The sequence below is a fragment of the Hermetia illucens genome, chromosome 1 (genome assembly GCF_905115235.1).
Source record: "Hermetia illucens chromosome 1, iHerIll2.2.curated.20191125, whole genome shotgun sequence".
NCBI lineage: Eukaryota > Metazoa > Arthropoda > Insecta > Diptera > Stratiomyidae > Hermetia > Hermetia illucens.
The window spans coordinates 19,155,770-19,444,127 of record NC_051849.1 but is presented as its reverse complement, the minus strand read 5'-3'; the positions used below and the strand labels follow the sequence as shown (position 1 = coordinate 19,444,127).

At 44.2% G+C, this 288,358-nt stretch overlaps 1 protein-coding gene across 5 annotated transcripts; it reads left to right on the top strand.

Moving 5' to 3' along the window:
* Positions 1–71,968: 71,968 nt before the first annotated feature.
* LOC119654387 (dystroglycan) lies at positions 71,969–246,638 on the top strand. Of its 5 annotated transcripts, XM_038059769.1 has the most exons (20): positions 71,970–72,408; positions 112,994–113,032; positions 202,875–203,062; positions 203,155–203,223; positions 203,395–203,532; positions 203,598–203,720; positions 203,927–204,069; positions 204,167–204,247; positions 218,189–218,264; positions 218,584–218,767; positions 218,822–219,309; positions 235,368–235,550; positions 235,814–235,948; positions 243,723–244,069; positions 244,189–244,762; positions 244,828–244,992; positions 245,059–245,482; positions 245,548–245,736; positions 245,873–246,019; positions 246,087–246,638. In XM_038059769.1, exons 3-20 carry the CDS (start codon positions 202,955–202,957, stop codon positions 246,206–246,208), a joined length of 3,696 nt encoding a protein of 1,231 aa, XP_037915697.1. In that variant the 5' UTR covers positions 71,970–72,408; positions 112,994–113,032; positions 202,875–202,954; the 3' UTR covers positions 246,209–246,638. The 5 variants fall into 5 exon arrangements, with proteins under 5 accessions (XP_037915689.1, XP_037915697.1, XP_037915706.1 ...); XM_038059761.1 differs by having other exon boundaries at positions 71,969–72,408; positions 218,584–219,309; XM_038059778.1 differs by lacking the exon at positions 235,368–235,550 and having other exon boundaries at positions 218,584–219,309.
* Positions 246,639–288,358: the final 41,720 nt, after the last annotated feature.

Sequence of the window (288,358 nt, the reverse complement as noted above, 5' to 3'; positions counted from 1 at the left end):
TGCAAGAATTTTTACTCTACGACATCGGGAAGGCGAGATATCGTAGAAAATCGATGGTCGGAGAGCCTAAGAAAAATCGAGGAAAATTGAAAATTTCCACGACCCCCGGGTCGTAAAAATGGCCAAAAATGCAAAATCGTCGGATTTCTGAAAGTGATGTCTCGTTCGAAAGGGGAGGCGACCCAGATTCAGGAAATGCAAGAATTTTTACTCTACGACATCGGGAACGCGAGATATCGTAGAAAATCGATGGTCGGAGGGCCTAAGAAAAATCGAGGAAAATTGAAAATTTCCACGACCCCCGGGTCGTAAAAATGGCCAAAAATGCAAAATCGTCGGCTTTCTGAAAGTGATGTCTCGTTCGAAAGGGGAGGCGACCCAGATTCAGGAAATGCAAGAATTTTTACTCTACGACATCGGGAACGCGAGATATCGTAGAAAATCGATGGTCGGAGAGCCTAAGAAAAATCGAGGAAAATTGAAAATTTCCACGACGCCCGGGTCGTAAAAATGGCCAAAAATGCAAAATCGTCGGATTTCTGAAAGTGATGTCTCGTTCGAAAGGGGAGGCGACCCAGATTCAGGAAATGCAAGAATTTTTACTCTACGACATCGGGAACGCGAGATATCGTAGAAAATCGATGGTCGGAGAGCCTAAGAAAAATCGAGGAAAATTGAAAATTTCCACGACCCCCGGGTCGTAAAAATGGCCAAAAATGCAAAATCGTCGGATTTCTGAAAGTGATGTCTCGTTCGAAAGGGGAGGCGACCCGGAATTTTAGTCTACGACATCGGGAACGCGAGATATCATAGAAAATCGATGGTCGGAGGGCCTAAGAAAAATCGAGGAAAATTGAAAATTTCCACGACCCCCGGGTCGTAAAAATGGCCAAAAATGCAAAATCGTCGGCTTTCTGAAAGTGATGTCTCGTTCGAAAGGGGAGGCGACCCAGATTCAGGAAATGCAAGAATTTTTACTCTACGACATCGGGAACGCGAGATATCGTAGAAAATCGATGGTCGGAGAGCCTAAGAAAAATCGAGGAAAATTGAAAATTTCCACGACCCCCGGGTCGTAAAAATGGCCAAAAATGCAAAATCGTCGGATTTCTGAAAGTGATATCTCGTTCGAAAGGGGAGGCGACCCAGATTCAGGAAATGCAAGAATTTTTACTCTACGACATCGGGAACGCGAGATATCGTAGAAAATCGATGGTCGGAGAGCCTAAGAAAAATCGAGGAAAATTGAAAATTTCCACGACCCCCGGGTCGTAAAAATGGCCAAAAATGCAAAATCGTCGGATTTCTGAAAGTGATGTCTCGTTCGAAAGGGGAGGCGACCCAGATTCAGGAAATGCAAGAATTTTTACTCTACGACATCGGGAACGCGAGATATCGTAGAAAATCGATGGTCGGAGAGCCTAAGAAAAATCGAGGAAAATTGAAAATTTCCACGACCCCTGGGTCGTAAAAATGGCCAAAAATGCAAAATCGTCGGATTTCTGAAAGTGATGTCTCGTTCGAAAGGGGAGGCGACCCAGATTCAGGAAATGCAAGAATTTTTACTCTACGACATCGGGAACGCGAGATATCGTAGAAAATCGATGGTCGGAGAGCCTAAGAAAAATCGAGGAAAATTGAAAATTTCCACGACTCCCGGGTCGTAAAAATGGCCAAAAATGCAAAATCGTCGGATTTCTGAAAGTGATGTCTCGTTCGAAAGGGGAGGCGACCCAGATTCAGGAAATGCAAGAATTTTTACTCTACGACATCGGGAACGCGAGATATCGTAGAAAATCGATGGTCGGAGAGCCTAAGAAAAATCGAGGAAAATTGAAAATTTCCACGACCCCCGGGTCGTAAAAATGGCCAAAAATGCAAAATCGTCGGATTTCTGAAAGTGATGTCTCGTTCGAAAGGGGAGGCGACCCAGATTCAGGAAATGCAAGAATTTTTACTCTACGACATCGGGAACGCGAGATATCGTAGAAAATCGATGGTCGGAGAGCCTAAGAAAAATCGAGGAAAATTGAAAATTTCCACGACCCCCGGGTCGTAAAAATGGCCAAAAATGGAAAATCGTCGGATTTCTGAAAGTGATGTCTCGTTCGAAAGGGGAGGCGACCCAGATTCAGGAAATGCAAGAATTTTTACTCTACGACATCGGGAACGCGAGATATCGTAGAAAATCGATGGTCGGAGAGCCTAAGAAAAATCGAGGAAAATTGAAAATTTCCACGACCCCCGGGTCGTAAAAATGGCCAAAAATGGAAAATCGTCGGATTTCTGAAAGTGATGTCTCGTTCGAAAGGGGAGGCGACCCAGATTCAGGAAATGCAAGAATTTTTACTCTACGACATCGGGAACGCGAGATATCGTAGAAAATCGATGGTCGGAGAGCCTAAGAAAAATCGAGGAAAATTGAAAATTTCCGCGACCCCCGGGTCGTAAAAATGGCCAAAAATGCAAAATCGTCGGATTTCTGAAAGTGATGTCTCGTTCGAATGGGGAGGCGACCCAGGTTCAGGAAATGCAAGAATTTTTACTCTACGACATCGGGAACGCGAGATATCGTAGAAAATCGATGGTCGGAGAGCCTAAGAAAAATCGAGGAAAATTGAAAATTTCCACGACCCCCGGGTCGTAAAAATGGCCAAAAATGCAAAATCGTCGGATTTCTGAAAGTGATGTCTCGTTCGAATGGGGAGGCGACCCAGGTTCAGGAAATGCAAGAATTTTTACTCTACGACATCGGGAACGCGAGATATCGTAGAAAATCGATGGTCGGAGAGCCTAAGAAAAATCGAGGAAAATTGAAAATTTCCACGACCCCCGGGTCGTAAAAATGGCCAAAAATGCAAAATCGTCGGATTTCTGAAAGTGATGTCTCGTTCGAAAGGGGAGGCGACCCAGATTCAGGAAATGCAAGAATTTTTACTCTACGACATCGGGAACGCGAGATATCGTAGAAAATCGATGGTCGGAGAGCCTAAGAAAAATCGAGGAAAATTGAAAATTTCCACGACCCCCGGGTCGTAAAAATGGCCAAAAATGCAAAATCGTCGGATTTCTGAAAGTGATGTCTCGTTCGAAAGGGGAGGCGACCCAGATTCAGGAAATGCAAGAATTTTTAATCTACGACATCGGGAACGCGAGATATCGTAGAAAATCGATGGTCGGAGAGCCTAAGAAAAATCGAGGAAAATTGAAAATTTCCACGACCCCCGGGTCGTAAAAATGGCCAAAAATGCAAAATCGTCGGATTTCTGAAAGTGATGTCTCGTTCGAAAGGGGAGGCGACCCAGGTTCAGGAAATGCAAGAATTTTTACTCTACGACATCGGGAACGCGAGATATCGTAGAAAATCGATGGTCGGAGAGCCTAAGAAAAATCGAGGAAAATTGAAAATTTCCACGACCCCCGGGTCGTAAAAATGGCCAAAAATGCAAAATCGTCGGATTTCTGAAAGTGATGTCTCGTTCGAAAGGGGAGGCGACCCAGATTCAGGAAATGCAAGAATTTTTACTCTACGACATCGGGAACGCGAGATATCGTAGAAAATCGATGGTCGGAGAGCCTAAGAAAAATCGAGGAAAATTGAAAATTTCCACGACCCCCGGGTCGTAAAAATGGCCAAAAATGCAAAATCGTCGGATTTCTGAAAGTGATGTCTCGTTCGAATGGGGAGGCGACCCAGGTTCAGGAAATGCAAGAATTTTTACTCTACGACATCGGGAACGCGAGATATCGTAGAAAATCGATGGTCGGAGAGCCTAAGAAAAATCGAGGAAAATTGAAAATTTCCACGACCCCCGGGTCGTAAAAATGGCCAAAAATGCAAAATCGTCGGATTTCTGAAAGTGATGTCTCGTTCGAAAGGGGAGGCGACCCAGATTCAGGAAATGCAAGAATTTTTACTCTACGACATCGGGAACGCGAGATATGAGTTGCTTAATATATGTACCCAGTTGAAAGACGCTAAAGCGGAATTCAGACCATCAAAGTTGGCTTTGCGGAAGTTGAATTCAGTATATTTACGCTCGGTTTTGGAGTTTAAACAAGGGAGCTCCGCTTCAATTTCAAGTGCGGGGTAGTGAGCATCAGTTTCAACATACCGGGATGTGCAAGGAAATAAAGAAAGGTGACGCTTGGAGAGGTTGGAAGGGAAGAGATGGAGAATGCGGCCCAAGGACTTTAGATGGTAGAGAAATTCGGGGCAGAGCCAGTGTTCATAAAGGAAGAAAGTAGAAGGGAAGAATGGGAGAGGTTGTTGGAAGGAATTGGAAGGCTAGGATGATTACGCCAGTGGGGCATGGGGAGGTTAAAATCTCCGCAAAGGAGGAAAGGGAAGGAAGAAAATCTGGCAGCAAAGACTGTCAAACAATTCTTAATACAGGTAAGAAGGACAAGCGCAGGGGACGTATACACAAGATACAATGAACGGGAGGAAACACGAAGAACAACGCAGTCATAAAGAAAGCGAGGAGGAGAAGACAAGTTCGGCGAGGAAGGTATCTTTTATTGCAATTACCACCCCACCACCGGTGAACTTACAAGATTCATCTCGGTCCCTGTCACAGTGGAAAGTGGAGTACCCTTCGGGGAGCTACGAGTTTATTATGGTATCGTCCAGCCAGCTTTCGGAAATACAGATGGCATGGTGTTGCTGAGCCAGCGCGGATAAATTGAATGCCCCCAGCTTAGTTCTTAAAACCCTAAAACACTCTGATAAAACAGACGTTGAGTAAACATGGAACCAGTTAAATTGCTCGGCAAGGTAGGCGGGTTGTCCTGAAATTTAACCGCGAATTGGGGCGCTTGTGTGGCTTAATGAATACACCTTCAGGCCAGAAAGAAGGGTTTCTGAGAAGTCAAATTCATGAGGATAAAATACCTTGGAAGACGCAATCACCCGGTGGTTATCTTTTGTCAGTTTAACGCAGAGCAGAGGAGAAAGTAAACAAACTTTGCTCTTTATGGACTTTCGTATATCGTCCGTAAAAGTTGCGAATGTTAGCCTGGAGATAAAGAGCTATCTAGGTTGGGTCCGCTTGTATGGGTGGATGAAGTGCAAGCATATATGGCAGCGGCGGGAAATGGAACTTCGTTGGCGACGGGAAGAATTGAAAAAAGTGTGGCTGTGTTCTGACCTGCTGAGGAGGCTGCAGATATTGTCCCGTTAACGGCGCAATAGAGAGAGGCAGGATCGGAGGCATGGTCCCCAACGACATCTTGGCGAACAAGGGTCAACGGGTGGGATGATTCACCTAAAGGACACTGGACACACAGGATTATTCCAAATGTCTCAAAATGGATCAAACAAAGGCACGGTTAGGTTCGTTACCACCTAGCTCAATTCCTAAGCGGACACCGAGGATACCGTGCATACCTTTATCGCTTTGGGCGTGACGACTCCCCGTATTGCTCAACATGCGCGATGATTCTGGAGGATCGGAGCATGTGGTTTTTAACTGTCCGCGGTTCACCGCACACAGAACGGAGACCAAAATTCACGCCGGGGCACGGTTGAACACCGTAGACCACATGCTAGTCTCTGAGCCTCTGAAACATCTTGGAAGGCAGTTGGAAAATTAATGAAGGCGCTCCACAATCTTCTGAGGAAGGAGGAACTTCGGAGGAAAGTTCCAAAAAACAACACGAGGCTCAGTTGGTAACTGATCCTTCGCCGCGACCTAATACCGAAATGACAGTCCCGCGGAGTAAGCGAAGGAGAGAGAGGTGGTTTTAGTGAGTAAAAGTCGCACAGAACCGTATGGAAGGATCCAGCGGTAGGTTTTGAACCTTCCCATCTTCCAACGCATAAAAAAAGACATACAGACATCGATTCTAACAAGGTTTTGTTTCACACAAAAAAAACTCGATTCTGAAAACAGCCTAATCTGTTTCCCTCCTCAAATTAGTCAATCAAAGGTTGTCCTGTTTGTGGTTGTTGATGATGGACCATGGAATCGAATATTTAATCCAGATTGAATGCACGAAAAAGCAGACTATAACAAATTTCGGTCCACAAAACCTTTCCATTTGGCTCTCCTCGCCCGAACATGAACGCAAATAATTTTTGCATAAATAGTTCAATAGAATGGCTCAATAAAAAGCACTTACCGTCGAATTCACTTACTTTATGTAAGTTCACTTGACTTACTTTATCTAAATTCGCACCCAAAATTTATGAAATCCCACACCCACTTGCAAATGTCCCAAAAACACTGTAGTCTTGCAGATTCAGTTTACAAAAACAAATGGAATCTGATATAAGCGAAGGTCTAATCAATTCGTAGAAGGACCAATATTTCTAAGTGGGACGGAAATTTGAAATAGGTATTTCGATTGTTACATCCATTTTCCGCGACTCAATTAGCAAATAAACCAACCCCCTCGGGGCCGCCGTACCTAATGTTAAATTTAACGTAATTCACTCAACCAACTCAATTTTCATCAAAATTAAAAAAAGCTCTTGTCCTTCGGTATCTTTTGCCTAAAAATATGATAAAAGTCAGATTTATCAAGAGTTGACTTTTTACCTATGAACATTTCCCCAAATTACCAGACCAAATCTGGCAGGTATATGTATACATCCGAGTATGTTACGTACTCCAATTCCAGCAAGCAGCCACATTCTAATGAAGCGCCCTAAATATCCTTGAAAAGTTCACAAGCAATTATTGAATTCCTTTTTGCGTAGTAACAATCGTAAAATTATCGAATGGTATATTTCCATTCAACTCATAGATGAGGTTCTGAAGCCTTTAATGTTGCATATAATTGTGGTGTGTTGCTGTTCATTCCCATTCATTCACGATAACGACCAAGGATTCCAGGTCATGATAACATAGAGAGGGACTCCATTGCCATTGCCCTACAATATACTCTGCAAACAATAACAGTAACAACAACAGCAATAACAACCCCAACCCGTCACTCATCTGTTAAATGCGGCCGAGAAACGCAGTCTGCATGAATAAAAGGAGGGAAAGCGACCGAATGCCGCCCCTGCCTTCTATTAAACTCAGAAAAAGACTCAGGGGCTCCACCAGGACTTGAAAATATGATGTTTGGCGTTTAGTGTTTGGCATGTATGCGAATGGAGTTCATGCCACTTCAAATCAATTACACGAGGAGTGTCATTGTGCAAGCGTTGCCATGTTTTATTGTCATCTTTCTTACTGTAATTCTACGAAATTGGAAGTATGTAAGGACCGGGGCTGCAGGTATACCTAGTTCCGAGTTACCTTGTTCAGTTTAAACATAATCTTTCACAGAAATCCGCTGAATTTTACTGTGAGCTTTTTCGTCATCCTGATGGGTTTCTCAAGAGACTTGTAATTGGCGTGCTGCAGTTGTTTCCCTTGAAAATTTGGCGACCAATTCCCAAAATGAATAAATATCACCCCCACTTGAGGACCGAAAGGAGGGAACAACAACATGGTCAGGCAACTCATCAAACCCGGTTTCACCTCTAATGAGGTGCCTCTGCCTAATCCCTTTTTTAAAAAAACTTGGTTGTTTCGCCCAAAGGACCAAAAAAGTGAGACGAAGTTTTTCCCCAATTGGTCCGTTCCGTCATCAAATGGATGCGGACTCGGGACTCCTTTAATCTTGAAACCAACTATGAACAGAATAAAAACCATCAAAGGATAAGCAAGTCAAAGCGATCCTTGAAAACAGATACTTGAAACACACAACGTGCGAACCTCGCAAAAAGTACACCATTTGAATTGACTTTTCAGAAACAGTGCAATGGGCCTTATATATGGGACTGGAGCCGAAAAAAAGCGTCTTCGTTAAAAGGCCCTTAGGTATGCAACCTGATTGCCAACCAGGTTTTCAAGTGAGTTTGCCAGAGATCATGTAATTTATCAAGCGAGATAAGAAAGTTCTTAAATGTTGAAGGATGAAGACGGCACGATGAACGATTATTATTGTTGTTGCTTTTTCCTGATATTCCTAACCAAACTGGAAATCAAGATACAGACATCATCCAAATTGATATTCGGAAAGCATATCTACCCCGCCCAAGAGCCATTGGGACTGGGATTGGGATTTCAAAGTATCCGCAACATTCCCCATATTCAGTGTCACATTACTTAAGATTACAGTTTATCTCTCCGTGATCTATCTGCGTCCAAACCTTAATTTTAGGGACTAGTCTGTGAATCCATCGACTTTTTACTCCGTTCCAATCAACCTCATCAGGATTATCAGGGGAAAACCGGGTCCTATTATTGATGAATGTCACCTTCTCGACGAGTATATAATTCGGTAATATTGCAGCAATCTGAAGGCGCAGCACACCCTGAAGGCGTTCTTTCTGTAAACGATATCCACCTCTGTATGTAGCAAAGCTGACCAAACAGGCGCTGCATAGAACAGTATGAAGTTCTGTAACTTTAAGCGATCTTCAAGTTAATCCCAGGCCGCTGAGATATAGCATCCGCTAGTTAAGACCATGCTGAATTGGTATGTTCTAATGCAAGCATGCAGTAAATACTATTTAATATTGAGCATCAACAGCGCAACAATCGATATCTGGTCCAGCCCGGCTTTAATAAGGAACTATAGAAATCCCTGTTCTGCGACGAGGTCTATCATCATTCCAAGATTTATTCACTGCTTCTAAAGTAATTATGTGATTCCTCACTCCGATGCCAACGACCATTTCCTTACAACGCTTTGTGATTAGCATCGCCTTTGCTTTGTCCTCCGCGATTACCAGGTCTGCATTTTTCAGCTGCTCCTTTATAACAATAATTACTTCAGATGATTATAATTTAACATCCGCGAGGTGATTTGCACCTACAATCCTCGCTATGATATCAGAACCCCCTTTCGCAACGTTCCTTGCAACCCCAACGAGAAGAATATCATTATACGTAACGTTCCATGATATCGGACCCAGGACAGAGTCCTCTAGAATACCCGCGGAGACAACGTACCACGACCATCGTCCGTGTCATTCAACAGTTGGCGGTAAGTGCAGCTGTCAACCTGAATCGACATTGAGGGTAACGCGGAAATAGGGGAAGGAATCCCAGGAGGACGGACTGGGACTCCTACACAAGACACCTGAGTGACAACATGGCTCTTTTACAGGTGAGAGGTTAGATCAGAAGCGAAATAGATCTAGAAACAGTCGTGCATGGTTTCATCAAAGTCGTCATTGACACACATAAGGCCGGCTGTCCGATCATCAAAGGACGTACCCCAGTAGACTAGGAACCTAGCCAGAATGAGAAAGGAGATGCGAAAACTCTTTAAGTGGGCAAAACAAACCGGGGACTGGCTGATGGACAAAACTGCACCAGCTGCATATGGCAACGCGATCAGGAAAGCGAAACGGAACAACTTCAAGGACTTCTGTGAAGGGGTCGAACAAATCACAAAAGCAACCAGGCTTTACAAGGCTGTAGCCAAAGACGGGGCAATATCCTGTGTCGTTCTAAAGCGTAATCCCCTAGTTCAGTGTCAACACGCTTACCTGGCAGGACGGTCAACTGAAACTGCTCTGTATCAACTGATGGATGTACTATGCGATGCCATAGAAACAAAAAAGAATAGAACTGTGGGCGTTTTTATTATCAAAGGAGCATTGGACAACACATTGCACACAGAGATACAAGATGCCCTGAACCGCAAGTGACTGGGAAACACCCTGACTTTCTGGATGGGTAAAATGCTAGAGAGTAGGCAAATAGAAGTACCGACAGGTACAAATTATGTTGTCATGAATACTACTCAAGGTTGTCCACAGGGCGAGGTACTATCGCCGCTTATGTGGAGTATGGTATTGGAGGAACTCCTGGACGTGCTAACAAATATTGGGATACAGGTCCAGGGTTACGCTAGACCAAAAATTACTCTGGAAGATGCATTTCGAAAAACACTTGTCGGAATGTTACGAGGGCTCTGACGACTTATAGGTCCATAGCAGGAAAAAACTGGGGTTGCAGCCCGAAGATACTACTTTGGATATACGAGTACACTGCAATATTAAGGCAATAATTACCCATGGGGCGGTAATTTGGGTAGACCGAGCTGAACAAATCACAACAGCCAGGGAGTTACACAAACTTCGAAGCCTCGCTTGGGTGTCTCACGACAGTGAAGCCCATGGTGTTTTACGTAGGCACCTGTCGTGAGACTTAATCCTACGGTCCTCTTAAGACACGGATTGATTTTGTGACCACAATCAGAGCCCCGCTGAGATAAGCAATAACGGTACCAGTCTATACCAAGTGCATGGCTTAGCATTCATACTGGTGGATGCAAGAATTACCTAAATCTCTACCGAACTATGGAGTACGGCACCCGTGTTGATACGCAACACCACGTCGAGGCCCGAAGGTCTCTTCTCGCTTGAGCATAACCACAACCACCATGAAACTCCCACTAGGGGGGCCAATCGCAAATAACCGAGCTGTCCTCACATACAACAGGAGTTCACCCGAAGTATGTGAGTCCAGGAGCTTTCCCGGTTCCCATGGTACCAGTATACCCCTGGTAAGGTTTCGTGACCAATTTGCCCCTTCAGATGAGTCCCCGTGCAGACTCGGGTCTGATCGCCCTGATTAGGCCTTTGGAGCATTCGCCTACTGAATCACGGCCGGAAAACCAAAGTGATTACAGCGTCTTCCCGTGCCACTACTATGGAGGTTCTCCTCGGCCACTTGGTTTTGGTTTGGCCGATAGGGTTGCCGCCCCATGTTACTCGCCGCCACCTCTGAGCACCTCATTTCGGATGTGATCAAAACGTGTCACACCACTAGTCCAATGCAACATCTTCGCCTCCATTATCGCAAGACGCCGTTCGGTGTCTTTTATGGTCAGCCAACACCCAGACAGTGAGAACCTGCCCAACCGCATCCGTGGAAGTCCTTCTGGACTTAACCCCTCTCCATCTGCACATACAGATTTAGGCAAGGAGGGCGATGTTCAAAATGGTGCCGAGATCATTGGTCCAAGGAAAATGCACTTTGAACCAATGGGTAAGCGCTCGACCATATTTCAGGCGGAAATCAATGCCACACACAGATGTGCCTACTCAATAAGGTCTTCCAGGACATATTGTGTTAGAAGGCCAAGAAAGGACCAGCGATGCAGCTATACGGGCCAAAGTCGTTCTGTCCAGTCGAAAATAGGTCCATGGCCATGACATTTAAAAATTAAGAGGAATATGCTGAAAGAACAGTCCAAACAGTGCTCATGGGGGGATACGAAGGTTGAAACACTTGGAAGTAGGGAACATAGTCACGTTTCTGTCGGTTATAGATTTAAACAATATGCAATCGTTCGCAATGCGACTTCCCTTGATAATGTTATTATTATTAAGTGCAGCCAGGTAACTGATTACATCAATGGTCACCATGGGCAACCTTATTATATTTCAATTCGTCGAGTGTATTTTCTACTTTTCACATCAAGAGTAAGCATTACGTAATACCAATTGACACTAATATCCTATCCTCTTAGTGAATTTTAGCCAATCCAAAAAACTAAATTGTCTGATAAGCCTCCCAGGCAGCCGTTCTCAATAAATGTCTAAAAGGCATATCATCGCCTTCATCGCCACAACAGCCGGTATCTGGTTTAGGCATGCCTTAATAAGAAACTCTAAACACCCCGTCAGACAGAGTCTTTTCGGGCTGAATCATCCTCACCCATATGGATTAGGTAAACCACCCACCGCAACCTGTTGAGCCGGATTTTATCCACAACCAGACGGTCGTGGTATGGCTCAAAAATTTCGTCGTTAAGTAGGCTACGGAATCGTCCATCCTCATGTAGGAGGTCAAAAATTCTTCGGAGGATTCTTCTCTCCAACGCGGCCAAGAGCTCGCAAATTTTTTTTGTTAAGAACCCAAGTCCCGGAGAAATACATGAGGACTGGCAGATCATAGACTTGTACAGTATGAGCTTTTGTCCTATGGTAAGACGTTTTGAGCGGAACAGTATTTGTAAGCTGAACTAGACTCTCTTGAATGACAACAACCGTTCGCGGATTTCATCGTCATAGCTGTTATCGGTTGTAACTTTCGACCTTAGGTAGCAGAAATTTTCAACGGTCTTGAAGTTGTAGTCTCTTTATTCTTCCCGCTTGACCATGCGATTCGATTCGTTCTTTGGCTTTTGGCAAATGTACTTCGTCTTGCATTCATTAATGAACAGCCCAAGATCTCGCGCCGTCTGCGCAATCAGGATGAAGGTAGACTGTACACGCCGTAATATTAATATCATCAGCGTAGACCAGTAGTTGGGTGAACTTGGAGAGAATGTACCTCTTACATTAACATCTGAATTGCAGATCGCTTTTCCAGGACCAGGTTATAGAGGACACATGATAGGGCATCCCCGTTGTTGATGTTGAACGGTCCCGAGAGTTATCCTGTTGCTTTTATCTGGCCTCACACATTAGCCAGGATCAGGCTAGTCTCTCATCGCCGTGTGCAGTTTTACTCTGGCTATGCTATCATCATCATCATCATCAACGGCGCAACAACCGGTATCCGGTCTAGGCCTGCCTTAATAAGGAACAAGGTCCACCAATTCGAAATCCCTAAAAGCTTTCTGGCGTCCTGGCCTACGCCATCGCTCCATCTTAGGTAGAGTCTGCCTCGTCTTCTTTTTCTACCATAGATATTGCCCTTATAAACTTTCCGGTGGCATTATCCTCAGCCATACGGATTAAGTGACCTAACCTATTAAACGGATTTTATCCACAACCAGACGGTTATGGAATCGCTCATAGATTTCGTCGTTATGTAGACTATGGAATCGTCCATCCTCATGTAGGGGGCCAAAAATTCTTCAGAGGGTTTTTCTCTCGAACGCGGCCAAGTGTTCGCAATTCTTCTTGCTAAAAACCCAAGTTTCCGAGGAATACATGAGGACTGGCAAGATCATTGTCTTGTACAGTATGAGCTTTGACCCTACGGTGAGACGTTTCGAGCGGAACAGTTTTTGTAAGCTGGAATAGGCTCTGTTGGCTGACAACAACCGTGCGCGGATTTCATCATCGTAAATGTTATCGGTTATGATTTTCGACCCTAGATAGGAGAAATTATCAACAGTCTTAAAGTTGTAGTCTCCTATCTTTATTCTTCTCGTTTGACCAGTGTGGTTTGATGTTATTGGTTGGTTTTTGGTGCTGACGTTGCCGTTATGTACTTCGTCTTGTCTTCATTGATGTGCAGCCCAAGATCTCGCCCCTCAAGCCGCCTGCTCGATCTGGATGAAGGCAGTTTGTACGTCTCGGGTGATTTTTCCCATGATGTCGATATTGTCAGCATAGACCAGTAGTTGGGTGGACTTAAAGAGCATCGTACCCCTTGCATTTACCTCAGCATCACAGATCACTTTTTCAGGGCCAGGTTAAAGAGTATGCATGATAGGGCGTCCCCTTGTCGTAGACCGTTGTTGATGTCGAATGGTTTTGAGAGTGATCCTGCTGCTTTTATCTGGCCTCGCACATTGATCAGGGTCAACCTAGTCAATTTATCAATTTCGTTTGGATACCCAATTCTCCCACGGCCGTGTTCAGTTTTACCCTGGCTATGCTATCACAGGCGGTCTTAAAATTCATAAAAAGATGATGCAACTGATGTTCATATTCCTACAGTTTTCCCATCGCTTGGCGCAGAGAGAAAATCTGATTTGTTGCTGATTTGCCTGGATTGAAGCCTCCTTGGTATGGGCCAATGATGTTTTGGGTGTATGAGGCTATCCGGCCTAACAGGGTAGGGGAGAATATATTATAGATGGTACTCAGCAACATGATACCTCTACAGATGCTACATTACGTGATACCCTTCTTTTTATGTATGGGACAGATAATGCCTCATTGCCAATCGTCAGGCATTGATTCGCTATCCCACACCTTGAGCATCAGTTGATGAGCTGCTTCATGTAGTTGGTCGCCTTCATATTTAACCAATTCGGCTAAAATTCCTTCGGCTTCAGGCGGGGGATTTTTAAGCCGATGAATTCCCCGGACTTTTTCTCCTACACTTGGTGGTGGCAGTATTTGTCCGTTGTCTTCAGTTGGCGGGACCTCCAACTCGCCGATGTTCTGGTTGTTCATCAAAGTACTCAACCCATTGCTCTAACATGCCCATTCTGTCGGAAATCAGATTTCCCTCTTTGTCTCGGCAGGATGAGCATCGAGGTGTATAAGGCTTCATCCTGCTGACTTGTTGGTTAAACTTCCGCGCCTGGTGCATTTGCTCCCTGTACTTTTCTAGTTCACAGACTTGTTGGTTCTCCCAAGCTTCCTTTTTCCGTCTGTGAAGTCCCTTCTCCGCTCGACGGAGTTCGTGATAAGTCTCTGCGCGTGCCCGCGTTCTTTGAGAATCCGGCATTACTTGGTATGCAGCATTCTTCCCTTCCGTTGCTAGCTTACATTCATCGTCGAACCAGTGGTTTCGACTTGGCTGGGGCCAAGTATCTATGTGGTCATATCAATGATAACGTTCTTCAGGTGATTGTGAAGATCATTTATTGATGGTCTCATCTCCAGGATCTCTGTTGACAGCGGTTATTGCGGCATCCATTTCCCTCTTATAGTTGTTTCGGAAGGTTGTGTTGAGAATGGCTTCAGTATTCACTCTCACCTGATTGCCAGAAGTGATTGTAGCATCGGAGCAACGAGATACTGGACTGACCCTATATTGGCCCACCTATATGTTCCGGAATTCATCAAGACTAAGAGGTGGCGGCGTTCAATCAGCACATGGTCAATTTGGTTGAAAGTGTTCCTGTCTGGGGAGGCCCACGTATGTTTGTCGACCGCTTTCCGCGCAAACTAGGTGCTTCCAACAAGCATTTCGTGCGATACTTCTAACTGAATAATCCGCAGTCCGTTATCATTGGTGTCCCTATGTAAGCTATGGGAGCCGACGTATCGCCAGAGTGCGGGCTCCGCTCCTAGTTGACTGTTGAAATCTCCAAGTATGATTTTAGTACCACACCTGGGACTGTCTTAGAGAGTCCGCTCAACTGGCCTGTATAAGGTATCCTTCTTCGACTCTGCAGTCTCCTCTGTAGAGGAGGTAAATTTGTCAGGAAAACGCAAGGTGCATAGCCATTGCCAAATGTATTCAAAGCCGATAACAGCAGGTTTCATTTTTTGGCTTACTAAAAAATCTACTGGATGGTTTACTGGATTCCGCTATAATATTTGATGTAGTGACTCTTCTCCAGGACCGTTCCATGTCCAATGCTATAAAATCAGCCTTATATTGGGACAGGGTATCGGCTGAGCAGCTTTCGGTCTACACAGGGAGCGCACGTTTCATGAGAAAATGTGTAGATCGTTATTCCGCTGTCGTTACCGAGTTCGCCATTTTAAAGTCCAGTCTGTCTAAGGCTCCTTCTGTGGCATAGTAGCATCGGTTTTCCGTGTATGGAAGTCAGCCCTACCCAACCCCCAACCTGGAGGACCGACTGGTACAATTTGCTCCGTTGGAGATAAGGTTTGGTAGTAGAGCTGTTGGCGTTGGATCAGCAAGTGTTTTCCATATTTTATGCCCCATCGTGGGTACCAATCCACTTTTCGCCCTGGGACTTATACTACCCCTTTGACCGTCAAGTCGCAATAACCAATAGAGCTTTCAGTCCCTTCCGTTCATTGATTCGCTTCCGCGATTCCGGAATCATCTAGATCTTGGGAGGCCCCTTCCAAGCATGACAGATGATCTGTCTAAAATCCGGGGAAAGAGCATTTTTAATACCGGCTCAATGCACATCGATATTCTAAGGCGGGTTACTTAATGTATCTGCCCCCCGATCAGCAAGATGCAAGATACCCTGTCAAATGACAGGTGTGTATGGTGGGGGAGAAGCTACAGCTTCTGAGCACTCAGGCCGCGTTGGCCCATTGTACTCGCAAATGACAGGTGGATCATACAAAGAGTCGATATTGAGCTTGGGCGGTAGTGTGCTCTAGGTAGGACTAATCGGCAACGGAGACAAGGAAAATCGTTCCTTGGCAACCCGAAGGGTTGATACTTTTTGTGATCTCCACGGTCTGAATCTGAAAATTGCAGCCTGGTAGAGGTGTTATACTTTTCTTGCTTCCTACAACTGTCACAGTTGCAGAGCCCAATACCACCAACAAGCGAAAAACCAATCTTAGTTCTTTAGCCCGTTTTTAGAGGCAATTGTACAATCCAAAAGATATCATCATATTACCTTATAATTGTAGTTTATATTGGAGGAGTACAGGAGGAAGAGTACGAACCATAGTCAATTCTCTCAAATAATCAGTTTATAAACGCGAATCAAATTTAAAACTTGCTCCTGTTCACTCTTTTGTATGTTAGTTTTCGAACAAGTTTAGATATTTGCTATCCAAATTAGATAACTAAAAGTTCAAATTTATACCAGTTTCCAAATAAGATAACATTGTCCACATCAAGAGCAAAGTTGAACCTAAAACTCAATTAAAAATTACAGCACAATAGGCATTCGTCCTTATTTCCTTCATGATCATAACGGCAGCCCTTATTTCACTTCATAGTAACTGTTGCAACCCCTACAATACCGATGACGAGGTCAACGACAAACAAGACACACTTTCCTTGTGGGTATACTTGCGGATTCATAAAAAGGCTCTGTAAACAGAGTGCACACCCGTGCCATAGTCTAGATAAATCTTCCCAGGGTGACACCAACATACACCTCAATCCAAGTGGTTGCATACGTTCAAGTCATGAGCTACAAAGGACACACAAGGAGCAGCTTTCTAACTGGAAGCTTCTGCAGGCCGTCGTCATCTTCCATAGTGAAAGGTTTACCTTGTTACGAAGTCGCACAGCAACTTCCCAAATAGATCCTTAAAGTCAGCTGCTAAGGTGGAATAGTGAGGAAATACTGTGGTTAGGAAAATGTGGTTTTAGGTTTTCCTAACAAGCAACGAAGCACTATGATTCGTCGTCGGTGGTTGAATGCTTTGTTACCTTGCCACTTGTACACTATACGTGTAGATAGTGCGAGAGGCTTTGAATAGGATAGATATTGGAGATAGGAAATGGAGAATTTACCTCAAAGAACGACCGCCGAATGTCTAAAAAACGTGGCAAGGATTCAGAGCAATGATAAGATGTAACTGCGGGGGATGGGTTGCCGAGGATACAAAATGTCTCGAATTGTGGCTCCCATCAAGGTAACAAAGACCGACAATAAAATGTATCGAGGGTCTCAAATGCATTTTACCGTTTGTTACCTCAAAATGCAGACTTGGTGTTATACATTTTCGATTTTAACCTTGCATTTTGTCATGCAGGAGGGGTAGAACATAACAACAATATGAAGGACTCAGATGGAAATGAACCTCATTCCACTAATATCGAGAGAGAAGGGAGCAATATTATCCCCAGGGACAAGTAGTCATTCGACGCAGTTAATTTTATAAGTACTAAAATTGGTACGTTTAAAAATAGATACTATTGAATCTTAGCACGTGCGGTAAAGAATGCCTTTCAAACGCATCGTACACATATGTACATATGCTCATTCGAATATATCCAGAGGAAAATCGTTCACGGTAATAGGTAATGCTAAAGATGACTATGGTAGCTGAGGAAGGCCTGTGGGCGGACGTTTTGAATTCGCTGATTCAGTTCTCAGTGGATTGTAACTAACATTATCTTAGGTAATACCAGGTATCTTTGTCATATTTGCTTCTCGCGAAAATGCGGCAATCTTCATCCTCATACACTTTAGGGTTGGAAATTCTACTCAACACCTTGCATCACGGTAAGGCAAAATTTTTTCGAAGGGATTCCCTATTAAATTGCTATTGGCCACAAGCGAAAGAGAAGGACTTCGAGGATACTCACGATGGTGGTATCCGAAGCTAAAGCCAAAACCAATTGTACTGGAGTGGGTATGCCATTGTTTCTGTAATGGCCTTGTATAAACAAAATTCATGGGTATCGATTCCTGTTGTCGCCAAACAGCAACAACAGCTGAATATATTGGCGAATCGGACACAAGCCAGAAACTAAGAGCTAAGGGTAAAGAAACAAAGAATAGGGAGTGTATCAGAGGCACTCCTGTTGTCCTTTGGTAAATGCCGAACGCGATCTTCGCTTCGCTATTATTTGAGTGTCCGTGTTTGCTTTTGTCCTTAATTAAATTATTTCTGGGATATTGCGCTGGTTCCTTCCGCCGTTGTCGTCGTTGTCGTCGTCATCATTGTCCCTTTGTTTCCCTTACTCTATCCTTGTTGCTGGCCTGTACCACTTTCGATCCTTTCCACCCGACACATCTATTATATTGTTGGGTCGAAAAAGAAAACTTAAAAAGGCAACAACCAGAATAGCACCAACAACGGCGAAGAAGAGGCAAACAGCAACAACAACAACAGCAACAAGGACAACAACAGTAAAAACGTGGAAAATTGTTTGTCACGACTTTTGTTGCCTGCTGGTGTTTATTTCTCCTTGGCCCCAAAACGGATGTCAGGTCGAGCTATCGTTGTCCGTCTTGTTATTGAGGCGGCTTCATTTAAGCGTGAAACAATTAGAAACGAACAACGACGCGACGGTATGGCATGACCGCTTATTGGTATGGACGGGAAAGGATAAGATTTGCCGATTCTCTATGAACTTATTATCGATTCGAAATCGATACTATCTATCAGATGGAGAGGCATCTACTATGTTGATGATTTTACTATTTCCTCAAATTTACCTGCTCATAACGAGCCCACCCACAAGGAGCTAGGAAATAGTTTTGACTATCAGAGGAACTGCTGGTAACTGTTGTGTCAGTCATCAGTAATCTAGGCAATCAAAACCAAACTCGGCATAACAGTATGGGAGCTGCACAAGCTACGAGTCCTTACGTTTCATCATTAGTACTATGGCGTCCTCTTCCCCAATCTACGACATTCGCTGCACTATTTGTGATGATCCTGAATGAAACCGCTCAAAATTCGTTGATTGCGATGAGTACTGTTGAAAATCTCATCACCTTCGCCTTCCTCGGCATTCGTGCAAAGTTTGCTTCAAATGTGTCCTACCTCTGTAACAGTTGTTGTGACACTACGCTCTATGATGCGATCTAGCTTCTGCATCAGCACACAGTGACGTTAGCGGCGATCCAGCAAGCAGTTAGAACGCATCTCTAGGCTTACTTTCGCTATTCGGCGCTTTATCTGATGTCAACATATCACCCGGTACTGTATCGCAAAAGTTCCGCAAAGTACGGGTGCTATACCTAAGTCCCCCGTGCACGTAACCCGCGAACTCCAACTGCTTCGCACTGTTTTGATACGGCACCGATAGCTTTGATCTTCCCGGAGAACCCTCCAGCCCAATCTTCGCCCTTTGAACGTGCGTCATCAGAAGAGGCTGCTGCTCAGCCGCCGATAAAAGTACTTGGCAGCCTCATAACTCTTCCAACAGCAGCTAACCCATCTTCTGGGGTCGTCAGCGACCTTCAACGGGTCGCTTACGGTACCGGATGTGACGTCCCCGAGGTGCTGGCTCCTAGCTGGCGGTATACCTGCATTCTAGGTAGTAGCCTTGAGAAAGCCTCCCGGTAAAGAGCGAACCGTGAATGGTCGGTACACGTCGGGACACACTGGGAGTCCCCGAAGTCGTCGACAGTTCTCTGTCGACGTCGATGAGGTGATGTGATCTTACCTCAGATTTTCCAGTCGGGTAGTTTCTGAGAATAGGTTCGTTCAAGAAATGATCACTTTCGACGCCCCGCATTCCCTACCTTTCCAACAAATGTCAAAACTAAGACCGGCTTCGGAAAGTACTAAACGAGACCTTTCATTTGATACACCACATGACTATATTTGTTGAAAAAAAAATGTACACCCCCTTTTGCATGTATGGAGACTCCCTCCTTAAATTCGATGTAGAATTATGTAACTCACTATATGCGTGAGCGTCCACAGTTCCCACCTTTCCACCAAATTAAATGTCAATCGCTATAACCGTCTCCGAGGAAAATGCTTGTGACGGACAGACAGGCAGACAGTAAGCCGATTTTAATAAGGTTTTGTTTTATACAAAACCTTAAAAATCGACAAAATACCATGGAAGGAGAATGAGCCGAGTGCGTTTGGGCGTAGCACGAAAATTCGTCGTTCACCGCAGCGATCAGAGGCAGTGAGGACTAACATACCCGATTTGATACCGGGACGTCCAAATAAAGGGGAAACCTTACCAAGTGGCGCGACTGGTGGTGCGAGTACGGCAACTCCAATCCCCTGTAGTGACCCTGTTCCCAAAAAAAAGCCCAGTCAGAATCGCTATTCCTGAACAGATGGATTCCAACACGAATCGAGTGCAAGTGCAATCGAACGTCCTAGCTAACGCCGAAGAGGAAAGGCTTATCAGGAAATGCGCGGCAGTGGTGAAGCGTATGCGGTTCTCTAGAGATCGTCAAAAACGGGCTAATGGAACTGGAGGAACTATCTGATCGCATCTCCTTCAACAGGCGAACGCAGAAAGCAGCGGAAAACGATTGGGAAGCAGAAACAGCTGCACTCCCCGCTGAGAACACTGCCAAACGAACCGCAGATAGCTCACTGCAAAGCCAACTGGGGAAAAGCGGAAAGAGGACAACGTGCCTGAAATAGACTTTATCAAAATATTTTCCTGGGCCCAAAAAAAGAAGACGAAGAAGGATAAAAGGAAACTCACTTCCTCCCCTCCTCTCCCTTTGCTGGAAAGAATTCCCTGACTTGACAGCTCCCAAAGCCAGGAGAGTGGGCGGGCTAGCCCGAAGTAATCCGTCAAACGGTTCTAGACAAGTTTTCTGACGACAGAGAGGTGTTTACTTGTTAGTCCGGCAGCGTATTCTTGCGGGCGTCCAATAGTCTTTGCGTAAACGCATTCACCTACCCTACTCCAAAAAACCCATCTTCAACACGTTATCTTTCCTCCGAAATATCAGTGCCTTCCGCCACAGTGCGCCTCTCCTACGCACTCAGGTGGCCCTCTGCTGCACGTCGTATCACCGCTCAAGCAACTTTCTGTTACCAGACTTGCCTATTCTACTTCTTCTGATGAACTTCTTAATTACATCAGAAGTAAAGCTGATTTATTTTCGTCGCCTCTTTCGAGGGTGAAACTGACGAAGGATGGCTCCTCCGACCGCGAAATTGCATCCTTCAAAGTGATGTATCCTCATGACTTCGATGCCGCCCAACCCTCCTTTTGGCCGCGAGGAATATTCATTAAGCCTTATAAGCGGCTTTCCAATACGATTTCATCTGTATCACTGAAACCTGGTTAGCTGAATTTTAAGCTTTGAGCTCCTTGAGGGGTTCTCTATCTTTCCCTGTGGCAGACATGGCATATCTTCAGGTAAGTCAGCTGGTGGAGTCACCTTAATCGCGGTTAAGTCCCCCCTACCAGCCGAATCCATTTTTTTCTCATCTTCTACCCCCTATGATTGTATCACCTTACGAGTTTTCCCTCCCAACGCCGGTCCTTTTATTATATGTTGCCTCTACTTCCCTTGCCTCAGTCCTTCATATCTGTATGATGAATTATTCGGCAATCTTTCAGAAGTCCTTTCTGTAACTTTCCCCTCTCTTCCCTTCATTGTCCATGGTGACTTTAACCTCCCTTTGCTCTCCTGGCCTAACATTCCCGATACAACTTCCAATTAGTTCCTCTCAACTTTTTCTCCCTTTATTCACTTTCATGAACACCTGTGCTGTTCTTCAGTTCAATCGTACCACAAATCATCTAAATCGCACTCTCGATCTAGTCCTCTACAACATGCCAGAAGGACTCTTTTCTCAATCTCTTCTTGCTCTTCCCTATGTTGCTCCTGATGCCCATCATCCTGCTCTTGAGTTGGAGCTACAACTACCACGTCTCAACTCCCATACTATGCGCAAGCCCTCTAAACTCAGCTTTCGTAAGGGTAACTTTAAAGGTTTGAACTTAGGTCTGGCGTCAATCAACTGGACTCCCATTCTCTGACCATTAACCCGCGACCTAGCCCTCCTCTCCTTTTATTCGATTCTGCCTGACCCCTTCTTAGTTACGTTTCTTCCTCCCCTAAATCCCTGAGCTTCTACCCACTATGGTTCACCACTGAAATCTATAAAAATTGTCTAAAGCAATGTGCGAGGAAAAAGTTTTTATCCACCGGAAGCCAGACTTTGACCATTTCAACGCTCTGCGATCTTCAGTTAAGTCGTTCATAATTAAATCTAGGAATAATTATCTGCATTATCTCTTCTTTTTCTTCAGCCTTTGTCCCTTTCACAAACGGGGTCGGCTCGTCGTGATCAGTTTCGCCATTTGGTTCTATCAAATGCCTGATCTGGGTGCAATCTCGAGGCTTTTAAATCCCCATACAGCGTATCAAGCCACCGTTGTTTCGGCCTGCCTTTTGGTCGTTTACCATCGACTCCGATGTTCAGATCAATATTGGCAAGTGAATTGTCGTTAGCGCGAATTACGTGACCATATCATCGCTCCCTCCCACGATCGATGCAACCCCATATCGGTCGCGAATGTGATCAAAACGTGTCACGCCACTAGTCCAACGCAACAACTTCGTCACCATTACCGCAAGATGCCGTTCATTGCCTTTAATAATCGGCCAACACTCAGAACCATAAAAGGCGACATTATGGAAAATTTAAGGTTTCACACGTTCGTTGATACGCTCACAAAGAAGAAAGAAGAAAAGAATCACAAAGAACACCAATTGTGGAACGCCACTTCATCCAGGTTGCATTAATACGTGAAGCAATTTCATAATGCAGTTCTCCATTGGCTGATAGCGTTGACCCGAGATATTTAATTCGTTCTGTTCTGGGAGATCACTACCGCTGACAGTGATTGTGCCTGTTTCATGAGGATCGGTCGTCAAAAATTCAGTTTTGTTTAGATTCAATCTGAGAAGAACATTCCATTTTTGAACTATAGCACATGTTGCAAGGATGACAGCTTTTTGCACCTCCATGTAGAACCCAGCACTTTATGTCAATTTTGAGGGACTAACCCTTCGCCAAAATTACCACTAGAATTGCTTCGATCTTTTGGAGTCTCCAAGTCTGCCTCCTAACGTCGGCCAAGGGGATATAGTTCCGGATTTTTTCTTGCTGCTTTTCAACAGTATTCCGGTCCAAGGATAAGGCTGCATCGAATATGAAGCACGCTCGTTTTTCCTTGAGAAACAGAACTAGACCGATTCTATCGTGATTATAGCCTCATGCAACACGGTAACAGAATAATCCAAATAAAACAGAATTTTTGCCGACCGATCTCCACGAAACAAACACAATCACTGTCAGCTGCAGTGACCTGCTCAGTACTGAGCATTAGCGCAACTTGATTAAAATAGCATTCTGCAACTGGTGTACGTATCAATGAACGTCACAAGTTGAAAATTAACCGCAGCATTGTCCACCCTGTATGGTTCTGAATGTTGGCCGACTATAAAAAACAATAAACGGAGTCTCTAATGGGGACGAAGATGTAGAATTAAACCACGTCTTTATCATATCCGAAATGAGGATTTTCGCGATCGATATGAGGTTGTACCGATCGTGGGAAAATTGCGAGAGGGGCGTTTTCGACGGTGTGTAATTTGGAATAAAGAGAATTCCCTTGCCAAGATTGGACTGAACATAGCTGGCCGAAACAACGGTGGCTTGATACGCTGGATAGTGATTTGACAGTCTCACGACTACACACAGATCAAGCCTTTGATGAAATAAAATGACGCAACCGATCGTGATGAGCCGGCCCAGCTTGTGAACGGACCACAGGCTTCCTTAGAAAGAAGTGAACTTTTACACACATTTTGAACTCCTAGTGTGAAGCGTGAATAGTCAACTCCATATTATTTCCGGAAAAAAATTAGTGTTATGTAAATCGTGCACAATTGAATTTTAATCTATGTTAATGTAGAATAGTTCACTTAGGGTTCCTCATATTAAAAAAACACAGAAAGTCGTTTCTAATTGAGGCGTCCAGCTTCCGGTTCCCTGACTTGTCTTCATTTTGATTGAAAATCAAACGGTCTGGTGGCTTTACCATTCACTACTTCTTCCCTCGTCTAAAGGTTAAAGAAAAGTGACGTACTCCTATCCAAAACCATAACTAGTTTAGGTTCCTGCGGAAACCAAACAGTTCGGGCTTCTAATCCCAGCCCGGGCCAACAAACATTCGATTGTACTTTACTGGCATGACTCAACATGGTATGGTTCAGGGATAAAAAAAAATTGTGTTGTATTTCTTTTGTCTGGCATGCATCTGAAATCTGAAATTGTCAGACAACTTCGTGACCCTTAGCCTTTGTCCTGGTTCTTCTGGTGGTGGCAATCTGTCATGACCGCATCATCTTGCAAGCATTCAATCACTGTTTCACCACAACACCACGCTAACGATTTTTTTTAATTTATCTAAATAAATAGAACAATAGAAGCCATTTTTCAATTGCAGATATTTTAGATATTTCAGTTCCGTGAATCTTGCCACGAAGCTGCATAGAAGGTTATCTGGTACCATGAGAACCACGGTTGTCCTCTGAGAGTGTATGCTCCAGGAGGATTCCTGAATAATGTGGTCTCGGCGCAGTTATATGGAGTTGACCCCCTTGCGCGGGTTTCATGGTAGTTACGGTTGTTCCCATTTCGCAGGCACATCTCCTTTTGGCCTCAAGGTTGGAATTTTAATTCGCGCATCGTACTCCTTAGTTGCAGCTTAGGTGTTAAATAGGGCTCGCATCCACAAGTATAAATGCTGAGTCTGCAGTCATTATAAGCCAGTACCCCTACGCCAGTCACAATAGGGCTCTGATAGTTGTCTGCAAATCAATCCGAGTCCGAAGAGGGCCGTGGTATTATGCCTACATGGCAGGTACTCATGGTAAACCCCCACGGCCTACGTGTTCCATTCAGCAAAGCTGGGCATCGTCGAATATGTTTATATTTTTTATTTTTTTCTCTCCTAATTAGACAGTACTGCGTTCAATCTCTACTTCAATTGATGACTTAATCAGTTGGCTTCAGTAATGCACCATAATGGATATCGAGGCTAATAACAGAGTTTTTGCATACCATTGAAAAAAAGTACTTTAAGTTAATAATTTCATAGTTTTATCTCGGATGTCAAATGATCATGGTATTCTTGAATGCATAGCTGCCTGAATCTGCTTCTGCATTCACAATGCTGGATTCGACCCCGCCGTTTGGTCCAAAATCAGGAAATATTTTCCTATTTTTTAGCATTAGTCCTGTTCTATAAAGTGATCGTCTCGTGTAGATCAAATTCGCGAATTTACTTAGTCCGGGTGAGTTGAAAGGCTATGAAATTACTATCAACCAGATCAGGCTGCTTCTGTTTTGGTCCGCCTTTTGACCATTTCGACTTCCATGTTCAGGCCCATATTAGCCAATCAGTTCTCATCAACGTGGTCTTAACCTCAAAGACGCCTTTCTCACAATGTTTCCGCAATCAATAGCGGACATTCTCATTTTCGTGTCCATTACCGCGAGGCACCGTCCATTGTCCTTGGTAGTCGGCCAACACTCAGAACCATAGTGGGTGACAAAATGGACCCTGAATTTAAGACAATCAGCGACGTATCGATCAGAAAATGCGCCAGTTGCGGAACGCCCATTTCTTTAAAGTCGGTCATCAAAACTCTGTTTGGTTCAGAATCAGTCGAGCACCGTTCTTCGTAAGGCAATTATTCCACTTCTAGAGATGAGAGACGCTGAGAAAATATTAGCAATGTGAAGGGCGCCGGATGTGGGATATCCCTTGTGGCAGTGTAAATGACAAAAACGAAGAGAACTGGGGAGAAACAAGAAGTGGTTTTGATTTGTCACACTTCCCACTTCACTCATCAGATCAGGCTTGAGCAATTTAACCCAGCGCGCAAGTCCGCTGACATAAGATTGTTACTCAAGGCAGATGAGTTTGTGTCGTTCAAGGTCAAATACCTCCGTCAGATCCTGAAACACAATGCTTCTCGCGGCATTTCTCCATGGGTGATGTATTATGCCAGTCGTTCCACAATCCTTCACGAACCCATCCATATAAAGCCAAATACCTCAGTTGAAATGGACTTGAAGACCCCGAGGGAAAGCCAGTTTGTGAATCGTATTTTTGGTTTGATTCCATGTTTTTCGACATTCATAAAGATATCAGTTTTACCGCCTTCGCATTCTATGTCACATGTCCTGGCATTACAGCATCGAGTTTTTGACAGAGCGCGAATATCATTGCGCCTCTTTCGAAGGGATCTTGCCAGTGAAGGCAAAAATTTACTGACTCGTACTAGTGTTCATACTGTTCTGAAGCTGTCCATACCTCAAAAATGCTTACTTATTTTTTTGGTAGGACCGGGGCCCGTCCTACAGCGTCGTGTAAGTTGCACCCCAAGCATTTTTCTGGGGTTTTTAAATTGGCACGGTCCGTTTCCTTTGTAATGGAAGCGAATGAGTTTCCTTAGTCGGCCTATCATAGAACCTGCCATCGAGAGAGATCAGGTGCATTTTTTTAAAGCGCAGTACCTCAAACTATGCTTTATTTGTCTCTTCCTCTGATCTCAGCATTTTGTTTTTTAACTGAAGCTTCTGCTGAATACATGCTTAAAACCCTCTTGCTTTATCTGTAAGAAAATGCTACAAATAAATCTGTATTTTTTTTAAACTTTATATTAAATACGAATATGCATCAGTAGATAAACATGTTGAGAAAAAAAGTCCCTCACAAGTATCGATACTTTAGCGAAACACAACTGACATTCCATCCAAAAATTTAGTATCTGAATCATTGATGTTGCGACACTAGTCGTCCGGCCAACCGAATCGACGTGGAAAAAGGATTTAGGTACATTGTTTTAGGGTTAACTGAATATTAACGACTAGAGGCAATAATCCATCTTTTGTAAGATGGTGACGCCACCTTATCGGGATTATGCCTGGAAAAAAGGGGGGACGGCGACAAAAACGATAACAGCAAAAGTCCTTACCCTTCCTTCCCCTTTTGGGCGACAGATTTCAAATACGCAGCCAGGATTTTTTCGCCCATTCTCACTGGTGGCTGTTTAGATACAGCCGTTCTATTCTATCAGATACTCATCTCTGAAAAGGGGCACGCAAATTATAGTCGAGTAGAACTTATTATTTCTAACTCAAATGTTATTATGTTTTTGAGTGATAGGAAATTATTAATGATATTGCTATCGAATTTAATGGGAAATTAGGAAGCACTTGTTGGATTATTTCTGTTTATTTGTTTCATTTATCCGTTGAAGGGATGTTTATTTGATTATGTTGTTCAAACTGGTTTTGATCATCTTGAATTAATAATAAATTTTGAAGATATTTTTGGAAAAAGATAAACAATAAGCTCCCTGCCTCTGATTTGAGTTGTACAGAAATGTCTGTGGCGTAAGAGACGAATAAGTTCTAGGCAATGGTCATAGATTTCTTTTGCATAAAAGAGAATATTTCCGATCTAAAATATTATAAATATGAATTGGATGGGGATTCCAAAAGTTGCAGTATCTTAGATAATATTATAACTTTATCTAGGGTGTGGAAAAATTATCTTTAAAGAAGCCTTCTTCCGTTTCTTTCTATTGAAATGTTAGTGATTCCTCGCGTACTCGCACCAAATTTTCCATAATTAAGTCCACCATTTTTACATGTCATTCGAAAACTAATATAATGGGAAAACTTTTTTCAGCTTTGCAGGCTTGTAAGTTTAAAGTACCGTTTCAATATTGCGCTTTGAAATTTAGATTTAAAAACTATTTTGAAATTTCTTTAAAGTTTGAATAGTTATATCTTCGGAGTGACGGTTACCTTTGACACGATGTGCCAAAAACTCTATGATTCTGAAACGGCAAAATATAGAGTGAACATTCCAAAGGAGTGCGACAAAGACCAGACCTAAGTAATCTGTAATAAGACTGGTGAAATGCACAATGGATGGATGATAGGAAGCCCCTTATGCCCCTTATACAGGAGAGCATTGACCTCAATGAACCTTAATGCGAGGCCACACAAGATTTCTTGATGTAGTGATTGCAAGAGACGGACGTAGACATAGTAGTCATTAGTGAACCCTACAAAGCAAGGGAAACTCTGTCCGGAGTATAGACAAAACGGCTGTTTGATTGTCTGGAGAGTAACCTTTCCAACAGCTCTTAGGAACCACAAAGAAGAAATTTGTAGGAGCGGAAGAAGAGGATTTCGGAATTTTGAGTTGATATGCCCCTCGAAGTGATACAATAATTTCAATGCTGGTTCTACCGAGTGCATAGTGAAGTAATAAATCGCAGAAAACAAGGGCTGCAAGATACACTGGCTTCACTATACATTTCGTATTTGGTTTGCCGAAATGTGCTTTAACTCCCTCGAAGGCCATTTGGCCAAAGGCTATAACTCGGTGAGAAAGTAAACAAATGCTATTCATACAGTCGAAGTGTTTAAAGGAAGATATCGTAGTCCATTGAATCACTCCATCTCCATTGGACAAGACAGCATAAGAGACGTCACTACCGGCGATAGAATGCACCCCTTCCGGAGACCTTTGAACTTCAAATCTAAATTTCTGGCAATGACTCCTAATTTCTCTGGAATGATCCTTCTATGTAGAGCACTCCAAATGCACTTTTTATTCAAGACGTTGAAAGCTTTCTCAAAGAGGTGATGTTGTCGGTACAGAACAATCCAAAGCTGAAATCAGTCTCCCTGTCAAGCTTTCATACCCTTCGCCCCAATTGTCGCACTCAAGACAGATGGTATACTTCAGAATCTAAACGAGCACTTCCGTTTTCCAGTCAATGAAGACCTCATAATTAAATTAAAACGATGTTTGATGCCCTCAAAATTCTCAGTATTTCCGGGTGCCTCTTAGCAATGAACGAAGAGGGTGGAACGGCAATCGTCGCGCTATCCCACATCCTCCCTAATATTAGTGAACCAAAGCAACCAAAAAGGTTTTTGTCTGACCTGGCCAGACCTTCGTCATCGTTCCATCTCGGGTAGGGTCTTCCAGAGCCAGTTTGGAAAGAGTGCACGATAGGGCATCTCCTTGTCTCACACGGTTGTTGCTGTCTGTGGTCTCGAGAGTGATCCTGCTGCTTTCGTTTATCCTTCCACATTCGTCAGGGTCAGCCTAGTCAATCTTATGAATTTCGTCGGGATACCCAATTCTCTGGGGTAGATGAACACAATGTCACATTACTTCGGGCTAACCCCCGGACTCTCCCGCCTTGCGGAACTTTTAAATCAGGGAATTCCTATCACCAACGTGAGAGGAGAGGAGAAAGGGAACTGGGGAAATAGTCTGTCTCACCATGCTTCGGATGAGTCTCATTTTGTTCTTCACGAGCAACTACCTCCCTTCGCTCTTCTCCCTTGCGCTTGTATATGGCTTCACGCTCCTTAACATGAAGGGCAACGGGAATCGCACCATCACGGCCGGTTTAGAGACAGTGCGATACGCAAACGCCAGCCGAAACCTCGCCTTCTCTGTACGAGCCGTTTACGATATACCTCCTTGCCAAAAGTGTCATACCTCTGTATCGTCGAAGAGTGGGAGACGTCGTCTGCTAGATGTAGGACCCCCAATATTTGCAATTAGCTTACTTATGGCCGAAACTCCAACTCCAGCCTTGTCCGCTGCTGCTTTGACTTGCAGCAGTCGTCCGTCCGCGTACCCGTCAGATCAATTTGCAAAATCTACTTGGCGCCTGTTCAAAAGTGCGCCCAGCAACAAACGCCGCGACATCATCTGCATAACTGACAAGCTTCCCCGTGACCCCCTGATCCTCTAGCGTTTCATAAAACAGGGAACGGTTCCTCACATAGTCCCTCAATATTCGTAAGAGATACTTCGGCACGTGGAGAGTATTGTCTAGTGTACCTAGAATATCTTTCCATATTACGGAATTAAAGGCGTTTCTGACGTCAAGCGTTACGAGGAACATCACCCGTTGAGCTCGACAACTATGTGTCTCCGCTCAACGAACGGTATCCACAAATTACATGACAGCATTAGCTGTGGATCTTACGGCATTTAAAACCGAATTGCCGCGGAAATAAGTCTCCGGCAGCACATATCGCTTCAGCGAGTCTATTTCTGATGAGTCTTTCCAGCACTTTTCCAACAGTGTCAAGCATACAAAGTGGTAGGTATAAAGACGGCAACTCAGGGTCGCCTTTTCCTTTGTTGATCAGTGCAAGCCTCGCCACTTTTCAGCGAGAAGGAAAAATGCCCTCTTTCAGGCAAGCGTAGCATACGCCCACCAGTCGGGTCTGGCGGATGTTCAAACACCAGTTTGTATACTTGTGCTGGCATATCATCAGGGCCTGGTGCCTTTTTGTTTTTCATAGAGAGGACTACCTGTTCCAACTCTCCACGACGACATCATCATCCCGTACGAGGTACCTAAGGAATAGCGCCCGTACAATACAGTCCCTCGTCGATCACATCCTATTAGCGAGCTTTGCTCCTCTTTATTGCGCTGCGGATTCTTTTTTTGACTGATCAGTACTCTGTCATTATGGTACATGCCTCCTCCCGATCGTTTGAAAGTTGTGTCAAGCGGCAGAGTCTGTGACGCTCCTTCCGGAGCTCTGCAATTTTCGCCGTCCACCAAAACATAGAAGGCTTGCCACGTCTCGATGCCCTCATGGGCACGGAAACTCCGCATGCCATCGTTATCAAATTTATTACCGAATTTACAACAGTGTCAGCTGCAGCGCCACCACCCCTAGGGGTACCCTCAAGAGCGCCTCACCTGTTCCAAGAGTTTCGACAAACCTCCAGGTGCTCATCTTGCAGATGTACCATGCAGTTAGGTTACGTCTGAAATTTTTCCCCCGCAGGCTGGGCGCCGGAACGTTGGGATGGATCCGGTGTTTAAAACTCATTCATTTGCCTCTGGAGTTTGGGTGAGGCGCGGCCCATTCCAGTGCTCTGGCATTGAAGTTGGGCATCGTCTCATTCGATTCTAGATAGACACTGAAAAAGATTACCCCTAATCACCGAAGGTGTGTGTCATCCCGAACACATATGGTAACGGTACCTGATATGTCAGGGTGCCATGAAGTTGGTTCCTTGCTTCAGTATTGCTCACTAATGAGTACTAAATCAGCTTTGGTCTCCGCAGTGAACTGCGCTAACAGCTCGTGAGTGGTTGCACTCCAATGCATATTGATTTGCAGGATGCGAATCACGGTGACCGCGTCCTAGCTCTCTCCAGTTCTGCTCTCAAGACTGGACACCGCCCGAGCTCGCAATGTGAGCAACGTTCTTATCAGACGCGCCACGGTCCCTGCATAGGATGCAACTCTCCTTTTAGTTGCAGGTGTTCTCTTTATGGCACGTTTGCAGTGTGTTGCCTTGTGTCAGGTTCCCGTGTGGTTCCAGACGTGCCCTCACTATTTAAACATCTGTAACATTTGGGGCAGCCCGGATTCGTACCCTACACATTACCCAATCAATTATTATTTTCCCGCTGTTTAGAAACTTCCTCGCGTATTGCTCCGCAACTTCCACCACAGCGAGTTTTGGACGTCAGGAGTTGAAAGAGGTGATATCAATCCGAGCTCGGATTTCCAAAGGACACGTGGGCTAAAGGCTAGAAATCAAAGCTTTCTCGTCCAGAAACCCCTTGACTGCTTTATAGAATGCTCCTTTTGTTTGTTGTCCTCGGATCTAATTCGACTAGGACTCAACCACCATTCATTTTTCGAATTGAAGACACTTCTGCTCGGCTATTTTCGGGCTTGATCTTGCAACGAATTTCACTGAGGACTTCCGGAAAGGTCTTGCATCCTAAACAAAGCCGGCGGTCTAGTCCCCCTTCGTCTCCCCGCCTTTTCTTTTGGTACTCCATCCTTCGTGTCTGCCTTAATTTTAAGCAGAGGTTTTTCTGATAACGCGGCTTGTTGTTGCCTCTTGTCCTTTTTCGGCTCCTTCTTTTGAGCCTTGGAGAGTATCTGAGGGAAGTCCCCCTACTAGTCGCTCTGCAACTGCGTGCCTGCGATCCATTTAGCGCTCGCAGTGTTCCTTTTCGCTTTTAGAGGTGACACAGATGACTTTTGCATGGATCACTTCAGTGTTTACCCTCATCTAATTATCAGAGGAGATTCAAGGTGCTGGTTTTATTCGAGCACAGAGAACCGTACCAACTGGAGTCTATGTTGCCCCACCTATATGTACTAGCATTCAGCAAGGCTGAAAATTCGGTGAACATGCGGTCCTCTTTACACGGGCCCACGCTTGGCCGTTCATTCCTTTCTGCACACAATAGGTACCTCCAAGAAGGTACGAGCTCCTCCCTATTTGGCTGTTAAAATCTTCAAGTATGATTTTGAGATCATACTCCGCGCAAGCTTTGACTGTTAGTTCCACAGATACTGACAGCCGCTGACGATGTTAGCATTTTATTCCGATCCTTTCTCGATGCAGAACAGACGATGATAATCCTTGTTAAGGCAACGAAGGAGGTCGGGCATAGAACGACGTAGCTGCGTATCGCCAAAATGAAAGGTCATATGAGGATTATTGGGAACAATTCCTGCGGTGGATAAATGGCGCATTAGGTCCTATAACTAACAAAAAGATGGGAAAACGTAGTTGACGAGACATTCGCTAGCAAATTTTGAGGGAAACCAAGGCCCGAAAAGGCCTGTAACGCTGCAAGGAAGAAAATTTCAAAGAAAGTCAGAAAAGAACTGTGACTCCTTTCAATCTCCTCCCTCTGGTCCATTTAACGCTGCACTCAAAAACAGGTATTATCCAAGATTCCAAAAGGTGCTCACCCTGCTGACTATATTTTTAGCCCAAAGGGATGAATAGTAACTTCTGGTACATGTCTAATGACTCGTATCATTGTTTCCCGGTTTTACTTCAAAATTTTTCAAAATAAATGACATCATGGAAAAAGGATTAAATTAAGCTGTAACGAGGGAGATCAGTTGCTCAGATAATGATGATTTTGACTTATACGTAAGCTTTCACGTAAACATTTTCCGTGCAATGGCGACAGATACAACTTGCCTGTAATATGACCGACGAGTGCTTCTGCATTACATATTGTGGCAATGCGACAAGCATGACACCCTTTAATTTCCGTATGATATACGTACATATTTACCCATCCTAAATAAGCATATGCAAGGTATGTACTATTCAGGAGGGAGATTCAGAATGGGACAGAATAAATCTAAGGATAAAGTGGAGGACAAAAGTAGTGGAGGACAAAAAGGCTCCAACTAAATACGAATCAATTTTCCTCACGTTTTCAATAGAAATTTTGAGATATATTGCGGCAATCTTTAGTTGCTCCGAAGATAAAATCATCCCTATTCCAAGTAGCACGACAATCACATGAATATCCTTGAGAAATTGATTCAAATATTCTAAATATTAAAAAAAAATTATTAGAAATATTTATATTTGGCACTGTCTCTCTGAGGCTCCACCAATTCGCCCCAGCGGATGTTCCAACCCAATTCCAGCTTCTAAATACCATTTAATGAGTTGACAAAATATAACCCTGGAATTTCGTAAATAAAATAATAAAATGTCACTCTGTGTCGCATTGATGTAAAAGAACCCCTAAATGAAGAGCTCTACTCAGCCATATAGACAAGGGCGGCAGGGAGGCCCATAGTTCCAGCAGGCGAAAACAACGAACATATGTAATTCGATATTAGCACTCACGTACGAAGATGATTAATTGAGAATTTAATTAGGCATATAGATAGCGAGCGCCACTAATATAAATTGGTATTGATTTTTCATTTGGGAAGCGAACTAGTACGAGCCAACTGTACATTAGTGGAACAGCGGCGTATCAGGGATGAATGAACTAGAGGGTGTGATGTAGATCGCATCCCGACAGTGCATCAGTGCATTTGGTATCCTATCTTTTGTGTGACCAAGATAATAGCAATCAGAATATAATTCTGTTTGCCCGCCGCCACAGCACCGCAATACACCTACCTTTTGTCAGCGAATCCTGTATAGTGAACCTGAGCCTTTCTTCTCATTTCAACCCCATTGTTGTGATACTTAATCTGGTGAAACCAAGACTACGTAAAGTACATGACCTGCAACGAATTTCAGTGGAAACTTCAGCAATCCATAAATTGTAACTCCAAACTTCAAAGGACATTCATCATGTGATATTTAGATACTCCTTAGTGACGCTAGCCAAAGGTTCCACCACACTGTCCCGATTGAAGGACTCCAGTATTTTTCACTTCAAAAACAACAGAGGGTGGACATCGGCTGGTCAGATTTTTCGCGGATCTTTGGCTTCTGCCGCAAATTTTACAATGAACTGCTGGTGCAATTACGCAACGTGAAACTGGAGCTGGAAACTGCAACCAGCGTTAACTATGAGTACATTCTTCTGAAACCGCACTTTACCACGGAAAAGCTGGTTCATTTAACGCGAAATAAAATTCCGAAACAGAACCTTTTTGCAATTAATTTAATTAATTTGACTCGGGGACAAAAATGAATTTAGCACTTTTGAAAATTTTATCTTTTTAAGAGCATTATCTGCACGTTGCCAAAGTATCTAGAAACATAAAGAGCAGCAATTTGGAATTCAATTTGTAAAACGTTTTTGAGTTTTGGAAGGGGAACATACATATATACATGTGTGAAGTAATTGGGAAAATATATATATAATACATACGTGCGTGAAAAGTAATGAAAATTGGCTGAGTGATGTCTATTCAACAGACCCATAATCGGGGCTACTCTATTTATATCCTTCTAAATTTCAGGATCACAACGTTCTCCCTTCCCTACCACGTGGTACCACATAGCTACTCCCTTCGGAGGTATCCTCATCTCTATTTCCCTGAGAAGAATCATTTTCTTCTCTCCCCTTCTCCTCAAGCCTGAATAACCTAAAAGTACACCATACTTCCTTTGGGGGTCAAGGAATGCACTCCAGGATAGACTGACACGGAATTTAACTCCCTGGGGCCAACCTATCTCTCTCTGAGAGTAAGCTGCCTCTCCTTTAGGATGATGTGTGCCTTTCCAGGGGCCAAATCTCTCGTCTACCAAGACCACTAGTGAGTGGTGATAGCCACACCCTGTACGAGGTGACCCTACTGTTAACAAAACGCTACCAATCTAGACTGGGGAGTCGAAAAACAGCTCCCCCAATCCAGAATGTCATGCGAGCTGTGCCCATTAGATAGTTTGCAGTCGGGGGTAATTGATGGAAACCTTACTGATACCTGGTCGCCTCGGTAAGAAAGTCCTTACCGTGCTACAAGGAGCTATTGCATCGTATCGGCGGACTTCCTAACCCCCATACTCGTTTGAATCAAATGGATAACATTACAAAAATAAAGAAAGCTTGAACAAAACAAGCGGGACCCCGTACCGCACACCAACTGGTTAGCCAGGCGGGGTCATATCTCCGAAATACTGAAAGTCAGGTGATTAAACTCCAGAAGAGAGAAGTTGGGACGACGAGCAGTAGATCCAAGATCAACATTAGTATACTGCGAATACAACAACCAACAAAGACCACCCACTATTCAAAAAGCAAGGACAATAAAAAAAGAACGTCTGAAATCAATATATCAGACGTCAGGAAGGAGACAAGTCTCAGTGGTACTAAATGGTATCTGCGTTATCTGAAACCAGAAGAGGCCCTTGAGAAGGCCCAGGATGACCTAAGCCATCTTTATCGGAGCGAAGAAAGCGAGGTGCAGCGGAGATTAGCCCGCATATGGGGAATACTCCGGGTGAAAAATGGAATCAGGAAACCCGCCATTAGCTATGCTAGTGCTGTCAAGGGTATTCGACTAGCTATATTATCAAAAATATTTACCGAGCAAATACTCATTCGTGGGAAGCAGGAAACTATTGCAGATGTGCAAGGGATGGACTGCGAAACTTGTATTCACCGGAATACGCTTTCGACCGGGTCAGATACACACAACGAAAAATACTACAGAGTGACTAGGGCCATTGTTCCTAAATTTCTAGGCTCCCGCGCTCCAAACAATAACGGATCCAATGGCCAGCACTAAGATAGCCCAGATAAACTTCCACCATGAGAAACCTGCATCTGCGGTAAGTGCTGACTCAGGAGCCCTGGGTGTAACGGGGGCAAATTTAAGGTCTGCAAGGAGGAAGCAGGAGTCTTAGGGGTCGCTTACGATACGGAGAGTGGCGTCCGCGAGGTGCCCGAGCAAGCAACACTGACCTCCTAACTGGGGTAATACCTGCATCCTAGGTATTAGCCTCGAGAAAGTTTTTCGGTGAACAGCGAACTGCTAATGACCGATACGCGCTGAGACACACTGGGAGTCCCCGGAGCCGTCGATAACTGCTTGTAGACGTCGATGAGGTGATGTGAGTCTTGCTCTGCCAAGGTGATAGTTATGACATGTATCAGGAGCCAGCCCCTTCGGGACCCTGGTCGGGTAGTGTGCATTGAACCGGTATTAGTAGACCGCGTTGCCCCCAACGAGCGCTGTTCCGCCCGTGAATCCCAGTCTCAGCTAATCGTAGGTCAGGCCTGAGGGGACTGGGGTAGCGGCTTTGTCCCCGAGGGTATACCCGTTCCTGACTATTGCGGCCCACTCCCTTGCACACGATGCACTGGTGAACAACTTAAATGGTGAATAAAAACAAATTAAAGGTGGTGATATTGGAAATGGAGAGTGAGTTAGTTGCGTTTATAAGCAGCACGAAAATCCGCCGCTCGCCCCAGCGCCAGCGAAGGACGCAACAAGGGCTGAAATACCCAAGAAAACATCAGAACGCGCAGACGGCGAGAAGGACTCGCAAAGTGATGCAGCACCTGCAACGGAGAGAGGAACACAGACCTTACCACGCAGTGCTATAACTACGGAAAGAGGCACTCGGGAAACTGCTGAAACTAACCAAAAGGTTTCGAATATAAGCCTAGTGGGAGGGCTGTCGACTACTCTGGCGCAAGCTGAAAAGGAAGTTGTGGCAATTGTGAAGCGCATGCGATCTGCGACGTTCCTCCAGAAAAACGCCAGCAAATGAGTGAAAGGGGAGCTCCTGGACAGGATTTCATATTATAGGCGGACGTGGAGAGTAAGAGAAAATCCACGGGAAGCAGAAACAACCGCGTTTCCCGACGAGAACACTACAAGTACCAAACGGATCGCAGACAGCTCATTGCAGAGCGAAATGGGGAAAAAATGAAAAGAGGAAGGGACATCTGAAGGAGACTTCACTCAGGTACTCTTCAGGGCTCAAAGCAAGAAGGCGAAAAGGAACAACAGACAACAACACATCGCGCCATCAGACAAACCTCTGCCTAAGATTAAGACGGACACAAAGGAGGAAGCACCAAATGAAAAGGAGGCAAAACAAAGGAGGACTAGACCGCCAGCTCTGCTTATTAAGCCGAAGATAGGCAAGACTTTTGTGAAGGTCCTCAGTGAAATCCGTTACAAGATTAAACCCGAAGATAACGGAGCAGAAGTGTCTTCCATTCGTAAAACGAAGGGTGGTAGAGTCCTAGCCGAACTAGACCCGAGGACAACAAATAAAGGAGCGTTCTGTAAAGCAGTCAAGAAGAAGAGGTAGAAGAGGCCATCAAACGCGAATGTCCGGAAGTAACCAATGCCCGGATTGGTATCACCTCTGCGAACTCTCGAGACCAAAAACGAATCTGGGCCACCCCAATCAAATCTTACAGATGTTTGGATTATGGGCACACATCTACAACTTGTTGGAGAACTGACAGAAGGGCAACATGCCGTAAATGCGGTCAGCCGGGCCATAAAGCCAACACCTGCAATGAAAAGGAAAACTGCGTCCTATGCAGGGACCGTGGCGCGTCTGTTGAGAACGAAGCGCACACTGCAGGCTCGGGGCGGTGTCCAGTCTTCAAAGTAGAATTGGAAAGAGCTAGGACGCGGTCAACAAGATTCGCATCCTACAAATCAATATGCACCGGAGTGCAATCGCTCAGGAGTTGCTAGCGCAGTTTACCGCGGAAACCAAAGCTGATTTAGTACTCATCAGTGAGCAGTATCAAAACAAAAACCCAGTTTCATGGCACCCTGACGTATCAGGTACCGCTTCCATCTGGCTTCGGGACGCCACTCTCCTTAGGATTCTTACCCAAGGCCGAGGGGACCGCTTTGTCTGGATGCAGCGTTCAGGAATAACGTTCTTTAATATCTATCTTACGCCGAATGAGACGACCTTGAACCTTCGACGGTGGCTTAATACTTTGCAGGACGCTATCTTAGGCACAGATGGGCGGATCCTGGTCGGGGGTGACTTCACCGCTAGGGCACTTGAATGGGGCATGCCTCACACAGACTCTAGAGGAATAGGTGGCGAGTTCAGGAAGACTTCTCGGCAAACAACCATCAATACATTGCCTTCGAACTGGTGGACACAAACTCTCGGTGGGCGCCACACCGGCGATCTTTCTGTGCATGGAACGTCGCGAAAGTGAACACCGGGAGGTTTGTCAAAACTCTTGGAACAGGTGGGGCCACGCTGGAGGTACTCCTGGGGCGGTGGTGCTGCAGCCGACATTGTCGTAAATTCAGTGATGAACTTAATAACGACGGCCTGCGGAGCCTCCATGCCCAGGAGCAAACCTTCTATGCATTAGTGGACAGTGGAAATCGCAGAGCTCCGGAAGGAGTGTCACAGGCTATGCCGCGTAACACAACATCTAAGCGACCGGAAAGAGGCATATACCATAATGACGGATTACAAATCAGCCAAAAGGAGTGCAGTGAAGTAAACAAGAGGAAAGCTCGCTACTGGCAGGAACTGATCGAGGTAGTGAATGGGGACCCGGGTGGGGCTCGGTTACAAAGTGGTAACCCGAAAAATCGGGGCTCTGCGAAAACCCTATTCACTTAAGGCCGAGCAGATGGACCGCATTGTAAGAGCACTATTCCCTGCGCATCCCATATGGGATGATGACGTCGGCGCGGAGAGCGCAGAGGACTGTTCACTTTTCTCTATAAAAGAGAGCCGGCCAAATCTACTTCTCGGTGTATTCAACGCCTGCCTGAAAGAGGGCATTTTCCCTGCTCGTTGGAAAGTGACCAGGCTCGCGCTGATCCACAAAGGGAAAGGCGGCCCTAAGTTGCAGTGTTCATACCGCTTATTACCTATGCTGGAACTTTTCCCTGTTCTATGAAACACAAAAGGGTCAGAGGATGATGGAGGCCATGTCGGGGTTAGCACAGGGATTCATCCTAGAGCCGGACCTTTGGAATGCTCCCTATGATAGTCTACTTAAACTCGACATGCCTGAAGAGTCGCACTTGGTCGGTCATGGAGATGATGTCGCGGCGTTTGTTGCACTGTCGAATAGGCGCAATGTAAACTCGGCATATCGATGTGACGGGTAAGCGGATGGATGGCTACTCATGGTTTCAACCTTGCACTGGAAAAAACTGAAGTAGTCATCCTGACTAAAAAGAGAATTCCGACCCTGCGTCCCATATCGTTCGGTGAGTCGATAATCAAGTCAAAACCAGCGGTAAAGCACCTCGGGTTGACTCTTGACTCAAAGATGACCTTTCTTGAGCAGATCAAAGCAACAGTGAACAGGGCTGCAGCCGGGGTTTCGAAGTTAAATAGGCTAATGGCAAATATTGGGCAGGCGACGTCTTCTGATGAGTTCGACGCAGTCTGTCCTACTCTACAACGCAGAGGTATGGGCTGACGCTTTTGGTAAAGAGGTATATCATAAGCGTCTCGAGCAAGTACAGGGACGGGGAGCTTTGCGGGTGACGTCTGCGTATCGCACTGTCTCTGAAGCGGCCGTGATGGTGATCGCGGGAGTGATATCCGTTGCTTTTCTTGCTAAGAAGCGTCAAATCATATACAAGCACAAGGGAGATGAGCCAAAGGAGGTTGTTGCTCGTGAAGAACAGCAACGCACTCTAGACAAGCAGCAGCTCTCCTGGCAAAATAAAACTAGAGGCAGATGAACTGCGCTTCTCATTGGCAACTTAGGTGCGTTGCTGAATCGGAAGCCTAGTGGGACTGACTATTTCCCTGCCCAGTTCATAAGTGGGCATGGAGGTTTTCAGTCTTACCTGCACAAGATTGGAAAGGCGCGATTTCCGGATTATATGTTTTGCAATGGAGTTGTAGACGACGCCCATCACACTTTTTTTCTTGTGGAAGATGGGATAATTCATCAGCAGCTCTATTTAAACAGAGGGGATTTCTCTCCAGACAACATTGTCGAAGAGAAGGTGATGAGCGCTGACAGGTGGAGCTGTGTCGTCCATTACTTTCGGGTCCATCTCGTTGCTAAGAAGATAGAGTTCGACCGGTGGAGAAGCCGGATGGCAGAGGGTTCCTTGAACTGACAGTTTCCTTCCTCCTCTCCCGTCCCGTCAGTGAAAGGGATTCCCTAATTTGAAGGCTCTGCAAACGGGAGAGCTTTCTGCTTTCTGACGATAGGGGGGTTTCTAGTTGGTAGTCCGACGACGTATCGAACCGAGAGTCCAACACTCTGTGCGTAAATGCATTCACCTACCCTACCCCCAAAAACAAAAAAATGACCTTATGTATTCCTCGGAGACCTGGGCTCTAAACAAGAAAAATTGCGAAATCTTGGCAGCGTTTGAGAGAAGAATCCTCTGAAGAATTTTTCGCCCCTACATGAGGATGGATTCCGCAGCCTCAATAATGATGAAATATAAATAAGCAATATCACCACCGTCTGATTGTGGATAAAATCCGGCTCAATAGGTTACGGTGGGCGGGTCACCTAATCCGCATGGGTCAGGATGATCCTGCCCGAAAAGTCCATAAGGGCAATATCTATGGTAGAAAAAGAAGACGAGGCAGACCCTGCCTGAGATGGAACGATGGCGTAGGTCACGGCGCCCGATAGTTTTCAGGGATATCGAATTGGTGGACCTCGGCGCAGCACCAGGATTTCTGCAGTTCCTTACTAAGGCAGGCTTAGACCGGATACCGGTAGTTGCGCCGTTGATGATGATGAATCACCTTCGCCAGAAAGAGAATCCCGACCCTGTGGCCTATATCGATCGGATATTGACTATAAAGTCAAAACCAACAGTTTACTACTTTGGATTGACGTTCGATTCGAAAATGAGCTTCTTCGAGCAAATCGAAACAACAATCGATATACCTGCAGTCAAAGACCATCTCAAGTGGGAGACGGCGAGCTTTGCAAGCGGTATCTTTCTTGGCAACGTACGTCAAGAAGCAGAAAGATTATGTGGTTCATTGGCAACTTAGATTCGTGACTGAATCGAAAGCACGGTGAGATTGATTATTTCCTTAACCATCTTCTAAGTGGACATGAAGGTTTGTAGTCTTACCTGCATACGACTGGGAAGGCACGATCTCCCAATTGTAGGTTCTGTAATGAAGTGGTGAACAAATCAATCACAGCTTCCTCTAGGTACTATTGTCGGAGAGATTCTGTGGAGCGCTGGCAAATGGAGTAGTGTTGCGCATTATGTTCGGGTTCCCCTCGTTGTCAAAAAAATTGTGTTCGACCGGTTGCGGGACCAAATGGCAAGCGGTTTCTTGAGCGACTCCGTTCCTCATCTCCCCTCTCGTGAAAGATATCCCCTGACTTAGAGCTCCATGAGCCGGGAGGATGGGAAGTTTACAGTAATTTTCGCGAGAAGGGTCTGTGTCCTTAAGAACAGAATTGCTTTAAGGCTGGTATTGACAAATACTTACCAAAAGGAAATATTTGAAACACAGAATGACGTGTTAAACTGAGAAGAACAAAATGCTAAATGCTTTTTAAATTATCCTTAATCTTTTAATTTTCTTTCGAAAATGGACTCAAGGTCAATTAAGCCTGCCAAGTGAGTGTCCTTCCTCCCAATTGCAGGGAATTAATATGTATGTATGAGAACGCGCTAAAATTCTCGGATTATTGCCAGGGAAATCTTGGTAGGAGGATTACATTTTTATACTCTCCAGGGAAAAAAATAGAAGGATCACATTCTGGTCAATTTTTCCTTTTGCTGGAATCTTTATTTTTCATACGGTCCTTTTGAGTTTTTAATCAGATTCCTCATAAATTCTGGAATAAAAAACAAAAACTTGTAAGGAGACGGGGTCCCGAATAAACCTTCCACGTGGGATTCATTCATCCGTTAGGAGGTCAGATTTTCTTAAGAAGTTAGGATGCTATTCTTTCAGGTCACTGACGATTTTTGAATCTACGTGATGCAATGTTGAATTGTGTGTTGTGCATCGAAAACATTCGAATTTCTGCGAAAAGTGTGAAAAGTTTCAAGCCCTGTTCTCAAGGAAAATTGTTTCGGAAGTTGTGTACGGGGAGACAAGAATACTGCCCCCCAAACTTAAACTTCAGGCTTCATTTCAAGGACTCTTATTATAATTCTGCTTTAATAATTTGTACTAAAGAAAATCAGGACTAAATACTGCAGAAATCATTCACCGTAGCAATTGTAATGGTCGGGGCCATGGACATTCCTCTAATCATGAAACTATCCTCCGGCCAGGACTCAAAACGCAGGACACTCTGTCACGAGCAATCAAGGACCTTCATAGCTTTCACGCCTTCACGGCTTCAGACAGTGAGACGGAGGATAAATAAACAGAGGACTTACGCTCCGTAGAGCGCAACAAATTACACATAAGGATCCATGCCGAGAAGGTGATGAAATAAAAATTGCTCCACACGTGTTTGTAGAAATTCAGGCGCACGGCTTCCCAGAAAGGTATCAAGAAATGCACATAGAGATGAACGTGTGTACGCCCGAGTGGCAGGATAGAGCCGCCGGCGTCTACTGAAGCGTCAGGCCACCTAGAGCTAACGATAAGAAGTTCGAGGACTCCATCGAATCAGGATTTCTGTTGCTATCCTTCGCATTGCTAGGGAATGAAAATTAATGAATGTTTATGTGTTGTGAGCCCATATTGTCGTCGAATCAAAGAACCTGCACCTTGGCTGGGGGCAGTTGAGCTACGGGGATCCAGACATCCCCAAATGTGAACTACTTTTGGGGAGCGATAAAAGGATCCTCTCCTCAATTAGAATAAATGGTACCCTTGATCTTTATATCAAATTAACGATAGTTGCATCTCCGGATGAACAGCTTCCTCTTGTGCTCCTCTTGACCTGCCGACGAGGCATTCAGTTGGAGCTTCCTAAATCAGCTAATCTATTTCGTAAATATCCTTGGTTTCAATGTATGGGTCCTTTATATTGCCCGTAAAGAAAAAAATAAGATGACGATACATAGTACAACGAGTGCAATGAAGCGCAAGTGGAATAAGTGCATGAGTGTAACGAACAGAGCAAACAATGCTGGAGTTGGCGGCAGCGATTTAGCGCAGGACGATGAACAAGATATCCTTAATTAAAACAAATTATCAACGGAACGCTGACTAAGTATTATTGTTGTGTGAATAAGAAAATTATCTGTACACTTTAATCCACTTTTCTATGCGCCACTGACTGAAAAGCAATTATCACCATGACACAGTACGTGGTCCGGTGTCAGGACGATTTAGGACTCAACACTAGGCTCCATACTCTGAGATTTCTGGGAAGGTATAAGAGTATCACCTTTGGTTTCAGAGGGTAATCGCTTCAATTGAAATTGTATCTAATTGTCAGGAGGAAAACGTCTCCTGTACCGAAGATACAGGAATAGGTAGGCTGAGAAATGGAGCGGGGTTGAGATACTTGAGTTTTATGCAGAGCCTTATTTTCGACACGAAAAAAGTTATTCCATTGGCAGTAGTCCATGGTGACGAAATTCAGGGTATATTACTTGGAGAAATTGTTCTAGTGGAAATTTTGCCTCTTATGAGTGTCACTATTTATAGGACTCTTACTTACTAAAATGTCTGTCGGTTCCAAGGAAGACAGGCTAAGCAAGTACATAGGCAGTCTCATGATTTCGAGCCCTTGTCTGGGGTTTTGGTTTATGCTCTTTCTGTAGGATTATCACTTCGACAACATTAGACGTCAAACTTGAAACGTAAGTACAGTCTCATCAAAAATAAATAAAATTCACTGAAAAAAAAGCAATAGGGGCACCCTGGATATGAAGGACATATTAAAGTTGCGCTCAAGATGCATAAGAAAATTAGATTGTTTTCAACAAGCAATACAGTGATACAATGAAGAACGTTTGCAAAATGAAATATGATAAATTACTGGTAGCACCAGAATGAACAATGATTGCGAAAGCTTGAAGACCAGAGGAAAGGGAGACAATTTTACAGTCTTCGCAGCCACAGACTTTACAGCAGCACCAAATAACATAATATAAGGCGAAATACCGGAACCTCAACACTTCAGGTATGAAAGGTTTTGCATGGGTATGAACATATCATACCCTACTGTCCACGATTTTGCTCAGAAAGGAGGAGCCTGCTAGGCTCCCTGAAAATCAGTATAACCTCTCAAAACATGGTTGGGGAAATGCATAAGGAGGCAAAACTGGTGCCCGGTGAACTCCGCAATCAGTAAGCGCAGTCCTCCCCGTGAAGTTATTGCTTTGCGGAGGTTGAGCGATGAAGGAGGAAAGAGATCATTGGCCGATTAAAGTGATTTCGAAAGGATCGCATTTGTCAAAGAAGGACGACCACAGGGGGCACTCTAGAACCAAAAAATTAACCCATTCAGAAGGAGCTCCTCAACTCTTTGATTTCGACCAAAGCCAAAGACGACAAAAAAATGGAAAGCAGGAAAGTACCTTAAATGCGGATGTTTAAAGGAGTAATCCGACCATAACTCATAGGGAACTGAGGACTGACTAACAAAACAACTAGGAGGAGAAGGAGAAATCTGTTCTGCTTTTAAAGAACAATTTGAGCAGTTCCGCCAACTGGGGGACAAATCCATTGTGAGTTTAAGGAAAGCCTATTTAGGTACTGAAACCATCGGGGAATGGCTAGAAAGAAGGCATGGGGAGATCGATTATAATCTCACCCAGTTTCTCACCGCTAGTGGAGGAATGCGGCAGTACAGGTTTAGACTGAACATCTTTTCTACTTCTCCAATCTACGAAAGGGTTCCGGATGACCTAACGGATGCAATCTTCCAATACCCGCGTTCTCGCAAGAAAGGATAAACCTAGAGGAAACTCTTGGTAATATGCGATTGCCGGGAAATTTTGTTGGCAGAATTCTAGCGTCATCATCATCAACGGCGGAACAACCGGCATCCAGTCAAGGCCTGCCTTAATAAGAAACTCCAGACATCTCGGTTTTGCGCCGAGGTCCACCAATTCGATATCCCTAAAAGCTGTCTGGCGCCCTAGCCTACGCTCATTTTCTACTACAGGGTATTGCCCTTATAAACCAGCCCACCGCAATCTATTGGGCCGGATTTTATCCACAACCAGACGGTCGTGGTATAGCTCATAGATTTCGTCGTTATGTAGGCTATGGAATCGTCCATCCTCATGTAGGGGGCCGAAAATTCTTCAAAGGATTCTTCTCTCGAACGCGGCCAAGAGTTTGTAATTTTTCTTGCTAAGAACCCAATTCTCCGAGGAATACATGAGGATTGGCAAGACCATTGTCTTGTATAGTAAGAGTTTTGACCCTATGGTGAGACGTTTCGAGCGAAACAGTTGGCTGCGAACAACCGTGCGCGGTCTCGAAGTTTTAGTCTTCTATCTTGATTCCTCCCGTTTGACCGGGTGCAGTCTGATGTTGTTGGTTGGTTGGTTGTTGGTGCTAAGGTTGCCATCATATATTTCGTCCTGCCTTCCTCTGCCCCAAGATCTCGCGCTGCCTGCTCGATCTGAATGAAGGCAGTTTGTAGGGTGGTTCGGTTGGTTCTTCCCATGATGGCGATATCGTCAGCATAGGCCAGCAAATGGGTGGACTTAAAGAGGATCGTACCCCTCGCATTTACCTCAGCATCACAGATAACTATAAGTTTTTGTAAGCTGAAATAGGCTCTGTTGGCTGTCAATAACCGTGCACCGATGTCATCCTTGTAGCTGTTATAGGTTGTGATTTTTAATTCTAGATAGGAGAAATTGTCAACGGTCTCAAAGTTATGTCGATATTGTCAGTATAGGCCAGTAGTTGGGTGGACTTAAAGAGGATCGCACCCCTCGCATTTACCTCAGCATCACGGATCACTTTCTCGAGGGCCAAGGTAAAGAGGATGCATGATAGGGCATCCCCTTGTCTTAGACCGTTGTTGATGTTGAATGGTCTCGAGAGTGATCCTCCTGCTTTTATCTGGCCTCGCACATTGGTCAGGGTCAGCCTAATCATTCTTATATATTTCGTCGGTATACCCAATTCTCACATGGTCGTGTACAGTTTTACCCTGGCTATGCTATCATAGGCGGCTTTAAAGTCGATGAAAAGATGGTGCAACTGATGTCCATATTCCAACAGTTTTTCCATCGTTTGCCGTAGAAAGAAAATCTGGTCTGTCGCTGACTTGCCTGGAGTGAAGCCTCTTTGGTATGGACCAATAATGTTCTGGGCGTATCGGGCTATCCGACCTAGCAAGATAGCGGAGAATATGTTATAGATGGTACTCAGCAACCTGATACCTCTATAATTGCTGCACTGCATGTTAACTCCGTTTTTATGTATGAGACAGATAATGCCGCGTTGCCTCGTCAGGCATTGATTCGCTGTCCCACACCTTGAGCACAAGTTGATGAACCACTTGGTATAATTGGTCGCCTCCATATTTAACCAGCGGGATAAAGAATACCTCGCTAAATACAGCAGAGCAGAAGGCGAGGCCCATCGCTCCGAAATGCAATCAGTCACAAGACGGGGTCAAGCAAGATCATAAGCGGAACAGAGTGGACAAGAGCTCAGACGCTAAGCAAAATCTGAAGAAAAGTACGCAGCAACAATCAGCCGACGGCCACGAACTGCGAAAACCTCCAGCGACGTGGCCAGGAGCCATTTACGTGTGGCGCTGGCGGTAATTCCACTAGCAGCAAACTAGCGCCGGAGGTGTGGACCAGTGTTGAAACCAGGCGGTCGGAGATATTCATTGAGCATCTCCTGGACACCGAAGACAAACACACGGGATTCATCATGTTATAGCTTGCGAGGACCAATTCTCTAGGGACTTCTCCGGTTCGTGTGTCACTAAAATCAACGACGCCTGGGAGGGCGTAAAGCTCAATATCATCCCTTACGACGAGATTCTCAGGAGACCGGCCGCTCGCATCTGGTTGCCGAAGATCCGCATGGATAAGGACAAGGTCGTCTAATCTCTGCACTTTCAAAACCCCTAGATTCCCTTAGACGACTGAGTTGTAATCAAGGAAGAGGAACCCCAGACGGAGAGTGTCTGGAGGCACTAGAAAGGGTCGACTATAAAGTGCGGTTCGGAGTCAGGAACGCAAAGCTAAAAGTGTTTCGCTCTACAAAACCGAATGACAACCTAGATCCAATCAACGCCACCAACGAGCTATTGGAGGAAATAAGTATCGATGGTCCGACGGGTACTGACGAACCCCCTACGCAAGCGCAAGGGCTCCAAAGCAAATATTTAGATGTATTCCACAACAAAGGAGACGCTCATCAGGACAGACCTAGAGCATGTGTCCTCGCGAGGAAGAGTCTATGCAATTTTTTGTGTCCGAACCTGAGTTTCAGCGACCTAGTCGTGGTCAAACTTGAGCTGGCGGGGGTAGAGAACGTGTATATTTCCTCGGCTTACATGGCTTACGACCAATCAGCTCCGCCAGAAAAACTACAATGTCTGACGAACACAATAGCAACAAAGAACGCCAACCTGTTGATAGGCTGCGACACCAACGCAAGACATACGCTTTGGAGCAGCTCAGAAATGAACGAAAGAGGTGAGTCATTCTTTGATTTTATTATTACTTCAAACCTATCGGTGTGTAACATGGGCAGTACGCCAACCAACCTTGATATCACCCTAATAACCGACAATGGGATTCTTAGGGTGGAGAACAGGAAAGTGTCTGACCGGAAATCTTCAACATTTGCTACAGGCATAAATATTGGCAGCCATATAAGGATTGCCTGAAGGAGGACAAGTCGGCCATCAAGACCGCCAAGACGCAGTCTTGGTTGGACTATTGTCAGAAGATTGAAAGCATCAGTCAATCCGCGAGGATCGGGAAGATTTTGTGCAAGGAGCATAAGAGCCCATCCCTTCTTCTTCTTCTTGGACGGAAACTTCTAGTAAAACCTTGGAGCTGCTGGTTCAAACGCACTTTCCGCCAGCAAGGAGCACTGTGCGTCAGTGCCTTGCTTGGAGGGTTTGCGGCCACCGCAGTTGTGCGAGGTTATCAAATCGGTAATTATCAAGGATAAGATCGGCTAGGCTATAAACAGCTTCTCCGCATATAAATCTCCGGGCGCGGATGGCATAATGCAAGTCATGCTACAAAAGCAGCAGGAAAAGGTTGTGCCGTGGCTTGTTGAGATTTACCAGAGCTGCATCTCTTTAGAATACATCCCACAATCCTGGAGACGCGCACGAGTGGTTTTCATCCAGTCCATCCAGATAGTTGGATCTGGGAGGCAACCACTTGACTAGAGCTGTGAACAAAGGTACGCCCCAGGGTGGCGCCATCTCTCCAGTGCTCTGGTTAATAGTAATGGACGAAATTTTTGCAAATATTGGACAGCAGCGGGGTGAAGGTAGTGGCGTATGCCGACGACTTGGTAGTATTAGTGTCAGGGATGTTTCTGTATATTGTGAGCGACATCATGAATGGAGCGTTGCGAGAGGCGTGCCTGTGGGCCGTAAGATGCGGATTCGGCATAAACCCAACCAAAACGGAAGTGATGCTATTCACCACCAAGACAAGGCTACCTGAATTCCATCTACCACAATAACATCTTAGACGAAGTACTTCTGGAAATCTGGGCATTCCCCACGGACTATGCCACACGAACTTCACCAACAACTTTGCTATGGATGTTCCGACCAAAACAAAGTGGAAGACAGGCGGCATGTTGCAAGGTTATAACTCTTTATCGACGGATCAAAGATGTTCTGTGGAGTCGGCGCGGGGGTTTTCTCGAATAGTGTGTATCCGAGTTGTATGGTCTCCCAGGTTTCGCCAGTGTATTCCACGCGGAAATACTGCCGATATTGTCAATGGCTGGAGCATGATCGGAGCCCCAAACGTAACATAACCATTCTGACATATAGCCAAGCGGCCATCAAGGCCTTGTACTCAGCCACGACATCCTCAGTCTGAACGGCACGCTCAAGTTCACCCTCCTCTGGATTTCCGGGCATAGGAATATAGAGGGGAGTGAGCGGGCTGACGGATTGGCCAGGCGAGGCTCTGCTTTTGGCAGCCCTTCGGTGAATATAGTCGGTGGTTCGTTCGCGACTGTCAGGGGCGGAGTCTACTCACGCTAATTAGCAGCCGCTGGACTTAGATGGCGAAGTCTTACCAGCTGCGCCGAGTCAAGGAGGATTAGCCCCGCTTATTACATAGGCCGATCACGAGAACTGCTGTGGCAGACCCGTGCAAATGCATTCAGGATTATGGCGGTCTGCACGGGACCCTAGCTCATAAGGACCATGTCGCCAGGCTCGGCATACCTTACAATTCGCATTGCCGAAGCTGCGGAGAAGGAAGGGAAACCCTCATGCACTTTTTCTGCGATTCCCCAGCTCTAGCTAGAGTCACGCTAGGAACACTGGGTAAACCATTCTTTGAGGAGCTGAGAGAGGTTTCTAGCTGCAGAGTGGGGGAGCGCTTTCCTTGGTGAATGGTACGGGCTGGCTCTAAAAAGATCCAAAAGCCTGGCCTCCCTGCTCTTATAACAGCATTCACGGTCTTAGGAGTTTGTGGTATCAAAACGGCGCACCGCAGCGCTAATTGGGCTCTTCGGAGCGGTTACCGATACCTACCTACCTACCTAGCAATATTAAATTACCATATTTTGGGAATTTACTAAAAACCCTCGTTCAGGTCGTCCTGGAAATACAGTAATATAGATCATTACATAGAGCTTCCTACCAGGATAATTGGTAGAGGTTCTATTATTATTATCAAAATTGTAGTAGGGAAAATTGTCTGTTCCGCATAAATTTACTGCACCCTAAGCCATCATAATATGATACAGAAAAATATAAGTATCACATTAAAGTGACAAGACATTAAGGAAGTCCTTGTTCAACCGAGCAATAAAATATTCTTACATAAAAAATACCCAAAGCCTTTCATACCTGAAGCGCCGAGCTTCCTACACCATTTCTTGAACCTTATAGAGTGTTATAACTGGACTGATCCTAAATATAAAATTATGTAACAATGTCCTAGAAGGACACTTCTTTTAAGAAGCCTAAGATCAATAAACCTTCCGACAAGGATAATACGAAACACAAAGGCTAACATCATCATTATGTTACTTACAAAAGCATATTTTTGTCACTATTGATGCCAACAGAAGGAGCAGTTAATTTGTGCACTTTTGTATCCTCCATTCAATGATGTTGATGATGATGATGGCGTCCTTCCGATATCATAATTTTAATTTATAGACGACAGTTCACATGGCGTCGCCATAAGATCCAAATTTCGTTGTTTGCTCGTATCTGTATGTGAATGCTGTTGTATAAATGAATAAATACTTACTGTAACGCGGACGTCAGAATAGAAGTATAAAGGGGATGCCGCCTGAGATTTCCTGGAGAACTAGTTGGTTTGAAATAGTAGAGGGGAAGTAAACGCCCATCCGTGGATAACAATTGACTATGGGAAGGACATTCAGAAATCAAACCAAATATGGAGGACGAGAAAGGCAATTTTTTTACGGTGCAAGGCTTCGGAAACGGAATCGATATCCAGCTACCGCAGTGCCTCAGAAGTGGGAAACTTGGCTACTTTGGCATCTAATGCTACAAGAGATCTTAGTGGAGTGGAAATGAGATCTATACCGGATCCTTTTCGCAAAAGCTCGAAATTTGGGAGGTCATCACTGAGGGCAACATTACCGCTAGGTAGTCGAGATTCGTCGCGGGACTCGGAGCGGAATTTGGAAAGTCCCCGGACTGACATAATTGTCGATGCTGTAAAAGACGATCGTGGAAGGCAACAAAGTACAACTGCGTTTATTTCATTGGAGGACCCATAAATAAACTCCGTGAGTTCATTAAGGAGAGGCGGAATATCCACCAAAATATCAGGACTCTGATAATAATAATAATCGTTGGCGCAACAATCCATGTTGGATCAGGGCCTTGAAGTGTGTTAGAGCACTTCATTCAAGACCGTAACGGTACACTACAGTATACTATAGGAGGCAATGTGGTCAGCATTACGCTAGCCCGAGATTATTACCCTGATTTGACTCAGGTACTCATTCACAGCTGAGTCGACTGGTGTCCGACGTCAAATCACGATACAAATTCCACTGCCACCAGCCTGCGACTGCAGGCAAAGTATGAATGGATGTGCCGAATTAGGGAGCAAGTATCTCTTAAGCGATGCTTCAGATACCTCGACTTCGGTCACTTTGCAGCAGCATATACTAGTATGCATGATAGGTCGGGAAGGTGCAGGAAGTGTGGAGAAGAGAACCGGGGGATCCATGATGCATGTTGTGCAAAGGGAAAAAGAGGGTGGACGACCGGCACGCTGTAGGTGGTGGCAGGTGAATCGTAGGGTCAAATGAGGTTGGTACAAATCGACCTCGACTATTGCGAGGCAGCTCAAGACTTGCTCTCACAAACCATTCGAGAATAGAATGTCGACGTGGCGGTAATATGTGAACCTTACCGAAATTACGTTGGTGTTACTTGGATGGAAGACTCATCGGGAAACGCGGTGATATGGGCATGTGTACGGCAAGCCTCCGAAGAAACAATGGCATTCCCAGGAGCTGGCTTTGTAAGGGCAAAAGTCAACGCCGCCCATATGTACAGCTGTTATGCTGCTCCAAGACATTAGCGCAATATGAGGAGATGCTAGACAGCTTGGTATTGGATGATAGGGACCGCAGCCCCAAAATTATGACCGACAACTTCAACGCGTGGGGCTTAGACTGGGGAAGTTGAGTAACAAACAGGGGCCAAATCTTGCTTGAAATCTTCGCGGAACTGGACATTGTACTAGCTAATGTTGGATGCATGCCCACCTTCCGAGGCAGAGGGCTAGACTCAATCGTCTGACTTTCCTCAGTACCTCGTTGGCGAGAGGGACGGTCTGGCGGGTGAGTAAACACTACACACAGTGACCAAAAGGCCATCTTTCTCGACATCTAGAACGGAGGAGGTCACACTCGAGTGAGCAGCAGAAGTGGAAAAACTAGATAGCTGGATGGTCCATTGAAGCTTTGGAGGAACAGACATTCCTGGCGGCTTTAGAAAGAGGTGACGACCCGAAGGGAATAGCGCTGGAAAAAGTGAGCCAGTTATATGAACGGGTAACTGAGACATGCGACTCTACAATGCCGCAACGAAGCTTCATCACAGTAGGAAATCAAACTACTGGTGGAACTAGGAATCCGCGCTATTAAGAGCATCGCATCTGCGATCGTGGAGGCTTTGCCAAAGGGAAGCCAGAACATCGGTAGTCGGAGAAGGAATACCATGACCTTCAAAATAGTCTTAAGAAGGCGAAGTAGGGCGAAGGGGAAGAAGTAAGCGGAATTGCTACAAGCAGTTGTGCCTTGAAATGAACAAGATTCGTGGACAAAAATCACTACAAGTGAAGATGTCAGCCCAAATGAACCGCCCCGAAAAGGTCCTAAGCAAGCCAAGATTCACGTTTACTTGTCTGTAGACGTAAGTTTCCATGGGAGTGGAGTTTGATGCCGCTAATGTTAGCTACTGAGAAATAATTTGTTGGGTCGGGAGACCGCGAAGACCGAGACATCCGCGCCTGTGTCTACCAGATAATTATGCCCACTAACTACATTTCAGGTAGACGTCGCCGCGCCCCCCAGGGAACTAAGTTTTTTGGACTCGCGTTAAAAGTACATGGGGCGGTGCATTTTGTGGCTTGATCCGCAATCCCAAGATGGTACCAGTACACGCCGGAGTTTGATATGGACCGCGGCGCACGGCTACCCGAGGGCTCATTTCTCAAGGCGACAATTGAATTAGTTCGACACCGCTCTTTCGTTCAGTTTGACTGACTGACGGGTACCAGATGAGCAGGTCCTTCAGCCGGTCTTAGAAACACTCGCTCAACGACGAATGCAACAGATTCCTCGTCCAGGCTGACTAATGCGTAGTTGAATTTAGTGACGTCTGTGGTGATGCTCGCCAGTGCGAATTGCACCTCCAATTGGAGAAGCCACGCCTCCGAGTTTTGCCGTCAAAACGGTAGCATCCAAACAGAAAAGGCAGTTAAGCAGGCAAAAGGCCTCGCGACATCTTTCCTCTCATGTGACATTATTAGCACAAGAACCCGAGAGAAAGCAGATAAGAAGAACCTAGACCACCTTTTGTCCAGGAAAGAAATAGGTAGTGCGGACTTTTTGCGATCTAACGTGTTTTACTTTTATTTCTGAATATCTATATTGTCTAATTTCAATAGCAATACTGTTATTTTGCAGATTGTCGCTACCACCGCCCAGATAAATTTTTGTCAAACAGGAGTAACAACGCCAGTTATCTTTTTATTTTCAATGGATGCAAGTTGTGAGAGTCGTTGGCCGCCCCGAGGAGCCCAATTATCGCTACGTTTTGCCGTTTTGATGCAACTAACTCCTAAAGTCATTACTGCTGTGATAAAAACAAGGGGCAGAGTCCAACTAAGTCAGATTTTCAGAGTCAGCTTCCACCAAGGGAAGAAGCTCTCCCATCCTGCAGCTAAAGATCTTCCTGAGGGCAGTGAGACACAGGTTGTGTCCATCAAAGGATTGCCAAGAACACAGTTCCGCCTAGCCAATGTATCAGCCCGCTCATTATATAAGCGGAAACCCAGAGGAGGGTAATTTTGAGCATACCGCTGAGACTGTTCATCGCGTTCCTTCACTGTCTCATCAGCCTGAAGGATGTCGCCACTGAGTAACTTGGATTTCCGTCTGAATTACTAGGTTACACTTGGGGCTCGGACCACGGCTAATCCATGGGCAGACTTCCAGTATCGCCAGCATATTCCGCTCTAATACATTGGCGAATCATGGGAGACCATGTAACTGTTCTACGCTGTGTTTATTCGAGAAAACTACCACTCCGACTGCACTGACCATCTTTGTTCCGCCGATGAGGAATACTATGCCATAGCCTCGTAGGATGTTGCTGGTCTTCCACTCGGCCTTGTTTGGAAAGTCCACAGCAAAGTTCCTCGTGAAGTTCGGTCTGCGTGGGGGGTAGTTCATAGATAATGCTCAGTGTTCCCTAGGTACTTCTTCAAGCATGTTATTATGGGCTAGGGCTTCGGGTTCCAACATCTGAACTCACGTAGTCTGCCAGCACTGCACGCTACAATGTATTTCATGTGGAGGTCCAAGGGGAATAGTGCAGGAGTACATTGAGAGCATCTCCCTGGCAGGACTGTAGAACCCCAGTAGCGCATACACCAGCGGTCCTTTGAATCCTATTAAGCTGCTTTATATTGTAAGTATTGAATAAAGGAAGAAAAATAGTGAATTTCGTGGGAGCTATTCCGTTTCTTTTCTGGAGATCCAAGTTCAAAAGATAAAGATTTAAAAAAAAATCTTTTCAGCAACACCAAGCACAAACAACGGCAGCCCTTTATCCAACAATATATCATCATCTATACTCACATTTAGATATCTCAACATAGGGTTGATGGCTGAGGGTTGACATTATTCCATCACAAGCTGGCGTCATCTCCTAGCGGGCGTGTATGTATGCACAATAAATTCCCAGTGTGTAATTTGAGCCGAAATTACCTCTCGTTAGTGGACTATTCATCAAGAGTCATTAAGTTTTTGTTAGTGGGCTAAGTAAACACAGAAATTGAGCCGCCACCCGCCTAACTCTCTGGTCAAAGAGACAGCAGGACCTCCAACGCAGGCTGGAATGGTCGCAGATTGGCTTTTCGCCAATTGTATGACGCGACTGGCCGTGCGACCGCTCTAATAAGGATAATACAAACATCGTGAATTCGACCCCGTGAGTGGTAGTAGGGCAGAATTTCAATGAGTTCTTCTGTTTGCTCTAAAGTCCTCTGACAATTTCCAAACAAATTTGAAGGGGAGCGAACTAGTGAACCACAAACTATGCATAGAAGGGTTCGATGAACCGGGGGAGTTCCTCAAGCCATGGTAATCAAAGCGATAATCAGATAGATTAGGGGGGATTAAATATCAATTTTTGAAAGGTCCCGGAATTCTGAACAGGAATACAGGATCAAGAGGTATCTATTATCTAACTGATGTAAAATAGAGAGATATAAAGCAATCCTCTCTTCGATGACAACCTTCCAGTATTAAGGAGAAGGAATGCCTAAGTGAGTAATGTATGCACGGAAGTTAGAAGCACCACTGCACGCTATTGCCCCGTATTTCTTTCCTATTAAGAGCAACTCTGCAAAATACACCTTAATAATGGATGAGGTGTCATTCGATCTACAAAGCAGCGAAAGAAATGCGAAAGGTTCAAATTTTCGTAATATTGGATTTCATGTTCTTCCTCGTGTTCCAATTTGCGACTCCTAGTGGAAGCGAACATATAGTAATGCTCGAATATGGTCCTGATGGCGAACAGGGAAATTCTCACTGCTGCACTGTTCATTCGGATTCAAAGTATGCATAAACAAGTTCATAGATACTCGGGGACTGCAAGAAATATGATTTTCTTATGAAGGAAAAGCAATTGTGATTGCCGCAGTCTGACTAGGATTTCCTTGTGACAAATAAACGTATTCGCATGGAATTCTTCTTGCAGGAGCAAAGCAGGAACGTATCAGGAGTGCACCTTTCGGAGCAGAAGGTAATGATACTGTTAAGATGGATTGATTTGGTTAGCAACTTCTTCAAAGTAATGGCAAATTTGTCTCGGTTTCGTCATTGCGAAAAAGACGTGTATGTTATATGCAAGCGCAGAAATTGAACCCTCCGTGGTATTAGCAGTTTTTGTTAAAGATTTACAATCGCAAATAGACAACTCGCGGTTTTGTCTAGGTTTCTGGCCCACGTCGGCCAAGGTAGATCCCTCAGGGATCGTCAACGATCCTTAACGGGTCGCTTACGATACGGGGAGTGGCGTCCTCGAGGTGCCCGAGCATGTAGTTCTGACCCCCTAGCTGGCATAATACCTGCGTCCTAGGTAGTAGCCTCGAGAAAGTTTCTCGGTGAAGAGCGAATTGATCATGACCGATACACGCCGGGACACACTGGGAGTCCCCGAAATAGTCGAAAACTTCTTGTTGACGACGATGGGGTGATGGGAGCCTAGCTCTGCCAAGGTAGTTGTGGCGTGTATCAGGAGCCAGCCCTTTCGGGACCCTAGTCAGGTAGTGTGCAGTGAATTGGTATTAGTAGACCGCGTTGCCCCGAACGAGCGCTGATTTGTCCGCGAGTTCCGGGATCAGCTAATCGTAGATTAGGCGTCAGGGTCCCCCCCTTGAACACCACCTTGTCGTGGTGGGGGAGCTTGTGGTAGTTTACTACTACACTAAGAGTGTCCAAAAACACATAAAGATGGAAACAAAGGATTGTAACTCTCCAAGTGGTAAAAAGTCACAAACTTTGAATCCGCCCGCGACTCTGAGAAATCAGGTCATGGCCGAGGCACGGATTTTGGAGGGCTCACCTAATTCATGTTTCCCCACGGAGAAATCCGTGGAAGAAAGGCTCTCCACTTCAGTAGAAAACCTACACCCGGTGTCTACGGCGCGGTCAGCCAAAAAATATAGTACGGCAGCTCCCTTAATGAGAGGAACTGGAAATCTGACTACGGCAGTTGGTCGGTGACACTGTCACCTAACTCTTCCAAAATACTGGGGAGGAAGGCTCGCTAGAAGGAAACTTCGGCTGCAAAGCAGAAAGGACTACAGGCTTGCCTGTCAGAACCTTCTCCTCCGCCTGTATCCGGAAAAACGGAAGAAAGGGAAGCTGGTAAGGTGGACGCAACTGGTGAAAATAAATCCATGCAGCCTGGACTCCGTGAACCTCGGAGGGCTTCTAGCTGACGACAACGGAAGGCACTGCGAAAGAAGGCACAGTTTCTTGCGAATGAGGACATGACGTTGCTACACCATCAAGTGCGGCAATATCCAGAGAAATCGGACGGAAAAATGCGGAACTTTCTGTGGAAGGTGAGGACAAGCTGGTAACCTCTGTGAGATCCACACTGAACGCAGCAGCCTTTTCCGTTAGCGGCGGTTTTCATATTAGAATGCACTTATGGTTACAAACATAAGAGTTAGTCAAATCAAGCTGCAGCATGCCAAAGCTTCTTCCTATCTACTGGCGGCAAAGCTGCCAAAGCTGGCAAAGTTGCAGGACTGTTCTTATATATTTCTGGTTCAAGAGCCATGGGTTTGTTTTAACAGAATCTGTGGTATTGGATCAGTTAAAAGGACCAGGATCTTCTTCGATGAAAGATTCTCGAGACCGAGGGCTTGCGTTCTGATGTCAAATTGTTAGAAGCAACCATGCTGAGGCAATTCTGTTCCCAGGACCTTACAATACCAGGTTAACGGTAAGAGGAGAAACGTTATAGGTGCCTCTGCCTACTTGCCCTCCCACCCGGGAGAACGGGTGAGAGAAGTGGCAGGGGGAGAGTTGACGGTTCTTGCAACTCTTTCAACACGCAAATGCTGCGAGGGGAACTGGAACACTGCAAAAGCGGTTGTTACCCATGAAAAGGTGAGAGCTGCCATACTGTCCTTTGAACATTTCAAAGCACCTGGCATGGATGGCATCTATCCGGCAATGCTAAAGGAGGGTATGGAACACCTAGAGCGACCTCTGAGAAATATTTTTCGAGGACGTCTTGCCCTAGGCTACGTGCCTTCCTCTTGGAAAAAGGTTAAGGTAGTCTTCGTACCGAAACCTGGGAAAGATGACTATTCTAATCCAAAGAACTTCAGACCGATCAGTTTGACTTCAATCTTGCTGAAAGGTTTGGAGAGGCTGATGGAGCGTCACATTCGTGGAAACCCACTTACGTCGCACCCACTTAAAGGAAACCAACATCCTTAGCAGCGTGGAAAGTCCTGTGAGTCTGCTCTTCATTTTTCGGGCACAAAGATAGAAGATGCAACTTTGAATGGTGAGTACGCGATGGGGGTGTTCGTGGACATTGAAGGAGCGTTTGACTGTGCGCCTTTTCAAAAACTTTATGATGCCGCCAGAGCGAATGGTATTGATGATGCCTTAATTGAGTGGATTGATGCTATGCTAACGCAGAGATTGCTGTCCGCTGAGGTGGGTGTCGATCGCTATCTGACTGCAAAAGCAACGAAGGGCTGCCCCCAAGGAGGTGTGCTTTCGCCACTTCTGTGGAGTATGCTGATTGACTCACTACTATGCGAACTGCAAAATTTGCCAATACACGCTCAAGCTTATGCTGATGACATGGCTGTGCTTGCTGTTGATTGGAATTTTGGAACGGTGTGTAGAAATATACAGCGTGCCGTTGATTTGATAGACAGCTGGTGCCTCAGACATGGTCTTCCAGTTAATCCAAATAAAACCACAATATTATTATTCACATTATTCACAAAAAGGAGAAAACTGGGTGGACTTTGCCTCCCTGAGATGAAGGGTACTACCCTTCAACTCTCCGAAGAAGTGAAATATCTGGGAGTCACTCTAGATAAAAAACTTCTTTGGAACAGACATGTAGAGGTAAAGATGAAACGTGCTCTCACAGCATATGGGCTGTGCAGACGGACCTTTGCCTTGACATGGGGACTCAGCCCTCATGTGGTAATGTGGATAAACGTTGCCATCATTAGGCCGATGTTCATATATGCATCCGTAGTGTGGTGGATTAAGGTGAGACAAAAAGGTTTTCACCGTAAACTAGCCGCACTGCAAAGAATTGAATGCACTACTCAATTTGCAGCCCCTGGATATATTTATTCAGAGCACTGCAATGAGAGCAGCTCATAGACTAATTCGATTAGATCTATGGGGAAACAACGGACGGCGCAGAGTATTTAAAGAGTTACTGAGAGGACTGAATCCAGTTCTTACAATGCCTTCCGATTCTCATGTCCCCATACATCTGTTTGGTAGAAGATATCAAGTTACACTGAAGCGTAGAGAGAACTGGGAAGTCCCAGAGGAATGCGTGGCGTGGTGGGAAGTCTTCTACACCGATGGCTCAAAAACAGAAGAGGGTTCTAGACCCGGAGTCTACCTCTCGAATGAAAACGAGAAGTGGACTTTTCCTTTAGGACAATATGCAACGGTTTTTCAAGCCGAAGTTTATGCGATCCTAAGGGTGGCAAACTGGGTGATTGACGAGCGGTTGAAGGGCAGGCGCATCGCAATCTGCAATGACAGTCAAGCTGCACTGAGGGCATTGAGCAGTCCTTTGATCACCTCGAAAATCGTTCAGGAATGCAGAAACCGTTTGAACTCTATCTCTAGATTCAATACGATGGAACTACTCTGGGTACCTGGTCACTGTGGCGCACAGGCAAATAAAATCTCGGATGCTTTAGCGAAAGAGGGGTCAATCTCCCCTATGCCGGGACCGGAACCAGCAATTGGAGTATCAGTAGCATTGGCTAAGTCTGTTTTCAAAAACTGGGAACAAGCTTCCCACAACGACAAGTGGCAGAGTCTAAATGCTGCTCGACACACCAAACTTTTCTTGCCAGAACCGAACATGCGTACCGCAAAGTTTATCCTGGCGAAAAGCAGGAGGACTTGCAGGTGTATTGTGGACATTCTGACAGGCCATAATTCACTAACTGGGCATATGTTCAGAATAGGAATTACTCAAAATGATACGTGTCTTTCCTGTAATGAGGAAGCAGAATCCACGGAGCATTTCCTATGGGAATGTCCCACCTATGGACGCATCAGGCATCAGGTCTTTAGTGCCGATGTTCTCCAGTTGCGAGTTCTGCGATACGTCAACGAATCCGGAATATTCCGTTAGACGGCGGTGGTGAGTACAATGGGCCAACATGGCCTGAGCGCTCAGAAGCTGTAGCTTTTCCTTCACCACACACACAGGCCTCAGGGAACTGGAGTGGGGGCTTTGTCCCCGAGGGTATACCCGTTCCTGACTATTGCGGCCCGCTCTCTTGCACACGATGCGCAACAAGGACGCAAGAAGGGCTGGAATACCCGACGAGACATCAGGACGCGCAAACGGAGAGAAGGACTCAGAAGGTGATGCGGCACCTGCAACGCATACAGGAACCCAGACCTTACCACGCAGTGCTATAATTGCAGAAAGAGGCATAGTGGAAACTGCTGAAACTAACCAAATGGTTTCCAATATAAGCCGCGTGGGAGAGTTGTCGACTATTCTAGCGCAAGCTGGAGAGGAAAGGCTTACGTCGGCAAGGGGGTGAAAAACGGGCTAATGGAACTGGAGGAACTCCTGGACAGAATTTCATATTATTGGCGGACATGAAGAGTAGGAGAAAATCCACAGGAAGCAGAAACAACCGCACCTCCCGACGAGAACACTGTGAGTACCAAAGGGATCGCAGATAGCCCATTGCAGAGCGAACTGAGGAAAAAACGAAAGGAGGAAAGGACATCTGAAGCAGACTTCACTCAGGTACTCTCCAGTGCTCAAAAGAAGAAGGCAAAGAGGAACAAGAGACAACAACGCGTCGCACCATCAGAAAAACCTCTGCGGACACGAAGGGCGGAACACAAAAAGAAAGGGTGGGGAGACGAAGACGACAGAAGGCAAGACTTTTACGGAAGTCTTCAGTGAAATCCGTTACAAGATTAAACCGGAAGATAACCATTCGTAAAACAAAGCGTTATGAAGTCCTAGTCGAACTAGGCCCTAGGACAATATATAAAGTTACGTTCTGTGAAGCAGTCAAGGAGCTTCTGGGAGAAAAAGCTTTGGTTTCCAACCTGGAACCCATGTGTTCTCTGGAAATCCGAAGCCTTGACTGCCTCACAGAAAAGAACGAGGTAGAAGAGGCCATCAAACGCGAATCTCCCGAGGTAACCAATGCCCAGATTGGTATCACCTCTGCGAACTCCCGAGGCCAAAAACTCGTTGTGGTGGAAGTTGCGAGCAATACGCGAGGAAGCTTCTAATCAACGGGAAAATAAGAATTGGTTGGGTAGTGTGTAGAATACGAACCCGGGCAACCCTAATCAAATGTTACAGATGTTTGGAATATGGACACATATCTTCAACTTGTCGCGGACCTGACAGAAGGGCAACATGCCGTAAACGCGGTCAGGCAGGCCATAAAGCGAACATCTGCAATGAAAAGGAAAGCTGCGTCCTATGCAGGGACCGTGGCGCGACTGACGAGAACGTTCCCATTCGGTGTGTAAGGAGAACACTTTTTTTAGTGTCTATCTTACACCGAATGAGACGATGCCGAACGGACGGGTGGCTAGTTCTGGAAGAGGTTTGTCGAAACTCTTGGAACAGGTGAGGCCTCGTTGGATGGTACTCCTAGAGGCGGTGGCGCTGTAGCCGAAACTGCCCTAGTCTCTCTCCCCAACCATCGACAAATGTGACATCCACATCTCTTTCAACCTTCTTGCCTAAACTTGCCCACACCCTAGTCACATTGAATAATAAGAACCCTACACACCAAAAACCCAAGATGGCTTTGCTCTCAGAGCCCCCCTAAGTCTCACGAAAAAGATGGACCCTTTGACTTTAGAGGAAATTACTCTTTTCGAAATAAACATAATATCAACCAGTTCATTGACCAGCGATTACGGTCAGCTCGGTACAAATCGGGAAAAAGCGACCCCCCATTTTCTACTTTTTATCTTTTTCTGAGTTGGCACAATATGGGCAGATGCCAGATTTTACCTAATATTAGCGACCTGGCGATGATGTTATGCCGCCACGTCAACCATGCCCCTACCTCCAATGTCACGAGGCAGATTCATCCGCTCCTCGGCAGAGTTTGGATGCTACATTCGGAATTTGGACATAGTTGTCCGTATCCGCCGCTGGACGTTTTCCAGATCGGTCTTCGTCCACGGCAATATTCCGAATGCATAAGCCAGTGAAGGGATAGCGAATACATTCAATGCGCTTATCTTATTTTTCCCCGAGAGATGCGATTTCAGTAATAGCTTTACACGTCGCAGGAATTCGGACAGCAGAGCATCCTTCAGATCACCAACTTGAGCATGGGTTCCTTGCAGAATTCCTAGGTACTTGTAGAAGTCTTCACCTAACTCTACAGCCCTTCTACTCCTCGGACAGAATGTTGTTGGTCTCGAGTTGCGCATTGACCCTTCCACTAATAATGGACGTAATGAATTTGTAGAGGGTTGGTAAGCAAATAATCGGTCTTGTGTCTGCGAATTCCCGTACCGTGTCTTTCGCCGCGGTGGTGAAGGGTGGAAATTCCTCCGGCCGACTTATGGCCTAATTTATGTTGTGTGCCAACCGGCCATGTATACTGGTGAACATTTGGTACCAGAAGTTTGGCACTCGATTCAGACCTGGGATACTCCAGTTCTTCGAGCTGTTTATAGCTCGTCGAACTTCCTCTTCGGTAACATCCGCAAAATTCAGGCCTTCGGCGGTGATCCACTCAGCATGCTGAGCATGCTGGGCGGGTAACCCCAAAGTCCACGCCAGTATTCTTTCGCTTCCTTTACCGATAACTGCACTGTTTGGATGCTCTGTTGGGATTCGTTGAGAAATCTTAAAAAGCTCCGCTGGTTCCTCGCATATGTTGCATTCTGGATACGTCTGGAGTGACTTTTGCTATACCATCGTAAGCGACTGCATATGACAGAACATTTTTACTTTAGTGTGTCCAGAATTTCAACTATGGGTGTCTCACTGGAGATGGCATAGTTTCTGTAAACCCTGTGCACTTTATTTCTCACCCGTCTGCTGGCATTGCCAGTGCTGATCTGAATCAATCTAGCAATGCCCTGCCTTAGTGAGTTCCGCTGACGCTCCAGACAAATTTTCCATGGTGGATCTCTTTGGTCACTCAAACCAATAACACGAAAGCGAATCTTCTGACCGTGCAATCTGACAGCCGTGACTCCACCACAATACAAAAGTGATTACAGTTGCAGCAAGGACATATCAGCACTCAGTCAAGGTGCAATTTCATCATTGATTTGAGATAGAATTCCCGGAGTTGCTGAAGATGCATAGAGCCAGGGAATACCTCGCCCAAGCAAAGGATCTATTTCCGAGAATTCTATACACGCTCTTTGGAATTCGTCCCGAACCTCAGCGGAAACCTCAGCAGCCGTGGTGTTGTTGATGCCGCCGCCACTGCCCCCATCGAATCTCGGTCACCAGTCTCCGCGATGACCTCGAACACGCTCCTTGATGATTTCCTGGACTGTGTCGCTGCCATTTATAAAGCGGTACTGGTCTGCGACTCGCTGCACAGTAACGTGCGCAAATTGCGAATTGCGATGAATCTCTGGTGCAACAAGGGGCGTTAAGATGTTGTACCCGCCCCCGCCGTTATATCATAGTAGGAGCGGATGATGAAGAGGTTCATTTCCTTAGGCCACTTCATCCGCTCACGACTATCGGTTTCGATGCCATGCTGTCGGTTACGGGAGCCCGAACCAGTCACCAAGTCAGATGACTCCCGTCGGTTATCCGTACTGGACCTCAAATTTCTCCTTCTCCTCATTAGATGGATTTGCAATTTTATATCTAACTGCTAGGTGTGGGGATAGCTTCCTCAGTGAGCAAGCTGCAAGACTGCAACGTTTCTGCACTTTCCTCGCCTACCCCCTGAGAAGCTGCGTTGGCCATTCAGACTGAAGCTATTCATCCATCCTCCTTTCACAACCGGGCTTGGGCCCGGCTACGGGGGAGTTATTATTTCCGAGTTATCACAATCTCGGCAGATGCCGGATTTTACCTAATACTAGCACTAAGTGCCAAGCATTTAGGCTCGGACGATCCTACCTACTTAAAAACTAAAGGGGCACTGGTGGTGGTGGCCGGTGGTAGGTCAGTGGGAGAATCCGTCGAGTACTCCCCGCAACATCGAGCACGTATGCAGAATGGTGTACTTCTGCATGGTTTGAACCAGACTGTGCGAAAGTCCCAGGACATCAAGGGAAGCCGTGAGCGATTTAGGTACAATACCTGTAGCTGACAATATTATGGGAACTACAACCACCCGCTCGAGACGCCTAATTTCTTTGATTTCCCGAGCCAATGGCTCATAGTTCACCTTCTTCTCCACGTATTTATTTTTATTTTCAAAACAGCGCACCACAGCGCTAATTGGGCTCCTCGGAGCGGCCTCTGATAACCACCCTACCACTATTCTGTTTATCTCTCATATTTATCATTATTATTCTACATATTTGTGCTTATTTCTTATATTTGTATTTATATTTTTTTTCTGGCCTATATTCGTATTTTTCGGTCTCTGCCAGACCGTTTGTCCGTGTGGCTGCGGAGATTGCTACTTCGGCGAACGCAATTTCATTGGAAACCACAGCGTTTTCCATTCGGTGTTCTGCCGCCTCATCCTCTTTTTTGCAGCATTCCCCCTGAATCGACTTGAAATATGTCACGCGAAGAGAAATCCGCGCACGGAGCAATACTACCACTGAGGCAGTCGCTGTCTGAGTGCCTCCATTTTGGCGATCCAATCCGACTGCGTAGTTCCGTCGGTTGGAGGCGCAATTTACGCTGGCGGGCGTTACAACGAACACGTTTACCAAGCTCGTTGCAACAGTTGGTACTTTGCGTTCGGAATGTAGACCTCGATCGGTCTGCTGCCCTAAAAGGACGTTCGGGCAGTACCTGCCAAAATGACACTCATTCCATAATTTTCGAAGATGTTACCGACCACCACATTCGCACACTCCTCAGAAAACATCGCAGCATTACTACGGAAAGTGGCTTCTCCAAGCCAATTAAACACGATGTGCAGCACGCACCGGCTCTCCAATCTCGTCAAAAGTGCGTCCACTTTCACCCCAGAAGCTTGCTCTTGCAAAGAAAAAGTTCAAGGATTTAATGAAACAAGGTATTTGCAGACCTTCCAATAGCTGTTGGTGCACTCCAGTTCATTTGGTCTATAACCCGCCGCAACCAACCAATACCTTTAGCAAAAGCCGCAAACCAACAAAGATGCGGTAGGCCCATCGGATCCTCAGGTGACCGCCCTCGCTATGCGCGTCCTGGTGTCAGACATTGTCAAAACGGCCTCCTACACGGTATTGAAAACAGAGTTGATCAAGCGCCTGTCGGTAAGTGAGTTAGCTAAGCTGGATCACTTGCTGACAGGTTTGACGTTGGACGATCGAACTCCCAGCCAATTGTTTCGCGAAATGAGACAATTGGGTGGGAGCAAGATCGACGACGATCTGTTGAAGTCGCTCTGGCTGCGACGACTTCCGGAGAGCACACAGGAGGTCCTCGCGTGCATCTCCGGTTCTTTGGAGGCGCTACCAGCTGCAGCTGACAAGGTGCATGAGGTGCACGCACGATAGCGGCCGTTAAGCAGCCTTCAGATGAATTAGGCGAGCTAAAGCGTGAGATGACCGCTGTTGTGGCCAGCATGGCAAAGATGAGGGCGACGCTGGACGCTCAACGTTCGGGCGGCAGATCACGAGCTCGCTCGCGGTCTACTGCTTGCAAAGGGCGATCAGGAAGCAAGTCGTCAGGACAACCTACGGACCAAAACTTTTAGTACCATCGCAGATTCGGCGAAAAAGCTACCAGATGTACACTCCCGTGTAAATTCGCGCCTACCTCAAAAAACTAGGTCCGCGAAGGTCCTGGCAACGGTCACCCAGAACGCAGCGCCACGTTGCCTAACAATTTATGACCCTATCAGCAGGCGCAGTTATCTTGTAGATACTGGTGCGGGGGTTTCGGTTCTTCCCGCACCCCGGCACCATCGGCTATTCCCTCAATCTTTGAAACTTGCGGCGGCAAATTCCTCGCGTATTAACACCTACGGGTACAGGCAAGCGGGCTTGAGTCTTGGCTTGCGTAGGACGTTCCCCTGTCGATTCATCCTGGCAGATGTCAGCTTCCCCATTTTAGGCGTAGACTTCTTGTGTCACTATGGGGGGGAACCTTGGGTACTTTATAGACCCCAAGACTAAACTTAATTCGTTAGGCCGAATCTCATCTCACCCCAACAACAATCTTTCCGTACTTTTGGAGGATATTACTGACTCTCGTGTTCGGGCCCTTCTCCAAAAGTTCAGCCAGATTACTACCGAGTATAGTCTCTCCAAGGGCACAATAGTTCTTCAAGGACGCGGTGCGACTTTCCCTTAACAGAATAATAGTCTCTCCAAACCAGTGAAGCACAATGTGCAGCACCACATTAACACTACTGGTTCCCCTATCTTCTCAAAGGTGCGTCCCCTACCACCCCAGAAGCTGGCTATTACACAGAAAGAATTCGAACAACTTATGCAACAGGGTATCTGCAGACCTTCAGACAGCTGTTGGTCTTCCCCACTCGATATGGTCCCTAAGCCAAATGGCGAATGGCGCCCCTGTGGAGATTATAGAAGACTAAACGCACAGACTGTTCCTGACCGATATCCCATTCCACTCATCCACGACTTTACGCATTATCTCGCAAGCTTCCGCATCTTTTCGACCTTGGATTTAACCAAGGCGTATCACCAAATCCCTGCAGCTCCAGAAGACATTTGGATTCTTTGAGTTCCCGCGGATGACTTTCGGGTTGTGCAGCGCAAACCTTTCAAAAGTTTATTCACTCGGTCCTGCGAAACCTGGACTTCTGTTTCGTGTATTTGGATGATATTTTGGTCGCTTCTTCCTCAGAGTCTGAGCACTTAGCCCATCTCGAGTGCATTTTTCAACGTCTCCTTGAGGCCGGTTTAGCCCTAAACGTTGATAAATGCAACTTTCTCCAAACACAAGTGGGATTCCTCGGCCACTTCATTTCCCCTGAGAGAATACAGCCTCACCCAGACCAGATGCAAGCAATAAGACGCTTCCCGCGTCCGAAAACTGTGAAGGATTTGCGGAGGTTCTTGGGCATGCTAAACTTCTATTGTCGTTTCCTACCCAAGGCCGCCCAACCCCAGCCCGTTTTGAACGCGTACTTGCCTGGCCCCAAAACAAAAGACACACAAGAGATTGTGTCGTCTGAAGAGGCTGTCCGCGCGTTTCACAAATTCCGACAACTGGCTGATGCTACACTCTTGACATTTCCTCTACAAGATGCACCCCTTGCCGTTTTTGTTGATGCCTCTGACATGGCAGTAGGTCCTGCCCTTCACCACAAGGTGGATCAAGTCTGGCAGCCGTTGAGCTTCTTCTCGAAACAGTTGAATCCCGCTCAACGGAACTACAGTACCTACGGTCGCGAACTGCTCGCCGCGTACTTGAGCATCAAATACTTCCGTTTCTCCCTAGAAGGCAGGCCGTTCACAGTGTTCATAAGCTTCTCACGTATGCTTTGAAACAAAAGCCCGACAAAGCGTCCCCTCGTCAGCTTCGACATCTGAGCCTTATAAGCCAGTTTACATCAGACATCCAGCACGTTTCCGGCAAGGACAACATAGTTGCTGACGCTTTGTCTCGTGTCTCCGAGGTTAACATCCCCGCCTCACTCGATTTCTCGGCTATTGCCAAGGCGCAGGAGGATGACGCAGCACTTCAGAGCCTCAAATCCAACCCCAAATACAAATTTCGGAAGTTGCCCACCTTCGGCTCAAACCTCTCGCTCTGCTGCGAAGACTCGGAAAAGGGACCTCGGCCATACATTCCGGCCACCTTTCGCAAGGAAGTGTTCCACGCAGTTCACGACTTGGCGCATCCAGGTATCAGGTCAACAAATTGGTTAGTCACCGAAAAATACTTCTGGCCCTCTATGAATAAGGATGTCAATTCCTGGGCCAGAGAGTGCATCGCATGCCAGAACTGTAAAGTCTCCAGGCATGTAAGGAAAGAAGTGGGCTCATTCCCCCGCACTACCAAGCGGTTCCACACAATACACCTCGACATAGTAGGGCCTTTGCGAGACTCGCACGGTTACAGATATTGTCTCACAATCATCGACAGGCTTACGCGGTGGCCTGAGGCAATACCTCTGAAAGGTATTACGGCGCGATCTTGTGCCGAAGCCCTCTGTCGAGAGTGGATACCTAGCTTTGGCGTCCCTGCAGTGGTCATCACTGACCAGGGAATGCATTTTGAGTCCACCCTTTTCTTTGAGTTAGGCAAACTCCTTGGTTTTAAACGCCAACGGACTACTGCATACCACCCGCAATCCAATGGGCTGCTAGAACGTTGGCATCGGGCGCTGAAAGCCGCCATTATGGCACGCGACGATCCGTCCTGGACCCAAGTCGTGCCTCTCGTCCTACTTGGCCTCCGAACAATCGGCCGAGAGGAATTTTCTGCCAGCCCCACGGAGCTGATATAGTGATCCGGTCTTCGACAAGAGATCGGGTCTCAGAGACTCGGGATTGCTGCGCCTGCTGATAGACAACCTTCGCCACATGAAAGCTACACCTCCCGCACGACACTCGTCCGCACCCGCCTGCGCGCCCAAGGAGCTGGACTCGTGCACGCACGTCCTGATTAGGACGGATGCTGTCTGGAAGCCGCTGCAGCCTCCATACGAAGGCCCGTACCGTGTTCTCGAGCGGGGAGAGAATTTCTTCCAGCTCGAGATCGCGGGACACAAAAAGGCTGTCTCCTTATCCAGGCTGAAGCCCGTTTGCACCCCAAATCAACGTCACGTTTGCTTCGCCGAATGATGGAGGACAAAGTTTCGGGTCCAGTCGCTGAAACCCCTACGTTTCATCTGGGGCCGGAGTGATGTGGCGCAGCAGGGTTTACAACATTCGAATATTGTTAATTCGAGCCCCCTACCAACTCAAAGCGGAGTGTAATCCCTTGCAAGGAATCAACCGGAAGGATTATGACGGACACATCCATCGGCTTCGATAGCCTTGGCTACAAATGAAGACTTAACCATTGCCGAGCCTTCTTTGCAGCCACTTAAGCCGAAGAGTTGGGATCGTCAGAAGACGCTACCGCTTTAGTTTGCCCTTAGCCGCAGATGCCCCAGACGATTTTCTCCCTTCAACATTGGCACAACCCGGATTTTGTTTTGCCCGAGGATGGTTTGATCGGAGGCGGTTTGCCCGGAGGTTGTCTACTGCCCGAAGACAGATGCTCGCCTGTACATAAGACTTTAGCCTCAGCGCTAATTGGAGTCCGGGGTAAGGAATGTGTAATGACCGTGACTTCGCGACGGGAGCGGAATCTCATTCGCCTCTTTCTGAATTAATTTGCTCAAATAATGCATTTCATAATGTGCAATTATCCTAATGTTCGCCGCAGATTGCACATTATTGAATGCATTCGGGCGAATTAATCTTGACAGAGGGGAATGATTTGCCGCATCCGCAGGCGCACGTGCATGTTGCTGCAACATGAACTCAACAGAGTTCAAGGCGAACGTAGTGGCATGGGGAGCGGTTCTTGGGGGAACAGCTGGACTGGCCGGTGAGATAAGGGGAGAAAGTTTTGATTTGGCAGAGTAGGCAACTGGAAGGCAGGACGTGAAATTGGAAAAATTTTCGCGGGGAGACAGCCGTGAAAACGACAGGTGACGTTCGGAAGATTTACCGCGGGAGCATCTGGCGGTAAGGAGCAGCTCCTGTCCGTACTCTGGAAGCGGATCTTTTTCCGACATCGTCAGAGGCAGGAGGGTAAAAGATACGTTGGAGCAGAGAGAGTTGCGGATGGTTTTAAAGGCGCCGATGGAGTTGTTATCCCAGCGGGCGTGCCACGTAAACCTGGATGGATTCAAAGTGATTTGTTCAACATCAATGCTGGTATCGTTCGAGATTTGACTTCCGCCATTGCGAACAATTCTCGAAAGGCTTTAATTGTGATTATTACAAATCCTGTGAACTCGTGTGTACCAATTGCCACAGCTGTTCTGAAAACCAAAGGAAAGTACTATTCCCGTCGTCTCTTCGGTGTTTTAACTTTGGATGTTGTCCTTGCTCGAAAATTTATTTCTGATTCATGTAAAATTGATGTGAATACCGTTGATATTCCTGTGATCGGTGGACTTTCTGGTGTTACAATTATTCCGGTGATATCACAATGCAAACCAAAAGTGTCGTTTTCGCAGCCCGATTTTGAGAAAATCACAGTGCACATCCAAGAAGTTGGCGCAGAAGGTGTGAAGGCTAAGGCTGAAGCGAGAAGAAGGTTAAAGCGACTTTGATCTGTGCCCGTTCCGCGGAACAGCGAGTGGTTTAAGAGATTTTGGTTAGGCGTTTGGTAGTGCAAGAAGCGTGGTTCATTGTTAACCGTACGCAACGCGACGGATCAAAAACTAGCCCTAGAAGCAGCCTGAGGATGTCAAGGATGGGGAGGAACCTCAAGAACCGCGCCTCAATCACGATCTGAGACTGAAGAAACCAGACAGAAAAATTGGGATCCGTCGTGGGTCTTCCCTCTCAATCGCGGCACTCGGGTCCAGAGACTTACGACTCCACGTGCCCGGTCGAGCGGTTTTTAGCTCAAGTTCTGGATTTTTTTTTTCGTTAGGCCGTCGCGACTTCCTTTCTTTGATGTCTATTTTGAAATGCGTGGGTCCGCATCGGTGTAGACACGTTAATTTTGTAATAATGACACGTGAGGGATCAAAGCGCTGAAAGGATCCCCCCATATTCCCGGGCCTGGCTAGCACAGAGGCGTGCAAGAACGTGTCGACCGAGCACTTTGATGGACCTTCAGTCCAGTCTTTGCGGGCGGACCTTCACCGTCAATTTCGGCAACTTTTTATGTTTCTGGGATAGCTCTTCCCTCTTGGTCGTTCTCGGCCATTTAAGATGATCGTTTGATCATCCTATTTCCCTTAAGTCCATTACAACTGGACAGCTCACTCAGTTGTACCAGCTCCGACGGTACTCTGGAGGACCCGGAGCATGGTTTCTTCCATTGTCCTAGATTCGCAGAGGAAAGGAAGAGGCTAGAGAAGACATTGGGAGGAATAGTAACACCGGAAAATATAACTGGGAAAATGCTTGCATGCCGGGAAAGCTGGAATGCAGTGAACGATATGGAAGGACGGATTCAGTGCAGGTTGAGAGAGGCAGAGGAGGCGAAAAAAGCGCGGTTGCGAATGCAATCGATGAAGGTAGGAGGAGGCTCATTTCCACCCCGCAACGAAATACTTTGCAGTGATTCCACGGGGAAGAGGACAGGAGTTAGGGGGTGGTTTTGGTGGGTAAAAATCCCACACGTTGAAAAATGTGTAACAGTGCCTTTGGAAGATTTCCAACTCCGGAGAGAAAAGAGAGACAGATATCGACTCGATTCTAATAAGGTTTTGCAAAACCTTAAAAAGACAACACCCCAGAAACTCTAAATAAGTTACAACTTTCGAATGCTAAAAGTGCATAAAATATCAACTCCTGAAATGATTAAATTTCGTTTTAAAATTTTGGTAATTAAAATCGTATTGAGATAAGTGGAGGTGAATGAATGCCTCTGAGTATAGGCAAAGTTCATACATCCAAAGTATAACTGAAAATCTATCAAATTTCTCCACCTTAGGCATCTTAGCAAAGCTTACCGTTTGAATTGGTAAGTTTTGATTCAAGATCCTTACCGAGGAAGGTGTCTAGACTCAAAAGTGTGAATATTTAGTACACTATTTGCGTTACCTTTTGGGGAATTTTTCTCGAGGGCAGACAAAGTGGTATCTAACGGTAATTGCGAGCAGACATATACTCCGGTCATCAGTATTGACTGATATTATATTAATGTGGCAAATTGGTAGCAAAGGTGAAAAGATATCCTCATTAGGAAAAATATCTATTTGATTCTGTATCTAATAATTGGATCTTTTTCCCAATTAGATTTTGACAGTTGTCAACATGATTTGTGACCAACTTTAGCACAATCCGTCTGTCACTGTCAAATGCAACTGTCTGGTCAGCGGAGACGAATCGCCGCAGAAGTACTTTTGCTCCGCTGACGGTCGGGTTGCTCTCGCCTGCATACGTACGTCTGCTCACTCGTTGGTTGGTGGAAAGGGTGGTGTTCCTCGATTTGTTGTTTTCTGTATTTTCACTTGAAACTTAGCCAGTTGCCATCAATGAAGTAGATTCGCATACGCGCGAAGGGATGTCCGTCAAGTAGTCGCGAACGCTGATTGCCGGTCGCTTTTGTTCTGTTGCGCATTCTTTTCAGTGCTTTTGTCGCCGAGAAATCCGCTCCGGTCGCGATTTGTGAGGGTGTTTTGTTTGCAGCTGTTGCGACTCTTGCGACGCCGTTTGTTTCCTCTTGGTCGTTTTTCATTTGACGTTTCGCAGCCCACGGTCCATTCTGCCGGAGTAGTTTTGTTGTCTTCACCTCGTCCGCCGTCTGGTAAGTAAAAGAATGACTGCAACTGGAGAAGGGAGGGAGGGAGGCGGTCTGCGGGGCGATGTACTGGGCCGAGTGCGGAAAGGATTGTCGAAAAGGGTCTTCCTGCAAATCCCCGGAATTGCACACGGTGCGAGTTCGATGAGGCTGTACGCCGAGCCCGCAGCAGCCCGGTGGACCTAATCAACGAAAAATCGATGCGAATCTGAGATGCTTCCGTCCGCCTTCATGGAGAAGGTTTCCCTCGAGGCACTCGCATGTTTTCGATTTATTTTGTGTCCGGTTCATTTGATCCCGGCCGCCTACGAGTGGAACCTGGAGTCAACGCCAAAATTGGGGGCCCACATCACAAAAATGCCTGCTCCCGCGGCAGACGAGGGAAAGGGTTCAGGCCGGCCTGCACCGTGTTTGCTCAGCGTTTCGGAAAGCGAGACGGATCCCCGTTTGCTCCATGGACCGTGCATGCATATTTGGCTGCCTGCCGTCTGCCTGTGCTTTGTGCTGCCGCCAGCTCCCCAGCGCCCGTTCCTTTGTGAACTCACTGATGGCTGGCTGGAATCCTGGCATTAATTAGAGCTCGCGGAGCGGCCAACGGGGAGAAGTGCGGTCCTGCATGCCAGGCGGACTATCCCCGGTGCAGCTTCGACGGCACGAGTCCGCCCGCATCCTCTGAGCCACACACTCGCCTAAACGACGCTTTTAACTCTCGTACTTGTGCCCGTCCGTCACTCATTCGCACTTAACTCCTGCCTCCTCGCGCACCGCCCGACCCGTGTCTGCTTCCTGCTCTGTACCAAAATCGATTCTAATATTCCTGGTCCCTTTGGGATTTAGGCGATTTCCGTGTGCGTAACGTGACTGTCGGTTTGATTTTATTTTGAACGTCCTCCCAGCAGCCCAGAGTGAGGGCGAAGGACCAAGGCAGGGATGTGTGTACACTACGGGAAGCACTCGCCAACCCATTGGCAATTGGATTCCACGGGGCAGGTGAGAATTTCACTTTCGTCGCGCTACGCTGGCTTTTGTTTTCAATGCACTTCACTGGGCACCACATTGGGCTTAGCGGAGAGGGTCTTCGACCGGGCCAGGGCGTGAAGTTGAGTGTGGGAGGACAGGACGGTGAGAAGATCACCCTCGACGAAATCAGTACAAACAACATCTGGCGATTTGTGGAGCTCAATGGTTACATGCACGGGGGAAATAGTTGGCCATTAATGGTTGATGCACTAATCAAACTAATCAGGACGCAATGTAATCATAGAGGAGCGTACATGTCTCTGCAGAGGAACTTGTGCGCTTCTGCAGGTGTACTAGGAAGAGTCCTGATTTATGGAATGGTTGGCTAAAAAGATTATATGCACATAACACGCTTCCGAAGGGTTGAATGAGGATGGAAATTGCTGCGGAATATTTCCGCGAAACTGCTAACCACGTTTGGATAATTCGCATATGCACTTGCAATATATGAGAACCTCCTGTAATCGATTATTACTACCTAAAAATTTTGGCGTAAATTCTGAAGCCGAGTTTTATCCACTCTGAAAGGAATAATATTAGGATGTATTCTATCGCTCTCTATGGTTCTGAGTGTTGCCCGACTATAAAAGACAATGAACGCCGTCTTTCGGTAATGGAGACGAAGATGTTGCATTGGACTAGTGGCGTGACCCATTTTGATCAGGGACGTCTTCGATGGTATGGTCTCGCAATTCGCGCTAACGAGAATTCACTCTCCAAGTTTGGTCTGAACATCGAAGTCGATGGCAGTTCCAGGCAGATTAGGTACACTGGACGGTTCCCAAAGAATGGTTTACCCAGTGTCCATAGCCTGACTCTAGCTAGAGCCTGGGCAATCGCAGAGGAAGTGCATGAGGGTTTCCCCCCTTCTCCGCAGCTTTGGCAATGTGAATTGTAGAGCATGTCGAGCCTGGCCGCGTGTTCCCGTATGGGCCAGTGCCCGGTGCAAACAACCGAAATCTTGAATGCATTTGCATGCGTCTGGCACAGGGGCTGTCATGGTTTATGCTATAAGCGGGCCAAATCCTCCTTGGTTTGCACAGATTCGTCACCTAAGGCCCGCAGCTACTAAGTAGTGCGAGTAGACTCCGATCTTGACAGCGGGACACCGACTGTACCCGCCAAAGTGCTGCCAAAAGCATGTTCTTATGCCTGGGAAACCAGAGGAGGGTGACCTTGAGCGTGTCGTCCACACTGTTCAGCGTGTCTCTGCACTGCCCCACCAGTCTGGAGAATGTCGTCGCTAAATACAAGGCCTTGATGTCAGTCAGAATGGCTATGTTACGCTTAGGGCTCGGATCACACTCCAGCCATGGATAGACTTCCAGTATCGCCAGTACTTCCGCTTGGAATACCCTGGCGAAACCTGGGAGGCCATACGACTCGGATACACTGCCTGTATTCGAGAAAATCCCCGCATCGACTCCACAGACCATCTTTGATTCATCAATGAAGAATAACCTTGTGTCATAACCTTGCAACACGCCGCCAGTCTTCCACTTTACCCTGGTTGGAAAAAATACAGCAAAATTTCTCGTAAAGTTCAGCTTGCGTGTAACATAGTCCGTGGGGAATTCCCCGAATTCCCCAGGTGCTTCATCTAGGATGTTACTGTGTCCGTAGGACTTTGCTGCCCAGCACGCTACAACGTATTTAATGTGGAGGTCTACGGGGAGGGGATGAAGGGGTATATTGAGAGCATCTGCCGGGTAGGACTCCAGAGCCCCAGTAGCACTTGCACAGACGGTTCTTTGAATCCGATTAAGCTTCATCCTATTGTATTTTTTCGTCAAAACCTGCCACGGTACAATAGAGTCGTACGTTAGGATTAGACGTACCACAGCGGTGCACATCCAGAGACCCATCCTCGGTCGGTTGGCTGTTTTTTTGGGGTTCATCTTCCTCGATAACAACCCAGTCGTCCAGGAAAATTCTGCGGTTTTGAAGGTGTAGGGATTGGACGAGCGTGTCCTTATCCATGCGGATCGGCAACCAGATGCGAGCGACCGGTCTCCTGGGAATTTCGTTGTAGGGATGACCTTGAACTTTACGCCCTCCCAGTTGTCACTAATCTTAGCGATGCACGAACCGAGAAAGTCGCTGAAGAGTTGTTCATCGGAAGCTATAACGTGGAAACCACGGACCCCCGAAGGAGAGGAATCAAAGCAGAGGATGAGTCCCGTATTTTTACCTTCGATGATCAGAATATGCTCAATAACCATCTCCGACAACCTGACCTCAACAACGAACGTGACCGAAAGTAACGACAGATGGTAATCGCTCCATTTAAATATAATCGCAAACATGTACTGGGTACGAATTATAATCAAGTGAAATCCATCATAAGTTCAGACCTAAACCAAGCCGAAGTACGTTTTTTGTTGAGGTTGCTGGGAGTCCGTTAGTCAACTTTTTCGTTCTTTTTTGAAAACTTGGGTGTTTAACCCAAAATGAGGAGTCCGTGGATTATAAAAGAGGAAGCAGGTTGCTTTCCAAGCGGTCCGATCCGTCACCCCCCGGTATTTGGTAGCTGGTTTTGAGACGACAGTATATTCACCAACTTCCATTTCACAGTGCTCTTCTTCATATCATTCGTTATTAAAATCGCTTCCGTTTTCTCATTCGCCAAGGTCAGCTCGAATCTTTCTAGCTAGCCGTCACGTCAGACGTCTACGGGCTGCTTTGCTGCAACAGCTACAGCTAAATGAAAAAAGAGAAAAATAATAAAAACAGTTACATCCCCTTGTGGTGATGTATTCGTCCTCTCTGACAGGAAATTTTCGGCCAGACCCTAATATCTGGGAACCTGTGTCAAGCAAAGACAACACGACACAGCAGTCACCATAAATCAGCGCGTCTTATTACATCCACCTTTAGAGTGGACGCGCTTTCGACGATTGGTAGAAGCCTTTTGTAGATCACTCTCTCCATCATCTTCTCCACTGTATCCAACAAATGGACCGGCCATAGGATACTGATTCTCTGGCTTATTAAGTTTAGAAAGCAACGCCACTTAGCAATGAATATTCCTGCTTTTAGGCACGCCTCGAAGGTGGTCGTGTAAAGGTCGGTACTAGTCTTTACTGCCAGCTTCAATACTCTGTTTGGAATACCATCCAAACTTGGAGCCTTGTTTTCACCGATACTACCACATATTTCCCCCAGCTCGTCCTCAATTACTAGAGATATTACGTGGTGTGGCAACAGAGTGGCGACACTCTCTTTCAGGAGGTGCGGGCAGGTCACCCGATCTTCGCAGCATTTTGATTGCCTCCCTGTAGGCCACACCCCATCGGCATGGTCGTGCAACTTTTTGAAGCAGTTCTTTTTGCTTCTCTGAATCCCCTCATCATCAAGTTTTCGTTGTCGATCCAGGAAAACCATCACAGATGTTTTTCGAGCGCGATTCGCCCTTGATTTTCATGCAAATTGTTTGGTGGTCACTGTGAGTATATTCCTCACTAGCTTGCCAAGCAACTCTTTTGACTAAAACGGCGCTCACTTATGTCAGTTCCACTGTAGCTCCTCTTCTTCTGAAAGTGTTTGAGATCCCAACGTTTGGGGGTACCACATTTAGCTCCGTGAATGGTTCGAACAGAACATTACCTCTCACGACCTTTCAAAAACCCTCACGTTAAAATCCCCTGCAATGATTTTCGGTCACCGTCCACTTGCATCCAGAAACAGAGCGCTCAACATCTGCTCATACTCGGCAAATGTAGCGCTGGGCGGGACATAAAAGCTATATATGTGGATTCTTTTCCCCTTTGCTCTGACGAATCCAACCTTCGGATGGTCCATTATCTCGCTTGTTCTCCGTATATCTCCGTAAGTGTTGCCACCAACGTGATTTTGAGGTTTCGATGTGGCTCACTAATTATAACCACATCGATATTTTTCCCTCTTGCTCTCCTGTATTCTGGGCACCTGCTGCTGCCTCCAATGTTCGGATCGTCCACACTTTCCTTCCCTTTGCACAATAAGCATCTCCTTCACTGCTTCTACCAGTCATTTGAGGTAGTGCATTCCTTCGCAATGTAGTGCGTTCCTTCTACTTTATGCCTCGACGATCTAATGGTTGACCGTTCCGGTAGTGGTTTTTCAAGAAGTTGGGGGTTCAACTTTTTTGGACTCTTTAATTACGCTATTTTTTGACCCGCTGTCGGAAAACAAGTTTATTGATGCTTCATTGACGAAAATAGTAGTTTGAAGAATCTGGCAGAAACTTACTTTTCTCACCTAGTCCAACGCTGTTCACATTTTTGGCATGATGTGACCGAGGCGGCATTCAGTTGTCCATCAATTTGGTAGGTTTTTCGGATAGCTCTGGCTTCGTAGCTGACTTTAGTCAATCCTAATTGTCATTCTAGCTATTTCCGAAATTGATTACATATCGTAAGGGAGAAGAATCAGGGGAGATTGCTGGTGAAGAAGTCTTACTTGCAGATTGGGAAGACATAATCTCCTAGGTGTGTGTCCTGTAATGGAGAGGCGGCCGACGCCAATCATACTTCTTATTCTTGTAGAAGATACGATGAGATTCATCAAGAATTCTATGCAGGCGCAGAGGAGCTCTCTTCAGATAACGTTGTCAGAAAGATGCTGAAGAGCGCTGGCAGAAGGAGCTGTATTGCGCTTTACAGTCGGGTTGATCTTCTTGCGAAGCAGATTAAGCTGAACGGGTAGAGGGATCGGATGGCAAGCGGCTCCTTGAAATAATAATCCCTTTTCTTCCGTCCCATCCCATTGATGCAATGAATTCCTGACTTGAATGCTCCTTAAAAGGCGAGAATGGAAGCCTGGAATAATGTGGCTCTCTTCATGCGGAAATGTTGAGGGAGTCCCACACCCAAAACAAAATGTTTACAATCAAGAGATCTCCTTGTGACAGGTCCCGCGACAGGCCGACCAAAAAAATACATCCAATATCATTAGAAACAAGATGATCGGATCGAGTAACAAGCCTCGGAAAAATTCTAGGGCGTCCACCTCAGTCGATGCGGCGGGATGGTCACCGGTCCTGTCGAGAAACAGGCAAGGGTTCTTGACGCATGGTCGGCGTCAACACGTAAGTAAGTTGATCCGAATAAAACGTGATGCCATTAAAGAAATCGAACGATTTGTTGTTCGGCTGATGAAGCTTATTATTATATCTGCGGTTCGCACTATTCACTTCTTCACCGCGTACGCACCACGGACAGGTCGACCTGATGCCTAGAAAGATGCTTTCTGGCAACTTCTCGATGAAAAGACCTGCAATGTGCCCGCTGACGACTATATCATCATTTCCGGCGACCTTAGTGGTCATGTGGGTGAAAAGGCGCGCAATGAGGGTGGCGAGCGTATAATCGACTTTGCGGACACCCATGACCTTGTACTTATGAATACATGGGTTCATTAGACGATTGTCTCATCTTCCTACATTTTATCACTGTCACTGATTGCAAAGTCGTTCCCTATGAGACCATCGCACCTCAACATCGGCCGTTGATTGCCGTCCTGCGAATTAAGCCACCGATAAAACAGCGTGAGGAACGCACTGGCCCACCGCGCATCAAATAGTGGCGATTTGGTGAGAAGAAAGAAGAAATGATCTCACTTACGAGATTACCAACCATTACGAATGTGGAAGAATCATGTAACCAAATGAAGGACACGGTCCACAAAGCGGCCTCTGGAACCCTCGGGGTCACCAAGCCGGGTAAGCGGTACATCAACTGAGATACTTGGCTTTGGGATGACGATGTTGAAATGAAGGTCCGTGAAAAAAAAACGCCTCTACCACAAATTTCTCGCTGGCCAATTGGCAAATTTATAAGAATGCCAACCGGGAAGCAAAAAAATCAGTCGCTGCCACCCGAGCGGATTATTACAAAAATCTTTACGATAAACTGGACACTCGGGATGGCGAGAGAGATCTGTATCGACTTGCCAAAATCCGTAACAAACGCACATAGGATATCGAACATTTCTTTTGCGTTAATGACAAGAACGGTACTTTGCTCACCAAATGTCGAGCCGCAAAGGATAGATGGCGAGAATACGTGGAGCAGATTTCAACTGAAAAATTTGTTCATCTTCCACTTCCACAATTATTGCGGACATTTGGAGCAGCTCCACCAGTCAGCGCAACTGAAGTCGAGGAGACAATAAAACGAATGAAATTGGGGAAAGCCACAGGATCTGATGGCATCTGAGTTGTGGCTCAGTGAACTCTTTAATCGGGTTATTCAGGAAGGAAGAACACCGTCTGACTGACAAGAAAGTGCCACTGTTCCAATATGGATAAAGATAAGTAGTCCAGCAGAACGTTGAAATTTCCGTCCGATCCGGCTACTTTCTCATACCATGAAGATTTTTGAACGTATTCTTGACTGTATTCGCGAAATCCTTGATATAACCGTAAATCAAGCCGGATTTGTCAAAAACTGCGGAACTACTGACGCAATATACGCTGCGCAACGCTATCAGCCAATAGAGAAGTGCGTTATGAAATTGCTTCACGCATTGACAGAACCTGGATGAAGTGGTGTTCCACAACTGGTGGTCTTTGTGATCGACGTATACACGAACGTCTCCAATCAAAAATTTACAACTATGTATATCGTCCTTCCTATCGCTCTCTATGGTTCTGAATGTTGGCCGACTATAAAAGACAATGAACGGCGCCTTGCGGTAATGGAGACAAAGATATTGCGTGACACGTTTTGATCACATCCAAAATGAGGATATTCACGATAGTTATGAGGTTGCACCGATCGTGAAAAAATTGTGAGAAAGGCGTCTTCGATGGTATGGTCACGTAATTAGCGCTAACGAGAATTCACTTGCCAAGATTGGTCTGAACATCGAAGTCGATGATAAGCGACTGAAAGGCCGGCCAAAGCACTGGTAGCTTGATACGCTGAATGGGGATTTAAAAGCCTCAAGATTGCATCAAGATCAGGCATTTGATACAGCCAAATGGCGAAACCGACCACGACGAGCCGACCCCGCTTGTGAATGGGACAAAGGCTGAAGAAAAAGAAGAAGAAGAGAATAATTCAAAAATGCTGAATATGAACAAACAATATTTCTTTGTCCTCTTTCATCGTGTCGGACACAAGGGGAAATGAGCTCAACTTGTCACTCAAAATTGCTTCAATTATTAGATTTCCTTGACCCATCCATCATTTTAAAGCTATCATATTCGCTCCCTATCATAATGACAACATAAATTAATTCATTAAGTATTCCTGGAAATGTCCTTCAGTAATCATTAGATCATTTCCTTTGCCTCGTCGTCAAGATACTACACAAACAAATCATATCCGTAATATCTTTATTAACCGTCCCTTCATCATTGACATCGCAAATCTGTCGAAAATCATAATGACGTAACTGATATTGTGCAGATGCCTGAATAATTAAACTAATCAACGGTGGAGCGAAAATCTAAATATAGATGAGAAGGTATTATGAGTGGAGATTTAGAGCCCCATCAACACATGCCCCCCTGGCTACGAGCAGAAATCTTTCTTTATCCAAATAAGATAAAAATAAAAATTGATTCTATCTATGCAGAGTTTAACCTTTTGAGCCTCCAAGAAAATGACCGCAGACAGCACTTGCTTTCGAAAATAAATCGAGTTCGGCTTTGTTTATTTAATTTAGGTTAGTAGATACAGAGCAGCAGATAATCTGTTTGATGGAACCATCTTTTACGGGGGCATGTTTCGTGTTCGAAACGGCTGTTTGGAATCTTTTTCGAGCCAAGAAAATCCTTTTATTGGAATCCAGTGCGTGTGCCTGTGCCGAGGCAGATTTAAAAGGCCATTTGTTTCCTGTATTTATACGTAAAAGAATGAAATATATTCCACTTCGTGGGGACGGATTCCGGAGTCTGAATGTTTTGAATGTGATCAACGGCAACGATGTGCCTCTTCATGATTCCTTCCTTGCCTAAGCTTACAAGGTTTCCTTTGGTTAAACATTTTCGCGTGTTACACATCGTCACAAATCACTTTGTCGAAACACTCCTTTTCGCAGGGAGCAGTACTAAATCCTCTCACCCGCTGGGACAATTACCGACATGCGAATGAAATGAAAATATCCGAAATTCCTGGAACTGAACAAACGCACCTAATTTTCTCATGAAAGCTCTGTGTATGTCGCAAATGAATCATTCATCAGGGACAAGCGATACTTAGTATTAATTATCCCTTTTTCCCGAACTAAATAGCTAACGTTTACGACGAATTGATTTATAAACAACCAGACACGCAAGCAACGGCACGCTTACCCCCTTCCTCAGCTCGTAATACAGCACACCAAGCGCGGCAGCTGCTTAAAATGTCCTTTTGTACTTTTCGTGCCTGTGAATCTGAATTCCGTACTCTGACATACATAAACGTAGATTTCGTATGGGTATCCTAGTCCCTTTATCCTATCGTTGACTCCCTATATTCCTGAAAGTTCGCATTGGAATGTTATCTTGGGGGGTATACCGTTCTTCACTTTGCATAATCTTGTGATTTTCTTTTTGTGCGCCATTTATCCTGTCAGCTTATCCGTAAAAGGATATGATAGTTCCTTTGCGGAATTCCTTTCTGTGTTGTTAACATCAGTGGAGCTTTTATCTATCTTCGGCTTCAGATGTAAGCTTGCAAATTGAATCACAACATGGCCATTGACTATTTCCTTTTATTGAACCCAAAACAACACAAAGCCCCCTCGTCTCATCCTTGGGGCATATTGCAATTTACTTATCCCTCGGTAGCCCCGCTAGCCCCGGGTCTTCCTAAACCAAGACGGACCCCTAAGTCTTTCGTTTCGTTAAACGAAAATCAATTTCTTTTCACAGCTGATACCAGTTGTATCTACGGGAAAAAATGATGCATGTGTTTCATTTATTTATGACCTCTGTCCCTATGATTATCTTCAGACGGGTTAAGTAGAATCGTTATCAGTTGCCTGGTTGTAATTGGTGCCGTTCCAATGTAACATTATTGTCAACAAGTTCACATGAGACTCTCGAATGTGAAAATGCACCCTCGTTATCATGATTAATTGAAGGAAACGATGAATACATAAAACTGCATTATATTGATTCATTTTCGGTAAGAACTTTCCCGATAAACTTCTGGAGGACCTCCTAGACAAACGCCTTCAGAGCAGCGAATACGCAATCACGGGGTTAATTTGGTATTTAAATTGTCCTTTGTCTGCTCTCTCCTCATTCCAAAGTTCGACTCTGGAACTTTGAAGTATTTTCCTCATCCCTAATTGCTCACTGTTTCTTCCCGAGTTCTTAGACTCGCTGGTATCACTTCGTGGGAAGTTCGCCTTCTGGATTTCTTTGGAATAAAACCAAATTAATTCTTCAAACTTTCTGCACAATGCATTTCGCGTGATCGTCCCACAACTCATAGAATTTCTTGGAAAACTCGAATGCACCAAATTTCTATTTGTGGAGCGTCCCAGCCGCAAACAAAGCGCATTACCGTATCTGGATCCCGAATTTACATACTCATTAAATTCCAGTGACACACTATGGGAAGCCAGTCCGCATAACTTTAAAACTTTCTGAATCTACCATAAATCTGGGAATTGCAGCGTTTTAAAACTCTTCCGAGTGACATTAACATGCATTTTTCTACATTTCCATGCCATGCACACCACAAACGAGAAGTAAATACACTTTTTAATGGATGGCTCTCCTGCATGTCAGACGACAACTACAGCCAACAGTTTTCTCGGCTTCTATTTTTCCACTTCCTCGTCCTCTTCCGATAATTCCACTCATGTATATGGCATGGGTTTCCTTACCATTTTCAAGCGCCCTTTGGGTCTACATTCGTTTTTTTCCGGAATAAAGTTTCATATCATTAAAGTGTCAAAATTTTGAGTGAAATGTTCGGTATTGGAAATTGTTATTGACAAGGTTTCCATCTAAAAACAAGTTGAGATATGGCTTTTACAGTATCTGGTCTTTGTTTTAAGCCAGAGCCAATTTGGGGAGTAGAGTTGCTTGTTCTGCTGCACTTTCTTCTTCAGTAGTGGCCAATGGTGACGGCTCAACCTCAGAGTTAGTTAAGTGAAAGATTTGGAGCCAAGAAAATAACTTTTGACTCTGATAATGGAAATTATATATTCATTCCGGCGGCGTAGAACTCTGGAATGCAGAGAGTGAGGAATTTGTTGGCGGCAGCTTTGTCTTCAGTACTCACTCTCGTGGTATTACCCTCATACTTGTAGAGGTTTACCGGAGCTGTGTTTTATTCAGACATGTACCGCATCTCAGAGAGGTGGGCCTGCTTCTCTTAGGCCGAGAGCAAGCAGGTGCGGCCATAAATCCTCGAAGCACTTTCGGCAAATCACCCTAACCTCTTTCGTGTTGAAGACCGTAGGTCAGGCCGATCAATTAGGGGTCGCCCTTTTTCAAATCTCAGCACGCGTACATCGAAGACAGCTCCGCATTATCCAATTTTCATGAGGTGATCGTTACACTACAAACAACATACCTTAGCTACCTTCCTGACTATAGAGTGAGTACCAAAGTTTTCAAGAAGGCGTTAATTTAAATAGGATTGGCATCCAACGCCAAGAGATTGGATAATCCAATCTGATCTGGTAAGTGGTCCCTCGGATGTTGGACAGCGAAGCCTTACGGTCATAGAAAACTTCTAGACGAAATACCTCCCTTAGCAGCGGACTACTGACTTCAAGAAGAATTTTACGGAAGATATAACGCATATATAATTTACCGACGTAACAGAAGTATTCTCGTATACATACAATAAACTTCATCAAATCGTCCTCCAGGATTCACTAGAGTATTCAAAGCGGAGATAGTTTCGATACTGACAGCCTGTCGATCGTTGGGACATGTTCCCAGTCCCAAGCGTAAAGTAGTCATGCTGGCCGACTGCGAAGCGATTAGTAGAGAAGGAAACCACATTAGAAGTATTTTGTTGGGATTTTTTTTCTCAATGAGAGTTAATCAGAGTTCAACGAAATTCGGACATTATATCAGTCATATTTTGAACAAATTTTGACGATTTTTATGGGGTAATTTAAGCGGAAAATAACAAAGCTACGGGGCAGTATGCCGCGGAAGGTGGGTATTACGGGACGTGCGACACTTTCAATTTCGATTTGAAACCAAAAAGGCTCTAACTTAACATTACTAACTTATTACCTAAAACCATGAACATCAATCAGATCGACCACTTCGCGATCAGCAGTAGATTTAGGAGCTGCCTTCTGGATGTGCGTAACAAAAGAGGCGCTAACATCGGCCTCGAAAGGGATCACCATCTGATGGTAACTTAGGTTCGCTTGCTTCTTGCGTCCGCTATTTTTCGCAGGGTTGGGGAGCTGCAACATCCTAAGTTCAACATCGACCACTTGTACAACCCAACTGTCGCTCGACAGTTTCGAAAGGGCATCATAAGATCTGGCTGACTGCGAAATCTTGGAAACGTATCGAGGAACGGAAAGGGTTGAAGACTCCAATCGAAAAGTTTAATGACAGGCCCCTCATCCACGACGATGAGCAGCTTCAGGTTTGGACGGAACATTTCTCAATTTCATAACATCCAGTAAAACTCCACCTTTCATGAATGATGTGGCTAATGCACTTAAGCGGGGTAAAGCTAGAATTCTTGTCATTTTCTTTATAGAACTACTTCTTGCAGTCTATGTACTTTCCGTAAAACTGCTTTATGTACTTATCCGATAGTCAAAGAAATGCTTGATCCTGAAGATTCCAAAGAATCCGTCTCGAGTGGAGTAATTGGCATGCTCTCCCCTGTCGTAGAGATAACAGCTGAACTGATCCTGGAATGCATCTCAGAATACCTCACAATACTGATCGACAGAGTACAGACTGGCTTCCGCTCTGGATCTTCCTAAAATGACCACATCAATATCAAACACACCATGGAGAACCAGTACGAATAACTTAAATTCCCGCCTTATATTCTTTTCATCAACTTCGAGAAATTTTCCAACAGCGTCCATACGGAGTGTGTTTGGAATACTCCAACACGTTTTATGTTAAGGTAAAATTTCAGAGGAAGTACAAAGCGGAATACCACAGGGTTGCATTCTATCGCCGATACTGTTTATTCCTGTTGTCGTTGTTCTTGCCGCCATTTCCAGAATCCATTTCCCTCTGGAGTCCGGCTGAGACATTCAAGGGCTCTAGCATTAAAATCACCGATCCTGATGGATTCACCCCTCCGTGCTCGAAAATCCGACATCGTCTCATTCGGCTTCAGGTAAACGGTAAAAAACGTTATCCCTAAACATCGAATCCAGAATCACTCGACCTTGGGCAAGAACAGGAAGTCAAACGTCGTCCCGAACCCAAATGGCGGCAGTGCCAGATAAGTCGAGATGCCATGAAGCCAGGTCCCTGCTTCGGTATTCTTCTTTTTCTTCAGCCTTTGTCCCGTTCACAAACGGAGTCGCTAATTAGCATTATATCAGCATTAACCTCTGCAGCGAACTGCGCTAGCAACTGGTGAGCGGTTGCATGTTAATTTGTAAAATGCGGATCATGCAATTCGCGCCTTAGCCCTTTCCAGTTCCGCCCAAAAGATTGGATACCGTCTCGAGCTCGCAGTGTGTGCGACGTTCTCACAAGACGTGCCATAATCCCTGCAAAGAACGCAACTTTCGCTTTCATTGCAGGACTTCGCTTGATGATCTACCTGGCCACATCTCCGGTATGCTCTTCTGTTCAACCCCTTGCAAGTTACTGATGTGTGTCCATAGGTCAGACACCTGTAGCCAATGGTGGAGACTATCCGCATTCGTACCATGCATACTACGCATCTAATTTTGATTTTACCGCTGCTAAGTAGCTTCCTCGCATATTGCTCGGGAGCTTCCACCACAGCGAGTTTTTGGCTTCGAGAATTTACAGAAGTGATACTTATCCGGGCATTGGTTACCTTCGGACATTCACGCTTTATCGCCGCTTCCATTTCCACCTTTTCTGTGACGCAGTCAAGATCCCGGATTTCTAGAGAGCACATGGGCTCTAGGCTAGAAACAAGAGCCTTCTCCCTCAATAACCTCTCGACCGCTTCGCAGAACACCTCTACTCCGTTGTCTTCGGGTTTCATCCTGTAGCGGATTTCACTAAAGACTTCCGCAACTGTCTTGCCTACCGGTCGGTCTAGTCCTTCTTCGTTTCCTCGTCTTCTCCGCTACTGGCTTTTGGTTTGCAGCCTCCTTGTCTTTGGATAGACGGGTTCCTGGCGGCGCAGTCAGTTGTTTCCGTTTATCCTTCCTCGCCTCTTTTTGGGGCCCTGGAAACTACTTTGAAAAGAATCTTTCCGCCTTTTCCCCAGTTCGCTTTAAAGTGGACAATCTGCGGTCCGTTTGACGCCAGCAGCGTTCTCAGGGGGGAGTGCGGCTGTTTTAGCTGTCCAATCGTCTTCCGCTACTCTCCACGTTCGCCTGCAAAAGGAGGATCCAATAGTTCCTTCAGTTCCATCTGCTCGGTATTGACGCCTTTGCTGACGTTCCTCTGGAGGAACGTTGTCGGCCGCATATGCTTCTTCACTGCCGCGCATTTCCTAATGAGTCTTTCCTCTTTGACTCTAGCTAGGACTGTCGACTACACTTGCATTCGGTTCGTATCCGAATCAACCTGCTCAGGACTAGCGATTCTGACTGGGCTTTTTTTCGGCACAGGGGCACTACAGGGTATTGGAATTGTCATCTCCGAACGGTCAGTCGCGCCACTTGATAAGGTTTCCTCTTTATTTGGGCACTCCGGTGTCACATCGGGTATGTCAGCCCTCGTTGCCTCTTTTGCTGATCGTTGCGGCGAACGACGCATTTTTTTGCTGCGCTCAAACGGACTCAGCTGTTCGTCCTACCCGGCTATTTCGTTGATTTTTTTCTTGGTTTTTGTTTATTCTCCATGGAAAACTCACCAGCGCATTCTGTGCAAGTAAGGGGGCCGCAATAGTCAGAAACGGGTGTACCCTCGGGGACACAGTCCTTACCCCAGTTCCCTGAAGCCTCCCCTATGCTTAGCTGATCCCGGAATTCACGGACGAATCAGCGGTCCGAAGGGGCTGGCTTCTGATACACGCCACAACTATCACATTGGCAGAGCTAGGCTCACATCACCCCATCGACGTCGACAGAGAGCGGTCGACGGCTGCAGGAACACCTAGCGTGTCCCGACGTGTATCGGTCATTCGCGGTTCGCTCTTCACCAAGAGGTTTTCTCAAGACTACTACCTAGGATGCAGGTATACTGTCAGCTAGGGGGTCAGAACTATTTACTCAGGCATCTCGGGGACGTCGCATCTCGTATGTATCCGACCCATCAAAGGTCACTGGTGACCCCTGAGGGGGTTATGGGCAATGGCTAATTTCAGCAAAGCCTAGGAATCGCGGAATAGAAGTAGATTTCGAACTCTGCGACGAGCATGTTGAAAATGTCTGCGTTACGTGTGTTATAAGACGCAGGACAGCAAGTGATGTCGTTAGCGGCGGAACAGTCCATCAGACCCGAGGAAAGTTTAAAAAATGTGCATAGATGCAGATAGGATCTACGCTGTTGTAGGAAGGGAAGATTCAGAAAGCGTAGGCAGGAGGGGTAGTCCACACGAGGGAAGCTTTTCTTAAAGAAGAGGGAACGGATGGATTTACGTTGCACATTTTCAAGGGCAAGACAAGTTACGGGAGGGTGACCAGATCACGGAGCAGTACTCGAGGGTATTCCTCACGAGGGAATTGTAGAGAGCTAAGGAGGGTTGGATGGAGTCAAAATCAGAGGAGGAGCGAAGTATAAAGCCTGACAATTTTGCTGCTTGATTGGTGACTTTGAGGCAATGGGTGTCAAAGCTTATTGCCAAAAATGACTCTGAGGTCTTGAGTGGGATTTAAGCAGGATAAGGAATGCCCGTTAAGAGAGTAGGAGAAAGAAGTGGGTGAGGATTTTAGGGAATAGCATTAGTCGAGCACCAACGAACCAAAGTGCCTGGGTTAGATTGAAGGGAAACACAGTCCATAGGAGACGATATAGCAGAAAACAGCTTAAGATCGTTGGTATAGAGCAAACAGGGGCAAGTAAGGAGGGGAGGAAGGTCGTTGATAAAGAATAAAAATAACAATGGGTCCAGAACAGAGCCGTCAAAAGAGACGCGGCAGGATCGGTTGGAAAGGTAAGAGGCAAGCCATAAAACAAGTGGTATGGGGACGCTTAGAGATGAGAGTTTGGATAGAAATATCTTGTGATTTACAGTGTTAAAGGCTTTAGCGAAATCAGTCTAAATGGTATGTACTTCTTGCGGTGAATTTAGACATTTGGCGACAAAGTTGGTAAATTTAAACAGGTTGGAGGCAGTGGACCAAAGTAGGCGAACAACCAGTCGCTGACATCTTTCCAAGACTTTGGAACAGGAGGAGAGGAGGGCAATGGGACGGTAATTTTCGGCAAGTGTACGATCGCCGCTTTTCTGTTATGGGATGATGAGAACCTCTTTCCACAAACCGGGAGAATGATTCTCTTCGAGGCTTTTGTTGAAAATAAGAGATAGAGGAAGGGAGATGGATTTATCAGTTTTGCGCAAAAAGAGGTTTGAGAGACCATCGTAGCCAGATCCGACATTGGCATCAAGTTTGCCAATGAGATACTCGACAAGGAGAGAGGTGAGAAGGGGAATGGTAGGCGATGCGGGGCAGGCTACATCCACTATCGGGAGGGATTCGGAGGAAGGAGGAACATACACTGAGGAAAAGTTGCGGTCGAGTAAATCACAAGATAGTTGTGGAGAGATAGCTGAGGAGCTAGAGAATTGAATAGACGGAGGGGATAGCTGGGCAGGACAGCTGGAATTGCGAATATGGGACCAGAAAGGTTTGAGGTTTCCGTGCTTTAGTGAGTCTTCAACACTGGTCAAATATTCGTTTGTGAACTTACGTATTAAGGATTTCATCGAGGAGTGCAGGGATTTGAAATAAACTAAGTCATCATAGGTTCTAGAAGACAGGGACTTTTTCCTCGCTGTGTGTTTTTGTGGACTTCAGTGGTGAACCAGACGGGGTAAGAGCGTAAGCACTTAGGAGAGGAGGGGATGTAACAAGGAAGAAGATCAGATAAAATGGTATAGAAAGTGTTGAGTGCTTGATCACACGTAAATGGAGAGAAGAGGGGAACTGAGTTGATTACCGCAAGGGCTAAGTTCAGACCTTCGAATTTCGCTTTACGAAAGTTGAACTTGGTAGGCTTGCGAGCGACTGGAGAATGGAGTCGGGATATCTGAGCATCGAAATCGAGAGCAGGATGATGGGCGTCAGGGACAACGTAAGACGGGGCATTTGAGGAAGGAGGCAAGGAAAGTCGGACTGAAGATAAATAGCCACAAAACTAGGGTTGTCAATCTGTCTGGTTTTCCTATATGTATCAAAGGACAGAGCCTTGGACATGTGCATAAGTGATTTGTTTTGTCTCTGCTGACGGTGATCACAACTCGATACATAAACTGTCCGTGGATACGTCGCTTATTAAGAAAGAGTAGCATAGCCAGCAATTGAGACTGCCAAAGTGTGATCAGTAGATCATTCTGAAAGCAAATAGTGTGCAGAACAGTAAAGGGGGAATATAGGATTCTCGGGGTGTCCTGAAGGAAGATGAACACATTTTCAGGAGCCAGTAAAAGCGCATAGGTAGGTAGTTGCCGCGTTCTGCCCTACAGCTGTACGAAAAATTACCCTTTTTGAGTGCGATTATCCAACAGTTTCAAAGAAAATTAACTGATGAAGTATAATATTATGAGCCAAATCTTCTTTTGGAGATACCACACCATTTAGGACATAATTCACTTCATCATGAGAGGACTTGTTGATCCCTCTGGAGAATTCCTCCTTAACCGAATCTCATGACCTATCTAGAATTTAGATGGCTCATTGAGACGTTCTACAAATCTTTCATCTGCCAAGTGCTATAAGGCAATTACCGATCACTTTACATATGGCTGCACATTTCTGGTACGTTTCGATGACATTTCTCCTTCATCCTAAATCGATGACTCTGGAAAATGAAAAGTTTTACATCATATGCAACATATATCACACACAGAAGCACATACGCCCGTTTAAAAATGAACACGACTTGCAGGCCGTAAAATGGACGCACGATGCAATATTGCAACGGAGAAGTGTTGCTTCCCTGCTTGTTTCACGATGCAGTTTTCCTAAGAAGCGCACGAGTCATGCATGCTGTTTTCTCTATTTTCCTTCGCCTTTCAGTGTAGCACTTTAAGCCGATATTGAAAATAGAAATGAGGTTAATTTTAGATGTTTCGATAATGTTCGAACGGAATGTGGCATCTCTTGTGGGACTTGGGCGGCTCAAGTGGATTTTGTGCACTATGCAACGATGATGATGTTGATGACGCTGATGATGACTCCTCTTCGCGCGCCCAGCTAGCTTCTCTGCGTTGCACACGACGACAGTGAACAACAGGCATTGGGAATAAAATGTAAAACTATTGCCCCAGAAGTCATTGCTCTTTCTCCGGTCCATGGTTTTATGTAGTCTAAGTTATGACAATCTTGGATTGACTCCTAAATGGTCTTCTAAATAGAGAAACTCATGCCGGGGTTTTCTTTTTAGCATTCTTTCGGCCGCTAATTCTCATGGAGTTATGAACTGATTATGTCGGGTACTTGCAACTCGTCTTGATGATGATGAGAATGCGAGTTTAGATAAACGACATGCCGATTAGATGAAACGATCTTTAGTTCGTCCCAGCCCAAGTGAGTCATTGCAGTGTAATGCTTCTGTTATGCGGAACCGCTTCTGATTACCAGTTTGTATGGATGAAGCCCTTGGTCTGGGTGTAGAAAGCTAAGGAGCATCTCATCCTTTTTTCCTAGCATTACTTCAGTCAGTAATCGATGACGGCAATCAAGATTGAATTTGAATCTGGATGATAATTTCTCTCGGTCTGTTAATAAAGAAATCAAGCCAGAAAAAATTATCACACCAGATAATGCCGAGTGATAAATCGCAGAGTCAATACTCAGCCTTGTTCACACAAACGTTCGACAGAATCTAATCAACTTGTTAAGCAAAACATTAACTTTTTTCCACGTAAACTAACGTTTCCTTCGCAATGGAGACACACAGACCCCGGCATATATCACAGGTAGTTATGGCAGTGATTGGACGGTGATAGCGGCATTTCATTGCACTCCATTTCGAGGAATATATACACTCGACTTATGCGGCGGCTTACATACTTACATATCACATAACTCTTGCAATTTATGAAATGGAAATGGTGAAATTTGAGACTTTCATATACAAGTTCATGTGCAGTAAGTTCGGAAGTTCTTGAGTCAAGCTGACATCAGCAAATGGGTTTCTTGAAAAGTGAACCACTGTTTTCAGGAAATCATGTTATTAGGTTTCTGGTCATTGCAGTTGATGTGAACAAGGGCGATTGCATTGTTTTATTCAAATTTGTGGAATTTTCCTGGGGTTGAAACCCGTGACATGAAGAGTTCCGAAATGTCTGTATCTTCATTGGCCCCAAATGTTTTGAAAAGTGATTTTCTAAAGGATAAGCAATTGTTATGTAAGTCAGACTATAATTGGGATGAGTCAGCAGAGAACCCTAAGCACTTTATAAAAGCTGAGGGCTGGACAGGATTAAGGGAATTGCGGATGCGAGCCCGGACAGGGCTGAATATTTGAGTCCAATGCGACCGTAATAATTTGTAATCGACTTATGGGAACTAGGATGAACAAACGACCATCCTGAGTGGCCGAAGACGACCTAGAGAGAAGAGCTATCCCAAATACCTAAAAAGTTGGCGAAATTGACCGTGAAGGTCCACTGAAGCTTCATTAAAGTGCTCGGTTGACATATTCTTGCACGCCTCTGTGCTAGCCAGCCTCGGGAATGTGGAGGGTCCTTTGAGCGCTTTGACCCCTCGCGTGTAATTTGTAAAAAATCAACGTGTATATAGCGATGCGTGGGTCCATCCCGGATCTAAAAATGACAACGAACAAGGGAACCAGAATGCGAGCTAAACCTGGAAAATAAAAACAAGTCGGGAAATCGCAAGCTGGATGCTTCAGATATGAGTGTGAATTTGTCCCCCGTAACACGCATATATTTTGTGAAAATATCCACTTTCGGGTGATACTGACATTTAAAATTTTGAATTTCCAAGCTCTATATTATAGCCTACATTGCTGCAAAATGTGGTGCTAATATGAACTCAAGGGGGTTCTGCAGCCAATTACTGAAAATTATAGTAATATAGTATACTAACTTCACTACTAACTTTATTTGACCAGATATCGGTATGGAAGGTATTTCGGAACCCCGGCATCATATACCCCTTAAAGAAATGTTCACTTTAAACCCCCCGCACTCTCCACCTTTTTAACAAATGTTAAAACTAAGACCAGTTTTGAAAAGTACTAACGGAGACCGTTAATTTGATACCCCACATGACTATATTTGATGAAAAAAAAAATTTACACCCCCCTTTTGCATGTATTGGGACCCCTTCTTAAATTGAAAGGATGTAATTCACTGTATGCGTGAGCGTTCACAGTTCCCACCTTTCTAACAAATTTGGTGTCAATCGCTATAACCGTTTCCGAGAAAAATGCGTGTGACAGACAGACAGTAAACCGATTTTAATAAGGTTTTGTTTTACACAAAACCTTAAAAATGGACTAATGGGATGACGGCCATCAAAAAAAACCTTGGATTGCGAAAAAAAATATGAAAATTAAATAAAAAATTTGCGGAAATTCAAAGATTGGTCAGCCGCTAATTGGGGTCGCGTGTTGTGGGGCAACGAAAGCAAGCTTAATCTGTTTAGTACTGATGGAATTAGATATGTTCGCGATCCAGGTGGGGTCTGCAACGATCCCAAGTACCAAGTACCCATAAAGAAGCATGGGGATGGAAGTGCAATGATCTGGGGCTGACATCACTTTCGTGTGAAGTTTTCGGTACTAATAACATTTATTAAGGGTGCTTTCCTTGTGATGGTGTTGGTCCATTGATTCAAGTTGAACGAGTTATGAGATCGCTAATGTATTGTGACGTTTTGGGAAAGAACATTACTCCTCCCCTTTGCAACCAATGTCAAAACTAATATCTGCTTCGGAAAGAATTCTTCAAGTCCTTTCATTTGATACCCCATTTATCTATATTCGGTGGAAAAAAATTGCCCTCCCCTTCTAGGTGGTTCTATTCATATCTCCCTTTTTTGCCTTCAAAATGTCTTGAGTGTAACGTGAAACATTATTCTACGTTTCCACCAATTATGGTGTCTACTTGACACCCTTCTATTGAAAGGTGATGGCAACACCGTTCCCACCTTCAGCTGAAGAAAAAGGTGTGGCAGTCATCATCCACCATATCTTTGCAAAAAAATCAGTCGGACAACCGTGATTTACCAATTGTGTCGAAGGAAGATTACCCGTACCCGCTGAGCAGCTGAGTAGGATATAGTCAAACTCAACGCAGAGAGTTCGGGCTTTCTCTTCATAAGCGACTGCTTCCCCTATTTCCCTTGCCTTAACATTGAACATCAGTCGTCAAATTTGAAACTTTCTACTCAGAGCCTTGTCTGTTCGAAGAAGCTCATCTTCATGCCGAGGTACGAGGTTAGACAATTAAGTAATGAGACTGATTCCATGAAACCCGTATATTTAAAAATTATTCTACAACTCTATGATACCCTTCAAAATAGTTCCCTTGGGCCGCTATACAGGGACTCCAGTGCGTTTTCCACTCTTCGTAACATTTCTGGAACGCTTGGACGGGATGTCCGCGAGGACTCTCGTCATGGCCGCTTGGATGTCTGTAATTGACTCAAAATAGGTTCCTTTGACCACCGATTTTGTTCTAGGGAACAAAAAAATCATAGGGTGACATATCGGGCGAATAAAGCGGCTGTTGCAACACGACGATCCCTTTAGAGGCTAAATCCCGGGGCAGGCTGAGTGCCGTGTGGCACGGCGCGTTGTCGTGAAGAAGGATCCAGTTACGGACCATGTCTGGGCGCACCCTGTTGACTCGTTTTCGTAATCTTTCGAGTACTTGGCGATAGTAGACTTGATTTACGGTTTGTCCCGGGGGAACAAATTCTTTCACCTTCGACTTGCTTATGCGAGCTTTTTTCGGGCGGGAGCATACGGAGACAACCATTGTGAGCTTTGGCCTTTCGTTTCCGGGTCCTATTGGAAAAACCAGCTCTCATCGCCTGTAATAACTCGATCAAGCAGCGTGGGATCGTTTTCCACTTGTTCCAAGCAGTCTTCTGCCACGGTCATTCGATACTGCTTTTGCTCCTCAGAAAGGTTCTTTGGAATCATCTTCGCGCACAAATTTTTCATCCTGAAATCGCCTGTTAATATTTGTGTGACTGTTTTACTGTTCATACCCAGTTCCGAGGCCAACATTCGAACCTCGACTGATCTCCCACTCCGCGCCTCATCTTCCACGCTGTCACGGCCCTCCTTAAAATCTTCATCCCATCGAACCACCTAGGCACGACTAAGAGCACTATCACCATGGACTTTTACAATTTTAGCGTACGTTTCCGAAGCTGTTTCGCCCAATTTGACGCGTTGCTCTGGATTTCGTTTCTCCATTTTCGTGACGAGCACCACCAACACACGTCTATTCAACACGACACAACAGGCCAACTAAACAAGCTAGAGCAATGGTTACCATATTAATGGAGAGAGAAAGGATGCCGGGGAAGGGGAAGGCAATTTGAAGTTTACAGGTTTACCACAAACGCAGTAATAAAATCAGTCTCATTACTTAATTGTCTAACTTCGTATATCAACAAGACCATAGCTTCACCAACCTGGATAGAAAGGACTCTTGAAACCCTCTCCTTGGTCCTCACAAGGACTTCGGTTTTCTTCAAAGGAGAATTCATGATCAGCTTCCTATTTGCTAACTCGGCGCGTCACTATTTCCAGTGTGCGTTGGACTTGTTGAACCATGGGTGCGCGTGTCCGCCCGCATGTTATTCATTAGGCACCTCGAGTCATGCCAGACTATCGAATAAGTTCCCAAGGGTCCGGACAAACGATCAAGTCGCCGTTGTTTCGGCCAGCCTTTTAGTCGCTTACTTTCGACTTCGATGTTCAGACCAATCTTCGCAAGTGAATTATTGTTAGCACGAATTACGTGACCATACCATCGAAGACGCCTCTCTCTTTCGCAATATTTCCACTATCGGTCGAGGTTATCCTCATTTCTGATCATCTTCGTCTCCCTTACCTCAAGATGCCGTTCATTGTCTTTTATAGTCGGCCAGCACTCAGAACCATAGAAGGCGACGAGTTCGTCTGGTACTAGGTGTTGTCGTAGAGTATACCAGATAACTTTATGTGGCACACGGTCAAACGCTTTCTGCAGATCCAGATATGCAATGCAGTGAGGGCGATGTTTCTCAGGATAGTTCTCCATGAGTAATCGCGCAGCGTATGTTGCGTCAGTTTTTCTGCAGTTCTTGCCAAACCCGGCTTGATTTACGGTTATTTCAACGATTTCGGGAATACGGTTGTCAAGAATACCTTACTGACTAACCCGATTGAAGAATCCACTCATTCACAGTGTTGGGTCCCAGCTCTTCGCTTTCCAGAGCTCAGATGTGATATCGTCAGGTTCTGTTGCTTTCCCTGATTTCATTTGTTTTATTGCTTCCTCGACTTCGGTCGCGTTGACAATGTCGACAATGCTTGTGGTTCAAATCTCGATCAGCATGAATGTAGTGTTTGCTTATATGCTTGTCTCGCTGTTGTAGTATCGCTATCATTAAATGTGATGATAATCAGACTAAAGCGCAGCTTCCTATAAAACTCACCTTATCGTCTTAAAACAGACCAGAGGTGTTCAACAAGATTTAGATTTGGAAATCGGGGAGACCAGAATAAGATTTTTGTTCTCTACTCTTGAAGCTATTTATTGGTCAATTTTAGTTTGTGCTTGAGATCATTGTTTTGTTTAAAGACAATATCTGAAGCATTAACGCTTAAATCTTCAAAGGGATCAAGCAAATAGTCCTGTAGAATCTTAATATAAGAATCTGCTGTTATTCTTCCTTGAAATTTTTCCAATCCCCAACTCTTGTTTTTTGTCATGCAACCCCACATCATAATTGAGCTTCCAGCAAACTTCAATGTGGCCTTCACATGTTGTGGTTGTATTTTCGCTTCACAAACCCTCCATACCCATTCACGGCCATCAGATCCGAGACGGTTTATATTGGTCTCATTTGACCATATAACCTTCTGTCAATCATCTGCATCCCAGTTTTTGTATTTTTTCACGAACGCTAATTGAAATTTCTGATATTTCTCTGTTAGCAATGGTTTTTCAATTTTTGCGCGTCTTCTTAGCCTAGCATTTCGCAACGTTTTTCAAACAGTTTCTGAGGATATCTTCAATTTGTGAGTGACGTACAGGCTGTGATGTACTGATCGCTTCTTATACCCCTTACAAGCCTCGCTCCTGAACTTAACTATGAATCCGCTTACTGAATTCCTCATTTTTCACTTGGCTTTTATCGCTGCGAAAATATATCCTTTACCATTTAGATATGTCTCCCTTATAAGTCACCTGCTCGCAGCAACTCGAAGCCATGTTTCCAACCACGTGGATGCACACCAATGCACTGTATCACATACACGGCGCTAACACCAGCTCTTATGTGCGGAATTTTGCTCGCGCAACTCTCGTCGCAGTCGAAAGTATGCAAGATTTTTCCGTCTCATTTCAACATTCTGATATTAACCTCGTCTAATCGTCCGTCTCTTTAATGATGAATGTGAATAATTCCAAAAAAGACGTTATCCCCATCCACCATTTTTTTCTCTTTTCTTCATAAATATCACTTTTCCCCGCTAAAAGGAATATTCAATCGATATTTTATCCTCTGTTTTCGTATTCATTATTTTAAATTAATTGAAGAACCCTAGAAACTGGATGAAACGTAGGTCATTCGTTCAAATGCATCTTTGAGTCTCCTACATATGTATGCCCTCAATTTGTTTTGAAAACCAGCTTACCTGTGGGAACAACATAAAATAAGGTTTCCAGGACCTACACCAAGCACTTTGCGAACTTCCTATGTATCGTCAAATGAGCAGTTCCTTTATCTATGTTGATAACAAAGTATCTTACTAAACTGTTTCCTTCAATCACGTTCTACTTAATTCTACTCCAATTTTCAGCAATGTCTTGTGCTGACCCCATTCCTGGATCATTCACCACTACCGCCAATATAGATTTCTATCTCCAGCACATAGCTTAGCTGGGAAATATGCGATAGCATAATATATTGAATTTTCGTCCTTGGGCAAAACCCACAAGGTCATGTTCAATCGAGCGATAACATCTAGAACTACCTACACTTTTTATAAAACGACATGAAGAATATCCGCCGAGGATTGTATGCATGCATAGAAATATGTACGTTGTATTGTTTGAAATCACGGAAATTCCCAATCAGAATTTCCATGAGTAAGAAATACTATGGCATAATGGATGGATGGAAGGGAGGAAGTGCCTTATTTCAACCACAAAATCAGTGCAATTGCTTGAAGACTGCAAGGCTTGAAGGAAGTTGTTTTATCTGCAAAGTCAATTTGTTTGTATCTGGGTATGGAATATTAAATTTTAAGGGTCTAATCTGCCATAGTTACATAAGTTGTATATAGGTATATCAGTATGATTAACCAAAAAAATTTTCTTGGGTTTAACTTGTGGTTAAAAGCTAATCTGCTCATTTTGTTGCCACGTGCGATTAATTCAAAAAGCAAGAAATACATTTAGCAGTTACCAGGATGAACACTTGATTATTATTAAGCCTGGAAAGAATCCCCCTTTAGATGTTACTCCCATCCATAGTAGAACTTGGAAAATTATTGGACGAAGAGTTGTTTGGTTTTGTTGATTGAAGGGGTGTGGAGATCTTATCCAACTGTTGGCACCATCACCCTGGGCGAAACCAAAAACCAAAGAAATAATGTGTTCTGGTTTTCTGGGCAAACGTTTGTAGTACGCATTTAAAGGCAGACGCTCTTGCTCTTCTTGTTTCTTACAATCAATCCTACCATTGTGAGAAACTTCCACTTCAATGATATTTTCATTCTTTTAAAAAGCGACTTTTCATAGGTTAGTTCACAACCATCCCATTCAGTTTTCTGAACTGCCTAATAAAGCTCATAAGGTCGTTTCCCCTCACCCACGTACCTACAGGGTCTGAACGCACTACATCTACGGTATGACCGTTCTGTTGTCACTACTTTATTAAGAAATCAGCATCTAAATACAGCTCAACTGGCACAACACTTGCAAAAAGTTCGGGGACAATGAAATGACCTCTAGCTTACGAGGGCTGCATATCTGCAAATTGACAGCAGCTCAACCCCAAGTCCGCTTTCAGTTCATTCAGGAACATATGAATTGCACGATGGAGCAATCATTATCATCAACGGCGCAACAACCGGTCTAGGCCTTCCTTAATAAGGAACTCCAGATATTCCGGTTTTGCGCCGAGGTCAACCAATTAGATATCCCTAAAAGCTGCCTGGCGTCTTGCACTACGCTATTGCTCCTTCTCAGCCAGGGTTTGCCTCGTCTTCTTATTCTACCATAGATATTTCCCTTATAGACTTTCTGAGCTGGATCACTCTCATCCATACGGATTAAGTGACCCCATCGCAACCTATTGAGCCGTATTTTGTTCACAACCAGACGATCATGGTATCGCTCATAGATTTCGTCATTATGTAAGCTACGGAATCGTCAATCCTCCAGGTTTAACGTGAGTGCCTGCCGTGAAGGCATAATCTCACGGTCCTGTTCGGAGACGGATTGATTTTGGGACCACAATCAGAGTCCCATCATGCAAGCGGTCCTGGTTTATACTGAGTGCAGGCTCAGCATTCATATCAGTGGATGCGAGGCCTATCTAGCACCTCTGCCGCAACTAAGGGAAACGGCACCGGAGTTGTACAGCGCAACTCCACGCTTGAGCTCCAAGGAGCTCTGCCCACGATGTAGGCATAACCACAACCACCGTGAAACTCCCACTAGGGGACCAACCGCAAATAACTGGGCCGAGAACACATCCTCCAGGAATACTCCTGGAGCATATGCTCTCAGGGGGCCATCCCGGTTCCCATGGTACCAGATAACCTCCGGTGAGGCTTCGTGGCAGAGCCACTTCAGATGAATCCCTTGCAGACTCGGGTCTGATCGCCCTCCTCGAGTACGTGGGGACGGAACTCCCCAACGGGTTAACTGGAATCAACCCGAGGCGGAGAGCCGCAACGGAAACTTTCACCAGCTAACTACCGCTCTGCGTACAATACAACACAAAGGCCAGCACAGGACAACACTAACACCAAACACACAAGACTGGTGGCTAATCACCGCGGCCACTAGGCCATTCGCCCATCAGCTGCAAGCGAAGCAGCGTCGAGGAACTCCCTCCTTCGTCGGAAGGCAGCACGCGCGAACTCATTAGCGCATTTAAGTGTCCCACTGCTAGCAAGGCACTGGCTAACATCGAAGATACCGTTCAATACGTGAACGCCCATGTCGTCTAGATTGCGGATGTCACGGTACGCTGGACAGGCACAGAGAACGTGTAACCAGTCCTCCGAGTCAGCCCCACATAAAATACAGCCCTGACTGGAGGCAAGGTTGCGCTTGAAGAGGAACTCATTCACCCATTCATCCCATCTAAGCTGGCACTTAGATGTTACACTCTCAGTTAAAAGTCTTTTGACCGCAAGCGGTCCTAACCCCTCCACCTGATCAACACTTACTAAATCGGTTTGCAGCAAAGGTACGCCCCTCCTGATCCTGTAAAATTGGGGCCATGAAAGAAATGATCAAAAGTAAATGGAGACAGTTTTGCGGTTTCGTACCAGGGCACAGGAAATTCGCCAGACGCTTCTTTACCTCTGCCCTGGGAGCAGCGGGACCAAAACAGACGTAAGTGCGAATTATATTGAACATAAATCTGCCCCTACTTTTGACCAAAGCTTGGCCAGAACTTGCGCCATCTTTTACGTCAGTATGAAAACATCGAATAACTTTAACTTTTGCCAATTAATTGATTTGGTTACACGTATTTTTCAATCGTCATTTCAGTACAATTTAACCATGAATCGACTGTTCTGACAGGCAAGCCTGTAGTCCGTTCCTTTGCGGCTAAAGTTTCCTTCTGCGAGCCTTCCTCTTCCGTATTTTAGAAGAGTTAGGCAACAGTGTCACCAAAAGGCCAACCGTAATCAGGTTTGCAATTCCTTTCATTAAGGGAGTTGCTGTATTATCTTTTTTGACTGACCGCGCCCTAGACACCAGGTGTAGGTTTTCCACTGATTTCTCCGTCGGGGAACATAAATTTGGTGAGCCCTTCAAAATCCGTGCTTCGGCTACGACCTGATTTCTCAAAGTTGCGGGTGGATTCGAAGTCTATGGCTTCTTACCACTTGGAGAGTTACAATCTTTCGTTTCCATCTTTATGTGTTTTTGGACACCCGTAGTGTAGAAGTAAACTACCACAATCTCCCCGATCAGGACAAGATGGTGCCCGACTAGACTAGACTTTGACTAGTCTGATGAGTTGATGACTCCACATGGAGTTCAAATGAAACTTCTTGGAAGTTTCTTGCCAAGTTGGTAAGACAACTCGGTTGTTCTTCACTATCACCCGGTACTGGTTGACAACATTCTGTTCCGGAAATCGGGTTGTGAACGCTTCATGGAGTCGGGGTCTGTACCCTGACGGATTCTGTTCCAAATCCGTGACACGGTAATAGGCGCGGACGATAAATTCAGTCAGTTGATTCGTCCAAATCATATGACGCCTAGGTATTCCTGCTGCTTAAGGGTATAACCGCCAAAACATTCAAAGGCGAGGAGCCGCTCTGACCGTTTTGGGTATTGTCTTCGTGTCGCTGAGGTCCCATTAAAATTATCTAAAACGTCCGCAATTTTATTCTCACAAGTATTGAGGAAGCAGTCAACAGAGCCCCAATGTTGCAATACCCCATGGTCACCTCCAAAGGTAGGGCAGGTATTTGAAGGGAAGCCGCTAAAATTCAGTATAACGTCACTACAATTAAGGAGGTCTATTCCCTTTGAAATGGAAGAAAAGGTTAGGTAAGACGAACACCAATGGAAACGTTTTGCATGTCCGCGGCTACTATTTATAGGATTAACCAGCGATACTCGTAGCTGGATCTGTGGGTCTTGTCATTATCCACAACCCATCGCACGCACCTGGTCGCATGCAGTTCTCCGTTTGCAATTCACGCCGGGATTAGCTTGGTACGCCAGGAGAATATACGATATCGTATATAAAGCTTTGTGGAATAAACATGGGACGCATTGTCCGCTAGATGGGAATGTTTAAACAAAGCCATTGAAAATTGTTGTTGACCTTTTATGTGAGGTATACTAAGCATTGCTCTACTTCTAAGAAACAATACGCAGTTAGGTATGGAGCGAACGAAGTTGTCGGAATGCAAACATTTTGTTACTGTCCAAATCTGTATCTCTGTTATATGGGCAACGTGTCACCAGAATCCATCTGGGAATTCTAGTTCTTTATGTCGATTATAACATCACCTATCCGTGCTGTCCGAATAGCTGAGTGGTTAGAGGACAAACCTGTCGTACGGAAGGTCCCGGTTTAATTCTCACTGGTGGTATGGAATTTGTATCGTGATTTGACGACATATACCAGTCGACTCAGCTGTGAATGAGTACCTAAGTCAAATCAGGATAATAATCTCGGGTGACCGCAATGCTGACCACATTGCCTCCTACATGATATTGTTATCCTGTATTGTACCGTTAGGGTCTTGAATGAAGTGCTTTAACACACCTCAAGGCCCTGATCCAATTGGATTGTTGCGACAACGACTTCAGAGTAAATATTGAAAAAATTCTAAATTTGAAATGGACAATTCTCAAATCGATTTGGCAAAGTCTGAAGGTAATTTGGAAGGGGTTGACATTAGTTTGGAAGATTCTGAATTTGGTTTGGAAAATTCTGAATTTGGGTTGGAAAACCTATATACTGACAAATACATTGGTGATAATTATGTTCCAAGCCAGAGAAGTCTGGTTCAGGCCTAAACTGATCGAAGCAGAACATTTTTTTTAAATTTCAAAATTGGAGAAGTTCTGAGCCCATATCCACTTGAGGACGAACTCAGTAATTGGAAAGAAATTGTCTCTTATTTTTTGAAGTTTTCGAAAATAAAGGCTGACAGTGTCATGTAGGGCAGAGGCAACTCATCGGATGCTATCTCATCTTTCATCTCTCTTGATCAAAGTGGCTGACAGGGTTTTTTTTCGGTTTAAAATCATTTATTGAAAAAACCAGTGACTTACATTTTATATATAGCGTTTGTTTCTTATGCCTGCTCGACCTTCTCTGACATTACTTTTTACGGTCTATTTACGTTACACATTGATCTTGACAATTCATGATAAAAAAATGGACATATATTTGAAAAAACTGCGCCTGCATCTAGAGCGCGAGAAAGCTTATCTACTTATTCTAACTTAATCTAATCTAATAAATAACACTTAAATCTAATTCTTTTATCTAATGTTTTAACAGGAGGCAAGCAGTGTCGAAGAGAAAGACAATGGTGGGTTTTAATGCAGAGCTCACAATTTGACAAGGCCTTAAGAATGTGGCCAGTGGGGTGGAGTTGCCCTCCAGGTAAAGTTGTCTCATGAGTGGATTGGGGTGATTCTGAACTTTTGCTCGCCTGTACACTTCGGCGTTGCGGCCGCACTTCTTGGTTTTCCAATTGTACGACAAGGCGACGCAGTGTCTCAAAATTCTTCGCTCGAAGGACTCGCACTTCTCCATAGCTTTGGTCGAACAAGAGAGAGAGATGTAGGGGCTCCGTAGCAAAGAATCGGTATTATGAGGACTTTGTATAGAATTAGCTTAGATTTAGTGCAAAGTCTTACTCTTTTACGAAGAATAGAGTAGATATTACTTATTGCACCGCGTGCTCTGCTGAGAGCAAGATCAAGGTGGTGGTCGAATCGTAGATGTTCATGAAATAGCATTCCCAAGTATTTCATTTTTTGTGAACTTTTTACTACGGTATTCCCGATCCGTAGTTTTAAGCTTCTAGCTTTTCTGTGGATAGATTTAAATCCCAAGTATCTGGATTTACTCCGAAGAGTAATAGCCTGTGTTTTGGCCTCGTTGATTGTTATCCCCAAGTGTGGTAGTACTTGCAGAGATCTGATAGGTATTTCTCGATAGCATTAGCTGCCTTATCGCGTCGGAGCCTCGACGAGAAGATAAGCGTGTCGTCAGCGAACTGTAATAGTTCTGTTCCGCTCACTGGGATTGGAGCGTCGGCCGTGAAAATGTTGTAGAGTGTAGGTCCTTAAATGGAGATCGGAATAATAATTTCTCACGTTGACGTAAAAATGCCTGTCTTCGAAAAAACTTATTATAAGTCTAATCACCGGGATAGGAAAATCAAGGCTGATTAATTTAAAGATGAGTCCGTTGACCCACACGGAATCAAATGCCTTTTCAAGGTCTAACGCACACACTACTGTAGGCTTGTTATTGACGTTAAGTCTGCTACTCACTGAGTCGTGAAGGTAGCTTAGTGCTTTGCCCGGAACCCAAATTGATGGTTCGGAATAATGTTTTTCCGATCGCATGAAGGAACTTCTTTGAGGCCCTAGGGAGGTTTTTGATGACAATATTTGCCACGTCATCTGGTCCGGTTGATTTTTTGCCGTTAAGGCTTTTAGTGATGGCTGCGAACTGTGATAAGCTCAAATGGATTTTTGGGTCATTTGGTTTGCAGGATGGCTTAGAGGTGGAGAAGGTAGTTAATTTGAGTGAATGCTCATGAAGTAAATCTTTGATTGTCGTGTCTATAATCGACCTGCCGGCCTGGTTGTTACTAGGCGCGAGTATTTGAGCTTTCCTAGCGTCACTGCCGATGTTTTCATTGTTCTTGGTAAGAACGAAGTTTTCGGATCTGTTGCGGCCTGTCAGCCTATTTATGCGTTCAAACATATTAGATCCGGGTTTCACATCTGTTAGCTTGCGGGTGAGTTCTTTCCTACGGAATTTCTCCACCATTTGACGGATTAATGTACTAAGGCAGTTAATCTTTATATTCCGTGTTAGTTCTGTTGCCATTTTTGTGGAAGTTTCGCTTGAGATTATGGCGGTCTGCACGGGGCGCTAACCCATAGGGGACCTTGCCGCTAGGCTCGGCTTACCCTACAACTCGCATTGCCGCAGCTGCGGAGAAGGAAGGGAAGCCCTCATGCACTTTCTCTGCGATTGCCCAGCTCTGGCTCGAGTCAGGCTGCGGACACTGGGTAAACCATTCTTTGGGGACCTCAGCGAGATTTCTAGCTGCAGGGTCGGAGAGCTGCTTTCCTTCGTGAATGCTACGGGCTGGCTCTGAAGATCCGAGCCGGCTGGACTCTGCTTCCCTGTTCCCATAACAACAGTCACGGTCTTAGGAGTTTGTGGCATCAAAACGGCGCACCAAAGCGCTAATTGGGCTCCTCGGAGCGGCCACTGATACCTACCCTACCCTTCGCTTGAGATTTCTGCGCTAGATTTGCCTGACTTTCAGGTGTTTTATCATCTCGTGCGGCAGTTTATTGAATTGAATCTCATCGATTTTGAGGAGCTTTGTGTTTCTGCGTGTAGCAGAGTTGATGGCCTCATCGATTTCTTTGTCCGTTAGATTTTACGAGATAGTGATTTTTTTCAGGTTTAGCTGTGGTGCTAATTCTGCCCTGAACCTATCCCAGTTAGTATGGGCGAATTAACTTATTGCCGCTTTTGCAGTTGAGAGTTTAAGGAAAGTTTGAGTTCAACTGCGAAGTAATCGGACATTCGTGGTAAGGTTTTGCACGTTAACACCTGCAGTGTCAAAGTGGTGTCTGCAGACATTAGAATATAGTCGAGTATTGACTGACTTTCAGGCCTTGTGGGTGTGTCTGGCAAGATCATCTCAAGCTGGTTTAATGGATTTTGGTTATGGATCCATTATTCTAGGACAACCCAATTTCGGTTTTGTGCCGAATCACCCCAGGAAGTGTGCCCTGAGTTAAAGTCACCACCAAAAATTAGGTATTTAGATTTTGACTGGAGATCACTCAAGATTTGTAAGTCTCGGCCCAGTTGTTCAGAGGAAGAGTTACATTTTATGTAGACTGCAGCTATTAAGATGCGTCTACTGTCGTTAGTTTTAAGTAAGGCCGCTGCCGTGGAACAGGTTTGCAGGTTTTTGATAGAGACTTCCTCAAATGCATAGTCTTTTCTGCCTAAAAGGGCGGTACCGGAGTTGATGTCGTCCGGGATAATGTTATATCCAGTAAAATTAACGATGTGCCTGCTTTTTAAATGTGTCTCTGAAACACAGAAGAAGTCTGCTTTCAGGGAATTGACCAACTCTCGTGCGGTGTCATGTTGGGCGTGTGAGACCAAGGACGCGGAGTTAAACTCATCAAAAGTTGGATAGCGGCTAGTTGTCACTGTTCATTTATTTGAGCCGAAGCGAGCCTTTCGACCAAGTTTCTGAAGGCCAACTTGTTGCCTTGAGGGACTTGAAGGGTTGCAGTTCTAGGAATAGTATTCCTAGTTGCTTGGGTAAGAGGAGCTTGGGGGCTGCAGCTGTAGGAAGAACTGCTTGAGCGTAAGAAACGCCCGGTTTGGCCAAGCTTTGTGACATCTGAGTCACCGCTTGTTTGGCTTTCATGGCCTCAGCATTTTTTTTGCCCTGCCAGCTTCCCTTCTGGCAACCATGCCCTTGTATGCCGGGCATCCGCGATAGTTGGCGGGATGTCCGGATTGGTCGCAATTGCAGCAAGTTGGTTTGTTTGCGGTGGGATTTGGGCATTCCCCTCGCACATGGGTTTTCGTGCACCTCACGCACCGGTGCACGATGGAGTAATTGGTGCCCGAAGCTTTGGCAGTTGTAGCACTGCACTTCTTGAATCGACTTGACTTTGAATTTTATGGTGGAGAATATATTTCACCTTAACGCTTCATTTAGCTCTTGTTCTGGCTCGAAAGTAGCCATGCAACTTATCGGCTCGCGGGATTATATTCAACACGTTTTTCAACTTTAGGTGCGGATACTCTTCGTTAAGTTTACGCATTATGTCAGCCGGGTCTGTCTCTCTGTGAAGACCACGGACAACTAAGGACTAATCGTCTAGGCTTTGAGCGAAAATGAGGGTCCTATCGGCCCTCGCATTTTTTAGGGTTGCTTTTAACCCTTTCTCTTTTAGTATTCTCAAGAATTGGGGAACATTGATTTTATACCCAGTGATGAGCAGAATTTTTGCCTTTTTTGGGCGGGTAGCTGGGGGGGAGGGTGCCTGAGGGTTCGCCGCCATTAACTCTACTTACATTCACCTCCTCTTTGTTTTTCTTTTTCCTCCGCTCTACGTAGTTGAATTCGTCGCCTTCCTCTTCCTGGATGACGACTTCGAGGCACACCTCTCCATCTTGATGATTTTGTTGCTCCACATGTTGCTCGTGTTGTTGTTCTTGATGTTTCCGTTGTTTGAGTTGATGTTGATGCCGTTGTTCACGTTCTTCATGTTGCAGATGTTGTCGTTGCTGCTGCTCCGACGTTGCGATTGGCATCCCCCTTTATTGGAGGGCTCCCAACTAAGGCAGAGAGCCATCATATCGGAAGCATGCACCAATAACGCATTAGAATTAGCAATTTTAATCAATCATAAACTACAAATGTTTTTTTGTCCCAACTCTTCCATGACACGGTTAGATACTACCCGGCCATGAATGATCCTTCCCGGGGTTTGGAACTATTTCTGGCAGAGCTATTCATTACATCCGTCTCAACAATTAATGGCCTTAAATCCGGCTATTCTGTCACTTCATTTCGTTTTAATTCATCCCCAAAGTCCATAGAATTTTCAGCTGCTTTCACTTAATAATCGAATTGAATGATAATTACGGCACTCATGCGTACGACAAGAAATGGACAGTAATGAAATCTATTATGCATTCAATGATAAAATATCTAAATACGCCTCCACAATCTATCGAACAACCTTCCAAACACTATCTGCCGGCTCCATTCCCATTTGAGCGACTGTTTTACCGGCAAATGACATCTGAAATTACTTATCAGTGTGTTATCAGGCTCATGCTGATTGAATAAACAGAACTAGATAAAGAGATAATTCAATCAACCGGCACTCATCCAAAGCCGGGCAAAAGTAGACGTACGACGAGCAGGCATCTGAGAGACCATATAAAGCCAAGTGGCCATACATACATATGTTTTCTATGTTCCTGATCTGATAAATTGGCAAATTACATTTGAGATTATTATTGGATTATGTTGCAATTCCATTTAATGCTATGAATGTTACTCGAGTTCGAAAAGATCCCTGGTTGTATCTGGTAGTGGATGGCGGGTATCTTGACGAGATGTGTCGGGGTTCGGTTCTATTTCTGATTTTGATATGCAGAGATAGCATGAGTAACTGGGGTTGCCGAGTTTCAGATAAGATATGAAATCGTTGTGTAACGACACATTAAGTAATCTACACTTGAACCCGAAGGAGATATTAATAGAAACTTTCACTCGTTTCTCCTAATCGGAATGATAAGGACAAAATTGAAAACCTGAACATTTGAGCAATGAATTCAAAAGAGGATGCTCACGTCGTTCCTTGTGCTTTTCTAACTTTCATTGGAGAGCAAGGCAACACTTTAGATGTAACTCGAAAGTCAGATTCATCGATAAGCGAGACCCACGTAAAGAAGAGATGCCTTATCAATTTCAGCCAATATTACATGCTCTCATATGGTTGAATCGCTTCACACACATGGACTGCCTTCAACCCCCATGCACACGGGTGCAATGATTGACGCTTCAATATCCTACTTTACTGAATCGGTCAATTGAATTCAGCTCATCCACTGTGCAAACGGTTGCGGAAAGTTCCCTTAAAGAAAATCTCGCCGTATGGCCAATTGTTCTGACGCTCGGATGATGAAAGGAAATTGTAAATGTTCATAAAAGGGGATTTTCATAGGGAAATGTAATATTGATTCAGAAAAATGAAATGAGAATGGTTACTATGACTGCATCTGAATGTTGTTTTTGTTTGTATTTTATGGAATGGGCAGAGGTTATCATAAAGATTCATTTATGAAGCAAATGTTGCTTTAAAGTCAGATAGAAATAGGGAAAATGTCACGTTCAATGTATTCGACAAGGTCATGTGTAGAAAAACATCAAAAGGTCAGTCCTGTGCATGCTTTTGAAAACAATAATGAAGAAATGGAGTCATAATCGTAATAAGTGGACAATGGCAATGGGTTCCCGGAATTATAATTAAAAACGATTTTCGTATCAAGAAATAATCAAGCTCCGATCAACAAAACATTAAAAAGTTCATTTTTAAGGTTTTGTGTAAAACAAAACCTTATTAAAATCGGTTTACTGTCTGTCTGTCCGTCACACGCATTTTTCTCGGAGACTAGCAGCGATTGACACAAAGTTTGTTGGAAAGGTGGGAACTGTGAACGCTCCGGCATACAGTGAATTACATCCTGTTACGTCGAATTTAAGGGAAGTCCCCGTACATGAAAAAGGAGGGTGTACATTTTTTTTTTCACCAAATATAGTCTGGTTAGTTTTGACATTTGTTGGAAAGCCGGGGAGTTCGGGGGGTCGAAAGTGATAATTTATTTAACGGGGCCATTCTCAGAAACTGTTCAACCAAAAAATCTAGACTTCGAAATACATTCCATACCGATATCCCTTCAAATAGAGTTAATAATAGTATATTACTATAATTTCAGTAATTAGCTGCAGAACCCCCTTTAAGTTCATCTTAGCACCACGAAATTTTTAAGAAAAATAGGCTATAATATAAAGCTTGATCCTACTAAGTTTGGTGGAAATGGGATTTTGTCACTTCTCAGGAAATTCAAGATTTTGAATGTCAATATCACTCGAAAGTGGATAATCTCAGATAATATATGCGTATATTACGCGTTACGTACTATTGGGACAAATTCACACTCAAATGTCTTTATAAAAGAAATACCCAAAACCTTTCATACCTCAAGCGTCCAGTTTCCGATTTCCTGACTTGCTTTTGCTTCATTTTCAGCTTTAGTTCGCGTTTTGGTTTTCACAAGGTTCGCGCCATATCCTCTACGTTTGCTTAGCTTTCAGGTCCTGGTGCGGACCAACGTATCGGTTCAATGACACGTGAAGTTTTGTAAAATGACACCTTACGGACTGAAATGTTCAAAGTGTTCCTCTCCTTAACATTTTGGAGTCGAGCTAGAAACGAGGCTCACAAGCACGTGTCGAAGGAATACTTCAGGGGAGCTTCAATATTTTTTTGGATGAACCTGCACAGTCACTTTCGCCAAATTGTTAGATTTTCAAAGTAGCTCTCCCCCTTAGGCGCCATTCAGAATAGTTTTTTTGACCATCACGCATTCCAATTCGTTGCAGTGTTTTTTTTTGCTTGCTTTGCTGCTCCGATTTAGATCAAATATGCATGATTTTATTCGATAACTTTTGTCCATTTTAAAAGACAATTTCGTGATTTTGCAACTAAAGAGATCCTCAAAATAGGAAATAATCGCTTGGCGTCAGGTCTTGGCTATACTGCAAGTGTGGCCGGATCTCCCATCCAAGCTCACAGAACTTCTGGCGCCTTGTTAAAGACGTGTGCGGCCGATCGTTTCCTTGATGGAGCACAACACCCTTCCTATCGACCAATTCTGGCCGCTCCTCCTAGTCGATCATTTGCTTCAATCTCCCCAGTTGTTGACAATGGAGGTGATAGTGGATGACCAAACATACAGCAAACACTTCTTGGTTATTAATCGGAACTTGGCAACCATTTGGGTCAGCTTATTGGATCAAGATCTCTTTCGAACCTATATTCACTTCAAAAATTAATCGATTTTGTTATATTACAATTGTCAATTCGGTTCAAAGCTTCCTCTGCGTCCCATACACCTTGACCCCCGCGATATCCAAATGGTTTCAAAATGCTGGACTTGTAGAGACCTTTGGTGACTTTCACTTTTGATCGTTGACAAGGCTGACAGTTACATTGCCAAGTCAGCATGTCTTCTTTAAGGCTCGTCCAGGCATATTCTGGGCGAGTTTGCCAACATGTTGCTCTGCGCTGGAGTGTGACAAACCGTGAATCGAATTGAAAGCTGGGTACCATAGTGCCTTTGGTATATTCAGCCTGACACTACCAGCTGAAATGTGACACTAGATGGTTGCCCTATGGGCGAGCTTTAGTTTCTTGCCACTACTCGTTCATGTGGGGTTTTCAGCCATCTCCGGTTAATCGAAAACACATTTGCTTACGTTGATAGACAAACGATACCTTTTGTATGGTTTGAAATGTCATACACAGAACAAAGCATATCGTACAGTTATAAACAAAGTCTCATTTAGTGGAACATTACGGAAGCGGGTCTTTCCATCGAACGTGACAATTACCTTATTTTCTGGTATTTTCTAGTCGTTGTACCGCTTCTTTCTTATTTCCCACTAAATATTTGATCTGTGTTCCCAATAAATATATAAATTTGTTAACCACCCACTGAACTAGGCTTTGTGTAGTTTCCTGAGCCCACTTTCACGTGTGTGAATTTTTGGTAAGCATCTCTGGATCCCTTGCAATACTGGGTTTAGTATTTTAAGTGTTTCAATATTCCCAATGATGCCAGTCTTTTAGAGTATATTTTTATATCACCCTTTTTCTATTTGTCTTTTGCATATGCTTTCTCCCTGTCTTCCTCGTTTGTTTTAAAAAAATATGAATGAAGATGCTTCAAAACCGGTTCGAATCCCTCTAAAGGATTTATATCAAATTTGTAGTGTGCATTGTAAAACAAGAAGTTGCCGTTACAGATGGAAATGAAAAAAATATTAAATTATGATTAAAAACAACAAAAACGGTTTACGTTTCCTTCCAGGGCAGAGGCAACTCATCAGACGCTGCTTCACCTCTGCCCTGGAAACAACGTTACACAAGCGGTTCGCAGGTATTAACGCTCTTTTTAATGTTTTGTGTTTTTTCGCGTCTGTCTATTTGTCTGTCACACCCGATTTATTCGGGGTCGGCTGGACCGATTGTCACAAAAATTGGTAAGAGCGTATGATCTATTGTTCCCTTTGCATGCAACAAGTGGCATTTTGTGTTAAGTTTAAGCGGGCTCCCGATACATGTGAACGGAGGGTGCAATATTTTTTTTCATAAAATGTGACCATGTGGGGTATCAAATGAAAGATCTCGGTTGGTACTTTCTGAAGCCAAAAGCAGTTTTGACATTTACTTGAAAGGTAGGGAGCGCGGGGGTCGAAAGTGATCATTTCTTTCACAGGCCCATTCTCAGAAACTACCTGATCGACCCGACCTACCCCTATATGGTGCCTAGGCTCCGAAATACTCCCCGTACTGGTATTTGCTTAAATAAATTTAAAAGTATAATATTTAGTAATTGACTGCAAAACCCCCCGGAAGTTTCTCCTGGAATCACGGAATTTTGCAGCTATGTAGGCAATAACATGGAAGTTATAATAGGCCAAAGTTGTCATTTCTATGCAAATTCAAGACTTTGAATGTCAGCTTCACGCGAAAGTGGATATTTCTACGCATATATGCATATATGCCGTACTAGGTTCTAATGGGACAAATGTCGACTCAAATATTTTTATGAAAGAATTACACAAAACCTGAAGCGTTCACCTTCCAGTTTTCCGACTTGTTTATCATCATCATCATCATCAACGGCGCAACAACCGGTATCCGGTCTAGGCCTGCCTTAATAAGGAACTCCAGACATCCTGGTTTTGCGCCGAGGTCCACCAATTCGATATCCCTAAAAGCTGTCTGGCGTCCTGGCCTACGCTATCGCTCCATCTTAGGCAGGGTCTGCCTCGTCTTCTTTTTGTACCATAGATATTGCCCTTATAGACTTTCCGGGTGGGATCATCCTCATCCATACGGATTAAGCCACCGTAACCTATTGAGCCGGATTTTATCAACAACCTGACGGTCATGGTATCGCTCATAGATTTCGTCATTGTGTAGGCTACGGAATCGTCCATTCTCATGTAGGGGGCCAAAAATTCTTCGGAGGATTCTTCCCTCGAACGCGGCCAAGAGTTCGCAATTCTTCTAGCTAAGAACCTAAGTTTCCGAGGAATACATGAGGACTTGTTTATATGTTCATAAAACATAATATGACTACGAATTAAACCATCGTAAATCCGACATAATTTAACCAGAACTTGGTCGAAGTTAGATTTTTTGTTTGAGGATCGAGTGAGGAAGTGGAAGCAACTAGCTCTCTATTTAGTTTGCTCCGACATCAAGTGGATGTCCATCTCAATCCCCAAACAAAAAAATCTGATAAGATAGCAAGACTCCATTCTAAATGCTAAACTGTCCGATAAGTGAATTAACCAGCTGTTTTCTTATCTTTTCAGGTTTAGAATACTAAGACACTTTCTATTATTTATATTGAGGTAAGTACTGTTCGCGAGAATACCTAATAAACTAATGTTCTTTAAATGAAGATCTCTTAAAAAGGAAAAAGGCACAAGCCAACCGGGTACTCTCAAAATAATTCGTTGTTTTTTGTCTTTATTTTATTATAAGGAGTTTACATCCTTGGATTCCCGTGGATCATTATGACTCGCCTGCGAACCTATACCGCTATTATTCTCTATGTCAAGCATATTGAGTTGCTAGTGTCCGGATAGCTGAGTGGTTAGAGCACAAGGCTGATACTGTAATCCTGTAATGTACCGTCACGGTCTTGAATGAAGTGCTCTAACCCACTTCAAGACCCTGATCCAATTGGATTGTTGCGCCAACGACCCGCAGCTCGAAACTAAAACTTCACCACAAAGTCACTACACGATTGTTCCAAAAATTAAGGAAGTTCACATTAGCGGCAGCAAGGAAAGCTCCTCTTTGACAAACGTCTTGCCATTCGTTAATCACGTCCGCTTGTCAGACAACTCCACTCTACACGGCTCCAGCACAAACAATGAAATCTTTAAATCCCATCGGCCGTTGATCAGCTGTCCACCTACAAACCGGTCCCCATGCCGCAACGCTCGCCTTGAACTCGGTGAGTTCATGTTGCAGCAATATGCATGTGCATCTACGGATGCGGCAAATCATTCCGCTCTGTCAAAATCAATTCGCCCAAATGCATTCAATACGTTCAATAATGTGCAATCTACGGCGAAAGTTAGCGTAATTGCACATTATGGAATGCATTATTTCAGCAAATTTATTCAGAAAAAGGCGAATGAGATTCCGCCCCCCTTGCGAAGTCGCGGTCACTACAGATATCCGTGATAGATACAGGCTTGTACGGATCATGGAAAAACTACGAAAGAGGTGTCTTCGATGGTATGGTCATGTAATTCGCGCTAACGAGAATTCACTTGCCAAGATTGATCTGAACATCGAAGTTGATAGTAAGCGACCAAAATAAGTGTGACTTGATGCGCTGGACGGGGATTTAAAAGCCTCGCGACTGCATCCAGATCAGACATTTAATGAAATAAAATGGCGAAATCAATCACGACGAGCCGACCCCACCTGTGAACGGGACAAAGGCTGAAGAAAAGGAAGATCATGATAAAGTTTGAATTTTTAACCCTACTCGCGTGTCCTGGAGATTCACTTAAGGACGATTATGGAGAGAACGCTTTTCTCTAAGTCCCAGCATGCCTACTCAAAGGAAAATCCACAGAAACCGCCCTCCACGAGGTAATTGGCACGGTTGAACGGTCGCTGCAGTACAAGCAGTATACCCTTACTGCCTTCTTGGATATAGAGGGAGCTTTTAACAACGTTAGTACCAATGCCATCAGGGAAGCCTTGACTGGTATTGGATTGGAGGGGTAGCTCACGCATTGGATTATATCCATGCTGAGTACCAGGATAATCCAGTCGGATCTGGGAGGCAACCACTTGACCAGAGCTGTGAACAGAGGCACGCCCCAGGGTGGCGCCATCTCACCGGTGCTCTGGTTTTTTGGTATTGTATGGTGGCAGGCTTTGAAGAAAAAATACAATAGAATGAAGCTTAATAGGATTCAAAGAATCGCGAGTGCAGGTGCTACAGGGGCTCTGCAGTCCTGCCCGGCAGATGCTCTCAATGTACTTCTGCATCTCCTCCCCCTAGACTTCCACATTAAATATGTTGCAACGTGCAGTGCCATCAGACTACGTGAGCCCGGATGCTGATGCGAAGTCCTACGGCCAGAGCAACATCCTAGATGAAATACCTCGAGAAATCTGGGCATCCCTCACGGACTATGTCACACGCAAGCTGAACTTCGCGAGAAACTTTACTGTGGACCTTCCAACCAGGGCAAAGTGGAAGACCGGCGGCGTGTTGCGAGACTATGACACAGTATTCTTTACGGACGGATCAAAGATGGCCTATGGAGTCGGCGCGGGGGTTTTCTCGAATATGGTTTCCCAGGTTTCGCCAGTGTATGCCAGGCAAAAGTGCTGGCGATATTGGAAATCTGTCGATGGCTGGGGCGTGATTCGAGCCCCAAGCGTAATATAGCCATTCTGACCGACAGCCAAGCGGCCATCAAGGCCTTGTACTCAACGACGACATCTTCCCGGCTGGTGGGGCAGTGTAGAGACGCGCTCAACCATTTGGGCGGCACGCTCAAGGTCACTCTCCTCCGGGTTCCCGGGCATAGGAACATAGAGGGGAATAAGCGGGCTGACGGATTGGCCAGGCAAGGCTCTGCTCTTGGCAGTCTCCCGGCGAATACAGTCGGTGTTCCGTTGGCGGCTGTCGGGGACCGAGTCTATTTGCACTACCTTATAACATAGCCAAATCACGAGAGCTCCTGTGCCAGATGCGTGCAAATGCATTCAAGATTACGGCGGTCTGCACGGGGCACTGGCCCATAAGGGACCATGCCGCTAGGCTCGGCATATCCTACAACTCGCATTGCCGAAGCTGCGGAGAAGGAAGGGAAACCCTCATGCACTTTCTCTGCGATTGCCCAGCTCTGGCTAGAGTCAGGCTGCGGACACTGGGTAAACCATTCTTTGAGGACCTCAGTGAGATTTCTAGCTGCAGGGTCGGAGAGCTGCTTTCCTTCGTGAATGCTACGGGCTGGCTCTGAATATCCGAGCCGGCTGGACTCTGCCTCCCTGCTCCCATAACAACAGTCACGGTCTTAGGAGTTTGTGGCATCAAAACGGCGCACCAAAGCACTAATTGGGCTCCTCGGAGCCGCCACTGATACCTACCCTACCCTACCCTAACCCTACTCAGTTGATGAGAGGAAGGGAAAAATTCTCCTTCTTTAACACCGACCCCCTTAAAAAGTTGGGGTACCTTAATGTGAGACTATTTTCATGTGAAGAGGGTAGGGTTTGACTTTGAACTCCATCTGCATTTCCGCAGGCAAAATGCAGGGTATGAAGGGAGAATCGGGAGATCTTCGCCCTCAAACCTCGTTGGAAAATCGTGGCGATCACCCCCTCCCAAAAAGTTATCGCTCTTCAAATTGGTGGCGGGAGGAGGTATTTTAGTATCATCATGGTAAAGATTGATTTGTCAGCACTATCCTCGGTGAAGGTGAAGATAAAGAGGAGAAAAAGGTATCTTCTTCCTGTTTAAGTTGTAGTGACTGTCATTGGTTTTTTATCGGGAGTAGAATGGGGGGACCATTTTCTTCTTCTGACATGCCTTCTACATCCCCTATTTTTCCATGGCAGGGGTTGTCAAATGAAACTTTACCTTTACCATGATAATATCAAATTACTCCCCATTTGCAATGCCATAACTTTTTGAAGGAGGGGTAAGCAGCACGATTTATCAACGGGGTTTGAGAGGCAGGACCTTCCGCTTCTCCCTTCATATCCTTCTTTACACTTGCGGAGATCGGGTTAACTATTAAATCTTACCGTTTTGACATGAAGAGAGCTCCACGCCACAGCTTTTTAAGGGGAAGTTACCGTCGCTCGCTTTGATCTACATATACTCACCATCTTCCTCCCCTTGTAGGATCCGGTAGCGGAGGGTGACCGTCATAAGGTTTCATCGCGTTTGAAGGTGAAGACAGCCCTACATCCCCCACATAAATTTCCAGTCCCTCTGGGGATGAGGTTGAAAATTCGATCGTTTCCGGCCATTCTTGTCTTGTCCGTCAAAATACCAGAAATATTTCAATGAATTTCAGTTAAATCAAAGCTGATATCTAGATGATGCATTAATTATGTAGTTATGAAAACACAAAACCGATAAAAAATGTGGGCGGCTTATCAAAATTCGCGGCTTTTTTCCAAGAAATATTTACTTTAAAATTCTGGTTGAAGAATGATTGAATTCGGAAACAATTTCGATTCCTCAGAAATTAGTGCATTTTTAGATAATGGATTAAGCTAGGTCAGCATTGTTAGATGATTTCAGATTAGTGACGTCCTATCCGCGGAAAAGATTGTTATGATTTGGCTTGATTTCTAAGAACTGCCCAATTCCTTTGCTGTTTATTCAGTTAATATTTCATTTAATCACGATACGTAAACATCTGGCGGGAGTATGAAATCGGTTAAGTAGCCAAAGCCAAGAGCGAGCCATGTTCAAATTCAGATAAGGTCATCATCTCCCTACAGTATTCCGCTTTGGTGAGTCATTTGCACTGCAGTAAGATAGTGATGTGTGTATCTTCGTACATGCAAACATGAGCTTCTTTTCGCCTCCAGGGGTGTAGTATCCATTGTGCTGGCACTTATGCCCTTGTGTTGTCTAGTTGATGAACTCCTTCAGCTATAAACACCAGAGAAAAGAAGCCCAAAGGCTGAAGGCACGCTCAAGGAAAAATAGACTTAAATATGTCTTCTTCTATTTAAGTTTTTTCTTAATTCTCTTGCAGAACAGTGCACATGCTTTTCTGGGAAGGGTGCGACGTACGAGGTCTGGAAACTGAATAGCTTCATTCACAGCCGCTCTGTATTTATTCGCAATCCCGGTTGTTGTTTACGAATAGATGGATGGATATGGGGATAAGGATCGCAGTGTGCTCTTTCAATTATTCAAGACCGAAATAATCGTTGAATGCCACTTAATACCGACTTGAAAGGCACTGCACGCTATGCTCGTCAGGGCTTAGACTTGATGGGGGTAGGATATCGATACTATCGTTAGGTACAATGAAAGAAGGAAACTCTTGGTTTGACCTGAAATGGGAAATGGTGAGCTGTAGAGGGTAAAGAACTTTCCTCAACATTCTGTTCATTTCTGTATATTATTTTCAAATAAAAGATGGTGAAATGTTGGTATTTCAAGTATGAATATTACTTCCCTTAAATCGACCCTAATCATAAGTATATCCGCCTCGTGAAGCACAATATTTTGTTTCGCCTGGAAGAATTTGTGGAGCATTTGAAAAAAATTACACATGCACATGGATGTAAGTTTTTATTCGTTTGCATTTACATTTATTCTGTATCTTTTTTTTCAGACAAATTTTTACCCTAAATGTGCTCCCGTTTAAATATCGGGAAGTGAGAGATGCGTATGGAGAGTGAAATGGCAATTAAAGTGAAAAATGTGTTACCATCGAGGGTAGATGGTATCGTTAAATAAGGAATACTTTATGGGCTATTATTCATTCCATATTTTATACATATGAATGTACCTATCTGGGTATGTGTTCTTGTATGCATATTCATAAATGGGACAATTGAAAGGAGTGCTTGCTTCAATGGTAGTTGCTTGGAGCCATATGCGCAATCTCTTGGGTTACTTTTTTGATGAATGTTCGCCACTTTTGTATTTCCTGATCAGTAGCAGATCAGGAAAGCAAAAAAAATCAGTTGTCAGTTAGCTAGACACTATATTCTGTTATATCCAATGTAAAAAGCTTAGACTCCACTTCCGATATGTTCAGAATATGCATAAAATTATGAAAATATGCTGTTTAATAAACTTGAAAGGAATGGTCAGATTCAATAGCATTCATACATCAAGCAGTGAATGTACTTCTCTAACATGGCCAGGGGTTGGGTTGTCCAAAATCTAACATGGTCCAAATCCCGTTGAGCGTTTGGATCCTTCACGTGTCATTTTTACAAAATCAACGTGTCTATACCGATGAGTGGGTCCCCGCCGGATCTAAAAATAAGCTGACGAACAATGGGATTCGGGATGGCCTAACGGGATAAATCAGAACGCGAGTTAAACCTGAAAAATAAAAAAACCAGTCAGGAAACCGGAAGCTTGACGCTTCAGGTATAAAAGGTTTTGTGTTTCCCTATGTGAGGAGCATAACGTAGTTCTCCATTGGCTTATAGCATCGACCCGAGATATTGAATCGCTTAGTTCTGGGCAGGTTACTGCCATTGCCAGAACTCAGCGATTTAAATATTTCGAAGGGCAATATCTCGAGTCAATGCTATCAGCCAATGGAGAACTGCGTAATGAAATTGTTTCACGCATTAATGCAACCTGGATGAAGTGGCATCCCCAACTGGGGTTCTTTGTGATCGACGTATCAGCGCATATCCCAAGTCTAAAATTTACTGCAATGCCGTCCGTCTGCCGCTCTCTATAGTTCTGGGTGTTGGCCGACTATAAAGGGCAATGAACGGCGTCTTGCGGTAATGGGGACGAAGATGTTGCATTGCACTGGTGGCGTGACACGTTTTCATTACGTCTGAAATGAGAATATCCGCGATCGATATGGGTTTGCATCGATTGTGGAAAAACTGCAAGAGGAGCGTTTTCGATGGTGCGGTCCCGTAATTCACGCTAACGAGAATTCAAGTATTGGCCAGAACATCGAAAGCAATGGTAAGCAACCAAAAAGCCGGGCAAAACAATGGTGGCTTGATACGCTGGAACGGGATTTAAAGGTCTCGCGATTACATCCTGATCAGGCATTTGATAAAATAAAATGACGAAACCGATCACCACAAGCCGACCCCGTCTGTGAACTGAAAGGCTGAAGAAAAAGAAAAGGATGCAAGGAGTGACGAGTGCACGATAGCTCCGTGTAATATAGCTAAAAATCCCATTGCCCTCTATTTTCTAGAAAGCGATTTAAGTAAATCATTTGATGGAAACCACTGTATTGATGATAGTCAACCTCACACGCTCCACACTCTGAGTTTAATATTATTAGCAAGTTAACCAACATAAAATATAAACAAGTCGGGAAACCGGAAGCTGGACGCTTCAGGTACGAAAGGTTTTGTGTATTTCTTAGTACGTAGCACGTAATATATCCATATATTATGTGAGAGTATCCACTTTCGGTTGATATTGACATTCATAGTCTTCAATTTTCAAAGAAGCAACAAATTTGAGGTATTATAACTTTGTTAGTAATAGTGCGATTTCCACCAAACTTGGTAAGATCATGTTCTATATTATAGCCTATATCACTGCAAAATTTCATGGTACTAGAATGAACTTAAGGGGGGTTTCTAACCAATTACAAAAAATTGTAGTAATATACTATTATTAACTTTATTTAAACAGATATCGGCATGGAAGGTATTTCGGCGCCCAGGCACCATATAGTGGCAGCCTCGTGATTTTTTTCAGATTTTTCGGTTTGGTAGTTTCTGAGAATGGCCCCCTTAAAGAAGTGATCACTTTCAACTCCCCGCACCCCCCACCTTTTCAACAAATGTCAAAACTAAGACTGACTTCGAAAAGTACTAATCGAGACCTTTAATTTGATACCCCGCATGACTATATTTGATGAAAAAAAATTTACAGCCTTCCTTTGCATGTATGGGGACCCCTCCCCCCTTAAATTCGACGTAAAAGGATGTAACTTACTATATGCGTGAACGTTCACAGTTCCCACCTTTCTACCAAATTTGGTACCAATCGCTACAACCGCCTCCGAGAAAAATGCATGTGACGGACAGACAGACAGTAAACCGATTTTAATAAGGTTTTGTTTTACAAACAAAACCTTTAAAAGGGCTAGGGAGAATTAGATTCTTCTTGAGTGGAATTTTAAATTTCACTCGAATTTCAATTATTCTCGTTAATTATGACGTCAGCATCTTATTTGTATGGCTTAGGATGCTGTTAATTAGCACGAAATTGATAAGTTTGAACTTCTATAACTTTGACACTAATAGCTGGATTTTCATGGAACTTGGCATGTGTATGCGCGAGACTGTCCTCTATGTCCGTGCACACCTAGGATGAACTTAAGGGGAGTTTTTTAGTCAATTTCTAAAAGTTGATAATATACTATTAGTAAATTTATTTGAGCAGATACCGGAATGGGACATCTCTCGAAGATTAGATTTCACATAATTGTTTTACAGAAAACCTTAAAAAGGGGCTGCAGATAAATAGATTCTTCATAAATGCGACTTTAATATTTCACGCGAATGTCAATTATTCCGGGTAATTATGACGTCAGCATGCGATTTGCATGGCTTTAGAAGCGCTAAATTCGCGCGAAATTGCTAAGTTTGAACTGCTATAACTTTGGTCAGATTTCCACGAAATTTAGCACGTATATACGAAATATTGTCTATTGCTAGTACACAATTCGGAAGTCCTAGGATGAATCTAAGCTGGGTTTTACAGTAAATTTCTAAAAAGTAGTAATATACTATTAGTAAGTTTATTTGACTAGATATCGGAATGGGACATATTTTGAGTCCTAGATTTCATCTAGGATTTTTAGGTTGGGTAGTTTCCGAAAATGAGTCCTGTCTCACTTCAAGTGCGTACATTTTGACTCCTTACTCACGCACTTTGCAATCTATGCCAAAACTAATACCAGTTTCAAAAAGTACAAACCGAGACCTTTCATTTGATACCCTACACAACTATACCCGGTGAAAAAAATTTTTGAATCCCCCCTTTGCATGTATGGGGAGCCCCCCTTTAGACTCCACCTAAATTTATGCCACTCGCTGTATGCGTGGGATTCCATAGCTCCCATCTGTCCACCAAATTTCGTTCGGATCGGTTTAGCCGTTTTGGAGAAAAATGTGTGTGACAGACAGACAGACAGACATTGAATCGATTTTAATAAAGTTTTGTTTGACACAAAACCTTAAAAACGGCTCGACCGCGCGCATGGAGCGGTGAGTCTCCGGACCCGAATGCCGCGATCGAAGGGGAAAATCCACGATGGATCACAGCCTCAATGATTGTTTCCTCTGCCTCAAATTTTCAATGAGGCGGGGCTCCTGAGGTTCCCTCCCTTCCTTGACATCCTCCGGCCATTCGGAAGATGTCCCTAATGTCAAAGAGGAGGAGAAATGAAGGAAGTCCTCAAATTAAAGAAATTATCTCATTTGCATGGTATGCATGTATTCAAGTGCCAATTCAAAACAGGGAATCCGGTAAAGCATGAATTTAAAAAATACTTAAAAAGATGAGTTAAAAATGTAAAATAATTAAAAATTTAAAAATGTTAACTTAAAAAGGAATGATAAATAACAAAATTGAAAGGATAAATAATTAAAATAAGAGAATAAAGAAATGGAAATCTTAAATATGAATAATAAATAACAAAATTAAAAAAGAAAACTTACGGTTCCACCCAGAGCTCTGCATGTTGAAATGGACGATTATTGCTATGGATAATATGGAAACTAATTAAAGTTAAAATGTATTATATCTTGAAATTCTGTTCAAGCACGCGCTACTTGCGGGCAGCTCGATTACCGGACCGAGAAATAAGATTCTCAAATTATTTAGGGAGCACGGAGTCGCTTAAATATCAAATACACTAACTATAACCGGCCAATGATACAGTCCAGCCAACACTCCTTCACGAATAGTATTTCTTTGGAATTGTACAACAATTCACAAAAATCGAAAAGAAAACCAACGTCTTTGTTGGTTGGAGTCGAAACTCGCATAGCGTCTCCTCTACGCCGAATGCAAAACACCGCAACTATGAGTAATTTCCACAAGGGTCAAGGTCAAAAAATCTCAAGCGAAACCAACGGTGGAAGGAAATTCAACACAGTTAATGTTTTTTTTTTAGTTGCGATTCAAATTTTCCACTCGATAAAGACAAAAAATTCGTTTTTTTCTCTGCACTAAACTCTTAACCACCTTCCGAGCTACAATATACAAAATCTCCTTTTACAGTAACTTATTGGGTTTGATCCATCCGAATAAGTTTCAACGGATCTCCCCAATCCTTCACATCTTCGTGCAGTTATCTCACAACAAAATTAGTTACACACAGAACAACACTGTCACTCACTTCGTACACCACCGAAATCTCAATCAAAAAGCGATTATCTCTGCCCATTAGCCGTCTCTCGATCAACCGGTCCCGCTAAATTTAGCCTTGAACTTCTCGAATTCATGTTGCATGCAACATGCGAAGCAGCGTTGACGGATGCGGCCGATCATTCCCCTCTGTCACGATCAATTCGCCCGAACGCATTCAATAATGTGCAATATGCGGCGAAATTTAAGGCAATGGTACACTACAGAAAGGATTATTTGATCAAACTTATCCCGAAAAAGGCGAATAAAATCCCGCTCATGAAGCCGTAGCCACTACACTACCAGTCTAAACAAGTCGGAATACTGGGAACAACAGATCACATGCTCTCACCATTTTTCGTGACAATCGGTCCAGCCGTTTCCGAATAAATCGGATGTGACAGACAGGCAGATGGACTCGATTCTAACAAGGCTTTGTTTCGCACAAAACCTTAAAAATCAATGTCTAGTAAATATGCCGAAAGGGGTTAAATCTCCCAACATTTGAAATCCAAAGCCGAGTTCGCCAGGTTTGCATTCTATTACCGACATTTTTGTATTGGGGTGGTGGTGATGGGATGCTATCTTGTTTTAAATTTAGAAATGCAACTGTCTCAATACCAATATCAAGATGGAAGTTCCGCATCAATGTTATCTCTGTGCTGGTATATGCTATGTACTCGAAAGCTCTAAGTTTTTATCACACTGGCTTGAAATATAATCAAATAAAGAGCTTCCTCAACGTAGCGGCCTGATATCTGTACGCATTGCGTAATGGCGAAAGGGGGAGAATAGACCACACATTAAACAAGCCGGGAAACCAGAAGCTGGACGCTTACACAGAAACGGCAACTTTGACCTATTACAACTTTGTTAGTAAGAGTGCGATTTCCGCCAAACTTGGTAGGATCACGCTTTATATTATAGTCTACATTGCTGCAAAATTGTGTGGCTCTACCATGAAGTTCAGGGGGAGTTTGCAGCCATTTACTAAAAATTATAGTATTTATTATTTGTTATTAACCTTGTTTGAACAGATATCGGTCTGGAGGGTATTTCGGAGCCCAGACACCATATAGTGGCAGCCTCCTGGTTTTTTTTTTCAAATTCTTCGGTTAGCTAGCTTCTGGGAAAGGGTCTGTTAAAAAAAATTATCAATTTCGACCCTCGGCACTCCCCACCTTTCCAAAAAATGTCAAAATTAAGACCAACTTCGGAAAGCATTACTAACCGAGACCTTTCATTTGATACCCCACATGACTATATTTGGTGAAAAAATGTGCACCTCCCTTTCGCATGTACGGGGGACTCCTTGACTCCTCCCCCTTAAATTCGACATAGAATAATGTGACTGACTGTCTGCGTGAGCGTGGGTTTGGATACATTTATAAAATATGGTAATATATTATTATAAACTTTATTTGATCAGGTATCGGAATGGGTATTTTGAGGCCTAGATTTCGTATAGATGCACCATTATGAATTTTTTCAGATTTTTCACTTAGGTAGGTTCTGAGAACGAAACCTTTTTCACTTCACCGATATTTCAAGAACCACTTGTTCCCTTCATCAATACTACAAGTTAAACACTACAATAATTGTAGCATTGTAGGAAATTGCTTCCGGATGCCTCAGACAGCAGACAGACAAATTTTTGGGTATGTTTCCGACATCAGACAGACGAATGTTTGTGTCAGATAAATGTTTGTTTCACACAGAATATTTTTCTGCCGCAGATAAATGTCTGTGACTATCTTGCGCATCAAACAGATATTTGTCAGAAAAATGTTTGAGGCTGCTTCAGACATCAGATAAATGTCTGTTTCACACAAAATGATACGTGAGACACACACAGACATCTGTCTGCTGCAGAAGAATCAGACATTTGTCTGGCTATTGTTCGGGCAAAAATAAGTTAATAATAGTGTTTTTGAAATGTTTACCTTGCAAATACACTGAGCAATATTATGTCGTGTTGTGTCGTTCCCAGTCGGCGTTAGTAAAACTGTTGTATGGGGTGGTCCTTTGAGAACTTCGGTCCCTCACGTATCATTATACAATCGGGGACCTACGGGGATTCGCGCGAGCCTAACGAAATAACCAACACGCAAGCTAAACCTGAAAAATAACAAGTCGGCAAACCGGAAGCCGGACGCTTCAGGTACGAAAGGTTTTGTGTATTTCTTAGTACGTAGCACGTAATATATCTATATATGATATTATGTGAGAGTATCCACTTTCGGGTGATATTGACATTCATAGTCTTCAATTTTCAAAGAAGCAACAAATTTGAGGTATTATAACTTTGTTAGTAATAGTGCGATTTCCACCAAACTTGGTAAGATCATGCTCTATATTGTAGTCTATATCACTGCAATTTCATGGTACTAGGATGAACTTAAGGGGGGGTTTCTAACCAATTACAAAAAATTGTAGTAATATACTATTATTAACTTTATTTAAACAGATATCGGCATGGAAGGTATTTCAGAACCCAGGCACCATATAGTGGCAGCCTCCTGATTTTTTTTCAGATTTTTCGGTTTGGTAGTTTCTGAGAATGGCCCCCTTAAAGAAGTGGTCACTTTCAACCCCCCGCGCTCCCCACCCTTCCAACGAATGTCAAAACTAAGATCGGCTTTGAAAAGTACTAATCGAGACCTTTAATTTGATACCCCACATGACTATATTTGATGAAAAAAAATTTTACACCCCCTTTTGCATGTATGGGGACCCTCCCTTAAATTCGACGTAAAAGGATGTTATTCACTGTATGCGTTCACAGTTCCCACCTTTCTACCAAATTTGGTGTCAATCGCTATAACCGTCTCCGAGAAAAATGCGTGTGACGGACAGACAGACAGACAGTAAACCGATTTTATTATAATAAGGTTTTGTGTTTACACAAAACCGTAATAAAAATGGCTGGACCGCGCACGTGGACCCGTAAAACTCCGGATCCGAGAGCCGCAATCGAAAAGGACGATCCACGACAGATCACATCTTTGATCCATTTTCCCCTGCTTCAGATATTTTGAGGCGCGACCTCTGAGATTTCCTCCCTTCCTCGACATTCTTAGGTCATGATTTTGGAAGATGTCCTTGTTGTATGAGAGTTCTACGAGGTTAAGGAGGAGAGAGAAGGGAGGAGTTCTCAAATAAAAAAAAAAAATTAGTTAGAATTCATGATACAACATATATTCAAAGAACGCAAGAAAAAAAATAACCAGGGATAAATGTAAATGATAATTAAAATAATAAAATAAAACTATTTCGTCACAACGCATGAAGAATATAATGCAGAGCAGTTTACCGGAACTATGCCATCCGCAGTGAGACACCCGTAGTTGAAATTCTGGACATACTAAAGCAGAAACTTTCTGTCATGGCTGCCAAAGATAATTCACGTGTTTACCGTGCATTGCCTTTGACTTCTTTTCATCGACCCGCACTTGGTCCGACTTCACCATTAGAGGATTGAAAGATCGATCTTTCAATTTAAGTGGAGTCAGCCCAAAATCTGCCTTACAAACAGCCGTATGCAAGGAACTCGCCTTCTCTTTGTTGTAAAACTAAGTGCGTCGTCTTCGCGATTATGTTCTACCGCCACGTCAACCACGCCCTATCTCCGATGTTACAAGGCAGGTTCATCCGCTCCACGACAGGATGACGCATTCGGAATTTTGACATAGTACTCCGTATTCGCCGCTGGGCCTATTACAACTCAGATCGATTTTCGTCCACGGCAGTAGCGAATGCATTCAATGCGCTTATTTTATTCTTCCCCAAGGGATGCGATTTCCGTACCAGCTTTACACGTCGCAGGAAGTCGGACAGCAGATCATCTTTCAGATCGAGCATGGGTTGTCTCGGTCATAGCTTCGATGTGAAAGTTACTGATCCTATGTCCGGCATGTAGCTCGTGATGACCTTTGCGGAAGGCTTGAATTCGACACTTGTCTAATCCAGATTCCATCCGAATACCACGGCTCAACATATCTATCTAAGGTGATCGTCAGTAGCAGTATACAGCTTGATTTCTTCTAAGTATATCAAGCGTTTCAAGTCGCACTTAGCACCTAGGCCACATTTGATTGCAAAACAAGAGGGGACTCAACGAATCCCCCTTGAAAAAGCCTCTCCATATATGTTTATGCTCTGAGGTATTGGCACCCTCAGATGAATGCAATGATAAGGTGGTATGCCACCTTTCAATGACTGTCGCTATAAAACTTTATTAGTTTAGGATCAATGCGATGCAAATGTTGCACATCGTTCTGCTCTTCGCACAGAATGTTGTTGATCTCGAGGGCGACATTGACCCTTCCACTAGTAGCGGACGTTATGAATTTGTACGGGGTTTGTTGAGCAAGTAATCGTTTCTGTGCCTGCGAGGCCCTGCACCGTGTTCTTTTTACGGGCAAAGTAAGTTATTCCCACAGTGAAGGACGGTGAAAATTCCTCCAGTTGGTTAGTAACCTGATTTATGCTATGTGCCAACCGACTGTGTATACTGGTAAATTTGATACACCAGAAATTTTGCTCCCCATTCAGCCCGACTGAATACCGAAAGTTTCCGCCTTAGTATGTTCAGAATTTCAGCTAGGGGTGTCTCACTAGGTATGACGTATTTCCGCTAAACCCTCTGCACTTTATTTTTCACCCGTCTGCTAGCATTGCCAGTCCTGATTTGAGTTAGACTAGCAATGTCCTGCCTTAGTGAGTCCCGCCGACGTTCCAGACGAATTTTCCTTAGTGAACCTCTTCGGTCATTCAAATCGATGACGCGAAAGCGAATCTTCTGGTCGTACAATTTGACAGTCGTAACTGTGCCACAATGCACAAGTGATTGTAGTTGCAGCAGCGACCTATCAGCACAGCGCCGAGGTGCAATCTCATCGTTGATTCAAGATAGAATTCTCGGAGTTGTTGTAGATGTTCAGACCCTGGGAATACCTGGTCTATGCAAAAGGTCCATTTCTAAGAATTCATCCCGAACCTCAGCGGAGGCTTCAGCTGGACGGTAAAGAGTGCTTCGGCGAGTACTGAAACTGTTGCCTGCAGTGCGGCGTGGTGTTGTTGATGTCGTCGCCTCTGCCCCCATCGACTTTTGGTCACCAGTTTCCAAGATGTTATTTCGTAGTAGGAGCGGATGATGAGGAGGCTTGTTTCCTCAGTTCACCTCATTCCCTACCTATGCGAACCTGCTGAAGTGGTCACTACAGATTGTGGCGAAACAGCTGCAGCAGGCGGAGCAATGCCCCAAGTCGTCATGGTGCCTAAACGTCGAACTGCCTCACGATTAGCGGTTTCGACGCCGTGCTATCCATTACGGGGACCCGGCCCAGTCACCAAGTCAGACGACTCCCGCTGGTTATCCATACCGGACCTTAGGGTTTCTCCTCCTCCTCATTTAATGAATTTGCATTATATACCTAACTGCCAGGTGTGGTGATAGCTTCCTCAGTGAGTAATCTGCAAGACTGAATAGTTCCTGCTATTCAAACTGAAGCTATCCAGCTCTCCGCCTCTCAGAATCGGGCTTAGGACCGGCTACGGCGGAGCTTCTATCTTTTCATTATTGGAATTAAATAGTCAACTCCTTTTTTCAAAGACTTATCAACCTCAATTTAAGCCAGACTACGTTTATGTTTCAGCCTAAACTGGTTGAATTATGCAGTTTTTCAAATGAGCCTTTAAAGTAAACTTCTTCAAAATTAATTTCAACACGAATTACGATCACGACCATTTCTTTCTGCTAATTAACATAGTTTTCTTAATGTTGATCTCATGTGTGTGCTCTACTTGTACTGCGTTGATTGGGCTTAGTAAGGTATAACTTCTAGTCAAATGCACCGACTGAGCTCAAACGACAGCTAGATATAATATCTTATCCCAATATATCAAATTCATCTAATCCATCTCCCCGAATCTTCAATAATCGTACTTCCTGCATCATCCGTACGCTCAGTAAACCCATTAAGTGAGCAGGCTCACGAATTCTTCCATGTCCATGAGAGATATGTTCATCATCTGGGCATTTAATCACACAACATCATTCAATCTAAAAACTAAACAACCATAAAATGAGCGTGCTACGTGCCATACATTCTCCAGCAAATTATGAGTATCATCACCATCGATTTTATGGAAAATCTCTTACTTAAAAAGCTCTTCTGCCTCCGGAAAAGTGGCTCCTCTTCTACAATCTAAACTTAGTGTGAATTATTACCATATTGGGATTTTATCATTAAGCTTGGTGAGCAAACGTGCCACCACGCCGTGTGCCTGTGTTTCTCCTCATAACGATACCTCGATAAATTTCCATAATATTATTAGGCAGATGTAATTTATCACATCTCCATGAAAATTATGTCTATCTCGGCTCATTGAGAAGGTGGTGGTTACGGCGAGTAAATATGGCTTTAGTAGCTATTATAATTCGATTTTGGCTGGAGTGTAAGTGAGTATATGTGAACACGAGATGCTCCTCTTTTAGAACGAGATTTCGAGGAAAAGTCTTTATGTCTTTATGAACAGACGAAGTACAAAGCCAATTGAAAGATATTAACCACACACAAGTATTCTTTGGAGTGGGAATTAAAAAAGAAATATCCAAAGGGACCCTTATTCCTCTTCATAATACGATACGACGCCATACGGAATATCCGAGCTGACGATGAAATTAGAAAACAAGTTGAACTATCCCAAAAGCCTAAAGATAGGCAAAAGCCCGCCGGGACCAAACATTATACTTCATCGTCTTCAAGCAGCAACTGTGTGTATTTATGAATGGAAATCCTCAACCTACATTACATTCCTGAACATTTCCCGATGTCCTTGTGGTATGAATATGTAAACATTTGCAAAAACGAATACAACAAGTTTAGTGACCTTTTTCAGGATGTTCCTAAAGTTTTCGGAACATTCAACTTGATTATACTATTTGTGAATGTACCTTTGTATTGAGTAATATACAACAGTCTAAACCACAAAAACTTGTAGAACATTGAACCTTTCAAATCCACTCGTCTATTAATAGGAACCTCGCAAAGAAGATTAGTTTCTTCATTTGAAGGATAAATAAAAGGTCCTCCTAAGAGTTTTACTTGCTCCTTGATTCCGTCAGCAAAAAAACATATAAATGAAAGCCGGTCGAGGGTTCAAATAATGGAAAAAAGCAACCGACCTTTTTCACTTTTATTTCTTACTGTCACAACTTGATGGAACGACATGGAGGTAAGATAATAGATATATTGAATTATCGCACAATATACATATACATAGCAATGCGGGATGGGCAAGAAAGGTTATTATAATTAGAAGAATAACGGAGGGTCTATGATGTAAACTTTGGCTGGGATTACGGCCGGGGGTGCACGTAGTCAGAATTGAGTTGGACATTTTAGATATGCCATCACGTCCATTTTAACGTGATGCTTCGGAGTGAAATATTTAATGAAATTTCAAATGCAAATTTTGACCTGCTGTTATTTTATTCAAGAATTTCACAATTCCACTATTCACGTCAGCATTTGTCCAGTAATGAGTTCCAGTTTTTCCATTGCGTCCTCTAATTCAGAATTCTGAGCGGAGATCTGCGTGTTATGGTATGCGGCGCTCTATATTGCGTTTTAATAGGTACTTGGGGTTCATATTGTTGTATGTTATATTCAATATATCGGTCCTCCTCGTTTTAGTTTTTCCAGTTCAATGTGAAGAAAGTTTGGCGTGACCTTTATGGGTCCATTGTCTTTTGTCCAACTTGGAGTTCTCTGATAAGGAACCTGTTTATGACCAGCTTATCGACCTGTTACAAAATTACTTCCTTATTTCCGCAGAGCTTCAAAATCTACCAGCCAAGTCTCATTTCCTTACACCCCTTGTGTCCTTCAATAATTTGATATCCTTCTTTGAAATGGAGTGGTTCGCCACACCAATCTATTCCGACACCCCCAATTAGAGATCTTTCGGTTACTTCTTTTCCGTCAACCCTGCCCTCTTCAGGTGCCGACCAAGAGGTGTTTCAACCTTTCTTCTAGTGATTGATATTCCTGTATCTTTTTGTATACTCGAGACTTGGCCATTGGTTGATCCCAGAATAGTTTTCAGCTGGCTTTTCCTTGCACTGAAAACGATATCAATGAACCCCAATACTATTCTCCGTTTGGATTGTTAGTCTTGAGTAGGTTTTGTGAGCGATTGTCGCCTAAAAATCCCCTTACGCTTGTCAATCAAACTGTTCCGGTCGATTCCTCTTTCCATGTTATCTAGCAGCTACCAACATGTTTGGTTTCTTTTAACATGCCCTCCGATGGCTTTGGGGAGTGGGGGGAGGCAACTTTTTACTTTGACCTTATTGGTCAGACTTGCATCCGTCGTTTTTTAAGGTTTTGGGTAAAACAAAACCTTATTAAAATCGGTTTACTGTCTGTCTGTCGTATCTTGTTTTTTTTTTATAAAGAGGTGGAAAGCTTCAAAAGACTCTGGCCTGGGCACGCCATAGGGTGTGATTTTTACCCACTAAAACCTCCCCGGACTCCCCCCTCCCTAACCCGTGGAATCACCCTTAGGTATTACATCACAGAGCGGAGTTAGCTTACTTTAGCTTGGTCTTCTTTCGTCTACCCGCGAGGTTCGTAAACGCACCTTCCTCACTTCTTCTGCTTTTCGCATTTTATCTTGAATTACTGCGATCGTGGAATTGATCGCACCCCAATCCTCCCGACAAGCTACCATTCTCCGGACAAAATTTTCCGGTGATTGCACTTCACCTAGACTTTCCGCTAGGTTCCTCCTTTCTTCCACGAACTTAGGACATTGGAAAAATACGTGCGCTGTGTCTTCTAGGACCCCGTCGCAGTTTAGTCAATTAGGTAAAGTGTCCAACTTAAACCTGTATAGGTATTGACGGTATCCTCCATGGCCGGTGGAAAACTGATACGATCCTAAAGGCAAAATGCGCCCTTAAGACTGTTCTTCTGTAGACCATACCCAGTTTATGTCCATTGCCTAAGACATGCTACGATTTTCTCCAAACTAGGACTGCATGCAAAAAGATAGAACTTACCCCCTTGGCTATGAGCAGTCTGCAAGTATGCCGCGGTCCTCCTACGTTCGGTAACATCCCTGCCAGAGCCATACTAGTGGTGGGTGCCTTTTCGCAAGTATGCTCTATGTGCTGCTTAAAATTGAGTTTTTCGTCTATAATCAGCCCCAAGTATTTAATGGCCGGCTTGGTAGTGATGAAAGTCCTGGAGGGGGTTTAATGTGAGTACCTGCCGTGTAGGCATAATCCCACGGTCCTCTTTGGACACGGATTGATTTTGGGACCACAATCAGAACCCCGCCATGCAAGCACAGCGGTCCTGGTTTATACTGAGTCCAGGCGCAGCATGCATACCAGTGGATGGGAGGCCTATCTAAAACCTCTGCCGCAACTCAGGGGTACGGCACCCGAGTTGTACAGCACAACTCCACGCTTGAGCTCCGAGGAACTCTGCCCGCGATGTAGGCATAACTACAACCACCATGAAACTCCCACTAAGGGGCCAACCGCAAATGACCGGGGCGAGAACACATCCTCCAGGAATTCTCTTGGAGCATATGTTCCCATGGTACCAGATAACCTCCGGCGAAGGCTTCGAAGCAGAGCCACTTCAGATGAGTGCCTTGCAGACTCGGGTCTGATCTCCCTCCTCGAGTACGACTTGAAAGTGATGATACGATTCCCGATTCTAATGCACGCGTAATTCCTCTTGCGGCGCTTAGTGATGAGGACCGCTTTCGTCTTTTCCTTCGCGAGTGCCAGACCAGCACTCTCTAACCAAGTCTTAACAACACTAATTGCTTCGCTTGAGTACAACTCAGCATCCTCGACCACAACCAGTGCTATATCATCGGCGTAACTCACCACCGTGGCTTCCTCCGGCACCGGACGGTTAAGTACATCATTAGACATGATGTTTCACAGTAGTGGGCCCAGTACAGAGTCATGTGGGACACCCGCGGAGACAACGAACTCCTTGGGTCCATCATCGGTATTATACCAGAGCTTCCGCTCTTGCAAGTAGCTATCGATGATACCGGCGAGGTACGTCGGAACACCAATGATCGCAAGAGACTTTCTTATAAGGTTCCAATTGACCGAGTTGAATGCATTCCTCACATCCATGGTGACCACCACACAATATTTGCCGGTACAACCCCTTCCGTGAAATGCATTTTTGGCCAAGTCAGTAACCATTTTGATGGCGTCAATGGTTGATCTGGCTTTACGGGACCCATACTGCCTATCTGAAAGACCCCCTTGGCTCTCGACGACTGGCAGTAATCTGTTATATGATAAATGACCCACTCCAACATTTTCCCCATAGTGCCTAGAAGAGATATGAGTCTATATGAGGACGGTTCCCCTGGAGGTTTGCCAGCCTTAGGCAGCAACACCAGCTTCTGCCGCTTCCATGGTGCAGGAAAGATACCCTCGGACATGCACGTTTTGAACAGCTCCGCAAACATATCTGATCTACATTTGACGGCAAGCTTGAGAGCCTTATTGGTATATCGTCCAGACCCGGAGCTTTGCTGTCGCCTATTCAACTGCAGATCTCCAGCAGGTTGTCCCTGGTAACTGGTGGAATCGGCGTCACATTCAAGGGCCGCTGGAAGGTGTCAGTGCTCCCCTCTTGCTGGGAAAATAACCCCTGGATTAGTTTCAACAAGAGCGTAGGGCACGTGATCTACGGAAATGATCGGCTTCTGAATCGTTTGAATCGTCGATTTATGTCCACTTCCGAACAGAGCTTAAAGCATTCCCTCTTACTCCGCTGAATGGTGAGCTTGAGGTTCTTGCGGACTTCTCTATAGGCATGCTCCTTTTGCCCTTGATCAATCCTACCTATTGCCCTCTGAGCCGTTTGCCTGGCTCTGCGACAAATCGATCGAAGGCTATCAAGTTCACTATTCCACCAACAATTTGGTCTTCTAGTGGGGAAAGAGCATCGACGCGTCACATGCTTTAGAAATGGTTTGTGTGACATGGAGAGCTCTACCCGTGGAGGTGCCTGCTTTGCTAGGCAGGTCTGGCTACACCTCCATGAATGTTTGCTCATCCATCGCTTTTGCAGATCATCCTGTTGTTCTCTTGGATTTCGGCTTCCAAGTCGCGGGTCTCCTGCCTTGTGACTCCGTCCTTAGTTCAAAGGTGATGGCCTAGTGGTCGCTGTACGTGGAGTCCTCGCTAACTTGCCAAGACATGCCACGTGCCAGCGCAGGACTGACAAAAGCCAGATCTACAATTGAACCAGATCCCTTTTTCCGATAAGTGTTTACATCAACTTCGTTGGCTAGAATTACATCCAACCGGGCGAATGCTTCTAATAAACACTGCCCCCTTGCGTTAGTCTTTTTGCTTCCCCACTCGATGGCCCATGGATAATAAGAGCCTGTTTCAGGCCAGGAAAATTATCCCCTTCAAAGTTTTTGCTGACAATAATGAATAGGGGAGGAAGATGGCCTGCCTAGTTTTAAGCAAAAGGAAGCTGGGAAGACCGTCGGCGTAATCAAGGCCTACATTGGCGTCAAGCTTGCCAATAAGGATTTCGACAAGGACAGTGGTACGGAGGTGAATGCTAGGCGGTGTGGGGCATGCTACATCCACTTGCGGGAGGGCAGAGGGGGAAGGAGAGGAAACATTGACTTAGGAAAAGTAGCGGCAGAGTAAATCACAATATAGTTGGGGAGCAGAGAAGCTAGAAAATTTAATGAAAAAAGGAGATAGGTGGTGAGTACGTGGTGGCACGTTAATGAAGAGAGGAAGGGAAATCAGTTCATTATCGCCAGGGCTAAGTTGCGACCCTCAAAGTTTGAAGAGGATATAATGAAAGGGCATATGGGTGGCGGAATGAATTGTACGATGACAGAACCGTAGGTGGAGGAGGATGAGGAAAAGATGGCTTCGACGCGAAGAGAGTATTTAACAGCTATTATGGCACCTCCGCCGGTTGTCCGACCAAGTGCAGCACAGTTTCTGTTCCAACGAAAGGCAAAGTTACCTTCGAGAAACTCGGAATCTAAAATCCTGTCATTCAACCAGGTTTCAGTAATGCGGATGACGTAATGTTGAAATACTAAAACAGATAACGTGAAACCCGCCAGCCAGGTCTAAGAGCCTCTTTTGGAAAAACGGTCTTAAATTATAGAAATCAAGTTCGGTGAGGCATGCAGGCGGGCCGGAAATTTTTACGAAGCTTAGTCCTCTGATAAAACTTGTCGAACACCCCTTGCGGCCAAACAGAAATACATAAGGATTCATCATTTTGAAGGAAACTGCCACACGGTCTGGAGAGCCAATCTTCGTCAACTTCACACAAGCCCGAGAGGGCAAGTTGAGTTGACCTCCCTTCTGGTATTTGGCTAGTTACCGTAACATGCGGATACCTCTGCCTAAAATTAAGGCAGACACGAAGGATGGAGTAACGAAAGAAAAGGTGGGGAGACAGAGGAGGACTATAACGGCTAGCTCTACTTATTAAGCCGACGGAAAGCAAGACTTTTGCGGAAGTTCTCAGTGAAATCCGCTACAAGATCAAACCCGAAGATAACGGAGCAGAAGTGTCTTTCATTCAAGGCACTTCTGGGAGAAAAAGCCTTGATTTCCACCCTGGAACCGACGTGTTCTCTGGAAATCCGAGACTTTGACTGCCTCACAGAAAATAATGAGGTAGAGGAGACCATCAAATTCGAATGTCCGGAGGTAACCAATGCCCGGATTGGTATCAACTCTGCGAACTCCGGAGACCAAAAATTCGCTGTGGTGGAAGTTGCCGAGCAATACACGGGGTAGTTTCTAAACAGCGGGAAAATAAGAAATGATTGGGTAGTGTGTAGGATACGAATTCGGACCGCTCCAACCAAATGTTACAGATGCTTGGATTATGGACACACATCTGTAACCTGTCGGGGACCTGACAGAAGGTCAACATGCCTTAAATGTAGTCAGTCAGGCCATAAAGTGAACACCTGCAATGAAAAGGAAATCTGCGTCCTATGCAAGGATCGTGGGGCGATTGATGAGAACGTTGCTTACACTGCAGGCTCGGGGCGGTGTTCAGTCTTCAGAGCAGAATTGGAAAGAAATGGGACGCCGTCAACATGATTCGCATCCTACAAATCAATATGTACCGGACTGCAATCGCTCACAAGTTGCTTGCGCATTTCGCTGCGGAGACCAAAGCTGATTTAGTACTCATCGGTGAGTAGTACCAAAACAAGGACCCTGGTCGAGGGTGACTTTAATGCCAGGGCACTTGAATGGGGCATGCCTCACACAGACTCCAGAGGAAAATGAATTCTGGAAATGGCGGCGAGAACAGACTGATAGTTTTAAACACCAGATCGACGACAACGTTTCGGCGCCCGGGCTGCGAGAGAAGCATTCCAGACGTAACCTTCGCGTCGGAGTCGCTGGTGGACGGGTGGCGATTGTGGAAGACTTCTCTGCAAGCGACCATCAATACATTGCCTTCGAAGTAGTGGACACAAACAATCAGGGGTGGCGCTGTAGCTGACACTGTCGTAAATTCAGTTATGAACTTGATAACGTTGGCCTACGGAGCCTCCATGTCCAGGAAGTCATTGAGACGTGGCAAATCTTCTATGTGCTGGTATACGATGGAAATCGCAGAGCTCCGGAAGGAGTGTCACAGACTCCGCACTTAACACAACGTCTAAGCTACCGGGACCATAATGACCACTACCGGTACCATAATGACGGAGTACAAATCAGCCAAAAGGAGACTCCGTAGCGCAATAAACAAGAGCAAAGTTCGCCGCTGGCAGGATCTGGTCGACGTCCCCGTGGGGACTCTTTGCAAACATCCTGTTGTAAGGGACTTTTTCCTGTGCACCTCGTATGGGATTATGACGTCGACGTGGAGAGCGCGGAGGGCTGTCCACTTTTCTCTATAAAAGAGTTGGAACAGGCAGTCCTCTCTATGAAAAGCAGGACTCGTTGATATTCCAGCATAGGTATACAAACTGGTATTCCAACACCGGCCAGACCTACTGCTCGGCGCATTCAACGCTTGGTTTAAAGAGGGCCCTTTCCCTGCTCGTTGGAAGATGGTCAGGCTTACGCTGATCAACAAAGGGAAAGGCGACCCCGAGCCCACTATGTATACTTGGCACTGTTGGAAAAGAACTCGTAAAGCTCATCAGAAGTAGACTCGCTGAAGCGATGCGCGCTGCCGAAGATTCATTTCCCCGGCAATTTGGATTTAGAGCAGGGAGATCCACAGTTGATGCTCTCATGCATCACATTTTTTTCTTGTTGTGGAAGATAGGATGGGATTCGTCAGCAGCTCTATTTAAACACAGGAAATTTCTCTCCAGATAACGTTGTCGAGAAGATGCTGAGGTGTGCTGACAGCTGGAGCCGTGTTGCTCATTCCCGTCACTTAGAAGATAGAGTTCAACCGGTAGAGCAGCCGGATGGCAAGGGGGTTCCTTAAACTGATAATTTCCTTCCTCCTCCCCCCCCCCCCCCCCATTGGTGAAAGGAATTCCCTGATTTGAAGGCTCCGCAAGGCGGGAGAGTTGGAGGACTAGCCCGAAGTGGTGTGTGACAAACGGTTCCAAGCTGCCTCTTTAACGATGGGGAGGTGTTTAGTTGGCAATCCGATGACGTTATCGATATCCCCGCCGAACTCTTCTTGGTAAACTCTGTAATTACCACTGAGTTGCTAATTCCACTTATCTGCAAATCCTGGAAATCTGACATTTTTCCAAGAGTTTGGAAGAAAAGGATGACCATTAACATTTCGAAGATGGTCACCTGCCTTGAGTGCGGTTATTAAAGGGATATATTCGTTCTCCCTGTCGTCGCAAAGATGATAACTAGGCCTGACGAGAGGGGGTGGAAACGGAGGATTCCTCCGTAGACCAGAAATTTCTATGTGAAAAAGGGATATTAGGGTGGTGGTCCACGTAATTTTTACACCACCGGACCCCATTTTTCCGCACAATTTTCATTCCAAGCCCGGATTTTCTCTCTACGGCCCTGATGACAACTAAAACAATCTTAGAAGTATTAAAGAATTATTCGGAAATTTGATCATCAGGGAGTAGGCTGGTTCATGCTCTTGAACCTACTGCACCTATCACATCAGTACGCTTGGAATCATTGTGGGATAGCATACGGAGTTCAAATCTCCGCTCCAAATATTCAATCATCGCAATTAAAAGGTCGTGCTCGACGCTCGTTGGTACCAGGTCCTTCATTAGTGTAGTAAAGTACGAGAAAGGAAAACTTATTTATAGTTCAAGGAGCACTTCTGAAATACTCGGTCAGAAACAATTTAATTTAGCCTGGAGCTCCAAAAAGGCTCCTTTTCACTTGAGTAAGAGTGAACGTTTTTTGTAAAAGTCCTCAACCCTAGATTTGTAATTTCTGCCTGTACCTTATGTGCATCATTGATAAATTTGGAACATTAAAACGAGCAAGGACTCCATTCTCATTTCCACTCGTAAAAAATAATTCCAACCTAATTAATTCAATTAGCTTTCATCCGTTTGCGCAATGGTCCCTTAAATAATTCCATCATGCGAAAAAATTGCCTCCGTTATAATTAGCGTGGAAATAATTTTGTGAAAACAAGAAATTGAACAAACGCCATTTTCAGCATTTTCTTCGTAAACATCTAGAACTTGGTCGTCTTTCATAAATTTTTCGCCTCAAAGACAAAGCTAACACATTCACAGAGTGTGTAGGGCAATATAATGCTTTTTTCCCTAATTGCTTTCGCTATCAACATCATGCAACTTATGGAGTCATGCATACATGAGAAGGCGAACAACCCGCAAAGTCGTTTAAATGTGGTAATATATGAGTATCTGGAAGTATAGCGTATCTAGATGTGTAAAAAGTCGGTGGCGGAGCAAAAGTATGGTAAACACTAAATACCGAGAAGAGACTCACAACAAGTCAGTAATGTGCACTTTCTTCCATTTCAAGTTCTTTGCCTTTGTCCGCAATTTAGTCGATTCGTGCTGGGTTAATGTTTCCCAACCGTGCCATATGCTTTGTTCAGGTACACTAGGTTCTGCAAATATCTTGCCTAGAAGACTGTCAGCCCCGGGGTAAGTAGCTATTATCGGAAGCTCCATCGTAGGGTTTACCTAATTTGGCTATTCAGTGAGCTTTCAATATTTTTGAAGGGACAATTGGCTACTTGGAATTGGAAGATGACTCTCCAAGGAATTGGGAATCTTACCTTCAAGTAAGGTGGTATGGCCGTTTTTTCTTCGTAGTGTCCTTAGATCCTGGTATTATGCAATCACCCTCTGAGGGAGAAAAGCCATTACTTCTGTGGCAATTCCTCTGAAATTTTGTGTATCTGTTCATAAGATAACAGAAATTATCTCTTGGTCGTTGAGGACTTTCTTGACCTTGATGTCCATGTTCGGGTCCTCCAGCGGCACGTCTATAAAGTCGTACAGAATAAACCTAATCTGCTCCTCTTTTCCTTTTTGCCTCCATCAGGGAAGAGTCACAGATTCCGGGAAAATGCCGGGGATGGAATCATTCTCACAATCCCCAGTGTACCCGTTAACTTCTTGCATATCAGAAATTTGCAAGCATGTGCGAATATACCAGAACGTCGGGGCTGCGTTGCGAATTGCGTTCTCATCATAAATATTAAAAGTTCAGCTTGAAGCGCTCAATTGAATTGCTGACTGCCTTTAATTCAAGACAATTGCGTCAAACGCATCATTTCAGAGCCGACTGCTTTCAGTTTAGATTAATTGAAATTCATTATTGATGATGCTGCCGCCTGGAGGCACGCAACACCCCCTCCGGACACATTCGTTCTGATGCACACTTTCGATTTCTCTTCTAGGAATGAATAGGTTAAATTTAATCGTTGGAACTTATTGATATTTTGACTCCATGTGTCCCTTTAACGAATCCATGCCCTAGTTCTATCTATCTTTTCCAGCCATATGTTCGCAGCTCGCTCATTCAACTATGCCCTTAATTAATTGAAGGTCTTATAATTTCTCAGATACTTTGAAGCGCCAAGACTTGAGGACTGGGACTCCCTCTTCCCTGATTCTATGCACGGGGGATGCTGCCTCACACGAGATTCGCATAAATAAAGATGACAAGGGAAGGAAATTTAAAATGGGATGGAAATGTTTGCGTTTAGATGCGAACTGCCGACGAGGGAAAATTACTGCAAAAAAGGAACACTTTTAAAGTTAAACTTCTCATAAAATATTCAACGTGCGGAAATGGGAGAAGTGTTTCTCTGAATTTTTCATTGCCCGATTCGAGTCGACTCCAAGGTGTATTTTTCCCATGGATTATTCTTCTGGGCGGAGTAAAATATGATTAAGTTCTGCTTTTCGTCTTCTACGCACAACATAAACTTGGAAATGTATGCATGAAGTTGTGACGGTACCAGAATGGTTCTGAGACAGATTTCCTTATCTGGTGTACTTTATTTAAAAAGTTTTTCCGTCAGTTTTTATTTGAGCTAAATGACAGTGAGATAAGGTAATGAGAAGCACGAAAAAATGAATATTTTGAGCCCGAGAAGAACATTTATGGAATATTGATTATGCAAATTTCTCGAAACCTGTTAGAACAATGTGGCAGTTCGAAACTCTGTAATCTGATAGATTATGGAGTAAAATTACTTCCTCTTATCAGAGCCTCTTTCACAAGCTGTTCGAGCAGGCCCATTTGTAAGAAAGATGCAACTGCCATGGCCACTGAAACGCGTCCGAAAGTTACTCGCTCCGCCACAACACCCCACTCCCAACCGAAACTAAAGAAGGTTTCAGCGAGGAACCAGACGTATGGCTCCCTCAACGCGGATGCCACAAGCCTCGCCCTGATTGCGCCTTCTTCCTGGAAGAAAGACTTTAGTCGAGCCAAGAAGACCCTCTTGACCATGCTCTAGACGCTGAGGCTACAACGGTGTATGCCTCGCTCGAGGACTTCGAAGGGGCTCTCATAAAGTGGCCACTGCGGCCTTTGAGAGGCTTCCGTCTTAATTAGGACATGCATACCGGATTCGAAGACCCTGGGCTCGCCAGCCACGATTTTTGGGTGGTTGGCAGGTGGTGACGGCTTCAGTTTCGGCATTGCGTCCTTGAACAGACATAACAGACGCGTAGTTTTGAATCCCGCGTTGATGTATACCAGCTCCGGGGGACTTACAGCAAATGTTCCTTGATTGACTCTCCGGAGGCCAAGTAGAACGATTGGCAGAATCTACAACCAACAAGAGTCATCTTAGGCTATTATACCGACCCTCAGCGTTCTATGCCACCTTTCGAGCATCCCATTGGACTGCGGATGGCACGCGATTGCGCGGTGGCGTTTGAAGCCCAAGAGTTTGCCCAACTCTGAGATAAGGGAGGACTCAAACTGCATTCTCTGGCCGGTGATTATAATTGCCAGTACAGCAAAGCATGAGATCCATCCTCGATACAGGACCTCTGCTCAAAATGGTGCAGTAATGCCTTTCAGAAGTATCACTTCAGGCCACCGCGTGAACATCGCAAAGGGCATAGCTTGCTGGTCCCAAACCTATTTAAAGGAGGAGGGTTTGAGGCAATGTACTTTGTACTATCGTCAGTAAAACCAAAATAAAATGCTGAGATCAGGGAAAGAGATTAATAGAGTATAGTTGGAGTTATTCTACTATGCTAAATCCTACCAGAGCTCTCTTGGTGACAGGTCCCGCGACAGGCCGACCAAGAAAATGCATACAATGTCGTTAGAAACAAGATGATCGGATTGAATCGCAAGCCTTGGAAAAATGCTAGGGCGTCTCAGTCGAGGCGGCAGGACGGGCCCCGGTCCTGTCGAGAAATGGGCAAGGGTTCGTGACGCATGGACGGCGTCAGGACCTAAGCAAATTAGTCCGATCAAAACAAATACGTGTCTGCACGCCAAATGTTGACACCCTAACTTGAAGTACCGAGGAACTCGCAAGAGCCCTTCAGCAAAGGCGCAAGGATAACTGCGCTCTGTAAGAAACTCGATGGTCTGGTGCTAAAAGCTGCGACATTGAACGCGAACGCGGTAAAAATGGCTATAAACTTCTCTATTTTGGTAGCCCACACACTGAATATGGTGTTGACGTTGACATCTCAGAATTTCCGTGATGCCATTAAAGAAATCGAACGATTTGATGATCGGCTGATGAAGCTCACGATTATATCAGCTGATCACACTATTTACTTCTTCACCCCCAGACAGGTCGACCTGATGCCGAGAAAGATGCCTTCTCGATGAAAAGACTTGTCACGTGCCTGCTGACGACTATATTATCATTGCCGGCGACTTTAATGCTTATGTTGGTGAAAAGGCAGACGGTAACAGGTGCCATGGGGGAAAGGAGTTCAGAGTGCATAATGAGGGTGGCCTGCGTATAATCGATTTTGCGGACACTCATGACCTTATACTTATGAATACATGGTTCATCAAACGATTGTCTCGTCTTCCTACATTTTATAGTCGGAACAGTAAAACGCAAATCGACTATATTCTCATAAGACGCCGATATTTGGCCACTGTCACTGACTGCAAAGCCGTTCCCTATGAGACCATCGCACCTCAACATCGGCCGTTGATTGTCGTCCTGCGAATTAAGCCACAGATAAAACAGCGGAAGGAACGCACTGGCCCGCAACGATTTAAAGGGTGGCGATTTCGTGAGAAGAAAGAAGAAATGATCTCACTTACGCGATTACTAACCATTACGAATGTGGAAGAATCGTGGAACCAAATGGAAAACACGATCCACAAAGCGGCCTCTGTAACCCTCGGGTTCACCAAACCAGGTAAGCGGTACATCAACCGAGAAACTTGTTTTTGGAATGACGATGTTGAAATGAAGAAAGAAGAAACGCCTCTACCACAAATTTCTCGATAAACACTGGCCAAAATTTATAAGAATGCCAACCGGGAAGCAAACAAAGCAACTAAGATTTCAACTAAGGAGTTTGCTCATCCTCCTCTTCCACAATCATTGCCGACATTTGGATCAGTTCCAGCGCAACTGGTACTCAGAGGTGGCGGTGAGGAAGACGGAGCAGCAACCCTGTCTGAGGCTGGCTGAGGAGAATTTCCATAGTGGTGGCACCGGGAGACGTTGTACTCACTTTGGCTTGCCGGCCGTGATGCAGTAGGCGAATACTCCAAAGGCCTTATCAGGGCGATCAGACCCGAGTCTGCACGGGGACTCATCTGAAGTGGCAATTTGATCACGAAACCTCACCAGGGGTATACTGGTACCATGGGAACCGGGATAGCCCCTGGACACTCATAATTCGGGTGAAGTCCCGTTGTATGTGAGTACAGCTCGATTGTTTGCGGTTGGCCCCCTAGTGGGAACTTCATTGGGGTTGTTGGTTATGCTCAAGAGAGAAGAAACCTTCGGGCCTCAGCGTGGTGTTGCGTTTCAACACGGGCGCCGTACTCCTTAGTTCGGTAGAGATTTAGGTATGTCTTGCATCCACCAGTATGAATGCTAAGCCACACACTTGGTATAGACTGGTATCGTTGGTGCTTGTCTCAGCGGGGCTCTGATTGTGGTCCCAAAATCAATCCGTGTCTTAAGAAGACCGTAGGATTAAATCTCCAAGACAGGTACCTACGTTAAACACCCAAGAGCTTAACTGTCAGCGCAATTGAAGTTGAGAACGCAATAAAACGAATGAAATCGGGGAAAGCCACCCTACCTGGCAACGTCGCATCTGAGCTCTGGAAAGCGAAGAGCTGGGACCCAACACTGGCTAAGTGAATTCTTTTATCGGGTTATTCAGGAAGGAAGAACACCATCTGATAGGCAAGAAAGTATCCCAGTTCCAATATGGAAAAAGAAAGATAGTCCATGCCATGAAGATTTTTGAACGCATTCTTGATAACCGTATTCGCGTAATTGTTGAAATAACCGGGAATCAAGCCGGATTTGTCAAAAACTGCGGAACTACTGACGTAATACACGCTGCGCGGTTACTCATGGAAAAACAGCGTGTGAAGCATCGCCCTCTTTACATTGCATTTCAAAACCTAGAGAAAGCGTTTGACCGTGTGCCACACGAACTCATCTGGTATGCTTTACGACAACACTTAGTGCCAGAAGATCTCGTGTGCTGGGTTCACCTGCTCTACCACGATCCGAAAAGTAAAGTTCGAAGTATGGCGGGTGTATCAAAACCGCTTCGTGTCTCTGTTGGTGTTCATCAAGGAAGCGCTCTCTCACCACTCCTCTTTGTCCTTGTTATGGACACCGTCACACGAGATATCCAACGTCCAGCGCCCTACACACTGCTTTATGCAGATGATGTTTTCCTAGCATCTGATAGCAAAAATGATCTCGAGCAACTTGTCCAAAAATGGAATGATCACTTCATGCAACATAGTCTCAGATTGAATCTAAACAAAACTGAATTTTTGACGACCGATCCCCATGAAACAGGCACGATCACTGTCAGCGGCAGAGATCTGTCCAGAACTGAGCGATTCAAATACCTCGGGTCAACGCTATCAGCCAATGGAGAACTGCGTTATGAAATTGCGTTACGCATTAACGCAACCTGGATGAAGTGGCGTTTCACAACTGGTGTTCTTTGTGATCGACGTATCAACGAACATCTCAAATCTAAAATTTACCACAATGTCATCCGTCCAGTCGCTCTCTATGGTTCTGAGTGTTGGCCGACTATAAAAGACAATGAACGGCGTCTTGCGGTACTGAAGACGAAGATGCTACGTTGGACCAGTGGCATCACACGTTTCCGCGATCGATATGGGGTTGCACCGATCGTGGAAAAGTTGCGAGAGAGGCGTCTTCGAAGGTATGGTCACGCAATTCGTGCCAACGAGAATTCACTTGCCAAGATTGGTCTGAACATCGAAGTCGATGGTAAACGACCAAAAGGCAGACCTAAACAACGGTGGCTTGATACGCTAAATGGGGATTTAAAAGCCTCGAGATAACATCCAGATCAGGCATTCGATAGAGCCAAATGGCGAAACCGATCACGACGAGCCGAACGGGACAAAGGCTGATGAAGAAGAAGAAGACCTAAACCCGTGTAAGTCTCGCAAAGGGCCAACGTGTGGAAACGCTTAGTGAACGGAAGGAACACTCCTACCTCTTTCCTCACATGCTTTGTAGTCTTGCACTGTCTGGCCGAAAAATGAATGTCCTTGTTCATGGACGACCAGAAATACTTTGCGATGACTAACCCATTGGTTATCCGAATGCCTCGGTGCGCCAGAACGTGATCGGCGTGGAACACTTCCCTTCGGAAATCGGCCAGAATATATGACATTGGTCCCTTCTCTGAAGTCTCGCTCCTTGAATCTGTATTTGGAGTTGGTCCTCAAGTTTTAGAGAACCGCGTTGTCCTTCTGTGCTTCTGCGATTGTCGGAAAATCGACGGTGGCGGTAATCTTGACCTCTGCAACACGTTGTGGCGCGGCAGGATTCGCGGCATTCGAAATTTATTTCGAATGTTGCGAATGTGAGTGGTCAGATGACGCCACCGGCGCTCTCCACACATTTTTTAGAACTCGCAACAGGAGTGGAGAGCGCTCTCGATAAGTAGGTGGCAGAGTGACGTAAAAAAATTATAAGAAAAAAATAGTGTGGAGTCTTCCGTCAGGTTAATTACATGATCGAATTTGCTAATCAAATAAAATATATGCATATATTGCAACTTAATATTCATGAAACTAAATTGGATTAACCAAAACGTGACAACGCGTCAGCAACAAAGTTATCTTTTATGAGTTCAATGTCGGAAGTGAATGACTGATAAAGCTCAAGTGTCGAAGTTGGCGAGGGGACGCTTTGTCAGGGTTTTGTTTCAAAGCAAAAGTGAGTAGCTTACGGTCCGTGAACACTGTGAAAGGTCTGCCTTCATGAGAATACTGAAAATAATTAATTGCGAGGTCCGCAGCTGATAACTCACGGTCAATTGGGCTGTAGTTCCGTTGAGCGGTATTCACTTTTTGGTGAAGAGCAGCACCTGCGGCAATATCTGAGGCATCGACGAATATGGCTACGGGTGCATCTTGTTGAGGGAATGCCAGAAGTTTAGCATCCGCCAACTGTTGCTTGGTGGTCTTAAACGCCTGGACAGCCTCTGGGAACCACAAAATCAGGCAGGAGTCTTTCGTCTCGGCTGCAGACAAGAAGTCGTCAAGAATTGACTGATGGTGGACAGCCTTAGGCAAGAAACGGCGATAGAAATTTAACATGCTTAAGAACCTTCTCAAATCCTCAACAGCTTTTGGAAGCGGGAAGCTCGAAATCGCTGGCACCTGGTTGGATGGCTTTATAGGTAATCAGGTGGCTGAGGAATTTCACCTCCGATTGGAAAAATTTGCAATTCTCAACGGCCTCAAAAAGACGGTGAAAAATGCACTCGAGGTGTTCTAAATGTTCGAACTCAGAGAAAGACGCGACTAGAACATCATCAAAATATACAAAACAGAAGTGGAGGTTTCGCAGCACAGAGTGGATGAATCTCTGAAAGGTTTGCGCCGCGTTGCACAGTACAAAAGTCATCCTAGTGAGCTCGAAGAGTCCGAAAGGTGTGCATATTATTGTTTTCGGGAGTTACAGGGATCTGATCGTAATCCTTGACTAAGTCAAAAGGTCAAAAGTAAGGGAAAATAAGGCAGTTTGCAATAGAGGGCGTAAAATCGTGGATGAGTGGGATAGGGTGTCGATCTGGAATCGTCTGAGAATTTAGACAAGGTATCCATTCCCTATTGGATTTAGGTACCATGTGAAGTGGCGGGGGGACCAACTACTGTTTGAAGGTCTGCAAATACCCTACTTAAGAAGTACTTCTAGCTTCTGCAAGTAGTGTTAATATGATGTTGAACATTATGTTTAACGAGCTCGGTAGTGATGTTTCGGTATTTTTGAAGAAGTGCGAGAATACGTGGGTCGGCAACGTCTTCAAAAACGATGGAAAGAGTGTGGGGTGAGCAGGATTAGATTTTTCTCGATGACCTAAGGGAAGTTGTGGGGTAAATGAGGGACCTACTATATATATCCAATAGCAATCCATCGTGACCTGGAAATCCGCGCCTAAAGTGGGTATTTTAATGTCCGCGATAATCAAGTGTCAAGAAAACGCTCGTCGAAATCCTAAACTCAAGTCTGCCTGCCTGTAGCCATACGTGCGGATCGACGAAGAATTTACTGCCACGAGTTTTAACGACTGCGTTATTAAATTATGATGCCGGCATATGGGGAAAACCGAGACTTCAGCGCCTGTATCAACCAGGAAATTGCGCCGGCTCAAGTGATCGTAGATTGTGAGGCGACGTGGTGTTACATTTCGGATAACAGTCGCTGGAACTTCTGGCAAGTGTGATTTTTTCGATGCGAAATTTTGTTTTTTTCGGCGAATCTGCAATGGTACCAGCATGCCCCGATATTCGCTGAAGGTCCCGATGACTTACTATCCAATTGATTTCGGGAGGCGGATCTAGTACTACTTCCCAAGCACAAAGCACCGACGGCCTCTGCCAACTCCGAGACGGTGGCTGTTAATGCTGCCACCATCTACCTGGGGGCTAGCTAGCTTGAGCTGTCGCGAGACACCTCGCCAACCATGGGTTGAACGTGGACCTCATGAATTTTGTCCCCAGTGACGGCTAATATATCCAGAAACACCGAATCCGCACATCCAGGATGGTATGTGTGCTCTCTGGGAGCATCTGCCGCCAGAAAGACTATAGCAGCTCGGTGTCGACTTGGTCATCACCCAACTGCTCCATTTCACACAGCAGTTGGCTTGGTGTACGGCCACAAAGCATTAGCTCTTTCAGTAAGTGGTTAAGTTTAGTCGTCTCACTTATTGACAGGCGTTTTATGAGCTGTCCTTTTAGTCGCGTATAAGAGCTGTCCTCCAAGTTCTCGGAGAGAAGCACAACTGCCTCCTCGTCCAGCCCGACCAACGCATGATTAAAGCGAATGCCATCCGCTTTGACCTTGGTCAAAGCGAATTGGATCTCGAGTTGGGCTCCTACGCCAAAAGGGCGTACAACCACGGTAATTATTCGGAGGATATCGTTAACGAAATCGAACAACCCACAAGAAAAAAGACACGCAAGTGGAATGAGCAGAGAAACGAGCAGAAACAAAGAGTGAAGAAAACGGTCCGCGCCGTCTCTTGCGGCATCCTTCTCTTTTATGTTTTTGTTAAAGAGAAAGAGGTAGCACCGACTCTTACGGTCTGCCGAGTTTTATTTTTCACAAAGAATAATAATTTAGCCAATTTAATAATATAAATGTAAATAATAAAGGAGAAAAAAATGTAGGTTGTTCTTGAGTTCTTAGAACAATAACTTGTTCATGCCACCCATTTCCTGATTGTTCTTTCACAAATATTCCAAAGGGTTGATACATGATGGTGACGGCCAATGGGATACCAGTTCCTGAGCCAATAGTTCCTAAAAAATCAGCTAACACTGATCACAACCTACCAAGTCAACTGCTGTTGGGAAGTATCGATTCAATTCATGGATCATTGAATTTTCACGATGTTCTCGCAGGACCAAGTGTTGTTCTTTGAGTTATTTAGCGACATCCTTCATTGAGCTGCCTTCAGTTTGTTTTCTGCAACTTCGGCACTTTGCTCGTAAAATCACTCACGTCGTCTGTCCCATTCTTCATTCGCTGCCAAAAACTGTTTTTCGACGTCATGGCTACCAAGATTCACACTTGCGTGCGTCCGACACCAAGTTGCTCGCTCCACCATAGTCTTATCCAATTTTTCAAGTGATTGGGTTTGACAGGCAGACCGATTTTAGTAAGGTTTTGTTTTACAAAAAGCTGGTGTCCAAATTTGGATCTGGTAAAGTCAGATTCTGTCATTGATTCTGTTTCCTTTTGCGATTGATGAACATCTGTCTTTTGCAAACCAAAAATCAATTTGGTTAATTCAAAGGAAAATTACACATTCCCAAATTGTGCAATCCAAATCCAACACCTTACTCAACTTTATAACGTATAAAACTGTCTATTAGGTTCTAAAGGCAACGTAGGTGAAGCCAAATGTACATAATTCACTAAAAACCCTTAATTTGATACATATCACAAAAAAATATTAATCTTATATTTTTCTCTTCTTTATAGGTGAGTTTCCCTATCTGCATATATTAAAAGTAAGTATAAATTGGTTGAATAATTTTCTGGTTTATAAGGACGCCCAAAAGGAGATCAATTTCTTTTCATTCATCGCCCAGACATGTGGTGAGTGATAAGGGGGATCCGTATACATGCAAAAGGGGGGGGTGTAAAATTTTTTTTCACCGAATATAGTCAAGTTGGATATCAAATGAAAAGTCTCGATTAGTACTTCTCGAAGCCGGTCTTAGTTTTGATATTCATTAAAAAGGCAGGGACTGGGAGGGGTGGAAAATGATGATTTCTTTAACGGACCCAAGCTCAGAAACTACTCAACTAAAAAATTTGAAAAAAAATCGTGAAGCTGCCTCTATATGGTGTCCAGGCCTCAAAATACTCTCCATATCGATATCTGCTCAAATTAAGTGAATAATATGAATATGAAGCATGTTATCCCCAAGTTTGAACAAATTCATACTATCACCAACAAAGTTACAATAGTTCAAAATTGACTTAATCGTGTAAATTTACTGGAACTAAATGTCAATATCACACTAAAGTGAGTAGTCTGACATGCTTATCACCTTAAATTGTAATATCAATAACAGCATCACTTAACATCACATCATCATATGCGTGCTACTTGACATTATCGACCTTAACTCTCAAAAAGTCATTTTCCTTTTCACATGCTTTCTGAGAGTTCAGATCCTGAATGACTTGGCAGAATATTGCCCAGTGTATTTATAATTAACTAATGTCTGGCGTTGGCAAATATCCCCGGCTGCCTCAGACAACAGCCAGACAAATATTTGTTTATTCCGATATCTGTCCTTAATGACCTTAATAAAACCGATTCAGTGACTATTCGTCACTGTGCCTGTCTGTCTTGTATACGACATTTACCTGGAAACGGGTGAAATCTGTCATGTGAAGGAGGGCCTCGCATATATGCGAAAAGGGTATACATTTTTTTCGCGGAATATGGTCATGTGGGGTATCAGATCAAAGGGCTCAATTAGTACTTTTCGAATCTTATTTCTGAGATGAGGTGAAACACAAAGGAGTTGGGACTTAAAATGAGTCCCCAAAAAAAATGAAATGTTTGGTGTTTTGGCATCATCTGATCTGGAAAAGAGCATCCTATTAATGGATGGGTGTGGCATCCCCCCTCGTAGTGTAATCTATTAAATGGTCAATTCTAAGCAAAAAAAGTTTTATCGAAATTTTTCGAGCAGTTTTCAGGTTACTCGTGTGCAAATATGTGGTTTTTTCATCCAAAAAAATATGCTTTTTCGCAAATAATTTAAAAAAATGCATTTTGTTAGGTTGTTGCAAATAAAATGGCCGTTTTTGTACTAAAATTTGAAACGACTGTAAAGCTTGCAAAAGTTTATTTATGATATTTAATCAAAATAGGTGCCAGTCGATTCAAAACACTTCTCCTCCTCCACTTCAAGAGCATTTATGCCGGTTTCGTAGAAGTCCAACTGTCGGGTGTTGATAAGTTCGTCGAAGGCAATTTTGATGGCCTCTTCGCTCCTAAATTGTTTTTCCACCAAAAAATGATACAAATGCTTAAAAAAGGTCCGGTGAATATGGTGGATAAGGCAGAGTCTCCTACTCCAATTCGTTCAACTTTTGAACCGTTGTTCTGGATACATGGGACCGTGCATTGTTGTGAAGGAGTATCACACCATATCTGTTGACCAATCTCGGCCGTTGAATACTCAATTTTTGGTGCATCTCCTTGTGCTTAGCCCAGTATTTCTGTGCATTTATCGTTTTTCCAGGTGCCAATAAAAAATAGTGGATAACTCCAGCGGTAGACCACTAAACAGTCACCATTACCTTCTATGGAGGCTCGGTTTCGGCATATGCTTCGGTGGCTCATCAGCATCTAGCCATTGTGCTGATCGGCGACGATTGTCGTATCCACTTTTCATCACATGTCACTATTCTGTGCAAAAAGGGATCGGTTCTGTTGCGGATGAGTAAAGAATTGCAAATTTCCATTCGAAGCGCCATGTTTTACTCCGTAAGGGCATGCGGAACCCATTTGTCGAGCTTTTTCACCTTTCCAAGTTGTTGCAAGTGCCGGCAAACTGTCGAATAGTATACGCCCAGTTTCTCTGCAATGTCCCTCACAGACTGACGTGTGTCGGATTCGACTAGCAAACGCAGCTCGTCGTTGTCAATCGATGGTCCACGTGGCAGTGTGGTTCGTTCGGTTACCGTATCAGCTCCACATGCGTTGTTAATGTTCTTGGTCGCCTCTGCCGCTTTATGACCGAGTTTGAACTCATACAGAAAAAGTATATGTTCTTGCCTCTTTTCCATCCTTTTTAAGGTTTTGTGTAAACACAAAACCTTATTAAAATCGGTTTACCGTCTGTCCGTCACACGCATTTTTCTCGGAGACGGTTATAGCGATTGACACCAAATTTGGTAGAAAGGTGGGAACTGTGAACGCTCACACATACAGTGAGTTACATCCTTTTACGTTGAATTTTTGAATTTAAGGGGGGTCCCCATACATGCAAAAGGGGGGTGTAAAATTTTTTTTATCAAATATAGTCATGTGGGGTATCAAATTAAAGTTCTCGATTAGTACTTTTTGAAGTTTTGAAGTTTTTAGTTTTGACATTTCTTGGAAACGTCGGGAGTGCGGGGGGTTGAAAGTGATCATTCCTTTAAGGGGGCCATTCTCAGAAACTACCAAACCGAAAAATCTGAAAAAAATCAGGAGGCTGCCATTATATGGTGCCTTGGCTCCGAAATACCTTTCATACCGATATCTGATCAAAGAAAGTTAATAATAGTATATTACTATAATTTTTTGTAATTGGCTGGAACCCCCCTTAAATTCATCCTAGCGGCACGAAATTCTGCAGTGATGTAGGCTATAATGTAGAGCATGATCATACCAAGTTTGATGGAAATCGCAATATTACTAACAAATTTATAATACGTCGAAGTTGTTGCTTCTTTGAAAATTGAAGACTATCAATGTCAATATCACCCGAAAGTGGACATATGCATATATTACGTGCTACGTACTAAGAAATACACAAAACCTTTCGTAACTGAAGCGTCCAGCTTCCGGTTTCCCGACTTGTTTCTCTTTCTTTTCCCTGTTATCCCAACGATGGTCAAAACTGAAATGACTCCTTGATTAAATGTAGGAGTATTTATACTTCAATATTCAACACCAATAGCGCCAACTGGTGGTGGTTTGATACACAAAAATCGCAACTAACTTCACTTGATTGCCAAAACGGCCATTTCATATGCAACAACATAATATGTAGAAATGATATAAGGCAGAGAAAAATGTTTAATTGCAAAAAAGAAAAAAAACCTTACTTTTTTTTTGTGGGTGGAATATGGACTGAGTTATAGCTCTTTAAGCGTAAACTCGTAATGGCTAAACGAAAAATTAATACTTTCAAGGTCAAATAACACAAAACCAGTAACTTTTTAGTGTAATTGTGTGAAACAAAACCTTATTCAAATCGGTTTACTGTCTGTCTGTCGGTCACACGCATTTTCCTCGGAGACTGTAGCAGTAATTGACACCAAATTTATTGGAAAGGTGGGAACTGTGAACGCTCACGCATACAGTAAGTTACATCCTTTTACGTCGAATTTAAGGGAGGGTTCCCATATATGCAAAAGGGAGGTGTAAATTTTTTTTCACCAAATATAGTCATGCGGGGTATCAAATGAAAGGTATCTGTTAATACTTTCCGAAGCTGGACTTAGTTTTGACATTTATTGGAAAGGCGAGGAGTCCTGGAGGTCGAACGTGATCATTTATTTAACGGGGCCATTCTCAGAAACTGCCCAACCGAGAAATGTGAAAAAAAATCAAGAGGCTGCTACTATATGGTGGCAAGGCTCCGAAATACCTTCCATATCGATATCTCTTCAAATAAAGTTAATAATAATACATTACTATAATTTTCAGTAATTGGCTGTAGAACCCCCTTAAGTTCATCCTAGCATTATAGAGCTTGATCCTATAATATAATATAGAGTTTGATATTACCAAGTTTGGTGGAAATCGCACCATCAGTAACAAAGTTATAATAAGTCAAAGTAGGCACTTCTTTGGAAATTCAAGACTATAAATGTCAATATCACCCGAAAGTGGATATTCTCACATAATATATGCATATATTACGTGTTACGTACTAATAAGACAAATTCACACTCAAATGTCTTTATAAAAGAAATACAAAACCTTTCATACCTGAAGCGTCCAGGTTCCGGATTCCCGACTTATTATAAATTCCTCTGAAGAACTAGCTTCATTCCCTTGTAAGACGTTGACAGTCTTATCTTAATTTGTTCCTCAACTGAATGATCTACTTTTTCCTATTTGAAGTACTCGTGAAAAGGCAATGAAAACGTTTTATATCTGCAAACCAATGGCTTTTGTCTCGGAGCAATTTACCTGGAGTAGCATTTGGCGCCAGCAAAAACCCTTAATCGATTTGTGAAGGGTGGATAAGCCGTGCCTTTGGCAATTTATTATACATTATAAGACCATAAATACTTGTCTGTACCTGAAGGAGTATCTTGTTTGTTTCTCAGGTACTGAAATAAATTAGCAAGACCAGACCATATTCCACTGGTAACTAAAATCTTTCCTTCATCCATCATCTCCAATTTTAATATAGAATGGACCAATTCAGATTTGAATTGAACTTTTCAGCTTTAAAATATTCCTTCATAAATCATTAACTTTCCAGAACTCTTAATTATCCAGTTTTTTTACGCATATTTAGAAACGAGCGAAAATCCATGCAATTTGAATAACCTAAATCTGGAGCAACGAACGCAGAGTAATATGCCCACACTCTCAGTGCATCGTAGGAAAAAGCCCGCTCATATTTGCAAAATTGAATTAATTTTCCGAACCGCAGGAATGGAAAAGTTCTTCAGATATTCTGAAGACTTGAATAAATCGATGCATATTTTGAACTGGAAATTGTGTTTTGATATTTGGTGCGTTTGCACTTACTTCTAATGGTATTGCTATGGTTATTTAGGAAATTTTATACGTCAGAGAACTGTTTTTTGATTCAGATACATTCAAGATTTTTTTTCCGTTGAAAAAAGATGGGAAAAAATGGAATAAACGGAGCACAAAGCATAGCTTTTGAATATTGATTTCTTACTGAAGATACAAATACATGTGAGGTGTTGGGTTCTGTGAAGAATCCTAACACAATCAATGGGTATTGAATCGGTTTGATGAATGGAAGGAAATAATTTCTTCTTCTTTTTCATCAGCCTTTGTCCGGTTCACAAGCGGGGTCGGCTCGTCATTATCGGTTTCGCCATTTGCTCCGAATGCCTGATCTGGATGCAATCTTGAGGCTTTTAAATCTCCATGCGATATTAAGAGCAATCTTGGCCAGTGAATTCTCGTTAGCGCGAATTACGTGACCATATCATCGAAGACGCCTCTCTCGCAGTTTTTCCACGATCGGTGCCAGCCCATATCGCTTGCGGATATCCTTATTTCGGATGTGATCAAGACGTGTTGCGCCATTAGTCCAACGCAATATTTTCATCACCATTACCGCAATACGCCGTTCATTGTCTTTTATAGTCAGCCAACACTCAGAACCATAGGGAGCGACAATGGAAAGGAATAACTACTATTACCAAAAAATTGTCATAGAAACAACATTTTTATTCATTCAAAAAAAATTTAACGTTGAGTTACTTACATTCAGACTAAGACTTTAAGCTGTCAACGGAGATTGGCCTTGGTTTGTGGCACGAGCTGGTCGTTGGAGAAGCAACCCGAATAAGGAATTACCTTTCCAGTCTCATCGAAAATATTAAATCTGATGGAAAAGTACACGAGGGCTTGAGGGAACCGATGTCTGCGGAAACAATTGTCTACGCTGGAGTCAATGTGGAAGTGTATGTCTGAGATAGGTAGCCTTGAAGAAACACCTAACCTATCCTATTGTAGAGAAAGCTGAGAAGAAGTTTACAGAGTTGCGGGTGGAAGCGGAATACCTTGAAAGTTTAACAATGAGTCCATGTCGCCAAACGGAGTCAAAGGCTTTTTTCAGGTCAAGAAGGCAGGCGATGGTTGGTGTTTTACGATTGAATCCGCTAAGGTCGATTTTCAGTGTGAAGAGTGCCTGTTCGACTGAGTGTTGTGGACGGTTTGCAAACTGGAAGTTTAGGATGATGTTGTTAGCCTCGCAATGTTCATCAATCATCGTTTTGATGGCCCGTTCGAAGATTTTGGCGGTTGAAGGTAAGATTCAGATAGGCATGTAACTATCCCGTATCAAGAGTATCGGGATTAGGACTACTTTGGATGCTTTCAATAGTGGAACTGGTTGAAAAGTATGGAGAGGAAGACATTGAGAGAGCGATTGAGGACCATGTGGATATCGTCGAGAGCGGTGGATTTTTTTTTGTTTGAATGTCTAATAAGCTTTGCAGCTTGATTAGGCTTCAAGAACTTGATGCTCGGGACTTTGTCGGAGGAAGGAGGGGGTTATTAGGTAGCCTCGAAGTGTAGGCAGGTTCGTGGGTCGCGGCGAAAATGGTGGTGAGCTGAGGAGAGAGGTGATAGAGGAAGCGACTTCCTCCTCTGCCTCTCCACTGCGAAGGTGACGTCTGGTCTGATGGTCCTTTAAGAAATGTTTGGCTAATTACTCGTTTTTTTTCGAATGGTGAAATGTTTTGGGGCAAAATGGTGCTTGGAGTATTTCCTTTACCAAGTCTGGGGCATGTTTGGCTGAGTTCACGATAGATGTGCGGTTTGAAATCTATAGGTGATCGTGGAGGTGTTCAGCGTAGAGAGTTTGAATTTTTTGGTTTGATTTTTGAGTTGGATCCGCGAAAGAGACAATTTGAGGGACTGGTTGATACTTCTCCAGTTTGCCTTTTGGTAGTCAGGGGCGATTCGGTAACTAGGGCGGATAGTGCGATCTGGTAGGTTGATTTCGAGTACAACCGCATCATGATCGCTGATGCCTCGGAGAGTTTTCAGGAATCATTATATTATATTATTCATTATAAGAAAGTGTTCAAGGTGTGATTGCGTGTAACGGCCAATATAACTGGGTACAGCAAGACTGAAATGTCGCAATTTCCAGTCTGGCGTGGCGGTAGAGAGTCAGTCGTAAAGTTGAAAGGCAGTTTTGCCTGTGGGCCGTGTCAAGCCAGGACCTATGTTTGGCGTTCAGATCACCTCTGATGATCATGTGCCATGATTTATTGGAGGGGTGCGGATGAGACGCGCAGAAGTTGAACAGATTTGAGAAACCACAGTATCGAGTGACTGGTTTGGGTAGTAGGAGGCTAAGTAAATAACCGAAGAATGGGTTTCTGTAACAAAGCGTGTTACGTCTAGAGACACAAACGTGTTGACGAGGGGAAGATTTGAGCAGTTGGGAGTTTATCAGAGGTGAGAATTGCAGTACCTCCAGCCAAGTTCCTACTGGCTTGGTTGTGACGGTCGATTCTGAAAAGGTTGAACTCGGAGAAGAATGATTTGAAGCGGCAGTGAAGCCTGGAAAACTAAATAGGACTTCTGCTTCTTGAGGAAAACGTCGAACTCGTGTCTACGGACCCGACCTACAATCGAATTGATGTTCAATTCGATAATTTTGACATCCATAACTGGACGAAAAGGCAGCAATGATGGCGTTGAACATACTCAAGAATTGTTTTCATTTTCCAACGAGTTCTTATATGTTGATTGGGAAGCTTGTTTTTTTTTGGTTTGTTTGCTGAGTGATCGTGCGAACAGCGTAAACGAAGGAGACTGCTGGTCTGGTGAATGCAGATTTGACAATTTTCCTCGAAGTTGGGGGTGAGCACCGCCTGCGGGCAGGACAATTCCTATAATTAACCGGATGGTCGAGACGGCTACAGTTAACGCAGTACGATTTTTCCTTTGGAGTTTTGCTGTACTCTTCAAGATTGGGAGTTTTATCACAATTAACACAGCGAAATTCAAGGTGGCAGTTGGGAGTTGAGTGACCAACGCGCTGGCAGTTTTTGAATTGCAATTTGCCTTAATTTGTTGGAAACGAAAAATCGTGTGATTGGCGGCTTTCATTTTGGCGAGTTGATTTTCTTCAAAAGTGGTATCGAAAGTGATCAGCCAGAGGTTGCTCTGGCGATTCTCCGTTTTCTATCTAATTCTGATGAAAGACTTGACGTTTGATCCCTTGGGCACAGAGGTCATCTCTGATTTCCTGAGCGGAAGAGGTGTAGTGTAGTCCACGAAGAATAGGTGAAGTGGTCTTGTCGGTCGGCATAGCTATAAAATTTAGATTTATTGTCAACTAAGACGTTCTTCGCCTTGTTGCAGTCTTCAGGTGGTGCGTTGTTGTTCGTCCTTTTAATAAAGAAGTTTTTGAGCATTACTTTCGTAATTTTGTTTTTGGTTACCCGGATTGATTCGGAGCTTTCCGTTACGATCAACGGAAGAAGGTTTTGAACCTCCTTGGGTTTGACGGTGTTAGGGGTAAGATTCGATCTATTAGAGGGGAGGGTGTTTTTGCCTACTTGAGCTCGGGATGCGGATACTCTGGATAGTGGAGTTGCTGGTGCGGCTGTTAAAGGTTGAACGGGATGATGCTAGCGGAATGAGGGAGCTGCGAGAACTTTGGAGGGGAGTTTCTTCATTCCTAATGGTGGAAAGTCATCCGCGGCGAAGCTGCAACTTGATCTTTCGGTGACATTGGTGATGGGTTTTTCCATTAGTTTCCCGAAAAGCTGCACGGATGGCGAATTGTAGCGACTTCACCGTGCCGCACAAATCATTGATAGTCCGGTTGAGGGTGGCGATTTGCTCCTTCTGCGAGAAGCATTTTATTCTCGCTCATCAGCATTTCTATATCGTCCTTCTCGCGTGGATCGGATGCAGTAATACAGGGAAAACTTACATCCGGATCATCGGATTGATATTCGATGCCAAATGACTTCGGCAGTACTTCGCTTATTTTATCCTCCAAAGCGGCGTCATTTAGTTGGAGTTTCTCGACGAAACTCGTTTTGCGGCGCTTAGAGTCCCTAGACGTCTCACCTATTGGGGCTAGTAATTTAAAAAGAGTAAAAGCTTTTTATGGTAAAATCTAGGTTTTAGTAAGTAAGCTTAGCTTTTTGCTTGAGCTCCTAAAATTTGGTCCTGGGGGCAGGTCAGCAGGACGATCCGGGATGGTTAGCAGCTGAATTTGGATTTTTAAGTAAAATCTCTGCTGTAGAATGGACAAGTTCGAACCTTTCGACAGCGAGACGTGAACTGAATATACCATGCCAATACCAAAAAATTGCATTTGCGGGTCCTTTTTATGTATCTCCTCATCTAAGTACTAACGGAAACCCAGTCTAGACATTCATTGTTGTCTGCACTCAATATGTATCTTGTCTCCAAATTCGGTCTCTGACATTATTGTTACTTGTTTCACCAATTATTATGATTCACAACTGACTCTTTGTAGCTGTAAACTGTTCCTCTGCAACCCTCTCTGGATCTTTTATCCGCAGATTCAACTTTAAAATTCCAGGCGCATCCATTGAAAGCGCCTTCATTTCAAATATTATAATTCGTCCTCTTATCGCTCCATAAGATCACCAACACGTATTATTGTCAATTCCAGAGCAAATCCACAATAACATTTCTTATTGTTTACTCCAAATAGAAGAACAAATCCGAAGTGATGTAAAATTATCTCAGATTGTTTTGCAAGAACGCGTGCTTAAAATATTGACATCATTATCTCTGTCGTTCGAAAGGAATATAAAAATGAATTATAACGCGTTTCTCTTTGTATGGGATCATCATTAAAATGCATTTCCAACACCTTCTTGAACAGCGTTAGAACATAGTCTTCTTAGTCATACGAAATTCCAATGCAGAAGAAATCTATATTTTATGCTTGCCTTATTGTCAAGAATAGTAATGTATCTTCCTTATCGGTAAATAAAGATAATTCTAAACTTCTTGTGGCAGAGCGCCAATTCCTCAGTAGTAAATGAGTTATACCGAAAGTAAAGTCGTTACACAGGAATACAATCGTAGATACGCACGGCAAAATATTGCTTCGGGCCATATTGCAATAATATCTTCAAGTTGAAACGTTCTATAAACATTTTTACAAACTTATCACGTCTTATTTGTCGTATGTTGACTGGAAGACCGCCGGAAATTAATTTGAATGAAATGCATTAATCATGCGCTAAAGAAAACCATTGAGGCGACAACGCCATCAAGAATTGAAGAATATTGTTTTTGGATGAGCTCAGAGCCCTGACTCTTGAGGCAGACCCCAGCCCGTTCTGGGTAGAGGCGTTCAATCTTATTTTATGTCTTCTCTTATTTGGCTTATATCCTTAATTTGTTTTGATTTGGGATGGAAGAAAGGTCAATGTGTTATCTGCTTGTATACTCATCTGTCTGTACACGCACACTGGTGTTCCTACATCAATGGTCGGGGCTGAAATTTTGTGAGAATCGGAATCCACTCTCTGTGAACCGGCAATCATCCATGAAGTACTACTTGACTACTAATCAGATTGCGCTAAAGGGGTGAAGATATTCAAGCAGCGATACACTGTGGGTCCCGACGAACACGGTTGAGTACTGCGGACATAGTACTTGAGTACTCTCAGTGACATGGTGTTCGAAAAAACCAAAGAAAGCATTGTAAGATAAAGAATTCACTATGGCAAAGTCACTGTACGATTATATCATGTTCGCAATAATCCTCAATGAACTTGAGTTTCCGATTTCAAGGTAACATTATTCTTAGACAAAATGACTCAAACTACATTAAAATGAATGGAATGTAGCAAGGTAAAGAGAGGGAGTTGAAGGTCTAGCGAATTTCTAATCGAACAAAGTGAAATGAACTCACAGACAGTGTCCGATGGAGAAAGTCAAGTCTGGTCTCTAATCTTTGCTTGTTTGGTGGATTTTAATTCAGTATAGTCATTTTTCCCCCAATTTGCCCTACCGAGGAAACCGGAAACTCGGTGCTTCAGGTATGAAAGGCTTTATGATTTTTGTATGTAAGCATACATGGGGCACGATGGCTCCCTTTATACTATTTATCACTACTACATAGTGTTAGATATTTTATATCCTTGGGTGCAGTAATTTTACGAAAAATAGGCATTTTAGACTTATTATATCTTCGTTAAGAATGGTAGGATTTCCGCCAAACTTTCCAGCATCAGACTTTCCACCGATAAAAACGAGTATTTAACTCTGTTTTCAGCTTCCTCCTTGAGCTTTCAAACCTTGGACAGGCAAAACGTATTCTGCGCCTTCACATGTAGGACAGTCGGCAATTCATCGAGACCGAACCTGTAGAGGTACTTCCTGTATCCTGAACTGTACCAGGTCGTAACTCCTCTCATCGTGGTTTCGCATAGTCCACATATTTATGTTTAGGATCGGCCATTCTCCGCCTATGCTGTTTGTCAATATGTATCTTCTCAATCAGCCAATGACCTCATTCGCTCAACTTGCTTGTTGGGGCTCGTTTCCTGATTCTCGTACTCGTTCTCGCTTGACTCATGAATTCAGGCAGGCTTCGATCTGGCAAAAAAATGGTAGAAAACTCTTCAAAGGTTGCAACTATCTCGCCTCGTTGAAAATTCGCTTGAGGTGTCGCTTTGTACATTTGACGCCACATGTATTAGCTTCCGCGGTATCTCCTTGGCCGATATTTTGGTGATTTCGTGGGTAGAGGATTTAATCGCTTCCGCGAGGTTTTTCTCCATTCTGTGGTCTGCTCCAATAAAATTTGATCCATGATCACTGTAGATGTCCGTCCAAAGTCCTCTTCGGCTGGTAAACCTCATGAAAGCAGCTAGGAATGCTTCAGTTATCAGTAACTAACAAGCTCCAGATGGATCGCCTTTGTGACCTTGCAAACGAACAATGCAACATAACCCTTTAGTACCGTGGCTCCACGGCCCTTTCACATCCGTGTTTTGAAGGGACCTGCACAGTCTACGCCGCAATATGTGAAGGCATTCGCAGGGTTTATTCGAACCGGAGATAGGTCTCCCATTAGTGTATTGTTGTTTGAGTTTGCGTGTCTGTAGCAGGTTAAACATCTGTGGAGCTCGCTTTCATCTAAAAAAGGGTGGAGTTGGAGATTACCCTTTTTCAACAGCTCGATTTCTTCCCTGAATCCTGTTGATTAGAGCAGGCAGATGATTCTCTTGAAAGCTTGATTGATTTCATCTGAGGTTAGCCTGCCCGTTTTCTTCTGTCCTCGAGGAAGTCTCAGGTTATTAAAGAATCTGAAGCAGGTTGCAGTTACTCCTGTTAGCGTTTTAAAGGCGGAATAGCGTTCTAAAATTTGTTGTTCAGCTATGAGCGTAACTGGAGTGTTGACGTTTTCTGTGGTGACTGGCTTATTACTATCGGTGAAACATCTACCGTTTGTATCATCCATCTTGGGCCAGTCCACAGAGTTTATGGTTTAGCAATTCTCAGGAGGTGATGCCTCTGGAGGCGCAATCAGCTGGATTGACCTTAGATTTAACATGACTCCATATCAAATTTCTGCCTATTTTCTAAATCTCGGACACCTGCAACATAAGAGATCTCGCGCAGCAATCTCCGCTTGCAACTCACTTGGAACTTCCGCCATGTGGTTCTGAGTTAAATATTCACGCATGAAATCATCCGACAAGCGCTTCAGTCCGACATTCTTTGACCACCTTCTTTCTTGAGCCAGAAACTGCCATATCGCTTTATGGTATGAATTTCCGAATTTGATACCATCTTGCCGCCAGGGAGTCGGAACTACGTACGACCTTCCTTTGTCTGGTAATGATTACTCTTGAACAGCTCCTCGCAAACCCTATCGTCTATAAGGCTAGAATCCTCTTTATCCAGAGGTATGTCCCAAAAGGCTTTCAAACGCTCTTCTAACTCCTCCATTGATACAATCAATCAGTTGAGGCAGAAAATTCGACCCTAATATAATGGAGATATGAGAGACATTATCTGTTATAAGACCATCCCCCTCGCAACAGACCCTTTATTCAATGTGACACTTGCAGAAGGCAGCCTTTGGTTACCCTTTTTACTATCAGGACTTTTGTATTTACCTCGGTCCCATCTTCTAGCTGGAAAGTAACGCAAACCACCGCTGACACCCCGCCCACTCCAGAAACTTCTATATTTGTTTTCCTCTTCTTCAGGCGGAGCTTTTGGACCAAATCCTCGGTAATATAATAACTTTGATTTCCCTGGTCAATGAGACAGCGAATTGGGATTCCATGACCATCTTTTGCCGCAAGCTTGACGACGGCCGTTGGGAGTATAGTACTGGAACATGACAGATCTATGGAATTCTCAGCGTAATGGGTTACACTACCTGTAGATGTTTGTTTTCCCACATCACAGTTTACCGGGGGAAGTGTAGTGATGTGTTGTTTCTGGCAAATGTCGCATTTAAGGTGCTTGCGCTTTTTGCAAGGCTTCCCTTTGTTATATTTATATGGAGCACAGCAAATGCATAGGGAATGGTGCCGGAGCAACTTTTCTTTTTCTTTCTGTCAACTTGGGACAAAAGACTGCAGAATGAATGAACTTTCATCGGTTGCTAACTGCTGACAATTTCCTTACTCTTGAAAAGGCAATTTGCATAAGCGCCAGTTTATCCTCTTGGAAATACGCCAGATTCTTAGCTGGATTCTGCGCCAGTAGCTTTCTATGCTCTTCGAGAAACTCAACGAAATTCTGCTGAATTTCGTGCCATGCGCTCCCAAATCGCTCAAAGCTACGCTTCTTATTTCTTAACTTGCGAAATGATTCCCTGATCTCCTCTACCCTGAACATCGTTTTCTGTAAGGCGTCAACTATTCTTTGGAAGTCCATCAGTCAATTAAAAGAATAACGTTTATAGTAGAATGTGCGAAATATACTTTTTTTAAAAAAAGCTTGGCTTCACCAGTTTAGCGACTAGCTCCAGTGGAACCTGGATGTCGATGAACTTTGGTTAGCCACAAGGTGCCCGGTCCAAAACTCTGAAAGACATATACATTTTAAGTTACGTTTAAGAATTATGCCAGCTCTTGGTTTTTCACAAGAGAAGTGCAAAATTACCTGTATGGTTCCTCCTTGCAAATCGTCAATGTGTCCCCGGTACACACAGGGCTTCTGAGCCAGCACTATTCCAATATTCTCTTGGGTGACCGCACTAACATGGCTAATGGCGGGCGGGTCAGGTTTCAATTTTTTGAGAGCCTTCTCTTCTTGCGGATTAATCTCCGCGCCTTCTTAGCTCTGTCCTAAGCCTTCTTAGGGGCCTCTTTCAGGCCTTCCTTCAGACAACGCAGATACGATTTAGCACCTGCGCCACTATGTCCTTCCTGACGTCTGATATATTTATCTCAGACGTGTGTTTGCTAGTCCCTGCTTTTTGAGCAGTGGTTTTTGTTGGTTGTTGTCCTCGCAGTATACCAATGTTGACCTTGAATCTACTGCTTGACGTCCCAACTTCTTGGGTGCAATCACCTGGTTCTCAGTATTTCGGAGATGTGCCTCCGCCTGGTTAACCAGTTTGTGTGCGGTACGGGGTCCTGCTTGTTCGGTTGCAGTTTTCTTTATTTTTGTAAAATTACTTATTTGATTCCCACGAATATGGGGATTAGGAGCCCCGCCGTGCGAGCCCCCCGTAGCACGATAAGGTCAAAGTTACTCATTGGGCGAACAGGTATCACCCAGGCTCCGTTCGAGTACAATAAGTTATCCCCGACTTCAAACGATCCAATAGGAAGGGTTCTCATCACACCCTGGATTGGAGCAAGAGTTTTTCGCCTCCCCAGTCTAGATCTATAGCGTTTTGTTAATAGTAGGGTCACTTCGTACAGGGTGTGGCTATCACCGCTCACTAAAGGTCTTAGTAGACGAGAGGCTTGGTCCCTGGAAAGCCACACATCACCCTAGGGGAGAGACAGCTCACTCTCAAAGAGAGGAAGATATATTCCGCGTCAGTCTACCTTGCAGGGCACTGCTTGATCCCTGGTATCTTACTAGCTGGCTTTTTAGTGTTAGGTTTCCCTTCCTTTAGTGTTAGTCATATTTTTTGTGAGTAAGGTTACGATTTGATGGATGGTGGTGATCTTGTAACCATCGAACTCCTACTAAAAGGGTCTATCAAATGAAATAAAAGTCCTCACCAGAATCTGTAAGACCGACCTACTGAGAGGGTGGATTTTCTAGTACAACTGGTCTGCCACTTGGGGTGTATACTCAATTGTTTTCTTCCATTGCATATGGGTGGGTGCAATTTATACCTCTTGTCAGGTTCAGTGGTTTCTATATTAGATTGTGCGCTGGGACGTTGCTCAAGTTTGTTCACCACACGACGGTTGTCTAATGGTTATTTAGGGCTAGCACTGGGGGATGTGAGTCGACTTGATCCAGGAATAGACAAAGATCATCACTGGTCTTTGCCGAGTTAAAAGCGATCAGGAACTTTAGCTTGTGTAACTGAACCCATTCATCCCTCAGCGCAATGGGATTCAATTTACTATAACCTGGAATATAAATTTCGATAATATTTCAAACGCAAATAGAGCTGTCGTTCTATACACCGGATAATTCTGGAAAGTTTGGTATAAATCCTACCCTTGTTAATAAAGTTATAGTAGCCAATACACACAGCTTGCACCCTAGACATCGTAGGATGCCAGTGTCACATTAAAGTGATTAATCTGACACAGAATAGACATGAAGCAGATCCTAGAAAAGTACACAAATCAATTTCCTATTAGGTCGTACTCCAAAATTTTCATTTTCCCATCCATTGCAAAACCTCTCCTCTAGTATCTGACGCATCCAACTTCCAACGTACGACTTACTTCTAATAGTGAAAGGTGGGTTTTAGCTTTAATGAACCTCCAACCAATTTCTCATCTCCTTCCATGTTACCCTCAACATGAGGATATACTCCATAAAGTGCTATCCATTGACATCAGATTAACTAGCTGCCAAGTGAACTCTTCAACCACTGACAACTCCCATGCATTACAACCATTTTACAATAATCTATGCTGGAGTAGAGTGGATGCTAAAGACCAGTGCCATCATCAGGCACATGGTATCAATCACAAGACAACCATCCATGTTATCATCGCCTTTGGGAGAAAATCGGTCAACCAGAACGTCTCATTTCCAGCTCATTTTTAACATATTTGCCCTTCAAGTGACTAATTGATTAGATTGGGTTATGAGAAACCAAGAATTTAATTGACCCTTAATGTTGTAAGATTACAACACTTTTATTGCTGCAATTGTAACGTACGAGTCAGTCGAAGAGAGCATTGAGGACTCCGCTAGAATGGCTTCCCTTTTCTTAGTTATTTCTTCATCATCACTTATGTATGTGCATTCAATTTAAATTTGAAAGCATATCGGGTTAAAGGGACCATCCCCAGTTATTTTATGGCCGTTCTGATTTATTATGTCATTTCAGAACTGGTACTAGAGCGTGGATTGTACATAATTTAAATAGAGTGTAATCATTATAATCGAATGATTTATGCATTCTGTGATTGCGGTTGTTATTGTTTCGAAGTGGAACTCGATAGTCTTCTCCTTGTGGATTTTGAAATATTCAAATTACACTGTTTGCTTGGAAGATATCTGAAATTTGATGAAGACTGCACTTTAATGATTATTCGTTTTTTCTTCTGTTTCAAGAAGCCCAAGGGGGTATGGAGAGAAGCCCCAACAATCTAGATAATTAAATAGAAAGTACAGCGCGTTGGCATAAATTACTGTCTGTCGGGGAAAAAATTTTATGCTCAAAGGCATGATTTATCTCCTTAAAGAAAAAAAATGCTCTGAGGCCAACACGCTAATTGGATAGATGAAATTAAAGCTCTCGCAGTTTTCCCTGAGCATGACAATACTAAAGTATGTATTGTGGAAACCTAAAAATACGAAAAGTGGTCACTGATGTGATCAGGCCATTCTCAGAAACTACTATACCGAAAAGTCTGAACAAATTGACGAAGGGCATCCTAGATCTTAAAATTTTGTAATGCTGTAGGCTATGATATGAAGCGACGTTCTTTTTGTGATCGACGTATCACTTAATGTCTCAAATCCAAAAATTTACCGCAGTGTCGTCCGCTTTGTCGTCCTCTATGATTCTGAATGTTAGTCGACTATAAAAGTCAATGAATGGTGCCCCGCGGTAATGGAGACGAAAATGTTTCACTGGACTAGTATCATAAGACGCCATGATCACATTCGAAATGAGGATATCTACAATCAATATGGGGTTGCACCGATTGTGAAAAAATTCTGGGGGAAAGGTATCTTCGATGGTATGGTCACCGAATTCGCGCTAATGAGATGTGGCCTGAACATTATGAAATACTGCTCTGGAAGACACATGCTGGAAGCATATGTTGGAAAGCTATAAGGGTTCTGATGACTTGCACCCCGAAAATGCTGCATTGGATATGCACTGCAACAATAAGGCCAATGGTTATCTATGAGGCGGTAATTTAGGCTGACAGAACGGAACTCAACGCAACAGACAAGGGATTACAAAAACTGCAATGAGAATATACCCAATGGCATTTCTAGAGGTCATTCTAGTATTGACTCCTCTTAATCTGCACGTACAAATGCAGCCAAGACTGTCCGTGAGTACCAGTGAGGCGGAAAGCTGTCTAAATCGAAGAAAAAATCGTAATGTTCAATACGATCGGTACACAGATTGGATTTTTGTGACAATTTTCGAGATACGTGTTTAGCATTTCGCCTCCGAAATTGAAAACCTATGATGCTCGCAGTGCTGGTAAGGTAATGATGATAATCTTCTTCGATTCCCAGGGATCTTTGCTTCAACATGATGCAGTCACACCAGACTATTACAAATCTGCTTTGAGCATCATCTTGGGGTTTTTTCAAGGAAAACGGCCACAAAGGAACATCAACGAAATTTCGCGGCACCATTACAATAGGATATCCTACGTTGTTCATACTGCATTCAAGCTTTTGGATAGACATGGCAGCAAAAGTGTACCTCACGAACCCTTCAGTCTAGAGTTAGCCTCGTGTCATTTTTTGCTGTTCCCCGAACTTAAATTTTCCCTAAGTGGGCGAAAATTCAAGAAAAATAAGACGAGAGCAAGTGCAGAAAACGGCCTAAAATTTGTATTCCAAAAATGACAGGAATGATGGTGTAAGTGTATATAGCGAATGTAGCAACTGACGGAGCCTTCTTTGAAAAAAGGACATGAAAATTTACCTTTCCTTTTACGCAATTAAACTAATGATTAGCTTCTTTAAAAAAAATACTCTTCTATTTGAATTCGAACTAATTAACGGAAAGGTTTAGCTATCAGTCGACGTCTGCTTCGGGGCTCCGATGTACCGCTACATCACTCCGTCCCCAGTTGAAATCGCGCGGGTTCAGCGGAAGAACCCGAGACATGATCTAGCCAATAGGGGTTCTCGGGCGAACCTGACGCTTCGCGGACGCTTTTTTTTGAACGTCCCCCGGATCGATGCCTAGACAAGGAGACCCATTAGGGGCCCGCTTCGAACGTTGAGCTTGAAAGAGTGCTCCTGTTGCTCCGAAACTTTAAAGAGGCCCTCGTATGATGAGCGCAATGGCCGCTGTGGAGCGTTATGATGACCTGTGTACATGTCTTGAGGTCCCTGGGGGTGTCGTGTGTCGGGAAGGTGGAGTCATCCGTTGTTTCTAAATCGCGTTCCTGAGCAGACGCAGCATACTGGAGTCGGTTAACCCTGCTCGTATATCCAGCATAGGGTCGGCGGGGAGTCACAGATTCTCCTCGTACACCATCTCTGCAGGATTGGCCATGAACTCCTCTCGGTGCGCTGTGCAACTGCCGAAAAAGACGAATAACAAGGACTGCACATGATTGTGCATTAATGTCAACCAGAGGTATTGCTGAGGCAATACTTGTATCTGTATGAGTCTCGTAAAGGGCAAATGATGTCGATGTGGATGGTGTGGAAGCGCTTGGTCGACCGAGGGAATATGTCTACTTTCTGTTTTACGTGCTTATTGATCTTACGCCTCTGGCACGCGATGCATTGTCTGGTCCAAGAGTATACGTCCTCGATCATGGTCGACTCAAAGTATTTTGCGGTGACCAACCGGTTCGTCGTTCTGATGCCTGGGTGCGCCAGATATTGTACTGCGTGAAATACTTCCTTGCGTAAATCGATCGGAATAAATGGTCTAGGTCCATTATCTGAGGTCTCGCAGAGTAAGTAGGAGTTTGAACCGAAGATAGGAAACTCGTTGAACTTGTATTTGGGGTTCGCCCTCAGGCTCTGAAGCTCTGCGTCATTTTTCTGCGCCCCAGCGATTGAATTTCATCAGGGGTAATCATTTGGTCAAGAAAGTTCACCTGATTTTGTAGAAATTTGCATTTTTCAACGTTTAGATCGAGTTCGGCCTGAAATGTCTGCGCAGCGCTGCACAAGCCAAAAGTCGCCAAAAGTCATTCTAGTGAACTCGTCGAAGCCCGTCTGCAAATATTCTGTTTCATGAGATCATTGAACTCTTTCTTTGCAACAGCTAGCTTCTGGAGTGATAAGGGATGCACTTTTGGGAAGATCGGGGAGCTGGTAGTGTTGATGGTGATCCATATCGTACTTAACCGGCTTGGAGAAACTATTTTCAGTAGTGATGCTGTGAGGAGTTCGCGAACGTGATGCTCGGCAATATCCTCAAAAACAATAGAAAGATTGTCGTTTGCGCAGGTGGGAATTTTTCCTGACAACTTTGCAGAGATTGCGAGGTCTATTAAGGCTTTGTTCTGCTGATCCACCAACAGCCCATAGTGACAATTTACTCTTCTATTTAGATTGAAATTAATTAACGGAAAGGTTTAGGTATCAGTCGTCGGCTTTTAGAACAAGAAGGAAAGGAAGCGCGCGCCGGCTGTGTCGGCGACAGTCGAGTACGTCGGAGGTGATTTCACCACCGACAATGCGGTTGTAGTTCTTGCTTCCGATGTGTCGTCACATGTCACATGTTAGAAGTTGTACAGCCCTCGTATGTTATAACGGTTGGGTTTATCACCGTAAGGTGAACAAAAAGTATTAAAAGAGAAGCAGACCGCACACCTCCCTCCCCCTTTAAAAAAACATACCTCTTTCAATTGGAGGTATTTTGATATCATCATAGTAAATATTGGTTTCCTAATCCCAGGCCTAACGAAGAAGGAGGCAAGAAGGCTTTTCAGAGGAAGAAAGATTCATCCCTTTCTATCCCCTTAAAAAGTTACGTTGTCCGAAGAGGGACTATTTTTGTATCCCCCATTTGCACGGGCGTGGAGAAGCAAGGAGCCCCCACTGTAATTACACTTGCCCACCACGACGATGTTTGATTTTGAGGACAAAGTCCTTTCCCGCAACGAGAATGGGTTTCAAAGTTAAACTTTACCATTATAACATGAAAATAGCTCAACTTTGAGAAGCCATAACTTTTTAATGGAGAATGGTCGCCGCAATCCTTTAACTGAGATAGAGAGGGGGAACCGCCCCTTTACTTCTACATACCCTTACATGGTAGGGTGGAAAATTCGAACTTTACCATGATTATATCAAAAGTACTCCGCTTGAAGTGCCATAGCTTTTTAAAAGGAGTAACCACAAGAGTTTTTATCGAGGTTTATGAGGTGGACCTTTCCCTCCCCTCCATTAACTTCACATCCCCTTCGGGAATCCGGTTGAAAATTTAACTTTCATCATAGTAAGGTGGTTTTTTCACATGTCGGTTGTCACGACTTTTGTATGTTGATCAATTGGACTTGGTCGTATTGATCCAATTAATCAACATACAAAAGCTGTGATAGCCGATATGCCCAAAAATCACCTGGATCTCATCCGTCAGATTTTAGAAGGGATGGTCAAATGTCATTTCGATCCACTTTTCCGCTATAATCGAAATTTATCATTTGGTATCTTGGCCTTCCTATCTAGGGTCGAAAATCACAACCGATAACAGCTACGACGATGACACCCAACAGAACTGATTTCAGCTTACAAAAACTGTTCCGCTCGAAACGTCTCACCATAGGGTCAAAGCTCTTACTGTACAGGATAATGATCTTGGCAGTCCTCATGTATTCCTCGAAGACTTGGGTTCGTAGCAAGAAAAATTGCGAACTCTTGGCCGCGTTTAAGAGAAGAATCCTCGGAAGAATTTTTGGCCCCCTACATGAGGATGGACGATTCCGTAGCCTACATAACGACCATGGCCATGTTGTGAATAAAATCCGGCTCAATAGGTTACGGTGGGCGGGTCACTTAATCCGTGTGGATGAGGATAATCCAGCTCGGGAAGTGTATAAGGGCAATATCTATGGTAGGAAAAGAAGGCGAGGCAGACCATGCCTGTGATGGAGCGATGGCGTAGGTTAGGACGCCAGACAGCTTTTAGGGATATCGAATTGGTGGACCTCGGCGCAAAACCGGGAATTCCTTATTAAGGCAGGCCTAGACCGGATACCGGTTGTTGCGTCGTTGATGATAATGATCTTGGTCTTGTTCCTCGAATTTAATTCTTATTCTTACCAGTCATCGATTTCAAGTGACTACTGCTAGCAACTTCCCTTATTTTATCACATACAGCGTATCTGATAATAATGAAAGTAGTGAAGTGAAATAAGTGCATTTTGTAATGGTAATTCTTAGAAAGTATATAGTTAATTTCTTTGAAGCCTGTGAAACCGCTGACTTACGCTTCCGCAGTTAACCCGATGGCATCATCTTCAAAAAGCCACACCATTTATGAATAATAGACCACAATATTTGTCATAATTTCAAACCCCAAAAAAGCCGATAATTCGACCGTTTACCAAACTTTTTAATCATTAAACAAGATGGTACTTGCAATCCTCTGACTCACCCTCCATTTTCTGTCGTTAATCTGCTTCGAATTCGTCATATCTTGTTCAAAATAAATTGTCAACCATACGTCAAGTACCATGTTGCATGTGGATTACTCTTCGCGAATATCTATCACAAGTGCAATATCTGCGGTGTTTATTCATGGATTTATCATCTTGTTCTTCAGCACACACCGCCACCACCACGTCATTCGGGATATTCCACTCCTACCATCTTACACAGGCGACCGTGTCTACTTGGAAAGATTTGCGAAAAAATGGAAAAAGTACACGCTTTCAAATATTTTCCAAGAGAAATTCCGTTTATTCCATAGCCTTGTCCGCACATATTTACGTAGAACTCACTGAAAAGATATAAGATGAAAATCGATTGGTACGCGAGGCAGTAGCCAAGATACAATGTTTATACTTTGTTGGCTTCATACAATTTATGTTTAATTACTCATGGGAAATGCGTCATTGCTATAACATTGCATTGATTTCAAAAGTATCTTCTCCGTAAATTCGCAGAGCGACTTCAATAATATGAATTAATTGAATAAGATACAATGAATGAAGTGTCGATCTTTAATTATATTGACACACAATTTATAGCAGATTTCCTGCATTGCAAGTGGATCAAATAAGGGTAGAGCAATGGATAATGTACACTAGATTTAGAATGGAACATCATTTCGATGGAAAGGAACTCCTTTTTGAAAGATTTTAACTATTATTGCCGTTCCAACTCCTTTTTGGAAGATTTCACGTATTATTATGGACTCAACTCCTTTTTGGAATATTTTAATTAATTATGTCAACTCATTACTGACAACATTTGAGGACGACATTCAAAGCCAATTTTAACTAATCAGTTCTCGTCAGCCCAAATTTATTGATCAACCGATGTCCTTCCACTGCCTTATGATTTTAAAAACGCTTCAGATTGTCAGAGTTATCCGAAGATCCAGCTATAGGAAATCCTCGACTGTGTTCCACATAACAATATTCTTCTGAATGCCGCAAAAACATCAACTGCATTTTAGCAAACATACTCTAGGTGGACCCTAAAGTTTAGCCTGGTATCAGTGTTTTTCTACGGCGTTTAATCAAGATCCGTTTTCAGATAGTCCGGCCCTTTCCAGCAAGAAATTTACTGCTCTCAATATCTCCGTCGCATAGTGCTCCACATCATCATGATAACCATGGGCAAGTCATTCTCAAATTTGAAAATTATGGCCCCTCCTGGGGCGGGAAGCACGACCACTGAAATATATTTCACAGCAGAAGGCCCAGTACCGAACCTTGTGATAACATCGAGGTGACCATGTACTGTCTAGGTCTCTATCTATCCTTGCCAAGTATCCAGGAGCACCTACTGCAATCAACGCAGCTTTAATTCGTGTTCAGTTGGGCAAATTTTATTTCTAGATTTCTCCACGTCCGTGAAACTGGTTTCACGCATTAACACTGGAGTCGGCGGGCCAAAATTCATATTCACTCTCTGACAGATCACTCCAGCAATCTTTTAAAGATAACTCTTTTCGTTGTCTTTTGCCTTCGTTGTAACCAACTAGCAGATCAGATAATATGATCCTGAGTCTCAAAGTGGTTTATTAGGCTGGAAGACAACACTGATCTCTGTTTTTTCCATTAGCCAGCGAATATTCCTTCCTTTATTCCCTTCATTCCTTTGTAAAGTATAGGACCATTCCCGAATGATTATTTTTTTTCAATTTGATAGAGGTTCATATTTGTATCTCATTATCATCACAGTTAATTCTGCCCAATTGGCAAACCGATTATAACGGACAGCAGAAAGCCGAAAACAAACATCCATGACGAACCAGGATTCGAACACAGGCCAACTGTTACTGCTACTGCTAGGCTTCAGTGTCAGCTTGAATCCTTCGCCAAGAAACCGAACCTGGGCCTTATTTTTAGAGATTCTTTGGTATATTTCCCTGAGTTCTCTTCCGATAACTGGAGATATTCCGCATTCTTCAGGTTGGACTTCCGATTGACCTTTTGAGGGGAGGAAGAAACTTCTTTGAAAAAAACGCGATGATCTGTCTTCGCAGCCCTTATCACATAACTATTTCGCTTCCTGTGATAGCTTCTCTGAGACTGCCTCGAAATTGCTTGCTCTCGATCGTTGTTATCAGATTTCTCGCTAAATCTACGGTGAAGCCACCTTGTCGTATCGCCCTGGGAGCAGCATGACCAAGATGTTATACGCTCCCTTTTATAATTCGTATCATAAAGAGTGGGAGCAAGTTGTTCTCCATTTGGTCCGGTCCGGCTTCAAGTGGATGCGGACTTAGCACTCCCCAATCCTAAAACAAATACAAAAAAATCACATCTTTTTTCTAGAACCGTCTAATGCGGCTAACAACTTTCCCTAAACTACAAATTCTGGATCTGGCTGAGCCTTTATGAGAATGGTGGCGAACGAACCTTTAATATCATTAAGAACCGGTGGTATCCTACTGCTACATTGCCCTTTTCTTAGACGCCACCTTTTTTCAGGTAGGGATCCTCTTCTTATCTTAGGCAGTCAGTTTCGCCAGTCATTTAAGTCGCTCATCATCCCTGTTCCACTTTCTTGTGAGCTGAGCTTTTTCATCTATTACAGTTCGTTGCCCTCTTGATCCACTTCACAGTTCAGCATCACTGGTGTCGTCCAGCTCATTTTTTCACACAACTCTTCTACGCAACTTTTATTCTTTGTTGCTTATTTGCTTATTTTAGACGCTTTGCTCGCCACTATCATTACCGACTGCTGCCAGCACAGAAGTGATCTACAAACAATGGAAATAGTTCTGAACAGATCCGTCTATGTGCCTATTACCGTGATACTTTTTTTGGGTGGGGTAGGTGGATGCGTTTTCGTGCAGAGCGTTGCATTCCCACAACGGTACGCCCCGTCACCACTACCAATTAAACACTTCCCCATCGTCAGACAACTAGCCTGGAACTTTTTATCGCATTAATTCAGGCTAGACACCGAGCTCTCCTCATTTTTGGGAGCTTTCAAATTAGGGAATTCTTACACCAGCGGGAGGGGAGAGGAGGTAGAGAACATTTAGTTCAAAGAATTCCCGCCATGCGCCTGCATGTCAAGTCTTCGTTGATTATCATAAGAAGCGTTCCCTTGGTCCCGCCCTAGGATGGATCCCTGTGCTACCTCCGACGTGACCTCCACTCTTCTCTAGTAGGAGCGGTTTCCCAGATAATCTCTCAATATCCGTAAGAGGTAGCTGGGCACGTAAAAGGAATTGTCTAGTGTGCCTAGAATGCCTGATATCAAGCATTACGAGAAGCACTATCAGTCGAGTTCGGTGATGGTGAAGAGTGGCATTCACGACTTACATGACTGGATCGCCAGATTTTAAACCGAACTGTCGTGGGATTAAATCTCCGGCAACACGTATCGCTTCAGCGCGTCTACTTCCCATGAGCTTTCCCAGCGCTTTCCCGGCCGTGCCAAGCATACAAAGTGGTCTTTAAACAAGTGGCTGCTGAAATGCGTATACGAAAAATAAACGCAACATCATTGGCATAAAAGGAAATTAGAATTTGCTTATTTGTTCGGACATGAACTTTGTCAATGCAAACACGCCGGACGTAGCACGCAATATTATGGCAATTCAGAGTTGCCTTTTCCTTTGCCAATCATCGCAAGCCTCGCCACTTTCCACTATCTTTCAGGCAAACATTGACCGCCCCAAGCAGTAGGTCTGGGCTATTTTGGTACACCGGTTTGTAGGCACGGAATATCATCGGGTCCTGGAGACGGCCTCTGCCAACTATTTTATAGGAAAACTTGGCCAATGCTCGCCGCCTTCAACGCTGCTGTCATCAGCCCATGGTGGATTGGCAGGGATAGTGCCCATACAATACAGTCCATCCCCTCGGGTTACCAGTTTATAACCGAGTCTCCACGGGCGCCCATTAACTTCAACCAGCAGGAAGGTTGGCTTCTGTACCTTGTCATTTTGTTATTTACCTGCTCTCGGTCGTTTAGGCGTTGTATTAAGCGGCTTAGTTTGTAAGACTTCTTCTGGAGCTCGAAAATTCCCACTGTCCACCATTATATTGAAGATTTGCCATGTTTTGATGCCCTCCTGGGCATGGAAGCTTTGCAGGCTGTCATCATCAGGTTCATAACTGAAGCTATGACAGTGTCAACTGCAGTACCACCATCCTTCGAAGTGAAGCTGTAACGCGGTTCCATCTATTCCTAGAGTTTCGAGAAATTACCCGGTGTAAATCTTGGTGACATTCCACGCACAGATAGAATGCTTCGGAATGTATGTTACACGGGCAGATTGCCTTAACAACTTCGAACGCGTTGTAATGATCGTCGCTTGCCGAGAAAGCTTCCAAAACTCCCCTTCTGTCCACCATCGATATCAGAGGATTCCAACGCAAACGTTGCGTCGAGAATACTTCTTACGCAGCTTGAGTGCCGCAACGTCCTTGCTCCGTCCGCCGTTTCGAGAAATAGTTTTCCCCTCTGTGTCAAAAATCCGGCATCGTCTCATATGATGTAAGGTAATGCTGGAAAACGTTACCTCTAACCACCGAATCCATACAAAACCTCGGCCTTGAGTAAAAATCCTAAGGCTTATTTTGGTACTGTTCGCTGATAAGCACTAGAACCGCTTTTATGGCAAGGAGCGATTACACTGTGCACATTGATCTTTTTAATACGGATCATGTTAACCGCATCCTAGCTCTTTTCAATTCTGCTCTGAATAAAGCATACCAACCCGAGCCCACGTTATGTGCAACGCTCTCATCAAACACACCACGATTCCTGCATAGAACGAAACTCTCCTTATCGTTGCAGATATTCACTTTGTGCCTGGCTGCATCTTCGGCATTTGCCCTCCTGTAGCATTTGGTGGAGGCGGCCCGAATTCGTATCCTACATATTTCCCAATTCATTTTAATTTTTCCGCTGTTAAAATGTTTCCTCGCATAATATTTCTCAGCGTCCACCTCAGTGAGTTTTAACCTTGAGATTTCAGAGAGGTAATACCAAGTCCACAAGAGCAATATCTATGGTAGAAAACAAAAAAGAGACAGACCCTGCCTGAGATGCAGCGATGACGTAGGTCAGGGCGCCAGGCAACTTTTAGGAATATCGAATTGGTGGACCTCGGCGCAAAACGGGAATGTCTGGAGTTCCTTATTAAAGTAGGCCTATACCGGATATCGGTTGTTGCGCGGTTGATGGTGATGATGATACCAAGGAGAGCATTGGTTACCTCCGAACATTCGCGGTTGTTGGCCTCTACTACTTTCCTGTGAGACAGTGAAGATCTCAATTATCCAGAAAGCACGCGGGTTCTAGGCTGAAAATCAAAGCCTTCTCTCCTAGTAGCTTCTTGACCGCTTCACAGAACGTACCTTTGATTCAACTTTCGTCCCTGTCTTCAGCTTGATCCTATAATGGATTTTGTTGAGGACTTCCGCAAAGGTCTTGCCTTCCGTCGGCGTAATAAGCGGAGCTGGTGATCTAATCCTCCTTCGTCTCCCCACCTTTTCCTTTTATGCTCCATCTTTTCTGTCCGTCTTCTTCTGACCACCCGGCATGCTGATGCCTCTTGTCCCTCGTCCCCCTCGTCTTTTGACATCACCTGAGTGAAGTCTCCTGCAGATGCCCCTTCCGCCTTTCGCTTTTTCCCCAGTTGGCTCAGCAGTGGGCTATCTTCGATCCGTTTGCCGCTCCGGTGCTCTTAGCAGGGGATACGGTCGTTTTTGTTTTTGGCGCATCTTCTTTTGCTCTCCATGTCCGCCTGGAGAAGCAAATGCGACCCAGAAGTTCCTCCACGTCTTTATCGACGTTTTTCTGGAGGAACGTTTTTCACAATCGCCATGCATTTCCTGATAAGCTCTTCCTTTCGGTTTTCGCAAGGACAGTCGGCTACGTTCCTACTACGCTTATATTCGAATCCATCAGAATAGTTTCAGCCGCTTCCACTGCGCCTTTTTCCAAAACAGCAGCACGCTCCGGGTGGCACATCATTTTGCGAGTTGTCTTTATTTGGCTCTGGGCATCTCGAAATCTCGTCAGATATTTCAGTCCTGCCTTCTTCGCTGGTCGCTGCCGCAAGCGACGCATTTTCGTGCTGCATAGCCAACTCTTTCTCCATCCCTATTACCTCTTCAGTTTTCTAATAGGCTGGCTCGTGATACATGCCACAACTACCACCTTGGCAGATTTAGGCTACATCACCCCATCCCAGTGTATCCCGACGTGTATCAGTCTCTAGTAGTTCACTTTTCACGGAGAAACTTTCTCCAAGCTAGAACATAAATATAATGCCAGTTAGGCGGCCAGAGCTAGTTGCTCAAGCACCTCGAAGACGCCAAGGATCACTGACGAACCCTGATATCCTCACGTAGGTATAATGCCAGCTTGGGGGCCGGAACTAGTTGCTCAGGCACCTCGAAAATGCCAAGGATCGCTGACGAACCCTGTTTATACTAACATGATTGTAGTAAGGTCGATTTGGAGTCTACTTATTAACTTCCGCAAACTGCCTGACCTAAGAGAGTTTTGTGTCCATTGACCGCCGTATAGCCTCAAGAAAGTCAATACATCGGACCTTCGGCACAGCAACTGGTATCGGTCTCGGCCTGCCTTAGGGGGAAACTCCAGACATTCCGCTTTTGCATCGAAGTTCGCCAATTCAACATTCTTAAAAGTTGTCTGGCACCCTGGCCTATGCATGGCTATATCTGAAACAGGGCCTACCACGTCCTCCTTCTCTTGCCCTTATAAAATTTTCGGCCTGGTTCACCCTCACTCTGAGCGGGGTTTTATTCACAACCAGGCTAGAGACAAGAACCAGGTTATGGTATCGCTTCTTTACACTTGCTGTATATATGTATGTGCTTGTATTTTATTGCATCACTCAAACTCGAGCAAATGACGTAGCTTTGCGTTGCGAACATGTAGTTCTCATAAGGGCTCTCTGATACCGGTTATAAGCCAATATAACACCAGCATCGATACCTATGCCTATGAGTCGATATTCTATCCTTGCAGACTAAACCGCCATTTTCATTAATATTAACCGAATCAATACACTTTCATGAACGTCTGAATCCATTAATTTAGGAAAGTGTCTGAAATAACAATGTTTCCGGAATTTTTTACGAGAATGTGCGGATGAGAACATCTCCAGTCATCAAAAGCACCCCCACTTTTCCTAACCGATAGGAAAGACTACACACACGCTCCTGATGTAGGACCAAAATAAAATCGAACGGGAAGAATAAAATATTTAACGCCATCAAGTGAATTTCAGTTCCATACTGCGAAGGACCTGGACGAGGCGAATGTGTGAATACTTTGTGGCCAGCAAAAAAGCGAACGCCGCAGACGGAAGTCTAGAAAAGTGGAAAGGGACATTCTATTCTATACCTTTCGAGACGGAAATCACATCTATAAATTCACATATCTTGTTAAAGAGGAGACTTCGATCTCAATATGATAAGAAGTTTCCTCTTTGTGCAGGTTCCATTAAAAAATGTTTTATAGACGAGATTCACCCATCAAGTAGCAAACATGAACTCATTGATTACTGATCGTATGATATCGCTGGCAAAAAGGGTCATTTGGATGTGCGTGAAATGGTTTTATATAGGTAGCAAGCGGGATTTGGCTAGACAAATTCAGTTCTTACGAAATCATTGTCTCGACATTGAACAATGATTATTTAGCGGATTCCTACTTTGTCATTTCGTATTAATGAAACATTTTTAGTGAACTTTTATGGGTTGACAACATCAGAAGTTTTGTTGAAATGGCCATTGGCTAATGAGAAAACAAGAAAAATTGAAAACACGTATCGAACAAAATCAATTAATTGCCTCAATTCAGGCGATTACATTCATAATCATCACATCAATCAATCTCATTAGTTATACATCTTAGGGGATATAACAACCCTTTAATTGTTGTGAAGGATTATGCCCTGTTTGTGCTATCTAGGGAGGCTTTCTAGAAGCTTTGTCATGGATTAAAGTTCAATTTGTTATTGATTTTCTTTGAGAAATATCTCATTGGAAAAAATCGATAATGTCTTTCCCAGGGGAGTCAATCTTTTCAAGTAGATTAGCAATGAATATTTCAAGGATGCCACCCTCTTTGCTTGTAGGACTGAACAACAAATACAATATACCCAGTTATTTTATGGAAACGAAAAGCCTACAATATTTATTTACCTGCCGTCAACGTCCGAAAGGTATAATGCTCGATAATGTTTGTCATCTTCACCTTTACTATGCTTCGTAGTGATTCCATCACATTCGGGGAGCTTCTGATTTTCCGATCGATGAATTGCTAGACCGATTTCATAATACAGTAGCCGCTCGAAAATTAGAACTGGCGGAAATTAGAAAAGCTTGGAATTTCGAGAAAACAATTGTTTTACATGTGCCGCTCTGAAATTTTTCTCAAATGTGGCAAGTTTTCTTTTGGGTAGGGTATGAATATGTCGGTTAGCCATCAGACTATCAACCAAACCGTCATCAAAGAACTAGTCTGGAACCGTTTAACGCATTACTTTGGGCTTTTCCCGCCCTATGGGGCCTTAAAGGCACGGAATTCCCTCTAGCAAAGGGAGGGAAGGTGAGTGCTCCTCAGCACTTCTTTGACACGGTTGCTCGGAGAGAGCCCCGTCTATTCTATCTACATAAAGTTGTTGGCGAAAGCTAATACCACCTTCCACAAGAAAAAAGATGTGATCGTGTCGTCCGCCAGAATACACAGTCAGAGAATCATGCCTTCCCTATATTTTGGAGGTAACTCGGGAAACCTTCATGCCTACTTAGAAGCTAGGTAAGGGAATACTCAACCTTACCACGGACCTAAGTTGCCAATCAACTGAGCTGTCTATTTGCCTTTTGACTCGTTGTCCAAAGCGAGTTTCACTCATCCAGTGTATGTTGCGGTTCTTCACGAGCAACCACCTCTCTCCAGTTCTCCTCTTGTAGATGCTTTTGCATTCCTTAGCAAGGGGGCCAACAAGGATTCCTACCGCGACTATCATCACTCCCGGTTCTGAGACAGAGCAGCTGTCACGGCCACTTGCAAAGTTCCCTATCTCTGTACTTTCGCAAGGCACTTACAATACACCTTGTCAGCACGCCAGGCCAAACCTCCGCGAAATAGACTAGAACGGACTGTAAAACAGCCTTGTAAGGCGACGTTTTCTGCTGGAGAAATGAACCTCAACGTTTACCATTAGCCGACTTAAGGCCGAAATACCAGTTATGACCTTGTCTATTGCTGCTTTGATTTGCTCGAGAAAGCACATCTTCAAGTCGAGCATCGATCCAAAATATTTGACAGTTGTTTTCGAGTCAATAACCACCTCGCCGATTGACACGGTCCGCGTATAGGGGAAATTGAACCCTCTTTTTGTAAAGCATCCGAGATTTCATTTCCCTCTACATCACAATGACCGGGTACCCAGAGTAGTTCTATCATCCCCATGTCGAATCAAAGGTTCGCCTGCACAGCCCATGAGCTGTGTGACCTCGTTTCATCTTTACATCTACATGTTTGCCCCAAAGAAGGCTTCTTGTCTAGAAGAACTCCCAGATATTTTACTTCTTCAGAGAGTTGACAGGTTGTACCCCTTCTCTATGGAAGGCAAAGGCCATTCAGTTTTCTCCGCATAGTATTGAGTCGATCAACACACTCCACAGAAGTGACGATAGCACACCACATTGAGGGCAGCGTTTTGTGCATAGTGTAGATCCACTTAATTAAAGTTTTATCAACAGCAATGTTCTCTGCCGGCATCACAGAGCGTTTGGAAGGGCGCACAGTTAAACGCTCCTTCAATGTTCACAAACACCCCCATCGCGTACTCGCCTTTCAAAGTTGCGTCTTCCATCTTTGAAACCTAACCTAACTAGAGCTTGGCAATCGGGTTGAAGGTTTCCCTTTCTTCTCTGCAACTTCGTCAATGCGAGTCGTAGGCGGCATGGTCCCGTATGGACCAGTGCCTCGTGCAGACCGCCGTATTCTTGAGTGGATTTGCACGCGTCTGGGACAGGAACTGTTATGGTAGGGTTATGTTATAACCGGCCAAATTCTCCTTGACTTGGCACTGCTGGTAGGCCTTCGCCGTCTAAAGCCCGCGGCTGCTAAGTAGTGCGAGTACTGCGCCCCTGACCGACTATATTCACCGATGAGCTGCCAAGAGCAGAGCCACGCCTAGCCAATCCGTCAGCTCGCTCATTCTCTATGTTCCTATGCCCGGGAACCAAAAGGAGGGCGAACTTGAGTGTCCCGTTCGGACGGTTCAGCGCATCTCTGCACTGCCTCACCAGCCTGGAAGATGCCGTCGCTGAATATAAGGCCTTGATGACCGCTTGTATGCCGGTCAGAATGGTTATGTTACGCTTGGGGCTCGAATCTCGCTCCAACCATCGACAGACTTCCAATATCGCCACTACTTCCGCTTGGAATACACTGGCGAAACCTTGGTGACCATACGACTCGAATACACTGTGTATATTCGTGAAAACCCCCGCGCCGACTTCACAAACCATCTTTGAGCCATCGGTAAAGAATACTGAGTCATAACCTTGCAATACGGTTGCCCACAGTCCAAAGCAAAGTTTCTCGTGAAGTCCAGCTTGTGTGTGGCATAGTCCATAGGGAATGCCCAGATTTCCCAGGGTACTTCGTCTAGGATGTTACTGTGGCCATAGGACTTCGCTGCCCAGCATCCGACCTCACGTAGTCTGACGACACTGCACGCTACAACGTATTTAATGGATTTGGATTTGAATAGTCATCTTCCCAGAATTAAGTATGAAGACTGTCTTAACCTTCTTAAAAGGAACGCACGTAGCCCAAAGCACGACGCTTAGAAGTTGCTCGAAATGCTCTATACGTTCCTCTAGCATCGCTGGATAGATGCCATCCATGCCAGGTGCTCTGAAGTATTCAGCTCTCGCCTCATCATTGGTAACAATCACTCACTTTCGTACCGACAATTCTCTTCCTCCTACTTCTGAGACCTGTTCTCCCGGATAGTATAGTTACAAGAGAGTCCAACTTGACTGGCTGATCCTTATTAAGGACTCTGCACAGCCTGTTCTAAAGGAGTCTCGTTTTAAACACTTAACTAGTCTCTTATATTCACGCAGTGGTTCCGGAAGTTAAACAAGCCTTCATTCTTATTGCTTGTGCAAGCATGATTCAGAAGACGTCTTTGTATTACAGGCTGTTCGGCAAGACTAAATTCTAAGTAACGGTGATCTAAGAGTGAGACTTCATCTAGCACTCGCCAGTCTCTACTCAATTCAAACTACTTTGAAGTGCAGACTGTTAGGTCTTCTTAGCCCCACAAACGTGGGGCGCACTCTACATTCGCGGTCATCAGGCCAGCCGAAGTAATCAAATCGATCAGTTTTTTCTTCTAGGATTGCATTGCTGCTGTCCCAACAAATATCCTGAGCATTCGCATTACAACCTATTAAGATCCATTTGATTCTGCATACGCTACCAGATCCCTTCATTCTTGCGCCGACGAAGGACACAAAAAATCATGGGGAAAGTAAGCAGAGGCAACTATGACGTTCCTTCTCATGCCATTAACTAGGTATTGTAAGTTGACTGTGCTTGTAGGATGACTGTAACTAGGTCCTAGGAACAGAATTGTCTCAGCAATGTTGCTTCTAACAATTTTGACATTAGAACGCAGGCCCTTGGTCTCGAGGATCTCTCAACGAAGAAGATTTTAGTCCCCTTTACTGATCTAATATCACAGATTTTTTAAAACGAACTCATGGCTTTTCGACCAGAAATATATAGGGATAGTAATACAATTTTACCAGTAGGTAGGAAGACGTTTTAGCATGCTGCAGGTTAATTTGACTAGCCTCCATGCTTGTGGACATAAGTGTAGTCTAATATGAAAACCACTGCTAATTGGAAAGTCTACTGCGTTCAGTGTGGATCTCACAGAGGTTCCCAGGTTGTGCTCACCTTCCGCCGAAAGTTCCGCTCCCTCGCGTCCGATTTCTCTGAATATCGCCACACTTGGTGGAGTAACAGAGTCCATGTCCTCAATCCCAAGAAACTTCGCCGTTTTTTGGAAGAGTTAGCTAGTTAGTTTGGAATGTTACCAACAGGCCGGCCGTAGTCAAGTTTTCAGTTCCTCCCATTAAGGGAGTTACCGTACTATCCTTTCTGGCTGATTGCGCCGTAGACACCGAGTGCTGGTTTTCCACTGAAGTGGAGAGCCTGTCTACCATAGATTTCCCCGTGGCGGAACATGAATCTGGAAAAGCCTCTAAAATCTATGCTCTGGCCACCGACTGACTTCTCAAAGTCCCGGGTAGATTTGAAGTCTGTGACTTCTTACCACTTGGAGAGTTACAATCTTTTGCTTTCATCTTCATGTGTTCTCGGATACCCTCAATAGTAAACTACCACAGGCTCCCCCACCAAGACAAGGTGGTGTCCGAGGGTGAAGATCACTACTTCGGTTATTTCCAGCACAAGGGAGTCATCCATCCGTTTAACAGTCGCATCAATATGCCAAGTCTACTTTGGTCGTGTTCATCCTGTGGGTCCATCGAAAGGTGTCGAAACGCCATCATAATGGACCAGACGCGACTCTTCTGGGATGTCAAGTTTCAGCAGATCAAATGCATTTCAGAAGTCCTGTTCCAGGGTGGGTCCTTGTGCTAATCCTAACGTAATTTCCATCCACCTCTGGCTCTCTAGCGTCAAATAGGTGCTTCTCAGTTAATCCCTCAATATCTGCAAGAGGTAAATCTGTACGTCGAATTAACTTTCGAGTCTGGCCAGCATATCCAAAATCATACAGAATGGAAATTGTTTCTGATATCAAGCGTTACGAGGAGCTCACCTTGATGAACAGCATCCGTAATCTCCATGACAGCATCCCCTATCAGTCTCCCTTTTCTTAAACTGAACTGTCTTGTCATCTTCCGGCTTGAAATACATATTATATATTATACTTCTGGCAAGATACCATCGGCTCCTGGCATCTTCTCATTTTTCATAGAAAAGACAATCTCTTCGAACTTTTCTAAAGTGAAAAGTGAAGAACCCTCGGCGAGTGTCCATAGGGAATAATTTCCGCACAATTCGGTCCATCTGTCCGCCATTGAATGAAAAAGGTTTCCACAGGGTCTCGGTTTCTTCGGTGATCAGTTTATTACCGAGTTCCCATGGATCCCCATACACCTCTTTGACTAGCTCCTGCCAGCGGCGAGCTGCAGACTCTCCTTTTAACTGATCTGTACCCTGACATTGTTATGTATGCCTTCTGCCGATTGTTTGAACGTTGTGTCAAACGGCGGAGCTTATAGCACTACCTCCGCAGGTCGACAGTTAATGTCGTTCGTCAATACGTTGAAAGCTTACCATGATCGAGTGCCCCCCAGAGCATAAAAGCCTCGCAGAATGTCGTTATCAAGTTCTTAACTAAATTTTCAACAATACCAGCTCCAGCGTTAACACGCTTCGAAATGTGGTACAGCGTGGCTCTGGCTGTTCCAAGAACTTCGAGGAATCTCACAGTGTTCACTTTTGCAAGATTCCTCACGCAGGTAAAGCGGCGGGCTGGTGCAGGTCAAGAGATAGCGTCAATCATTTCAAACGCGATAGATATTATTGATGATCCCTCGCCGGGAAGTCGTCCAAAATTCCCTAACTTTCCACCGACTACAAAACTGATTCCGTCGCAAAAGTTCCATCAGGATTGCTTCCTTTGCAGCCTGGGCCGAAACGTTGGCACGGATCCCATGTTTAAAACTACGAAGCTCGTTCTCGTCGATATTATCAAACATTACCCTGACATTAAAGTCGCCTTCAACTCCTCACCTTACCGAAGACAGAACTGTTAAAACTTCCGAAAAGAGTAGACCATGATTTTTTTGAATGGCACAATACACAATGCTTCCTGAATCTGGTAGGAACTAAAAGTAGCTCGGATCGAAGATTGGAATGACGACATTTTTGAGTTAAATTCATCCATTAACTGCGATTCCGAGAACGGGGAATTGAGCCCACTGGTTTCCCATGCAGAAGCAATTAATTTTGCTTTTTTAGAAGTTATAAGAAATTAGAATTGGTCAAAACTTTTTACCTCTAATTTTCTAGGAGGTACTGTAGTTATCTTCTGGACACATTTCTAAAGAATCGATTTATCTATACAACAATTCAGTCAAAGAAATTTTTCAGGCTTTGCAGTTGACATTTGTCATTCAATATGTATCCGTATCCTTCTTCTTGTATTTCGTTTTTTATCTTCTTACTTCAACAAAGGTCCTTTGCCCTCTGATCTCGGCCCTCTGTCGTCTGTCCTCTATCTTCTGTAGCAAGTTTTCTTGGTCGGGCTTTTTGAAAATATTACATAGGTTAATTTGCAAAAGATTTATGGATAACATCTTCTATGAGACCAAATGATGGATACAATGGACCAGTGATAACACTCAATATTCGGATATCATTCAAAAAAAGTTCAAATATGGTATCATATTGCTTCATCTACGACTGCTGTACTAAATAAATATTGTAGGCGTTTCTGAATTGTTCGTCTCGCATCACGTCTATGTTGATTTTTACCTGACTTTGCATAACTTAATGTATTTTAAAGTGATGCACTATGTCTTGGAATGGCGTGCCAACAAGGTGATGATTCGGGTCAATATTGGCTCTCCAACCAGATGTTCAATCAACATAGTTTGAAGTTGGGATCGAGTGTTTACATCCGAAGGCTATCACCTTGGGTGGTGTCATTTTGTCGTGCAGATGATCATTAGTTGAGATTCTGCTAGTTGGCGGTCTCTGGGTTCGTTAGTACGTTAGTATTGTCAGACGAGTACACATATGATCTTCTGCCAATCTCTTGCCATCGTCAAAGACTATTTTGATAACATGCATTTAGTAGATTGGTTCTTCTGGCTTAAAAACATTTTGTTGCGTCGAAAACAGGCTCCCTCATAGAAACGGAAGCAAGAACTTTGTTTAAGTCTCCAAATCATTAACCAGAAATTGAATTTTTCCGCTAGCGGATCTATGACCTAAACCCAGTTCTAAAAAGGGAGGAGGAAAGGAAGGTGGTGATTTTTCCCAAGCCAGAATTTTTTTCGGAGTTCCGGAATAAGATTTATACAAAATTCACCCTGGGCCCAATTTTTCATTCGAACGTCAGATTTTTTCGGGAAGAAATGCCAAAGGCATTTGCCTAGCCCTGAAGAAGTTGTGGGGGCAAAGGGCATATTTTCAAGAAGCGCAACCTATAATTCATGTTGCCCGAAATATAGGAAGGTTTACATAATTGCTGCTAGTACTACATATTCAGAACACTGACAGGTGTTAGCTGGAAACCAAAACAAATCGCAATATCGGAAGCTGGACGCTTCGGGTATTAAGGTTTTGTGTTCATCTTGTTTAGAATGGAATGAGGCCTAGATTTCTTATGGATACACCACCAAAAATATCAGTTTCGAAAAGTATTAACTGAGCCCTTTCATTTGATACCCTACACAACTATGTTCTGTGAAAAAATTTACATCCTCCAGTGGCAGATATTTCAAAAATTCTTGCTTGAAGAAAACCTTCTCGAGGTCTCTTCGTCTGAGTTCTGAAGAGACCCGGCAACTGCATATGAAGTCAGTGCCGTCTCCTCCTCTACCACGCATTGGGCACATGCATAGTTGAGGCTGCAGTCCCAATTTTTCTCCATTGACAGTGGATGGCCGGAAGCCAAATGTTGGCTCTGGTTTCATCATTTTTGTGAAGTTGGATCCTTGGCGTACTAGTCTGTCAACTTCCTCATTATCAGCGATGGCTACCACATTAGAAATGTTTCTTTCAGTCATCTAAGTTTAAGCTGCAGCGAGTGGTAACTGCACATCAACTGGCTTCATATGTTGTTCCGATTTAATGCAGATAACGTTCCCCAGCTGTCCGAACAGATAGGAATAGTGGACCTGCCATTTTTGTTGGAGATATTCTTCTGTTGCCAATAAAATAGCATTTATCAGAGTGTAATTATGCGGTGTTTCCAGCGATTAATTATTTGAAATAATAAAATATTTGTTGTTTCTTTTTCACTGATGTAGATATTTATTCTTGCAAATACCGATATTTCGGGAACCACTTGTTCCCTTCATCAGTGCCCAAAAAGTCCAAGACAAGACTTGTTAGCACTGATGAAGGGAACAAGTGGTTCCCGAAATATCGGAATTCAGTGCCCAGAAAGTCCAAGACAAGACTTGTTAGCACTGATGAAGGGAACAAGTGGTTCCTGAAATATCGGTATTTGCAAGAATAAATATCTACACCAGTGAAAAAGAAACAACAAGTTTTTTTTTATTATTTCAAGTATTTATCAATCCCTGGAATATGGTCGTCAGTTTTCCGAGAGATGAGTGAAGATTGTTAGTTATGTAATCCCAAAAGAATCCTGACTATTTGTCGACTGTTTGGTGATGACGAAACAATATGTCTTCCCGTGCCGATGGCATCAAGCCTATATGCTGGTTCCGTTTCACCTCCAAATGATTGGAGATTTAGGATAGTTTGAAGTGCCACGGTCAGCATGGTGCTCATTGCTCCAGTAATACTTAAGCAAACGAATCTTTGATTCTGCGCCATTGGCTGTTAGCAAAGTGGTGCTTCCACGTTAATTTAAAGTTGAGATGAACTCCTGAATACTTGACTGTTTGTGCCAGCTGGATTGCCGTCCATGATAAGGTGGGTAGCCACCACCTAATGTTTCTAGTGGTTATAATTAGTCCAGTTTTCCTTCCTTCCGGCTCTCATCACGATCAACGGCGCGACAACCGGTATCCGGTCTAGGCCAGCCTTAATATGGAACTCAAGACGTCCAGGTTTTGCGCCGACGTCCACCAATTCAATATCCCTAAAAGCTGTCTGGCATCCTGGCCTACGCCATCGCTCCATCTTAGGCAGGATCTGCTTCGTCTTCTTTTTGTACCATAGATATTGCCCTTATAGGCTTTCCGGGCTGGCTCATCTTCATTCATACGGATTAAGTGACCCGCCAACCGTAACCTATTGAGCCAGATGGTATTGCTCATAGATTTCGCCGTTATGTAGGCTACGGAATCGTCCATCTTTATGTAGGGGGCTATTCCGGCTATATTCTTTGATAAAAATCCACTTAAACTTTGAGGTCACATCAAGCGAATTATTTTCTTCGGAAAGGCGTCTCCATAGTGATCATTTAGTCGACCTTATGCTCTTCTTTAGAACTTCCTGAGTACCGTTTCCGCCAAAAAACTTGAATCAGATTTCAGAGCCCGGTTGAAGAGTCTCTTTGCCGTTCTCTTCCACCATTGTGTTTTACCCCTATTCTCATCGAAACCTTCTCTCATGTGAGTTGTGATCATTTGAGTATTTTTTTCCAATTCCAGCAGGTTTGTTCTCGTAACTGGAGAGTTCTATTTTGTGTTTCACCCAATCCATCTTCTGCGGATTCCGAAATGGAACGGTTAGGTGGATGGATGGATGGATCTATGCCAATTGCAAATTCAATGCGCTTATTATCTAAGAGCGTGATATCGTTTAATACTTTCCAATAAGAGCGTTAAAGACACATCTTACTATCACCCCTATACCTTTACTTATGGCATATTGGACAGCGCTAATGAATGATCCATTCGAAACGTCATCCCACCACATCTACGCTTCAAATGAAAATGCCGTGAGCTGCACGTCCCTTTCAATGACCTTAGGAGACAACACTTGTAACGTGTCGGTACCAAGCCCTTATTAGAGCCGACAGATCGCCAATTGTAAGGAAAGTTCCCTGCTTATTGGCTTTTTCTCCTGCCTTGCTGCCTAGTGGCATCGAAGTGAATGTGCTCAGGTTATTCTAGATCCCAAATTATTTCATAACCTGGACGCCATTACGCTCCTTCTCAAACAACTGGCCAATCCTATCTCTTCAGAATCAGGCGTGCCTCCTCCCATACATCGTTGAGGAAGGAGCAGTGCTGCTTCAGTTGCAACATTTTACGGTATACATAAGCTCATAAGCTATTCGCGCTGCTGAGCATCGTTACCAGATGGATTGGTGTCATCATGTGCGGCCCATCCATCGACTTTGATCGCCTTAACTGCAAAAGAAGACTTAGCCGTTACCGAACAAGTCCTCTTTGCTGAAGAGTTAAGATCTTTGTGGACTGCTGCCTACTCGGTATACCCTTAGCCGCAGATGCCCCCGTTGAGCCTTTCCCATCAACCTTGGTACAATCCAAACGTCGTGGTTTGCTGGGAGGCAATTTGCCAGAAGGTGGTTTGCCCAAAGGCAGTTTGACCAGAGACTATTTTCTGCCCAAAGACAAATGTAAGACTTTAACCTCAATAGTTGGCTTCGGCTGGAGCCCAGGTTTGGAGTCTAATAGAAAGGCCTACTTTGGCTAGTTCTTTAAAGACTGGGATTGCGGTTTAGTCTTCAATTTAATGAGTGGAGAATCCGGGTCTAGACTCACGTTCTCCATCGATATAGTCAGGGTTCTCTCCTCATCAGGATTGGCTCGGCAAAATCGATATTTAATTTTTATTTTGTTTTATGTTTCAGTTTCATATTTTGAGATTTATCATAGTTGACTTCTATGGCCTTTGTTTTACTGAGAAAAGTAAGTTAATTTTAGCGGAGTCCCTTTTTACCGAGACAAGCTTAATTGAAACTGGTGATGACTCGGTACCGTGAGTCCACCGTTCATTATCTGTGACGCATTCAGTCCTTAACACGGTGGTCATACCTTGGCTTGTGGCTTTAATTACCGCCTAACTTCAACTTTCATATTTAGTTCCCTAGAGGTTCTAGATCGATACAGGATCTGGTTCGCAAGAGGATTTTCCTTAGTGAGCACCACTACACCACTATGTAATCCTCGAACGAAAATATAAGGATATGTTTGCCTCATCTTTGAGGAGGCTAAAAAGCTAGTTTACTGTCCGTTTGTCGGTTTGTCTGTCATCCATTTCTCTCAGAAACGGTTATACTATTTCTATAGTAATTCAAAACTTTACAGAGCATCATACTGAAAAGTTTAGCGAAACTCCTAGTTTTTTTAACAAATTTATAGTAGGTCAAATGTTTCTGTTTCACGAAAACGCTGACACAGAATATTAATATCACATTAAAGTGAATATCCTGGCTTACTTATTACGTACACATTATGAGGTTTCTACAAATAGGGAACCATCAGTTATCCAAATATTATTACATAAAAAATCACAGTTTGGACAAGTGAGTTTCTGGTTTTCGACTCATTTCCCTTTGCAAATATATGTTGTTCCCAGTGAAAGGGCCAAGAACCAGTACCATCGACAAATCCAAGGTATTTCATATGTTCTCGCCTGAAGAATGAGATAGTTCGTAGTTCTGCATAGATGCACTCCTTTTTGCAGAACTATCTGATGACACTTGTTTTAAACCCATTTATCCAACAATTCAGATAAATTTAAATAAGTCATAATGATTTTCGATCAATACCGCTAAGTTGTATCTCTATACCAGACGCTGTAATTCAAAAACATTTCAACACATAATTCCACTCAACTATTTTCATCTTATGACCCATAGAATGGCTCGTCAAGAAGCTGAACATAAAATATTTGTTCCAGAAGCCACAGATTTAAATATGGATGTAAGCCATACGGTATTGCAAAATCTGGACGCCAACAAAAACAATAAAATTTTCATTTTTAGCCGCCGACATTGTAATTACGCCTGGTGCTGTTTACTCTAGAATGTTGTGTAGGTGAGCATTTTTCCAACAGTTGAGAAAGTACTATCTGGAAAATTTGCTAGGAAAGTATATTTCGTATGTTAGTGCCGGCTGCACTGTAAAGAATTATGAATTTAGTGAGAAATTTGCGATACATTTTTGAAAGCTGCAAATGGGTTCTATTGTAGCTATCCGATAAAATATTTTTGGAAATTAGATCCTAAAATATTAAAATTTGATAAAATATTGAAATGCTGCTAACAATTTTCACTTTATTGAGACTAACAGAAATATAGCACCAAGAACTATGTCAACAAGAGGACACTTGTGGTTGCCCTATAAATGCTTCAAAAAACCGCCTCCCACAGACTCGGATTTTTCGCTTGCTTTCATCCACTGTAAACTCTATTACTTTCTCTTTCTCTTTACCCTGAAACTCAGAATATCATGTCATTCATTGTATTATATCTATGGACTCCAAAATATACATATGTCCATTAAATTTCGTCTCAATGATTGTAGCCGCTTTGGAGAAAAGTGCGTTTGATAGACGGACAGACAATAAACCTATTTTAATAAGGTTTTGTTTTTGTGAAGCGTCAAAAATGGGTTAGAATGGGACTACTACTTTATTTAATATTCTGATTTGTGCAATTTGATCTCACCGGTAGCTGCACCTGTTTTACAATAAGCTAATCAGATAAATAAAAATTAAAAGTTTACTCCTGGTCCCCTATCTAAGCACTAGCCACTCCTAAAACACTTAACTTCGGCGATTGGACGTGGACTGTCAATTCCAGCTAATCAAATGTGGTCATCTGTGTACGCAATTGGTAATTTTGATATTGCTTAATAAATGAATTTCATTTGAGTGGGATTCTATAGTGCTAGAGTCCAATAGTTTTTAACTAGCAAGAATCTTTTTGTCTTATACGCCAAGGGTATGGGACTTACAGTATGGCAGACTACTCATTCTAAAGTGATATAGAATTTCTACGGTGTTTTAGGGTATAGTAAGCAGACAGCATATGTTATAATTTTATTAGTAATATTAAAGCTTCCTCTTGACTTTAGTATTGCGCCCTTGAAAATTTTCTGCTCCTAGAATAACTTGAAGAGTAGTCCTCCAATAAATTTCTGAAATATAGTAACATAGGCGGAATCATCTTTATTTGTTCAGATATCGGAAAAAGATGCATTTCATGCCTAGATATTAGATGGGGCATCATTACATTTTTTTAAGAATTTACGATAGTTCCGGAATATTTCCCTTGTCTCATTGAGCGTGAACTGCTCTCGATAGGCTGTGCGAAGGCCGAAGAGGACGAACGGCAAGGACCGCAACCACCACGGATCGTCGCAAACCATTACCGCCTTTAGTGTTCGGTGCCAACATTCTAGCATTCCATTGGACTATGGATGGTATGCAGTAGTCCTGTGGCGTTTGAAACCGAGGAGCTTGCCTAACTCAAACTGCATTCCCTGGTTCGTGATGATTGACCTGGTACACCAAAGCGCGGGATCCACTCTCGACAGAGAGCCTCGGCACATGATTGTGCCGTAATGTCGGCCAGAGGTATTGCTTCAGGTCACTCCGTAAACCTGTCAATGATTGTGAGGGAATACTTGCATCGGTGCGAGTCTCGCAAAAGCCCAATGATGTCAAGTTGAATGGTGTGGAAGCGCTTGATCGAATTAGGGAATACGCCCACTTCCTTTCTGACGTGCTTTGTCTGACCCAAGAGTTTACATCCTTGTTCTTGAACGGCCAGAAGTATTTTCCTGTGACTAACCGGTTCGTCGCCCTGATGTCTGGGTGCGCAAGATCATGTATTGGGTTAAATACTTCCTTTCGAAAATCGGCTGGAATTACTGGCGTAGGTTCCTTGTCTGAGATCTCGCAAAGTAGGCGTTTGAGTCGAGGAATGGAAACTCTTTGAGCTTGCATTTGGAATTTGCCTTCAGGCTCTGAAGTTCTAGGCCTCGGCGATTGGCGTATCATCGACCGCGGCGAGGACTGTGACCTCCGAGTTTCGAGGCAAAGCGTCTGCAACAACGTAGTCTTTTCCAGACACATGTTGGATATTAGAAGTGAACTGGCTGATAAAACTCAAGTACCGAAGTTCGCGACAGGACGCTTTGTCGGGCTTTCGTTTAAGCCCGAAAGTCAGGAGCTTGTGATCCGTGAACACAGTGAACGGCCTGCCCTCAAAAGAGAAACGGGAGTATTTGATGAAGTGGTACGCGGCGAGTAGCTGACGATCGTAGGCACTGTAGTTGCGTGGAGCAGGGTTGAGTAGTTTTGAGAAGAAGCTCAACGGTTTCCAGTTTTGTGTCACCCTCTGGTGAACACCGGCGCCTACCGCTGTATCTGAGGCACCGACGAACACAGTGCATCTGGTCGAGGAAATGCCCGCAGTGTTACATCAACAACTTGTTGTTTGACTGTCTCAAAAGCCTGGACCGCTTCAGTAGACCTCGCAGCAGTCTTTAGCTTTGGGCCCAGACAATAACTGTTGAGGATTGCTTGGTGATGAGCGGTCTTGGGCAAGAAACGACGATAGAAGTTTAACATACCCAAGAATCTTCGCAGATCCTTCACCGTGGTTGTCAGGGCAAAGTTCTTAATCGCTTAAGCCTTGTCTGGGTCAGGTTGGATGCCGTCAGGGGTAATCATGTAGCCGAGTAATTTCACCTGCTTCTGTAGGAATCTGCATTTTTCAACGTTTAGAATGAGTTCGGCCTCAAGAAGGCGTTGAAAAATACACTCGAGATGGTTCAAGTGCTCAGATTCGGAAGAAAAAACATCAAAATATGATCAATATATACCAAACATAAATTTAAGTTCCGCAGGACAGAGTGGATGGATCTTTGTAATGTCTGCGCAGCTTTGCACAAGCCAAATCATCCTAGTGAGCTCGAAGAGTCCGAAAGGTGTGCATATAACCGTTTTCGGTATGTCTTCGGGAACAACGGGGATTTGATAATACACCTTGGCTAGATCCATGGTCGCGAAAATACGGCAGTTTGTAAGTGAATGCGCAAAATCGTGGATGAGTGGAATAGGGTATCGGTCGGGAATTGTCTGAACATTCAGACGCCTGTAATCTCCACATGGCCGCCATTTGCCGTCTGGCTTAGGGGCTAAGTGAAGTGGAGATGACCAACAGCTATTGGAAGGTCTACAAATACCTTGTTTCATTAAATTATCGAACTCTTTCCTTGTAATAGTTAGCTCCCGGAGTGATAGAGGACGCACCTTTGAGAAAATTGAGCCAGTAGTGTTGTCATCGTGCTTAACCAGCTGAGAGAAACTACTTTCAGTAGTGTTGTTGCGGTGTTTTCTGAGGAAGGCACGTGTGCGAGGTTCGACGACGTCCTTGGAAATAATAAAAAGAGTGTCATTTGCGCAGGCTGCGAAGGTTGCGGGGTCTATTAATGCCTTGTTCTGCAAGTCCGCCAACAGCCCATAGTGACACTGGAAATCAGCGCCTAAAATGGGAGTGCTAATGGCCGCCAGAACGAATCGCCACCAAAACGCATTCCAAGGCTCACGTCACGAATCACGTCCTGCCTATAATCATAGAAGCAGATGGGAGAGGAGTTCGCGGCAGCCGGTCGCAGGTTCTGCAGTATCAGTGCATTTGGACTAGGTTCGGGGTGAACCGACACCTCAGTGCCCGTCTCATCCAGGAGGCAACGCCTGCTCAGAGGATCAAAAACTGTAAGACTGACGTGGTACTGCGCTTCGGGAAACCGTCGCCTAGGCACCCAGGGTGCGCTTGAGCTCTGCATTTACGGTGGTACTAGTAAATCGTTGGTGCCGATGAGGATCCCGGCGTGACATTACGCGAGCGTCCCTTTCGTGGAGCAGACCTCGAACGTGGCTGCGATTGAGATCTACCCCCCGATTTCCCAAGCTGCGTCCCGAGAAACCTCCACGACCACGGGGCGCGTGTACACCTCGTGTATTTTATCAGCCGTGGCGGACAACACCTCCAGCGACCCTGAGTCCGCGCAGGCCAGAGGGACTTTAACAACTCTGAGCCGACCTTATCCTCACCCAGCTGCCTCATTTCTTGAAGGAATTGGCTGGGGGTACGGTCGCCTAGCGTCTGCTCATTCAGTAAGTGATTTAGCTTCGCTGACATGACAGTCAAACTAGCGAGTGGAGCATAGGCGGAACACCGGAGTGGAATATCCGAAGCAGACAAACAAAAAGGAAAGCCCAGCAAATTCGCATCCCGTCGACGCAACAACCCCCGCAGCCACGCGGAAAACGATTTGGCGGAGATTGGAGCGCTAAAGGAATATCAAATGCAAAATATGTAAAAATATCCAATATACTCGTAAAATGTTTAAAATAATATCAAATGAAAAATTTGTAGAACAAAACTGATCCTACTGCCGTCATATGCCTAAAAAAACAATGGACTTCCAACTGCGGAGGACTCCGATGAAAAAGTGAAAAGTGAATTGTCGGGTCACCACTTTTGCGAATAATTCACATTCCAATTTGTTTGTTTCCGATTGGTCGTTCTGACGGGTAATTAGGGAGAGAGTGAAGTTTTCTTGCGACCCGCCTCCTGTCAGGCCATCAGCTGTGTCGATGGCCTTTCAGTGCGTGGGCAGAAGCGAATTCACCACGACGATGCATTCGTGATTCGTGCCTCCGATGTGTCGCCACAAGAGCAACATACACGTGCTGCATCGAGGTAAAGTTTTCGTAGAATTACAAAGCTAGCTTGGGGTCAACCGCCGATATTATCACTAGAGTAACGCGAAAGCTCTGAGCACTCGTCAATATTCATCTGGGTACTCTGGTCTGGTACTATTTTCAACAAAGACCTTCGTCGGTGTACGAGCGGGATAGCCAGATTAAGAGGTCAAAGTAGCAGTGGAAAGGTCACACATTAAAAAAGAGCGACAATTCTATTGTTACTTATGTCATGCAACTCATGCGTCTGAGTGCCATAGATGAATGGAATATAGGAGAGAAATGTTCCAAATGTCAGTAAATACAGTAATTCGGAAGCAAATTTATGACCAGCCGTAGAGGATGTCCTGTTTATTTGAATATAAAGCAGGACAGTATAATATAAAACAAATAAAATGCAGAGTCAAGTTGTGCATCAACCTAACCAAATAGTTATATTATTTTTTCCAAAATATATGATAAATATTTCTAATAAAAACGGCCTAAAATTCGCTAGTTGAGTTTTAGAAACGGAAATTTAGAATAAATCCCCAAACAACACTCAAAAGATTATAAAACTTGAAAAAATGTTTATAGCCTTGAAAGTTGCAGCAGCTTAGGACTTGCTTCAGGAGCTGATCCTAATAAAGTCTTCAAAAACCACCTTTCAAATCTGGATTCAACAAAGCTGTCCACTGTGAAAAGTGATTAAAAATTGAAACTTTTCCGAAAAAATAGAACAATAGTGCATTCAATTTCAGATCAACCTATACTAGAGGTAAATGCACGAAATCTGTAACAGATATTCTGAACCAATTGAACCAGATACAAAATGATACATTTCAATCTGATCACTATCTATTCTTCTTTCATCTATCCCAGCCACGGATTCATCTGTAATTCTTGTAAATTGTTTAAAAAAAGATATATATCTACAGAAAAAAAGTAAAAAATTCACTTTATGTTCCGTACTTTAAACACATTGCATACTTTCGGCCATCTGGAAATGAGATCGTTGTCAGGAGAATTGAATTGTTTCACCGCTCCTCCAGTTGTTGCTGACGAATTTATTGGAGCGTTCAAATTTAAACAGAGAACATGTGGTGATCGATTGGAAACAATTACGAATATGTGGGTTTGGTTTTGAAGATCTTTCAACTATATCGATCGTTAAAATCTAGTGGCCTAGATTCGCAGCTAGAGAATTTCCAATTTAAAATAATAGGTAAACGTATGTCAGCACTGTCCCCTCTACTGCAAAGTATATTTGCGTGATGCACATGTAAGTGAAGCCAGCCATTGCATCTTCAAAGCGATTGCAGCTGCGAGGCGCGAATAATCACTATCAGATCCAAGGCGAAGTCCGGGTATTCACTTTGTTGTCCCTCCCATACATAACAGATGAAATGTTCATTTCAACTTATCAAAATTATCTGATAACTTCTGTAATTGTCGCATCTACTCGGCTCTCGTTCTTACCGATTTGCTTAAATAATCATCACTCTCAATGCTTTAATTAACCTTTACTATCAAGCCAGTATCTAAAAGCAGCGAAAAACGTTAAAACAATTCTTTGGAACTCTCTAGTTGCCTTAGCGGGTCAGTGAAGGAAGACCCATGCGCAATAAAGTGACTTAAGCAGGAATTAATGAAACCTGTGAAGTTAGCAATTGATCTTTGGTAAAACTGAGTCAATTCCGCTTTTGAATGGGACAAAGGTTGAACAAGAAGAAAAAGATACTTCATAACACTATGTTGATCCTTATAATGTGGCTCGTCTATTTTGAATCGCCACTTTACTGGAGATTTGCTAGAACACGTCATTTGACAACATTTCGCCTGCTGCCCAATAAGAACTATTAACAACATTACCGAAAACCATAGATACTAACCTGTCTATAAAGTAAAAAAAACATAAAATTTGAGTTAGACTGGGCGAGTCGGAATTGTCCAAAAAAGCGAAGAATCTGACTCATTGCTGTATCTAAGAGTAACAAGATCGTTTAGACACATCAAACGTGATCTCGAAACTCTGAAGTTACTCCCTAGGACAATACCTCGATAAGGACTCTGAGTACTGAAGTCGCATTCCACATCCGTTAAACAATGAGAAACGGAGAGATCCACACCAGCAGCATTAGTTCGCAGTGTTTGCCATAATATTTCCCTTTTTTTTAAAAAAGGACGAAAGAAGTACTTCCCATTTCTGACAAATGCTTTCCATATTTAACAAATACTGTACTTGGGAAGCCTGTATCCACAAAGTTCGGTAAGAGATTCATCGATCGGGATACTTGGCTGTTCAAAAGAATTTCCGTGAGAAGGGACGCATGTACTACAAGTTTCTTGTCGATAAAAAGCTGACGAATTGGCAAATTTATAAGAATTTGAACCGGGAGGCGGGGAAAGCAAGTTTTTTTACCAGACCAAACTGCAAAGACACTCGGAACGGCGGGATCACTTGGAGCAGATTTCAAGAGAGAAATTCGCTCATCCGAGTCGATATTACATTGTGGGACTGAATAGTGACCCAAATACATTTGCAAAAACTAGATACTGAATTAAAGAGGTTATACCAGCAATCTCGTGACACATTAATCGAAATATCAAGGTTGGATAGGTTTTACGAATTCATTGAAGGATGCTTTAGAGGACTAGAAAGTGGTAGAACCAGTGCTTGTGAAGGTTACCGTGAAGATGAAAAACCTCAATCAAGTGCGACATAAACCAGAACCATGTGACTACAGTGTAATCATAAAAGTCTGTGGTCCAAAATTAACTTTCAGAGAATCAATCGAGCTTGGCCCTTGGCAAAGTTTATCATTGAGACAACCTTCAAGTCTTTCTGCAGTAACTTCTGTACTCGAAGAGCAATTGTCTTGAATTGGCAGTAAGCATATGTTCCTTATTGCCCTTTTGACAATATCCTTTCCAGTTTTAATAGTAATCACCCGGCAAGGATTGTCTACTTAGCTTTACCCTTTAATGATTCATCTTAATGACCATTTGGTCAGGGTCAATGCTTCATTTCATGTCTGCTACACGTGTCTTGAAATGTCTAACCCTTTGGACCAAAACTTCTCCCCCGAAGAGACGGCGTTTTTCTGGTTAGCCAGATGGAAAATTTCTCGAAGAGTACGCCCTCGCAAGACCCTCATCGGGGTGCAACTCTAGCAGGTTGATTTATTTAACACCACATCCACCCCGAGTCCTACACAAGCCTGGACCATTACTCAACCCCGAGATAAAGACTCCTGTTAAGCAGGCACAATCATCCGTTCAATTCGTTTAAGAATATTGTTGGATTCGGAGCGCATTCAAAGCCCGATTAACTGACCGCCATTCAAAAAACTTGAAGTTGTTGTGGCATGCTTGGATACCGCGCGTGGATTGGTGGTTATACAGTTGCTACATGCAAGACTTGTCAAAACCAGCCTTCTACGTTCAATGGATGGCAATGCGTACATAAGAGCAACTAACCCACTCGAATTTCCTCGCTCTAGTCGTCCAGTATGTTTCTACCAAATCTTGGTTTATGTTCATAGACTAGATGAACCCAAAACGTATAGCTTATCCAACACGCCGGCAGTTCCAATAGCCTTTTGCGGAGCTTTGTTAGTCGATGAGGTCTCAGAACATCCGCTTACTGCATCCTCAACAAGTAAGTCTTAAGTAAATACAACGTTTCACGGTGCCACCCCAAGGAAACTTTCCTATGGCCATTTTAGTGTTGACTGAATAGATAGAGTTGCTGTTCCCTCTACATCCTCGTCACCCTCGAGCATCTTCATTTTTAAGGTTTTGTGTAAAACAAAAACACCTCATCCAGCGTATCAGGCCCCCGTTGTTTCTGCCTACCTTTTGGTCGTTTATCATCGACTTCGTTGTTCAGATCAATCTTGGCAAGTGAATTCTCGTTAGCGCGAATTACTTGACCATATCATTGAAGACGCCTCTCTCGCAGTTTCCTCACAATCGATGCAACCCCATATCGATCGCGGATATCCTCATTTCGGATGTAATCAAAACTGTCACGCCACTAGTCCAACGCAACATCTTCATCACCATTACCGCAAGACGCCGTTCATTGCCTTTAATAGTCGGCCAACATTCAGAACCATAGACGGCGACCGGCCCGCGACATTACGGTAAATTTTCAGAAAGAACACCAGCTGTGGAACGCCACTTCATCCGTGTTGCGTTAATGCGTGAAGCAATTTCATAACGCAGTTCTCCATTGGCTAATACCGTTGACCCGAGGTATTCAAATCGCTCAATTCTGGGCAGATCGCTCCCGCTGACAGTGATTGTGCCTGTTTCATGAGGATCGGTCGTCAAAAATTCAGTTTTGTTTAGATTCAATCTGAGACCGTGTTGCATGAGACGATCATTCCATTTTTGGACAAGTTGCTCGTGATCATTTTTGCTATCAGGTTCTAGGAAAACATCATCTGCATAAAGCAGTGTGTAGATGGTGTTTAGAGATATTCATTTCCACCAGACTTTTTGCTTTTAGCCATTCCTTCCAGTCTGAGCACTAGTAAGGTTTCCAACAAGGAGAACATCTCTCAGGTAGCTATTTAAGGGAATCGCCCAACTGGAGCCGGGCGACCTTCTAGGCAGACTGTATATATACTAATTCATTCTGAATTTATAGGAGCTATATCCATTCAAATTCTACTTGTGCGGGCAATTGCCAGTCCTTTCGAGAGAAGGACCGACGGCTAACCGACCGAAGACCGCAGCTCTCCTTTATGTAACGGGTGTGGCTCGTGCAAGGATAATCATCATCTTACCCCAGCACCGGACCTGACATCATCTCAGGCAAAACTCACTGATAAGTGGAAAGTAGAAACGGTGACTCCCCTGGGTTGTAAGATGTACCAATGGATGGAGAGGCGCATACTACATCTGCTCCGGGTGAACGTTTCGAATCGAGAAAACAAGCAGCACATCAAACGAGACCTTCGCGAGTTGAAGCCATGACAGAGGCCAGAAGAGACAGTACCTTCAAGGGGCGGGTAGCTAATATCCCGGAATATACGAACCGTACGTGACGCCTCTGGTTCCCCAGGGACTCTGTAAACTAGATATGGCAATCAGAGCCATGTTAAAACAAGGAATGAAGGAACATTGGAAATATACGCTTCTTTGAATTGGTCCAGGAGCAGCAACAACGTACGGAATAAAACCCAGATGAAACTCTGCACTATCTATACCAACGTTTAAGCTAGAAATCTAGCAACCATTGATGAGCCATCCACTTCATAACAGTTATATTTTTCGTTTGGGAACAGCTGTAATGGATTTCAGCTCCTTCGTCTTTTTTGCATTGGAAATCGCCTCAAATTTTTGGGTTGTGGAGGATCTTTTCAATTTGGGGAATATCACAAAAAGCAAGATTAGATAAGTACCAGAGGGTGAAGATATAATGGTTGGAGATTTGGCAAAAAAAAAATTTGTGGCGATTTGGTGAGAAAAAAGAAGAAACGATCTCACTCACCCGATTACCGACCATTACGAATGTGAAAGAAACGTGAAATCAAATGAAAGACACGATCCACAAAGCGGCCTCTGCAACCCTCGGGGTCACCAAACTGGGTAAGCGGTACATCAACCGAGATACTTGGCTTTGGAATGATGATGTTGAAATGAAGATCCGTGAAAAGAAACGCCTCTACCACAAGTTTCTCGACAATAAAACACCGGCCAATTGGCAAATTTATAAGAATGCGAACCGGGAAGCAAAGAAAGCTGTCGCTGTCACCCGAACGAACCATTTCAAAAATCTTTATGATAAACTGGACACTCGGAATGGCGAGAGAGATCTGTATCGCCTTGCTTAAAGCCGTAACGAACGTACACAGGATATAGAATACTTATGTTGCCAAGAACGGCACTTTGCTTACCAACAGTCGAACCGCAACGGATAGATGGCGAAAATACATCGAGCAGATTTCAACTGAAGAATTTGCGCATCCTCCAGTTCCACAATTATTGTCGACATTTAGACCACTTCCACCTGGCAGCGGGCGGGGGGATTGGGGGATGAAATATTAAGTCTCCACGACAGGTACCCACGTAAAACACACAAAGACTTACTGTCAGTGCAACCGAAGTCGTGGTGACAATAAAACGAATAAAATCAGGGAAAGCCACAGGACCTGACGACATCGCAACTGAGCTCTGGAAAGCCAAGAGCTGGGACTCAACTTTGTGGCTCAATGAATTCTTTAATCGGGTTATTCAGGAAGGTAGAACACCATCTGACTGCCAAGAAAGTACCACAGTTCCAATATGGAAAAGAAAAGGCAGTCCAGCGAAATGTTCAAATTACCGTCCGGCCGGATTTGTCAAAAACTGCGGCACTACTGACGTGTATCGCGTCAGTTACTCATGGAGAAACACCGTGAGAAGCGTCGCCCTCTTTACATTGCATTTCCGGATCTAAAGAATGCGTTTGACCGCTGAGTTCAATTGCTCTACCATGATCCGAAAAGTAAAGTTCCAAGTATGGCGGGGGTATCAAAACCGCTTCGTGTCTCTGTTGATGTTCATCAAGGAAGCGCTCTCTCATCACTCCTCTTTGTTCTTGTTATGGACACCGTCACACGGGATATACAACGTCCAGCGCCCTACACACTGCTTTATGCAGATGATGTTTTCCTAGCATCTGATAGCAAAAATGATCTCGAGCAACTTATCCAAAAATGGAATGATCGCCTTATGCAACACGGTCTCAGATTCAATCTAAACAAGCACAATCGCTGTCAGCGGCAGTGATCTGCCCAGAACTGAGCGATTGAAATACCTCGGGTCAACGGTATCAGCCAATGGAAAACTGCGCAATGAAATTGTTTCACGCATTAACGCAACCTGGATGAAGTGGCGTAACACAACTGGTGTTCTTTGTGGTCGACGTATCAACGAAAATCTAAAATTTACCGCAATGTCGTCCGTCCTGTCGCGCTATATGGTTCTGAGTGTTGACCGACTATAAAAGACAATGAACGGGGTCGTGCGGTAATGGAGACGAAGATGTTGCGTTGGAATAGTGGCGTAAAACGTTTTGATCACATCCAAAATGACCGACCTACTCGAGGAGGGCGATCAGACCCGAGTCTGCAAGGGATTCGTCTGAAGTGGCCTGCCACGAAGCCTCACCGAAAATTGTCTGGTACCATGGGAACCGGGATGGTCCTCTGAGAGCATATGCTCCAGGAAAATTCCTGGGGGATGTGCTCTCGGCCCGGTTATTTGCGGTTGGCCTCCTTGTGGGAGTTCATGGTGGATGTGATTATGCCTACATCGTGGGCAGAGTTCCTCAGAGCTCAAGCGTGGAGTTGCGCTGTACAACTCGGGTGCCGTATCCCTTAGTTGCGGCAGAAGTGTTAGATCTCTCTTACCATCGCAAATGTATTAAAAGTCGCTCAAATCTCCCATCTCTTATTCAATCAAATATTGCATAAATAATTGAACACAAAACAAACTGGCATCCCACAATTAAATAATAAAACCAAATTTTCTCTTTCCAGGGCAAACATGTTGTAAATAGGACAAGCACCATCCATAATTTAATCTCTAGAACGCCATATCATCTCAAATAACTTTTACAATGGCTCGAATTAGCTTAAGATGCCTTCTAATAGTCACACTATGCCAATGGCTAGTCAGCGCGGAAAAGGACTTTCAATTCGACAGTGGAGTAGATGACGATTTGCAGGTAAATTTTCCGTCCATTTTGTTGTAGCGTCTTCCATTTAGTCCTGCAAATGAATGGAGGTTTCTCATGAAGCATTTTATATTCTCTTTCAGATTATGCTCACAGAATCCCAGAAAGATGTTGAAAGTCTTTCTCCTCTTCACAAAAATACTTACTTTAAGGTAAATTAAAACGTATTCATTAGTGGGGAGTTATTCGGGGTTGGGAAAAAAAGGACCATTTCCCAAACTGAAGTCATTACATTACGTATTCAATATCCTTAAAAATTTTAATGTGTCACTAGACAGCATTCACTTAATTTGTCCTTCTTTTTCTTAATGTTTTCGTTCCAGGAATTGTCAGACTGTCCGTACACCGAAAGCAAAATAATTCTCTCTCTAGTGCTTAAATCAAACGACTGGGACGATGTCCTTGACAATAAGAAAACAAGAGCACTTAATAAATTATCAAAATTTTTCGCTGTTCCTAAAGTAAGTATCAAATATTCATGACGGAATTTTCCTGCTAGATATTTTCTATCGTATCCACTTTCCAGGAATTTATCAAAATTGAATCGGTGTCCCGAAGAGATATTTATGAAATGTCCAAAAGGTCGATAAAACGAGGTTCATATAAGGGTGACAACGGTAATAAGAATCTAGGAAAGCTTGAATTCATGGTGAGTAAGGTCTATGATATCTGAGACTCTTATAACCTTAGTGAATCGGTAACGAAAGTCATCATATTTTCCTTGTTCGAATTGATTGATATTTATAAGTTTTCCCATTTATCTCGCCCATAAAAGTTCAATCATGTTGCCTTGGACGCACTTAAATCGATATTTACATATGTGTTTCCACATCATCTATTTTTGTTCTGTTATAGATTGGTTGCGGTCAATCATACTTCAAAGTGGGAGAGCCGATATCAATGCAAATTGCTCAACAAATGCAAGATGGCTCCATTGATGACATCAGCGGGCTCGAATTCGGCTGGTGGGTCATCTGGAAGAAGAAAATCACCAATAGGTGGGTATATTGAAGATTCTGAAAAACGCATCTGTTATTTAAAGAAGTCTTACTTGTATATGAATTGCGTTCTTAATGCAAATTCTTTTTTCAATAGAGTTCAAAGATTCAAGCGGGAAGAAGAGGAAGGCTCTGGCCAAATCGATCCAGACGAAGATTATGATTACGACAATTACGAGTAAGTAAAGATTAATTTTATTTGTGAATAAATTGAAATGTTGCAAGAAATTTCATTGGAAGAAGTAGGCAAATCCAATTTGATGGAAGTGCACTGGTATCCGTAAATGGACCAGTAAAATTAGGCCAATTTTTCCAGATCAAATAATAAAAATTCGTAGCTTACCTTCCTACAAAAATACTTATTTTGCGTCAATATGTAATTCAAGAGCTAGATGTCAATTCAGTTTCTCTGTCAATTTCGAAATTCATTACCTGAAATGCGCTCCAGCTCCCTTCACGACTGCCCGAGACTCTCGCACTCCTCCTCTACTGTTCTATGCGAAGTGCTCGTTCAGCGACCCACTCGTCGGTCATCTTAGGGGAGCGGATTCAACTGCATGGCATAGCCCTCAATGCAATTGTCACCCCCTCCTTAATGTGTGACCTATCCACTGCCACTTCCGTCTTCCTGTAACATCACATACGAGTGTCAAGTCAGTGCGCCGACCAAGCTGTTCGTTTCAGATAGTGTTAGGCTAGTGTGCTCCGATGATACGACGCAGACAGGTATTGATAAAAGCTTGAAGCTTTTAAGTAACAGTGAAGTTCACTTTACTTGTGCTACTTCTATATAACAACACTGAGAAAACACTAGCAAAGAGCAGTCCCAACTTGATCTTAGTATTGAAATAACTGCTTTTTCAGTTTTTAAACAGGGTAGCGAAAACGGACCTAGCGTTGTTAATGTGTCGGGCAACATCCAGTTCGGTACCGCCGTCGACAGAAACCACGCTTCCTAGATATACAAATTGATCGACGCTTTCGATGTTCTGCCCAACAATGCCGATAGAGAGAGTGCGATGACCCGTCAAACTGAGAACCTTGGTTATGTTGGCGTTTATCTTCAGCCCAACTCTACTTGCTTCTCTTTTCAAATCCAGAGTCATTTGGCCAAGGTCCATGACCCAGTGAGAAAAAAAACAGATGTCATCAGCATAGTCGAGGTATTTGAAGAAGAAGAATATCATCATCCATTGAATTCTTCACGCCCTCCGGGCAGCATAAAGAAGTCACAGAATAAGAAATAATATCGGTGAGAGAATGCAACTCTGATGGCCTTAAATTTGGACCTGAACATCCTCCGAGATTTTACTTCGGTACAGCACGTGACATTTTGTGCCGTCATATATCACTCTGATAAAAGCTATTTGTTTCTCCGGAATGCCCCCTGCGTAGACCACTCCAGATACACTCCCTGTTCATGCAATCGAAAGCTTTCTCAAAAACGATAAAGAGCAACAGCAAAGATCCAAAATTTCGCGTACTGTTCCAAAATTATCCGTAGAGTGTTGATGTGGTCCATGCAGGAGGATCCGGAACGAAAACAGGCGGCCCTCTGTCGATAAAGCTTATATAAAATTGATTTGTTTACATTGCGAAAACAGAATTGAAACTTTACCAATCAGAACAACGAAATGGTTAAAGAAAGCATGATAACAGAAGAAAGGTGTGGGAGGTATGGCTTTCTCTGGGATCTTGAAATTCGATTGTTGCTCTGAGCAGTAGGAGTATTAGGACGTGTGTTTGCGCCAGGTCTGTTTTTCGATTGTGTCACTGCGTAATGAAGCGCTCACTGGAACAGCGGCTCGCGATCAAGCTTTGCGTGCGGCTTGGGAAGAATACAACGAAAAAAAAATGATTGAAGAGACCTTCAAAGAGGGATGCATTTCGAGATCCTGACACCATGAACTTGTCGACATTGTCGACCGACCCAGAACAAGATCTTTGTGGTACACACGTCTTCTTACAGTCCTGAGTTGGTACCATGTGACTTTTTTTCTTCCCCCGACTGAAAAAAGAGCTAAAGGGAAAGTACTGGAAGTCGGCGGAGAACATTTAAGGTTAAGTTATAAGATTCCAGCCGACGAGTTTCAGGGTGCTTTCCAGACATGACAGAATCGTCTCCGCAGGTGTATCGATGCAGGATTAGACTATTTTCAAGAATTTCAACTGTCTGTGCCGATCGGATGAATAAATTTTTTTTTTCTTTTTCTTTTTTTTAGGAGAAAAAATTGATATTGAGCATGGCATCTAACAGGCAATATTCTGCTTAATGTTAGTTTTCTCGTTGACTTTGCTGTATAATATAGGAAACACGAAATATATGGTTCCCATTTACCCCTTTGTGGGGTATAGTGCGTCAACCACACCTATACGCCATCATGCGCGGTTCGCGCTTCAGCTTCCCCACAGAGTTCCCGAGATACCCGCTCTCCTCTACTATTTTCCGCCAAGTGCTCTTGACGCAACCAACTCGTCGGCCATCTTGGGAAATTGGGCTCTATTTCAAGGCTTAGAATTGTCGCTCCTCCTTTATATGTGACCTATACACTGCCACTTGCGCCTTGCGATCACATCATATACGAGTGACAGCTCTGCATGCCGACCAAGTTCTTCGTGCGACTCATTGGGGGAAACATTTTCTACTTTTGAGGCCTGTGGCTCCTCTTTTTTTGATGAGCACTTAAATATTTCAAAAGAACTGACAACTTCCTCCGGAGCAGATGAAACTTCATTTTTGCCCTAGAAATAGCCTGACCGAAGATGGCTCGAAGTGGTAAGCGCCCCGATCTTATGTTTTAATTCCTTAAAAATTTTTGCGGGAAACACCACGAACACACATTGATTATTGAGAGTATTTTTGTTTAAGGATTGAGGGGCCCTAAGTCCGCATCCACTTGTTATCGGACCGGACCAAATGGGAAGTAACTTACTCTCTCTTGTTTTGGTCCACGGATCCCTCGTTTAGGGCTTAGCACTCAAACTTCAAAAACTATTAGACAAAGATGCCTTTACGGTTTCTTACCAGGGCAGAGGCAAATCGTCACGCTGCCTCACTGACGCCCACTTAAGCGAACTAAGCCTTTAGTTGGGAGAGTTAGGTCTCCGGTTTTCTCCGCCAGAATGATGACACCCGATGCCACGACAACAAGCAGACTGTGTATATACATATAGTTCGGCTCCCAGCGTATTCTTCGAAAGTTTGTATGCAGAAAAATCATTGCGCATCTACGCATCTACGACGGTAATTGCACGAGCAAACTTCGGCGCAGATCTGGCGTTTGTGGTGTGTATGTGATGCACTGCATTTGCGTGCGCCCATGTGGCATTGCACAGCTATTTATTGCCTATCACATGAGATTTGGAAACACACAAGAAAATCATCTAAGCGTGCTCGCCACATCAGCACATTAACGACCTGGGTCAAAGACACAAAAGGATTCTGTACTCCTTTGCCGCTGGATTTGCTCCTCCCGCACACGGTCTTCTTGCACGGCAGTTATGACAAAGTCACCAGCAAGGTTGAATAAAGCGAAGGTGACACCGGTTATAGGAACTTATAGAACAATACAACATCCTCCCCTTCATTCAGAATATAAGCTTGGTCGTGAATGTCGATGCCCTTCGCCAGCAACTCTCCTTTGAGTAGCTCCGCCTTGTTTTTTGGTAATACGTTTCTTGTCTTGGATCTTCTTGAGACGATAGGAGTCCTCACGCTTTGATGCGTCGTGCTTGGATACGATGTACTGGAGGGTACCGATCGATACGTGCTCAATGGCATTCAGTTTTGATGACTTCATCCACAGCCACGAATGAAGTTTGCAGTGAACCCAATCCAACGATTTTACAAGGTCTCCACTATAGAATGTTTGTCAAGGTCACTACTATAGAATTCCTGTACTACTAATTTAAACAGCATGAATAGCAAACCGTAAATGACCGATACACGTCGGGACATATCGGAAGTCCCCCTGGGTCGTCGACATCTCTCTGTCGACGTCGATGGGATGGTGTAGTTGCGGTATGTGTCTGGAACAAACCCGTCTTTGGCCGCGGTACGAAAATGCGGCACCCGCGGAAGTCCCCAGCGAAGGAAGGATCTGCATAGCCAAACACAGAGGAAGCATGGCAATATAATACGGTAGCTGGTGGGGAGACCGTAACTTCAGTACTCTATAGTGCTCCTGTTTCAAAAATAAGTCCAGAGGAGATCGTTGAAACAGGACAAATGGATTTAAGTACAGGTGGAGTCGGTGTCCAGTCGGCTGCTCTTGTCAGAGTTGAAGGGGAAAGGGTTGGTCGAAAATGCGTGACAGTTACGAAGTGCATGCAGTCTGCAAACTTCCTCCAAAACAACGTTAGCAAAAATATGGAAAATTGGCCGAGAGAATTGCATGAGCTCCTAGACCGATGAGGAGGGTAGGATTAAAAATTCAAACTTCATGAATATGAAGAATGACGATGAACTCACCATTCCATCGCCAAAATTGACTCATCATCTGGCTTCTTCCCAAGTATGTAGGCAGACTTCAAACAGTCGATGGAGATATTTTCCTGCCTGTCGTCAATGTTGATGAGAAAAGTCTTCTCTGACCGTCAGATGATTGAGAAACGACCATTGTACGGTATTTGCATCGTGCCTTTGACGGCGTCGTGTCGTATGAAGACAAGTTCCGTAGAAGCAAGGTCCTTAAAGATGAACGTTTTGTGTTCACCATGCCGAATCCGGGTTGTTCAGATTTGACAGCGTAAGCAGTTCGCCAGGAAGCCAGGGTGGTTGGCCGTAAACAAGGTCAGCGGGGGTGGCTTGTAAATCCTCGCGCGACACTGCGTGAATGCCGAAAAGAACCGTTGGTAGTACACGCGTCCATTGCGCAATCTCGTGACATCGGATAGCAACTTTAAACTGCCAATGTAAACGCTTCACAAGTCCGTTGGTTTGAGCATGGTATGACGTTGTACGGAGATAAATCGTAACTGTCAACTGAGTAATTTGAACAGGTGCGATTCGAACGGTCGTCCCTAATCAGTAGTGACTGGAAGAGGCGAAACGACATTGGGAATGCTTCGGGCCAACGAGAGAATTTATCTGCACGCGTAAGACAACGTCGTTTGCCCTCTGAGCATGGCGTAACGATTCTGTCGATGTATACATGCTCAAAGCGTGATGACGGTGGTGAGACGCTACCCACCAGTGTGCATGTGTCTCGTCACCTTCGAACGCTGGCACTGGATACACGCTTGTGCTCATGCACGCGTGTCGATACAGATGGATGGATGGCGTTTGCTGGGAGCCTGTATAAAGGCCTTGATGCCTAGATGAAATAGGCGATGGATTGAGTCGAAGGCTTCTCGTCTGAACGCTAGAGGGACACATGGTCGAACAGTCTACGTGGAAATATCGCAGTAAATTTGAGGATCCACGTCTAGAATGTTTATTTCCTTCAGCTGTAGTAAAGATAAAGAAGCAAGCAGCTCGTTGTCATTTTGTTGTTACATTTCCTCGATTCGAGAGAATAATAATAATAATAATCGTTGGCGCAACAATCCATGTTGGATCAGGGCCTTGAAGTGTGTTAGAGCACTTCATTCAAGACCGTAACGGTACACTACAGTATATTGTAGGAGACATTGCATTGCGCTCGACCGAGATTATTACCCTGATTTGACTCAGGTACTCATTCACAGCTGAGTCGACTGGTGTCTGACGTCAAATCACGATACAAATTCCACTGTCACCAGCGAGATTTGAACCGCGACCTTCCGTACGACAGCCTTGCGCTCTAACCACTCAGCTATCCGGACATTCGAGAGAATGCATCGGCCAAAATGTTGTCCTTCCCAGCTGGATATCCGTGGAAAACTGCGCGATGAAGTCCAGGTGTCTTGTTTGGCGTGGTGAAACTTTAGCGAGCTTCTGATGGGAGGATGGAAGGCGAAAGTAAGCGACTTATGATGTGTAAAAATCGCAAAGTCGCGCCCCTCGAGGATGTATCCGAACTGTTTGACAGCCAGGTAGGCAACGAGCAACTCTCGGTCGAAGGCACTCGCTACAGTGCCTGTCTGTGCAGGGCTAAATTTCTCTGCAAAGAATGCTAGTGGCTCCCACACTCCGTTAACTTGCTGCTGAAGAGCTGCACCAGCGCTGAAATCAGAGGTGTCCATGAGAAGCGCTCCAACCTGAAATAGACTAGCAAGGTGGCTTGCTCATGGCTTGGTCGTCTTTTGCCTTCTGAAAAGCCGTTTCAACTTTAAGAGTCCAATGAAGTTCGGTCTTGCTTTTGATGTTGCCGACAAGAAGACTGTTGGCTGGCGCTTGTGTTTTAGCGCAGTCCGGCATGCAGCTCCTGTAAAAGCTAATGACGCCAAGGAACTGACGTGACTCCGTGTTCGGTTTCGGATAGCTGCGGACGGCTTCAACCTTCTCGGGCGGTCAGTGTTGACGAAATGGCCAAAAAGAAGACGCATTTTACCATATTTATGAGTTGTTGAGGCATTGAAACAGGATGTGTAGGTGCTTCAGATGTTCCTTCGTCCACAGTGGAGACGAGGATGTCGTCCATATATGGGTGACAAGTATCGACTCCCCGCGTAACCTCGTCAACTAGACATTGGCATGTCGGCGCTGCATTGTGCAATCCGAAAGTCACGAACAGTGACTCGTACAGACCGAATGGTGTCATGATGGGTGTCTTTACAATGTCTTCCTCTTCCTCTGGAATTTGGTTGAACGCTTGCAACAAACCAATTCTGGGGAAGATCGTCTGTGTGAAATCGGTTATGTGTCGTATCGAATAGCGATCGGGAATAGTGTATGCGTTGAACGCTCGATAATCCCCGCACGGTTGCCAGTCTCCATTGTCCTTGGGGACCATATGAAGCAGAGCTGCTGGATGATGGACGCATCGTACCTAGTTGCACCATCGTTTGGAACTGCTTGCGCCCAGCGATGAAGCGGTCGGGTGCGAGACGTCGAGGTTTATTCACAGAGGGTGGTCCAGGAGTTGTTTCGATATGATGTCTTGTTGTATGTTTGACGATTGGAAAACGGCCTTCGGAGCGAGTAAAATCAGGTAATTCAACTAACAGCTGGTGGTAAGCCGATTCATTACGCTTGAAACGTCGCATACAGAGACACGTACACAAGATGTACATTTTGTATTTCCATAGATGGCCGTCTCACGAATAAACTTATTAATGATATGAAAATGGTCGCTTTTTGGGGCTAGAGAGGGGGCCTTTTTTCCCTTTTTTTTCCTTTTCAAGCGTCATGCCTTTTTAAGGAGTGGCTGTCGCAATTCTTCAATCATGTTGAAGAGAGAGGATCCAACGCTTTTCTCTTCATACCTTTTCTACCCCTTCCAGGGCTGGGGTTATAAATTAAACCCTACTGTTTTTACCTCAAAATAACCCCATTTGGAGGCGCCATAACTTTTTAAGGGGGAGAGGTTTGCACAATTCTCTAGCGGGGCTAGAGAGAAGTACCTCCCTCTTTCTCCTGCATACTATACCCAATTTCTCTACCTCGGTGAGGACGATAGGATTGAAAATTCAAACATCTTCATGATGAAGAAGGAGGATGACCGCCGTGAATCTAACATCAGATCTGCGCGGAAGTTTGCTCGCGCAATTACCGTCGCGATCGTAGATGTGAAATGATTTTTCTGTATATAAACTTCCGAAAATAGGCTGGGAGTCGAAGGTCCGAGATTTTGACTGTCTTATAGTAAATACCGAAGTGCAAGAGCTCATCAGACGTGGATGGCCAAAGCAAGAAGACTACACACAGAAGATTCGTCTCACGGCGCATTACTTCAATTTGTATGGTGGAAGAAAAGTATCGCATATGTTCGACGTTTATCAATTGCTTGCAAGTTCTGTGCATCGTTTTGATGGTGTTGATGTCATGTATGTGATTTATTTATTTGATTAACAATAAACGGCATAAAGGAAAACAACAAATCACAAAGTGTCAATAACTCTATTTTGGAGGGCTAGGACTAGGGATGAATCCAGAGGACCAAACTGCAAACAGTTATAATCCCGTAACATTCTGGGCAAGTAGGAGTTGAAATGACACGAGAGCACCCCGAAAGGAACCTCAATAATATTAAGGTTGCGAATATGGTCTAATGGGTCACGGTAATGGATTTCGGAGGCTACAGAGCTGTCCATCAAGTCGTTACAAAGTTGGAAAGGGACGTATGCGTCAGTCAAAGATCTACAGGATTGCAGAGATGTCACGTTAAGGAAAGTCAGACGTTCAGGATATGTTGAGTAGGGAACTTTATTTTTAAATCTCCTTTGTACAGATTTCATTCCATCACAATCACAATTATAATAAGGGGACCACACTACCGAAGCATATTCAAGAATATTACGGACGGATTTATAAAGGATGACTGAGGAATGGATATCCAGAAATTGATAGGAAGAACGAAGAATAAAGCCGGACATTTTGAAAGCGCGGCTGAGTACATCGGAGTTTGCTGTCAAAGGTCACACCTAGGTCCTTGTAAAAGACAATCACGACTAAGGGCTGATCATCAAGATAAAAAATCGGGTGTCGGGGGAGAAAGAAGGAATTCGACATTCGGGTTGAGAACAGGAATGGAATGTGTCCAATAAGGGGTAAGATGAAGGCTTAGGAGTAAAAACGGAGGAGAAACGAACCCGAAGCTCACAAGCTGGTTTAGAGGAGTAGGAAGTCTGATCATTTAATTTTATATTAACAGCGGGAGAAGTGGACGAAGAGCGTAAATTACAGACGTGTGACCGGAAGCGTTTGAATTCTTGTCACTCGAGTGAGCGTCCGATGCTATTTAAATATTGGGAATGTGCTTTTTTGATCAGGATTTTCGCAGACGAACGTAGAACGAGACGAGCTTTGTGTTTCTCAGGAAGAGTATTACAGGCCTCTACAGTGTACCAGTAGGATATTTGCGCAAACTAGGCTGAGAGAGGAGAACAAAAAAGGAAAGAAGGCTTTCCGAAAAGTCATGAAATACTAAAACAGTCTAAGGCACCATTCCAGTCAACTGCTTCAAGAAAATCATTCAGAGCTCGGAAATCAGTTTTGTGAAAGTTGAATTTGGATTTTGGTCAATATTGAATCGAGAATATGATTATTCTGATTGCGATTAACATTGAATAAGAATTGATGAACGCGATTAGAACTAAGTGCGAATGGGTTAGATTAGGGTGGATGGGAGAATCTGGATATTCAATAGAAGGAAAATTGAAGTCCCCGCAGAGGATGAAAGGTAAACCACGATCTAAGAGGATATCCGAAAATACATCGAGAAATTCCTCGATATGATAGCCTGGACACGAACAAGAAAAGTACATACATTATATCATAAACGGGGCACTTTTTGGAGAAGAAATTAGTGCAATGAGCGACTCACAGGGACGGGCACTTAAGAGGATATACGGGGGGTAATGAAGAATACAAGAGCACAGTCTTGTACAATAATAACTTTGACCCTATGCTGAAACGTTTAGAGCGAAACAGTTTTTGTAAGCCGAAATAGGCGCTGTTGGCGCGTACGCGGATTTCATCGTCGTAGCTGTTATCGGTTGTGATTTCCCACTCTAGATAGGAAAAATCATCTGTCGCTAATTTGCTTGGAGCGAAGCCTTTTTGGTATGGGCCAATGATGTTCTGGACGTATGGGCCTATGCAACCTAGCAGGATAGCGGAAAATATCTTATAGGTACTTATGATACCTCTATAGTGCTGCAGTGCGTAATATCTCCCTTTTTATGTATGGGACAAATAATGTCTCGTTGCCAGTCGCCCCAGTCAGAGTAATTCGAGCTCGGAGCACCATGCCAACGAGATAGTGGTCCGAGTCTATATTGGCCCCCCTATATGTTCTGACATTCATCGAGGCTGAGAACTCCGCCATGCTATTAACATAGTATGCTGGTCCCAAGCCCAGGTAAAGGGGGAGGGTTTGAGGCAACGTACTCTGTACTATCCTCAGTAAAACAAAAATAAAATGCTGAGATCAGGGAAAGAGATAAATAGAGTATAGTTGGAGTTATTCTACTATGCTAAATCCTACCTGATCTCTCTTGGTGACAGGCCCTGCGACAGGTCGACCAAGAAAATGCATAGAATGTCGTTACAAACATGATGATCGGATTAAGTCACAGGCCTCGGAGAAATGCTAGGGCGTCCATCTCAGTCGACGCGGCAGGACGGGCCTCGGTCCTGTCGAGAAATGGGTAAGGGTTCTTGACGCATGGACGGCGTCAGGACGTAAGCAAGTTAGTCCGCACACAACAAACAAAACAAATACGTGCCTGCACGCTAAATGTTGGTACCCTAACTGGAAAGACCGAGGAACTCGCAAGAGCCCTTCCGAAAAGGTGCATTGACATCTGCGCTCTGCAAGAAACCCGATGGTCTGGTTCCAAAGGCTGCGACATTGAACGCGAACGCGGTAAAAATGGCTACAAACTTCTCTATTTTGGTAACCCACACACTCAATATGGTGTTGGCATTGCCATTTCAGAGGGTTTCCGTGATGCCATTAAAGAAGTCGAACGATTTGATGATCGGCTGATGAAGCTCACCATTATATCAGCTGATCGCACTATTCACTTCTTCACCGCGTATGCACCACAGACAGGCCGACCTGATGCCGAGAAAGATGCCTTCTGGCAACTTCTCGATGAAAAGACTCGTCACGTGCCTGCTGACGATTACATAATCATCGCCGGCGACCTTAATGGTCATGTGGGTGAAAAGGCAGACGGTAACAGGTGCCATGGGGGAAAGGGGTTCGGAGCACGCAATGAAGGTGGCGAGCGTATAATCGATTTTGCGGACACCCATGACCTTGTACTTATGAATACATGGTTCATCAAACGATTGTCTCATCTTCCCACATTTCATAGTGGGAACAATAAAACGCAAATCGACTATATTCTCATAAGACGCCAACATTTTACCACTGTCACTGATTGCAAAGTCGTTCCCTATGAGACCACCGCACCTCAACATCGGCCGTTGATTGCTGTCTTGCGAATTAAGCCACCGATAAAACAGCGTGAGGAACGCACTGGCCCGCCGCGCATTAAATGGTGGCGATTTAGTGAGAAGAAAGAAGAAACGGTCTCACTCATACGATTGCCAACCATTACGAATGTGGAAGAATCATGGAACCAAATGAAAGACACGATCCACAAAGCGGCCTCTGCAACCCTCGGGGTCACCAAGCCGGGTAAGCGGTACATCAACCGAGATACTTGGCTTTGGAATGATGATGTTGAAATGAAGGTCCGTGAAAAGAAACGCCGAATACTTCGAATACTTCGAGCAGATTTCAACTGAAGAATTTGCTCATCCTCCACTTCCACAATCATTGCCGACATTTGGAGCAGTGCCACCAGTCAGCGCAACTGAAGTCGAGGAGGCAATAAAACAAATGAAATCGGGGAAAGCAACAGGACCCGACGACATCGCATCAGAGCTCTGGAAAGCGAAGAGCTGGGACCCAACACTGTGGCTCAGTGAATTCTTTAACCGGGTTATTCAGGAAGGAAGAACACCATTTGACTGGCAAGAAAGTACCACTGTTCCAATATGGAAAAAGAAAGGTAGCCCAGCAGAATGTTCAAATTACCGTCCGATCCGGTTACTTTCCCATACCATGAAGATTTTTGAACGCATTCTTGACAACCGTATTCGCGAAATCGTTGAAATAACCGTAAATCAAGCTGGATTTGTCAAGAACTGCGGAACTACTGACGCAATACACGCTGCGCGGTTACTCATGGAGAAACACCGTGAGAAGCATCGCCCTCTTTACATTGCCTTTCTGGATCTAGAGAAAGCGTTTGACCGTGTACCACACGAACTCATCTGGTATGCTTTACGACAACACTTCGTGCCAGAAGAACTCGTGCGCTGGGTTCAATTGCTCTACCACGATCCGAAAAGTAAAGTTCGAAGTATGGCGGGTGTATCAAAACCGCTTCGTGTCTCTGTTGGAGTTCATCAAGGAAGTGCCCTCTCACCACTCCTCTTTGTCCTTGTTATGGACACCGTCACACGGGATATCCAACGTCCAGCGCCCTATACACTGCTTTATGCAGATGATGTTTTCCTAGCATCTGATAGCAAAAATGATCTCGAGCAACTTGTTCAAAAATGGAATGATCGCCTCATACAACACGGTCTCAGATTGAATTTAAACAAAACTGAATTTTTGACGACCGATCCCCATGAAACAGGCACAATCACTGTCAGCGGCAGTGATCTGCCCAGAACTGAGCGATTTAAATACCTCGGGTCAACACTATCAGCCAATGGAGAACTGCGTTATGAAATTGCTTCACGCATTAACGCAACCTGGATGAAGTGGCGTTCCACAACTGGTGTCCTTTGTGATCGACGTATCAACGAACGTCTCAAATCTAAAATTTACCGCAATGTCGTCCATCCAGTCGCTCTCTATGGTTCTGAGTGTTGGCCGACCATAAAAAACAATGAACGACGTCTTGCGGTAATGGAGACGAAGATGCTACGTTGGACTAGTGGCGTCACACGTTTAGATCACATCCGAAATGAAGATATCCGCGATCGTTATGGGGTTGCACCGATCGTGGAAAAGTTGCGAGAGAGGCGTCTTCGATGGTATGGTCACGCAATTCGTGCAAACGAGAATTCACTTGCAAAGATTGGTCTGAACATCGAAGTCGATGGTAAACGACCAAAAGGCAGACCTAAGCAACGGTGGCTTGATACGCTGGATGGGGATTTGAAAGCCTCGAGATTGCACCCAGATCAGGCTTTCGATAGAGCCAAATGGCGAAGCCGATCACGACGAGCCGACCCCGCTTGTGAACGGGACAAAGGCTGAAGAAAAAGATTCATCGAGGCTGAGAGGTGGCGACGTTCAATCAGCACGTGGTCAATTTGGTTGAAAGTGGTCCCGTCTGGAGAGGCCCACGTATGTTTGTAGATCGCTTTCCGCGCAAACCAGGTACTTCCAACAGCAATTTGGTGCGATACTGCTAACTGAATTATCCGCAGTCCGTTATCATTGGTATCCCTATGTAAGCTATTGGAGGCGACGTATCGCCTGAGTACGGACTTTGATCCCACTTGACTGTTGAAATCTCGAGGGTTCGCTCAACTCCCTCGTAGAAGGTATGCAGTCTCTATGAGGGTTTATTTCTAAATTTGCCTCGCAAACGCAGAGTGCATAGCCTTTCGCTTATATTTTCAAAACCGTTATAAAATCCATGCCGTCCGAGGGTCCTTTCGTGGCTTCGTAACATCGGTTTTCCATGTATGGTTGTCAGCCCTACCCAACCCCCAACCTGGAGGACCAGTTGGTACATTTTGCCACGTTTTTAGTCGCAGGAGACTTACCTTCATCCTTCTCCGTCTGCAGTTTTTCATTAAGAAAAAACTCCCAGCGATCACCACATGTAGGTGGAGATAGGATTTGGTAGTAGAACTGTTGGTGTGGATTCAGCAGGCGTTTCCCAGATTTTATGCTCCATCGTGAGTACCAATCCACGTTTCGCCCTGGGACCTACACTACCCTTTGACCGCCTTTCCGGAAGTTGGTTTGGCAAATCAGCGCTATACTTTTTGAGGAGATAATCGCTGATATCCTTCAAGGGGGTTGAAGAGAGAGAGGACCTAATGCGTTTCTCTTGATGGAAAGGTTGGCAGAATTTTGTAGAGGGAATAGGAAGAAGGGCCTCCCACTTCCTTCTGCATACCAAGCCCAATCTCCCTTCCTCCGATGAGGAGGATAGGGATCAAAATTCAAACCCCATCATGATGATATCAAGAGAAGGTTATGAGCCGATAACCGTCACAGGTTTTTGCTTTGGTTGAGGAGGGACATCTTCTCATTCCATCTGCATAACCCATATCACCTCCCATGGCGATGGGATTGAAAATTTTACCTTTAGCAAAAGTATATATTGAATTGAATAAAAGTATTGCCAGGGGTCATCAGCATATAAGGAAATGATAGAGTTAGTGTATTTATAAAGTTGTTTGTAAGGATACTAAACCTTAATATGTTAAGCATAATAGTTTTACGTAACTATAAATAGTACTAAATTGATTATTATTCATTTTTAGCGACAGCGACACATCCGTGACGGAAGTCCCAGTGGAAACAACTCACCCACACCGCCACCATCACGGCTTAGAGCAGGTAAATGTGACTGAAGTTTTGCAAAATTTAATTAATCTTTTATATAACGTTGGGTGCGCAAAGAAATCACATAATCAGAACCAATGTACCAAAAGATTTTATCATAAATTGGGGTAACCAGCTTCAATTACGACAATGAAAACTTCACCAACCAAAAAGTATTGTTTTGTGCACATTTCATTTCATACTTTTCTTTCATTTCCCATTTTCATTTTTCACTCAGTCGACTCCCTCAAGAACATTTTACTAACATGTCTGAAAGAAGGTTATTGTACATATAAAAATCATGATTTCATTGCTTTTCTATTTCATTGCTTAGCCAAACTATTTAGATAGTAATAGTAAGAAACTAACAGAATCAGCACAAACATTACCAATCGACACGAATACCATCGAAACGAATACAAAACATAAAAAGAATGAATTAAAACCAGTACCGAATTCAGAGGATAGTGATGATGATATCAAGTCAAACATTGGCACCGAATCAAACAACCACAAGGGTACTGTTAATAATATAGTAGATGAAGAAATTATTAAAAGCGTTTCAAAATTAGAGTCAGATATCAAGAAAACTATCGAAAATAATAAAAATCAAATGGAGACAATCAAAAAGGAAACACAATTTATTAATAACAAAATTTCAACAAATGAACCTGTTCTCGATTTGGATGAGAAAATTAAACAAATCGAGAGCGAAAACGTCGATATTGACGACAAAGACGATGAAGATGAGGACGAAGATGACGACATTGATATTGAAGATAAAAACAATGAAGATTACATCATTGAAGACGTTGTCGATGAAACAACCAAAGCTGCGGCAACAACAACCACTGAACTTCCGAATATTGTATCAACAATATCAAGTTCAGCCGCTAACAAAGTTGAAACTGTAACAATACCTACAACAACACCAAAAACAACATCGCTTAAAGAAACAACATCTACAACAATTTCGTCAACAGTAACAACGTCTTTACGGACGACTGTTACGGAACCGACAAGTGTACAAAGTGTGTTTGTTACTACTGTACCCACAAAGGTAATATTGGTCAGGTTGCATTTACATTTTGTTCATTCCTTTTGTAAATATTTGAATGCATTTGTCGCCCTAACTACATTCCAAGCACATTCCTTCATAGTCCATGTTTTCATTTAATCTAACAAAGTACTTGCATCATCAGCATTTTGCCTGGTAGGAGTGTAGCGTATGTTTGCATTGAATAGATGGAATTATTTATGTTTGTAGTAGTTTTGGTATTCAGCAATTCGTCGCTTGGATATAGCTTTAATAATATATACTTACAATAAACTTGCACTGGAAATGGTAGTCAACATACACATACTATATCCAACTTCAATATCAGCTCCTCTTCAACACATACCCGTATATTCGGAGTACTTCTGCCATTTCCCTTAAATCTGGTCCTAATATCTCCTAGCTTCAGTAGAAACAAAACATGGTTTATCCCTTGAATCTAATCTGACAAGTAGTATCTTATCTGCAATACCGTAGCAGAGTTAGTTTAGTTTACTGGGGGGAGCCGCAGCTCCGAGCACTCAGGCCATTGTTAGGCCCATTGTACTATCCCCGTAAATCGCCTAATCAATGACGTTCCGCCTACGGCGTTCGCAGGCTATAATGAATCTGAAAACATTCTCCTGAGGCAGGGAGCGTCCAGATTCTTCATTGAAGAAAACCTTGCCAAGGTGTCTTCATCTGAGAACTGAGGAGGCCAGGCAGCTGCATAAAAAGTTCAGGGCCGTCTCCTCCTCCTCCTCACATTAGCTGCACATAGCCGAAACTACTACCCCAATCTTTTCCATATGGTACTTTAAGGAGCAGTGTCCCGTTAAAAGCCCTACTAGGGTTTTCATGTCCCACTTCTTAAGGAATAACAAAAATGTCGCTCTAGCGACCCCAGGTTCTTTCACAAGGATTTTCGCCTGCCGGCAAGAGATTCCAAAAGCTGGTTCTACCTCCACCATTGTGGATCCAGACCCTCGGCGAGCCAGTCTGTCAGCCTCCTCATTATTAGCGATGTTTCAGTCCCCGGGCCCCCGCATTAGGAATGTTTCGTTCAGTCGACCAAGTTTCAGCAGCACCTGATGACAACTCCACACCAACTGGCTTGATATGTTGTTGCCATCTAGTGCTGATAATGCCGCCCGACTGTCGGAACAGATTCGAATGGTGCGACCCCTCTATTTTGGTCGTAGACATTCTTCTATTGCCAATGAAAAGGCACATATCTCCGCCTGAAATATGATCATTTTTCCTAGGGGTCGGGCCAGTTCCATAATCGGATTCCCCCAGAACACCCCTGCGTTTGATCCACCCTCCATAACTGACCCGTCGGTGAAGATTATTAAGTCTGTAATCTGAGAAGACTCATAACCATTTATCGACCATTCTTCTCTTTTGGTGATTACGACAGTTTATGTCTTTTCAAAAAAGAATGTGGAAACCATATGATCGGCCGGCATCTACCAGTTGTTTGTCAAGGAATTTCCAGATAGACGCATGACCGTTTGATTGGCCGCCTTTCCACGCTCCAATGGTATCGAATCTATATGCGTCATTGGCCGCTTTTCGCTCCACTTCCATGTGAATGAGGGGTAGCTTTAAGATTGCTTCAAGTGCCGCGGTCGGCATAGTACTCATTGCTCCAGTAATACTTAGGCAACCAAACCTCTGAATCTATGTTAGCAGCTTCCTGCTGTTAGAAAAGTTCAGTCTCGGCCATCAGACGATGCATGCACACATCAAAATGGATGTATACATCCAATGTATCCGTTTTTCTGAAAGTTCTAGGTCTTACCTACAATCTGCAGGATTTCTGATATTGTTCCTGGATATGGTGCTTCCACGTTAGCTTGGAGTCCAGATGTACTCCTAAATATTTGACTGTTTATGCCATCGGGATTTCCGCCCCTGCTAAGGTGGGTATCGTATAGCTGCTCCACCTGACGTTCCTAGTGAACATTACTAGTCCAGTCTTCCTAGCGTTTACCGTGAGTCAATTGCGGAGGCACAAACTGTGGATATCATGCTTTCATATCCATTACCAAGAGCCATAACAGCGGAGAGATAACCCCTCCCTGTGGGCAGCCCCTAAGACATCCTGCTCCAGTGGACTTCTGGCCGACCAATATGTGGATTTTTCTCCACTCTAGCATGTGATTCTTTTATTAAATTAAAACATTTTATTTTTATTTACAATATTTACAGCTGCTTCCTTGAAATTCAAATGTCTAAATCAACTTTCTAACTTCAATTATTTTGCTCGACATATCAAGGTCTACTCCGCCACGGAGAACACCGGTGGTGGCAATTGTCAATCGAATTAACAACATTCGAAATAAATTTCGAATGTTGTTAACTCTGCTGCGCCACATTACTCCGCCCTCAGATGAAACCTAGGAGTTTCAGCGACTGAACTAGAAACTGCGTTCCCCATCAACGTTGATTTAGGGCGCAAAAGGGCTCCAGCCTGGATAAGGAGACAGCCTTTTTATGTCCACCGATCTCGAGCTGGAAGGAATGCTCTTCCCGCTCGAGAACACAGTATGGCCTTCGTATGGAGGCTTCCGGACAGCGTCCGTCCTGTCCACCTCCTTGGTAGCGCAGGCAGGTACGGATGTGTGTCGGGTGGGAGGTGTAGTTTTAAGGCGGTGGAGATTGTCTTTCAGCAGGCACAGCAATCCCGAATCTGTGAGACCCGATCTTTTGTCGAAGACCGGATCACTTGGGAGCCTTGGGTTCTCCCCGTATACCAGCTCCACGGGTCTGGCAGCAAATTCCTCTCGGCGGCTTGTTCGGAGGCCAAGTAGGACGAGAGGCAAGACCTGAGTCCAGGACGGATCGTCGCGAGCCATAATGGCGGCTTTCAGCGTCCGATGCCAACGCTCTAGCATCCCATTGGATCGCGTGATATGCCGTAGTTCGCTAGCGTTTGAATCCCAGGAGTTTGCCTAACTTCGAGAAAAGGGTGGACTCAAATTGCATTCCCTGGTCAGTGATGTTCACTGCGGGGACACCAAAGCGAGGGATCCACTCTCAACAGAGGGCACAAGATTGCGCCGTAATGTCCTTCAGAGGTATTGCCTCAGGCCACCGCGTAAGCCTTTCGATGATTTTAGGGCAATACTTGAAACCGTGCGAGTATCGCAAAGGACCTACGATGTCGAGATGTATGGCGGTAGTGCGGGGAAATGAGCCCACTTCTTTCCTTACATGCCTCGTGACCTTACAATCCTGGTATGCGATGCACTCTCTGGCCCAGGAGTTGATGTCCTTATTCATGGAGGGCCAGAAGTATTTCTCAGTGACTAATCGATTTGTCGTCTTGATACCTGGATGCGCTACGTCGTGAACCGCGTGGAACACTTCCTTGCGAAAGGTGGCCGAGGTCCATTTTCCGAGTATTCGCAGCAGAGAGAGAGATTCGAACCGAAGATGGTTAGCAACTATGTTGTCCTTGCCGGATACGTGCTGTATGTCGGACGTAAACTGGCTTATAAAGCTCAGATGTCGAAGCTGACGAGGGGACGCTTTGTCGGGCTTCTGTCTCAAAACATATGTGAGAGGCTTATGGTCCGTGAACACTAGAACGGCCTGCCTTCTAGGGAGAAGCGGAAGTAATTAATGCTAATGTACGCGGGAAGCAGTTCTCGATCGTAGGTGCCGTAGTTCCGTTGAGCGGGGTTTAACTACAGATAGTTGTTGTCGGGATTTATCAAACACGCGGACAGCCTCTTCAGACCACACAATCTCTCGTGTGTCCTTTGTTTGGGGCCAGACAAGTACACGTTCAAAACGGACTGGTGTTGGGCGGCTTTGGGCCGGCAGGAAACGACGATAGAAGTTTAGCATGCCCAGGAACCTCCGAAACTTTTATTAAATTAAAACATTTTATTTTTATTTACAATATTTACAACTGCTTCCTTGAAATTCAAATGTCTAAATCAACATTCTAATTTCCATTACTTTTCTCGACAAATGAAGGCCTACTCCGCCACGGAGAATACCGGTTGTGGCAACAGTCAATCGAATTAACAACATTCGAAATAAATTTAACCCTGCTGCGCGACAGTTCCATGCTGTCTTGCGGCATCACAAATCGCTGCGAATGAGACATAATTGAAGGCTCCTTCGATGTCCATGAATTCGCCCAAGGCGTATTCTTTTTCGGGCATCGGCTTTTTAATTTTTGCCGTGAGGTCATGGAGTGTTGTCTCCGCGGATTTTTCTTTCTGGTAGGCGTGTTGCCTATCGTGAAGTGGTCACTTAGAAATGTATGCTTCCCTTATGAACCGAACTACTAGTCTTTCTAGTCCTTTTCATAGAAAGGACGTTAGACTGATCGGTCAGAAGCTTTTTGTGTCTGTGTAGGTGAATTTCCCTGATTTGGAAACGAATAACACCTTCACATCACGCCAGTTAATTGGTGTGCAGGGCATGCACGATATATATTCTGAATATGTATACCCAGTGCATCCATTCCCTCTATTACGAGTTAAATGCCCATTTCACTCGCTCCAGTGATACTACTTTGCATGCCAGATTCCAGTCTCTCGGTTGAGGGCTATATGCACCTGCTGGCCCCGAGATTAAATTTTGGATGCTGCCTGGGAAGTGTACTTCAAGCAAACGGTTTGCCGTTTCTTCGTCGCTTTCTGTGGACTTCCCATTCTCTAAACGTAAATAACCCAGCTTCTGGCTACGTTCTTTGACCAGAATCCGCTTCAGCTTTGTGGTTGCCTCAAGAGAGTTAGTCTCTTCGCAAAAGTGTCTCCATGATGATCGTTTAGCCGATCTTATACTCTTCTTTAGAGCCATTTGTGCCTTTTTATAGCGATTCCAGTTAACGTCTGAATCACACCTCAGAGCACAACTGAGCAGTTTCCTTGTCGTTCTCCTCTGTTTTGCCAAATCCTAGTTCCACCATGGTGTTTTACCTTTCTTTGGCATCTTGAGTGGACAGCTTTCTTCGAAAGCTTCTCTCATGCTAGTTGTGATCATCTGGATTGTCTTCCCAATTCCAGCAAGGGATTTGATGCGCTTCCCAGGGATCGTGACTTGGGCGCTCAATTCTATTTTATACGTCGCCCAATCTGTCTTCCGCGAATTCGAAAATGGAGTGGGTGGAGGTGGATCCATGCCCATAACGAAATCAATCCGCCTGTGATCCGAGAGTCCGATATCGTTTGATACTCTTCACTCTCTGACCAGAGCCGTGATGTCAGGGGACGCCACTGTGATGTCGATGACCTCTCGCCTAACTACATTGAAGAAAGTGGGTTCATTACCCAAATTAAGGATCTACAAATCGGTTCGTACTAGATACTCCAGTAGTCTCGATCCTCTTGCATTGATGTTGGAACTTCCCCAGCATATGTGGTGAGCGTTAACATCACATCCTGTTATTACCCCCATGCCTCTACTTTTGGAATATTGGATACCTCTGAAGAATATTCCACTGGGAACTTCTTCTGCGTCATAGAGGAAATATGCATAGCACGATAGCATCTCTTTATCTCCCTGTTGACTTTTTATGGTTAGTTTAGCCGATATGGTGCCGCCATCACATAGGTCGTTAACCAAATTAGCCTGCAAATCTTTTTAGACTACCATGCAGGAGCGATACAGTAGCAGAAGTGAATGGAATATAATCGCTTGAGAGTTTTTTTGTTTTTGGCCTAGTCAGGATGTGGAATCTTCCAAAAAAATCAGCAAAAACTGCTGACGTGCACGATTTGCGGACGTCAATCCGCGCCTACGTACTAGACCACTGTCGTTAGATATTACTTCACGGGGCCAGTTAGTAATTATGCTGTCATTCCTGTATAGCTGTTCGCTCGCCTTTTCCTTACGGAGCACATTAGATACAAATGACACTAATTCCTGTCATTTGTCTTCCGACAGAAGCATTTTGAGCGCTCCATCAGAAGATGCACGCTCGGAATGTCTTCCACACGACTCGGAGGTTCTTTTTAGTGAGGTTTAAGCAATCTTTTGTGCACTCGAGTTCATATCCCCCAATAAGAACCCTGGGCCGCTCCATTTCTGGTAGGCCCGCCCAATATAGTTCCCTCAACCGTTCCTCTTCATTGTTTAATGTCATAGCCTTGAACCCGTTTCCGATTCCACTGAAGGGTTCTGGCCCGTGTACAGGCGTCCCTGCTCCCTTCTCGGCTAGTTCATCCGCCGCCACATTGTCTACCAACCCAACATGGCCTGGAACCCAGAGCATCCAGACCTTGTTGAAGGAGTCGAGCGAATTCAGTATCTCAAGGCATTCTCACATCAGTTCAGAGTTCACCTGGTTGGACCTAAGTGCCTTGGTAGTTGCTTAGCTTTCGGTGAGAATAGCAATGTTTTGCCTTCTGTAGTTCTGTACATCTGTCTATGGCGTATATTTTCGCCTGGAATATGCTAGTGTGCTTACCCATTGGCTCCAAGTACATTTTCCTTGAACCAATCACACCGGCGCCGCCCCCTCCGCTGTGTGGGATACGCCAATGTACCAAGTAATAAATTGCTGGTTTAAGCCGTATATCACAACCACACTCTCCCAGTTTGCCTTGTTACTTCAACGTGCTCCCAACTTCTTAATCAAGTGAAACCTCGTTGTCATGTTATCCCTTAGTATCAATAATTTGGGATACCGCCTAGAAAGAGTATCAATCTTCCTTCGATTTAGACAACTCTCCGCCTCACTGATACTCCCGGCCATCTTGAAGATTGCCCTTTTTGCCTGCTTTTGTATGTGCAGATTCAGGATGCCCCCAATGCCGAATCTGATTATTCTGTGATCAGACATAGATTGCTCATCCGACACTCTCCAATTGCTAACCATCTCGTTCATTAGAGTATTTCCTAGAGTTATGTCTAGTACCTACAATTGCTGTCGCTGCTTCCCCAGACTTCGTGATGGGCGTTGGCATTGCAGCCGAGGAGAAGTGGTAATGCCCTCTTTTCACAGTACTTCAGCAGTTTAGCGACTTTTTCTGGTGGAACCCGGATGTCGTCTCCTGGGAAATATCCCGATGTCACCACTGCCTCTCGAGTGCTCCTCCCGGTTTCCAGTGAGATGGATAGCCACAAGGTACCCGGTCAGGAACTTTGAAAGACGTATATATTTTAAATTACGTTTAAGAATTATGCAAGCTCTTAACTTTTCACGAGAGGAGTCCCAAATTAACTGCATGCTTCCTCCTTGCCACTCTGCGGTGTCTTCCGGCGCGTAGTCCGCCAGTATAGGACCCAGGTCGCGTATCCCGGTGAACACAAATTTCACAGCCCATTCCCTGCACATCTGCCTGACGACGAGGTCTTCAATAGTTTCCGGCTCCTCGCGAATGAGTATTTGCTCAGGAAACATTTTTGGCAGTATGATCAGGGCTTCCTGATTCCTGCCTTCATCCCTGACCTGCCCGGGTTTTCTCCCCTCTTGGGTTCAGGTTTTGATTTTTTGGGAGCATACCCTTCATGCTGGCTAATCTCCGGTGCTCCCCGCTTTCTTAACTCCGATAAAGATGACTTAGGTCTTCTTAAGGGCCTCCTCTGGTGTCAGGCCTCCCTTTAGATAACGCAGGTGCCATTTAGCACCTGGCATGTGTTGGTCTGTTTTTCTCTATCGCCAGATTTGCTTGCCTGAAGTGTTTGTTGGGCATCGTCGTTACTAGTCTTCCAGTTTGCCCTATGTATGATTTTTCGCAGCCCGTACAAGTTATCTGATAGATTCCGTTCGAGTCTTTGACGCTTGCTATTCATGTCTTCAGTTGATGTGTTTTGCTGGTAAATATTGCTATAATACCGCGCTTCCTTAGAAGGTTTTTGATTTGGTAGCTGACTGGAATAGACAAGGTGATAGGTACAAATGATTTTTTTATAATCCTGCCTCTGTGAAGAAAGAAACAATCTGCTTTGATTACTACTTGGGCTCGTGTCTCATGTGATCGACCGCTTCTCTATATCGGTCATTAGTACAAAATGACGCAATCACATTTCTATGGCTTGCTGCTTAAGATGCAGTAAATTCCCACTAATTCGATAAATGCATCTTGCTATAACTTTGTTACTTATAGCAGAATTTGCACGAAACTTTCCAGTATTGTGCGTCATGCACACACTATATGCTACTGCGGTATTCCAACGACGAATTTAAGAGTAGTTTTCCGGTCAATTTAATAAACTTTTTATAACATGCTCGAGTGTCCCGTTGTAAATCTTATTCGCGAATGTCAAATCTATTACCTTATGTAAAAGGAGGTTGTTGTGAAAGAAAATCAAACAAATAGAAGGTTATTTTTATTTTTATTTGAAATACCTCAGTACGCATCTCAAGCTACAACTTGACGATGGAAGTTGCAGCTTCATCGGAGTTTGGTTTGAAAGCACAGCTCTTTTCCAAAGATCCATTTTGCATCCTCGTGTGAGAAGGAATTGACATCAAAGACAAGTTCTTGCATTTCATTTTCTCTTAAATCGCTAAATCCTCCTATCCGTACTTTGTGAGCAAGGCCAATGATTTTTCAAATTTAATCGGAACAAATTAAGAAAATTAGAACAGGAAGTTTTTCCCAGCATGTTTTTCATGTTAAAGATCCAACGATACAACGATGTCAACAATGCAGTCTTTTTTTGTTCACGCTTTGCCCCGTTCAGTCTCGTGTTGATCTATTTCGAAACTTTGCTCGGTTAAAGATCTGATCTGGATGGAGTCGCAAAACTTTCAAATTATCATCTAGCGTACCGTTATTTCGGTCAGGCTTTCAGTAGTTTCGATCTGGCCAATCTTAGCAGGTGAGTTCCCATCAATGCACAGTACATGTCCATACCATTGAAGATGCTTCTCTCGCAACTTTTTCACACACAATCAATGCAATTCCATATCGCTCGCAGATGTCCTCATCTCGGATGCGATCATAACGTGTTACGTCACTGGCCCAATACAAAATCTTCGTCTCCATTACCGCGAGGCGCCGTTCATTCTTTTAGAGTCGGCCAGCACTCAGAACCATAGAGTGCGAGAGCACACACGACACTATGGTGATAGTTTCTGAAATAAAATAAAAATTCTTACCCGAGAAAAGACCATTTTTGATGGCCCTGGTTACTGAGGGTTCTCAGGCGGGCTATTCAGGAGTTGCTCCGACTGACCTGACTGAGAATATCGATGAGCATTGAGCCGCCATTAAAGATACTCTTGTCGTAGGCAACCCCCTGAGTAACCCCCTGAGAGTATCAATTCGCAATAGCAATTTTCTAATTTATCTGTGAAAAGGTTTTTCATAAAATAGGGATGACTTGGTACGTTAGATAACTTAGAAATAACTAAAAATCAACTTCTCATATTTCAAGTTGACTTTTTCCTTGATTTTCAAATTGCACTTCTGCATCTAAAGTCCTTCCCCTATCGAGAATAAGTGCTTTAACCAGTTGGACCAGTTCCATGAGAAGAGCGACGCAATTCCTTAACTTCCAGAAAAGTTTTAAATGCATTCCTTTTGTGTTTCATCTTTCTACTTTCAGAATCCTTTCCCGATATTGTCTACAGAATACTTAGATGCTATTAACTTTCCACTTAGTATTTTGTGGTTTTAAATCTTTTGCCACTTCTTAATGAATTGCAAGACACGATATTTTGCATGTTCTCCTGCTATTTTGCGGTTTTTAAATAATAGAGCATCGTCCTTTGCAATAGTGTATCCGCAGATTGCTGTCATTCAATAAATATGATACAATGGGATCCCCACTTTTATTGGCTTCATTTCCTTAGTGGAAATTCTACCACTTTGGTATGGCATGCTTACCACTTGGCCCAATCTAAGCTTTTCTGCAAATTACTTCAATAGGTATCGGAAGCAACAGATAAAATGGAAGAGATAAAATGTAGTAAATTCGCCTATTCTTCAGACTTTCTTTAGAGTATTGTCCTCATTTATTAGGAAATTGGCAAAGCCTGACGTAGAAGCTCATTTCAAATCAAGTTTGTAAATAATCAGTCAATAATGGAATGCTTTGAGTATCGAAAATTCGAGATTCCAGCAAGTCTCTTCTCCTGAGTTTTTTTGAAATGCGTCAGGAAACTTGTGTTATTGTTAAGTGAAAACAGGAGCTCGAGACTTCAGGTATGAAAGGCTTTGTAGGAAATTTCGTGGCAGGACGGTTCCATTTGTACATCCTTGTAGGTCTCAGTATATCTGGTTTTAATGTTCACTTTAATGTGCAGTTGACATTCTATGATATCTTGGCCATGCAAAAAACAACTTTGACTTACCATAAATTTGTTAGTAATAGTATGATTCCGTTCAAATCAGATTTTCGAATGCGTTGATTCTGAAAATAAATCCTGTCTCACTTTGTCTAATTGGCCTTCTTTCATAAAGTGCTAATCGAGACCCTTCATTTGATACCTCACATGGCTATATTTTATAAAAACCCCACATGGCTATATTTGTTGTTACTATGGGGACCCCACTCCCTTAAACTATACATAAAATCATACCTTTCACTGCGCGCATGGGATTTCCTGCTATGGATCCTTATGGCTACCAAGTTTTATCTCAATCGGTGCAGCCGTTTTGTTGGGACAAAAAAAAACCTTGAAAACGAGTCCCTATTTACCTACCGGTAATTCACTACATTCCATAGCTTCGAAGCTAACACCTAGATCTATGCAGATAATAAAACTGGGGTGGCAAGCACGAAACCATAAAGAGCAAATACCTGACTGACAGAAAAGTTCGAATCCAGCTTGGAAACTGAAATAATGACTGATTGATGGTGATTGCTCTCTATGAAACATTCGTGGTTGTAGCTCTTGTGATTAGAGACCTTAAAATTTCTATTTCAAAAGAATTATGTAACTACTGTTGACATACATGTATGGTTGCCATTCGCCCCTTAGTAGATATAAGCGCGTAAACCACGCCATCTTCCACGGGCCGGTGAAATGCATTTCAACTTTTTCCAACACTTCCCGAGACGCCCGCACTCGTCTCCTATACTACGCCAAGAAATGTTGAGGCAACCCACTCGTCGTCTATTTTGGGAGAGTGGGTTCCATTGCATGGCGTGGAATTGTCTCTCTATCCATTGCCACTTCCGCCTTTGATCAACTCGTTCACGGGTAACTGGCCTGTATATCGACCAAGTTCTTTGTTCAAAGTGGTATCAGGCCAGCCTACCCCAATTGTCTCATGCAAGTGTTCATGAAGGCTTGGAGCTTTTGAGTAACAGTGAGGGATACTTTTCATATACTACTCCTTTAAAGCAACACAAAATAGTCCTAGCTTGTTGAAATAATTGTGTTTCAAACTATTCTCAATCAAATGTTTTGTTATCTCCCAAACAACGTATCACCAAGTTCTTACACTTTGTCAATCCTAAAATATCGCCCTTTTAGTCTCACGTGAAAAGTAGTCATTAAGTCCCACGTAAAAAGTTTACATTTTCATTGTATAAAAATAAATGAAATGAGCTGTTGGTTCTTGGTACATCTCCAAACTCAGCTCGACGACTTTCCAAGATACTTGCGCTCTCCTTCTACTATTCTTATCCATGTCCATCTAGCGCAATCCACTCGTCGGTCATCCTGGGATCGTGGTGTTCTATGACATGACATATCCCGCGATGAAATTTTCGCTCTTTCTCAATATTTGATCAATTCACTGCTACTTCCACCATCCAACCAACACTTCCGCACATATGTCCGTAAGCCGGGGAAATTCTTCGTTTGGTATTGCCTCAGACCAGACTATCAAAGAGTATCAGAGTAGTTGATGAACACTTGTAGGTTTTATGTGACAGTAACCTCACTTTCCGTTATTTTATACAACAAAGACATTGATGTGGGACAGTGTCAGCATTTTCAAATTTTGGATATTTGGACGTTTGTACCACAAAGGCGAATTTAGCACTGTTATGCGGCTAACAACATCGAATTCGATGCTGCTGTCGACAAAAACAACGCTCCCTAAGTATATAAATTAATTGACACTCTCAATATTCTAAACAGTAATGTAAACAGGAAAAGTACGATGATCCATCAAACTAATAACCTTGCTTCAGTTCTTTAGTTCGCCTCATGGCGGTCTTCGATGCATTCCAGGCAAATTTTAATTGTTGTTTTTTTAACAGAAGGGAGGACATAAATACTCCTGGAATTATGGCGCCCAAAATGGATACCCATTTTCAGAATCTTCCTCTCTTCCACTTCCTGCGAATGACCTCTGATCATTTCATCCCAACTTCTTGGACGACCCTTCTTATGAAGAAGAGTGTCCACTTGTCCTTAATTATAATATGTTCAAAATGAAATCATTGGATAGCGGAAGCTGTTCTCAAAAAAATTGGAACTCCAATTTTTCCAACTTTTTTTTTCTGATACAGGCTGAAACTGAGTCTGAGTCTATCGTACTATTTCCCCAATCACATCAACCTCTCACTAAACGCAGAGCTTGTCAAAAAAATTTGTTGGAGGGACAAAAAACCGACTCAAAACACAACATTTTCGTCTCCATTACCGCAAGACATCGTTCATTGCCTTTTATAGTCGGCCAACATTGAGAACCATAGCGGGCGATCGGGTAGACGGGACTGTGGTAAATTTTCGATTCGAGACGTTTCTTGATACGTCAATCACAAAGAAGATTGCCACTCCATTCAAGTAGCGCTGATGCGTGAAGCAATTTCATAACGCGGTTCTCAATTGGCTCAATCTAAAATTTACCGAAATGTCGTCCGTACTGTCGCTCTCTATTGTTTTGAATGTTGGCCGACTAGAAAAGCCAATGAACGGCGTGTTGCGGTAATGGAGACGAAGATGTTGCGTTGGACTAGTGGCCTGACACGTTTTGATCAGATCCGAAATGAGGGTGTCAGCGATCGGTAAGATAGGCGACCAAAAGGCCGGCCAAAAACACGATGGTTTGATACGCTGGATGGGGATTTGAAAGCCTCGAGGTTGCATTCAAATCAGGCATTTGATAGAGCCAAATGGTGAAATCAATCACAGCATGTCCACACCGCTTGAGAACGGGACCAAGGCTGAAGAAGAAGAACAAACGATCATTTTGAGTGGCCAAAGATGACCTAAAGGGAAGAGCTAACCCAAAAGTTCAGCCTCAAATACTGAAGCTCGATCGGAACGCTCGGCCGATACGTGGTTGCATGCCGCTGTGCCAGCCTGACCCGGGAATGTTGGGGGGGGGGGGGGGTCATTTGAGCGTTACGATCCCTCACGTGTCATTATTCAAAATTGACGTTTCTGCACCAGTGTGTGGGTTTGCACCGGATTTTGAAAAGTTACTTCACAAACATAGGGAACCGCGTAAGCCTAACGAGTTAAACCAAAACACGAACTAACACCTGAAAATGAAAAATAAAAAAAAACAACGACTCGACCGCGCGCGTGGAGCCGTAAAGCTCTGGATCCGAATGCCGCGATCGAGCAGGGGAGATCCACGACAGATCCTAGTCTCGATCCCTGTTCTTTCTGCCTCAGATGGTCATTGAGGCGCGACTTCTGTGGTTCCCTCCCTTCCTTGACATCCTCCCGCCATCATTCTGGAGGATGTCCCTAATTTGTTAGAGTTTTGTGGAGTTAAGGAGGTGGACAAAAGAAAGAAGTCTTCAAATTGACGAGCTAATTCACAGTTTGAATTATATTCATGCAAAATGAAGTAAAATAAATAATAAAAGAGGAAGTATCAGAGTGGGAAACTATTCAAATGACCAAAATAATAATGGAACAGAAGGAAACGGAAGTAAATCAAATAAATAGTAACTAAATGAATAAAAATTAAAATATTAAAAAAAATAAAATAAAATGTAAGAACACAATCCGAAAAGGGAGAGAAAATAAGTAGTGACAATAAAGAAATTTAAAAAAAATGTCCAAATAAATTCCGCTCCCAGAGCTATGGTAAAGATATACTTTTTGTATAATTCGATATACTCAAATATGATTACATCTAATCATTTTGAACTAAAATAGGCTAAAAAACCTCAAAACCTTAGAAAAAAAACTAACGTTAATACAGTTTTAAATTATTTGTCCTTTCAATGGTTTTCATATTTCTACTGAAACTTCTTTAAATGTTACTCTTGTGTATATATTTCGATATGCCTTCGCCGAACCTGAATTATTGGGAGATATCACTCGATCATCATCTTGTCCTTTCGGTCGTAATTCGCATTAATTTCCAGTTCGAACTCACACCGGTTAAGTGAACGTTATCATTTTGCACACCTTGAGGTATCTGGCGTAGTAGTAGGAAGATTCTGAGCAACTCAGCAAGAAAACTTCAATGTGAAAACTGATAAGGGCGGAGATAACTTTTGAAGTCGCAAAAATCGCCTTCTGTCGAACGCAATGTCAAAATGATTTTCTTTTGTGTTCTCGAAGACTTCCGGAAAGTGTCAATGTGCCTCTAATAGCATAGAATTGACCTAAACGTTGTTGCTCTCACCTGTATTTCACTCATTGCATCGAGTCGCTTCTATTCCACCATCTCAGTCCTTTCGCGTCTCCTCTTCCATTTTCGGTAAACATTTTCAACACAAAACTTTTTCTATGATAAAAAAAAACCGAATCACCGCAACCAGTTTTCCTTTCAAGCAAAAATCAGTGTTCACTTCCACGAAAAATCATCGAGCTACTCCCCGCATTTTTGTCAACATCCAACAAATTATATCAACTCCTGTCTCCCATTTTTTCGCCCAAATCCAGTCCATCCGACCTTTCACGTCTCCTCACGCTCTTCCTCGCGTCAAATCCAACTCCGATTCGTTTTCTCCCTTTTCTCACTCACGACTCCTTGCCCAACGCCTTTTTGTGATTCAAATTTTCCACATGACAAGGATAAAATTTTGTACTTTTACCACGCTCGGTGGCTTACTTTGAAAGTTTTCAGGCTATCAAATCCGAAAAATTCAGTGAAAACTGCACGAAACAATGAACTACGGAAAATTCGACTAGCTACAATGTCTTTAGATAAATTCTCCTAGATTGAAAAGGCAAATCGCGGAAAACAAAAGCACTCCTCCCGTTCGACGTGACTCCGTTACTAAAAACTCACATCCTCCTTGTCCCTGTGTCCTCCCCTGCCCATCAGCTGTCTCTCGATTAGTCGGTCCCGCTAAACCTGACTTTGAAATTTTCGAGTTCAAGTTGCCATGCGCAGCAGTGTTGACGGATGCGGCAGACCGTTCCCCTCTTTCTTTACTCCTTGTTTTGATCCTGTTATTCTTGTAGCAACAAAAACAACGTCACCATGCGAAATTACATATGATTCAACGAACACGGATTTTTGATGTTCTCGAAAGTCTAGAAGAAAAGACAAATGCAAATAAAGCATCCGACTCCCAAAATATTCAAATATATTATATCAAAAAATACACCGGGTCTGTTCTTCATTAAAAAACAATCTTTTTTCGTTCGGGACTAAACCAGGAATCAGTATCTTAAGTTCTTACAAGATGGAAAATTGTTCATTCAGTGTGGTTTTGCTATTTTTTGGATTTTAACCTTCAAATATCTTATCCATCTTCGACTAACAATTACATAACATAGAGAGAGGGGATGAGGAAACCCTCGCAGAAGCTCCCCTAATAAAGCATTGTGTATGTTTTGTCTTTATTTTAACTAGAATATAAACACATTTTTACATGCAAATTTAGCTAATACATCCTAATTTAGTGCGTGCTAAGGTAATTAATCTGCTCCAGAAAAAGTGCTGCTTGCCTCGTGCATGTACAATTTTATACAAACCACAATAACTAACTAGAAACTCCCCGCAAATGCATAACGAGCTTGCAACAAGCCTCTTAGATCAAACGGCATTAACAAACATATTTGGCGTCCCCCTAACCAATTGGAAGCGTGAGATTTTTGTATTTTTTTGGCTAGCCTGTTAGACTAGATGAAGTAAAGTGAAATGCCAACTAGAAAATGCTGCTTTTAACAATCGTATGCCTAATATTTATCTTTTCTTTTGTCTAACCGAAAACAATCTTGGTACAAACATTTCAAGATGCTGTAAATAAGAAAATATCTTTCACGCATTGTATTGTATCGTTATTGGCAGACAAGTGGCGAAGATTCTACGATTCCGCCGTATATCGAAGAAAATGTCACTAACATTCCTTCAACTACGACTACTTCTACTACTACTACTTCAATTTTCGCAAGCACAGTACAGTCTAAGTCTACTATTATCGATGTAACCGACACTCCTACTACTACACTTATTTCTGTAATTAACGAAAAGGTGAAAAAGATACAAACTTATTTTCATTTTATAAGATATAATAAAAAGATAAATTTTTTCCTTTTTTTCTCTCGAAATCTATACTTATATATATATATATATATATACATAAATGTAATTATTATCCATGTAGCCTAACATACGATGTTGTATGTAATTGAATTTTACTCATTTTTGATGTAGTAAATGTCAATGATTCAAAATCGATGCAATGACATCTCCCAAAATGTTCCAATCCCGCTAAACTTTTATTTTCTACTTAGGGTGAGGGCGGAGAAGTAACCACCACAACATCTAGAACAGCAACTTCGATAGCAGAGGTTGAGCCCGAATCGCACGCTGAGACAACAATTGTTCCGCTGGTTGAGACAACAGTTCCACATATTGCAGAAACTTCGGTAAGTAAAGTTCAAAGAAAGTTAACATATTAGATGGGCATATAACCCAAACGGACCATAAATATTATAGTTCTTCAGTTTTCTATCGGAATGCCCAATCATCACGTCCACTCCTCCGTTCATGTGTTTCCAATCTTCCTTTGTTTCGGTCAATTTTTAAATTACGTTCTGATCGACGTGGTTGCCACTTGTTTTATTTCTATATATGATACAGCGTCCAGATAGATTCCGCCTAAACCTTTGCCATATTCACTCAACGGGTGTTAAGTAGTGCGAGTCGATTCTCCATCCTTCACAGTCGCCAACAGGACGCAGACTGCGTCCACCAAGTGAACATCTAGAATAGAGCCCTTCCTGGCCAGTCCTTCGGCCTGTTCATTCCCCTATGTTCCTAGAACCGGAAACCCAGAGGGAAGTGGCTTTGAAAGTATCATCCAGATTGTTCAGCGTTTCTCTGCATCCTATCAGCCTGGAAGACGTCACCACTGAATAAAAGGCCTTAATGGTAGCTTGGCTGTCGATCAAAACGACCATGTCACGCTGTGGGCTCGCATCATACACTAGTAATCGATAGAATTCCAGCATCTTCAGTATCTCCATTTTGAATATACTAAAGTGTCCTTGGAGATCGTGAAACTGGCTATACTTTGCATATCGGCTGGGATTCTACACATCATCCATCGGTAAAGGTCACTGTCGTAACTCTGCAAGACAGTTTGAAAACCCGCAGGGCGGTGTTTCTCCGTGAGTAGCCGCGCAGCATGTATTGTATTAGAAGTTTCGCAATTCTTGACAAACCCAGTTTGATTCACGGTTATTTCCACGATTTCGCGAATACGATTGCCAAGAATACGTTCAAAAATCTCCGTGGTATGGGAAAGTAACCGTATCGAACGGTAATTTAAACATTCTGCCGGACTACCTTTCTTTTTTCACATTGGAACTGTGGTACTTTCTTGCCAGTCAGATGGTGTTCTACCTTCCTGAATAATCCGATTGAGGAATTCACTGAGCCACAGTGTTGGGTCCCAGCTCTTCGCTTTCCAGAGCTCTCGTCAGGTCAGGTCCTGTTGCTTCCCCCGATTCCATTCGTTTTATTGCCTCCTCGATTTCAGTTGAGCTGACAGTTAAGCCCTTGGGTGTTTAACGTAGGTACCTGTCGTGGAGACTTAATCCTACGGTAATCTTCAGACACGGATTGATTTTGTGACCACAATCAGAGCCCCACTGAGACAAGCAACAACGGTACCAGTCTATACCAAGTGCATGGCTTAGCATTCATACTGGTGGATGCAAAAATTACCTAAATCTCTACCGAACTAGGGAGTACGGCACCCGTGTTGAAACGCAACACCACGCCGAGGCCCGAAGGTCTTTTCTCGCTTGAGCGTAACCACAACCCCCATGAAACTCCCAGTAAGGGGCCTACCGCAAATAACCGAGCTGTCCTCACATACAACGGGACTCCACCCGACGTATGAGAGTCCAGGGGCTATCCCGGTTCCTATGGTACCAGTATACCCCTGGTAAGGTTTCGTGACCAATTTGCCACTTCAGATGAGTCCCCGTGCAGACTCGGGTCTGATCGCCCTAATTAGGCCTTTGGAGCATTCGCGCGATTGCATCACGGCCGGCAAACCAAAGTGAGTACAGCGTCTCCCGGTGCCACCACTATGGAGGTTCTCCTCGGCCACTTGATTTTGGTTTGACCGACAGGATTGACGGGGCTTCCTCACCGCTATCTCTGAGCACTAGTTGAGCTGACAGGTGGAACTGGTCCAAATGTCGGCAATGATTGTGGAAGTGGGGGTCAAACAAATTCTTCAGTTGAAATCTGATCGAAATATTCTCGCCATCTATCCGTCCCGGTTCGACGGTCGAGTGTTCGATATCCTGTGTGCATTCGTGTCGGCTTTTGGCAAGTCGATCAAAATTTAAAAATCTCTGTTATATTCTCATTGTGCTCCCTCATTTCAAACGCCATGATAGGCGGATAGACGAAGAACGACCCTGTTAGTTGGGGTGATCCTTCCATGCAGAATGGAAGGCCGACGGACGCTTATATGGCTTCACGAATTTAAGGATGAGTTCTGGTACGATTGACTGCCCTCTAATCTCCGAATCAGAACACGCACCAATTGCACAAGGCTCCACAATATCAACCTGCGTCAGCTTGTGTTGCGCACTTAACAGATAGACAGGTCGATGGATATAGTACTTGTCACTTTTACGGATTTGGCAAGGTTCGAATCCGATAGCTTATACGGACTTATGGATAGATTCGAGCTTGACTATGAGCTGGCGCACCCAAAACGCGGTCATTTTCGCTGTGGTCTGACCACCGGCAGTGTGTATTGCTACATAAGAAAATCCTTATTACAAATAACGCAGGACGCATTGTGTGTGCGCCGGTTCTATGTGTATGAATATAACCCATTGGGCGATGATGGCTCGCCTTTGAGATGCCACTATTATTACGTTTCGGAAGCTAGTTTTTAGTGGCACATGAACGTCTTTGTCCATCAACAAGTTTTTTTCGTGTAAAAAACAACCGCCAGTCTGTCAGACGTATCGAGGTTGTCCGCTAGCAGTTTAAGGATCCATCAGATGACTGGGATATCCTTAAACTGATGCGAGACCACACTCAAGGTCCGGGCGAGGATTTTAACAGCTACCTCAAAGCTGTACCTTCGCTAGTTGACCTGCTAGAAAATTCCTTAATGGAAGACAAGTTGGTGGAATTGAGTACTTGAGGACCGACATGCAGTGGTCATTTCTCTATTTTCTGGCTAGTGCGGTATACGAGCTGCGCAAGTTAGTGCAATGGAACAAGGTCTTAGAAAAGCATCTCTCAAGCATGCATTCTGACCACGATTATTTTGCTGGACCTGAAAAAGAGATGAACAAGCAAAGTATCTCAGGGCATCCTCAGTTTGAAGATCAAAATTTTCTTTCTGGTTTTGTCTGCTGAAATTATCGACAGATTGGACATATGTACAAAGACTGCTGGGAGGATCCTCGAAAATTTTGCTATGGTTGCGGGCTTCTAAACACACCAAAGTCCCTGTGTGCAAGATTTCGAATTCCAGAACCCTGCCGTTCTTGTTTCGAATGTACATGATTGTGAAGCCGTTGTGACAACCTTTTACACGGTAGCCCGAAAAGTTACGACGTTGGATTGATCCAATTTTATAGGTTTAACAAACACAGATTTGATCGCACCAAGAAGATTGTGAGCGTCTATCTTCTTCCGGGGTCGTTGCATATACATAAGTTGCATCAAGTTTCCAGAAAACGAATTTTCGGAGAGGTGGAAGACATGGTAATGCGAAAACCAAGGCGCTCTATATTTCCCTTAAATAAGTATTAGGGGCGAATAATGTAAAAGCGTTGTCGTCCCAGTCAAAATATCCGTCCTTATGCGGATGGGTAAACGTGTCTTATGATCAGTTGATATTGGAGCCACCCTAAGTTATTTGGTTCTCAAATTTTGCCCGGAAAATCATAAACGACAATTGGTACAAATGGGAGAGATGGCGACGACGAATCGATGATTTTCTTCTTCATCACGTGCTGATTTTGTGCGCAAGTACCAACTCACGCAAGACGTACCTGCACCTTCAGTTTATTCAATAGAAAATATCAAGAACATCAAGCAGCACCAGTTGACGATACCCCAGCGACCAAGGCTCAATGCTGTCACTGGTAGTTTGCTGTCTTTCAAGTCGGAGGGCTTGGGATGTACCAGTCTCACCACACATGTCATCAGAATCGGCAAACTGCTAGATCAGTTCTTTGGAATGTGTGGGTGGTATCAGCGATTTGTGCCAAATTACGTTTCGCTGTCTGCACAGTTAACAGACGGATATACTTCAGGAAGGCACCTCGGCCTTTGACACACTGTAAATGAGTCCATTTTCGTCTCAACTTCTCCAAATCCAATAATTCATTGCAAATACAAATTAAATGTTGATAAATGATTTAAAAAAAGACTTTTTATATAATTCAGCTAGGATTGGTATCCTCTGTGTGTTGGTATATAGCATATACCCCAATTTAGGTTTAATGTATCTCAAAATCTTATCAATGGAGGTGGTAAAGAGAAATAATTGTTTCCTTGTTACATCGGCTCGTAACGGTGAATCAAACGTAAACCCTACAACTTTTTTTCTTTGAGCCTATTGGGTGAGTGGCCTAGAGTAAGTTGAAGCTTCATTGATGCAAAGAAAGACAGGCAGCACTGATGCCACTGAAGATCGCACACAAAAATATGAGGAGTTCAAGCCTAGGAATGAAGGCAATATTTGAAGTCTTATAGAATGCTCTGATATTTTAAGCGTGGAAAAGCCGAAAAAGTCTATACTTTCGTCATTCACATTGTCAGAATTTTACTAATAGCAGAAAGCGGGGCACTTCGATCTACAGGATCGGTTCCCTAAGGATTATTGTAGTGGTTATGGTTAGACCATCTACGCCGCTAGAATTGTGAATCTGTATCCCATTCACTTGGAAATAAAAATCAAAACAGCTGACGACTTATAGAGATTTGGTATCATGTTACATAGAATGATGGACTAAATATCAGAAAACTGTGATGCCTGATGCCTCAGATTTATCTTTGAGGAAATATACTCTGTTGTAATCACAAACAGAAAAAAATGGTAGTCACTCAGTCATGGATCCTTTGGAATCACTAGTGCCGTGGAAGGATGAAGGTAAGTCTCCCGCGCCTAAAAAGGGGACCAAATGCACCAACTGATCCTCCAGGTTGGAGGTTGGGGGCTATGCAGGGCTGAAACCCCACACGGAAAAACAAAGTTACAAAACCACGTAAGGAGCCCCGGGTAGATTGAACTTCGAAATAACGAACCTGACATCGACAACGGAATAAAGATTTGCGTATTTTCTCATGGAACGTGCGCTCCCTGTACAGACCGAATACTGCTGAGCAGCTCCCAATATAAGCCTAATGTAACAGCGTTGCCAGAGATGCGCTGGACAGGGACCGGTTTCCTGGGGAAGAGCCGCTACACCATATATTATAGTGGTCATCCAGTAAACCTCTCGGAGTAGGTTTCTTAGTCAGGCAAAAAATGAAACCTGCTGTTATCGGTTTTGAAAACATAAACGAAAGGCTATACATTCTCCGTCTGCGAAACAAATTTAGAAATATAAGCTTCATAAACGTTCACGCCCCTACAGAGGAGACTGCAAAGTCGGAGAAGGATACCTTTTACTAGGCAGTAGAACGAACCCTCGATGCCTTTCCCAAATATAATATCAAAATCATACTTGGAGATTTTAACCGTCAAGTAGGGACGGAGCCTGTATTCAGGCGATACGTCGGCTCACATAGCTTACATAGGGATACCAATGATAACGGGCTGCGGATTATTCATTGGCAGTATTGCACGAAATGTTCGTTGGAAGTACCTGGTTTGCGCGGAAAGCAGTCCACAAACATATGTGAGCCTCTCCAGACGGGACCACGTGCTGATCGAACTCCGCCACCTCTCAGCCTTGACGAATGTCAGAACATATGGGGGGAAAATGTAGACTCGGATCACTATCTCGTTGGGATGATGCTCTGAGCTCGTATTACAACACCACCTACAATCCCCTCTGACAATCAAGTCAGAGTGAATACTGAAGCTATTCACAACACAGCTCTTCGTAACACCTATGAAGGGAAAATTGATGCCGCAATACCCGCAGCTAACAGATGTCCTGGAGATAAAACATCAACAAATGAACTTCACAACCACCTGAAGAGCGTTATCATTGATATGTCCACAATCATACTTAGCCCCAGCCGCAAGAAAAGTCGGAACGGCTGACTCGACGATGAATGTAAGTTAGCAACGGAACGGAAGAATGCCGCATACTGAGTAATGTAGCATTCTCAAAGAACGCGGACACCCGAAGATATCTATCCGTCAAGCGGAGAATCGACTTCACAGACGGAAAAAGGAAGCCTGAGAAAATCAACAGGTCTGTGAACCCCAAAAGTACAGGGAGCAACCGCACCAGGCACAAAGGCGGAAGTTTTACCAACAAATCAGCAGTATGAAGCCTTATACACCTCAATGCTCATCCTGCCGAGACAAAGAGGGAAATCTGATTTCCGACAGAATGGGCATATTAGAGCGATGGGTTGAGTACTTTGATGAGCTACTGAACAACCAGAACATCGGCGAGTTGGAGGTCCCGCCAACTGAAGACAACGGACAAATACTGCCACCACCAAGTTTAGGAGAAACAGTCCGTGCAATTCATCGGCTAAAAAATCATATTACAGCCGAATTGGTTAAATATGGAGGCGACCAGTTACACCAAGTGGTTCATCAACTTGTGCTCAAGGTATGGGACAGCGAATCAATGCCTGACGATTGGCAACGAGGCATTATCTGTCTCATACATAAAAAGGGAGATATCACACAGTGCAGCAACTATAGAGGTATCACGTTGCTGAGTACCATCTATAAGTTATTCTCCGCTATCTTGCTAAGCCGGATAGCCCCATACGCCCAGTTCATCATTGGCCCATACCAAAGAGGCTTCACTCCAGGCAAATCAGCACCAGATCAGATTTTCTCTCTGCGGCAAGCGATGGAAAATGGAAATATAGTCATCAGTTGGACCATCTTTTCATCGACTTTAAAGCCACCTATGAAAGCATAGCCAGGGTAAAACTGTACACGGCCATGAAAAAATTCGACGAAATTGATAGGATTGACTATGCTGACTCTAACCGGTGTGCGAGGCCAGATAAAAGCAGGAGGATCACTCTCGAGACCATTCAACATCAACAACGGTCTAACACAAAGGATGCCCTATCATAAATCCTCCTAAACATGGCCCTGGAAAAGTGATTCGCGATGCTGGTGTAAATGCTTGAGTCACCATCCTCTTCAAGTCCACCCAACTACTGACCTTCCCGCACGGTTGTTGGCTTCCAACAGAGCCTATTTCAGCCTACAACAATTGTTCCGCTCGAAACATCTCACCATAGGGTCAAAGCTCTTACTGTACAAGACAATGATCTTGCCAGTCCTTATGTATTCCTCGGAGATTTGGGTTCTTAGCAAAAAAAAATTACCAACTCTTGGCCGCGTTCGAGGGAAGAATCTTCCGAAGAATTTTTGGTCCCCTACATGAGGATGGCCGATTCCGTAGCCTACATAACGACGAAATCTATGAGCGATACCACGACCGTCTGATTGTAGATAAAATCCAGTTCAACAGGTTGCGGTGAGCAGGTCACTCAATCCGTATGGATAAGGATGATCCAGTCCGGAAAGTCTATAAGACCTCAGCCCAAAACCCTAGACCGGATCCCGGTTGTTGCGCCGTTGATGATGATGATAGATTCCAACTGAAAAAAAATGTCCCCAGTATATTAATGTGTCCGGATGGCTCAAGTGGTTAGAGCGCTGGGCTGTCGTAGCGGAAGGTCGCGGTTCAAATCTCGCTGGGGGCAGAGGAATTTGTTATCGTGACTGGATGTCGGACACCAGTCGACTCAGCTGTGAATGAGTACCTGAGTCAAATCAGGGTAATAATCTCGGGCGAGCGCAATGCTGACCACATTGCCTCCCACAGTGTACTGTGGTGTACCGTTTCGGTCTTGAATGAAGTGCTCTAACACACTTCAAGGCCCTGATCCAATATGGATTGTTGCGCCAACGATTATTATTATTAGTATATTAATTCTTGATTTTATCGTTGATTTTTACTGTTAACTGAAATTTATATCAATTTACTTTCTTTCCAGCCAACCATACCTTCAACTACCCCAACTACAACTACCATTCCCACCACCACAAGCACTACGACTACTACTACAACCACTCCGAAACCAACAACAACAACAACAATGGAACCATCCACAGAATACATTGAACCAGAACCAACGAATTCACCACCGCTTATCAAAAATCGTCTTCCAAAGCAACCTGTTACCGCCGGCAAACCATTCAGCTTTATAGTTCCTTCGGAAACATTCTACGACAGTGAAGATGGAACGAATCTCAGATTGGAATTGTTCGACAAGGCTGGAAACACCCTTAAACCCACTTCGTGGATACAATTTAATCCGGAGAATAAAGAGATCTATGGATTGTAAGTTGTCTAGCGAATTTAAGTTAGATTTAGGGGTTTTAGTTGGTTTTTGTACATATTCTCGCTAAGTGACAGTGCTATTTGAAATTTCTACTAATCCCGGCTTATCCTTTTCACAGACCACTGGAGGATTCAGTGTCAAGATGGCAATTCAAAATGCTCGCCACCGACAGTAAAAATGCCTCAGTCAGCGAGACCGCGGACATTGTCGTTCAACAGCACAAAGGACATCGAAGCGTCAATCACGAAATCAGCATTCAAGTGAAATTGAACGAGAAATTCCGCAGCAATGTCGACTGGCAAATTCGACTTATTCGAGGAATCGTCGAAACATTGAATGATGATTCAATGACAAACATCGTAGTTCGCGAAATTCGTTTGAATCAAACCGATCCACGTTACGCAACGTTCGTATACACAAACGAAACATTATCTAGAGATACAAAGTGTCCCGAAGATAGATTGGATAGTCTAGTGGAGAGACTGGAGCCAAGCAAATTGACCAAATCATTATTGCCTGAGATCTCAGTGAAATCAGTGAGTGGCCAACCAATTGGTCCATGCCAGAAGTTACCTGCCGTTAAACCGAAACCAACTCCTCATATGACCAAAAATTTCCCACCTGTGCCTCGAAATCAAGTAGATCGTGTGAATGCTACCATTAATCAGTTGTTGGTGTTTAAAGTTCCTTATGTAAGTGGTTTGTCATGTTGTGAGTTCGGTTGGGATGAAGAATTTAACGGAGTTATTTTTTGCAGGATACATTCTATGATCCTGAGGATCATACGGATCTGAAATTGTCCCTTTTGACTAGTAATCGGCGCCCACTTGATCCACGAAATTGGTTGCAATTTGATGCGAAAAATCAAGAATTTTTCGGTGTTCCCAAGTATGGTGACTTTGGTACTGATGAATATTTTTTGGTAAGAGTTCGACTTTGAAGAGATGAATATATGATTACTATGTGCTCTTCTTCTACTTCTCGCCAGGTCGCTGAGGATCACGAAGGTCTTACGGCCAACGATGCTCTGCTGGTGTCCGTCACCCCTCCAGCCAGGCGTGACTACAGCATACTTACAAAATTAACACTAGGAATGTCATACGATGCATTCAATAATGCACATACGCAGCGACGCTTTTTCGAGCGAATTGCCCAGATATTTGGTGATACAACAACGTCAAACATTCAACTTAAGGCGATACAAAACTTAAACAGCACTGGCAACGTAATGGTCTCCTTCTTTAACACTACAATGCATAAGCCCCATCAGCGATGTCCCAGCGACGAGGACATCGAAACAATTCGAAATGTATGGCAGCATTCTGACTCTTCTGTCCGTGACCGAGTGAAGAAAACATTGGGAAGTGAATTCAATCTTTTGAATGTTCACGTTACGCCAACGATGTGCCCAAGTAATAGATTCGCCGACAGTTTTGAGGAATATTTATTTAAATTTTCGGTTTTTTCCTTCTTTCAGCTCCTATGGATAACTTACCGGTAGATGTTGTACCGAAGAAGACTGAGGAGAAGAAGGTATCATCGTTCACGGATGATTATCTATTCACATTTATAGTGCCCGCAGTTATTATACTAGTCATGCTTTTGTTGGCATCAATAATTGCATGCGTTTTGCACAGACGTCGGCTCACTGGCAAAATGGAGTTAGGTACGATGTTGTTTTCTCTATCTAAGCCTTTTTTCGTTTCTAAACTTGATCAGAATTCCACATGAGTGGAAGCTGTGTCTGTCTATAAGTCGAGATTGCCTTTTCTATAGCATTTTTCTTCCCATTCCTTCTCCAGGTGACGAAGAAGAGCGTCGTTCATTCCGTTCCAAGGGTATACCCGTCATATTCCAGGACGAATTAGATGAAAAACCCGAAATTGGCAACAAATCGCCAATCATACTCAAAGATGAAAAACCGCCACTATTGCCACCATCCTACAATAGTAATACCCACTAATCAATTAATTTCGACCACAAGTAATAACTATTCCCCAATTTCTCTCCTCAAAGGCGATAACGACGTCGATGAATATGTTCCGCCGCCAGCGGTTGTGGTAGGCGGACGAGAACAACGTGGCAAATCTCCAGTAACTCCATCCTACAGAAGACCACCGCCATACGTATCGCCATAATATCTTAAAAGGAAACGTGAAACTTCCTAAAAATAAAAAATCGCAAAAACAAAAACAAACTACTAACATTAAGGATATTATAAAACTTGTGAGAAAGGAAGAAAGTTTTCGACTGATTACCCATGTTTCATGTTTTTTTGATTGAATCATATTGACATTGCAACCAATCACTTAATCAAAGTAGAATCTTAAAGGAGATATCTTTTTTTTCATTTCTCTCTCATCTATTTGTATTATGTATATGCTTTTATCGTTTTTTTTTCTCCTACATTGTAAGTCATTTAAAGTTTTATTAAAGTATATTAATTACGTCAGTTTAAGTCATCATTTATATTTCGTATTTTTAGTTTGTAGCGATAAATGTCTAGCGGTTAAGCTATCAAAACTAAAATGATTTGATAAAAAATAAAATTGGAAATTTTTAAAAGTACCTAATCGGATGTTGGTATCAAACATGATCGAATCAAAAAGGATAGATCCGATTTAAAATTAATTTCGCTTCCACTGCCAGAGGAGAACGGACATATTAAAAAAAAACTAAAATTGGAGAAAATCACAGGAGCATACTAAACTCAATATCGAAGACTTTACAGCCAAATGTTATTATCTCAGCAAACATTTGAAACGAATTTAATTGATTAGAATCCAGAGTACTCAATATATACCAAATTAAATTTCGTCCATTGATATATACCCAAAAATTACGTATGTATCACGAATCAAGAAAAGAATTGATGTACATTTCCTCATTTTCAGAGATGGACAAGGAGTAATGGATAGGATTTTATTTTATTTTCCCATTGACACTTTTCATCCAGCCCCGGTTGTTTGCGGATCGTCATTTTTCTTCTTTTATTTATAATATTTTCCAGTGTTTGTTTGTTGTGATTCCACATTTAACAGCGTCAGTCAACACGTTTTTTTTAAAGTAAATTATCAACTTGCTACTTAAATTCTTTCAGTTAATACTGTTGGCCTTAGAAGGCTTTTATTATCATTAAAAACAATTCGTAATACCGGAAGCTGAATGCTTCGGGTATTAAAGATTTTGTGCTCCCTTTCGCGTAGACCTCCAATTCAAAATATTCGAGAACGATACCTTTTACACTTTTTGAAAAATATATTTTGAGCCCTCACTCCCCTATATTTCAGCCGGTATCAAAAATTTCATCAGTTTCGAAAAGTACTAATTAAGCCCTTTCATCTGATATCCCACACATTCTGTGAAAAAAAATTTACACCCCCCTTTCACATGAACAGGGAACCCCCCTTATACAAACAGTAGAATGATGCTACTCGCTGCGTGTAAAGGGATTCACAGACCACATGTTGGTTTAGCCGTTTCCGAGTAAATCGGGTGTGATGGATAGGCAGCTATCTAATTGATTCTTCTTTTTCTTCAGCCTTTGTTCCGTTCACAAGCGGGGCCGGCTCTATCGAATGCCTGATCTGAGTGCAATATCGAGGTATTTAAATCCCCATCTAGCGTGTCAAGCCACCGTTGTTTCCGCATGCCTTTTACCATCGACTTCAATCTTCAGACCAATCTTGGCAAGTTAATTTTCGTTAGCACGAATTGCGTGACCATACCTTATAAGATGCCTCTCTCGCAATTTTTTCACGATCGGTGCAACCCCATAACTATCGTGGATATCCTCATTTCGAATGTGATCAAAACATGTCACGCCACTAGTTCAACGCAACATCTTCGTCTCCATTATCGCAAGACGCCGTTCATTGTCTTTTATAGTCGGTCAACACTCAGAACCAATAGGGCGACAGGACGGACGACATTGCGGTAAATTTTAGATTTGAGACGTTCGTTGATACGTCGATCACAAAGGAACGCCACTTCATCCAGGTTGCGTTAATGCGTGAAGCAATTTCACAGTTCTCCATTGGCTGACAGCGTTGATCCGAGTTATTTAAATCGCTCAGTTCTGAGCAGATCACTGCCGATGATAGTCAGATGGGGTCAGGTCTGGTGAATAAGCAGGGTGGGTTAGTATCTCTCAGTTGAGCCTTTCTAAGTAGTTTTGAACTTTTTTCGAGGTGTGCGACGGAGCATTATCATGGAGGAAAATCAGCTTTTCAAGACTTTGCTGATATTCCGCCCATTTTTCATTCAGAGCACTATGCAATTTGATGAATTGTTGGTGATAACGGTTGGCATCGATAGTTTCACCAGGTTTCAACAGTTCATAATAGACAATACCCCACTGATCCCACCACACAAACATCGTCTTCCGTCCGAAACGACTTGCAGAAGATCGTCACAATCCGATGCAAAAACCTTTTTTTTTGTTGTGTCTGGCGCCACTCCATCTGCCTATCGTTCAGTTCATGCGGCACCCATTCTCCGATCTTTTGAACCTTAACCATTGGACGTGGATGCATGGAAACGGCTTGTTGCGAAACACCTAATTGCTTGGCGAGCATTTTCTGCGTTTAAGTATCGTCCTCGTCCAAAAGAGCCTCCAATTCATGGTTTTTAATTTTCTTGGGCATATTTTCATGCTCCTCGCTCAGATCGGAATCGCCATCTTTGAATCGATGGAACCAGTCTCAGCACGTTCTTTCCGATAGAGCATTGTCGTCGTAGACCTCCACAAGCATTCGATGCGATTCAGCGGCTGATTTCTTCAAATTGATGCAAAAAAGTAGAGCTTCCCGCTTTTTTCCGGGAACAAAACTGGACATGATTATTGAAGAGAAATTTGTTTTTGCATGAAATTGCTGATGATATGGCCTGACAATTGTTGATAAATGTCGTACTGAAAGAAAAAAAATATGGCGTGCCCATAGCAGCTTGATAAGCTCACTGACGCCATCTGTGAGCTAATAGTGGATTTAAGCTTGTACACCTGGTAAGTGTTAGCCGTTGGTTTGGATCATGAGTGGCTCCCACAATGTCCCAAAGTCTGCCTTAAATATGCCCGAAAGGAAGAAACGGACGCAGAGAGACAGGCCAGTATGCCTGACTCCAATGCATGCCTCCAAGATGCCGAAGCCCACAGCTGCAATCTTTGCTGAAAAGGTCGATAGTTGCTTACAATGAACGCATCTTCAAAAAATCCTTCCCAGTGCTAAGTAGATAAGATATTTCGACCAGACGAAACCAGGAAAAGCCCGGATGGTCTCCATTTTTTAAAGCGACCAAAAATCTTAAATTAAGTGGCATCACTGACGCATAAGAATTGTTTTTTTACATTTTCGTATCTTACCTGATGCTGCTAAGATTGTGGACGTTTTCCTGACAAACAAAAATTAAAGAAGGTAGGATTGAGAGCCTTTTCATACCTCAGAATTACGTATTTCATTTTGGAATAGTAAAAAGGATATCCACTTCCTTCATGGCGGTGGAAATCCTTGAAGAAACCACATCCCCAATCAAGGTAATTAGAGTTCAAAGGCTAAATCGAAAAAATCCCAAGAAGTTTCTTCCATCAACGACAGTTAAATCCACGTTCGAGGCATCTGACCTCCGCGAGCAAATTGCTTCTGGATTCCTATGGCTGGATCTAGACTACTATAACCCGAAACTACAACAATGTAGCAAGTGTGGAAGGCCACCTGAGTGGTCAGGTTCTTCTAGCAATTGCAAAACAACACAGGAAAGACACCTGAAATGCAGCAAAACCTCAGTATGCAAAGATGTATGTGCGAATCCAGTGTGTACTTACTACGCGGTAGCCCTGACCGTAAAGTCCGGGACAAATATTGCCGAAAATGAAGTGAATATTTGCAGCACACCTAAGTGTAATTTCGCGGTGTTTCTAGCGATTAAATTATTTGAAAGGATTAAGACTTCTCCTATTCGCTAGTGATATTTATCATGGTTGCAAATACCGATATTTCGAAAACCACTTGTTTCTTTCATCGGTGCTAACAGACTTATTGGGACCATAATACATATCACTAGCGAACAGAAAAAAATAAGTCTTAATTATTTCAAATTTGAATTGCAACCAAATAGCTGCCATCGAAAACACCACAATTGGAGAAGTTCAAAGCAATTCAGCCAATTATTATATTCTTAGTTCGAATTCAGACACAACCTTCCCGTCTCTCACCAGAAAAAACCGCAAGACTACATCAACGAGCTTGTAAGAGAGAAACATTCCTTGAGTATAGCGTTGAAACATCATTCCACGTCGCAAACACAACCTTTAAATTTCCCTATAGCTGAGCCTGTGACCTTCGCTAGCGGGATTCTCGCATATAATCATTCGAACAATCAGATAGTCTCTGACTATCAAAAGTTGCTAAACCAAATGTTTTAGTTTAGTTTAGTTTAGTTAACTGGGGGGAGCCGCAGCTCCGAGCACTCAGGCCATTATTAGGCCCATTGTACTATCCCCGTAGTTGCCTATTCAATGGCTTCCCGCCTACGGTGTTCGCAGGCTTTAGCGAATCTGAGAACATTCTCCAGAGGCAGAGAGTGTGCAGATTCTTCATTGAAGAAAACCTTGCCAAGATGTCTTCGTCTGAGATCTGAGGATGCCGGGCAGCTGCATCAAAAGTGCAGGGCCGTATCCTCCTCTTCACATTGGCTGCACACAGCCGAAATCACTACCCCAATCTTTTCCATATGGTAGTTTAAGGGGCAGTGTCCCATCAAAAGCCCTACTAGGGTTTTCATGTCCGACTTCTTAAGAGAACAAAAATGCGGCTCTAGTGGCCCTAGGCTCCTTCACAAGGATTTTCGCTTGCCGGCAAGAGTCCAAATTTTTCCACTTGAAATTGCAAGGATTCACGCAACCGAGTGGAAACCAAATGTTAAAAGCATTCAGTACCATTGCAAACAAACTAAATGATGTGGAGCTCAAATCAAGCCAACACTTCCAGTGATTTAGAAATTGTAAAGGCCGTAAACGGTGCGTATTCTTCAACATAATATACAAAGTTTGTGCAAAAACAAAGAGTCTCTTCAATATTATGTTAACAACATTGATGCTAATGTGATATTGGCAGAAGTTTTCAACTACGATGAACAGAGTAGCAATTTCTCCATTCTTGGTTTTAATACACCTTCAGACACAACATTTTTTTCCAAAAAATTCCATATCGGACCACGGACCAGGACATCATCATACGTTGCAATGAGAACCTCCGACCCAATATCACGATTGTTTCCCTATACCTTGCCCCGTCAACCAATGGATCCACTCTTCGTACAGAAATTACCAAGCAACTTCAATTTTTGGAAAGCAGACCAAACGTTGTTCTAATTTCAATGTATGTTTTCAAACGCGGGGTGATGTCTGATCTGTAACAAATTTTCAAATTAATAACAATGGGAAACCCACCTACCACCATCTCATTAACAACACACGGACTCATATCTCGGTCCCAGACCTTTTTTTGGAAATCCTAAAAAGATGCTACTGTGCTAGGTTGTAGCTACCCGCCCACATCTCCGCGGGACCAACGTAAAGTATTACTTCGCGAGGAGGCCTGATTCCAGTGCCTGCAACTTTTCTTGTATCACAGTTACCGTCGCGTTCATCGCACTCCGGATAGCACAGTTCAAATCTCACTCGTAGCAGTGGGATTTATGTCGTGATTTGACGTCGGATACCAGTCGACTCAGCTATGAATAAGTACCTGAGCAAAATCAGGGTAATAATCTCGGGCGAGCGCAATGCTGACCACTCCTGCAGGGTACTGTGATCCTGTCGTGTGCCGTTACGATCTTCAATGAAGTGCTCTAACACACTTTAAGGCCCTGATCCAATATGAATTGTTGCGCCAACGTTTATATTATTATTTCCGAGTTGTTACAATCTCGGCAAATGCTGGATTTGACCTAATACTAACACTAAGTGCCAAGATTTAGGCTCGGACGATCCTATCTTCTTAAAAATTAAAGGGGCACTGGTGGTGGTGGCCGGTGGGTAGGTCAATGGGAGAATCCGTGGAGAACTCCCTGTAACATCGAGCACGTATGCAGAATGGTGTACTTCTGCATGGTTTGACTCAGACTGTGCGAAGGTCCCAGGTCATCAAGAGAGATTTATGTACAATACCAATAGCTGAGCCAGTGGCTCATTGTTCACCTTCTTCTCCACGTATTTCCGGTCATTGTTGGGGGGACAGCAACATCAATAATACACGCGGCGCGACTTGTCTTGTCAATTAACAGAACGTCAGGCTTGTTGTGTGGAATGCGCCGATCAGTCAGAACTTGCCGGTCCCAATACATGCTGTAAGCAGAACTATCAAGTACTGCTTCCAGCTCATATCGGTAAACCGGACATGTTCCCCTGATCAGCCCATGCTTGTATGCAAGGTTCTGATGGATAACCTTACATTCAGCGTAATGCCTGGTTATGTATTGCACCGGTGCCATAGCAGTACAGTCAGAAAGGAGATGGTTCAACGGCTCTAACGCCGAACCACACATCCTGCACTGGTCGTCCTCCACCCGTTCTTTCATGATGAGCTTTTTATAAGCTCGCATGGCGACCACGCCGTCCTGAATGACACACATGAATCTCCCTGTCGTAGCAAAGAGCTCCGCAACAAACAGCCATCTGTTCGGCAAATAGCTGCCAAAGACAATGCGACTTCCATTCATCGATCCGCTCTTGGTCCGACCTCACCCCACTCAGCGGATTGAAAGATCGATCGTTTAAGTTAAGTGGAGTCAGCTCTTTGCTGTAAAAATAAGTACGTAGCGACTCGACTTGGCGATGACGTTGTGTCGCCACGTCAACTACGCCCCTACCTCCGATGTCACGAGGCAAGTTCATCTGCTCCACGGCACAGTTTTGATGATGCATTCGGAATTTGGAGATAGTTGTCCGTATCCACCGCTGAACGTTTTCCAGATCGGTCTTCGTCCACGGCAATATTCGGAACGCATATCAGGGGATGGCGAGAACCGGCTTCCAAAGTGTACAGCCAAAGCTGGTGACTGTGCTGCGCTCCTACGCTGGACGGCTATCGGCGCCTCGACTGAGTGGAAATGCTGCACATCCGCTGCTGTGCGAATGTTACACTACGCCTCGGTGATGTTTGATGAGTTGGTCGATGCAGGCCAGCTTAAGAATCTGGCTGAGGAGAAGCTGGTAACTAACCCGGAAGTTGACCTGGCAACGGCCTGGAACAAGAACACGGTGACAACACGCGACTTTGACATAACCGAGAGAGCTGCCTCGCGCGGATAGCAGACGGAGATTACTGAAACGGTATCGTATAAGGGCCAAACTCCTCGCCCGGAAGAAATGCTGCTTTCAACCTTTCAGTCGACACATTCACACACTTACCATTAATTTCGACTATCTAAACTGTAGAAGTTAGCCTTTCGACGACGCGGTGCGGACCGCTATATGGCTGAGTCAAAGACTTCTTTATAGCATCAATTCGAACAAACACGTGCGAGCAAGAACCCAGGCCATTATGCACAAATGGCGTCCTGCTGCTGCGATGAACAATTGAGCGTGGACTCATCTTTCGTATGTGCTCCCGCAAATTGTTGTGGTTATGGTCGACGAACCATTCGCCGGGCAACCGAAGAGTCATTCCGAATATAAACTCAGCAGGCGACGACCTGAGGTCCTCTTCAACATTGTTCCGAAGACCAATTCACACCGTAGGCAGCAGCTGGACCCAATTCGCTTTATTTTCATGTCAAATTAGGGATGCTTTTAGCGACCGGTGCAACCGCTGGACGCCGGATGGACCGGGTTGGTGTGGGTTCGTTTATAGCCGGTTAGACACGCTAGCGACTTGAACAAGGCGGATTCAAACTGTGCGCCCTTATCCGTGGTAACGATGTTCGGTGCATCATAGCGTGATATCCAGGTTGTATCCATTGACCTTCAAACGGCAGACCTGGGGCCAACGTGAAAACCTGTTGAGCATGGTGAGGCAGTATCGGAAACCATCTGACCGAATAAATGGTCCTACGATGTTAATATAAACCTGCTTAAAACTCTGGTCTGGCATCGGAAACGGTTGGATGATGTTTTTCGAGTGCTTTCTCACTTCCGAGCGCTGGCACTACACACACCAGCGCGACCACTGCCGAATGTCGCTACACATTCTAGGCCAAACTGATTTTTTCAATATTGCTCGCAGGGTGGAACGAGCGCCCAGGTGCGAATTAAGATGAAACAGGTCGAAAGCTCGGCTCCGCATACTCCTAGGGACGACAGTCTGGGCGCTGGAAGGGAACCATCAGACCAAATAATTGAGCCTTGTATGGCAAGAGCTGACAGGTCCAACGATGTGTCGCCGGTACTCATCAACTGTTGGAACTCCGGATCGCGAGATTGTTCGTCGCCCAGTTTTTTGGGGTTGAAATCCGTGGCCAGAGATATCTCTTCCACGCAAGATTAGCGTCTACAACAGTGGTGTGTTTTTATTACAAACCGAGCTCCCTTGAGGAAGTGCTGGATGCTTATATATATCGCGCGGATCTCGCGATTGTAGGTACTGCAATTCCGTTTAGCCTTAGCTAACTTCCTCTCAAAATATGCAAGCGGTACCCAACGGTCGCCCTGTTTCTGCTCGAGGACAGCTCCAACCGCGACATCAGACGCGGTTAACGGCTTGTTTGGTTCGCAATAAACAAGAAATGTAACAGAAACCAGCTTTCGTGATACTCGTCGAATGCTCGGATTGCCGAGTCAGTCCAATTGATCGCCCCATTGTCGTTTTTCGGCTGCAGACACAGTATGTCATTGAGCGGGCTTGAAGATTGGCTGCATTAGAAATGAAACGGCGATAATAGTTCAGCGCTCCGAGAAACCTTCGGAGCTCCTTGAACGTGAACGACCGAGGAAAGTTATACAACGCTTTAACTCGCGTTGACGATGACGCAATTCCATCCTGGTTAACGGTATGGCCATGAAACTCCACTTGGCGGACGCCGAATATGCACTTCGAGGCATTAATCGCCACGCAATGGCTGTTGAATCATTCGAAAAGTATGCATAGATGTTGCTTGTACTGCTCCGGGGTCACTAATGAAACCAAAATGTCGTCGACGTATGAAACGGAAAAATCGAGTCCTCTTAATATGTTGCCGATGAAACTTTGGACAGACTGGACCGCGTTTCGAAGCCCAAACGTCGTCACTTGAAATTCGTACAAACCGAACAGGGTGATGACCGCTGTTTTGGGTATGTCGCTTTTCGCAATGGGAATTTGGTGAAAAGCCCTTAACAGGTCCAGTTTTGCTATTGTAAAAATGCGTTTAGCCGCTAGTCCTGCCACACGTCTTCGATATGTTTCATGGGATATGTGTGTATCACCAACGACGTGGGGGTGAAAGCTGCAGAAATCCACAACCCTGCCACTATTAACGTTACGGTCGCCAAGACCGTGTTTCACCATAATATGTCGGAGCAAGTTGTTGTCAAATCCCACCTTGGCATTCAGATGACCCATCACGATCACAATGTCACCTTTAGAAGCATTCTCTGAACTGCATTTAATTGCTCATAGGAAACATCCTTCTCCACTACATCGAAAGCCTCCATTGGTACATAGCATTGTACAATTGTGATGCTCCTTAACTTGGACCGGGATCTTATAGTCAGAAGTTTGTCAGAAACCGGCACACGTCAGGAAATCGCGCCTTGCGGCAGCCGTCAGAAGCAACCCTATACTGGATTCGCGTCGTGTTGAAAAACACATTGCCGTTAGTATGACCAGAGGGAGAGTAATACTTTTCAAAGTCCCACCATCTTACTTGGTTTTGGTCCAAAATATCCAGCTTATACCGTTGGAAATCCCGTTCAAGTTAGAGAAAGCGAGCATTCTGAGGACCTTCGCTACCATTGCCGATGAACGTGCCCAGAAACCAATCATAGTCCGTTTTCGATAGCCAAAGGTCTGAGGCGCGAGGGGTAAAAATTACGCGGGCCTCCATAATATCCCATTTTTTCTATAGAAATTTTGACTACTGCCCCCAAAAAAGTCGGGGTCCGAAGGAATCCCACCGCCCGCTTGTCAAGCGTGAACGCTGCTACACTGTATCCTGACTTGAGAAGATTTAGAATTATGGACCACATTCTGCGCAGTGCATCCCAGGCGTCTTTGAATCCTCTAGAGAAATCTTAGGGAGGTCAATAGCATTTGAGTCTTCTTTTCTACTAGGGCCGATTTCTATATCGTCGATTCAAGGAGCCCGACACTAGCGGGTAAATGTCCCCATAGACCCCTAAATGATGGCCCCTTAGTTTAATTTCGAGCATCATTAAATATTCGCCGTAGCTAACATCGGAAAAAGGGGTTTCTGGAGCTAATAGACTCGGTCGAGGGCGAAAACTCTTTCTCTTTATAATTGAAAGGTGGGACACACATAGGAAGGACGTATTCGGGGGGATCAAAGGCTGTTTATTGATCTGCCTCCTGATCGCAATCAACAGTGATCACGACTGAAAAGGAGGGATTCGTGCCGGGTTCGGAATTTGCACGTGGGCCCGGAATAGAAACATCAATGAAAACTAGGGATTATATATTATATTAAGAAGTAAAAAGAAAATAGAAATTGGCGAGCTGAATATTTTAAACATCTCCATGCCAGTTTACCTAAATTCGAACAGGTACAACTATTTGTATACTAAAACGGAACCCTTACCTTCCATTTCATAGAAATTTACCTTTTGACTATCATTTGTAACACAAAAATATCTACTACTCATGAAAAGCAGGTGCTACAAAACCATTTGAACATTTCGAAGAAAACTGGACATCTCAGTATTAATTTTCAGCTTGGACATTAACCAGGTGCAATGAATTAAATAATACCTCTTCCATTCGTTGTCACAATCACAACATACATATATATTTGGTAACTATTCACCCGTTGGTGGGGTATAGCACGTCAACCACATCCACGTGCCACCGCTAGCGGTTACCAGAAATGCGCTTTAGCTCGTCCCACGACTTTCCGAGACACTCGAGCTGCTCCTCTACGGTTCTGCGTCAAGTGCCCTTGGGGCGACCCACACGTCGGCTATCTCGGGAAAGTGGATTCCACAGTATGCAATGTTAATTGTCACCGCTACTTAAAGTGTGACCTATCCACGGCTACTTCCGTCTTTCAGTGCGTGCGAGTAGCAGGCCTGCACGCCGACCAAGTTCTTTGTTTCGCTACTACATCATCCGTAAGATTACCGGACAAATACTGCGGAAATGAACGTCCAAATGACGACTACCCAAAGTTGTTGTTTCGCAATTCGCGACGGGAAACCTTTACGTCTTTATATCTGAGGAATGAAAGGAAATCTTTCCCTTCTTCTTGAGCCTTTGTCTAGTTCAGAAGCGAGGTCGGTTCGTTTTACTTGGTTACGCCATTTTGCTCGGTCAAAGGCCTGATCTGAATGGAGTCACGAAGCTCACAATTCACCATCCATCGTATTAAACCATCATCATTTTGGCCGACCTATCAGTCGTTTTCTATCGACCTCAATGAATAGAATCAAAGGAAATATAGCAGGTGTAATATAAATCATATGCGATTGTTTAAAATATCAAAAATTCACCAACTGTTATTTTTAGCCTCCCCCTTGAATTATTTGAAACTGAAAAATCAGTTTGAGAATCCTCAGTTCCTTATGAATTTTTTTAAATAGAAAACCTTTATTTTGAGTCATGCTAGTAATGGTCTAAAAACTATAGTTTGAACTCTAATTCATTGATTCATTTTATCATAACATAACAAACTAATAGAACTTAATTTTAATTTCGTAGATAAAGTGTCTATAATAAATTCAAGTGAAATCTATTTTTGTAATAGGCGTAACAAAATATTTAGGAAACATGAAATATCAATCAATAAATAGCAACACAAAGTATTATTTGAAAAAGCAATCAAAATAACAAAGTTTGTAGTTCATTTCTAACGAATGGCCAACCTCTTGTACACTCAAGCACTAGAGTATCTTTCAATTGTAAGCAAATAGAGCCACCCAACTATCTCCAAGAATAAATCTAGCACTTTAATGTATAAACAAACGAATAAAAGGGAAAAATCAAAATTAACAGATTTAAAAATAAAAAGAATAAATTTAAGATTAAAGTAGTCATTAAGAGAGCTAATAACGAACATTTTGAATTGATGTGCTTATCAAACTATTGAATAAACAACAGCATGAAAGTATACAATATTAACACTTGCTACAAACAGAGCTATTTGTATGCATGCGATGAAAATGTAAGTACAGAAAGGAACAATAAAAACGGAACTTTTTATGAAATAGATTACAAAACAAAAACATATTGAAAACGACATATAATCATGGAATAAAAAAAATATTATATACAATTAATATACATTTAAGAATAAAATTTGTAATTTTATAAAGCATACGCTATATATACATAAATAACTATAAAGTTGTATAATGAAGAGAGGAAACGCAAGAAAATTGAAAATATATTGTTTTTTTATTGTAATTACGATAGGATTACATTTTGTACCGATATAAGAATCAATATCGATTGCTATTTAAGTGAATATTCTTTTGATGGAATAACCGATGACGAACCAAATACCGTTGGAAACGTGAAAAAAATCAAATGAAGTAGCTTCTGAAAATCATAATTTAGATTGTACATTTTATTAATGATATTATAAAATAATGAAAATAAATTAGCATTGTTTTCTTTTGTTCATTCATACAGGGTGCGGCAGCATAACTTCCTTTTTTAAACTGCGCGCCACTCAGTTAGTTGATGTCATAGCGGAGCGCTAGTGGTCTCGTTCAAGAGGGGATACTGTAAAGTTTTGTCCCGACACGGTTCAGTCGCCATCATGCGTCGGAATAGTGAGGAGCGTGCCTTTGCCGTTGAGGTTTACTTTTCAAGCGGATGTTCGGTTGTTGCAACACAGCGTGCATTTCGGAATCGCTTTAATTTAGCCCCGTTGGCTCCCGTCCCAGACCGCAAATCAATTGTTATATGGGTCACTACATTCAGACAAACTGCAAGTGCGACAAAAGGAAGAACTGGAGTCCCTCGGCCCGTTAGATCACCTGAGAACATTGAAGCAGTGAGAGTGTCAATGTTGCGATCGCCACGGCGTTCTGCGCGCAAACACGCATCTGCCCTTGGAATATCCGATCGTTCTGTGAGAAGAATTCTTCGTGATGATCTTCATTTTCATCCCTATAAGATGGCCATAGTGCAGGAACTTTCAGAACGTGACTTTAACGATGAACGCGTGTGAGCTTCTTCTTGATGTCGTTCCCGAGGGTGCTATGCTATTTTAGCGATGAAGCCCATTTTCATTTGTGTGGGTCGGTTAACAAACAAAACATGTGCTACTGGGCTGACACCAACCCTCGAGAATTGCATCAAAAGCCTTTGCATTCACCCAAAGTCACAGTGTGGTGTGCAATTTGCTCAGCTGGAATTATTGGTCCCTGGTTTTTTGAGGAAAATGTGGTTACAGTGACAGTGAATTCGGACCGGTATGTAAACATGCTACAGAATTTTTTTTCCCACGGCTAGAAAATTTGGATTTGGGTGCACTTGGTTCCAACAAGACGGTGCAACAGCACACACTTCAAGAGCATCGATGGCTGTTTTGAGGGAACACTTTCCAGAGCGCCTTATCTTAATAAGAGGCGATTTGGAATGGCCGGCACGCTCTCCCGATTTGTCCCCTTGTGGTTTTTTTTATGGGGTTTTTTGAAATCCCGTGTTTATGTGAACCGTCCAAGAACCCTACAAGATTTGAAGACCAACATTTAAGAAGAAATTGCCAACATAACACCTGCTATGCTAACAAGAGTCATGACAAACGCCAGAAATCGGTTTACGCAATGTATGGAGAATGGGGGACGTCACCTAACAGATTTGATCTTCAAAACAATGTAAATAAAAACTTTAGACATGTACCTACATTATAAAAAATAAATAAATATTTTCCGATGCATACAATAGTTTTTATTGAGTTTTGAAAAAGAGGAAGTTATGCTGCCGCACCCTGTATATAGCTGCGTGAAAAACAAGCACCAAAAAAATAAAATTTCAGCAATTTTCCACTATTAAAATATGTTGATAGCCCAAAAAAACTCATTCGCGTGGAAAATTTGAAGCAACATTTCTCTTTTCTTAAACATATTTTTTTATCTTCATTCTCCCATGACCATAAAAATTAACAATCCCATTAATAATTATTCCATTAGGTAATTTGCAAACTAAAATGATCATAACCTGCCCGACTGCATAACATCGTATGCATTTTTGCCTAACGTCCCCATACAGGCAATGGAGACATTTGTGTCGCAGGAGTTTATGCAAGGGACAAAATGTATCCTGGACGGATTGTTGTGTGAATCGTTAGCAAAGATCGAAATTAGGAGGGCATTCTTGCAGCTGTTCTGAGTAAACGGACAAATCACCTGAGGAGGAGTGTTAATAAAGAGCAGAACAGGACCAATTGAATATGCGGTATTCAATGTTTTTATTTGAAGACGGTTCGGATTTGTGAAGATTTTCAGTGAAGAAAACGTCCCCTCAGCTCTCGGCTTTTTTATGGCCGAACGTCCTCGAATCTTTGGAAAACAGAAAAATCCTCCAAGTGGTGATTCTGTACGAAAGAAAAGACAGATGGATTAGTTTCATTCGTGTGTGCCTGAGTGAAGTGTCGCAAAAAGTTTAAAGGAGAAGAATCGTGGCAGAGCGAGCAATTTGCGTGACGATTAATGCATCAATGAAGGCAAGAAGAAGTACTTGGTGGCAATATCAGCACCAAAAACCAACCAATCAACAACATCAAATTTAGAGACTACAATTTTGAGACCATTAAAAATTTCTGTTATTTAGGGTCGAAAATCACAACCGATAACAGCTATGATATGACGATGAAATTCGCGCACGGTTGTTGGCTGCCAACAGAGCCTATTTCAGCTTACAAAAACTGTTTCGCTCGAAACGTTTCACCATAGGGTCAAGGCTCTTACTATACAAGACTATGATTTTGCCAGTCCTCATCTGTTCCTCAAAGACTTGGGTCCTTAGCATAAAAAAAGATGCGAACTCTTTGCCACGTTCGAGAGAAAAATCCTCTGAAGAATTTTTGGCCCCCTACATGAGGATGGACGATTCCGTAGCCTACATAACGATGAAATCTATGAGGAATACCATGACCATCAGGTTGCGGATAAAATCCGGCTCAACAGGCTGCGGAGGATGAGTCACTTAATCCGTATGGATGAGGATGATCCAGCCCGAAAAGTCTATAAAGGTCGAAAAAGAAGACGAGGCAGACCCTGCCTGAGATGGAGCGATGACGTAGGTCAGGACGCCAGACAGTTTTTAAGGAGATCGAATTGGTGGACCCCGGCGCGAAACCGGGATGTCTGGAGTTCCTTATTAAGGCAGGCCTAGGCCTGATACCGATTTTTGCGCAATGCTGACCACATTGCCTCCTGGAGTGTATTGTGATGTGCCGTTACGGTCTAGAATGAAGTGCTCTAATCCACTTCAAGGCCCTTATCCAATTGGATTGTCAGCAACGAATATTATTATTATAATTACCGAGTTGCCACAATCTCGGCAGACGGAGTGGGAAGCATTTAGGCTCGGATGATCCTACCTACTTAAAAGCTAAAGAAGCGCTAGTGGGGGCAACCGGTGGTAGGTTAGTGGGAGAATGGCGTACTTGTGCATGGTTTGAACCAGACTGTGTGAGAGTCCTAGAACATCAAGGGCAGCAGTAGGGGACCTAGGTACAATACCTATAGCTGACAATATTATGAAAACTACAACAACCCGCTTGAAACGCCAAATTTCTTTGATTTGCCGAGCTAGTGGCTCATGCTTTACCACATATTATGAGAGATAGCAATATCAATAATATACGCGGAGATATCCATCTTGTCAACTAACAACACGTCTTGTTGTGCGATATGTGGCGATCAGTCAGAACTTATCGGTCCCAACACAAGCTGTAAGTAAAACTATCAAGTACTGCTTGCGGCTCATATCGGTAAACAGGACATGTTCCCATGATCAGTCCATGCTTGTATGCAAGGTTTTGATGAATCAACTTATATACAGCATTATGCCTGTTCGTGTATTGCAACGATGCTATGACAGTGCAACCAGAAATAAGATGGTCTAACGTCTCCAATGCCGAAAAACACATTCTGCACTGGTCGTTCTCCACCCGTTCTTTCATCATAAGCTTTTTATAAGCTCGGGTGGCGACCGCGCCATCCTGAATGGCACACATGAATTCCTCCGTCTCAGCAAAGAGCTCCGCAGCACATAGCCATCTATTCGACAAAGACAAATCGACAAATGGCTGTCAAGGACAATTTACGTGTTTACCAAGCATTGCCTTCATCGATTCGCTCTTGGTCCGACTTCACCCCACTCATAGGATTGAAAGATCGAACCTTCAAGTTGAGCGGAGTCAGTCCACAGTCTACCTTACAGACAGCCGATGCAAAGGACTCGCCTGTTCCTTGCTGTAAAAATAAACGCGTAGCAAGTCGACTTGACAATGTTGTTGTGCCGCCACGTCAACCATGCGGCGTGTTGCAAGACTATGACACGGTATTCTTTACGGACGGATCAAAGATGGCCTATGGAGTCGGCGCGGGGGTTTTCTCGAATACACACGGTGTATCCAAGTCGTATGGTCTCCCAGGTTTCACCAGTGTATTCCAGGCGGAAGTACTGGCGATATTGGAAGTTTGTCGGTGGCTGGAGCGTGATTCGAGCCCCAAGCGTAACATAGCCATTCTGACCGACAGCCAAGCGGCCATCACGCCCTTGTACTCAACGACGACATCTTCCCGGTTGGTGGGGCAGTGCAGAGACGCGCTCAACCATCTGGGCGGCACGCTCAAGATCACTCTCCTCTGGGTTCCCGGGCATTGGAACATAGAGGGAAATGAGCGGGCTGACGATTGGCCAGGCAAGGCTCTGCTCTTGGCAGTCCCTCGGGGAATACAGTCGGTGTTCCGCTGGCGGCTATCGGGGGCCGAGTCTACTCGCACTACCTAGCAGCCGCGGGCCTTAGATGGCGAAGGCTCACCAGCTGTACCAAGTCAAGGAGGATTTGTCCCGCTTATAACATAACCCGATCACGAGAGACGCGTGCAAATGCATTCAAGATTACGGCGGTCTGCACGGGGCACTGGCCCATAGGCCCATGCCGCTGGGCTCCGCTTACCCTGCAACTCGCATTGCCGAAGCTGCGGAGAAGGAAGTGAAATCCTCATGCACTTTCTCTGCGATTGCCCAGCTCTGGCTCGAGTCAGGCTGCGGACGCTGGGTAAACCATTCTTTGGGGACATCAGTGAGATTTTTAGCTGCAGAGTCGAGCGGCCACTGGCACCTACCTACCATATAGTAACTAAAGAGGTTTTTTGGCCTGACAAGCAACTGTCCTACAACTATCGAGTCGATGGTGAGTTGCTCTTTGCAATCGTTTGACCCAAATCCGGAGCCCTTCTGCTCCTCGGACAGAATCTTGTTGGTCTTGAAGTGTAGAGGATTGGTGAGCAAGTAATCGGTCTTATGTCCGCGGGATCCTGCACATCCTGTTTTGGGACAAGGTAAGGAATTTCCACAGTGAGGAAGGGTGAACATTCCTCCCGCCGACTGACGTGATTTATGCCATGTGCCACCGACTGTGTAAGCTGGTAAATTTACACCAGAAATTCTGCAACAGACCTACGGCCCCTCCAGTTCATCGAATTGTTTATCGCTTGTCCAACTTCCTTTTCGGTAACATCAGCAAAATTGATACCAGGCGTATTAACATGGCGGGTGCATTCGTCGGTGATCCACTGAGCATGCTGGGCGGGTAATCCCCTAAGTCCACCCCAGTATTCTTTCGCTTCCGTTACCGAAAACTGTACTGTCTGGACGCTCTGTTGGGATTCGTTCAGAGATCTAAAAAGGCTCCACTGGTTCCTCGCGTATGTTGCATTCTGGACACGCCTGGAGTGGCTTTCGCCATACCGTCGTAATCCACTGCATACGACAGAAAGTTTCTGATTTAATATGTCCAGAATTTCAACTACGGGTGTCTCACTGGGGTTGGCATTTGGTAAACCCTCTGCACTTTATTTCTCAACCGTCTGCTAGCATTGCCAGTGCTAATCTGAATCAATCTAGCAATGTCGTACCTCAGTGAGTCCCGCCGATGTTCCAGAGGAATTTTCCATGGTGGATCTCTTTGGTCACTCAAACCAATAACACGAAAGCGAATCTTCTGACCGTACAATCTGATAGCCGTAACTGCACCACAATACACGAGAGATTGTAGTTGCAGCAGCGACATATCAGCACACAGCCGAGACGCAATCTCATCATTGATTTGAGATAGAATTCCCGGAGTTGGTGGGGATGCATAGAGCCTAGGAATACCTGGTCTATGCAAAGGATCCATATCCGAGAATTCTATACACGCTCTTTGGAATTCGTCCTGAACCTCAGCTGGACGGTGGAGAAGAGTGCTTCGGCGAGTACTGAAACTGTTGCCTGCAGTGCGGCGTGGTGTTGTTGATGCCGCCGTCTCTGCCCCCGTCGTCTCTCGGTCACCAGTTTCCCCGATGACCTCAAGAGTTTTGAGGAGTGTTAATAAAGAGCAGAACAGGATCCATTGAGTATTCGGTATCCAATGGTTTTGTTTGAAAACGGTTCGGATTTGTGAAGATTTTCAGTGAAGAAAACATCCCCTCAGTTCTCGGCCTTTTTATGGCCGAACGCCCTTGAATCTTTGGAAAACAGTAAAATTCTTCAAGTGGTGATTTTGTACGAAAGAAAAGACAGATAGATTAGTTTCACTCGTCTGTTTAGGAATGAATAAAAGTCGAAGTTGAGTGAAGTCCTGCAAAAAGTCTGAAGGTTCAGAGAAGGACTGTGGTGGAGCGAACAATTTGCGTGATGGTATTTTTTTTTTAAATTTTGTTGGGTTTCGCATTTCAAGTCTATGGAAGAATAATCGGGAGAATTTCTCTAAGATTGATTTTTCATTATCTAACAAACTTTTCCATGTAGCATGTCCAATTTGAAGGAAACGTATTTTCTGTCTATCTGTTCTGAATCATCTTCGCGTTTCCTGCATTATCGTTAAATTCTGGGAAAATAGTGGTGTTCCATTGCAAGTGAGACTAGCACCTCCCAAGATTCATTGGGGCGACTAATGATATTTCACAGGGATAGTTGCGTTTTCACGCTAAAAAGTAGACATACTTTTTAACGTTTTCTTGAAAATAAAACCTTATTAAAATCGATTCACTGCCGGTCTGTCTGTCTGTCGGTCTGTTTTTTTTTGGTGAGGAGAAGGAAATCTTCAAAAGACACTGACTTGGACATGGCAGCGTGTGGGTTTTTTTACCCACTGAAACTCCCGACTCCATCATGCCCCCTGAAATCACCAGAAGGCATTAGATCACGGGGCGGAGACGTCTCATTCTGGCTTGGTCACCTTTCGACTCTACGCGGAGTCTTGTCTCTTCTGCTTTTCACAGTTTTTTGTGGATAGATGCAATCAAGGAGTTGATCAGATCCCAAGCCTTTTGACATACTACCATCTTTCGCCCCAGATTTTCTGGTATTCGTGCTCTGGGTCTTCGGGGACTCCACCGCAATTTGGACAGTCGGGTGAGGTATCTAGCTAAAACCTATATAGGTACTGACGTCATCCTGCATGTCCTGTGAGGAACTGGTTAAGATTATAATAAAACTCATCGTGCTGTCTTTCCAACCGCTGTTTCATGGTATTCAAGTGTCTGTGTGTCCACCGCCCATTTCCCAAGCGTTCCCAACGCTCTTGTATCTATTTACAGATCTTTTCCTTTCAGTATGCCTCGTCTGCGGCTAAGGAGAGATAACCCTGATGTTGTGTATGTTCGTCATCTCATTTGCCAGGGTACTCCTTATAGCTGAGCTTCGTGTCTATCAAAACTCTCAACCATTTGATGATTGAAAAAAAAACCCAAAAAATGACTGACGGTTTCGTCCAGGGCATGTCATGTAGTCCGGTCCACCACCATGTGGATGTGGACTTAGGATCCCGCATATCCTAAACAATTTGATGATTGGTTTCAAAACGATGATATGATTCCCAATTTGAATATGGGCATAATTTCTTCTACGGTGCTTGGTGATGAGGACCGCTTCCGTATTTCCCTCCGTAAGCGTTATAACAGAACTCTCTAGCGAACCCTTAACAGCAATGATTGCTTTGTTTGAGTACAACTCAGCATTTTCCAGGTGGTTTACTACCACGACCAGTGCAATGTCGTCGCAGTAGCTCACCATCTCCAGAATCAGAAGGTTAAGTACATTATGGCTGCAGTGAATCCTGTACGGAGTCCTATGGATACCCGTGGAGACAACGTATTCCTTGGGACCATCATTGATATCATATCAGAGCGTCTGTTCTTACAAGTGGCTATCAACAGTAGCTGCAAGATAGGCGAGAATACCAATCTTCGCCAGAGATTCCCATATTAGGTTTCAATTGACAGCAAGCTTAAGAACCCTATTTGGCATGCTATTCAGACCCGGAGCTTGATTATTTCCTATTCTACCGCAGATTTCCAGCAACTCGTCTCTAATGAGTCAGAGGTCGCTGGAAGTTGTTTGTGTACTCCTCTCGCTGGGGGAATAACCCCTGCACGTGATCTGCGGAGATGAACTGATTTGGAAACGTCCCATCTCGATTCTATAGGCGCTACCTCACCGGTTTAGGTCCGTCTCTGAGCAAAGCTCGGAGAGCTAGGCATGAATGCATCACATGCTTTGGCAAAGCATTCTTCCAAATGGAGAGCTCTTTCTGTAGATGCCCATGCTTTATTAGGTTGGTCTAACCACACCTCTATGAAGGTCATCCAAAGCTTTTGCAGACCAGCCTGAAATCTTTCACGGTTTCGGGCATGGTGGTTCTTTGCCTTGTGGTTCCACACATGCCTCAAAGAAGATTATCTGCTGATCGCGATGGATGTAGCGTTCACTGACGCACCTGGGCATACCACGCGTCAGCGCAGGGCTACCAAAAAAACCGGGTCGACCACTAAGCCTGACCCCCTTTCTGAAAAGTGTTCACAGCACTTTCGTTATCCTAAACTATGTTCCCCTTGGATTTGATTCACTGCTACCCCACTCAGGGGCCCAAGCGCTGAAATCACCGGCAATCACTTTGGACCTCGTCCCCTTGCATCAAGAACAAAATTATTAATCATTTCCTCGAATTCAGACACCTTCGTGGGGCGCAGCAGCTGTATACATATACACCACTTATTTTCGCCCACACAAAGTCACTGGCTGCCTGACTTAAAATACATTGTATGGCCTGTCGACCAGTCGCCATTGATGGCGATTTCCATTTCAAATTCGTACGTGGTCTGCTCAAGTAAATCCTGAGCGACCATGAAATGATTGAAGTTTATTTGAATAAAACTCATTTTCTCATTGCAATCAGGGCCTTCTTAAATTCTGGACATTTACTACTTCCGTCAATATGTCGGTTATCTTGTCCCTCCTTTACTTGGCACAATAGGCATTTGGAGCCCCTGGCAATATAGCCTTTCTCTCCACACTTTCTTCATCGGTCGGATCGATCAATGCCGCTGATGCATGCCTTCGCGAAGTGTCCAAACATAAGGCATTTAAATCACCTCTTTAGTGAAGTTTGTTCTCTTAAACGGCATACCACTCATCCTATCCGAATTTTTCCGGCCCCCAGCAACTTCTGCACTGCCTCCACTGGTACTCGTACTGTGGTCTTTTGAGTACCAACACAGGCTTTACGTAAGCTCACAATAGACTCCTAAACAAGTTGAATTGCTCCTTCAATCATCATCATCATCAGCGGCGCAACAACCGGTATCCGGTCTAGGCCTGCCTTAATAAGGAACTCCAGACATCCCGGTTTTCCGCCGAGGTCCACCAATTCGATATCCCTAAAAGCTGTCTGGCGTCCTGGCCTGCGCCATCGCTCCATCTTAGGCAGGGTCTGTCTCGTCTTCTTTTTCTAACATAGATATTGCCCTTATAGACTTTCCCACCTGGATCATCCGCATCCATACGGATTAAGTGACCCGCCCACCGTAACCTATTCAGCCGGATTTTATCCGAATGGTCATGGTATCGCTCATAGATTTCGTCCTTATGTAAGCTACGGAATTCTCCATCCTCATGTAGGGGGCCTTCAAGGCGGGGGAAATTTCTTCTTTCGATGTCACTTCATCGAGATCCTTACATCATATATAAATCTCATGTTTGGGGCACGCACTGCGGCATTCTCCCCAAGAGAGTTTTGCCTACGCTGGATCATTTCAGCTCGAAAATCTTTGGATTTTTCACATTTTCACTCAGCTCTGACCTTTTTAAGTATTCTCGCGTAGGACAAATTGTCCTTACTGGAGATAACAATCGCCTTGGGACGAATTTGTGGCGCGGCAGGATCTGCAGCATTTGAAATTTATTTCGAATGTTGCGGATGCGGACGGGTAGATGGCGCGGAACTCTCCACTCACTCATTTTAGAACGCACCAAGGGTGTGGAGAATTAGCGGTGGAAAAATGCCGTTGGTTGGAACAGTAAGGACCGCATGGAAATAAGCCGGTCTCTTCAGTTTCCAACCGCGGCGGTGAACACAATTATACTGCTCTTTGTTCTGATAAGTCATAAACTGTGGGATCAAACGTTTTTTACCATCCATTTTGTACCGCCCTTCAATATTAAATTAAAATTGAAATATTCAAAATATGTAAAAAATAAATAGCTTGAAGGAGACAAATATCGTAAGTTGACGACGTGTTAAAGTGGTGACCCCGACACTCGAATTCGCACAAGCGCCGCCGCCACAGACATCGCTACCGCAGCAACGGCCGTCCCCAGCACCGCCAGCGCCGCCGCTACAGCCCAGCTCCGCTTCTTACGATTCAAGTTGCTTTCTCGGCCAAGTTTTTTTTTGCGATTCCAAGCAAGTGACCCGAGTGCAGCCGCAGCTCTCGTACTCGGCAAGGTGTCAGTGGTTTTATTTTTACGCTGTCCCGTCGACGTCGCCCTCGGACAGCCCGCTGCCGTCAGCCCAACCTCGACGTGTCGTCCGTGTTGTATGCACCAGCGACTTCCCAGAAAATTTCATTATTTGGTTATTCCGAGCAGTGCGACGAGAATGCGAGTGTGTTGTTCTGTGTCACTCCGCCGGGAATCCTCCACAGGAACTACACTCTTAAAAGCTGCCAAGTATCTGAAGCTACAAAAGCAGCTGAATTCTACATCATCAGCAGTCGCGACATCACTAACAACCTGACCGCCAACACTTCCGTCGACAGCAAAGACGCGGCAGGCCCATCGGACCCGCAAGTGACCGCCCTCGCCGTACGTGTTCTTCCGTTTTGGCGGCGGAACCCGGAGCTGTGGTTCGTGCATTTGGAAGCGCAGTTCCAAATGTCCGGCATCACATCGGACGCGACCCGCTTCAACTACGCGGTGGTCGGCCTGGACGAAGAGTCTATTCTTCTGGTGTCCGACGTAGTGAAGTCGGCATCGTACACACACCTCAAGAGAGAGTTGATCAGGCGCCTGTCGGCAAGCGAGTCGGCAAAATTAGACCACTTGCTGGCGGGTTTAACGTTGGGTGATCGAACTCCCAGCCAATTGCTTCGCGAAATGAGGCAATTGGGTGGGAGCAAGATTGGCGATGACCTGATCAAGTCGCTCTGGCTGCGACGGCTCCCGGAGGGCACCCAGGCGATCCTAGCTTGCGTCTTCCTTGGAGGAACTGGCAGCGACGGCCGACCAGGTGCAGGAGGTGTATGTACGCCCAACCATAGCGGCCGTTCAACCACAGTCGGATGAGGTGAGCGACTTAAGGCGCGAGATAGCTGCTTTAACAGCCAGCGTGGCCGAGATGCGGGCGACGTTGGACGCTCAACGTTCGAGTGCCAGATCGCGAGCTCGCTCACGGTCTGCCACTCGAAAAGGGTGTTCGGGTAGCAGGTCGTCAAGACAGCCTGCGGACAAAGGTATTTGCTGATACCATCTGAGATTCGGAGATAAAGCGACAAGATGTACGCTACCTTGTAAATTCGCGTCTACCGCAAAAAACTAGGTCCGCGGGGGGTCTTGGCGACGGCCACCCAGAGCGCAGCGCCACGTCGACACGGGTGCGGAGGTTTCGGTTCTTCCCGTACCCCGGCATCATAAACTCTATCCACAACCCCTCAAACTTGCGGCAGCAAATTCCTCCCGCATCAATACATACGGGTACAGGCAAGTGGACGTGAGTCCTGGCTTGCGTAGGACGTTATCGTGGCGTTTCATCTGGCGGATGTCAGCTTCCCCATATTAGGCGCAGACTTCTTGTGTCACTATGGGTTCCTGGTGGACTTGCAAAATAAGTCCCTTATAGACCCCACAACTAACCTTAATTCGTCGGGCCAAATGGTATCTCACGCTGACAATAACCTTTCCGTTCTTTTGGAAGACATCACCGACTCTCGTGTTCGGAAACTCCTCCAAAAGTTCAGCCATAGTACTACCGAGTGTAGTCTCTCGAAACCAGTGAAGCACAATGTGCAGCACCACATTAATACTACTGGTTCCCCGATTTTCTCGAAGGTGCATCCTCTACCACCCCAGAAACTGGCTATTGCGCGGAAAGAATTTGAACAACTTGTTCAACAGGGTATCTGCAGGCCCTCAAACAGCTGTTGGTCTTCATTGCATATGGTCCCTAAGCCAAATGCCGAATGGCGCCCCTGTGGGGATTACAGAAGGCTAAACGCACAGACTGTTCCTGACCGATATCCGATTCCACTCATCCACGACTTTGCGCATCACCTCGCGAATTGCCGCATCTTTTCGACCTTGGACTTAGCCAAGGCATACCACCAAATCCCAGTAGTTCCTGAAGACATTCCAAAGACGGCAATATGCACACCCTTTGGACTCTTCGAGTTCACCCGAATGACTTTCGGATTGTGCAATGCGGCGCAAACCTTTCAAAGGATCATTCACTCAGTCCTGCGAAACCTCGATTTCTGTTTCGTCTATTTGGATGATGTTTTGGTCGCTTCTTCCACTGAGTCTGAGCACTTAGCCCATCTCGAGTGCATTTTTCAACGTCTCCTTGAGGCCGGTTTAGTCCTAAACGTTGAGAAATGCAAACGCACGTTTGCTTCTTTGTTGGTAACTTTAGTCCATCCATTACTTTCGTTCATCTTGGGCTTCGCAACTCTGGCTGATGTTCGTACATTCGCTGTGTGCTTTCTCTCTTCTGAACTATTAGTGTTGGTTTTCGAAATTGCCTGTCCGCCTTTTTGACGTTTTGTATAAAACGAAGCCTTATTAAAATCGGTTCAATATCTGTCTTTCTTTCACAGCAGATTTACTCGAAAACATCTGAAATGATTGTCATGAAATTTGGTGAGAAAGTGTGGTCTGTGAATCTCTTTACATATAGCAAGTGGCGCCATTTTGTGTTGAGTTTAAAGGGAGCTCCGCTCGTGTATACTCAAGAGGGGGGTGTACATTTTTTTTTTCACAGAATATGGTCATGTGGGATATCAAATGAAAGAGCTCGATTAGTACTTTTCGAAAATGATCTTATTTCTGATATTGGATTGTAATTATGTTTATATATGCTTTTCTTTGAAATACTTTGCCTATTGAAATTGAAGTTTAAAACACTACCTAACTGAAGCAGGGAGTTCTTGGTTACCAAATTGTTAATATTTGAGAGAAGAGAAACACTTTCAAAGAAGTCGCACGTGTAGACATCAATTGTGGCTTACATGGGGCACACAATTAGTATGTATGTCCTAGAGACGAAATCATTACTGAAGTAGGAAGTTCACTCAAAAATAGAAATAGAACAATTGATGGGTGAATTAGTTTCGAAAGTTTTGGATTGCTCCACTATAAAACAGTCTGATTACAGCCTACTGAATTGTCTACGATATTCCAAGTCCATTTGGGGTATTCATAGTTCGATTTATGAATAGTGCCTCATTTCATTCAAGAATCAAACGTAGCTTTTCTAGTCTCAATAGTTGCCGCGAACCGTTCAGCCGAGTGAAGTGCAACTTTCAGTCTATGGAATTTAGGAACTTTTATAGCCTTTTGGAAACAATGTTATTTTATCAAATCCTATTCATAGTACTGCCGTCACTATATACTGGCTTTGGTTCTAATATCTTTGAAAATTTGCTCCGGAACTGTCCGATGTTTGCACTTTTCACAATAGATTCCCTTCAAAATAGTGACAATAGTCGAACTATACTCGAATTGGCTTCTAACGAAATTCTAACCCCGAGAATGATTATAACCAGAGGAAGTTATAAGCTTTTGCCTTATGTTAACAAAGACTTAATAAACTTCGTGATAATGCCTGAAGAAAATTTCGCAGGACTTTTAAACTCATTACACGCTAGTCTACACCTGCTAAATAATGCGAAAGTGGTGTTCGTTTTACCCCCTCGTTATTCATTGGAAAATATATGGAGTTGCTTTCAATGGTGTTGGGTTCATAAAATCATGAATGCCGTAATAGCAGTGCAAAGGTCCGAACTGGAATTCGATTTGTATACCTACGACCCAATTCCTACAATCCAGATAATCAAAATTCCCACGAATGCATCTTTTACAGAACTTTTCCCAAAAGGACCAAAGAAATTTGAAAATTTTCCTGTACGCACTTTGAGGAAATATGACTTTCCAAGGACATTTAGATACATCAATTACAAAGGAGAGGAAGTTTATGGTGGCTATATCTGGAGAATTTTCAACGCTTGGGCTACGAAATATAACGTGCAACTTCGGTTTATAAATGCATCGGGATCAGATGTTTTAGATCGAATGAGTACCAATGAATACATGGCCGCAGATATTTTGGATATTGTTCCTCACTTTGTTGTAGATAGGCAGGAAAATTTATCAAACACGTATCCGGTCCTTTTTGACAGAATTTGTATTATGGTACCACAAAGTCAAAGACTTCCATCATATTTACTTTTGTATCTGATATTTGACGCATCTGTCTGGTACTGTATAATTTTTGGAGTAATATACGTATCTGTGGCAGAATCTATTTATAATTTTATCACCCAAAATAGGTTCGAATTTGGTTTGGGGCTTTGCAATGCCATTTTAGGAATATCTTACCAATCGACCAGTCAAAAGTATTTCAAATTTAAATCTTTCAAATTCATACACGGTCAGGCGATGTTGTTGGGGTTCATATTGACTAATTTATTTGTTTCGAATTTATCGAGTTTTCTAACAGCTATCGTGTTCCGGGCTCAGATAGAAACATATGAAGATTTAGAGAAATCCGGTACAAGAATTCTCGTTGAAGAGTTACCATATAAAATGCTCGCCCATTTCGGGATCATACCGTTTAAGTGGCAAAAATTATATGATCCTGTGGACAGAGAATTTTTCCTTGAACACTTATGGGCCTGGAATAATAGCTTCGCATATTCCCTGTCTTCCGATAGATTTACCTTGATGGGCTTAATTCAGAAACCTCTGAAAAAACCTATTTTTCATCAAACTAACATTTGTGCAGTCGAAAGTACGGTTGGTTTGTCAATTAGGAGCGATGCGGTATTTATAGATTCGATAAATAATTTCATTATAAAACTTTACGATGTTGGCTTATACCAAAAATATGTTACGGACTTAGCACATGAAAGTATCGAGGCAGGAATAGTGAAACCCTTTCAAATTTACTTGGAACCTTTCATACCATTGAATATAGAACACTTTGATTTGTCATGGCTTTTATTAGGCGTCGGTTATTTAATTGCATTTGTATGTTTTTCCTTAGAATTTTTAATTCAGTTTGTACGACAAAAATGGAAAAAATAGTTTAATTTATAGAATAAATAAAAAGAACAATGAAAAAAATTGAGTGCATAACACAACTGTTGTTTTCATTCTATGTTTTCTAGGATGTTTGAAAACATGTACCTTTATCCATGGTTTTATTCCATGGAATTGATTCTCCTATAAATCACTCCTGTTTAGAATTATATATTTCAATTACTAAGCTGGTATCATGGATCAGTGTAGTGTCCATGTGCGGTGAGTAGGTAAGTAAAAGTGGCTGCAGGTAGGATCTCATTGTGATGGTCAAAGAACGGCCTATCTACGTGCCCAAGTTTCCTTCATTCAGCGTCGATAGTGAGCCTGCAGTTTCTGTGTCAAACTGCACCCACCAGTGGTAGTCAATAACGCAGCTGATCGTTTTTTCAGTCCACACTTTTGTACTATTGCATCGAATCACCAGTCTGGACGATGTTACTGCTGACTGCAGACCTTTGATTTCAGCTTTGCTCTCCGTCAGAACACATAGGTTTATTATTCTTATGAAGGAAGTTGCTCTGCGTCCTTAAAGAACTAATGTGCCATAGCTTTGTTTCGCAAAGTAATCAGATCGAATTTTATTCTTATATCGAATGTATTTCCGCCGGGAAGACGCTAGGATACCTTCGAGATATGTTGTACGCTCTCTCTCGCTAGGGTCTAACAGCCAATTTTTAATCCGTTGGTGAAAAAGACGGTGTCATAACCTTCCGCCGATCTTCCATTTCGCCTTCGTTGCAAAGCCCTAGGATAAATTTCTCCTGAAGCCTAGTCTATTTTTAGCAGACCGAAAATATCGTAGCACTACATCATCATCATCAACGGCGCAACATCCGGTAATCGGCCTAGGCCTGCCTTAATAGGGAACTCCAGATATCCCGGTTTTGCGCCGAGGACCACCAATTCCATATCCCTAAAAGTTGTCTGGCGTCCTGGCCTACGCCATCGCTCCATCTTAGGCAGGGTCTGCCTCGTCTTCTTTTTCTTCCATAGATATTGCCCTTATAGACTTTCCGGGTGGGATCATCCTCATCCATACGGATTAAGTGACCCGCCCACCGTAACCTATTGAGCCGGATTTTATCCACAACCTGACGGTCATAGTATCGCTCATAGTTTTCGTCGTTATGTTGGCTACAGAATCGTCCATCCTCATGTAGGGGGCAAAAATTCTTCGGAGGATTCTTCTCTCGAACGCGGCTAAGAGTTCGCAATTTTTCTTGCTAACCACCCAAGTATCCGAGGAATACATGAGGATTGGCAAGATCATAGTCCTGTACAGTAAGAGCTTTGACCCTATGGTGAAACGTTTCGAACGGAACATTTTTTGTAAGCTGAAATAGGCTCTGTTGGCTGACAACAACCGTGCGCGGTTTTCCTCATCGTAGCTGTTATCGGTTGCGATTTTCGACCTTAGATAGGAGAAATTATCAACGGTCTGAAAGTTGTAGTCTCCTGTCTTTATTCTCCCCGTTTAACCAGTGCGGTTTAATGTTGTTGGTACATAAGTTTATGCAGACAGAAACTTAACAAGAGTGTGAAATAAATCTCTGAAGGCGAACGAGCACCTCAGAATTTTCTTGGCGGACACTTTTGTGTTGCACCGAAAGTGTATCAAACACTCAGTTTCTTGGTGTTGCACCGAAGAAACGCACCAATAAGCTATATATATTTCTTGCCCTTACGTCGAACAATATAATCGCGATTATCATCAGAATTCTTGGTTCCTTGGCGTTACGCCGAAGAAATCTCATCATCGGCATTAGTTTCTTGGTGTTGCTCCGAAGAAATATCAGCGGCATCGTCCACTCCTTGGCGTTACGCCTAAGGACGACCACCGGCAATGGTAAAAGAACCGTTTCCCTGCTACGGCAAAAACCACCAACTAACCATGGAGGCACTATCAACGCAGCAAAGCTCTTTGGGAAAGAAAATCGAGACGCTGATTACCAACTTCAAAAAATTGTCAGTAGAGCGGCGTACCACTAACTTCCTTCAGCGCACCCTAACCTGATTGGAGGAGCTTTGGCAGCAGTTCGATGCCGACAATACGAATATTCTTCGATTTGCTTTACCTCGCGACGGGTTGCTATGGCCAGGTAAAGGCAATATATGAGGACGACAGGATGGAGGCATCCCGACCAGCCGTTGCCGAATCCGAACCAGCTGTACCCAGCACCAACGAGACATTGAAATTCATTGGAAAGAAGCACTTGCTTCAGGAAAAAATACTGATCTAATCCGTGCAGCGCAGTTTAACACTCATCGAAGCGGAAACTGGCACTGACACTCATTGAAACAGCTGACCTCCTATTCTGCTGATGCTTACCGTAGCACAGAGCAACGGCTGCAGGCATCCATTATTTGGCTCAAGCACATCCAACTCTAAGGGGATAATCGACAGACGACGAATCAGTCAACCTGGGAAGCGAGGCCAAAACTTCCCGACATCGTAATCCCCAAGTTTGATGGAGACTATTTGAAGTGGCCTCAATTCCACGAATTGTTCGGGCAGATGGTGTATAGCCAGGCGATTAGCAATTGCCAAAAGCTATGGTACCTTAAGAACAACCTAGAGGATGAAGCAGAACGCCTCGTACGGCACTTCACAACCTCGGACACTAATTATGAGGCCACCTGGACTTTGCTGCAGGATTGCTATAACAACAAACCTCTTCTAACAACAACCTTCCTGAATCGCCTCTTATCCAGGTCAACCTATACAGTTGAGACCGCGCAAGTTTGAAAACATTCCACGACACTTCTAAGCAGTGCCTGTTGGGTCTGGAGAACATAAGCGCTAGCACTAGTGCTTAAGATCCGATTCTGGTGCACCTGGTCCCTCGCAATTTGGACAAAAGCACGCGGAGCTTGTACGAGCAAGAGCTTACTAACCCCAGAGAATTACAATCCTTACAGGCATTGCTAGCGTTCATCGGCAGCAAGTTCCAGGCTTTCGAATCAATCCACGACAAAAATAGACCCTCACCTCAACGCCAGGCACTGGTAGCCTGCTCGTCCCCATCCTGCCCAAAGGTAGGCTGCTCTGTTTGCCAAGGTTATCATAGGGCTACCGCTCGCACCACATTCCAAGGAGCTATCTCCGCAGAACGGCTCAATATAGTCAACTTTGCTTGAATTGTTTATCTACCAAACATAAAAGCAATGCATGTAGCAGCTCTGGGAGGTGCAAACAACGCACCAGAAAACACTATACACTACTGCATGATTGTTTCCCGGCAATGGCTCCCCCGCCGTCACTTGTATCCAGTTCTAACGTTCCGACCGCTAAGGCCAGTTTGCTAGCTCTTCAACCAGAAGCGAGTCATCAACTGCCTGCCACGTGCTATTAGCCACGGCAATAGTCCATATCCACACGCCCAATGGAGAAACTGCTCCCTGCCGAGCTTTACTAGATTCAGGTTCTCAGGTAAACCTAATATTGGAGGAGCTAACGACTCGCCTAGGACCCAAAGGCCTCAATCAGTGGATCAGTGGATGATCCAACATTTTATCAACCGGCTGAGTTCGATCTCCTAATTGCCGCCGAATTCTACGCTGAACTCCTTTCTGTCAGTCAAATTAAACTCGGCAACAACTTGCCGGTACTCCAAAAAACGCTACCCGGTTGGGTCATTATTTGCAGAGTAGCGACCTCCGAGGATCTAGATACGAAGCAACAGCCTGCCTGTGGCATTTTCACAAAAGAGCAGTCCTTAGATGAGCAGCTATCGACATTTTGGGAGTTCGAGGAAGTGGACCACCTGCCACGCCCATTAACGCGCTAGAGCGTCGCTGCGAGGAGCATTTCTTGCAAACCACGATACGAAACAATGCAGGACGGTTTATAGTACGGCTGCCTTTCATTGACGAAATGACGGAATTGGGGGATTCGTATAACATGGCTCTTAAGGCATGAGGATTCGGAGGCTCTTGACACATGAGAGAGATTGACGTCAAGCAGTCGTCAAAGCTTCGTTACTTCATATCTCACCATGCGGTTCTAAAGTCAACCAGCACAACGACCAACTATGTGTAGTCTTCGATGCATCTTGTAAGATCACTTCAGGGACCTCCCTCAACGATATATTGGCCACAGGACTGGACAATCCGAACTGTTTTCCGTCCTACGTCGTTTCCGGTTGCCTACATTCGTATTCGTTGCCAACATCGAAAAAATGTACAAGAAAATTTGAAACCACGAGGATGACCAACCCTTCCAAACCATCTGGTGAAGAAACGACTCCAGTGAGCGCATTCGCGCATATTAGTTGCGAGCAGTTGCTTACGGCATGACATCAGCATCCTTTCAGGATATCCGGTGCCTTGAAAGGCTAAGTGAGGAGACGGCTCGTACATGCACGCTCGGTTCTAAAGCCATCATGGCGCTGAAAAAGTTGCTAAGCACGGAAGGCTTCAACTTCCCATGTTCTTGATAGAAGATCTACACAAAACCTTTCTATCTGAAGAGCCCAGCTTCCGGTATTCCGACTTGTTTACGCTCTTCTCTCAAAATCTAAAAATATAAAACTTCTGGTTATCCAAGTGCTTATTTTTCTAGCCAATTTGGGGAAACCCCCCTAAAGGTAGCAATCATTTTCGGGAGAATCAATTATTCGGGAGAATTAATTACTTTAATCTTCAGAAAGCATACCAATTCAATAGGCTGTAATCACATTGTTTTATGGAGAAGATGCTATAGCGAGCATGGGCGAACTGCGAAGCCTTACACAGCAGAGTGAAAGCCGTGAGGGCTCAGGATGACGCGCAGTTTGCGCAGTATATGAAAGAGTTCGAGGAGGTCGAGGATGCCTGGAGCGAATGTTCGGTGGTATTCCGTCAACACATTGGCGGTTACATAGCTGCGGAGAGGAGTCAACATCCAGCAGTTCAAGAGGCTCCAGATGCAGGCGAAAATGTAGTGAGGCTGGAAAGGATTAAAATACTCAGCTACGGCGGCGACTACACTCAGTGGGGAGCATTCCATGACGTATTCAAGGTCATGGTGCACGACAACAACAAGTTAAATGGTATGCAGAAGCTTCAATATCTCCGTGCGTCGGTTAACGGCGAGGCAGAACAATTGATACGCCACCTCACTCTAACAGAGAATAATTATGATATTACGGCTGTTCTATTGGCTACAGCAAGGATTCTAGTAAAGGACAGCCAAGGCACATTCATCCTTTTGCGTGCATTGGTCGATCAAGGGTCCCAGCGTTCATTCATCAGTGAAGTTGCAACGCAACTCTTACGGCTACCGCGTCGTGCGGCAAACCTGACAATCATCGACATCGGGAGTCATTCAACGAGCAGCAGGGGAGGGGGAGATATCTACTCAAAGCAAAGAGAAACGGTCGACAAGATGTTTCAACTTATTTCTTGTCGTAGTAACACATATAACGAACAAGATTCCCCAGTCCAAGACACCATATAGGATAGCTGAATTGAGACAGGGGAATTTAGCTGACTCATTGTATCACATTCCGGGGAAGATCGACGTCCTCCTGGGTGCTGACGTTTATGGCGATCTATTGGAAAATGACGGATAAAGCATACCAAAGTTTTGGCTTAAAAAAACCGAAATCGGTTGGATCCTGTCCGGGCCTGTCAATCAAGTAACACGAGAAACAAAACCTTCTATCAGTATGGTTAGCATCGAACAGCTAGATGCTGACATACGAATATTATGGGAACAGGAGGAGTTGCCACCAGAGTGAATCCTCACCCAAGAGGAAGCAGACTGCGACAGGGCAGTTCGTCGAAACTATTAAAAGGGATCCAACGTCAGGCCGGTACATAGTCAGACTGCCGATTAAGCCTGACATGAACCCCTCGATCATGCTGCATCCGTCATTAGAAGACTTTATCATACGCCTCTGCCAGACAGAGTCAAAACTCGAACGGAATCCAGAGCTCAAAGCGCAGTACAATGAATTCCTAAAAGAATATCTGTAATTGGGACATATGAGCGAGGCCCCGTCCGCAGAAACTTTTTGCAAACACTCATACTACTTGCCACATTATGCTGTGGTTAGAGAGGACAGCACAACTACGAAAGTTAGCGTCGTATTCAATGTCCTCCGGCACCTCGTTGAACGATATCCTAATGGTGGGGCCAAATACCGAATGCACCATCTTTGAAATATTGCTGCGATGGAGGATGCATAAATACTCATTGGCTGCTGACATTGAGAAGATGTACCGACAGGTATTCGTCGACAGTCGAGACTGCGACTTACTGCGAATTGTTTGGAGACCAGAGCCCCAAGGTTCAATAAAGCACTACAGGTTAAACACAGTTACTTATGGCACCGCCAGTGCTCCCTTCCAAGCAATACGTACACTACAATAGGTCGCTGAAGACGAGCAATTCACGTCACCTGATGGTGACTTGCTGATGCAAGTGAAAGCATCAAAAAAGACTTCTACGTAGATGACTTGCTGAACGGATCCTCGACTATAGAGGGTGCAGCGAAATTGCAAAACGATATCCACGAATTGTGAGGAGGTTCTGAAGCATATAAGCACCGTTGACCGGGGAACGTCTGACATAGTCAACATCAATTTACAGAATACCGTCAAGACATTGGGTTTGCAATGGGTTCCTAGAGACGACATATTCACCTGTAAAGTGAAACTGCCTAACATCTCAGCGAACGAGCCAGTTACGAAGCGAATAATTACATCCAATGCTGCAAGATTATTCGATCCACTTGGTTGGATCCAGTCCATCATAATAGTTAGCAAGATATTTATCCAAAGGTTGTGGCTACAGAAACTGGATTGGGATAAGCCCATACCTGACCAGTTAAAAATCGAGTGGCTGACCTACATGAAGGCCACCATTATCATAACTTCGAATACCATGATATATACAGATGTCAGCGTAGAACTCCATGGTTTCTGCAACTGCAGCTGAATATTACTGGACGGATTCGACCATTTGTCCTCGCTTGGTTGAATGATCACCCAGCCAGGTGGAAAACGTTCGTCGCAAATAGGGTCAGCGAAATCCAGTCCACGAGCAACTCTAGTCAATGGAGGCACGTCGATACAGAGTGTAACCCGGCGACATAGCGTCACGGGGAAGGGCTGCTTCTCAGCTCCTCAAGAGCGGCTTGTGGTGGAACGGACCCGAGTGGCGCACTTTGCATGGAGGCAATCAAGTAACCCAATGTGTAGACGTTTACAGATAAACAGAGATACAGACGGGTGAGAAGTTGCCAGACCTCCCATCAGGCGCGACTCAAGGTCACGGATAGGGGCATACCTATTGATGTGTAAATATGTGTTCATGCACTTTCTTTTCTGACTGTGCATGGACTACTGTTTGTTCATCTCTGGTGCGTGGACCAAAAAGAGTATGGAAAGGATACCCAAAATATAAAACCACCATAGAAGACGAGAGAAACAGTAGACTTACGGTGTAGGGACTCGAATCCCCAGTACCGACGGTTTTTGAGAGTGAGCGTCGTCAACATCCCTCGACCACGGTGCCTCGGTGGTGGACAACTTTGCCACCATGGCATATAGTGCTGCAAGTGATTTGGATTTGGATAAAGAGAAGCACCACCTTATTGAGAACACCGGGTATGTTCAAAAGGCGCGACAGGAGGAGGTACTCCAGGACCAAGAAAGAGACCCATTCAGTAGAAACTCGCCAACTCCGAGAGCTCCCCAAGGATAAGGTACAAGGAAGTTCAATAAACGCCATAGGAATAACCCCGCCAGGGCTCATAGAGAGAGAGATGTCATGCTTTTGAGCACGCGCAGCAGCACTTTTCCTAAGAAAATTTTTTTTCTTCGGCTTTGTTCTCCTCGGAATTTTTCAATCCCAGCATGAGATCTGTCTTTGGTTCTTATGGATCCTGCCAACATTTCCCTCGAAGTATTTGAGATTAGGGTCAGCTTTCACTGTTTTTATTATGTCTGCATAGGGAATGATGATCGCCTCGAATGGAGCTTCATTCTCTTCTTCTTATTTTTTGGCTTCTTTGGTTGGACTAAGGTTGGACACCATAGTCTAACCTTTTGTTCAGACATCGACTTGTTTGGCGACGGTAGTATTTTAGGCACTATTTTCTCGCCTACCGAGGTTTTAGGCCTTTTCCTCAAAGGGAGTGATGCGCTTTTTTGCTTTACGGAGACCTGTTGATTTCTTGGATGAACGATGACTTTTCCAGGTTTAACTGTTCACAGCCTCCATTTTTCTTTCCGTACATTTTGAGACATTGGCGGGGTTTCTTTGGCCCAGGTCTTTTACCGCCTTAGATATTGTAAGAGATGTCATAATCGTTTAGCTTCTCCTAAACGGATCCGACTCTCGATAATCTTCTTTTTCGTCAGCCTTTGTCCCGTTTACAAGCGCGGTCGGCTCGTCGTGATCGGTTTCGCCATTTGACCCTATCAAATGCCTGATCTGGATGCAATCTCGAGGCTTCTAAATCCCCGTCCAGTGTATCAAGCCACCATTGTTTCGGACGGCCTTTTGGTCGTTTACCATCGACTTCGATGTTCAGACTAATCTTGGCAAGTGAATTCTCGTTGGTGCGAATTACTTGACCATTCCATCGAAGACGCCTTTCTCGCAGTTTTTTCACAATGGGTGCAACACCATATCGATCGCGGATATCCTCATTTGGATGTGATCAAAACGTGTCACGCCACTTGCCCAACGCAACATCTTCGTCTCCATTACCACAAGACGTCTTTTATAGTCGGACAACACTCAGAATCATAGAGAGCGACAGGACGGACGACAATGCGGTAAATTTTAGATTTGAGACGTTGATCACAAAGAACGCCAGTTATGGAACGCCACTTCATCCAGGTTGCGTTAATGCGTCAAGCGATTTCATAACGCAGCTCTCCATTGGCTGATAGCGTTGACCCGTTCAGTTCTGGACAGATTACTGCTGACAGTGATTGTGCCTGTTTTATGGGGATCGGTCGTCAAAAATTCAGTTTTGTTTAAATTCAATCTGAGACCGTGTTGCATGACGCGATCATTCCATTTGTGGGCAAGTTGCTCGAGATCATTTTTGCTATAAGACGCCATGACAAGAACAAAGAGGAGTGGTGAGAGGGCGCTTCCTTGATGAACATCAATAGAGACACGAAGTAGTTTTGATACACCCGCCACACTTTGAACTTTACTTTTCGGATCGTGCTAGAGCATACCAGATGGATCGGTAAGGAACACGGTCAAACGCTTTCTCTAGATCCAGAAAGGCAATGTAAAGAGGGCGATGCTTCTCACGGTGTTTTTCCATGAGTAACCGCGCAGCGTGTATTGCGTTAGTAGTTCCGCAGTTCTTGACAAATCCGGCTTGATTCACGGTTATTTCAACAATTTCGCGAACACGGTTGTCAAGAATGCGTTCAAAAATCTTCATGGTATGGGAAAGTATCCGGGCGATGGGGCCATAATTTGAACATTCTGCTGGACTACCTTTCTTTTACCATATTGGAACTGTGATACTTTCTTGCCAACCAGATGGTGTTCTACCTTCCTGAATAACCCGATTAAAGAATTCACTGAGCCAGTGTTGGGTCCCAGCTCTTCGCTTTCCAGAGCTCAGATGCGATGTCGTAAGGTCCCCCCCCCCCCGTTGCTTTCCCCGTTTTCATTCGTTTTATTGCATCCTCGACTTGAGTTGCGCTGACAGTTAAGTCCTTAGGGTTTTAACGTAGGTGCCTGACGTGGAGACTTAATCCTATGGTCTTCTTAAGATACCGATTGATTTTGGAACGACAATCAGAGTCCCGCTATGACAAGCAACAACGGTACCAGTCTATGCAAGTATATGGCTTAGCATTCATACTGGTGGATGCAAGACCTACCTAAATCTCCACCGAACTAAGGAGTACGGCACCCGTGTTGAAACGCAACACCACGCCGAGGCCCGAAGGTCTCTTCTCGCTTGAGCATCACCAACAACCCCCATGAAGCTCCCACTGGGGGGCCAACCGCAAACAACCGAACTGTACTCATATACGACAGGAATTCTCCCGAAGTATATGAGTCCAGGGGCTACCCCGGTTCCCGTGGTACCAGTATACCCCTGGTAAGGTTTCATGGTCGAAGCCACTTCAGATGAGTCCCCGTGCAGACTCGGGTCTGATCGCCCTGATTAGGCTTTTGGCGCATTCGCCTATTGCATCACGGCTGGCAAGCTTAAGTGAGTACAGCGTCTCCCAGTGCCACCACTATGGAGGTTCTCCTCGGCCGCTTGGTTTTGGTTTGGCCGGCAAGGTTGCCGCCCCGTCTGCTTCACCGCCACCTCTGAGCATCAGTTGCGCTGACAGGTGGAACTGCCCCGAATGTCGGCAATGATTGTGGAAGTGGAGAATGAGTAAATCCATTAGTTGAAATCTGCTCACAGTATTCTCACCATCTATCCGTTGCGGCTCGATGGTTGGTAAGCAAAGTACCGTTTTTGTCATTAACGCGACAGAAGTATTCGATATCCTGTGTGTGTCGATACAGATCTCTCTCGCTATCCCGAGTGTTCAGTTTATCGTCAAGGTTTTTGTAATGTTCCGCTCGGGTAACAGCCATCGCTCTGTTTGCTTCCCAGCTCTCCATCCTAACTCTTCCTGAACCCTTTACGCTCGGATGCGGTTGGTGTCATTGCGTGTTTTGACTCCCACTGTTCTCCCTTGGGCACATCTTTCTGCGTTTTAATTATGCGTGTTCTGGGCAGCGATGAGCTCGCTTCAACCACCTCCTTGTCTGAGCTGTTTGAAGCATTATATGCCACGGTGGCCAAGTTGTCCACCACCGGGACCCTTCAGCCGAGCGATATTGAAGACCGGAGCGTGCTTGACCACTGCCAAAAGCCGCCAGCACTGGGGTTCCGAGCCTTTGAACCGTAAGTTTATATAAGACACGAACGAGTGGCTCAGGCAGTACTGCTCCTCCCTTAACGATGTGTGGGAGGGTGCGCGACTAACCCTGAAAAGGGTCTCTGAGCTGCCATCGATCAAAAGGTGCTTTCTCTGGCTTCCAGAAGAAGAGCGAAATGGTGTCGGGGTTCTGGAACAACTTGGTGTACAGAACAACCTTAACACTTCCACCTGGTTGCTGCTAGGCAGCAAAACAGGAGAGAGAACCGATAGGCCGGGAACTTTTCTCACTATCGGCGTTCCCGAACCTGATGTTAAGAAAGTTCGGGAAAAATCGGGTTGCCGGCTCTACTATGGGCTGGGGACCGTCACGTTACAAGTGTCGGCTAGTAAAACCATTGAAGGGGACGTGCAGCCCCCGGCATCTACATCTGAAACATAAATGAGGTGCCCCATTTCCCAAGTAAATTTGCAGCATTGTAAAGCGGCGACTGCACTTATCAGTCGTCGGATCAATAGCTGCAAGACATTTATATACCTCATACAAGAACCGTGGGTTGTTGGTGGGGCAGTCAGGGGCCTAAACTTCCAACATGCTGACCTATTGTATGCCAATGGAAGCGATCGACCCCGCACCTGCATGGTAGTCTCCAAAGACTTCCAGGCTAACCTGGTTAACGATCTATGTGATGGCGACACCACATCGGCTAAGCTAACCATAAAAAGTCAACAGGGAGATAAAGAGATACTATGGTGCTCTGCATACTTCCCCTACGACGCAGAAGACGTTCCCAGTGGAACATTCATCAGAGCTATCCAATATGCCAAAAGTAGAGGCATGGGGGTAATAACAGGTTGTGATGTCAACGCTCACCACATATGCTGGGGAAGTTCGAACATCAATGCAAGAGGATCGAGACTACTGGAGTATCTAGTAGGAACCGATTTGCAGATCTCCTGACATCGCGGCTCTGATCGGAGAGTGGAGAGTATCAAACGATATCACACTCTCGGATCACAGACGCATTGATTTCGTTATGGGCATGGATCTACCTCCACCCACTCCATTTCGGAATCCGAGGAAGACAGATTGGGTAATGTATCAAACAGAATTGAACGCCCGAGTCACGATCCCTGGGAGGCGCATCAAATCCATTGCTGGAATTGAGAAGACAACCCAGATGATCACAACTAGCATGAGAGAAGCTTTTGAAGAAAGCTGTCCACTCAAGATGCCAAAGAAGGGTAAAACACCATGGTGGAACTCGGATTTGGCAAAACAGAGGAGAACGACAAGGATGCTCCTTAATCGTGCTCTGAAGGGCGAATCAAGCACTAGCTGGAATCGCTATAAAGAGGCACAGAAGGCCCTAAAGAAGAGCATAAGATCGGCTAAACGATCATCTTGGAGACGCTTTTGCGAAGAGACTAACTCTCTTGAGGCAACCTCAAAGCTGAAGCGGATTCTGGTCAAAGAACGTAGCCAGAAACTGGGTTATTTACGTTTACAGAATGGGAAGTACACAGAAAGCGATGAAGAAACGGCAAACCATTTGCTTGAAATGCACTTCCCAGCCAGCATCCAAAATCTAATCTTGGGGCCAACAGGTGCATACAGCCCTCAACCGCGAGACTGGAATCTGGCATGCAAAGTAGTATCACTGGAGCGAGTGAAATGGGCATTTAACTCGTTCCACAGATATAAGTCTGCAGGTCCGGATGGCATCATTCCTGCGCTAGTAATAGAAGGAATGGTTGCCCTGGGTCTACACATTCGGAATATATATCGGGCATGCCTAGCACACGCTTATATTCCAATTATATGGCGGGATGTGAAGGTGTTGTTCATTCCCAAACCAGGAAAACCCACCTACACAGACGCAAAAAGCTTTCGACCGATCAGCCTAACGTCCTTTCTGCTAAAAGGACTAGAAAGATTAGTAGATCGGTTCATAAGGGATACACACATTCCTAAATGGCCACTTCACCATAGGCAACACGCCTACCAGAAAGGCAAATCCACGGAGACAGTACTTCATGAACTTACGGCAAAAATTGAAAAGGCGATGTCCGATAAAGAATACGCTTTAGGCGCATTCATGGACATCGAAGGTGCCTTCAATTATGCCTCATTTGCGGCAATTTGTGATGCGGCAAGACAGCATGGAATCAAACCGCTGCTAATCAGTTGGATCCTTCACATGCTAGAGTGGAGAAAAATCCACATATCGGTCGGCCAGAAGTCTATTGAAGCAGGATGTCTCAGGGGCTGCCCACAGGGAGGGGTTCTCTCTCCACTGTTATGGCTCTTGGTGATGGATACCCTGGTGTGGCTCCTGGAGGACAAAAAAGTCTTCGCGCAAGCATTTGCGGACGATCTAGCCGTAATAATTACCGGCAAGTTTGCGGACACAGTATGTGACCGCTTGAATGCAACTCTGCATGTAATCCACAGCTGGTGCCTCCGCAATGGACTCACGGTGAACGCTAGAAAGACTGGACTAGTTATGTTCACTAAGAACGTCAGGTGGGGCAGCTATACGCTACCCACCGTACCAGGGGCGGAAATCCAGCTGGCACAAACAGTCAAGTACCTAGGAGTACATTTCGACTCCAAGTTAACGTGGAAGCATCATATCCAGGAACAATACCAGAAATCCTGCAGATTGCTCTGGTGCTGTAGGAATGCGATAGGTAAGACCTGGGGACTTTCACCTAAACGGATATATTGGATGTATACATCCATAATAAAACCCATTTTGATGTATGCATGCATCGTCTGGTGGCCAAGACTGAACTTTGCTAACAGCAGGAAGCTGCTAACGCAGATTCAGAGACTTGGTTGCCTAAGTATTACTGGAGCAATGAGTACTACGCCGACTGCGGCACTTGAAGCCATCCTAAATTTACCCCCCATCCACTTGGAGGTGAAACGGAAAGCAGCCAACGACGCACATAGGCTCGATACCATTGGGGCGTGGAAAGGCGGCCAATCCAACGGGCATGCGTCTATATGGAAATTCCTTGAAAAACATCCGGTAGCCCTGATGCCGACCGATCATATGGTTTCCAGATTCGTCTTTGAAAAGACATACACTGTCGTAATCACCGAAAGAGAAGAATGGTCGACAAGTGGCCATGAGTCTTTTCAGATTACAGACCTAATAATCTTCACCGACGGGTCAGTCACGGAGGATGGATCGGGTGCAGGCGTGTTCTCGGAGAATCCGATTATAGAACTGGTCCGACCCCTCCGAAAAATGACGACCATATTCCAGGCGGAGATATATGCCATTTCATTGGCAGCAGAAGAATGTCTGCGACAAAAATGGAGGGGTCGCACCATTCGAATCTGTTCCGACAGTCGGGCGGCATTATCGGCACTAGATGGCAATAACATATCAAGCAAGTTGGTGTGGAGTTGTCATCAGGTGCTGCTGAAACTTGGCCGACTGAACGAAACATTCCTGATGTGGGTGCCGGGGCACT

Bases quoted from the DNA above. Each gene is read 5' to 3' on its own strand.
- LOC119654387 (XM_038059761.1), top strand. From the start codon at position 202,955: ATGGCTCGAATTAGCTTAAGATGCCTTCTAATAGTCACACTATGCCAA. The intron at 204,070-204,166 runs GTGGGTATATTG...TTTTTTCAATAG, and splicing joins AAGAAGAAAATCACCAATAG to AGTTCAAAGATTCAAGCGGG. The intron at 244,763-244,827 runs GTAAGTGGTTTG...TATTTTTTGCAG, and splicing joins TGGTGTTTAAAGTTCCTTAT to GATACATTCTATGATCCTGA.